Source organism: Erythrolamprus reginae, chromosome 2 (genome assembly GCF_031021105.1).
Source record: "Erythrolamprus reginae isolate rEryReg1 chromosome 2, rEryReg1.hap1, whole genome shotgun sequence".
NCBI lineage: Eukaryota > Metazoa > Chordata > Lepidosauria > Squamata > Dipsadidae > Erythrolamprus > Erythrolamprus reginae.
The window spans coordinates 4,120,455-4,348,496 of NC_091951.1; the positions used below are offsets into that span (position 1 = coordinate 4,120,455).

The following is a 228,042-nucleotide window of genomic DNA, read 5'->3' on the forward strand; positions in this document are numbered from 1 at the left end:
GAAGTTGTCTCAGTTCCCCCATGCCTGACGGCAGAGGTGGGTTTTAAGGAGTTTACGAAAGGCAAAGGAGGGTGGTGGCAGTTCTAATCTCAGGGGGGAGCTGGTTCCAGAGGGCCGGGGCCGCCACAGAGAAGGCTCTTCCCCTGGGACCCGCCAGATGACATTGTTTTGGTTCATATGCCAGGAGGGTGGGTGTGCAGGTGCTCAGGTATGTGCCCACACCCAATCCTTCCACACACACATATGTACCCCCCGTTGTGCAAACACCTGTACATGCGCTCAACTCCCCCTCTCCGCGCATGCGCACCGGCCTCACTAAAGCCTGGGACAGTAAACCAGAAGTTCAGAAAAATGGACTTCCAGTTTGCCTGTTGTGTTGTTTTTCGCACTCCAAAGCCTTCAGGGAAGCTTCCTGAAGCCACAGAGGGCGAAAAACAACACAACAGGCAAATCGGAAGTCTTTTTCTGAACTTCTGTTTTGCCCGTTGGGCCATTTTTCACAGTCCGGGGCTTCAGGAAGGTTCCCCTGAAGACTTTGGAGTGTGAAGAACAACACAACGGGCAAATCAGAAGTCCATTTTTCTGAACTTCTGTTTTGCCCATTGGGCCGTTTTTTTGCACTCCGGGGCTTCAGGAAGCTTCCCTGGAGCCTCCAGAGGGTGAAATGACCTTCCCTACGGACGAAAATCAGCTGGCCAGCACAAGAAAGTGCGTTGGAGGTGATATAGGACAACGCCTTGCATACCCTCAGATATGGCTCCACACGCCACCTGTGGTACACGTGTCATAGGTCCGCCATCACTGCTATAAGCCATAAGGAATTTACTTTGCACAATTTTTTTATACCCTTTGTTTTGCTGGCGTGCTTCAACCACCCTTAATTACAGGGTAATTAGTCCAGGAAGACACACATCACACAATAAAAGTAAAACCCAGAAGTTTTTATAAACAGAAAAAAAGAAACAACTCCCTTTTTAAATGTCAAAGGGATTTTCTGGTACACACAAATGCAATCCAATTGCTCACCCAATAACTGGGAAATTGAGTCCAATTCTAAAGTCCAGAGAGTCCACACACACAATCCTGAACAAAAAACCACAATCTTGACGAAACAATGAATCAGATAAACTGCCACGAGGCTAAAACACCAGGCTGCACTTTTATCTGTAGCACTAATTACAGCAGCCCTACCCAAACACAGGTGGCCTCATTTTCTCTTGTAATAATCCTTCAGTTGTTGTCTCCTATGCATCACTCGACGCATGCGTGGATGTGTCATTAATTCTTGTTCAGAATCCAGGGATGATTGATCTCCTGGGCTGTCTGCCAAACTCCCCTCTTCCCTGTCACTCACGCTTCCTTGGTCAGAGGAGACAGATTCTACTGGAAGCAAAAGAGGCCTGCGGCATGTGGATGTTTCCCCCACATCCACCTCCACATTGCTTGGGGCAGGAGCTGGGCCAGAGCTAACCACAACACCCTCTAGAAAATAAAACATGAAACTGCCGATTTCTTGTTTGGTAATTTGTCAACAAGGAGAGAAAACTTGCAAATTGTTCTTTTTTGGACTGCAAGATCATGGCAAACTCTTTCCTTCAGCAGGGCTCTGTGTCTTTCAAGGAGGTGGCTGTGTATTTCTCGAAAGAGGAGTGGTCTCGGCTGGATGCCCATCAGAAAGCTCTCCATGAAGAAGTCATGCTGGAGAATTCACGGAATGTGGCCTCTCTGGGTAAAAGACCTTGCTTAATCCTTAAATATTAGAAACATAGAAACATAGAAGACTGACGGCAGAAAAAGACCTCCTGGTCCATCTAGTGTGCCCTTCTACTATTTCCTGCATTTTATCTTAGGATGGATATATGTTTATCCCAGGCATGTTTAAATTCAGTGATTGTGGATTTACCAACCACGTCTGCTGGAAGTTTGTTCCAAGGATCTACTACTCTTTCAGTAAAATAATATTTTTTCACGTTGCTTTTGATGTTTTCCCCAACTAACTTGAGATTGTGAAGTTAGTGAAATATTGTGAAATATTTCCTTGTATGTTTAGGAATAGGAATAGAATTTTATTGGCCAAGTGTGATTGGACACACAAGGAATTTGTCTTGGTGCAGATGCTCTCAGCATACATAAAAGAAAAATATACATTTGTCCAGAATCATGTGGTACGACACTTAATGATCGTCATAGGGGTCAAATAAGCAATGAAGAAACAATATTAATAAAAATCTTAGGATACAAGAAACAAGTTAAAGTCATACAGTCAACATGGGAGGAAATGGGTGATAGGAATGATGAGAAAAACTAGTAGAAATAGAAGTGCAGATTTAGTAAAAAGTCTGACAGTGTTGAGGGAATTATTTGTTTAGCAGAGTGATGGCGTTCGGGAAAACACTTTTCTTGTATCTAGTTGTCTTGGTGTGTAGTACTCGGTAGCGATGTTTTGAGGGTAGGAGTTGAAACAGTTTGTCTCCAGGATGCGAGGGGTCAGTAAATATTTTCCCCGCCCTCTTTTTGACTCGTGCAGTCTACGGGTCCTCAATGGAAGGCAGGTTGGCAGCAATTGTTTTTTCTGCAGTTCTGATTGTCCTCTGAAGTCTGTGTCAGTCTTGTTGCGTTGCAAAACCAAACCAGATGGAGGTGCAGATGACAGACTCAATGATTCCTCTGTAGAACTGTATCAGCAGCTCCTTGGGCAGTTTGAGCTTCCTGAGCTGGCGCAGAAAGAACATTCTTTGTTGTGCTTTTTTTATGATGTTTTTGATGTTAGGTGACCATTTTCGTTCTTGAGATATGATAGAACCTATGAATCTAAAGGTCTCTACTGTTGATACTGTGTTGTCTAGTATTGTGAGAGGTGGAAGGGTGGAAGGGTTTCTCCTAAAGTCTACCACCATTTAGTCATGGTTATCCCAAAAGTGCCTTTCAAAAGGCGATTGAACTTCCTTGATTTTTCCCCCCCTTGAAAACGTTTTGCTTCTTTTCCAAAAAGCTTCTTCAGTTCTTTGGAGATTGATGAGAAGCAAAACGTTTTCAAGGGAGAAAAATCCAAAAAAGTCCAGTTACCCAAAGCATCTTTGGCCTATTGCCTTGTATGAACTTGTACATTTTGTGGATAAACTGGTCCTGTTTTAGCTCATCTGTGGCTTTCGTTTTTCTGCCCTTCAAAATACAGCAGCAATGGAATTTTCTTTATGAGGAAATTATTAAGATAAGCAGAGGCTTTTTTGAGGTTTCCATCCATTGATATAGTAGAGATTGTCCATTTCAATATTACCGTATTATTCGGAGTAAAACATGCGCCTTTTTCTCCGCTTAAAAGAGGCTCGAGATTTGGGTGCATCTTATACTCCAAATGTAGCTTTTTAAAAAACTTTTCCCCAGCTGTAACGAGGTACTAACAATCTTCCTGGCTCTTTCAAGCTTGTTTTCATTGCTACTCCCTCCAAAGAAGGTTTTTTTTCAGCCGTAACAAGGTGCCGGCTTGCAGGATTTTTGCATTGCTACTCCAAAGAAGTATTTTTCCAGCCCCAAGTCTTTGCAGGCTTGTTTTCATCGTCACTCCCTCCGAAGATTTTTTTTGAAGCCCTAACTAGGGGATAATATAATGTGCTGAAGCTAACCAGACTAAGGATGCTAGCCAGAAGAATACCTGGTGTTGTGGTTAGCTTTGGCCCAGCTCCTGCCCCAAGGAATGTGGAGGTGGATGTGTGGGGAAACATCCACATGCCACAGTCCTGTTTTGCTCCCGATAGAATCTGCCGACGAAATCTCCTCTGACGAAGGAAGTGTGAGTGACAGGGAAGAGGGGAGTTTGGCAGACAGCCCAGGAGGAGATCAATCTTCCTTATCATCCCTGGATTCTGAACAAGAACTTATGAGTAAAGGTAATAAAGTTGATGTGGTGGTGCATCTTGGCACAAATGATTTGTCCCAGAGAAATGTCAATGTAGTAAAAAGAGATTTTCAATGTCTAAGTGTGGAGCTGAGTAAAATAACAGATTCAGTGACTTTCTCAGAGGTGTTACCGGTTTGTGGCCAAGAGGATAAAACAACGTGTATCAGAGAGTTTAATGTGTGGTTAAGGCAGTGGTGTAAAGCTGAAGGTTTTGGCTATGTAAGTCATGATGTCAGTAGGTGGTCTAATAGGGAGTTGTTTAAGAAGGATGGTTTGCATCCATCATACAGAGGTACCAAGGTGCTCGGTGAGGAATTCATAACTTTTTTGGAGAGGCATTTAAACTAGGTAAAGGGGACAGAGATGTAACTGATGTGGGTGATTTCTGTCCCCGACCAATGAGGATAAAGCAGTTTTTGGAAGCTTATGAAAAGGGAGCTGCAAATAAAATAGATGTAGTTGTTGATGATAAGGGGCAAACTAATAATGAAAATAATGTTCTTCGGGTAATGTGCACGAATGCTCGAAGCTTGAGCAACAAGCTCTGTGAATTAATGGCCATAATATCTACAGATAATTTGGATCTGGTTGCCATAACTGAGACATGGTTTAAGGATTCTAATGAATGGGAAATATCCATACCAGGATATACACTGTATAGGAAGGATAGAATAGAGAGAAGGGGAGGTGGAGTAGCCATTTATGTTAAAGAAAGTCTAAAAACAACACTAATTCACAATACATGTCAAGATCTAGAGACTCTCTGGATTTGCATGCAAAATAAAGAAGGTTCTGTCATTAGAATTGGGGTGATCTATAGGTCTCCAGGGCAATCTGAGGAATATGACAACAAGATGGTGGATGAAATTACCCAAATGGCACTAAAGGGAGATATTGTGGTTATGGGTGATTTCAACATGCCTGATGTTGACTGGAATATCCCCAGTGCCCTTACATGCAAAAGTAAGAATATAGTAGAGGCCTTTACAGGAGCAGCTCTGGCACAGCTGGTTAAGACACCAACTAGAGGGGAGAATATTCTAGATTTAGTTTTTACGAATGGGAATTGGGTTTCAGAGGTCAAGGTAGGAGAAAATTTAGGTTGCATGACCATCTATGTTTGTGGTTTGATGTAAAAACTCATTGTGAGCAATCCTATAATGCAACCAAAGTATTGGATTTCAGAAAAACAAATTTTAATGCAATGGGGGAATATTTAGATAATGAATTAAAGGGGAGGGATAAAATGGCAGGAGCGAGAACCCAGTGGACTGTATTAAAAAAGGCCATCTTAAAAGCCACTGGACTGTATGTAAGACAAATAACTAAAGGTAAAAGGAAGAAGAAACTGCTATGGTTTAGCAATGATGTAAGGGCTATAGTCAATGAAAAAAAGGCTGCCTATAGGAGGTATAAAGAGTCTGGAAGTATAGCTGATAGGGAGGTGTATAAAATGAGACAGAAGGAGGCGAAACAGATAATATATGCTGCTAAAGCCTCAAAAGAGGAAGAAATAGCCAAATCTGTAAAGAAGGGGGATAAAACCTTCTTCAGATATATTAGTGATAAGAAGAAGAAAAACTGCGGCATCACGAAGCTTAGTACCAGGAATAATACATGCATTAATGGGAATAAGGAGATTGCTGACCATTTCAATAGCTACTTCTGTTCAGTTTTCTCAAAAGACACCGTACAAAATAATACTATAGAGGGATATAGCATTGCTTCCAGCTGTACGGATTCAGCTTCAGTGATCTTAGAAGCCGATGTCTTAGAAGAACTTGAACGATTAAAGATAAATAAGGCAATGGGTCCAGATGGCATCCACCCCAGAGTTCTTAAAGAACTCAGATCTGTCATTGCTACCCCCCTGACTGATTTGTTTAAACAATCCTTGTTAACAGGAGAAGTTCCTGAGGATTGGAGAATGGCCAGTGTTGTGCCTATCCACAAGAAGGGCAGTAGAGAAGAAGCTGGTAACTACAGGCCAGTTAGCTTGACATCAGTGGTAGTTAAAATGATGGAGACTATACTCAAAAAGAGGATAAATCAGCACCTAAAAAACAATAACTTATTGGACCCAAATCAGCATGGCTTTACTGAAGGCAAATCATGTCAGACTAATCTCATTGATTTCTTTGACTATGTCACAAAGGTGTTGGATGAAGGTGGTGCCGTGGATATTGCCTACCTGGACTTCAGCAAAGCCTTTGATACGGTTCCACATAAAGAGCTGATAGATAAATTAGTGAAGATTGGACTTAATCCCTGGATAGTTCAATGGATTTGCAGCTGGCTGAAGCGTAGACATCAGAGAGTTATTGTTAACGGCGAGTATTCTGAGCTGAGTCAGGTTACAAGCGGTGTGCCACAAGGGTCTGTTCTGGGTCCTATTCTTTTTAATATGTTTGTGAGTGACATAGGGGAAGGTTTGGTAGGGAAGGTTTGCCTATTTGCCGATGACTCTAAAGTGTGCAATAGGGTTGATATTCCTGGAGGCGTCTGTAATATGGTAAATGATTTAGCTTTACTAGATAAATGGTCAAAGCAATGGAAACTGCAGTTTAATGTTTCCAAATGTAAAATAATGCACTTGGGGAAAAGGAATCCTCAATCTGAGTATTGTATTGGCAGTTCTGTGTTAGCAAAAACTTCAGAAGAAAAGGATTTAGGGGTAGTGATTTCTGACAGTCTCAAAATGGGTGAACAGTGCAGTCAGGCGGTAGGGAAAGCAAGTAGGATGCTTGGCTGCATAGCTAGAGGTATAACAAGCAGGAAGAGGGAGATTATGATCCCGCTATATAGAATGCTGGTGAGACCACATTTGGAATACTGTGTTCAGTTCTGGAGACCTCACCTACAAAAAGATATTGACAAAATTGAACGGGTCCAAAGACGGGCTACAAGAATGGTGGAAGGTCTTAAGCATAAAACGTATCAGGAAAGACTTAATGAACTCAATCTGTATAGTCTGGAGGACAGAAGGAAAAGGGGGGACATGATCGAAACATTTAAATATATTAAAGGGTTAAATAAGGTCCAGGAGGGAAGTGTTTTTAATAGGAAAGTGAACACAAGAACAAGGGGACACAATCTGAAGTTAGTTGGGGGAAAGATCAAAAGCAACATGAGAAAATATTATTTTACTGAAAGAGTAGTAGATCCTTGGAACAAACTTCCAGCAGACCTTGTAGATAAATCCACAGTAACTGAATTTAAACATGCCTGGGATAATCATATATCCATCCTAAGATAAAATACAGGAAATAGTATAAGGGCAGACTAGATGGACCAGGAGGTCTTTTTCTGCCGTCAGACTTCTATGTTTCTATGTTTCTATGACGGACCCACGCAAGCGTAGAGTGATGCATAGGAGAGAACAACTGAAGGATTATTACAGGAGATAAGTGAGGCCACCTGTGGTTGGGTGGGGATGCTGTAATTAGTGCTACAGATAAAAAGAGCAGGGTGCTGTTTTAGCCATGTGGAAGTTTATCTGATTCATAGTTTCGTCAGGATCGTGGTTTGCTGTTTCCCTGTTCAAGACTGTGTGTGGAATTTCTGGACTTGGGGATTGGACTCAGTTTCCCAGTTACTGGGTGAGAAATTGGATTGCATTTAACCTGTGCCTTGTGTGTACCAGAAAATCCCTTTGACATTTAAAAAGGGAGCTGTTTCTGCTTTTCTGTTGATAAAGACCTTTTTGTTTTCCTTCTATTGTGTGGTGTGTGTCTGTTTGGACTAATTGCCCTGTAATCACGGGCAGTTGGGACACACCGGCAGAACACCTGGTAAGTAGATTTTTGCCCTATTTTCCTCCCCCAAACTAAGATGCGTCTTATACACCAGTGCATCTTATACTCCAAAAAATACAGTATATGTTAGCTTAGTAATAACCAAGACTAAATCAAACTATTAAACATTTTCATCTAGGTTGACAAATACTGCAGTCCTTGCTAAAATTCCAGCAGGAAATTTGCAAGTCAATGTCTATAGTTGTTCTGTACAGTGATCCCTCGATTTTCGCGGGGGTTGCGCTCCCTGACTGCCCGCGAAAGTCGAATTTCTGCGAAGTAGAGATGCAGCCGACATTTTTGGCTATAGACAGCCAAAAACTACCCCCGCACACCCTTTTCCAAGGCCGCGCAGGGAGCCAGGCTTGAAGTTGGGAGCGGGGAGTGACGAAAGTGCAGAGGCCGGCAAAGATCGTTTTGAATGTCGGCCGCCCCCAGCGCATCCGGTCCCCTCGCTGCTCCCCCCCGCCCACCCAATCCGCCCCTCTCACTGGCTTTCTTGGGGCACAGGTCCTCCTGCAGCAGCGCTGGCGGCTACAGCTTCTCAGCCTCATTCGGCCACTAGCCGCTCTGAGTGCTTTGAGAATGTCCGCCCGGCATCTCTCGCAGTCCCTTAGCTGAGAGCGCTTTCGTCCCAGCTGTCAGTGAGGGGGCTGCAGGAGAGGCGGAGCAGGCGTTCTCACAGAGAGAGAGCAACAGACAGAGCGAGATAGAAAGGAGAGAGGGAGAAAGAGGGGGGAGAGTGGAAGGTAGAGAGAGAGAGAGAGAAATGATGGAAAAAGGGAGAAAAAAAGAGAAATGAGAAAATGATTGAAGCAGAGAATGACAGGAAAGAGAGAGAAAGAGAGAGGGAAGTGACTCTTGGTGATGACGCATGACGTCATCAGGTGGGGAAAACCGTGGTATACAAAAAAAACCACGGAGTATTTTTTAATTAATATTTTTTGAAAAACCGTGGTATAGCCGTTTCGCGAAGTTTGAACCCGCGAAAATCGAGGGATCACTGTATTTCCTTTCTGTGGCCTTATTGCAATCACCTTTCTCTCTCTTTTTTGTTTTAACTCCAGGGGGTGAAGAGCAAGGGAATAAAAACTCCAAGGAAACCCTCCAAAGGCTGATGCTGGAAGAGGGAACAGAACTGTTTGCAAATCAGACAGAACCAAAAACGCACCAGAAAAGTCACTCCAAAAACAGAAAAAAACCAGGCTCTTCTTTTTCACGGCCTCACGTTCAAGAGTTGTTTGTCCAGCCAAACCAACATCTTAAAAGTAAGGGGAAATGTTTTGAGAAAGGCCGAGAGACATTGCAGGAGATCTCTGGTGTAAATAAAGCTTACAGGACCCTAGTCAAAGAGCCGGAGCCTCGGCTCAGGGAGAACAAAAAAGGTTGCCGTCGTACTTTGGCCCTGTCTCTGCGCAAAAGAGTCAGTGTGGGGGAAAAACCCTACAAGTGCACGGAGTGTGGGAAACACTTCAGCAATAGCAGCTCTCTTACCTGCCACCGAAGGATCCACACCGGAGAGAAACCCTATCAATGCATGGAGTGCGGGAAGAGTTTCAGTGACAGCAGTAACCTCACTGCTCATAAAAGGAGCCACTCGGGAGAGAAACCCTATCAATGCATGGAGTGTGGAAAGAGCTTTGGTACAAGCAGCATCCTAACGTCCCATAAAAGGAGCCACTCAGGAGAAAAACCCTATAAATGCCCGGAGTGTGGAAAGAGCTTTAGTATAAGCAGCAGCCTAACGTCCCATAAAAGGAGCCACTCGGGAGAAAAACCCTATAAATGCCCGGAATGTGGAAAGAGCTTTAGTACAAGCAGCATCCTAACGTCCCATAAAAGGAGCCACTCGGGAGAAAAACCCTATAAATGCCCGGAGTGTGGAAAGAGCTTTAGTATAAGCAGCAGCCTAACGTCCCATAAAAGGAGCCACTCGGGAGAAAAACCCTATAAATGCCCGGAGGGTGGAAAGAGCTTCAGTACAAGCAGTTATCTTACTTCTCACAAAAGGATCCACACAGGGGAGAAACCCTATCAATGCACGGAGTGTGGGAAGAGTTTCAGTACAAGCAGCATCCTAACGTCCCATAAAAGGAGCCACTCGGGAGAAAAACCCTATAAATGCCCGGAGTGTGGAAATAGCTTTAGTACAAGCAGCAGCCTAACGTCCCATAAAAGGAGCCACTCGGGAGAAAAACCCTATAAGTGCCCGGAGTGTGGGAAGAGCTTCAGTACAAGCAGCATCCTAACGTCCCATAAAAGGAGCCACTCGGGAGAAAAACCCTATAAATGCCCGGAGTGTGGAAATAGCTTTAGTACAAGCAGCAGCCTAACGTCCCATAAAAGGAGCCACTCGGGAGAAAAACCCTATAAGTGCCCGGAGTGTGGGAAGAGCTTCAGTACAAGCAGTTATCTTACTTCTCACAAAAGGATCCACACAGGGGAGAAACCCTATAAATGCAGGTAGTGTGGGAAGAGTTTCAGTACAAGCAGCAGCCTAACATCCCATAAAAGGAGCCACTCGGGAGAAAAACCCTATAAATGCCCGGAGTGTGGGAAGAGCTTCAGTACAAGCAGTTATCTTACTTCTCACAAAAGGATCCACACAGGGGAGAAACCCTATAAATGCAGGTAGTGTGGGAAGAGTTTCAGTACAAGCAGCAGCCTAACGTCCCATAAAAGGAGCCACTCGGGAGAAAAACCCTATAAATGCCCGGAGTGTGGAAAGAGCTTTAGTACAAGCAGCATCCTAACGTCCCATAAAAGGAGCCACTCGGGAGAAAAACCCTATAAATGCCCGGAGTGTGGAAAGAGCTTCAGTACAAGCAGCAGCCTAACGTCCCATAAAAGGAGCCACTCGGGAGAAAAACCCTATAAATGCCCGGAGTGTGGAAAGAGCTTCAGTACAAGCAGTTATCTTACTTCTCACAAAAGGATCCACACAGGGGAGAAACCCTATAAATGCAGGTAGTGTGGGAAGGGCTTTAGTCAGAGCGGTGTCCTCATTTCCCATAAAAGGATCCACACCGGGGAGAAACCGTACAAATGCATGGAGTGCGGGAAAAGCTTCCATACCAGCAGTAACCGCGCTTCCCATAAAAGGACCCACGCCAGGGAGAAAGTCTACAAATGGATGAAGGCACATTTTAACCAAAGCACCAGCATTTCTAAACATAGAAGGACCACTCCCGGAGAGAAACCTTATAAGATTTAGATTCTTATTAGATTTGTATGCCGCCCCTCTCCGAAGACGGACTGCGAGAAAAGCTTTAGGAAGACCACAACTTTCCTTTTCCGTAAAAGGATTCATACAGCGGAGAAACATTATAAATTCTTAGAAGGTGAAACTGGAATGTAAGAAATATTCTCACCATAGGATCCACTTAGGAAAGGGAGCCTATCGGAGCACAGACTGTGGGAAGATCTTTAATTAATGTTCTCGCCTTACCTAACCAAATTCAGTCCACAGAGAGCAGAAAACTGTCTCAACAGCATGGAATAGTAAAAGAGCTTCCGTTAAGGTGGATCTCTTACTAGTACTAATGTTCTGTCGGGCTCTCTGGTAGACTCCTCCCAAAAATTCACAGGTACAAATTTCAGACACACACACATGTTTGAAAATTCAAAACAATGTTCTTTACAATGAAAAGTCACTTAAACCAAGCCCTCTTTTGGTATAGCAAAGAGCCCTCGTCTCCAAACAACCTGGTAATTTGTACAAGTCCCTTATCAATTCTGTGATACTTAGCTTGCAGCTGTGAGGCAATTCACAGTCCTTCTTTCACAAAGTGAAACACACTTTGCTCTGGTTTAGTTTCAAAGCGGGGAAAAATCAGCACACAAAGATCAAAGTCAGCAAAGCAGTCACGAAACACAACGATCAGATAATCCTCCATAATGGCCAAACCCACAGGCTGCTCTTTATAGCAGCCTCACTAATGACCACAGCCCCACCCAACCACAGATGGCCTCATTTTCTTTGATAATAATCTCTCAGTTGTTGTTGCCTATGCATCGCTCTCTGCATGCGTATCATTAACTCTTGTTCTGTCCAAGGAGGAGCTAGATATTTGATCTCCTTCTGAGCTGTCTGCCCCACTCTCCTCCTCCCTGTCACTCATGTCTTCTTGGTCAGAGGAGCCTTCATCAGCAGATTCCACCGGGGGGGAGGGCAAAACAGGCCTGCAGCATGTGGATGTCTCCCCCACATCCACAGTCCTTGGGGCAGGAGCTGGACCAGAGCTAACCACAACAACTAAGAAGAAGCAATGGGGAGAAAGCAAATAGATAACAGAGTGTGGGAAGAGCTTCCGTAGAACTACTGGATACCGTTTCCCCAGTGTATAGAACAGTGTTTCCCAACTTGGCAACTTGAAGATATTTGGACTTCAACTCCCAGAATTCCCCAGCCAGCGAACAGCAACACACGATTCCTGAAGAACTGTGATCAGATACTCTTTCACAACGGCCAAACCCACACACTGCTATTTATAGCAGCAGCCCTAATTACTAGGGCCCCACCCAAACACAGGTGGCCTCATTTTCTCTTGTAATAATCCTTCAGTTGTTGTCTCCTATGCATCACTCTATGCATGCGTGGATGTGTCATTAATTCTTGTTCAGAATCCAAGGATGATATAGATGATTGTTCTCCTCCTGGAGAAGTTCCATTTCAAAGGCTGAAGCTCAGTTTCAGTGTCTGAAGCTCCATTTTTTCAGCCTCTGAAATCTCCATTTGAGAGGCTGGGCGGAGCTACATTCAAAATATAAGACCCAGATTTTCACTCCTTTTTGGGGGGGGGAAGTTGCGTTCTATACTCTGAAAAAAAGCCCTTCATGGCATCAGACCAGAATACCTCTGGGACCGCCTTCTGCCACATGAATCCCAGTGACTGGTTAGGTCCCACAGAGTTGGCCTTCTCCGGGTCCCGTCGACGAAACAATGTCGTCTGGTGGGACCCAGGGGAAGGGCCTTCTCTGTGGCGGCCCCGACCCTCTGCAATCAACTAACCCCGGAGATTATATTTTATTAAGGGTTTTTTGATGTATTGTTTTGTATTGTCTTTTTTTTTCTTTCTGTATTATAATTGTAAATAATTTTTTTTCTAAAAAATAAAATTAAAAAAAAAAAACCTTCGACGCCCAGAGGCCAGAACGCTTTCAATTTAACTGCAGCCCCAATTAGGCTAATTACACCCCCACAGGTGATCTCCCTTATTTCCTGTAGTATTTACGCAGTTGCTCTTTCCTGGACATTGCCCTGCATCTGCGCACATCAATGAATGTCTCTCCTTCTGAATCCAGTGATGATAATGATGATGAATCACTCACGGGCAACTATCTAATGGGCTGCCTGCCATTACCTCTTCTGAGGATGCCACTTCACTTTCACTATCTGCTACAGACGCTTCGCTGTCAGAATTAGTGGGCAGTAACACTGGCCTCTGACACTAGGAGGATTCACCCACATCCACCCCCATAGTCCTTGGGGCAGGAGCTGGCCCAGAGCCAACCACAACACATAATATTGGCACAACTGGTGGAAGTTGACTCTAAAGGTTCCCATGGCTTTCACCTAATTAGAAGTAAATGTCCCATCCCCCCCCACACCTTGCACATCATTGGTCCGGTTGCCCAATGCAGAAGCTGGCCAGTTGGTTGGTTACCACCAGGGGTGGGATTCAAACGTTTTAGCCATGGGTTCGCTGCCCAATTGCTGGGTGGAGGTGGCCACAGTGGTGGTGGGAGCTACTCAGCCACTTGCATGCGGGCACAAGAACAGCCTCCCTGGGGCTCCAGATGCCCCCTCCCCAGGCTTTCTTCAAGTCTCTGGGAGGGCAAAAAGTCAATCCTCTGGGCTCCAGAAGCTGGAAACAGGACTGTTTCTGGACTTCTGGGAAGCTAGTTTTTCACCTTCCCAGAGCTCAGGGTATCGAAAACGCTGTGTGGAAACTCCTGGGCAGGGAGGGCGGGGTTAGCAAGTCCTTGCAACTACCAGTTCATCAAACCAGATGTAAAATTATCATCCTGTTCACCCGAACTGGTCCAAACCAGCTGAATCCCACCCTAGTACTTCCATCTTGTTGTGAGCCGCCCCGAGTCTTCGGAGAGGGGCGGCATACAAATCTAATAAATCTAATCTAATCTTCCTCTGGCCAAACTCCTGTGCGAAGGTCCTTGGGTTCCCACAGGCCTACAAAGCCCCATCTATTTCCCCCCTCCCTCTAGTGTGCCAGCCATGAAGCCTCCAAACACTTAAATAAAAGAGGTACACAAAACTAGATTTTGTAATAAGAAAGAACTTTATTTAAAAATATATTTATTAAATATATACATTAAAAATGAAACAGATTAAAAAAAGAACTTTAAATATTAATGGAAAACTATTACATAATACTTGACAAAGACCAGTAAAACTGTTGTTATGCCGGGCTTCACCTTACGAGCCCCAATTAAGTCCAAAGTGTAAATTCAAACACACACGGTTGTAAAGTAAACAAAGAGTCGGTTTATCAACAAGAAAATATTGTACACACGCACTTTAAATCAGCCAAAGTGCTCTCCCACAAACCACGAGCCTGGAATGCTGTGAAAAACAAAAGCAGAGCAGATAAGAGGCAGCTGTGAAGATGTCACAGTCACCCCCCTTCAAGAGTCCTCAAGCTGTACTTAACTGAATTGTTCAAAAAAGTCCTTGTAAATCCTGAAGCAGTTCAAAAGCAAACAGCATTTCTCTCTCACCAAATGGATAATTTCCGACGCACGCTCTCAACCACGCTGGCAATTTATCAGCAGCCCCATTAGCCTAATTGCACCAGCCACAGGGGCAATAATACTTGCACAATTGTTCCCTCCTTGTCATAAACCTGCGCCTGCGAGCATCTATGAATCCCTCTTCTTCCAAGTCTAATGACGATGATGACGACTCACTAATGGAGTAATTAGCTAATGGGCTGCCTGTAACTACCTCATCATCCGATCCTGCTTCACTCCCAGAATCTTCCCCTGACACAGAAGCTTCACTGTCCGAAGCTGTTGGCAGTAAAACCGGTCACTGATAATGGGAGGACTTTCCCAAACCAACCCCCACAGTCCTCGGAGCAGGAGCTGGCCCAGAGCCAACCACAACTACTGTTATGTCAGGTATTTCCATACTGCTTTTCGACTAGTGTCCACACTTGCAATTTTCTCATCATCGGCCGTGTCATTTACCGCTAACCATTTTTTCACCGTAGGAGTAGGATCCCATTCCTTGAGAGGTAGGCCGATTAGACTAATAGTCAATATGTTCGATATATTAGAAACAGTTAGGTGACCTTTCTTCTCTGAACATATGATGTTCATGTTTAAAAAACCTGTCTCTAATTCTGCTGAACTTACAGCAATTGTTTTGACAATATTTTTAGCTCTTTGAACACTTTTAGGAATTGCATAGTTCTGGGGATTTTTAACAGCCTTTCCCACAAAATATCGATAATCAGAAATATCAATTTGGTAATTGAAAATGTCATTAAATACGAGCAATTGTTCTTCACCTGCTACTACCACTTCACTATTCCAGTAATCTGGCTCCAAAAATTCGAGAAATTGTAATTTATTCCTGTTGTGAAGTTGCCACTTGTCTCGAAACTGGCTATGATCCATTTTTAAATGTTCACAATCCATTAGTCTTTTCTGCAAATTCGTTACGATGTTTCCTAAAAGTCTTTCCCGAGGAAGCCCAACAAACTGATGATTTTTTACAAATTTTATATTTTTGTAGGCTTCCGAAGTAATTAATTCGTCAACTTTTTTTTCATAAAGACCCTTCTGCCTTCCGAGTGTTTGAAATGCTTTAATAGATCTCATCACAAGTTTTTCAGCCTTGGTTATATCTACATTTTTTGCCTGCAGTTCATTTGAAAGGAGGTCAATTTCGTTTAGAATATCAATCATCAACGCCAAATCAGTTATAAAATATATATTTTCAAGGCGGGCAGCCATGCCTAAGTACTTTTCGTTTGATTGAAAACAGTGGTGTAGCACCGGATAAGCGTGCCACACAGCTAGGGTTGACCTTAAACTACAGGCAGCCCACCTTGGTCCCAAAACACTACCGATTTTTATAATTTCAATTCCAAGTTGTTCGGATATTTTGTTAAGTTCAATTTGGTTCCTATTGGATTGATGAAAAATAGTGTATATCTTATCAATAAATGTTTTAAAATGATTTACTTGCTTTATTTCCTTTATCGAATCATCTAAAACAAGTTGGAGGCGGTAGTTTAAACAGTGCCATATTACGATGTTAGGAAACTCTTTTGCTATCCTCCTGCTCACTCCAGATTTTCTCCCAAGCATAACGCTGGCACCGTCGGAGCAAAAGCCTATTAAATTTTCTTTTAGGTAATTCTTCGTAAGCCCAACCTTATTTAAACTTTCCATAACTGAACAATATATTGTCTCTGCATCTTGGTTTTCCAATTCAACTAGCTCCAGGAAAATTGTTGGTGATGTAACTGAATCCTCAACTTTTAAGAAAAGTATAACAACGGGTTTGCAAGATACTGTTGAGGCTTCGTCAATAATCAAGCATATTTTCAGATTATCCTCAATAATTTTAGTGAATAATTGTTTTTTAATTCCTTTTGCAATGAAATCTACTATTTTCAATGCAGTTTTACATGTGTGTAATCCTATTCCCATATCTAATCCATTTTTAATTTGCACTTCTATCTGACCTTCTATGTCAGTAAGTGGTTTACATCTTTGTGCCAGGCTGTAAATTGTATTAAACACTCTACAAACAGTTTGTTCATAATTTTCTTTCGTCTTCTGTTCTAACAGTGAAGCCTCCTCGTGTTGTTTTATGGTATCTTTACAAATATTATGAGCGCTTGATGAAAAATGTTCAAACATTTTTTTCCTTAGAGAAGATAGATTTGCCTCTCTACTTCTCCCTGTTGGCTGAATCTGAAAATATTTCCATTCTTTTGACACATGGACACATTGCATTTTTAGGTCGCTGTGTTTTGCACAGTACTTGCAACCTAACTTTTTGTTAGAAACTTCCAGTCCGTCATATTTTTTTAAAAAACTGATGTATTGTTGCACTGTCCAGCATTCAGGAAGAATGTTTTCAATTTTGGAGGTATCGTTATTTATTTCAACAACTGACGGGCTGTTTTTTCCAAGTTGGAGTGGCCAGGGTGGTTGTGCTTGTGACTGTTTTACTGTCTTATCTCTTTTATCATTCAAAGCCTTTTCTGATACAACTGATTCCAATTTTGGTTTCTTATTGATTCTTACTGGAAAATCCTCTTGCCTTTTCATCCTGTTTGGCGAAACTGCAAAAGAAGTAAAAAATGTTTTAATTTGGACTCCATTGTGGTTGTAAGTGGAGGACTATGGTTACCTGTAGTCCCTGTATAGGTGAGAAAGAGTGACCTACCAAAAACTAGGAGAACAGCCAAGGCGAGAAAAGGAGTGACTGAAGGGAAGGCAGACAGTGATGGGATCAGCCAGTTCACCGAACTGCACAAAAACTACTGGTTGAACCAAATTAGGTCCCAGAGTTGGCCTTCTCCGGGTCCCGTCGACTAAACAATGTCATCTGGCGGGTCCCAGGGGAAGAGCCTTCTAAGTGGCGGCCCCGACTCTCTGGTACCAGCTCCCCCCGGAGATTAGAACGGCCCCCACCCTACTTGCCTTCCATAAACTCCTTAAAACTCACCTCTGCCGTCAGGCATGGGGGAATTGAGGCATTCCCCCCTCCCCCGGACCTATACAATTTATGTATGGTATGTCTGTGTGTATGTCTGGTTTAATAATGGGTTTTTTAAAAAAAATTTAAATTTATTTATTTATTAGATTTGTATGCCGCCCCTCTCCGTAGACTCCGTAGACTAATTTATTAGATTTGTTGTGAATTGTTTTATTATATGTTGTGAGCGCCCCGAGTCTACGGAGAGGGGCGGCATACAAATCTAATAAATAAATAAATAAATTGGGGCGAATTGGATGAATCCCACCACTGGCCACAACCACATAGTTATAAAAAGCCTAAAATCGACGAACCCTTAATTCTAAATCACAAACAGCAGCATTTCAATATTTGTAGCTCAGGGGTGAAATAGCAATAGCACTTGTGTAACGCTTTGTAGTGCTTCACTGCCCTCTCTAAGAAGTTTCCAATCTCTATATTGCACCCAACAATCTGGGTCCTCGTTTTACCAACATTGGAAGGGTGGAAGGCTGAGTCAACCTTGAGTCGGTGAGGTTCGAATGCCTGGCAGTGAGTTGAATTAACCTAAAATACTGTAGGTTGTGAGCCGCCCCGAGTCTGCGGAGAGGGGCAGCATACAAATCTAATAAATTATTATTATTATTAGAAACATAGAAGACTGACGACAGAAAAAGACCTCATGGTCCATCTAGTCTGCCCTTATACTATTTCCTGTATTTTATCTTAGGAAGGATCTATGTTTATCCCAGGCATGTTTAAATTCAGCTACTGTGGATTTATCTACCACGTCTGCTGGAAGTTTGTTCCAAGGATCTACTACTCTTTCAGTTAAATAATATTTTCTCACGTTGCTTTTGATCTTTCCCCCAACTAACCTCAGATTGTGCCCCCTTGTTCTTGTGTTCACTTTCCTATTAAAAACACTTCCCTCCTGGACCTTATTTAACCCTTTAACATATTTAAATGTTTCGATCATGTCCCCCCTTTTCCTTCTGTCCTCCAGACTATACAGATTGAGTTCATGAAGTCTTTCCTGATACGTTTTATGCTTAAGACCTTCCACCATTCTTGTACCCCGTCTTTGGACCCATTCAATTTTGTCAATATCTTTTTGTAGGTGAGGTCTCCAGAACGGAACACAGTATTATTATTATTATTATTATTATTATTATTATTATTATTATTAATAATAATACTGCATTCCAACCACTCCATCACCATGGCTACTTGATGCTCTCTGAGCTTTGTTGCTTTCATTTATTTCATTTATTCATTTGTCCAATACACAAATACATAGGAAGAAAAATAGACATGTAGTAATATATATAAGTGTAAAGTGAACTTAGAAGAGAGGATATATGAAAGGAAGAAAAATATATATGATAAGTGAGAGCAAGGAAAGACAATTGGACAGGGGACGAAAGGCACACCAGTGCATTTATCTACGCCCCCTACTGGCCTCTTAGGAAACTGGAGAGGTCAATCGTGGAGAGTCTAAGGGAGATGCTTCAAGACCCAAACTATATTAGGTAACATCAATGCCAGATAAGTTAGTCTAGTTTTTAATAGGAAAGTGAACACAAGAACAAGGGGACACAATCTGAAGTTAGTTGGGGGAAAGATCAAAAGCAACGTGAGAAAATATTATTTGACTGAAAGAGTAGTAGATGATTGGAACAAACTCCCAGCAGACGTGGTTAGTAAATCCACAGTAACTGAATTTAAACATGCCTGAGATAAACATATATCCATTGTAAGATAAAATACAGGAAATAGTATAAGGGCAGACTAGATGGACCATGAGGTCTTTTTCTGCCGTCAGTCTTCTATGTTTCTAGTTTGGGTCATGATAGGTTTGCAAGGAAACAACATTGTTTCTGTCAGAAGTCTCTGTTTCGAGGTCAAAATGTCAAAGTAAAGAAAGGAAAAACATTTACCAAGTAGCCAACTGTAGAACCTCTGGTCACAAACGCTTCTGACCGTAGTAATAATAATAACAATAATAATAATAGGTTCTACTGTGTTGTGATTCCGTCTGAGGCTCCTCAGGGAACGGCTGAACCTCTGCCGGCTCCATGCTCAGAGGGGGAGGATGAGGAAGAGGAGGAGGAGGAGGAGGCCCAGGCAGACGGGGAGGAGGAATATCAGGCCGAGGGAGAGGGAGAACAGCCTGAGTCCCCCGGGGTGGAGCTCTCCCCAGCAAGCAGCCTGGAGTCCTTAGATGAAAATGCACAAGCCATCATCGATCTCAGGCAGAGAAGAGCAGCACAACGAAGGGGACAATTAGCCAGGTATTTCCAGCCCTAAATAGGCAACAGCTGGGTTTGGGTGTGGTTCTCCCCAGAAAGGCTGAAAAGGCAGACCCACCCTTCCTGTATTGTGGAGTATTATCTTTGGGGGGACCTGGCTGTGATCTTTGGCGTCTCTGATTCTGGCTTGTGGCCTTGAAGGCTGAAACCTTGGGGGGAAAGGCGTGGGTCTTATTCTCTACAGTGGTGTGTGTGCCAGCAAGAAGTCTGCTGTATTGTCTGGCCGTCAGGACTCTGCTGTGAAGCCTCATAGCCTGCCCGTTGGGAAGAACAGGTTTTTCTCTCTGTTTATTTTTCAAACTATAAAGTGCCTTTGCTTTTACCAGCGTGTCTGGCTGTTTTTTCCAGTTGGTGTTGAAGTCTGGGGGCACCCAGACAGAACATACTGTATATGAGAAAAGTCATTTTTAAAAAATAATACCAACAGGGACTTTCCCATCAACAAGGGATAAATAGGTGAGAATGAGCGTCATTAATCATATTGGTAAAATTAAAGAGAAACAAAAACGAAGAAAAATCAATGAAGGAGGACCTCCCCCCCCACTCAAATATTAGATGGCAAATTATTATATGGGGCATCTAACCAAATTGCTTTTGACCACTTTTCAGGTATTTTTTTAAAAAAAATTTTTTCCTCCAAACAAGTTTTAGACCACTTTTGTCCGAGGAAAAGGAGAATGGATCTTCTCTTTGTGCAAGCCAGGACATAAGTTCTCATTGGAGGTATGTTCCCAAGAACTGGTTATTTCCGTAAGTCGGGAAGAGTCTAGAGCAGCGGTCCCCAAACTATGGCCCGTGGGCCGCATGCGGCCCACTGAGGCCATTTATCTGGCCCACAGGTGAGTGACAGGAGTGGCAGACGTTTAGCCAAAAAAAAATAAGCAAAACATTTCTCTCTCTCTTTCTCTCTCTCTCTCAAGAAAACAAGAAAAACTTCGCCAGCCTCTGCACTTTCCTTGTCGCTCCCAGAGCCCAACTCCAATGCCCGGCTCCTTTGCGCAACCTTGGAAAAGGCTGTACAAGGGGTTGTTTTTGCATGCGTGGCTGTGTGGCCGCGCGCCTTAGAGGGAACACTGGCCAGGAGCACAGGATGCGTCTGCCACTCCTGTCACTCACCCGCGGGCCAGATAAATGGCCTCAGTGGGCCGCATGCGGCCCGCGGGCCATAGTTTGGGGACCGCTGCTCTAGACTCTTCCCGACTTACGGAAATAACCAGTTCTTGGGAACATACCTCCAATGAGAACTTATGTCCTGGCTTGCACAAAGAGAAGATCCATTCTCCTTTTCCTCGGACAAAAGTGGTCTAAAACTTGTTTGGAGGGAAAAAAAATAAAAAAAAAATACTGTATTGTTTGAATGTATGTTGAGATAAAAAAATTTTTAAAAAATTCCTTGAACAAAATGCAGTATTTTGTTATTAATTAATATCAATCATCAAAAAAGTTGCAAAAGTTTTTTTTTTCTAATATTGTCATCCAGGTACATACTTTTCTTTTAATTAGATTCCCTCCTTAATGTTCCTTCAAAAAGTACAACACCAATTATATTTCTAACTTATTAATCATTATGCCAAAGTGCTTCCTTCTTTCTTTATACATTTTTCTATAAACCAAGAAAACCTTGTATAGCCAGATGTTAACAAAAGAAAATTTAAAACATGTATGAATTTCAGACTTCTTTCCCCCTCTAAATAGTACTTTTTTACTTTAAAATAAGGTATGTGCAGTGTGCATAGGGATTTGTTCATAGGTTTTTTTTATAGTCCGGCCCTCCAACAATCCGAGGGATAGTGAACTGGCCCCCTGCGTAAAAAGTTTGTGGACCCCTGGTCAGTGTTCCCTCTAATTTTTTTTGGGGGGGGGGGCGGAAAAGTATAGTGTCTGAGCGGCAGTCCCCTTGAGACTGGGCGGCACAGAAATAATAAATAAATAAACAAACAAACAAACAAATAAATAAAAAACCCACCCTGTTTTGCCTCAGAGAATTTCAAAATAAAATACTGTACTGTGTGTCTATAACAGTGAGTTCATAATAGGGCAACTCTATCAATATCAAAATGCCACTTAAATAGTTGAGCTAATTTCAAACTAGATTTTGATTTTCTTTCTCTCTTCCTTACTCCCATTCTTTTTCTTTCTCTTTTCCTTCCTCTCTTTTTTCTATCTGTTTCTCTCTCTTCCTCTCTTCCTCTCTCTCTCCTTCCCTCTCACTCTTTCCCTCTCGGCTTCTGGGCAGGTTTGGAAAACTCTGAGTTGATGATGATTTTTAAGTGAGCGATTGCTCTCTGCTCAGCTTAGAGGGAACTATGCCCCTGGTCTAGAGTTAATGACAAGGAATCTTACGCAGAGAAGCCACATTTCTGTAGTTCTCCATTATGACTTCTTTATGAAGGGCTTTTTGTTCTGGATCCAGCAGAGACCACTCTTCCTTGGAGAAATACACATCGACATCTTCAAAGGTCACTTCCTCAAAGGTCACGGGATCCTGAGAAAGGAAGAAAAGCAAGTTTCTGTATTAACCGACGAGGCTAGGAAAAATGTCTTAGGTTCTTTTCCTTGGTTGACTTATCCCCAGCCGCCCCGAGTCTACGGAGAGAGGCGGCATACAAATCTAATAAATAAATAAATCTAATAAATAAAAGTTAGAATGAAAAAGGGAACGCTTTCTTTGCCAGATTAAAAACTGGGCAAGAAAGAAGTTGATTTCCTACCAGTATTAGGCATCTTTCAGGGTAAATAGTTAATGCCTCAGGCCTCAACAGTTTTAAGAAGGCTAAGCTGTGGGTCACATGTCAATCATATCAACACCCTTGGAAATATCCAAAGATACTTCACCAGAAGAGCCCTTCACTCCTCCACTCGAAACAGAAGACCCTACGAAAGCAGACTATCAATCCTGGGTCTTGAAAGGCTAGAACTAAGACGCCTTAAACAAGATCTAAGTATTGCCCACAAGATCATATGCTGCAACGTTCAACCACAACAACACAAGAGCACACAACAGATTTAAACTTAATATTAACCGCTCCAAACTTGACTGTAAAAAATATAACTTCAGCAACCGAGTTGTCAAAGCGTGGAACTCATTTCCGGACTCCATAGTGTCATCCCCAAACCCCCAACACTTTACCCTTAGATTATCCACGGTTGAGCTATCCAGATTCCTAAGAGGTCAGTAAGGGGCGAGTACAAGTGCACTCGAGTGCCTTCCGTCCCCTGTCCTATATCTCCTATACCTTTCTTCTATTCCTATATCTATTCTTCTATTCTTTCATTGCTATGTTCTATTACTATATCTTCTTTTCTATTCTTTCTTAAATATATTTTACTATGTGTTGTGGTTAGCTCTGGCCCAGCTCCTGCCCCAAAGACTGTGGATGTGGGGGAGACATCCACATGCTGCAGGCCTGTTTTGCCCCCAGTGGAATCTGATGATGAAGGCTCCTCTGACCAAGAAGACATGAGTGACAGGGAGGAGGAGAGTGTGGCAGACAGCTCAGAAGGAGATCAATTATCTAGCTCCTCCTTGGATTCAGAGCAAGAGTTAATGATATAGCCACGCATGTGGAGAGCGATGCATAGGCAGCAACAACTGAGAGATTATTATCAAAGAAAATGAGGTCACCTGTGGTTGGGTGGGGCTGTGGTCATTAGTGAGGCTGCTATAAAGAGCAGCCTGTGGGTTTGGCCATTGTGGAGGATTATCTGATCGTTGTGTTTCGTGACTGCTTTATTGACTTTGACCTTTTGTGTGCTGATTTTTCCCTGCTTTGAAACTATACCAGAGCAAAGTGTGTTTCACTTTGTGAAAGAAGAAGGACTGTGAATTGCCTCACACTGCAAGCTAAGTATCTCAGAACTGATAAGGGACTTGTACAAATTACCAGTTTGTTTGGAGACCAGTGCTCTTTGCTATACCAGAAGAGGGCTTAGGTTAAGTTACTTTTTCATTATAAAGAACATTGTTTTGAATTTTCAAACGTGTGTGTGTGTGTGTCTGAAATTTGTACCTGTGAATTTTTGGGAGGAGTAGACCAGAGAGCTCAACAGAACAACTATGAGTATCTCCTCTATAACCTTCATCATGTATTTTAATATGTGCATATTGATATATACACACTAAAACCCTCATTGCGTATTGGACAAAAATAAAATAAAAAAATAAAATAAAATAAGCCTAAATTTCTCTATTTCATGTTACTGGTGGAAAAATCCCAGCCATACTAACAGAATGGAAGCTCGGCAAACTGTCCCTGCCCCCCACTTCTTTTGGTTGGTTGTTCTTTTTCCTACCTGAATTGGAGGGTTAGTTGCTTTTTTGGGTTCATCAGTTCCTGCTCCAAAGGAATAAAGTCCTACACATGCCATAATCTCTTTGGTAGGAGACAAAAGCGACAGAAGGAGAATTTTTAAAAGCATGTTTCATTCAAAGAATAAGGAGGAGGGAGATGCTATGCAGAGGAGCATCCGAAGGACAAAAGAGAGCTGGACGTTCTGGAAAGAACTTCATGCAACTTAGGAGCACCTCCTCTTACCTGGTGTGATGCCCAAACGTCGACTTTCCCGGCAGACTTTCCAAACCAGCAGTTTCTGGGAAAGACTTAAGGGCTTGCCCTTTCTATCCAGATGTTGAGGATTGGCCCCCGAGAGAGGCCTTGGGACCTGATTAAGAAACACAGAAGGGGAAATAGAAACATAGAAACATAGAAGATTGACAGAAGAATAAGACCTCATGGTCCATCGAGTCTGCCCTTATACTATTTCCTGTATTTTTATCTTAGGATGAATCTATGTTTATCCCAGGCATGTTTAAATTCAGTTACTGTGGATTTACCAACCACGTCTGCTGGAAGTTTGTTGCAAGCATCTACTACTCTTTCAGTAAAATAATATTTCCTCACGTTGCTTTTGATCTTTCCCCCAACTAACTTCAGATTGTGTCCCCTTGTTCTTGTGTTCACTTTCCTATTAAAAACACTTCCCTCCTTTAACATATTTAAATGTTTTGATCATGTCCCCCCTTTCCCTTCTGTCCTCCAGACTCTACAGATTGAGTTCATTAAGTCTTTCCTGATACGTTTTATGCTTAAGACCGTCCACCATTCTTGTAGCCCGTCTTTGGACCTGTTCAATTTTGTCAATATCTTTTTGTAGGTGAGGTCTCCAGAACTGGACACAGTATTCCAAATGGGGTCTCACCAGCGGTCTATATAGCGGGATCACAATCTCCCTCTCCCTGCTTGTTATACCTCTAGCTGTGCAGCCAAGCATCCTACTTGCTTTTCCTACCGCCCGACCACACTGCTCATCCATTTTGAGACTGTCAGAAATCACGACCCCCAAATCCTTCTCTTCTGATGTTTTTGCTAACACAGAATTGCCAATGCAATACTCAAAGACCATCCGAAGAAATAAATTATTATTCTTTACTCTTTAGTTTGTGGGGTGCAAGATCTCTGGGGGGGCGACGGCTGGAGAGGTTGGAGGTGGGAGATACCATTTTACAGTGGTTCTCCTCCTACCTCTCTGGCCAATCACAGTCAGTGTTAGTGTGAGGACAGAGGTCGATAAGCAGTGGAGTGCCACAGGACCTGGTCCTCTCTCCTCTCCAATTATAAATACACCTGGAACTCGCATTTTTAGGACAATTCTTGATGTATCAATATATATCAATGTCTGTAAGGTAACCAAACAATATCAGCAAAACACTGTCAAATAAGCTTCAATTATTTGGTAATAATTACACTATCTTTAATAATTTTGTTACAATTAAACAACGTTTAAAGATTTTGTTATTATTAAATAAGCATTTACAATTTTGTTATGTTAAATAGACCCATGTCATATTAATAAAATGGAGGTTCTCTCATCACTATTTTACAATGGTATTTATCTTTTTAAAAAATCATATTAGTGGTCTGCAGGACTTAAAATTGCAAATGTGGTGGTCCGCGGGATTTAGAAGTATGACCTTGATAATCTCTGAGGTCCAAAAGTTTTGGGACACCTGCTCTAGAAGCCAAAACTGGATATCTTCAGAGGTAAAGCCATTGTATTAATAATGCCAAAAAGTTAAGACATACTATATCAATGTCTGAAAGATGCTTTTTCCAAAAGACAACCTGACTTTCTTGGTTTTTTTCCTTTGAAAATGTCTCATTTGTCATCTAAGAACTCAGAACTGAAGAAGATTATTGGATGAGAAACAAAATTTAGACCTGAATGATTGAGAATATCTATAGACATATATTAATCTGAAGGTGAAGGTATCTCACCTGCAGTTCGACCTGGTCTTTCTTCTTCTCCGTCTGGCTCAGGAGGAAGTCTTTTGCCAGGGTCACCGCCTGAGAGCTGGTCTCTGCTCCACACTCCTGCACCCAACTGGCCATTTCTGGTGGCAGAAGGAACAGGAGCTGCTCCAGAACAATCAGGTCCAGCATCTGTTCCTTTGTATGTCTTTCTGGCTTCAACCACTGGCGGCAAAAGTGATGGAGTTGGCTGCAAAGTCCTTGGGGACCCTCGGCCTGTTGGTAATACATCTCCCGGAAGATTTTACGCTGGACCTCCGAGTTGATAGACTCTTCCTCTGGGTTCTTCTGTTCAGTTTTTCTCCTGACCTCTCCACAGCTCCCAAACCGAGCAGTAGGAGGTCTTTGTCCAGCTCCTGCATCTAATCGGTATTGTCTCTCCATTTTTTTCTCTATTCTCTGATCCAGGTGCAAAGGATGCCAACAGCTGCTTTGATTTCCAACACCGACGATATGAAAACGACCAATGGATCTCCACCGGACGTACTGTAAATACCCTGGAGAAATCTCGGCACACCAGCTTACATATGAGATAGTTTGGTCCACAAACAACTTCTACCTTCGAGTTTGGAAACAAAACAAAACAAGACTTCAGATTTACAAAAATAATGAAATTGGGAGCTCAGAATAATGAAGAGGAATAATACTGACTTGAAGCACAAGCACCATTTAAAGAAAGAAAGAAGAGTATAACCCCCGGAACTTTTGTTTTTGCTGGATAAATAAAGCAGAGTAAACCAAAAGAAGGAAAAGAGGTCGTAAAGCTCCCGTTTTTTTCTTTTAAAATTCTGTTGGATTATAAAAAGTGGAAATAATAAACATGGAATGGATACAGTGTACGGGAATGAAAGAAATATTTGTAGGTATAATAATAATAATAATAATAATAATAATAATAATAATAATAATAATAATAATTCATTAGATTTGTATGCTGCCCCTCTCCGAGGACTCGGAGTGGCTCACAACAATAATAAATACAATAGAATACAAATCCAATTAATTAATTAATTAATTAGTTAATTAATTAATTTACTTACTTACTTACTTACTTATTTATTGGATTTGTATGCCGCCCCTCTCCGCAGACTCGGGGCGGCTAACAACAATGATAAAAACAGCATGTAGAAATCCAATTAATAAAACAACTAAAAACACTTAGGAGTGTGTGATGTAGTGGCAAATTATGTTTGCTGATCCCAGTAAAGCGGCCTTTTGCAATTGACAACTAGAGATTTTGCCAATTCCGATGGTTTTCAAATGTCCGCTGAGATCCTTTGGCACTGCGCCCAGCGTGGCAAGGACCACTGGGACCACTTTCACGGGCTTATGCCAGAATCGTTGCAGCTCGATTTTCAGGTCTGTGTATTTCGCTAATTTCTCTAGCTGCTTCTCCTCAATTCTGCTGTCTCGAGGAGAAGCAACTAGACAAATAATAATAATAATAATAATAATAATAATAATAATAATAACAACAACAACAACAAACAACAATAACAATAACAACAAACAATAAAAATAAAGATAAAAAATAAATAATAATAATAATAATAATAATGATTACTATGATGATGATGATGAAGAAAGTAAACTCTTGCTTGTTACACCAATTACCAGAACAAATAAAAGACACAGGAACTAACCAGATTTCCCAACCCTGTTTCTTTTCCAGGAACAGAGATTAACCCCCTTCCTTCCAAAAAAAAGGGGGCATAGGGAAATTATCCCATCAATAATGGGGCGTCTTTTGGGGATAGTTATGTGTGTTGGGTTTGATGCCCTCCTCCCCAAATCTTCTGCCTTTTAAGCCGTTCCTGGCAAAAGGGGCTCCCAGATGTCAGGTTCTTTCTTTCTTTCTTTCTTTCTTTCTTTCCTTCCTTTCTTTTCCTTTCTCTCTCTCTCTCTCCAAAACCGCCTTCTGCCGCACAAATCCCAGTGGCCAATCAGGTCCTACAGAGTCGGCCTTCTCCGGGTCCCGTCGACTAAACAATGCTGTTCGGCGGGACCCAGGGGAAGAGCCTTCTCTGTGGCGGCCCCAGCCCTCTGGAATCAACCCCCCCCCCCGGAGAATCAAATTTCCTCTACCCTTCCCGCCTTCTGCAAGATGTTGAAGACCTATCTATGTCGCCAGGCATGGGGGGAATAACTATCTCTTTCCCCCACCACCACCTTTTTCCCCCCTGACTGTAATACTGTATATGAGAATGGTGTGATTGTGCAGTTATGATTGCTTTTAGTATCTATGGGTTTTAAATCTTGTTTTTAAACTCTATTGGATTTGTATTCTATGTCAGTGTTTCCCAACCTTGGCAACTTGAAGATATTTGGACTTCAACTCCCAGAATTCCCAGAGTTCTGGGAGTTGAAGTCCAAATATCTTCAAGTTGCCAAGGTTGGGAAACACTGTTCTATGTATTGTATTGTTGTTGTTGTGAGCCGCCCCGAGTCTGGGGAGAGGAACAGCATACAAATCTAATAAATCTTAAATCTTAATTTCTCTCTCTCTCTCTCACACACACACACCAGCCCACCACAAAAATACCGGTGTAGCCCCATCCCACTTAAAGTGAAATCCAGAATTTTGGGGGCAGGGAGGAATCCTCTTTTGTAATGCAAACCTTCCCACCCCCACTCCCATTCAGAGGCTGTCTCAGGAAATGGGGAGGGGGGAGTAGGATGGCTGGGCTGAAACTCTTGTGTGTCCCCCACCACCACCACCCTGCTGGTACATGACTGCAGGGGAACATGGGGGTAGGGCCTCAACCCCCCCCCCAACTTGCTAGTTCCAAAGAATGGATGAGGCCTTTGCAAGACCCCCCTTGCAAGTCCCAGCAGGTGGCTTTCCCCCCCACATACACAAAAGAGCCCCCTCCCCTCAGCTCCAACAGAGTGGCAAAGTCCTAGCCCAGGGGTGGGCAAAGTTGGCTCTTCTAGGACATGTGGACTTCAACTCCCAGAATTCCTGAGCTGGCATGACGGGCTCAGGAATTCTGGGAGTTGAAGTCCAGAAGTCATAGAAGAGCCCACGTTGCCTACCCTTGTCCTAGAGAGGCCGGCTTTTAAAGGTTTCCTTTCAGCCCTCTGAAAATCCCATGGGTCGAAGTCCCCCACCCAAACCCAACTGGTCCTAGGCGGGCTCGGCTTTTTCCGGAAATGCAAGAGGGGCTCAGGATGATGGGGGAGGGAGAGGAAAAGCAGTGGCGGGATTCAGCCAGTTTGAACCGGTTCGGGAGAACCCAGTGGCTAAACTTTTCCTGGACTTCAAACTTTTCCTGGACCCACCTTTGTCGCCAGGCATGGGGGAGTTGAGATATTCCTTCCCCCTAGGCCATTACAAGTGATGCATGGTATGTTTGTGTGTATGTTTGGTTTTATAATAAGGGTTTTTAGTTGTTTTATTAAATTGGATTGTTACATGCTGTTTTTTTATCGTTGTTAGCCACCCTGAGTCTGCGGAGAGGGGGGACATACAAATCCAATAAATAATAATAATAATAATAATAATAATAATAATAATAACTTCAAACTTTTCCTGGACTTTGTGGAACTGGCCGAAGAACATACCTTTGCCCCCCCCCAATTGCATTGATGGGGGGGAGCCAAGTGAGAGACAGGAAGTCCTGCCATGGGGGGGTGGGGGGGAATTAACCTATTAAGTATTATTGTCTGTCTCATAAACTGTATATGGCTTGTTGTTATGCCCTTTGGTAAAGGGCTACAAGAATGGTGGAAGGTCTTAAGCATAAAACGTATCAGGAAAGACTTCATGAACTCCATCTGTACATGAACTCCATCTGTAGAGTCTGGAGGACAGAAGGAAAAGGGGGGGCATGATCAAAACATTTAAATATATTAAAGGGTTAAATAAAGTCCAGGAGGGAAGTGTTTTTAATAGGAAAGTGAACACAAGAACAAGGGGTCACAATCTGAAGTTAGTTGGGGGAAGGATCAAAAGCAACATGAGAAAATATTATTTTACTGAAAGAGTAGTAGATCCTTGGAACAAACTTCCAGCAGACGTGGTTGGTAAATCCACAGGAACTGAATTTAAACATGCCTGGGATAAACATATATCCATCCTAAGATAAAAATACAGGAAATAGTATAAGGGCAGACTAGATGGACCATGAGGTCTTTTTCTGCCGTCAGTTGTCTATGTTTCTATTATAAATAAATGGTATTAAAAGATGGCAAGAAGGGGGTTTGTTTGTTGGTTTGGCTCCTATGCCGCTCAATGAGGGCGGCTTACACTCATAATATAAATGCCAAGAAATACAGAACAATAAAAAGAAGTGGAATATAATATCTGAAACTATAAAACCCGCAATAAAAAGAACCCATTAATTAAAACAGTCACGATCCACTATTCACGACATCTGATAAATTTATAGATATGAATTTACCTCTTCTTCTCATATACATTTGTACCAATATTTGCCTAGTCCTTTTGCTTTACGTATCCCCTCCCCTATTTATCTTCAGTGAAGATTATGTTTTCTTTAAAAAGAAAAAAAAGACTCATGATCACGTGCATACATACCATGCAGACATTCTTCATTGCTTACTTGACCCTAAGACCATCATTAAGTGTTGCACCACATGATTCTTGACAAATGTCTCTTTTTCTTTTATGTACGCTGAGAGCATCTGCACCAAGACAAATTCCTTGTGTGTCCAATCACACTTGGCCAATAAAGAATTATATTCTATTCTATATTCTATTCTATTCTATAATTGGACTAGAATACCTGCAAAGGTCCCTTTCCAACTCTGTTGTTGTTGTTGTTATGCGGGCGGGCACGCGAAACCAGAAACCCTTCCACTGTTTTTTTTTGGGGGGGGGGAAGCGACGCCTGGTTTTCTTTTTTCCTTTCACTTTCGATTTCTCTCCCACTTTTACAAACGCCTTTCACTGTGATTGAGGCTGGTTAGAGGCGCTCGCTGCCTCGAGTGGCCGCCCCTCCCGCCTTTATCCAGGGACAGGAGGCGCCCCACTCCCCACGCCTGGGATCCCAGCCCCCCCATAGGAGACCTGAGACCCCTTTCCAGCCAGCCCCATTATCCCCCCACACACAAATACACAACAACGCTCCTGACTTACCGGGGGTCTCCTACGCTTCCACAGATCCGGACCGGCGGCTTCGCTCAGCCCAGCAGAGCACGTGGCTGCTGCCCCACAAGCGCCCCCAAAGAGAGAGGGAGAAAGACCCGGAGGCTTCCAGTCCCAGAGAGAGAGAGAATCGGTGGGTCTGGATTGGAGGGGAGTTTTCCTAAGAACTTCGGGGTTGGGAGGGGCCCAGGAAAGAGGAAGGGCCAATGAGAAATAAAAGAGTTCAGCACAGAGAGGGAAAGAAGAGGGGGATGCCAATAGCAATAGCATTTGGACTCATATACTGCTTATTTTATTTTATGTATACAGTATATATTTTTTGTCCAATACACAATGAGGGTTTTAGTGGGTATATATCTATATACACATAGTAAAATACATGATGAAGGTTATAGAGGAGATACTCATAGTAAAATATATCTAAGAAAGAATAGAAAAGAAGATATAAGAATAGAACATATCAATGAAAGAATAAAAGAAGAGATATAGGAATAGAAGAAAGGTATAGGCGATATAGGAGAGCAATAGGACAGGGGACGGAAGGCACTCTGGTGCACTTGTACTCGCCCCTTACTGACCTCTTAGGAATCTGCATAGGTCAACCGTAGATAATCTGCTTCCTAGTGCTTTTACAGCCCTCTCTAAGCGGTTTCCACAATCACCCTCTTGCCCCCAAAATCTGGGTCCTCATTTGACCCATCTCGGAAGGATGGAAGACCGAGTCAACCTTGAGCAGGTGATGAGATTTGAACTACAGTTAGCAATTAGCAGAAGTTAGCTGAAGCCTGCAGTGCTGCACTCTAACCACTGCGCCATTGGGGCTATTTAGGCTTTTTGGGGGGTGAACACAGATCAAGGAGGGGATCATGGCTACCCCAAAGGAGAATAGGTTTAAACTTAATATTACCGCTCCAAACTTGACTGTAAAAAATATGACTTCAGTAACCGAGTTGTCGAAGCGTGGAACTCACTACCGGACTCCTTAGTGTCATCCCCTAACCCCCAACACTTTACCCTTAGATTATCCACGGTTGACCTCTCCAGATTCCTAAGAGGTCAGTAAGGGGCAAGTACAAGTGCACTAGAGTGCCTTCCGTCCTGTCCTATTGCTCTCCTATACCTTTCTTCTATTCCTATATCTCTTCTTCTATTCTTTCATTGATATGTTTAAGTTTAAGTTTAATCAGATTTGTATGCCGCCCCTCTCCTCAGACTCGGGGCGGCTCACAGCAATAACAATACAATGTAAAACAAATCTAATATTTAAGTTAATTTAAAAAACACCACAAATTAAAACCAATCATACATACTAGCGTACCATGCATAAATTTTATAAGCCTAGGGGGAGGGAACATGTCAATTCCCCCATGCCTGACGACAGAGGTGGGTTTTAAGGAGCTTACGAAAGGCTAGGAGGGTGGGGGCAACTCTGATATCTGGAGGGAGTTGGTTCCAAAGGGTCGGGGCCGCCACAGAGAAGGCTCTTCCCCTGGGTCCCGCCAAATGCAGACTGCGGAGTGATGGTGAAACATGGGCATACCTGGGTAAGCCCATGACTGCTCTCGCAGCTGCATTCTGCACGATCTGAAGTTTCCGAACACTTTTCAAAGGTAGCCCCATGTAGAGAGCATTACAGTAGTCGAGCCTCGAGGTGATGAGGACATGAGTGACTGTGAGCAGTGACTCCCGGTCCAAATAGGGCCGCAACTGGTGCACCAGGCGAACCCCGAGTCTTCGGAGAGGGGCGGCATACAAATCTAAGTAATAAATAATAAATAAATAAATAACCTGGGCAAACGCCCCCCTCGCCACAGCTGAAAGATGTTTCTCTAATGTGAGCTGTGGATCGAGAAGGAAGCCCAAGTTGCGAACCCTCTCTGAGGGGGTTAGTGACTCCCCCCCCAGGGTGATGGACGGACAGATGGAATTGTCCTTGGGAGGGAAAACCCACAGCCACTCCGTCTTATCCAGGTTGAGCTTGAGTCTGTTGACACCCATCCAGACCCCAACACCCTCCAGGCACCGGCACATCACTTCCACTGTTCTATTCCTATACCTTCTCTTCTCTTTTCTTAGATATATTTTACTATGAGTATCTCCTCTATAACCTTCCTTATGTATTTTACTATGTGTATACCCACAAAAACCCTCGTTGTATTGGACAAAATCAATCAAAAAATAAAAATAAATAAAATAAATGTGGACTCCCCCCCCCATCCCACCAGATCCTACCTGAAATGGGAGTGCCCCTCCCCCGATCGCATGAGGTCTCTGTCCTGTGTTGCCCTCATGAAATCTTCTGCCTTTTGAGCCTTTCCTGGCAAAGGAGCTGCTTGGGGGGGGGCAGGTTTCACACATATACCAGCCCACCTCAAAAAGCAGAAATACCTTTGCGGTTCCCACCTCCCTGGAGTGGAATTCATCATTTTGGGGGCAGGTAGGAGTCCTGCTGGCCTTTTGTAATGCAAGTCTCTCCCCCCCCCCCCCCCCGCTCCCATTCAGGGGCTTTCTTAGTAAATGGGGAGGGGGAGATGGAGGGCTGCCCCAGATCCCCTCCTCCTTTCTGGTGATGATGCTGTGTTTCCTCCTGGGAGGGTGGAGGAAGCAACCCCTCTGGTCAGAAACTCTGTCCCCTCCCTCTGCTGTATCGATGATGCTGCCCCACAAGCATCCCCAAAGAGAGGGGAAAGACTTGGATGGTTCCTGCCCCAGAGAGTCTGGATTGGGGGTGGGGGTGAAGATGTTTCAACCGAATAAAATAACAGAGTCAGAAGAGTCCTTGAAAGTCTTCTAGTCCGACCCCCTGCTTAGGCAGGAAACCCAACACCAGACAGATGGTTATCCAATATCTTCTTTAAAGCGTCCAGTCTTGGAGCATCCATAACTTGTGGAGGCTTCAAACTGCTTACTGTGGACCATTCCTAAGAGGTCCGTAGAGGTCAGCTTCTTGTATCCCAGTGACCGGTCAGAGCACAGAGTCGGCCTTCTTCAGGTCCCGTTAGCCAAGCAATGCCATCTGGCAGGCCCAAGGGGAAGGGCCTTCTCTGTGGTGGCTCTGACCCTCTGGAACCAACTCGCCCCAGAGATCCCCCACTCCCTTGACTTTCCAGAAGGCTTTAAAAAGTCCCCTTTGCCAGCAGACCTGGGGCCATTTAGCCCTGGCCGTTCGCGCGATTGTGACATGAATGAATGTGGTAGATAGATAGATAGAAGGATGGATGGAGTCCTCAGAGAAGGATGGCATATAAATCCAATAAATAAATAAATAAATAAATAAATAAATAAATAAATAAATAATAAATAAACAAACAAACAGTGAATAGATAAAGATAAAAATGTTTAGGTATAAAGCATTACTTACTTACTTATATACATACGTCGCTACAGAGCACTGCACACCAAGACAGCTAGACACAAGAACAGTTTTTCCCCGAACGCTATCACTCTACTAAACAAATAATTCCCTCAACACTGTCAGACTTTCTACTAAATCTGCACTTCTATTCTACTAGTTTTTCTCATCATTCCTTTCACTCATTTCCTCCCATGTTGACTGTATGACTGTAACCTCTTGCTTATATCCTAAGATTTTTATTAATATTGCTTCTTCATTGCTTATTTGACCCCTATGACAATCATTAAGTGTTGTACATGATTTTTGACAAATGTATATTTTATTTTATATACGCTGAGAGCATATGAGCCAAGACAAATTCCTTGTGTGTCCAATCACACTTGGCCAATAAAAATTCTATTCTATTCTATTCTATACATACATGCATACTTATATGATATATCTCCAAGAGAATTTAAGCTTCCTAGTCACATTTCTTGAGGTGAATTTCTTACTCAATCGTTTTGTAAAAACAGTTCTTCCTCATGGCAGCTTAGCTTTATATTCTTATTTCACCAGAAGAGGCTGGAGGGGCCTCTGCCCTTTGTATCCCATACTTCTGCTGAGAGGTTGAGCAAATGGGTTGAGAAAGGCAGCTTCATATATTGAATTCAAAAATAAATAAATAAATATCATTTGCCTGATTGTGGCCTTGCTGCCTGTGTCCCATTTGTCTCCCCTTCGGGCGGATATTCCGAAAAACCACAAGACACAAGCTGGGTTTCCAACAGAGCTTGCTGGTCCTTCCTTTCTGACTGCCCGGCTGTTTCTGACAGGATTTGGGCTCTTTTGAGGCCTCCCACAATCTCTATCCAGCCTTCTAGGTGTCTGCTCTTGAGGGAAGCGAGTTCAAATCTTCCAGAGAGATTTTTCTCCATCTCCACAGACAGTTCTTGGATAGGAAGGAAAGGGAGATGGAGAAATTTGCTGCCTCTCTGGAGACCTCCATGCCTTTCTCGGGCAGAGTCGTTCCCATCCCCGCCTTCTCTCTCTACGCCTCAGACGCGCTCTTCTTTCCCGCCCTTTCTATAATCTTGGCAATTGGTGGCAAATCCACCAGGGGGCGCTCTCCGTCAAGAAAATGTAATTTTCGTCGCTCCCCCCCATTGGTCCACTAGAGAGCGAACGTCACAGCTGGCTTTGTAAGGGAGGCCGGGAAGGCACTGACATCACAAACGCTTGCCGCTCTAGGGCGCCGCACTCGCTGTCCTTAACCCCTGTGGATCCGCAGGCGCCGGAAAGACCGCGGGAGAGTCTGGCGGGTGAGTTGGGGGCTCTTCCAGTGCAAAGGGAGGCGGAGGACGGAGAGACCCGCGCCGGCCCTCCTCCGGCTTCCACCCCGGGTCCCATGTTCCCCAGCCGCCCTCTCCATACAGGGGGAAGCGGGGATGCCTGGAAGGCGGCGGGGATGCGGGGAAAAAGCCCGTGTTGGGGGAGAGGGGAGTCGTCCTTGAGGAAGCCCAGCAGGAGAGGAGAAAGATGGTCGAGGAGGAATCAGGATTCGCACCAGGCTCCCCAGAGCAGTGTTTCCCAACCTTGGCAACTTTATTGATTGATTGATTGATTGATTGATTGTTAGAGTTGAAAGGGACCATGAAGGTCATCAAGTCCAACCCCCTGCCCAAGCAGGAACCCTATAGTACACCAGTCAAGTGGCAGTTCAATCTTCTCTTAAAAATGTCCAGAGTGTTGAAGTTCACAACGTCCACTGGTAGGTTGTTCCAATGGCTGATCGCTCTGACCGTCAGGAAGTTCCTCCTTATCTCCATGTTGAATCTCTCCTTGGTCAGCTTCCAGCCATTGTTCCTCCTCCGGCCCTCTGGTGCCCTGGAGAATAAAGTGATAATATACTTGAAGATATTTGGACTTCAACTCCCAGAATTCTGGGAGTTGAAGTCCAAATATCTTCAAGTTGCCAAGGTTGGGAAACACTGCCCCAAAGGACCGATCTTGTCTCCGGAGGGAGAGAGAAGCTGGACGGCCACTCCAGCTGACTCCCTCCCGGCCCTGCTTGGAGTCTGTTTGGGTGAAGGTCGCTCAGTGGTGAATTCCACTTTCTAATTCTTGGCCTTTGTTTTTCCTTCCATCTCAGACACAGAAATTTCAAATCTTTGCAAGGCAATTTTTTTTCTCTTGTGGGAAAGAAAAAAGAGTGAAACAATTTGCAGGGATCAGTCCTCCGCCTCTAGAAATGGTCCTGTGAATGAAAAGCCATCTGGAGACCCACAAGAGTCTTTGGACCCATTTGGGGGTCGCTCTGCAGAAGAGAGAAAAGATGGGGACACCACCTTTTGTAAAGGAGGGAAGTGGAAAAGTTCCTTCAGCTGTTCAGCCTGGGAAGCTCTGGACAAGAACTGGGCAGAAGATCCTGGAGGAGGAAACCATCCTCCCTTCAGAAGTTCAGCCTTGGAAGTTCATCCAATGCCAGGACTCTGAAGGTCCTCGAAGATTTTGCAGCCACCTCCATGATTTTAATAGGCGATGGCTCAGATTAGAAAATTGCACCAAAGCCCAGATGCTGGACCTGGTGGTTCTGGAGCAGTTCCTGGCTCTTCTGCCGCCAGAGATGGAGAGCTGGGTGCGGGAGTATGGAGCAGAGACCAGCTCCCAGGCGGTGGCCCTGGTGGAAGGCTTCCTCCTGAGCCAGATGCAGGAGGAGAAGGAACAGGTTGAGTTGCAGGTGAGAGCTCAAAAGAGAGTAGAGAATCTATTTGAATACTTCATCCCTCCTTCCCAAACTTCTCTGACATTCATAATATGTGGTGATGTCCCATTAAGCAGGAAGAGGGAGATTGTGATCCCGCTTTATAGAGCGCTGGTGAGACCACATTTGGAGTACTGTGTTCAGTTCTGGAGACCTCACCTACAAAAAGATATTGACAAAATTGAACAGGTCCAAAGACGGGCTACAAGAATGGTGGAAGGTCTTAAGCATAAAACGTATCAGGAAAGACTTAATGAACTCAATCTGTATAGTCTGGAGGACAGAAGGGAAAGGGGGGACATGATCGAAACATTTAAATATGTCAAAGGGTTAAATAAGGTCCAGGAGGAAAGTGTTTTTAATAGGAAAGTGAACACAAGGACAAGGGGACACAATCTGAAGTTAGTTGGGGGAAAGATCAAAAGCAACATGAGAAAATATTATTTCACTGAAAGAGTAGTAGATCCTTGGAACAAACTTCCAGCAGACGTGGTTGGTAAATCCACAGTAACCGAATTTAAACATGCCTGGGATAAACATATATCCATTGTAAGGTAAAATACAAAAAATAGTATAAGGGCAGACTAGATGGATCATGAGGTCTTTTTCTGCCATCAGTCTTCTATGTTTCTAATTCTTGTAGTCCATTGTTTTCTCACTCAAGGTCACTGATGGACATTGGGGGCTTTGAAGTTGTGTTCCGAATATAAGATCCATTTTATGTCATGTGATGTACATTAATTCTACTTCTTTCTTTCTTTCTCCTATTGGAAGTGTTGCACCGTGGAGATTGAAGACCCAGAAGGAAAGAAGCTTCCATCTAGTCCCCCTCAGGAGCTATTTTTTAGCAGGATCCTTTTGGAAGATCCAAGTTGGAACACCTCAGGAGGTAATCAAAGATAATGATGTCGCTAGGGCAGAGGGGAGATTTTATTATTTTAAGGTATAATATAACTCTTTTATTAGTTTTATTGTTTTGAAACTAATAAATATAAATAAATAAAAATAAAAATAAATAAACTACAGAGCACTGCACACAAAGACAACTAGACACAAGAACAGTTTTTTTCCAAACGCCATCACTCTGCTAAACAAATAATTCCCTCAACACTGTCAGACTTTCTACTAAATCTGCACTTCTATTCTACTAGCTTTTCTCACCATTCCTATCACCCATTTCCTCCCATGTTGACTCTATGACTGTAACTTGTTGCTTATATCCTAAGATTTTTATTAATATTGCGTCTTCATTGCTTATTTGACCCCTATGACAATCATTAAGTGTTGTACCACATGATTCTTGACAAATGTATATTTTATTTTATGTACACTGAGAGCATCTGCACCAAGACAAATTCCTTGTGTGTCCAATCACACTTGGCCAATAAAAATTCTATTCTATTCTAAATATAAAACTTATATTTTGTAAGCCGCCTTGAGTTGCTACGTGCAAAATAGGCGGCATATAAATTGTCTAAAATAAATAAAATAAATATTTTGTTCATTATTTATTTTGAAATTATTTATTCCTTACAGAGAAACAAAGAATGAAAATTTCCGGGTTTTATGACGGCAATCGAACAGTGGTCGAACCCCCAAGTCAAGTAAGAAAGGGAAAAGCTATTAGATTTATATTCTCACCTTCAGGAAGGGAAGTGGGTGTGCAGAGGGCTCTCTCCTTCTCTTTCCCCCCTTGTTTGGACTGGATTGTTTTTGTGTCCTTCCACAACATAGACTGCAGAATAGCAGGTTGAAGTTATCCTCTGGTTGTCTTGTTCTGCTAGGTACTCCTCCAGCATTGCGTTTAAAATCCTTCAGGAATTAGGAATAAATATATCATAGAGTTGGCATTCTCCGGGTCCCGTCGACCAAACAATGTCGTTTGGCAGGCCCCAGGGGAAGAGCCTTCTCTGTGGCGGCCCCGGCCCTCTGGAATCAACTCCCCCCAGAGATTAGAACAGCCCCCTCCTTCCTTGTCTTTCGCAAATTACTTAAGACCCACCTATATCGCCAGGCATGGGGGAACTAAGACATCCTCCCCCAGGCTTTTATATTTTATGTTTGGTATGCATGTGTTGTATGGTTTTAATTGTTGGGGTTTTATATATGTTTTTTAATATTGGATTTGTTTTACTGCTATATTGTTTTATTATTGTTGTGAGCCGCCCCGAGTCCTCGGAAAGGGGCAGCATACAAGTCCAATAAATTATTATTATTATTATAGTTGCAGGAACTGCTAGACCCCTGTTCTTTTTGAAATTTATCGACCTCATGAGGTACAGATTAACAGAGTTGGAAGGGACCTTGTAGGTCATCTAGTCCAACCTCCCCCCCCCCCCCATGATTAAATAGGTAAGAAAGTGAGGACAAATCAAGGGAAATATTTCTACACCCAGAGGGTCGTTGGTTTATGGAATTCACTTCCAGAAGAGGTCGTGACAGCTGTCAGCCTGGATAGCTTCAAGGCAGGATTAGACAGATTCATGGATGCCAAGTGTATCGGTGGTTATTGAAACGGATGTCCATGTGCCATCTCTATGTTGGTTGAGGCAGGCAGGACTCCCTTGAGTACCATTTGTTGGGGGTCCAGGGAAAGGGAGGGTCTTGCCTTCTCTTTCTGCTCAAGATCCCCATGGACAATTGGGGGGCCACTGTGTGACACAGAATGCTGGACTCGATGGGCTTTGGCTTGATTCAGCAGGGCTCTTCTTAGGTTCTTATGGTTTCTGACAGTTGACAGTCTAATGTCTTCTTGAAAACTCCCACACAACTTCTGAAGGAAACTTTTGTTCCATTGTTTGTTTTCACTGTCAGAAAATGTCTCTTTATTCCAAGGTTGAATCTCTCCTTGTTCAGTTTCCATCCTTTATTCCTTGTCTGGTCTTTGGGTGCCTTGGAGAGTAGCTTGACCCCTTCCTCTCTGTGGCAGCCCCTAAATATTGGAAGATGCTATCATGTCTCTCCAAGCCCTTCTCTTCACTAGATTAGCCGTGCCCAGTTCCTGCAACCGTTCATTGTATGTTTTACGCTCCAATCCCCTAATCATCTTGTTACTCTTCTCTGCACTCTTTCTACAGTCTCAAGATTAGGGTTTCTTAATTTAACTTAAACTTAAATGTATTAGATTTGTTTATATTGTCTTCTTATTGTTGTTGGCCGCTATGGAGAAGGATGGCACACAAATCTAATAAACAAACAAACAAACAAACAAAATCTGAGGTTAGTTGGGGGAAAGATCAAAAGCAACATGAGAAAATATTACTTTACTGAAAGAGTAGTAGATCCTTGGAACAAACTTCCAGCAGACGTGGTTGGTAAATCCACAGTAACTGAATGCCTGGGATAAACATATATCCATCCTAAGATAAAAATACAGGGAATAGTATAAGGGCAGACTAGATGGACCATGAGGTCTTTTTCTGCCATCAGTCTTCTATGTTTCTATCCCATATTCTTCCAGTACTTCCATAAGCCTCAAACCCAACTGTAATGGCTCTTCTCCTGCCGCATACCTCCCAGAGACCAATAAGAGCACACAGTGTTGTTGTTGTTGTTGTTGTTGTTATTATTATTATTATTATTATTATTATTATTATTATTATTATTATTAATTAGATTTGTATGCCGCCACTCTCCGTAGACTCGGGGCAGCCTCCTCCAGGTCCCATTGACTAAACAATGTAGATTAGCTGGACCACGGGGGAGTGCCTTCTCTGTGGTTGCCCCGTCTCTATGGAACCAACTACCCCCCAGATGTCTGTACTGTTCCTACCCTACTTGGCTTTGCCGGCAGGCTGGGGGCCATGAATTGTCCATCTTTCATGGCCAAATTTTATTTTATGAATGGTGTGCATGCATAAGATTTGACTGTTTTTATATAAATGGGTTTATCGAGGTTAGTTTTCTTTAGAGATTATATTTGACTTCTTTTTATTGCTGTATTTTTTTGTATGGTACTGAGTCTTTCGGGGTTGAGCGGCATAGAAGTCGAACAAACAAACAAACAAATACAAGGTCACCTGCAAATGCTTGCAATTTGTAAACCTCCTTCTTGCTTTTCAATTTTTAATGTTTATTTTTCAGAATTATTCCCGTTAATACCTTTAAGCTTAATATGAACAATAATGGTGATAGTGGGCAGCCTTGCCTCATACCTTTTTGAATTTTGAAATTGTGTTTCTTCCCCATTCACTATAACTCTTGCCTCTTGTTTGGAGTATACAGTAGAACCCCGACTTACGAGACTAATTGGTTCCGGAAGGAGGCTCGTAAGTCGGAATGCTCGTATGACGAAACATTGTTTCCCATAGGAAACAATGTAAAGTCAATTAATCCGTGCAACAACAAAAAAACCCGCTGCCGCCGAACGCGGAAGTTAGCGTTCGGCTTCAGGAGACAGCTGCGAAGCGGCGCGCGTGTTTTAAAAGGTTGCAGCCGGCCTGGGGGGCTTGCCAGCACCCCCCCCCCCGAGCCCCCCAGGCCGGCTGCAACCTTTTAAAACACGCGGGATACGAGCGCCAAGGAACTGTCTCCTGAAGCCGAACGCGGAAGTTAGCTTTCGGCTTCAGGAGACAGCTCCTTGGCGCTCGTATCCCGAATGTGAGCTCGGGAGGCGAACAAAAATGTCGCTCCCCTCCCAGCTCTTATCTCGAGTAGCTCGTAAGTAGAGCTGCTCGTATGTCGAGGTTCCACTGTATTGCCTTATACACGTTTATAAAAATTTTGCTGAATTCCCTATATCTTGACTGTCTCAACATAAAATCCCAGTTAATGTTGTCAAAGACCTTTGTGCATCTAGAAATATCGATACCGATTGTGTCTCACTAGGCACTTTATAATATTCTAATACATCCAATATTATCCTTGTATTGTTTCTTACTTGCCTTTTTGGCAAAAATAGTTTTGGTCAACGCGGATTAATTCTGTCAGACATTTTTTTATATGTGATCTTCTCAGTTGTGCTGATGAGGTTCTCTTCTATGCCCTTGTCTAAATCATTGATGAAATTGAACAGGTCTTACGAATGCTCCTATTCCCTTCTTTTTTCCGTGTTCAGGGAAGTTTTGTATCCTTCGAGGAGGTGGCTGTGTATTTCTCTGAGGAGGAATGGTCTCAGCTGGATCCCGACCAGAAAGCGCTGCATTCAGAAGTCATGCTTGAAAACCATAGGAACGTGGTCTCTCTCGGTAAGAGTTTTTTAGTCCCCAGTCAGAGAGTTCAAAAAGATAGAATATACAGTGATACTTCGTCTTACAAACCCCTTGTCATACAAACTTTTCGAGATACAAACCTGGGGTTTAAGATTTTTTTGCCTCCTCTTCCAAGCTATTTTCACCTTACAAACCCAAGATGCTGACACTGGGATGCCCCGCCTCTGGACTTCTGTTGCCAACGAAGCGCCCGTTTTTGCGCTGCTGGGATTCCCCTGAGGCTCCCCTCCATGGGAAACCCCACCTCCGGACTTCCGTGTTTTTACGATACTTCAGGGGAATCCCAGCAGCGCAAAACAGGCGCTTCGCTGGCAACGAAAGTCCGGAGGTGGGGTTTCGAGGACTTCTGTGTTTTTGTGATGCTGCAATTTTGCTGGGAAACCCCACCTCCAGACTTCCATTGCCAGGGAAGTGCCCATTTTTGCGCTGCTGGAATTCCCCTGCTGCGATCCCCCTGCAGCATGACAAAAACACGGAAGTCCAGAGGTGGGTTTCCCATGGAGGGGAGCCTCAGGGAAATCCCAGCAGCGCAAAACGGGCGCTTCGGCTGTCAAAAGGGGTGAGTTTTAGGCTTGCACGCATTAATCACTTTTCCATTGATTCCTATGGGAAACATTGTTTCGTCTTACAAACTTTTGACCTTACAAACCTCATCCCGGAACCAATTAAGTTCGTAAGACGAGGTATCACTGTAGTTCCTTTTTATTAAAAAATTACTAATCAGATATTATCTCCTGGATGGGAAAAGGCAAGGATCTGGCATTCTGGTGCCCCTAGGAAGGAAAGAGTCAATATAGAGCGCTGGTGAGACCCCATTTGGAATACTGTGTTCAGTTCTGGAGACCTCGCCTACAAAAAGATATGGATAAAATTGAACGGGTCCAAAGACGGGCTACAAGAATGGTGGAAGGTCTTAAGCATAAAACGTATCAGGAAAGACTTCATGAACTCAATCTGTCTAGTCTGGAGGACAGAAGGGAAAGGGGGGACATGATCGAAACATTTAAATATGTCAAAGGGTTAAATAAGGTCCAGGAGGGAAGTGTTTTTAATAGGAAAGTGAACACAAGAACAAGGCGACACAATCTGAAGTTAGTTGGGGGAAAGATCAAAAGCAACATGAGAAAATATTATTCTACTGAAAGAGTAGTAGATCCTTGGAACAAACTTCCAGCAGACGTGATAGATAAATCCACAGTAACTGAATTTAAACATGCCTGGGATAAACATATATCCATCCTAAGATAAAATACAGAAAATAGTATAAGGGCAGACTAGATGAGGTCTTTTTCTGCCGTCAGACTTCTATGTTTCCATGTTTCTGTTTCTATGTCTCATTGCTTGGATGCTTTCTGTGTTGTTTCTTATCTGTATTTTTCCATTTCTATCTGAACTTATCTGTGGAGGATGAAAAGAATGAGGTGTACTTTTATGTGTCCTCTGGAGGTCATGTGAGAAGAATGTGCTGTCATTTGTCCTCTGAAACCTCCCCAAATTGTGTGAGAACAGAACTTTCATGCACAGGCCATGGAAGAGCATTCTCCCAATTCAAGAACAAACACCTCATTCAGTGTGACAATTACCTGGAGTACAGGTAATTCCTGAGCTCCAACAGTTCCAAGTTAGCACCTAGCCCTCTCCCAAGTACTTAAGACTCAGTCCAAAAATTCCAAATGTTACAGCACCACGAATGACAGCAGAGGCGTTGTAGCAGCAATCACCCTACCTTACTGTTTTGTCTTGCTCTCAGGTAGACTCCTCCCAAAAATGCACAGATAGAATTTCAAACACACACACGTTTGAAAATTCAAAACAATCTTCTTTATAATGAAAATTCACTGAAGCTAAGCCCTCTTTTGGTATAGCCAAGAGCACTGGTCTCCAACCAAACTGGTAATTTGTACAAGTCCCTTATCAGTTCTGTGATACTTAGCTTGCAGCTGTGAGGCAATTCACAGTCCTTCATTCACAAAGTGAAACACACTTTGCTCTGGTTTAGTTTCAAAGCGGGGGAAAATCAGCACACAAAAGGTCAAAGTCAGTAAAGCAGTCACGAAACACAACGATCAGATAATCCTCCACAATGGCCAAACCCACAGGCTGCTATTTATAGCAGCCTCACTAATGACCACAGCCCCACCCAACCACAGGTGGCCTCATGTTCTTTGATAGTAATCTCTCAGTTGTTGCTGCCTATGCATTGCTCTCTGCATGCGTGGCTGTATCATTAACTCTTGTTCTGAATCCAAGGAGGAGCTAGATAATTGATCTCCTTCTGAGCTGTCTACCCCACTCTCCTCCTCCCTGTCACTCATGTCTTCTTGGTCAGAGGAGCCTTCATCAGCAGATTCCACCTGGGGCAAAACAGGCCTGCAGCATGTGGATGTCTCTCCCACATCCACAGTCCTTGGGGCAGGAGCTGGGCCAGAGCTAACCACAACAGGTGCATTTGCAGAAAAAAGAGCCCTAAAATAGTGACAAATATGCAAGATCAGAAATGGGAAATCTGGTATGTCTGATCTCACATGATCTCGCACTACAGCACTTTAGGCCTCTGTTCTCTGCTAACCAAGGCCTGCACGAGATCCAAGGCAAAATGTTTTGCAAACAATGGGAGGGCCACTTTCGAAGACTTTTGCCCTGGATCTCATGCAGTCCTCAGTTTTATGGAAGTTTGTTGTAAGATTCAAAACCAGAAGCACACACAGACGACTGATTCAGTTGGATTCAATGACTTCTTTATAAACATAATAACAGATGAATTTACAATACCATTAGGAGATTATTTCTTCAAGTAAACACAAGCAGGTTTATCCCAGGCATGTTTAAATTCAGTTACTGTGGATTTATTTACCACGTCTGCTGGAAGTTTGTTCCAAGGATCTACTACTCTTTCAAAAAAATATTTTCTCAGGTTGCTTTTGATCTTTCCCCCAACTAACTTCAGATTGTGTCCCCTTGTTCTTGTGTTCACTTTCCTATTAAAAACACTTCCCTCCTGGACCTTATTTAAGGGGGGACATGATCGAAACATTTAAATATGTCAGAAAAATTAGCAGAGAGGACCGAGTGGACTAAGCCATGCCAAGCCTTAAGCTTAAGCTTTCAGTTTCGATTCTCTGTCCAGACTCAGAAGTCTTTAGCTCCCGTTGGCTGACTTAGTTGCTATGCCTATTCATTGACAGACCTTATTTATTTATTTATTATTTATTTTTTCGATTTTTATGCCGCCCTCCTCCTTAGACTCAGGGCGGCTTACAACATGTTAGCAATAGCACTTTTTTAACAGAGCTAGGCTATTGCCCCCCACAATCCGGGTCCTCATTTTACCCACCTCGGGAGGATGGAAGGCTGAGTCAACCTTGAGCCGGTGATGAGATTTGAACTGCTGACCTACAGATCTACAGTCAGCTTCAGTGGTCGGCAGTACAGCACTCTACCTGCTGCGCCACCCCGGCTCTTGTTACCATTATCCTTCCCAGTTCATGAATATCTTAACAAGTTTGTAGACAACACTGGCCTAAGGAACTGCAGTGCGAAATCATTAGTGTGAGATCTTTCACTTCTGGCCTTGTGTGACCTCATACTAAAATAGTTTAGGCACCCTTTCTCTGCAAACAGAAACCTCTACCAGATCCAGCCAAAAGGCTCTTTCAAGCCAATGAGACTTTGGGGCAGCGAAACAGCCATTCTCGAAGCCTCCTAACCTTTGCAGTCTCAGCGCGAAGAGCATTTACAAGCCAATGGGAGGCTTCAAGCAAGAGACTTCACTCCAAAGTTGCATTATTGGGAGGAGTCCTGCCTACCAGACAGATGGTTTGGAGCAGCTGCTCCAAGGTCCACCAGAGAAGAAAGAGATACTTTCAAAAGTGTTTCAGTTCTCACTGGTTACAATCTACGGAGTCTACGGAGAGGGGCGGCATACAAATTTAATTAATTTGTTAATAATAATAATAATAATAATAATAATAATAATAATAATACATAGAAACATAGAAGACTGATGGCAGAAAAAGACCCCATGATCCATCTAGTCCTTAGTAGATCCTTGGAACAAACTTCCAGCAGATGTGGTTGGTAAATCCACAGTAACTGAATTTAAACATGCCTGGGATAAACATATATCCATTGTAAGATAAAATACAGGAAATAGTATAAGGGCAGACTAGATGGACCGTGAGGTCTTTTTCTGCCGTCAGTCTTCTATGTTTCTAGTCTGCCCTTATACTGTTTCCTGTATTTTATCTTAGGATGGATATATGTTTATCCCAGGCATGTTTAAATTCAGTTACTGTGGATTTACCAACTACGTCTGCTGGAAGTTTGTTCCAAGTATCTACTACTCTTTCAGTAAAATAATATTTTCTCATGTTGCTTTTGATCTTTCCCCCAACTAATTTCTGATTGTGTCCCCTTGTTCTTGTGTTCACTTTCCTATTTACCCCAATAAATGTTTTCTCCTTATTCCTCCTCCCAAAACAGACTTTCATTGAGATTTCAGATAGAGATAATTGTAAAGAAGATGTTTTCTTAATGTGTTCAAAGCTTTCGGGACTCATGAATATAGAAATTATTCTGCCTATATCACACCATTGTAAGCATGCAAACAAACAATATGATGGAAGTGGAAAAATTCAGAAGGAAATTCACTTGATTTTCTACGGTTTGATTTCCCCCCCCTAACCTTGTTATCATTTTCATTTCTCTTTTGCTTTGAAGGTGATAATGGGCAGGAGAATCAAGATTCCTGGGAACTGTTCCAAATGATCAATGTTAAGGATGGAATGGAGAAGTTTGGAATTCAAATGGAACTAGAAACCCATGACAGAAACCAGTCAAATGGTTGGAATCAGGAAAGCTCATCTTCCACCGATGCTCCGATTCAAGACTTTCTTGCCCAACAGGAGAAAATAAGGGAAAAATACATTGGGAAAAGTTTGAAGCCAACGAAAGCTAAATTACAAGTGAAAGAACACGATTTAAGCCAAAACAAAGGAGAAGATGCTATAAGGAGACAGAACGGACAAAATTACAATGAGACATTAATTTATTCTCTTGGAAATAAGTTCCTTACATCTCGAAAAGTGATTGACACAAAAGAGAAGCCTTACAAATGTTTGGAATGTGGAACATATTTTAGAACAAGCAGGCAACTTAAATCCCATGAAAGGATTCACACTGGGGGGAAGCTGTATAAATGTATGGAGTGTGGAAAGACCTTTGTTAATAGCAGTGCCCTAAGAATACACAAAAGGATCCACACAGGGGAGAAGCCATTTAAATGCATGGCATGTGGAAAGACATTTGCTCAAAGAGGTAATCTTATTTACCATAAGAACATCCATACAGGGGAGTCACCGTATAAATGCATGGAGTGTGGAAAGACCTTTGGTCAAAGGGGTCATCTTATTTCCCATAAGAGGATCCACACAGGGGAGAAGCCGTATAAATGCATGGAGTGCGGAAGGACTTTTGCTCATATCGGTGCCCTAAGACAACACAAAAGGATCCACACAGGGGAAAAACCATTTAAATGCTTGGTGTGTGGAAAGGCCTTTGCTCAGAGCAGTGGACTTGCTAAACACAAAATACTCCACACAGGGGAGAAGCCATTTAAATGCATGGAATGTGGAAAGAGCTTTGCTCATATCAGTGCCCTAAGAAAACACAAAGTGATCCACTCCGGAGAGAAGCCATATAAATGCATGGAGTGTGGAAAGACATTTGCTCGGAAGTATGCTCTTACTTGCCATAACAAAATCCACACAGGGGAGAAACCATTTAAATGCATGGAGTGTGGAAAGACATTTGCTGAAAGAGGTAATCTTATTTCACATAAGAGGATCCACACGGGGGAGAAGCCATTTGAATGCATGGAGTGTGGAAAGCCCTTTGCTCATAGTAATGCACTTACTATGCACAAAATGATCCACACCGGGGAAAAGCCATTTAAATGCATGGAGTGTGGTAAGACTTTTGCGCGAAGAAGTAGTCTTATTTCCCATAAGAGAATCCACACAGGAGAGAAGCCATTTGAATGCATGGAGTGTGGAAGGACCTTTGCTCGGAGAAGTAGTCTTGTTTCCCATAAGAAGATCCACACAGGGGAGAAGCCGTATAAATGCATGGAGTGTGGAAAGAACTTTGCTCATAACAATTCCCTAAGAAACCACAAAAGGATCCACACAGTAAAAGCCATCTAAATGCATGGAGTGTGGAAAGACCTTTGCTCAAAGAATTCATCTTATTTCCTGTTAGTACTCTGTACATAACTGTTGGCTTGGCAATACAGTGAACCCTCGATCATCGCGAGGGTTCCGTTCCAGGACCCCAAGCGATGATCGATTTTTCGCGAAGTAGCGGTGCGGAAGTAAAAACACCATCTGCGCATGTGCAGATGGTGTTTTTACTTCCACCGCCGCAGCGCGTTGCTGGGGAGCGCGCGCGCGTTGCTGGGGCCGCTCCCCAGCTGGGGAGCGGATCTGGGGTTTCCCCAAGCGCGCGTGCGTTGCTGGGGCTGCTCCCCAGCTGGGGAGCGGATCTGGGGTTTCCCCAAGCGCGCGCGCGTTGCCGGCTCCGCTTCCCAGCTGGGAAGCGAAGCTAGGCTGCCCCAAGCGCGCGCGCGTTGCTGGGGCTGCTCCCCAGCTGGGGAGCGGATCTGGGGTTTCCCCAAGCGCGCGCGCGTTGCCGGCTCCGCTTCCCAGCTGGGAAGCGAAGCTAGGCTGCCCCAAGCGCGCGCGCGTTGCTGGGGCTGCTCCCCAGCTGGGGAGCGGATCTGGGGTTTCCCCAAGCGCGCGCGCGCCGCCCGCCCGCCCACGCTGTTGCCGGCTCCGCTTCCCAGCTGGGAAGCGAAGCTAGGCTGCCCCAAGCTCGCGCTCCAGCCCACCGCCGCTGGGGTCTTACGGGGCAAGAGGGGGAAGACCCAGGGAAGCCTCTGCCCGGCGGGGAAACTCCACCATCTACCCATGCGTGGAAGGGCACGCATGCGCAGATGGTGGAGTTTACTTCCGGGTTGAAAACTAGCGAAATAGCCCTTTCGCGATCCTTGAGGACGCGAAACTCGAGGGTTCACTGTATATAAACAAGCTAACAATGAATGTTTGTTTGTATTGAACTACTGTAGCTTTAAGAGGTAGTGTTGCAATTTGCCATAATAGGGAGCCAGAAAGCACAATTCTCTTTGCTCTCTCTGCTCATTTTTCTGATTCACTGTGAGTGATGTAGTTAAGCTCTGTGTTTGATGTACAGTGATCCCTCGATTTTCGTGGGTTCAAACTTCGCGAAACGGCTATACTATGTTTTTGCAAAAAATATTAATTAAAAAATACTCCGCGGGTTTTTTTCTATACCACGGTTTTTCCCACCCGATGATGTCATACGTCATCACCAAGAGTCACTTCTCTCTCTCTTTCTCTCTCTCTCCTGTCATTCTCTGCTTCAATCATTTTCTCATTTCTCTTTTTTTCTCCCCTTTTTTCTATCATTTCTCTCTCTCGCTCTACCTTCCACTCTCCCCCCTCTTGCTGTCTCTCTCCCTCTCTCCTCTCTATCTCGCTCTGTCTGTTGCTCTCTCTCTGTGAGAACGCCTGCCCCGCCACTCCTGCAGCCCCCTCGCTGACAGCTGTGACGAAAGTACTCTCAGCTAAGGGACTGCGAGAAGGGCGGGGCGGGCATTCTCAAAGTGCTCAGAGTGGCTAGCGGCCAAATGAGAAGGACGAGAAGCCGTAGCCGCCAGCGCTGCTGCAGGAGGACCCGTGCCCCAAGAAAGCCGGTAAGAGGGGCGGATCGGGCGGGCGGGGGGTAGCGGCGAGGGGGCCGGAGGCGCTGGGGGGCGGCCGACATTCAAAACAATCTTTGCCGGCCTCCACACTTTCGTCGCTCCCCTCCCCTAACTTCAAGCCCGGCTCCTTGGGCGGCCTTGGAAAAGGGTGCGCGAGGGTAGTTTTTGGCTATCCATAGCCAAAAATGGTGTTTTTACTTCCGCATCTCTACTTCGCGGAAATTCGACTTTCACGGGCAGTCTGGGAAGGCAACCCCCACGAAAATCGAGGGATCACTGTATTTGTAATCTGTGATTTATGTCTGATATGTAAGACAAAGTAAGGCTTGTAATATTATTATTGTATTGAGATATATTGACTGATTTGAATGTGCATGACCGGACAGTTTAACTTGACTACGATATTTTATAAAGTAAACGCTATTTTATATACTTTCATGTATCTGGTTTGTATGACTGAATCATTACTCATATTTCCTGGATACCTGCTAGAATTCCCCATTTCACAGGTGTCGCTCTGCACACTCCTTAATACTGCTTATGGGCTCAGTGTGCCAGTGCAATATTATTATTATTATTATTATTATTATTATTATTATTATTAATTGGATTTGTATGCGACCCCTCTCCGCAGACTCGGGGCGGCTAACAACAGCAACAAAACAGCATATAATAATAATCCAATACTAAAACAGTTAAAAACCCTTATTTATAAAACCAAACATACGTACAGACATACCATGCATAAAATTGTAAAGGCCTTGGGGGAAAGAGTATCTCAGTTCTCCCATGCCTGGTGGCAGGTGGGTTTTAAGCAGCTTACGAAAGGCAAGAAGGGTGGGGGCAACTCTAATCTCTGGGGGGAGTTGGTTCCAGAGAAGGCTCTTCCCCTGGGTCCCACCAAGCAGCATTGTTTAGTTGACGAGACCCGGAGAAGGCCCACTCTGTGGGACCTAACTGGTTGCTGGGATTTTTGCAGCAGAAGGCGATCCCTGAGATAATCTGGTCCGGTGCCATGAAGGGCTTTATAGGTCATAACTAACACTTTGAATTGTGACCGGAAACTGATCGGCAACCAATGCAGACTGCAGAGTGTTGGTGTAACATGGGCATATTTGGAAAAGCCCATGATTGCTCTCGCAGCTGCATTCTGCACGATCTGAAGTTTCCGAACACTTTTCAAAGATAGCCCCATGTAGAGAGCATTACAGTAGTCGAGCCTCGAGGTGATGAGGACATGAGTGACTTTGAGCAGTGACTCCCGGTCCAAATAGGGCCACAACTGGTGCACCAGGTGAACCTGGGCAATATATTGTTAGTGAGTACTGAGAACATTCAGTTTGTATAATCAGACAGTTAAAGTTGTATTGGTTTAAATGTAGAACCTTCTAATTATAATGAAATACGTTATATCCTGAAAAGGATAAAAAAGTTTGTCGGGAAGCAATGGATAAAGAGTTGAAATCTCTAAAGATCTGGAAGTATATGAAGAAGTGAAGCCACCACCAGGTGAACATGCTATAGGTTACAGATGGGTATATAAAATAAAAACAGGTAGCAACGGCCCCTTTAATTATAAGGCAAGGCTTGTTGCTGAAGGTTTTGTACAGACTAATAAGGATTATGAGGTTTTTGCTCCAAGTCTGAAAGCAAATATAGTGTTCCCTCAATTTTCACGGGTTCGAACTTCGCGAATAGCCTATACCACGGGTTTTCAAAAAATATTAATTAAAAACTACTTCGCGGGTTTTCTTCATACTATGTTTTACCCCGCCCGATGACGTCATACATAATCGCCAAACTAATAATTTTTGCAAATAACAAAAAAAAAAAAAAGTTAATAAATAATTATGTTTATAAATATCAGAATCACCAAGTGTCTTATTCAATGGTGAGTACCAGTAATAATGGTGGGATAATAATAATAATTATTATTATTAATAATAATAATAATTATTATTATTATTTATTAGATTTGTATGCTGCCCCTCTCTGAACACTCGGGACGGCTCACAACAATAATAAAAAACTTACTTATTTATTTATTTTATTAATTGGACTTATATGCTACCCCTCTCCATGGACTCGAGGCGGCTTACATTTCGATAGAAAAGGTACAATATAAAACATTTCTAAGCCAATTAATAGAATAGTTAATTTAAAAATTATCTTAAAACTAAACTTAATTATCTTAAAACTAAACTTAAAACTTGTTAAACATGCATAAAATTATCTTCATTTCATGATTACAATTACTAACCCATTAAAGTGTTTGGATGACGTTGAAACTGGTGGGTTTTTTTTCCAAATATGGATTATACAAGGTTTGGTGTCAAAATGCGAGAAAAAAGAAACAGATACAGAAAGAAAACTGACATTACTTCCATTTTTTAAAATGGTTTAACCACTTGTTTTCATCTTTCAAATTTGTTTGCTCACTGAAGCTAACGCCCTGTGTGTCATTGTCAACTCTAAAACTGGTTGAATGTTTTCATAGCAATGGAGCATTCAGCTTTTCTTGTTTTAGTTTTTCATTTTCATTTTCCCTTTTCACTTATGGTCTAAGCTAGTCACATTTCTTGAGGTGAATTTCTTGCTCAATCCCTATGTAAAAAGAGTATTTTTCTTCATCATATGCTTGGCTGCATAGCTAGAGGTAGAACAAGCAGGAAGAGGGAGATTATGATCCCGCTATATAGAGTGCTGGTGAGACCACATTTGGAATACTGTGTCCAGTTCTGGAGACCTCGCCTACAAAAAGATATTGACAAAATTGAATGGGTCCAAAGACGGGCTACAAGAATGGTGGAAGGTCTTAAGCATAAAACATATCAGGAAAGACTTCATTAACTCAATCTGTATAGTCTGGAAGACAGAAGGAAAAGGGGGGACGTGATCGAAACATTTAAATATGTTAAAGGATTAAATAAGGTCCAGGAGGGAAGTGTTTTTAATAGGAAAGTGAACACAAGAACAAGGGGACACAATCTGAAGTTAGTTGGGGGAAAGATCAAAAGCAACATGAGAAAATATTATTTGACTGAAAGAGTACTAGATCCTTGGAACAAACTTCCAACAGACGTGGTAGATAAATCCACAGTAACTGAATTTAAACATGGCTGGGATAAACATATATCCATCCTAAGATAAAATACAGAAAATAGTATAAGGGCAGACTAGATGGACCATGAGGTCTTTTTCTACCGTCAGACTTCTATGTTTTAATGTTTCATTGTTTAGTTGTATACCGTATAGCGGCTGTAGGGGTCTCACTCTCTGCCCTTTCTGCTTCCCCCTTTGCTGAGAGACTAATTTAAGAAGGGCTGTATGGACTAAAGAAATAAAAAAACAAATTAAAATCATTTTCCTGATAGTGGCCCATCTGCTTCCCCTCCAGGCGGGTGTTCTCAACACCTACAAGACACAAGCCGGATTTATAATAAGAGATTCCTGGTCTTTCTGATGCGGGGCTATTTCTGACAGGATTTAGACCCTTTTGAGGCCTCCCACAATCTCTACCCTGCCTTCCAGGTGGCTGCTCTTGAGGGAAGTGAGTTCAAATCTTTATTTATTTATTTATGTCCAATACACAATATGGGTTTTAGCGGGTATATATCTATATACACACATAGTAAAATACATGATGAACGTTATAGAGGAGCTACTCATAGTAAAATATATCTAAGGAAGAATAGAATAATCTTCCAGAGAGGTTTTTCACCGTCTCCACAGTCGGTTCCTGGACAGGAAGGAAAGGGAGATGGAGAAATTATTGCCTCTGGCGCCTTCAAAGTCACCTTCTCCCTTCCCCTCAGACACGCTCCTCTTTCCCGCCCTTTCTACAATCCTAGTACAGCACTTAGTGGCACATCCACCAGACGGCGACCTCCAACAAAAAAAAAGGGAACGGCCAACGCCTCCCGATTCACTGGAGGACGAACGTCCCGCCTCTCTTTGTAAAGGGGCGGGGGGAGGTGGAGGGAAGGCAGTGACGTCACAAACGCTTGCCGCTCTAGGGCGCCGCACTCGCTCTCCTTAACCCCTGCGCCTCCGAATGCAGCAGGGAGGCTGAGGTACAGTCTGGCGGGGGGAAATCCAGACGTGCCCCGGGTGAGTTGGGGGCTCTTCCCGGGCAAAGGGAGGCGATGGAGGGAGGGATCCTTCCCCGGCCCTCCTCCTGCTCCCTCCCCGGGTCTCATGCTCCCGGGCGCCGTCTCTATTGCAGCGGGAAGCCGGGGGGGGGGGCTCGGGGAAGAGGCCGAGTGGAATCCCAGCAGGAGAAGAGAGATTCGCACCCTTCTCCCCGAGGGCCCGATCCTGTCTCCGGGAGGGGAGAAGCGTGGCGGCTCTCCAGCTGATTCCGCCCCGGCCCTGCTCGGGGGACCAGCTCTGCGCTAGAGCCGCTTGGAGCTCTGGGCAGGTTGCGTGAATATTGTTCAGTGGGCGAACAAGTTCGCTTTCAAACTTTTGACCTTTGGTGTTTATTTTTTCTTTCCTCCATTTCAGTTACAGAAACTCGAAACAATCTGAAATCTTTTCAAAGGAGAAAATTCTCTTGGGGGGGGGGGGGGGAAGAACAGAATCGTTTGGAAGGGTCCTTCGTCCCTATAAATGTTCCTGTGAAGGAAAAGGCATCTGGAGACCCACAAGAGTCCTTGCACCCATTTGGAATTCCTCTGCACAAAAGGGAAAGGATGGAGACACCACCTTTTGTAAAGGTGGGAACTGGAAAAGGCCCTTCTGCTGTTCAGCATGGGAAGTGGGGGAAGCTCTGGACAAGGACTGGGCAGAAGATCCTGGAGGAGGAAACCATCCTCCCTTCAGAGGTTCAGCCCTGGAAGTTCCTCCTGAAATGCCAGGATGCTGAGGGTCCTCGAATATTTTGCAGCCACCTCCATGACTTTAGTGGGCAATGGCTGAATTCAGAAAAGTACACCAAAGCCCAGATGCTGGACCTGGTTGTTCTGGAGCAGTTTCTGGCTCTTTTGCCCCCAGATATGGAGAGCTGGGTGCGGGAGTATGGAGCAGAGACCAGCTCCCAGGCGGTGGCCCTGGTGGAAGGCCTCCTCCTGAGCCAGGCAGAGGAGGAGAAGGAGCAGGTTGAGTTGCAGGTGAGAGCTCAAAAGAGAATAGAGAATGTGTTTGAATACTTCATCCCTCCTTCCCAAACTTCTGTAACATTCATTTAGATTACTAACGTTGGAAGGGACCTTATAGGTCCCTTAGTCGAACCCAAATCCCTTCCTGCATCCGCTCAAGCAGGAGTCCATTTCAGACAAATTATATTATTTTACTGAAAGAGTAGTAGATGCTTGGAACAAACTCCCAGCAGACGTGGTTGGTAAATCCACAGTAACTGAATTTAAACATGCCTGGCATAAACACATATCCATCCTAAGATAAAATACAAAAAAATAGTATAAGGGCAGACTAGATGGACCGTGAGGTCTTTTTCCGCTCTATATAGTGAGATCACAATCTCCCTCTTCCTGCTTGTTATATCTCTAGCTATTCAGCCCAGCATCCTACTTGCTTTCCCTACCGCCTGACTGCAATGTTCACCCATTTTGAGACTGTCAGAAATCACTACCCCTAAATCCTTCTCCTCTGAAGTTTCTGCTAACACAGAACTGCCAATGCAATACTCAGATTGAGGATTCCTTTTCCCCAAGTGCATTATTTTACATTTGGAAACATTAAACTGCAGTTTCCATTGCTTTGACCATTTATCTAGTAAAGCTAAATCATTTACCATGTTAGACGCCTCCAGGAGTATCAACCCTATTGCACACTTTAGAGTCATCGGCAAATAGGCAAACCTTCCCTACCAAACCTTCCCCTATGTCACTCACAAACATATTAAAAAGAATAGGACCCAGAACAGACCCTTGTGGCACACCGCTTGTAACCTGACTCTGCTCAGAATACTCGCCGTTAACAATAACTCTCTGATGTCTACGCTTCAGCCAGCTGCAAATCCATTGAGCTATCCAGGGATTAAGTCCAATCTTCACTAATTTATCTATCAGCTCTTTATGTGGAACCGTATCAAAGGCATTGCTGGTCCAGATAGGCAATATCCATGGCATGTCAGATTGTAGGACATTGTTCCATTGTCTTCTCATTCAACCACAGTGTGGGATATAACGGGCTTTGAGGTTGTGCTTTGAATATTGGAATCTACTTTATGTTGTGTGATGTGCGTTAATTCTGTTTCTTCCTTCCTTCCTCCTATTTGAAGTTCTGCACTGTGGAGAATAGAGATCCTGGGGGAAAGACGAAACCATCAAACCCCTCTCAAGAGCTATTTTTCATGGGGGTCCCTTGGGAAGATCCAAATCAGGACACCCCAGGAGGTAATTGAAGATCCTCTCATTACCCATCGTTTTTAGGATTCAGGCCTGGATTTGGGTCAGAAAAGCATGCCACGCCACTGTCAGAATCTGAATTCAAAGAGGAAGAACAGCTGACAAAGAGGGAGAGATTGGCTCCAGTAGCTGTGGAAGAACGTCGGGAAGGGCAAAGTTAGGCTGTGCAGAGCAAGGAAGAGGGGGTTCAGATCAAGACCAAGGTTCACCCCCTCATAGCTTGGCACCAAGGACATACACTTGGTGGGACCCAGGAGGGCCTTCTCTGTGGTGGCTCCTCTTTGGAACATCTTCCTCCCAGAGATTAAAATGGTCCCCACTCTATTGGAAGGGGTTGAAGACCTGGTTCTGCCAGTGGCCTGGGGAACCCAGAGCAGGATGGAGTCCATTCAATGGCTCCTTTGAGATGCTCTCACCAGTGTGCAGGATGGAAGTAATTTTTATTGTTTTAAAGTATATATATTGTAAGCCGCCTTGAGTCACTCTTTTATTTATTTATTTATTTATTTAATTATTTTGTCCAATACACAATGGGGGTTTTAGTGGGTATATATCTATATACAGATAGTAAAATACATGATGAAGGTTATAGAGGAGATACTCATAGTAAAATATATCTAAGAAAGAATAGAAAAGAAGATATAGGAATAGAACATATCAATGAAAGAATAGAAGAAGAGATATAGGAAAAGAAGAAAGGTACTCTGTGTGAATAGGCAGCATATAAATTGTCTAAAATAAATAAAATAAATATTTTGTTAATTATTTATTTTGAAATTATTTATTCCTTACAGAGAAACAAAGAATGAAAATTTCTGGGTTTTATGACAGCGATCAACCAGTGGTTGGACCTCTAAATCCGGTAAGAAATTATTAGATAGTTATTAGATTTGTATTCTCGCCTTCAGGAAGGGAAGTGGGTGTGCAGAGAGCTCTTGCCTTCTATTTCCCCCTTGATAGGATTGGATTATTTTTGTGTCCCTCCACAACAAAATTGAACGGATCCAAAGACGGGCTACAAGAATGGTGGAGGGTCTTAAGCATAAAACGTATCAGGAAAGACTTCATGAACTCAATCTGTATAGTCTGGATGACAGAAGGAAAAGGGGGGGACATGATCAAAACGTTTAAATATGTCAAAGGGTTAAATAAGGTTCAAGAGGGAAGTGTTTTTAATAGGAAAGTGAACACAAGAACAAGGGGATCAAAAGCAACGTGAGAAAATATTATTTTACTGAAAGAGTAGTAGATCCTTGGAACAAACTTCCAGCAGACGTGGTTGGTAAATCCACAGTCACTGAATTTAAACATGCCTGGGATAAACATAGATCCATCCTAAGATAAAATACAGAAAATAGTATAAGGGCAGACTAGATGGACCATGAGGTCTTTTTCTGCCGTCAGACTACTAATATGAATTCAGAGCATCACTTGCTGAAGCGCCTGAACTCTCAGTGACTGGATGGGATCCGTCAGGCATTCTACCCCCCCCCCCCCTTCTCTTCCTCTCATTTCTCTCTCCCACTCTCTTCCCTCATCTCTCTTTCCACATCTTTCTCTCTCTCCATTCTGTCTCTCTCTCTCATCTCTTTCTCTCTCATTTCTCCCTCCCCACAATTCCATGCATTTAAATGGCTTTACCCCTGTGTGGATCCTCTTATGGCGAGTAAGATGACCTCTTTGAACAAAGGTCTTTTCACACTTTTTTTATGACTTTGCCATAAGATAAAGTCCAAAAGAAATACAGTGATACCTCATCTTACAAACTTAATTGGTTCCGGGACGAGGTTCTTAAGGTGAAAAGTTTGTAAGACGAAACAATGTTTCCCATAGGAATCAATGGAAAAGCGATTAATGCGTGCAAGCCCAAAATTCACCCCTTTTGCCTACCGAAGCGCCCGTTTTTGCGCTGCTGGGATTCCCGTGAGGCTCCCCTCCATGGGAAGCCCCACCTCTGGACTTCTGTGTTTTTGCGATGCTGCAGGGGAATCCCAGCAGGGGAATCCCAGCAGCGCAAAAACGAGCGCTTCCCTGGCAACGGAAGTCCAGAGGTGGGGTTTCCCAGTGAAGGAAGCATCGGTGAAATTGCAGCATCACAAAAACACGGAAGTGCTCGAAACGCCACCTCCGGACCTCTGTGTTTTTGCAATGCTGTGATTTCACTGAGGCTCCCCTCGTTGGGAAACCCCACCTCTGGACTTCCGTTGCCAGTGAAGCACCCGTTTTTGCGCTGCTGGGATTCCCCTGCAGCATCACAAAAACACGGAAGTCCGGAGGTGAGATTTCCCATGGAGGGGAGCCTCAGGAGAATCCCAGCAGCGCAAAAACAGGTGCTTCGCTGGCAGTGGAAGTCTGGAGGTGGGGTATCCCAGCGGCGGCAGTGGGTTTGTAAGGTGAAAATAGTTTGTAAGAAGAAGCAAAAAAATCTTAAACCCCGGGTTTGTATCTCGAAAAGTTTGTATGACGAGGTATCATTGTATAAAGATTTATAGAAACATAGAAGTCTGACGGCAGAAAAAGACCTCATGGTCCATCTAGTCTGCCCTTATACTATTTTCTGTATTTTATCTTAGGATGGATATATGTTTATCCCAGCCATGTTTAAATTCAGTTACTGTGGATTTATCTACAACGTCTGCTGGAAGTTTGTTCCAAGGATCTACTACTCTTTCAGTAAAATAATATTTTCTCATGTTGCTTTTGATCTTTCCCCCAACTAACTTCAGATTGTGTCCCCTTGTTCTTGTGTTCACTTTCCTTTTAAAAACACTTCCCTCCTGGACCTTGTTTAACCCTTTAATATATTTAAATGTTTCGATCATGTCCCCCCTTTTCCTTCTGTCCTCCATTAGAAGCAACATCTTGGCAAAACCCCACTGCAGCCAGAACTGAGTTTACTCAAGTTGACATTTCATGACTTTGTTTCCCTCTTTCTCATTGGCCATGTCATCAATCACAATCTCCAATTAATCACATTGATGGGTTGTGACCCCCCACACACCAGTAGGACAATCAGTAAAAGATTTGTGGAATGCATTTACAGTTAGGGTAGTTAGCCCCCCTCCAGCTTTCCCCCCTTCCTGCTCTTCAGGGCAATTTGAAATCTTTGCCATCTTATCAATCCTTTTATATCCCAAGCCTATCCCCTTATCTAAATCATTGATGAAGTAGAACAGCTCTTGCAAATCCTCCTGTTGGGTTTTCTTTTCCGTGTTCAGGGGAGCCTTGTGTCCTTTGAGGAGGTGGCTGTGTATTTCTCTGAGGAGGAATGGTCTCAGCTGGATCCTGACCAGAAAGCGCTGCATTCAGAAGTCATGCTTGAAAACCATAGGAACATGGTCTCTCTCGGTAAGTGTTTTCTAGTGCCCAAGAAGACAGATTGTAGTTAGTTTCTTATTTATTTATTTATTGTTTTTGTTTGTTACAGTTGAAAGGGACCATGCAGGTCATCAAGTCCAACCCCCTTCCTGAGCAGGAATCCTAAAGCACCCCAGCCAAATGGCAGTCCAATCTCCTCTTGAAAGTGTCCAGAGTTGGGGAGTTCACAGCCTCCACAGGCAGGTTGTTCCACTGGTTCATCGCTCTGACCGTCAGGAAGTTCTTCCTTACTACTAGGTTGAATCTCTCCTTGGTCAGCTTCCAGCCATTGTTCCTCGTCCGGCCCTCTGGTGCTCTGGAGAATAGAGTGGCCCCCTCCTCTCTGTGGCAACCCCTCATATACCTATATACAGCTATCATGTCCCCTCTGGCCCTCCTTTTCTCTAGGCTATCCATGCCCAGTTCCCGCAATCCCTCTTCGTAAGTCTTGGTTTCAAGTCCCATAATCATTTTGGATGCAGTACTCCAGATGTGGTCTGACCAGGGCGTATTAGAGTGGTATTAATACTTCCCTGGTCTTGGAGTGTATCCCCCTGTTGATTCAGCTTAGGATAGTCACTAATCAAATATTGAAATCATTAATCAAATATTGTATCCTGGAAGCGGGAAGGTATCCTCCCTGGCCTTCTAGTCCTCCGAGGAAGGAAAGAAGTCAATGTCTCTTTGCTTAGATTCTTTCTGTGTCCTTTCTTATCTTTATTTTTCCATTTCTATTGAACTTATCTGTGCAGGCTGAGCAGAATGGGGTGTGTTTTTACGTGCCCTCTGGAGGTCATGTGAAAGGAATGTGTTGTCATTTGTCCTCTGAAACATCCCACCAAGAGCCTCGGTGGTCCAGTGGTTAGAGTGCATTACTGAAAGCTACTTCTGCTGATCACTGGCTGCCAGGAGTTTGGTAGATGGAATTTCAGTAGGCTCAAGGTTGACTCAGTCTTTGATCCTTCCAAGGTCTGTAAAATGAAGACCAAGATTGTTGGGGGCAATATGCTTACCCACTGTAAACCGAAACGTGGTCTCCAGGAAGGACGTCTTCGTGAATTCCCTATTGGGATTCCCCACCTCCTTTCCGGCCTCCAGATCGGCCGAAAACGCTGCCGCCGATCGAAAAAACGGTGCTCCACCAGGCAGCACCGCCCAACTGTAACCTTCTGAAACAGCTGGGCGCTTCTCGGTGGCCTCCGGAACCGGAATCCGAACTTCTGGGTTCGGCGTTCAGGAGAACGCCAAGAAGCCCCCCAGCTGTTTCAGAAGGTGACAGCCGGGCAGCGGTGCCCAGAGGAGCGCCATTTTGCGATCCGTGGTGGGTTCGTAAGCCGGAAAAAGTTCATAAGAAGAGGCAAAAAATTTCTGAACCTCGGGTTCGTATCTCGATATGTTCGTATCACGAGGGGTTCGTATCACGAGGTACCACTGTATAAGCATTCAAACGTAATAGCATTTCAGAAAGAAATTCATTTACTTTGTACATTTTCTCTAACCTTGTTATCGTTTTCAATTCTCTTTTGCTTTGAAGGCAATAATGCGCAGGAGAATCAAGATTTCTACGAACTGTTCCAAGTGATCAATGCTAAAGATGGAAATGAGAAGTTTGGAATCGGAATGGAACTAGAAACTAATGACAGAAACCAGTCAAACGACTGGAATCAGAAAAACTCATCTTCCACCGATGCGCCAATGCAGGACTTCCTTGCCCAGCAGGAAAAAATAAGGAAAAAATATATTGGGAAAAGTGAGAAGCCAATCAAAGCTATATTACAAGTAAAAGAACGTTATTTAAGCCAAAACAAAGGAAAAGATTCTATAAGAAGACACAACGGACAAAATTACAAGGGAACATTCATTCCTCCTGTTGAAAATAAGTTCCTTATATCTCAAAAAGTGATTAACACAAAAGAGAAGCCTTACAAATGTTTCAAATGTAGAACATGTTTTAGAACAAGCAGGCAACTTAATTTCCATGAATGGATTCATATTGAAGAGAAGGTATACAAACGCAGAGACTTTGGTATCAGGTTCAGAAGATGTAGTAATCTTATTTCACATAACAGGATCCACTCAGGAGAGAAATTATATAAATGCATGGAGTGTGGAAAGGCTTTTGTTCAAAGAGGTCATCTTACTCGCCATAAAAGGATCCACACAGGGGAAAAGCCATTTAAATGCATAGAGTGTGAAAAGACCTTTGTACAAAAAGGTCATCTTATTTCCCATAGGAGGATCCACACAGGGGAGAAGCCATTTAAATGTCTGGAGTGTGGAAAGACCTTTGCTCGAAGAAGTAATCTTATTTGCCATAAGAGAATCCATACAGGGGAGAAGCCATATAAATGCATGGAGTGTGGAAGGACCTTTGCTCAAAGAGGTAGTCTTAATTCCCATACATGGATCCACACAGGAAAGAAGCCATTTAAATGCATGGAGTGTGGAAAGACCTTTGGTCAAAGATGTCATCTTATTTCCCATAAGAGCATCCACACAGGGGAGAAGCCATATAAATGCATGGCGTGTGGAAAGACCTTTGGTCAAAAATGTCATCTTATTTCCCACAAGAGGACCCACACAGGGGAGAAGCCATTTAAATGCATGATGTGTGGAAAGACCTTTGCTCAAAAAGGTAATCTCATTTCCCATAGAAGGATCCACACAGGGGAGAAGCCGTACAAATGCATGGAGTGTGGAAAGACCTTTGGTCAAAGATGTCATCTTACTTCCCATAAGAGGATCCACACAGGGGAGAAGCCGTATAAATGCATGGAGTGTGGAAAGATCTTTGCTCATAACAGCGGCCTAAGGAAGCACAAAAGGATCCACACAGGGGAAAAGCCATTTAAATGCATGGAGTGTGGAAAGACCTTTACCCAAAGCGGTACTCTTCTTTCCCATAACCGGATCCACACAGGGGAGAAGCCATTTAAATGCATAGAATGTGGAAAGACCTTTGCTCAGAATTGCCACCTTACTTCTCATAAAAGGGTCCACGCTCGGGGGAAACTATATAGCAATAGCAATTCCACTTAGACGTATATACCACTCCGCAATGCTTTACAGCATTCTCTGAGTAGGATACAAAGTCAGCATATGCTCTCCAGCAATTTGGGTCCACATTTTACCCACCTCAGAAGGATGAAAGCTGAATCAACTATGACCCTGCTAGGATTAAATTTCTGACTGTGGGCAATTAGTGTATAGTACTGCATTATATCCACTGACCCACCATGTCTCTATGGATTTTTGTCTTTCTGATCCAACTTACTGATCCAAACAATACACGTTTGTCTTCTGCCTGATTGGGCTCAGGCAATGCGTAACAGTCCAAGGAAAAGAAATCAAACACACACGTGCTCTGCTAATCAGCAAACTTGTATTAAATAAACAAGAAAGGGTTACTCAAAGCAGTCCTTACTGTCCGGAAACAATGATACTGCAAGGCTTACTTCAGCCGCATACAAAAACACAGGAAAAAACAAACAAAGACAACCTGGAAGGAGCAAAGACGTTTCAGGAGTCCTTTTGAATCTTTGGAGCAAACAGCAAGTCCCAGAGGTTCCACCTCCCACGTGCCTGAAAAAGCTGGGTTGAAAACTCCAATGGCACGGCACAGAAACTTCAGAGCAGGAACCACAAAATAACACAGATAAACAGCCACAGTTTACTTGTGCCTTTGTTCACTTTTATACCTTTAGCCCTCATCAAGGGAACCACACCCAGTCCTCAGTATAAGAACCACACCCAGCCCAGGTGCTACTCTGATGACTTGTAATACTCCTTCAATCGATCCCTTCTTTGCATAGCTCTTCGGCTACGCAGATCAATATATTGATCTGCAGAAGAACCCAAGGATGAAAGACTGAGGGACTGCATGCCAAATTCCCTGGGCTGTCTGCTGAATCCTGAGAACCAGTGGCCTCATTCTCCTGGCTGTCTGCCACGTCTTCCTGGCTGTCAGCCAGGCTTTCGCACTCACGTTGTGCCGTGTCTCTCCCATCTGTGAGAGCAACGGCTGGCCCAGGCCCAAACACAACAGTTTGAATCCACCATAACGAAATATAATGTGGAGAAAAGCAATATTTTACTAAAAGTAACATGGGTGGGAAAAACAGATTACCTGAAACCTATCTCAGAATTTGTAACTCTGACAGGGTCCTTGGAGTCCAAATGGATGATTACTTAAGCATGAATCACCTGTGTACGGCAGCAGTAAAAAAAAAAAAGCTAATACAATCCTTGGTTGTATAAACAGTGGCATAGAATCAAAATTATATGAAGTACCATTTCATAAAGTTTCAGTAAGACCATACCTGGAATACTGTATCCAGTTTGGGTCATCACATCATGAAAAAGATGTTGACACTTGTTGTGGTTAGCTCTGGCCCAGCTCCTGCCCCAAGGACTGTGGATGCGGGGGAGACATCCACGTGCTGCAGGCCTGTTTTGCCCCCGGTGGAATCTGCTGATGAAGGTTCCTCTGACTAAGAAGACATGAAGGCTATGTAAGTCATGATGTCAGTAGGTGGTCTAATAGGGAGTTGTTTAAGAGGGATGGTTTGCATCCATCATACAGAGGTACCCAGGTACTCGGTGAGGAATTCAGAACTTTTTTGGACAGGCATTTAAACTAGGTAAAGGGGACAGAGATGTAACTGATGTGGGTGATTTCTGTCCCCGACCAATGAGGATAAAGCAGTTTTTGGAAGCTTATGAAAAGGGAGCTGCAAATAAAATAGATGTAGTTGTTGATGATGAGGGGCAAACTAATAATGAAAATAATGTTCTTCGTGTAATGTGCACGAATGCTCGAAGCTTGAGCAACAAGCTCTGTGAATTAATGGCCATAATATCTAGAGATAATTTGGACCTGGTTGCCATAACTGAGACATGGTTTAAGGATTCTAATGAATGGGAAATATCCATACCAGGATATACACTGTATAGGAAGGATAGAATAGAGAGAAGGGGAGGTGGAGTAGCCATTTATGTTAAAGAAACTCTAAAAACAACACTAATTCAAAATACATGTCAAGATCTAGAGACCCTCTGGATTTGCATGCAAAATAAAGACGGTTCTGTCATTAGAATTGGGGTGATCTATAGGCCTCCAGGGCAATCTGAGGAATATGACAACAAGATGGTGGATGAAATTACCCAAATGGCAGTAAAGGGAGATATTGTTAATTTAATTGATTTTTAACGAAATTGGGGCTTTAAGTAATGGATGACTGGGATAAACATACTTGTGGTTACGAATGGAATGACTGGTACGATTGGATGGGCGGGGGCGGGGGGGGGTATGGTATGAATGAATGTACCGATAGTAGTGTGAATGATATGTCTGGCCCACCTGACGCCCGGGAGACAGGAGAGGGAGGGGCACCGATCTCTGGGGTGACAGGGGGTCGGAATATCCCTGTGTTGCTGGGGAGAGGCAGATATGGCGGGGGCCACAGAGTTAGCCGTTCCAGGGGAACGAGGGACCGTTGCTTAATAACGGTCCCCTGTTCTGGCTCTGTGAGCCCAATCTTGGGTACTGGTGATGAGTGTAACTCTGGCCCTGGGCTCAGGTTGCTGCTATTGAATGCCAGGTCGGTGGTTAATAAAGCTCTCCTCATCCGGGATTTGATCCTGGATGAGGAGGCCGACCTGGCATGTATTACTGAAACCTGGCTGGGCCCGGAGGGAGGTGTTCCTCTCTCTGAAATTTGCCCAGCCGGGTTTCAGATATGGCATCAACCGCGACCCCAGGGGAGGGGGGGAGGAGTGGCTATTGTAGCCAGGGAGAGCCTTTGCCTGCGTGGACTCATTGCTCCGGAAATAGCGGGTTGCGAGTCTCTCTTGATGAAGTTGGACTTAGGAGTTCAGGTGGGCTTATTTCTCACGTACCTGCCTCCCAGCTGCGTGTCAAGAGCCCTGCCTGTGCTACTCGAGGAGGTAGCCGGGTTGGCGGTAGAGTTCCCCAGACTTATTGTCTTGGGGGACTTCAATCTGCCGTCACTCGGCGAAACCTCTGGGTTGGCACAGGAGTTCATGGCCACCATGACAGCCGTGGACCTGACTCAAGTAGTTCAGGGTCCGACTCATGAGGGGGGGCACGCACCTGACATGGTATTCCTTTCCGAGCAATTGAGTAATGGTCTGAGACTAAGGGGCTTAGAAGTGTTGCCTTTGTCATGGTCAGACCATTTTCTACTACGGCTTGACTTCCTGGCTCCAATCCTCCCCCGCAGGGAGGCGGAACCAATGAAGATGTTCCGCCCCAGGCGCCTGATGGACCCAGAGGGCTTTCAGACGGCGCTTGGGGTTATTCCAGAGGCACTCGTCCACAGTTCGGCGGAGTCTCTCGCGGAGGCCTGGAACAGGGCTGCAGCGGGGGCTCTTGACCGGATTGCGCCTTTGCGACCTCTCCATGGCGCTAGACCCCGTAGAGCCCCATGGTTCAACGAGGAGCTCCGGGAGTTGAAACGCCAAAAGAGACGTCTAGAGAAGCGATGGAGGAAGAGTAGGTCTGAATCCGATCGAACACTTGTAAGAGCTTTTATTAAGACTTACAAAGTGGCGCTCAAGGCGGCAAGATGCGCGTACCATGCCGCCTTGATTGCATCAGCGGAATCCCGCCCGGCCGCTCTGTTTAGGGTGACCCGCTCCCTTCTCAACCAGGGGGGAGTTGGGGAGCCCTTGCAGAGTAGTGCCGAGGATTTTAACACGTTTTTCGCTGATAAAGTCGCTCGGATCCGGGCCGATCTCGACTCCAATTGTGTAACAGAGTCGACTGACAACGAGTCAGTCGAGGTGACTGGGGCACGTACTTGTCCACCTGTCTGGGAAGAGTTTGATCTGGTGACACCTGATGAAGTGGACAAGGCCATCGGAGCTGTGAGTTCCGCCACCTGTTTACTGGATCCGTGTCCCTCCTGGTTGGTTTCGGCCAGCAGGGAGGTGACACGGAGCTGGGCCCAGGAGATTACCAACGCTTCCTTGGGGAGGGGAGTTTTTCCATCACTCTATAAAGAAGCGCTTGTGCGCCCCCTCCTCAAGAAGCCCTCTCTGGACCCAGCCGTACTTAACAACTATCGTCCAGTCTCCAACCTTCCCTTTATGGGGAAGGTTGTTGAGAAGGTGGTGGCACTCCAGCTCCAGCGGTCCTTGGAAGAAGCCGATTATCTAGGTCCCCAGCAGTCGGGCTTCAGGGCCGGTTACAGCACGGAAACCGCTTTGGTCGCGTTGATGGATGATCTCTGGCGGGCCCGGGACAGGGGTTTATCCTCTGTCCTGGTGCTCCTTGACCTCTCAGCGGCTTTCGATACCATCGACCATGGTATCCTTCTGCGCCGGCTGGAGGGGTTGGGAGTGGGAGGCACTGTTCTTCAGTGGTTCTCCTCTTACCTCTCTGGCCGGTCGCAGTCGGTGTTAGTGGGGGGCCAGAGGTCGACTCCTAGGTTTCTCCCTTGTGGGGTGCCTCAGGGGTCGGTCCTCTCCCCCCTGCTATTCAACATCTACATGAAACCGCTGGGCGAGATCATCCAAGGACATGGGGTGAGGTATCATCAATATGCGGATGATACCCAGCTTTACATCTCCACCCCATGCCCAGTCAACGAAGCGGTGGAAGTGATGTGCCGGTGCCTGGAGGATGTTGGGGCCTGGATGGGTGTCAACAGACTCAAGCTCAACCCGGATAAGACGGAGTGGCTGTGGGTTTTGCCTCCCAAGGACAATCCCATCTGTCCGTCCATCACCCTGGGGGGGGAATTATTGACCCCCTCAGAGAGGGTCCGCAACTTGGGCGTCCTCCTCGATCCACAGCTCACTTTAGAACAACATCTTTCAGCTGTGGCGAGGGGGGCGTTTGCCCAGGTTCGCCTGGTGCACCAGTTGCGGCCCTATCTGGACCGGGACTCATTGCTCACAGTCACTCACGCCCTCATCACCTCGAGGTTCGACTACTGTAATGCTCTCTACATGGGGCTACCTTTGAAAAGTGTTCGGAAACTTCAGATCGTGCAAAATGCAGCTGCGAGAGCAGTCATGGGCCTACCTAGGTATGCCCATGTTTCACCATCACTCCGCAGTCTGCATTGGTTGCCGATCAATTTCCGGTCACAATTCAAAGTGTTGGTTATGACCTTTAAAGCCCTTCATGGCATCGGACCAGATTATCTCCGAGACCGCCTCCTGCCGCACGAATCCCAGCGACCGATCAGGTCCCACAGAGTGGGCCTTCTCCGGGTCCCGTCAACTAAACAATGTCGGTTGGCGGGCCCCAGGGGAAGAGCCTTCTCTGTGGCGGCCCCGGCCCTCTGGAACCAACTCCCCCCGGAGATTAGAACTGCCCCTACTCTCCCTGCCTTCCGTAAACTCCTTAAAACCCACCTTTGCCGTCAGGCATGGGGGAACTAAAACATCTCCCCCTGGGCACGTTTACTTTATGCATGGTATGTCTGTATGTGTGACTGTTAGCAAATGGGGTTTTTTAAATATTTAAATATTTTACATCTGTTTGATTGCTTATGATTTGTTTTTTACATGTTGTGAGCCGCCCCGAGTCTTCGGAGAGGGGCGGCATACAAATCTAAGTAATAAATAATAAATAAATAAATTGTGGTTATGGGTGATTTCAACATGCCTGATGTTGACTGGAATATCCCCAGTGCCCTTACATGCAAAAGTAAGAATATAGTAGAGGCCTTTACAGGAGCAGCTCTGGCACAGCTGGTTAAGACACCAACTAGAGGGGAGAATATTCTAGATTTAGTTTTTACGAATGGGAATTGGGTTTCAGATGTCAAGGTGGGAGAAAATTTAGGTTGCAGTGACCATCTATGTTTGTGGTTTGATGTAAAAACTCATTGTGAGCAATCCTATAATGCAACCAAAGTATTGGATTTCAGAAAAACAAATTTTAATGCAATGGGGGAATATTTAGATAATGAATTAAAGGGGAGGGATAAAATGGCAGGAGCGAGCACCCAGTGGACTGTATTTAAAAAGGCCATCTTAAAAGCCACTGGACTGTATGTAAGACAAATAACTAAAGGTAAAAGGAAGAAGAAACCGCTATGGTTTAGCAATGATGTAAGGACTATAGTCAATGAAAAAAAGGCTGCCTATAGGAGGTATAAAGAGTCTGGAAGTATAGCTGATAGGGAGGTGTATAAAATGAGACAGAAGGAGGCGAAACAGATAATATATGCTGCTAAAGCCTCAAAAGAGGAAGAAATTGCCAAATCTCTAAAGAAGGGGGATAAAACCTTCTTCAGATATATTAGTGATAAGAAGAAGAAAAACTGCGGCATCACGAAGCTTAGTACCGGGAAAAATACATGCATTAATGGGAATAAGGAGATCGCTGACCATTTCAATAGCTACTTCTGTTCAGTTTTCTCAAAAGACACCTTACAAAATAATAGTATAGAGGGATATAGCATTGCCTCCAACTGTATGGATTCAGCTCCAGTGATCTTAGAAGCCGATGTCTTAGAAGAACTTGAACGATTAAAGATAAATAAGGCAATGGGTCCAGATGGCATCCACCCCAGAGTTCTTAAAGAACTCAGATATGTCATTGCTACCCCCCTGACTGATTTGTTTAACCAATCCTTGTTAACAGGAGATGTTCCTGAGGATTGGAGAATGGCAAGTGTTGTGCCTATCCACAAGAAGGGCAGTAGAGAAGAAGCTGGTAACTACAGGCCAGTTAGCTTGACATCAGTTGTCGTTAAAATGATGGAGACTCTACTGAAAAAGAGGATAAATCAGCACCTAAAAAACAATAAATTATTGGACTCAAATCAGCATGGCTTTACTGAAGGCAAATCATGTCAGACTAATCTCATTGATTTCTTTGACTATGTCACAAAGGTGTTGGATGAAGGTGGTGCCGTGGATATTGCCTACCTGGACTTCAGCAAGGCCTTTGATACGGTTCCACATAAAGAGCTGATAGATAAATTAGTGAAGATTGGACTTAATCCCTGGATAGTTCAATGGATTTGCAGCTGGCTGAAGCATAGACACCAGAGGGTTGTTGTGAATGGCGAGTATTCTGAGCAGAGTCAGGTTGCAAGCGGTGTGCCACAGGGGTCTGTTCTGGGTCCTATTCTTTTTAATGTGTTTGTGAGTGACATAGGGGAAGGTCTGGTAGGGAAGGTTTGCCTATTTGCCGATGACTCTAAAGTGTGCAATAGGGTTGATATTCCTGGAGGCGTCGGCAATATGGTAAATGATTTAGCTTTACTAGATAAATGGTCAAAGCAATGGAAACTGCAGTTTAATGTTTCCAAATGTAAAATAATGCACTTGGGGAAAAGGAATCCTCAATCTGACTATTGTATTGGCAGTTCTGTGTTAGCAAATACTTCAAAAGAAAAGGATTTAGGCGTAGTGATTTCTGACAGTCTCAAAACGGGTGAACAGTGCAGTCAGGCAGTAGGGAAAGCAAGTAGGATGCTTGGCTGCATAGCTAGAGGTATAACAAGCAGGAAGAGGGAGATTATGATCCCGCTATATAGAATGCTGGTGAGACCACATTTGGAATACTGTGTTCAGTTCTGGAGACCTCACCTACAAAAAGATATTGACAAAATTGAACGGGTCCAAAGACGGGCTACAAGAATGGTGGAAGGTCTTAAGTATAAAACGTATCAGGAAAGACTTAATGAACTCAATCTGTATAGTCTGGAGGACAGAAGGAAAAGGGGGGACATGATCGAAACATTTAAATATATTAAAGGGTTAAATAAGGTCCAGGAGGGAAGTGTTTTTAATAGGAAAGTGAACACAAGAACAAGGGGACACAATCTGAGGTTAGTTGGGGGAAAGATCAAAAGCAACATGAGAAAATATTATTTTACTGAAAGAGTAGTAGATCCTTGGAACAAACTTCCAGCAGACGTGGTAGATAAATCCACAGTAACTGAATTTAAACATGCCTGGGATAAACATATATCCATCCTAAGATAAAATACAGAAAATAGTATAAGGGCAGACTAGATGGACCATGGGGTCTTTTTCTGCCGTCAGACTTCTATGTTTCTATGTTTCTATGAGTGACAGGGAGGAGGAGAGTGGGGCAGACAGCTCAGAAGGATATCAATTATCTAGCTCCTCCTTGGATTCAGAACAAGAGTTAATGATACAGCCACGCATGCGGAGAGCGATGCATAGGCAGCAACAACTGAGAGATTATTATCAAAGAAAATGAGGCCACCTGTGGTTGGGTGGGGCTGTGGTAAATAGCAGCCTGTGGATTTGGCCGTCGTGGAGGATTATCTGATCGCTGTGTTTCGTGACTGCTTTACTGACTTTGACTTTTTGTGTGCTGATTTTCCCCCACTTTGAAACTAAACCAGAGCAAAGTGTTTCACTTTGTGAAAAAAGAAGGACTGTGAATTGCCTAACAGCTGCAAGCTAAGTATCACAGAACTGATAAGGGACTTGTATAAATTACTAGTTTGTTTGGAGACGAGGGCTCTTTGCTATACCAAAAGAGGGCTTGGTTTAAGTGACTTTTCATTATAAAGAACATTGTTTTGAATTTTCAAACGTGTGTGTGTCTGAAATTTGTACCTGTGAATTTTTGGGAGGATTCTACCAGAGAGCCCGACAGAACAATACTTTTGAAAAAGTTCAAAATATTTGAGAGGTTGCCACATAGAGGAAGGGGTCGAGCAGTTTCCCAAGACACCTGTAGGCCTGACAAGGAATAATGGAGGGAAACTGATCAAGGAGAGATTCCACCTAGAAATAGAGTAATTTTCTGATAGAACAATCAACCAATGGAACAGGAATTGCCTTCAGACGTTGTGGGAGCTTCGTCACTGGAGGCTTTCAAGGAGAGACTGGACTGCCATTTGTCAGAAATGGTTGAGTCTCCTGCCTGGGCAGAGGGTCGGACAAGATGAACTACAAGGTCCCATCAAACTCTGTTAATCTAATATCTATTTTTTCCCCAAACCACCAGAGGGCAAGCTAAGAAATAATGGATGGAAATTTATCAAGGAGATAAGCAACCTGGAACTTTCTTACAGTGAAGACAATTTGCCAGTGCAACAGCTTGCCTTCAGAAAGCATGGGCGCTTCCTCACTGGACATTTTAAAGAAGAGACTGGACAGTCACTTCTCTGAAATAAAAGTTCCCTTCCAGGTGCCTTCTGACTTTGATTCTGAATCTTCAATCCTTTCTTGTGCTTTTTGGCCAAGTAGGATGTTTAAAAAAAAAGAAAGATGAACATCGGTGGAAATTAAGGTTATCCGTTGGCCTGAAAGTGGTCTGTGGATCCCAATATTTAAGTGGTGCAGAATCCCTACTCATTTCAAGCAACTCCCTCTGATACGCATATCCACTAGAGCAGAGTTGCAGGCAGAAAAGCAATTAGTCCTAAATCCCCTACTATGGTTCCACCTTTTCTTCCTTTTGTTCCTATTGTCACAGTCTGTCTTTACACCCTGCTTCACTTTATGTAACACAGGTAATAACTGAGAAAGAAAACCATAACGAGAACGGGGTTATAGTGATGCTGAATTTGAAAATCCAACTCACAGACTCTTTGTCCTAATTTTGTGGTGATCTTTCTTCGTCTTCCCTCCTCTTGCACATTTCTGGACTCACACAATCGCCAAAATCTTTTTTAAAGTGAGGTCTCCAGAACTGGACACAGTTTATTTATTTATTTTTATTTATTGTTAGAGTTGGAAGGGACCATGCGGGTCATCAAGTCCAACCCCCTGCCTAAGCAGGAACCCTATGGCATCCTAGCCAAATGGCAGTCCAATTTCCTCTTGAAATTGTCCAGAGTATTGGAGTCCGCTGGTAGGTTGTTCCACTGGTTGATCGTTCTGACCGTCAGGTCACAATTCAAAGTGTTGGTTATGACCTATAAAGCCCTTCATGGCATCGGACCAGAATATCTCCGAGACCGCCTTCTGCTGCATGAATCCCAGCAACCAGTTAGGTCCCACAGAGTGGGCCTTCTCCGGGTCCCGTCAACTAAGCAATGTCAGTTGGTGGGCCCCAGGGGAAGAGCCTTCTCTGTGGTGGGCCCGACTCTCTGAAACCAGCTCCCGCCAGAGATTAGAACTGCCCCTACCCTCCATGCCTTTCGTAAACTCCTCAAACCCACCTTTGTTGTCAGGCATGGGGGAACTGAGATATTTCCCCCGGGGCTATATAATTTATGTATGGTATGTTTGTACGTATGTCGGCTTAATAATGGGTTTTAAAAAATATTTTAAATTGTAAATTATTAGATTTGCCATGAACTGTTTTATTATGTTGTGAGCCACCCCGAGTCTACGGAGAGGGGCGGCATACAAATCTAATTAATTAATTAATTAATAATAAATAAATAAATAAATATAGAACCAGTAATAAGAAGTTTTGGATTTCATCACTGTTTTGGGCCCTTTTGGTTTTTAAAAAGTTTTTATTGAATATATACAGTACATTAAAAACAGGGTACAGAAAAGCAAAGGGGATATATATAATATACATTGTAACATTTATAATCTACTTATACAGTGGTACCTCGAGATACGAGTTTAATTCGTTCCGGACCTGGGCTCTTAAGTCGAGCAGCTCTTATCTCGAACGACTTTTCCCCATAGGAATTAATGTAAATAATTTTAATTGGTTCCAGCCCTCAAAAAACTCACAAAGTTAGTCTAAATTATGCAGAAAGACATGTTTTTAATGAAGAAATGTACATGTACATATAAATGAATAATGAAGTTTCTTTCACTTAACTTGTAAACTTTCTTAAACTTTTAAATTTACATATGTTCAACTTCTCTGCCACCCAATCCTGTAGGACAGAGGTCCCCAACTCTTTTTGCACCAGGGACCGGCTTTAAGCGATCAAGAGAGGAATGGGTGAATGAATGGACGGAGGGTGGGAAGGAAGGAAGGAAAGAGGGAAGGGACAGGAACAGAGGAAGGAAGCAAGGAAACTTATGAAAGGGGAGAGTAAGAGAGGAATGAGTGAAGGGAGGGAGGGAGGGAAGAAGGTGGGAAGGAGAAAGAAAAGAAGAAATAGAGGAAGGGAAGGTAAAAGAGAGAAAGAAAAAGAGCAAGAAAGAAAGAAAGAAAGGGGGAAGGGACAGGAACAGAGGAAGTAAGCAAGGAAACTTATGAAAGGGGAGAGTAAGAGAGGAATGAGTGAAGGGAGGGAGGGAGGGAAGAAGGTGGGAAGGAGAAAGAAAAGAAGAAATAGAGGAAGGGAAGGTAAAAGAGAGAAAGAAAAAGAGCAAGAAAGAAAGAAAGAAAGAAAGGGGGAAGGGACAGGAACAGAGGAAGGAAGGAAGCAAGGAAACTTATGAAAGGGGAGAGTAAGAGAGGAATGAGTGAAGGGAGGGAGGGAGGGAAGAAGGTGGGAAGGAGAAAGAAAAGAAGAAATAGAGGAAGGGAAGGTAAAAGAGAGAAAGAAAAAGAGCAAGAAAGAAAGCTGCAAGCACCCCCCCGAGCCCCCCAGGCCGGCTGCAACCTTTTAAAACAGGCGCGCCGCTTCGCAGCTGTCTCCTGAAGCCGAACGCGGAAGTTAGCGTTTGGCTTCAGGAGACAGCTCCTTGGCGCTTGTATCTCGAATTTGGGCTTGTAAGTAGAACAAAAATATCTCTCCCCTCCCAGCTCTTATCTCGAGTTGCTCTTAAGTAGAGCAGCTCTTATGTCGGGGTTCCACTGTATAGTACACGCAGAGGGGGAGGGAGAAAAGAAGAAAGGTAGGAGGTTGGGGAAGAAGGGAAAGAGATATAAGGGGAAGGGGGATAGGAAATTGGAGCAAAAGAGGAGTAGTAAGAAGAGAAGGCCAGCGTTAGAGCTGGGGCTTTCATGCTTTGCGGCCTGTGGTTTAAGCACATAGGTGGTGTAGATTTCCCTAAAGTTTTATCCATATGTTTTTGATGTAATTGTTAGTGCCAATACGTATCAGTGGTTTAAGGGTTTGTTTTCTTTGTAATTTAAAGTTCGTGTCAATCGATGTTTACAGTTTGTTGTTTCAATTTGATTTTATAGCAACGTAGGTTGCTAGTTTTACAAGTTGTTTTTGTTGGATATTTTTCTTAATGAATAATTTTTAAGTAATTTCTTTTTTTTAACCAATGGTACCATTTGTCCCATGCTTTGTAGAAATCTCTCATCCTTGTTTTGCAATTCCATTGTTAGCTTGGACATTTCTGCACATTCCATTATTTTAATCAAAAGTTTTGGGCCCTTTTGATGCCTCCTCTAATCACTGCGGAGCCTTCAGGGCGGCTGCCTCCCATTCAGGCTGGAGTTTATTTATTAATTGGACTCGGGGCGGGTTAAAACATTTTGGTAAAAAGATACAATAAATAAAACATGTCTAGGCCAATTAATAGAATAATTAATTTAAAAAAACCTAAACATTTAAAACCAAAGAGTCACATACATACTATCAGGAGTTTCCAACAATTGCCTGCAAGTCACAAGCTGAGTTTCTAAGAGAGGATCCTGGTTCTTCTGACTGCCCAGCTGTTTCTGACAGCATTTTGGACCCTTTCGGGGCTTCCCCCCAATTTCTGCACAACCTACCAGGTGGCCGCTCTTGAGGGAAACGAGTTCAAATCCTCCTCCAGAGCTATTTTTCTCCATCTCCACAGACGATTCCCTGACAGAAAGTAGAAGAAGGTGGAGAAAGTGCTGCCCCTGGACACTTCAAAGGCTTTTCCGGGCAGGGAACCATTGAGAGGCGCCTTTCCTTCCTTCTCCCGACCCAAACCTATCACCTCCACCCTCTCCCTTCAGCTCAGACACGCTCCTCTTTCCCGCCCTTTCTACAATCCTGGCAGTTGGTCCATCATGAGGAGATCTCCGCCAAAAAAAAAAAAGGGGGGGAGCTTTCGGCGCTTCCCGATTGGTCCACTGGAAGGTCCCACCTCTCTTTGTAGGGGGTGGCCGAGAAGAAAGTGACATCACAAACGCCTGCCGCTCTAGGCGCCTCACTCGCTCTCCTTAACCCCTGCGCCTCCGAATGCGGCGGAGAGACTGGCGCGGGGAGAAGTAGTCGTGCTCCTGGTGAGAGAGGGAGGGCAAAGGGAGGTGGAGGAGGGAGAGATCCCCGTCCGGCCCTCCTCCGGCTTCCCTCCCGGGTCTCATGCTCCCCAGCCGAGCTCTCTATGCAGGGGGAAGCGGAGATGCTGTAGGAGGATCTGTCTTATGGGGGAGGAGAGGAGAGAAGCCGGGCGAGGAGGAGGCAGGATTCGCACCCTCCTCCCCGAGAAGCTGGCGGCCTCTCCAGCTGATTCCTTCCCGGCCCTGCTTTCTGGGAGTGACCTCAGCCCTGCGATGGGATGAGCCGCTTGGAACAGTGGCTGAATTCCGCTTGCAATTATTTATTTATTTAATTAATTAATTAATTAATTGGATTTGTATGCCACCCCTCTCCGAAGACTCGGGGCGGATCACAGCATACATAAAAACAGGACAATAGTGTAAATCCAATTAATACTACAATTTAAAAACAATTAAAAGAAAAACTTATGGACCGAACATTCAGCAATCATACTTAAGGCATTCAATGGTCAGGGGGAAGATCTAAAAGTCCCAAGCCTGGCGGCAAAGATAAGTTTTTAAGCTCCTTCCGAAGGCAAGGAGGGTGGGGGCAGTGCGAATCTCTGGGGGGAGCCGATTCCAGAGGGCTGGGGCCCCCACAGAGAAGGCTCTTCCCCTAGGTCCCGCCACCCGACGTTGTTTGGTCGACGGGACCCCTAAGGAGGCAAACAGAGGGACCTCACCGGTCGCTGGGATTTGTGCGGCAGGAGGCGGTCTCGAAGATAATCTGGTCCTGTGCTATGTAGGGCTTTATAGGTCATAATCAACACTTTGAATTGTGCCCGGAAACTGATCGGTTGGCTCATTTTTGACCTCCCCCTCCCCCCCGCCTCTCCATCTCAGATACAGAAACTCGAAGCAATTTGAAATCTTTGCAAGGGAAAAATTTCTCTTAGGGGGGAAAAAAAGAGCAGAATCACTTGCAGGGACCAGTCCTTCAGCCCTAGAAATGGTCTTCTGAAGGAAAAGGCATCTGGAGACCCACAAGAGTCCTTGGACCCATTTGGAGTTGCTCTGCAGGACGGAGAAAGGATGGAGACACAACCTTTTGCAAAGGAGGAAAGCAGAAAAGGTCCTTTAGCTGTTCTGCCTGGGAAGTGGGGGAAGCTCTGGACAAGGACTGGGCAGAAGATCCTGAAAGAAGAAACCACCCTCCCTTCAGAAGTTCAGCCCTGGAAGTTCATCCAATGCCAGGACTCTGAAGGTCCTCGAAGATTTTGCAGCCACCTCTACGAATTTAGCGGGCGATGGCTGAGACCAGAAAAGTACACCAAAGCCCAGATGCTGGACCTGATTGTTCTGGAGCAGTTCCTGGCTCTTCTGCCTCCAGAGATGGAGAGCTGGGTGCGGGAGTGTGGAGCAGAGACCAGCTGCCAAGCGGTGGCCCTGGTGGAAGGCTTCCTCCTGAGTCAGGCGGAGGACCAGAAGGAGCAGGGCGAATTGCAGGTGAGAACTCAAAAGAGAATAGAGAATGTGTTTGAATACTTCACCCCTCCTTCCCAAACTTCTGTAATATTCATTTAGATTAGTAAAGTTGGAAAGGACCTTGTAGGTCACCTAGTCCAACCCAAACCCAAGCTTGTTCTCCTCTGCACTGTCTCTAGAATTTCAATGTCTTTTTTTTAGTGTGGTGACCAGAACCGGATGCAGTACTTTAGGTGTGGTCTAACTAAGGCTTTATAGAGTGGTATTAGTAGCTCCCTAGTCCTAGATTGTATCTCTCTATTAATGCAGTTTAGGATTGCATCGGCTTCTTTGGCTGCCACTGCACATTGCTGACTCATGTTTAGCTAGTTGTCTAGTAAGACTCCAGATCCTTCTCGCAGTCACTCCTACGGAGTGTGGTTTCGCCCAGTTTATGTGTATATTTTTGGTTTTTCTTACCTAAGTGTTAGACTTTAGTTTTCTCAGCATTGCATTGCATTTTATTAGATGGGCCCAGTGTTTAGGTCTGTCGAGATCCATTTGGATATTGAGCCTGTCCGCTGGGATATTCCTGCTCCTATTCCTTATAATATGTGGTAATGTCCCACCAATTCTTGTAGGACATTTATTGATTGATTGATTTTGTCCAATACATAATGAGGGTTTTAGTGGGTATACTCATAGTACTCCTTATCCTATTCATTATTATTATTATTATTATTATTATTATTATTATTATTATTATTATTATTTATTAGATTTGTATGCCGCCCCTCTCCATAGACTCGGGGTGGCTTATAATATGTGGTAATGTCCCACCAATTCTTGTAGGACATTGATTGATTGATTGATTGATTTTGTCCACTACATAATGAGGGTTTTAGTGGGTATACACATAGTAAAATACATAATGAAGGTTATGGAGGAGATACTCATAGTAAAATATATCTAAGAAAGAATAGAAGAGAAGATATAGGAATAGAACATATCAATGAAAGAATAGAAGAAGAGATAGAGGAATAGAAGAAAGGTATAGGAGATATAGGAGAGCAATAGGACAAGGGATGGAAGGCACTCTAGCGCACTTGTACTCACCCCTTACTGACCTCTTAGGAATCTGGATAGGTCAACCGTGGATAATCTAAGGGTAAAGTGTTGGGAGTTTGGGGATGACACTACGGAGTCCGGTAATGAGTTCCACGCTTCGACAACTCGGTTACTGAAGTCGTATTTTTTACAGTCAAGTTTGGAGCGGTTAATATTAAGTTTAAATCTGTTGTGTGCTCTTGTGTTGTTGTGGTTGACGCTGAAGTAGTCGCCGACAGGCAGGACGTTGCAGCATATGATCTTGTGGGCAATACTTAGATCTTGTTTAAGGCGTCTTAGTTCTAGACTTTCTAGGCCCAGGATTGAAAGTCTAGTCTCGTAGGGTCTTCTGTTTTGAGTGGAGGATTAAGCATTGTTCCATTGTTTTCTAACTCAACCACAGTGATGGGTGTAGCGGGCTTTGATGTTGTGCTTCGAATATAGGAATCCACTTTACGTCGTGATGTACATTAATTCTGCTTCTTCCTTCCTTCCTCATATTTGAAGTGCTGCACTGTGGAGATCAGAGACCCTGGAGGTAAGAAGAAACCATCAAATCCCTCTCAAGAGCTATTTTTCAGGAGGATCCCTTGGGAGGATCATAGTCAAGACACCTCAAGAGGTAGCTGAAACCCTCCAATTTCCCATCAGTTTTACCTTCGCTCTCTCTTCTCTTCTATACAATACCTCCTCCTATTTATACTTCTCCACACTAATTGCATCTAGACATAATGGCCCAGCCACCCTCTTTAGGTGAGCCTCCTGCTCCTGGGGAAGGAGGAGATTGAGCTTCACCTGAAGAGGCGTACTGAGGAATTTGCAGATTTTCTGGAAGACAAAATTGCCAGTTAGATGCTGGCGTGATTGCTGCTCCGGTGGAAGTCCTTGGGGCAGGTTCTTGCTCTATTATTTGGAAACCGTTTTGACTCCCTTGCTCCTGAGGATGTGGACAGGATTCTAGGGAGTAAGGGTGCAGATATTATTATTATTATTATTATTATTATTATTATTATTATTATTATTAATTAGATTTGTATGCTGCCCCTCTCCGCAGACTCGGGGCGCTCACAACAGTGATATAGACCAATATGTATTGACAAATCTAATAATTTAACATCTAAAATAGCAATTGTACATTTAAAAAATGTAAAAACAAGGAACCCCAATATAAAAAACATACATATAGTCAGATCATGCACTAAAACTACATAGGCAGGGGGAGATGTCTCAGTTTATTATTTATGTATGTATTTATTTATTTATTTATTATTTGGATTTGTATGGTTTTCTAATGTGAGCTGTGGATCGAGGAGGACGCCCAAGTTGCGAACCCTCTCTGAGGGGGTCAATAATTCGCCCCCCAGGGTAATGGACAGACAGATGGGATTGTCCTTGGGAGGCAAAACGCTTGACGACAGAGGTGGGTTTTGAGGAGTTTACAAAAGGCAAGGAGGGTGGGGGCAGTTCTAATCTCTGGAGGGAGCTGATTCCAGAGGGTCCCGCCAGATGACATTGTTTAGTTGACGGGACCGGGAGAAGGCCAACTCTGTGGGACCTGACTGGTCGCTGGGATTTGTGCGGCAGAAGGCGGTCCCTGAGATAATCTGGTCCGGTGCCATGAAGGGCTTTATAGGTCATAACCACCACTTTGAATTGTGACCGGAAACTGATCGGCAACCAGTGCAGACTGCGGAGTGTTGGAGTAACATGGGCATATTTGGAAAGGCCCATGATTGCTCTCGCAGCTGCTTTCTGCACGATCTGAAGTTTCCGAACACTCTTCAAAGGTAGCCCCATGTAGAGAGCGTTACAGTAGTTGAACCTCAAGGTAATGAGGGCATGAGTGACTGTGAGATACCTGTGTTTTAGATACCTGTGGCTCCTGGCTTGTGAAAACTTGCTGGGAGATGACATGAGTGGATTCTGGTGGTGATTAATGCTTCCCTACAGGAGCGGGTAGTACCCCAGCGCTTAAAGGAGGCTGTGATCCGCTCTCTTCTTAAAAAGCCATCGCTTTATTCCAGACTGCTGAATAATTTCTGACCTGTCTCCAATCTTCCATGTTTGGGGAAGTTAGTTGTGCAGCAGCACCAGAGGTTTCTGGATGATGACGGATTATCTAGACCCCTACCAGTCAGGATTCAGGGCTGAATTTGGATCAGAAAAGGAGTGGAAGAAACTAGGGAAGGGCAAAGTCATTTTGGGCAGAGCAGGGGAGAGGTGTTCTGTCGGGCTCTCTGGTAGAATCCTCCCAAAAATTCACAGATACAAATTTCAGACACACACACGTTTGAAAATTCAAAACAATGTTCTTTATAATGAAAATTCACTTAAACCAAGCCTTCTTTTGGTATAGCAAAGAGCACTCGTCTCCAAACAAACTGGTCATTTGTACAAGTCCCTTATCAGTCTGTGATACTTAGCTTGCAGCTGTGAGGCAATTCACAGTCCTTCTTCTTTCACAAAGTGAAACACCCTTTGCTCTGGTTTAGTTTCAAAGCGGGGGAAAATCAGCACACAAAAGGTCAAAGTCAGCAAAGTAGGCACGAAACACCACGATCAGAGAATCCTCCACAATGGCCAAACCCACAGGCTGCTCTTTATAGCAGCCTCACTGATGACCACAGCCCCACCCAACCACAGGTGGCCTCATTTTCTTTGATAATAATCTCTCAGTTGTTGTTGCCTATGCATCGCTCTCCGCATGCGTGGCTGTATCATTAACTCTTGTTCTGAATCCAAGGAGGAGCTAGAGAATTGATCTCCTTCTGAGCTGTCTGCCACACTCTCCTCCTCACTGCCACTCATGTCTTCTTGGTCAGAGGAGCCTTCATCATCAGATTCCACCGGGGGCAAAACAGGCCTGCAGCATGTGGATGTCTCCCCCACATCCACAGTCCTTGGGGCAGGAGCAGGGCCAGAGCTAACCACAACCTATAATTCTCTTTTTATTAGTCTTATTGTTTTAATATGAGTTTTATATATGCATATTGTAAACTGCCTTGAATTGCCAAGTGCTAATAGGCGGCATATAAATTGTCTAAAATAAATAAAATAAATATTTTGTTAATTATTTATTTTGAAATTATTTATTCCTTACAGAGAAACAAAGAATGAAATTTTCTGGGTTTTATGACAGCGATCAACCAGCGGTTGGACCTCTAAATCAAGTAAGAAAGGGAAAAGCTATATTCTCGCCTTCTGGAAGGGAATTGTTTGAACTCGATTATTGTTAAGTGTTATAAAGTGTGCGGAGTGACCCTTGAGTTACCAAGGATGCCCAGGAGAACCATGGAGGTGGCAGAGTTACAAGTAGTAATTCAGATGACCAGATACATTAAGTGTATAAATATTATTTACTTTGGCAAATAGCCTAGTCAAGGACAATCCTAGTCATTCACAATTACATCAGTCAGTGCTCACAGTATATATACAATATTATAAGCCTCTCTCAATGTTCTGCCTGACTGGCTCAGGCAATGCGTAACAGTCCAAGGAAAAGAAATCAAACACACACGTGCTCTGCTAATCAGCAAACTTGTATTAGATAAACAAAAAAGGGTTACTCAAAACAGTCCTTAGTGTCCGGAAACAATGATAGTGCAAGGCTTACTTCAGCCGCATACAAAAACACAGGAAAAAACAAACAAAGACAACCTGGAATGAGCCAAGACGTTTCAGGAGTCCTTTTGAATCTTTGGAGCAAACAGCAAGTCCCAGAGGTTTCAGCTCCCACGTGTCTGAAAAAGCTGGGTTGAAAACTCCAACGGCACAGAACAGAAACTTCAGAGCAGGAACCACAAAATAACACAGATAAACAGCCACAGTTTGCCTTGGCCCTTTGTTCCCTTTGTTCCCTTTTATCCCTTTAGCCCTCAAGAAGCCTTCCCTGGACCCAGCCGTACTTAATAACTATCGTCCAGTCTCCAACCTTCCCTTTATGGGGAAGGTTGTCGAGAACGTGGTGGCACTCCAGCTCCAGCTGTCCTTGGAAGAAGCCGATTATCTAGGTCCCCGACAGTCGGGTTTCAGGCCCGGTTACAGCACGGAAACCGCTTTGGTCGCGTTGATGGATGATCTCTGGCGGGCCCGGGACAGGGGTTTATCCTCTGTCCTGGTGCTCCTCGATCTCTCAGCGGCTTTCGATACCATCGACCATGGTATCCTTCTGCACCGGTTGGAGGGGCTGGGGGTGGGAGGCACTGTTCTCCAGTGGTTCTCCTCCTACCTCTCTGACCGGTCGCAGTCGGTGTTAGTGGGGGGTCAGAGGTCGGCTCCGAGATCTCTCCCTTGTGGGTTGCCTCAGGGGTCGGTCCTCTCCCCCTTGCTATTTAACATCTACATGAAACCGCTGGGTGAGATCATCCAAGGACATGGGGTGAGGTATCATCAATATGCCGATGATACCCAGCTTTACATCTCCACCCCATGCCCAGTCAACGAAGCGGTGGAAGTGATGTGCCGGTGCCTGGAGGCTGTTGGGGCCTGGATGGGTGTCAACAGATTCAAACTCAACCCGGATAAGACGGAGTGGCTGTGGGTTCTGCCTTCCAAGGACAATCCCATCTGTCCGTCCATCACCCTGGGGGGGGAATTATTGACCCCCTCAGAGAGGGTCCGCAACTTGGGCGTCCTCCTCGATCCACAGCTCACATTAGAAAACCATCTCTCAGCTGTGGCGAGGGGGGCGTTTGCCCAGGTTCGCCTGGTGCACCAGTTGCGGCCCTATCTGGACCGGGACTCATTGCTCACAGTCACTCATGCCTTCATCACCTCGAGGCTCGACTACTGTAATGCTCTCTACATGGGGCTACCTTTGAAAAGTGTTCGGAAACTTCAGATCGTGCAGAACGCAGCTGCGAGAGCAGTCATGGGCTTACCTAGGTATGCCCATGTTTCACCATCACTCCGCAGTCTGCATTGGCTGCCGATCAATTTCCGGTCACAATTCAAAGTGTTGGTTAAGCCCTTCATGGCATCGGACCAGAATATTTCCGAGACCGCCTCCTGCCGCACGAATCCCAGCGACCGATTAGGTCCCACAGAGTGGGCCTTCTCCGGGTCCCATCAACTAAACAATGTTGGTTGGCGGGCCCCAGGGGAAGAGCCTTCTCTGTGGCGGCACCGGCTCTCTGGAACCAACTCCCCCCGGAGATTAGAACTGCCCCTACTCTTCCTGCCTTCCGTAAACTCCTTAAGACCCACCTTTGCCGTCAGGCATGGGGAAATTAAACATCTCCCCTGGGCACGTTTAATTTATACATGGTATGCTTGTGTGTGTGTCTGTTAGTATATGGGGTTTTTCTTAAATCTTTAAATATTTTAATTAATTGGATTATCATGATTGTTTCACTTGTTGTGAGCCGCCCCGAGTCTTCGGAGAGGGGCGGCATACAAATCCAAATAATAAATAATAAATAAATAAATAAATTAAGGGAACCACACTCAGCCCTCAGTATAAGAACCACACCCAGCCCAGGTGCTACTATGATACTTGTAATACTCCTTCAGTCGATCCCTTCTCTGCATAGCTCTTCTGCTACGCAGATCAATATATTGATCTGCAGAAGAATCCAGAGACGAAAGACTGTCTGAGGGACTGCATGCCAAATCCCCTGGGCTGTCTGCTGAATCCTGCGTACCAGTGGCCTCGTCCTCCTGGCTGTCTGCCACGTCTTCCTGGCTGTCAGCCAGGCTTTCGCATTCACTTTGTGCTGCATCTCTCCCATCTGTGGGAGCAACGGCTGGCCCAGGCCCAAACACAACACTCAATACCTTAAACAATACTATAAGCCTTGCTTACAAAATACATTAAACCATCATTTGAACACAGAGTTCTACAGCATAGTTAACCAGGCATGGGGTGATTCGGGTATCCCCTTCTCTGACCATTAAGAGTTATGTGTGGTTATGACTGTGTAGTATTGATAGTACTATCGATTGTTTTTAAGATAGTGGGTTTTAGTTATAGTTTTAATTATTAGATTTGTCTTGTATTGTTTTATTGTTGTTGTGAGCCGCCCTGAGTCTTTGGAGAGGGGCGGCATACAAGTCTAATAAATTATTATTATTATTATTATTATTATTATTATATTATTATTATTATCATCATCATCATCATTAATTATTATTATATTATTATATTATTGTTATTATTATCATCATTATATTATTATTATTATTATTATTATTATTATTATTATTACACAGAAACATAGAAGATTGATGGCAGAAAAAGACCTCCTGGTCCATCTAGTCTGCCCTTATACTACTTCCTGTATTTTATCTTAGGATGGATCTATGTTTATCCCAGGCATGTTTAAATTCAGTTACTGTGGATTTATCAACCACGTCTGCTGGAAGTTTGTTCCAAGGATCTACTACTCTATCAGTAAAATAATATTTTCAGTGGACAGGAAGTTACAGCAGGAGGAAGAATGCGCCTACCCCCTTGTCTAAATCATTGATGAAGTAGAAGAGATCTTGCAAATCCTCCTGCTGTGTGTGTTTTTTTTCTGTGTTCAGGGGAGTCCTGTGTCCTTTGAGGAGGTGGCTGTGTATTTCTCTGAGGAGGAATGGTCTCAGCTGGATCCTGACCAGAAAGCGTTGCATTCGGAAGTCATGCTGGAAAACCATAGGAACACGGTCTCTCTGGGTAAGAGTTTTCCCGTGCCCAATTAGAGAGTTCAAGAAGACAGATTGTAGTTAGTTTTTTATTTAAAAATCTCTAATCAAACATTGTGTCCTGGAAGGGAGAAGTATCTGGCCTTCTGGTCCTCCGAGGAAGGAAAGAAGTGAATGTCTCTTTGCTTAGATTCTTTCTGTGTCATTTCCTATCTTTATTCTTCCATTTCTATTTGAACTTATCTGTGGAGGCTGAGAAGAATGGGGTGTGTTTTTGGGTCCGCTGGAGGTCATGCGAGAGGAATGTGTTGTCATTTGTCCTCCGAATCATCCCACCAAGAGCCTCAGTGGTACAGTGGTTTGAGTGCAGTACTGCAAGCTACAGCACTTATGCTGATCACCGGCTGCCAGCACTTTGGCAGATCAAATCTCAGTAGGCTCAAGGTTGACTCAGCCTTCTATCCTTCCAAGATCGGTAAAATGAGGACCCGGATTGTTGGGGGCAATATGCTTACTCTCTGTAAATCACTTAGAGAGGGCTATGAAGCACTGTGAAGCGGTATAAAAGTCTAAATGCTATTGCTATCCCAGAATTGTGTGAGAACAGAACTTTCACGCTATTCCCTGGAAGAGAATTCTCTGAATCCTCCTCGATCCACAGCTCACATTAGAGAACCATCTTTCAGCTGTGGCGAGGGGGGGGGGGGTTGCCCAGGTTCGCCTAGTGCACCAGTTGCTGCCCTATTTGGACCGGGAATCATTGCTCACAGTCACTCATGCCCTCATCACCTCGAGGTTCGACTACTGTAACGCTCTCTACATGGGGCTACCTTTGAAGAGTGTTCGGAAACTTCAGATCGGGTAGAATACAGCTGCGAGAGCAATCATGGACTTTCCCAAATATGCCCATGCCACATCAACACTCCGCAGTCTGCATTGGTTGCCAATCAGTTTCTGGTCACAATTCAAAGTGTTGGTTATGACCTATAAAGACCTTCATGGCATCAGGCCAGAATATCTCCAAGACCGCATTCTGCTACACAAATCCCAGCGACCGATTAGGTCCCACAGAGTTGGCCTTCTCCAGGTCCCGTCGACTAAACAATGTCGTCTGGCGGGACCCAGGGAAAGAGACTTCTCTGTGGCGGCCCCGACCCTCTGGAACCAGCTCCCACTGGAGATTAGGATTGCCCTCACCCTCCTTGTCTTTCGCAAACTCCTTAAAACCCACCTCTGCCATCAGACATGGGGAATTGAGACACCTCCCCCAGGCCTATATAGTTTTATGTATGGTATGCTTGTGTTGTATGTTCTTTTAAATACAGTAGTACCTCTAGATATGAGCTGCTCCACATGCAGAATACGAGTCACGAGGGGAGAGAAATTTCTTTTCGAGGCCCGAGCTCAAATTCGGGATATGAGCCGAGCGTCCACTAGGTGGCGCAAGAATCCTTGCTTCTGGTTATCTCGGCAGGGAAAAACAAAGGCTAAAGGCATTTGTTCCAGATACGAGTTGTTCGACATACAAGCTCCCTTCTGGAACGAATTAAACTTGTATCTAGAGGTACTACTCATGGGTTTTTAGATTTTTAAATATTAGATTTGTTCTCTGTATTTATTGTTGTGAGCCGCCCTCAGTCTGCGGAGAGGGGCGGCATACAAATCTAAATAATAATAATAATAATAATAATAATAATAATAATAATTAAAAAAATACAATTCATGAACAAAGTCTTCAGTCCATCCTAGGGTACCGGTGATCACCAAGTTACGGCAATTCTCTAAGTGACTGTTCCACTACTGATCTCACATGATCTCACACTACAGTATTTTAGTGCAATGTTCTCTGCTAATGAAGGCCTGCGTGAGATCCATTACAAAATGCTTTGGAAACACAGGGAAGGCTTTTGCCCTGGATCTCATGCAGACCTCAGTTTGTAGGAAACACAGGCCTAAAGTACTGGAGTGTGAGATCATTATTGTGAGACCTTGCACTTCTGGTCTTGTGCAGTCTTATGCTGAAGTAGCTTAGGCCTCCGCTTCTGTGAATTAAATCCTGTACCACATGTGGCCAAAGAGCATTTGCAAACCAATGAGACTTTGGGGCAGCAAAATAGCCATTCTTGAAGCCTCCCAACGTATCCAGTCTCAGCATGAAGAGTATTTACAAGCCAATGGGAGGCTTCAAGTAAGGAATTTCACTCCAAAGTTTAATTTTTGGGATCAAGGAACCATTCCAGTGTGAGTCCTGCCTGCTAGAAAGACATCGTGGAGTAGCTGCTCCAAGGTGCACCAGAGAAGAAGGAGCTTGTTTCAAAATTGTTTCAGTTCTCATAGATCTCTGCTGAAATTAACCCACCCCAATAAAGCTTAGGTTTTCTACTTATTCCTCCTTGGATGCTTCCCAATTATTCCTTGGCTCAAAATAAATTTTCATTGAGATTTACACATACAGTGGTACCTCATGATACGAACTTAATTGGTTCCAGGAGGAGGTTAGTAAGGTGAAAAGTTTGTAAGACGAAACAATGTTTCCCATAGGAATCAATGTAAAAGCAAATAATGTGTGCAAATCCTTCAGGAAAATCCCAAACTTTAGAAGGGAGGCGAACAGAGGGCAGGGAGGAGCAGCTAAAGGGGGCGGGTGGAAGAAGCAAGGCTAGACTAAAGGGTGAGTGGGAAGGAAGAAAGGCAAGGGGGGCGCCCCTCCTTTTTCTTTCTTCAAAAGACACCCTTTCAGTGCCTGTGCAAGCACGCTGTTCTCCTACTTTTTAAAAGACAAACTCTTTCCCCCTCCAAGCCGCCCCTCCCTTTTCTTTCTTCAAAAAGGGGGGGGGGAAAGAAACCCCTTCATCCCAGCAGCAGTGGCTTGGGTTCGTAAGGTGAAAATAGTTTGGAAGAAGGGGCAAAAAAATCTTAAACACCGGGTTCGTATCTCGAAAAGTTCATTAGAAGAGGCGTTCGTAAGATGAGGTACCACTGTATTTAGATAACTGTAAAGAAAGGTATATTTTCTAGATAATTTCAAAGCTTTCAGGACTCAGGAATATAGAAATCATCCTGCCTATATCACACCACTGTAAGCATGCAAACATAATGGCATTTCAGAAAGCTTCAGAAAGAAATTAATTTGACTTTGTACATTTTTCTCTAACCTTGTTAGTGTTTTCATTTATTTTTTGCTTTGAAGGTCATAATGGGCAGGAGAATGAAGATTTCTACCAACTGTTCCAAGTGACGAATGCTAAGGATGGAATTCAGAATTTTGGGATTCGAATGGAACTAGAAACTAATGACAAAAATGAGTCAAACGATTGGAATCAGGAAAGCTCGTCTTCCACGGATGCTCCAATGCAGGATTTTCTTGCCCAACAGGAGAAAATAAGGAAAAAATATATTGGGAAAAGTGAGAAGCCAATCAAAGCTATATTACAAGTAAAAGAACATTATTTAAGCCAAAACAAAGGAAAAGATTCTATAAGAAGACATAATGGACAAAATTACAAGAGAACATTGATTCCTTCTCTTGGAAATAAGTTCCTTATATCTCAGAAAGTGATTGACACAAAAGAGAAGCCTTACAAATGTTTGGAATGTGGAACATGTTTTAGAACAAGCAGAAAACTTATTTTCCATAAATGGATTCACAATGGAGAGAAGGTAAACAAATGCAGAGACTCTGGTAACAGGTTCAGAAGATGTAGTCATTTTATTTCCCATAAAAGAATCCACTCAGGAGAAAAACCGTATAAATGCATGGAATGTGGAAAGGCTTTTGCTCAAAGAGGTCATCTTATTTCCCATAAGAGGATCCACACAGGGGAAAAGCCATTTAAATGCATGGAGTGTGGAAAGACCTTTGCTCAAAGGGGTCATCTTATTTCCCATAAGAGGATCCACACAGGGGAGAAGCCATTTAAATGTGTGGAGTGTGGAAGGACCTTTGCTCGAAGAAGTTATCTTATTTCCCATAAGAGGATCCACACAGGGGAGAAGCCATATAAATGCTTGGAGTGTGGAAGGACCTTTGCTCAAATAGGTAGTCTTATTTCCCATAAGTGGATCCACACAGGAAAGAAGCCATTTAAATGCACAGTGTGTGGAAAGACCTTTGCTCTAAGAGGTCATCTTATTTCCCATAAGTGGATCCACACAGAGGAGAAGCCGTATAAATGCACGGAGTGTGGAAAGACCTTTGGTCAAAGATGTCATCTTATTTCCCATAAGAGGATCCATACAGGGGAGAAGCCATTTAAATGCATAGTGTGTGGAAAGACCTTTGCTCAGAGAGGTAATCTTATTTCCCATAAGAGGATCCACACAGGGGAGAAGCCATTTAAATGCTTGGTGTGTGGAAAGACCTTTGCTCAGAGAGGTAGTCTTATTTCCCATAAAAGGATCCACACAGGGGAGAAGCCGTATAAATGTATGGAGTGTCCAAAGACCTTTGGTCAAAGGTGTCATCTTATTTCCCACGAGAGGATCCACACAGGCGAGAAGCCGTATAAATGCATGGAGTGCGGAAAGACCTTTGCTCATGAGAGTGGCCTAAGGAAGCACAAAAGGATCCACACAGGGGAAAAGCCGTATAAATGCATGGAGTGTGAAAAGAGCTTTGCTCAAAGAGCTAATCTTCTTTCCCATAACAGAATCCACACAGGGGAGAAGCCATTTAAATGCACGGACTGTGGAAAGACCTTTGCTCAAAATTGTCACCTTACTTCTCATAAAAGGGTCCACGCTCGGGAGAAACTATATAGCAACAGCAATTCCACTTAGACTTATATACCATTCGAATGCTTTACAGCATTCTCTGAGTAGTTTACAAAGACAGCATATGCTCTCCAGCAATCTGGATCCTCATTTTACCCACCTCAGAAGGATGAAAGCCGAATCTACCGTGACATTATGATGTCATGGAATACTGTAATTAGAGATTTCAACGTAGTACGTGTGGAAAATGCTTCCGAGTGAATAATTAGTTTTTAAGAAAAGGCCAGAATGAACAAAAGCTGAAACAAATGCTTGGGGGAAAGATATTTTTCAAGCATTAGGACCATGTTTTTTTCTTTTTTTGGTGTGTCAAAACATTAATGTAACTTAAAATTAAATAAATAAATATCAGTAGTGCAGTTATGCGCTAAACATGCATTAAATACTCTTTGTTTCATGATTAACAATTACTAACCCTCTAAAGTGTTTGGATGGCCTTGGGGGGAGACATACCTTGGCTGTTGCTCAGTTGAAGCTGTTTACGAAACCCTGGGGCACATTGAGCGGGGGGGGGGGGCTAAAAAAAGTTTGGACAAAAAATTATCTCTCTCTCTATTCCTCCCTTTCACTCTATTTCTCTCCCCCTCCCTCTTTCTCTCCCTTCATCTTTCTTTCTCTCTCTCTCCATCCCTTTCTTTCTCTTCCTTCCTTCCTCTTTTTTGCTCTTTCTCTCTCCCTCCATACCTCCCTCTGTCTTTCTCTCTCTCTCCTTCCCTCCCTCTCTTTCTCTCTCCCTTGCTTTCTTTCTCTGTCTTTCTCTTTCTCTCTTGCTTTCTTTTTCTTGTTCTTTCTCTCTCTCTCTTGCTTTCTTTCTCTCTTGTTCTCTTTCTCTCTCTCTTGCTTGCTCTTTCTCTCTCTTTCTTTCTTTCTTTCTCTCTTTCTTTCTCTCTCTGAGCTTCGCGGCACACCTGACCATGTCTCGCGGCACACTGGTTGAAAAACACTGCTCTAGAGAAGCCAGTGGAGCTTGGGGAGGGCAAAAAATTGGCTTACCAGAAGTCAGGAAGTGGGCCATTTTTGGCATCCAGAGGGCCTCGGCGGTGGGGGGAGAAGCCATTTCCGCTCTCCCCAGACAGTGAATTAAGGGGTGTGGGCACTTGCGCGTGCACACACATTTTCAGCACCTGAGGGAAAATTGGTTTGCCATCACTGATATAGGATCTCCTGCTTGAGCAGGACGCCAGACTAGAAGGCCTCCAAGTTCCCTTCCAGCTCTCCTCTGATTTTGATTCTGAATCCTCAATGCTTTCTTGTGCTTTTTGGCCAAGTAGGAGGTTTGAAAAGAAAGATGAGCATCAGTGGGGATTAAGGTGATCATTTGGCCTGAAAGTGATCTGTGGATCCCAATACTTAAGTGGTGCAGAGTCCCTACTCATTTCAAGTAACTCCCTCTGATGAGTATATTCACTAGAGCAGAGTTGCAGACAGAAAAGCAATTACAGTAGTCCCTCTAGATACGAGCTGCTCTACATGCAAGTATTTCAAGATATGAGCCAGGAGGGGAGAGACATTTCTGTTCTACTCCCGAGCTCAAATTCGGGATATGAGCTGAGCGCCCACTAGGTGGCGCAAGAATCCTTGCTTTTGGTTATCTCGGAGGGGAAAAAAGTTATTTGTTCCAGAATACGAGTTGCCTCGAGATACAAGCTCCCTTATGGAACGAATTATGTTCATATCTAGGGGTACTACTGTAGTCCTAAATCTCTTTATTATTGTATCAGTTTTTCTTTCTTTTCTTGCTATTGTCACAGCCTTCATTTTCATCATGCTTTACATTAGAATAGAATTTTTATTGGCCAAATGTGATTGGACACACAAGGAATTTGTCTTGGTGCATATGCTCTCAAATATACATTTGTCAAGAATCATGTGGTATGACACTTAATGATTGTCATAGGGGTCAAATAAGCAATGAAGAAGCAATATTAATAAAAATCTTAGGATATAAGCAACAAGTTACAGTCATACAGTCAACATGGGAGGAATGGGTGATAGGAATGATGATAAAAACTAGTAGAAGTGCAGATTTAGTAGAAAGTCTGACAGTGTTGAGGGAATTATTTGTTTAGTAGAGTGATGGCGTTCGGAAAAAAATCCTGTTCTTGTGTCTAGTTGTCTTGGTGTGCAGTGCTCTGTAGCGACATTTTGAGGCTATGAATTGAAACAATTTGTGTCCAGGATGTGAGGGGTCAGTCAATATTTTCCCCACCCTCTTTTTGACTCGTGCAGTATACAGGTCCTCAATGGAAGGCAGGTTGGCAGCAATTGTTTTTTCTGCAGTTCTGATTATCCTCTGAGTTCTATGTCAGTTCTGTTGGGTTGCAGCACCAAACCAGACAGTTATAGAGGTGCAGATGACAGACTCAATGATTCCCCTGTAGAACTGTATCAGCATCTCTTTGGGCAGTTTGAGCTTCCTGAGCTGGCGCAGAAAGAACATTCTTTGTTGTGCTTTTTTGATGATGTTTTTGATGTTAGGTGACCATTTTAGGTCTTGAGATATGATAGAACCTAGAAATTTGAAGGTCTCTACTGTTGATACTGTGTTGTCTATAATGCAAGTAACAACTGAGAAAGAAAACATAAGGAGAACGGGATTATAGTGATCCTGAATTTGAAAATCCAACTCACAGGCTCTTCTAATTTTGTGGTGATCATTCTTTGTCTTCTCTCGTGTTGCTATCTCTGGACTCCCAGTCATCAATATCTTTTTTAAAGTGAAGTCTCCAGAACTGGACACAGTATTGCAAATGGTGTCTCATTAGAGAGGTAGGATCTTTTTGTAACGTTGATACATCTGGTGATGCATCCCAGAGTTTTATTTACCAAAAATAATCCAACCTGCCAATAAAGGAGAAAATACGTAGTGCCCTGTGGAAATGAGCGCTGGTGAGACCACATTTGGAATACTGTGTTCAGTTCTGGAGACCTCACCTACAAAAAGATATTGACAAAATTGAACGGGTCCAAAGACGGGCTACAAGAATGGTGGAAGGTCTTAAGCATAAAACGTATCAGGAAAGACTTAATGAATTCAATCTGTATAGTCTGGAAGACAGAAGGAAAAGGGGGGACATAATTGAAACATTTAAATATGTCAAAGGGTTAAATAAGGTTCAGGAGGGAAGTGTTTTTAATAGGAAAGTGAACACAAGAACAAGGGGACACAATCTGAAGTTAGTTGGGGGGAAGATCAAAAGCAACATGAGAAAATATTATTTCACTGAAAGAGTAGTAGATCCTTGGAACAAACTTTAAGCAGATGTGGTTGGTAAATCCAGAGTAACTGAATTTAAACATGCCTGGGATAAACATATATCCATCCTAAGATAAAATACAAAAAAATAGTATAAGGGCAGACTAGATGGATCATGAGGTCTTTTTCTGCCGTCAGTCTATGTTTCTATCATGTGATGGAATAATGACAGATGTCAATGTAGAGTGTGTGGAAAAAGCTTCAGGTGAAAAAAAAATCATAGTAGGGGCCAGAATGAAAAGAAGCTAAAAAAAAAGCCGAGTAATAATAATTTGAGAATGGCAGCTGCATGTATTGAACTAAAGAAATTAAATAATTAATTAAAATCATTTTCCTGATTGTGGCCTTCCTGCTAGCGGCCCATCTGCCTCCTAGTCAGGCAGGAGTCCCAACAACTGCAAGACACAAGTTGTGTTTCCAAAAGAGGCTCCTGTCCTGGCCCTTCTCTTCTGTCCGCCTGGCTGTTTCTGACAGGATTTGGACCCTTTTGGGGTCTCCTACAATCTCTGCCTAGTCAGATGGCTGCTTTTGAGAGAAGTGAGTTCAAATCCTCCCGAGAAATTTTTCTCCATCTTTCCACAAACAGTTCCTGGACAAGAGGGAGAGATTGCTTCCTCTAGGGACTTCCAAGGCTTTGTCGACCAGGGTGCCATTGGGAACGGCCTTTCCTTCTACTCCCAAGCCTATCGTCCTCGCGGTCTTCCTTCCCCTCAGACGGGCTGCTCTTTCCCGCCTTTTCTACAACCCTAGCACCTGGTGGCAAATCCACTAGGAGGCGCCCTCCGCCCACAGAAGGGAAACCCCCGGCGCCTCCCTTTTGGTCTACCGCTGGCCTAACGTCCCGGCTGCCTAGAAGGAAGGAAGGAAATGATATCACAAACGGTTGCCCCTCTAGGGTACCACACTCGCTGCCCTTAACTCCTGTGGATCTGCGCACGCGGAGAGGCTGAGGGAAAGTCCGGCGGGGGGAGATCCAGACGTTCCCCGAGTGAGTTGGGGGCTCTTCCCGTGCAAAGGGAGGCGGAGGAGGGGTAGATCCCCGCCCGGCCCTCCTCCGGCTTCCACCCCGGGTCCCATGGTCCCCAGCCGCCTTCTCCATGCAGGGGGAGCGGGGATGCTGGGGAAATGGCGGGGATGAGGGGCTCCCTTCTCGCCTTGTATCCGTGGAAGAACTCGAGTCGGTGGAGGTTCAGGCTTGTGGGGGCCCAGCAGGAGAGACGAGAAGACGGTCGAGGAGGCGGCAGGATTCCCACCAGGCTCCCCGAGGGCCCGACCCTGTCTCTGGAGGGGGAGAAAAGCGGGGCGGCCTTTCTCCAGCTGCCTCTTTCCCGGCCCTGTGCTGTCATGAGCCGCTTGGGTGAAGGTTGTTCAGCGGCTGAATTCCACATTCTAATTCTTGGCGTTTGTTTTTCTTTCCATCTCAGATATTGAAGCCATTTGAAGTCTTTGCATGGGATTTTTTTTCCTTGGTGAGAAAAAGAGAGCAGAATAACTTGCAGGGATCAGTCCCTTCGACCCTTGAAATGGTCCTGTGAAGGAAAACGCATCTGGAGACCCTTAAGAATTCCTTGGACCCATTTGGAGTTTCTCTGCAGAAGAGAGAAAGGATGGAGACACCTCCTTTTGTAAAGCAGGAAAGCAGAAATGGCCAGCCTGGGAAGAAGGGCGGGATGCTCTGGAGAAGAAGTGGGCAGAAGATCCTGGAGGAGGAAACCATCCTCCCTTCAGAAGTTCAGCCCTGGAAGTTCAACCAATGCCAGGAGGCTGAAGGTCCCCGAAGATTTTGCAGCCACCTCCATGACTTTAGCAGGCAATGGCTGAGATCAGAAAAGCACACCAAACTCCAGATGCTGGACCTGGTTGTTCTGGAGCAGTTCCTGGCCCTTCTGCCCCCAGAGATGGAGAGCTGGGTGCGGGAGTGTGGAGCAGAGACCAGCTCCCAGGCAGTGGCCCTGGTGGAAGGCTTCCTCCTGAGCCAGATGGAGGAACAGAAGGAGCACGTCAAGCTGCAGGTGAGAGCTCAAAAGAGAATAGAGAATGTGTTTGAATACTTCACCCCTTCTTCCCAAACCTCTCTGACATTCATAATATGTGGCAGTGTCCCATCAATTCTTGTAGGTCATCGTTCCATTGTTTTCTCGCTCAACCTCACTGATGGATATTGTGGTCTCTGAGGTTGTGTTTTGGATAAAAGAATCGACGTGTCATGTGATGTACATTAACTGTGCTGCTTTCTCCCTTTCTCCTATTGGTAGTGCTGCACCATGGAGATCAGAGATCCTGAGGGAAAGAAGGATCCATCAAAGTCCCACCAGGAGCTATTTTTCAGGAGGGTCCCTTGGGAAGATCAAAGATGGAACACCTCAAGAGGTATTTGAAGATGGTGATGTTGCTAGAGTGGAGGGGGGATTAAGTCTACGGAGAGGGGCGGCATACAAATCCAATAAATAATAATAATAATAATAATAATAATAATAATAATAATATTATATTGTATTTATATTATATAAAAATGTAATATAATATTATTTTAATGTATTCCATAATTCGTCTTTTATTAGTTTTATTGTATTTTGTAAGCTGCCTTCAGGTGACATATAAATTGTCTAAAATAAATAAATAAAAATTTTGTTAACTATTTATTTCGAAATTATTTTTCCTTACAGAGAAACAAAGAATGACATTTTCTGGTTTTTACGGCGGCGATCAAACAGCAGTTGAATCTCTAAATCACGTAAGAAAGGGAAAAGTTATTAGATTTATATTCTCGCCTTCAGCAAGGAAAGTGGGTGTACAGAGTGGTCCCTTGTTCTATTTCCCCCCTTGTTTGGACTGGATTATTTTTGTGTCCTTCCACAACATGGACAGCAGAATAGCAGTTTGAAGTTGCTGTCAGTCAACATAGCTTCCTCTGGTTTTCTTGTTCTGCTAGGTACTGCTCCATCATTGTGTTTACAAGAAGCATTTTTTTCAAGTCCTTCAAGAATTAGGAATAAACATATCACAGTAGCAGGAACGCTCATTCTTTTTGAAATTTATTGGGCTCGTGAGGTACAGGTTAATAGAATTGGAAGGAAATTCGTAGGTCATCTATGTCAACCCCCTTACTCCATTTTTGGCAGTTGGCAGTCTAGTCTTTTCTCAAAAGCTCCCAGTGATGAAGCTCCCATAGATTCTGAAGGAAACTTCTGTTCTATGGGTTGATTGCCTTTACTCTCAGAAAATGTCTCTCTATTTAGAGGTATAACAAGCAGGAAGAGGGAGATTGTGATCCCGCTATATAGAGCGCTGGTGAGACCCCATTTGGAATAATACTGTGTTCAGTTCTGGAGACCTCACCTACAAAAAGATATTGACAAAATTGAACGGGTCCAAAGACGGGCTGCAAGAATGGTGGAAGGTCTTAAGCATAAAACGTATCAGGAAAGACTTAATGAACTCAATCTGTACAGTCTGGAGGACAGAAGGAAAAGGGGGGACATGATCGAAACATTTAAATATGTTAAAGGGTTCAATAAGGTCCAGGAGGGAAGTGTTTTTAATAGGAAAGTGGACACAAGAACAAGGGGACACAATCTGAAGTTAGTTGGGGGAAAGATCAAAAGCAACGTGAGAAAATATTATTTCACTGAAAGAGTAGTAGATCCTTGGAACAAACTTCCAGCAGACGTGGTTGGTAAATCCACAGGACCTGAATTTAAACATGCCTGGGATAAACATATAGCCATCCTAAGATAAAATACAGGAAATTGTATAAGGGCAGACTAGATGGACCATGAGGTATTTTTCTGGCGTCAGTCTTCTATGTTTCTATGTATTGGAAGTTTATCACTCTTTTACTATATTTTTTTTATAATTACTAGTAGGAAGAACTCTGGTTTCAAATCTATATTTTGGCCTGACATCTTTTCCAATCATTTTAATCTGATGCCAAAATTCCTTAGCTTTTGTACATGACCACTACATATGGTAAAATGATCCTAGCGCTACATTACATTCCCAACACAGGTTAATGAAATTTAGGTGTAACAACACCTCCAGTGTTGAGAGCCAGGCTGAACAGATCATATGAATCCTCCTCTTCTTTCCATGTTCAGGGAAGTCCTGTGTCCTTTGAGGAGGTGGCTGTGTATTTCTCTGAGGAGGAATGGTCTCAGCTGGATCCTGACGAGAAAGCACTGCATTCAGAAGTCATGCTTGAAAACCATAGGAACGTGGTCTTTATCGGTAAGAGTTTTCTAGTCCCCAATCAGAGCATTCAAGAAGACAGATTACAGTATAGTTTTTATTAAAACATCACTAATCAGATATTGTCTCTTGGGAGGGAAAAGCAAAGGATCTGGCCTTCTAGTACCCATCGGAAGGAAAGAGTTAATGTTGTTGTTGTTGTTATTATTATTATTATTATTTATTAATTAATTGTTGTGAGCCGCCCCGAGTCTACGGAGAGGGGCGGCATACAAATCTAATTAATTGATTGATTGATTGATTTGATTTGTGTGCTGCCCCTCTTCGAAGACTCGGGGCAGCTCACAGAATAGATACAAACAAGCATGTAGCACAAATCTAATAATTTAAAATACAACTAAAAATCCTAATGTAATACGCAATCATACAGTCTTATCACACAATATATTACAGTAGTCCCTCGCTATACCACGCTTCACCTACTGCGGCTTCACTTCATCGCAAGTTTTCAAGAAATATTAATGAGAAAAATCATTTGCGGATCTTCGCTTGTTGGCGGGTTTCTGAGGAAGTCGATCGGCAGATTTAAACAGCCCGCCGAACTCGATCGGCAGGTTTTTCAAAAAAAAATATCTAAAATTGTAAATACTGTATTTAAATACTGTATCTAAAATAAATACTGTGTGGGAAGGGTTTATAAACACTTAAAGCAATGAAAACTTACCAAACAATTAGAATATAAATACTTAAATAAGTACTATCAGTCGATAAATTCCACATCGCGGATTTCACCTATCGCGGCCGGGTCTGGAACGTAACACCAGCGATAGGTGAGGGACTACTGTACATTTATTGGTCAGAGGGGCAAGGTCTAATGTCTCTTTCTTTAGGCTTCTGTTCTTTGCTATATAAGGCTTGCACGAGATCCAAGGCAAAATGCACATAAAGGGAAAGAAAGGTTTTCTCAAAAGTGTTTCAGTTCTCATGGTCTCTGCTAAAATTAACCCAGCCCACTCAATCTTACATTTTCTCCTTATTCCTCCTTGGTTATTATAACAATAATAACAATAACAACAACAGAGTTGGAAGGGACTTTGGAGGTCTTCTAGTCCAACCCCCTGCTTTGGCAGGAAACTCTACACTACTTCAGAGAGATAGTTATCCAACAATTTCTTAAAAACGTCCAGTTTTGGAGCATTCACAACTTCTGGAGGGAAGCTGTTCAACTGATTAATTGTTCTAACTACTGTATCAGGAAATGTCTCCGTAGTTCTAAGTTGTTTTCCCTGATTATTCCTTGACTCAAAACAGACTTTCATTGAGATTTGCAGATATATAAATAATTGTAAAGAAAAATGAAAAATTTCAGGACTCATGAATATAGAAATCATCCTGCCTATATCACACCGCTGTAAGCATTCAAACATAACGGAATTTTAGAAAAAATTCAGAAGGAAATTCACTTGACTTTGTACAGTTTGATCTTAGTTATCATTTTCATTTCTCTTTTGCTTTGAAGGTAATAATGGGGAGGAGAATCGAGACTCCTGTAAATTGTTACAAGTGATCAGTGCTAAAGATGGAACGGAGATGTTTGGAATTCGAATGGAACTAGAAACCTATGACAGAAACCAGTCAAATGATTGGAATCAGGAAAGCACATCTTTCACTGATGCTCTGATGCAAGACTTTCTTGATGAACAGGAGAAAATAAGGAAAAAATACATTTGGAAAAGTGTGAAGCTAATGAAATCTAAATTACAAGTAAAAGAAGATGATTTAAGCCAAAACAAAGGAGAAGATGCTATAAGGAGACACAACGGACAAAATTATAAGGGAACATTCATTCCTTCTCTTGGAAATAAGTTCCTTACATCTCAAAAAGTGATTGACACAAAAGAGAAGCCTTTGATATGTTTGGAATGTGGAACATGTTTTAGAACAAGCAGGCAACTTACCTCCCATGAAAGGATTCACACTGGGGAAAAGGTATACAAATGCAGAGTGTCTGGTAGAAGGTTCAGAAGATGTAACAATCTTGTTTCCCATAAAAGGATCCACACAAGGGAGAAGCCATTTAAATGTATGGTGTGTGGAAAGACCTTTACTCATAACAGCATCCTTAGTATACACAAAAGGATAAACACTGGGGAAAAGCCATTTAAATGCATAGAGTGTGGAAAGACCTTCGCTCACAGATGTCTCCTTATTCGCCATAACATGATCCACACAGGGGAGAAGCCATATAAATGCATGGAGTGTGGAAAGACCTTTACTCAGAACAGCATCCTGAGTATACACAAAAGGATACACACTGGGGAAAAGCCATTTAAATGCATGCTGTGTGGAAAGACCTTTGCTCAAAAAGGTAACCTTCTTTCCCATAAGAGGACCCACACAGGGGAGAAGCCGTATAAATGCATGGAGTGTGGAAAGACGTTTGCTCAAAGAGGTACTCTTATTTCCCATAAAATGATCCATGCGGTGGAAAAGCCATATAAGTGCATGGAATGTGGAAACACCTTTGTTAATAGCAGTGCCCTAAGAATACACAAAAGTATCCACACAGGGGAAAAGCCATTTAAATGCTTGGTATGTGGAAAGACCTTTGCTCAAAGAGGTAATCTCCTTTCCCATAACAGGATCCACACAGGGGAAAAGCCGTATAAATGCATGGAGTGTGGAAAGAGCTTTGCTTATAACAATGCCGTAAGAATACACAAAAGGATCCATACAGGGGAAAAGCCATTTAAATGCATGGTGTGTGAGAAGACTTTTACTCAAAGAGGTAATCTCCTTTCCCATAACAGGATCCACACAGGGGAGAAGCCGTTTAAATGCATGGATTGTGGAAAGACGTTTGCTCAAAGAGGTACCCTTATTTCCCATAAGAAGATCCATGCAGGGGAGAAGACCTATAAATGCACAGAATGTGGGAAGACTTTTGCTCATAGCAGCTATCTAAGAATACACAAAAAGATCCACACAGGGGAAAAGCCGTATAAATGCACGGCGTGCGGAAGGAGCTTTTCTAATAACAGTGCCCTAAGAATTCACAAAAGGATCCATACAGGGGAAAAGCCATTTAAATGCATGGTATGTGAGAAGACTTTTACTCAAAGAGGTAATCTCCTTTCCCATAACAAAATCCACACAAGGGAGAAGATGTATAAATGCATGAAGTGTGGAGAGACTTTTGTTCAAAGAGGTGATCTTATTCACCATAAGAGGGTTCACGCAGGAGAGAAGCTGTATAAATGCAATGTGTGTGAAAAGACCTTTGCTCATGAGAGTGGTCTAAGGAAACACAAAAGGATCCACACAGGGGAAAAGCCGTATAAATGCATGGCGTGCGGAAAGACCTTTTCTAATAGCAGTGCCCTAAGAATTCACAAAAGGATCCACACAGGGGAAAAGCCATTTAAATGCATGGAGTGTGGAAAGACCTTTGCTCAAAGAGGTAATCTGCTTTCCCATAACAGGGTCCACACAGGGGAGAAGCCGTTTAAATGCATGGAGTGTGGAAAGACCTTTGCTCAAAGAGGTAATCTGCTTTCCCATAAGGTGGTCCACACAGGGGAGAAGCCGTATAAATGCATGGAGTGTGGAAAGACCTTTGCTCAAAGAGGTAACCTCTTTTCCCATAAGAGGATCCACACAGGGGAGAAGCCGTATAAATGCATGGAGTGTGGAAAGACCTTTGCTCAAAGTGTTAAGCTTATTTCCCATAAGAGGATCCACACAGGGGAGAAGGTGCATAAATGTAATGTGTGTGAAAGGACCTTTGCTTGTAACAGCGCCCTAAGAATACACAAAAAGATCCACGCAGGGGAAAAGCGGTATAAATGCATGCCGTGTGGAAAGACCTTTTCTAATAACAGTGCTCTAAGAATTCACAAAAGGATCCATACAGGGGAAAAGCCATTTAAATGCATGGTGTGTGGAAAGACCTTTGCTCAAAGTGGTAATCTCCTTTCCCATAACAGGATCCACACAGGGGAGAAGCCTTTTAAATGCATGGAGTGTGGAAATACCTTTGCTCAAAGAGGCAACCTCCTTTCCCATAAGAGGATCCACACAGGGGAGAAGCTGTATAAATGCATGAAGTGTGGAGAGACTTGTGCTAATAACAGTGCCCTACGAATACACAAAAGGATCCATGCAGGGGAAAAGCAATTTAAATGCTTGCTGTGTGGAAAGACCTTTGCTCAAAGAGGTAATCTCCTTTCCCATAACAAGATCCACACAAGGGAGAGGCTGTATAAATGCATGAAGTGTGGAGAGACCTTTGGTCAAAGAGGTGATCTTATTCACCATAAGAAGATCCACACAGGAGAGAAGCCATATAAATGCACGGAGTGTGGAAAGGCCTTTGCTCATGATAGTGGCCTAAGAAAACACAAAAGGATCCACACAGGAGAGAAGCCGTATAAATGCATGGCGTGTGGAAAGACCTTTGCTTATAACAGTGCCCTAAGAATACACAAAAGGGTCCATACAGGAGAAAAGCCATTTAAATGCTTGGTGTGTGGAAAGACCTTTGCTCAAAGAGGTAATCTTGCTTCCCATAAGAGGATCCACACAGGGGAGAAGCCCTATAAATGCATGGAGTGTGGAAAGACCTTTGCTCAAAGGGGTCATCTTATTTCCCATAAGATAATTCACACAGGGCAGAAGCCTTATAAATGCATGGAGTGTGGAAAGACCTTTGCTCAGAGAAGTAATCTTATTCCCCATATGAGGATCCATACAGGGGAGAAGCCATATGAATGCATGCTGTGTGGAAAGACCTTTGCTCAAAGAGGTAATCTTATTTCCCATAAAATGACCATAAAATGTTCTATGTAGGGGAAAAGCCATTTAAATGCCGGAATTGAGGAACCACATTTGCTTGCAAGTATGTTCTTACTTTTACTCAGGAGAGAAGTCACGTAAATGCATGGAATGTTGAAAAACATTTCCTTGGAAGGGTGGTTTGTCGTGCCGTTACGAAATCCTCACAGGATATAAATCATAAATGCATGGAATATGGAAAGAGTTTTGCTCAGAACAGTAATCTTACTTCCCATATAAGGATCCACACTCAGGTGAAACTGTATAGGAATAGCAATTCCACTTATATATCACTCCACAATGCTTTACAGCATTCTCTGAGGAGTTTATAAAGTCAGCATATGGTCCCCAGCAATCTGGGGCCTAATTTTATCCACCTCAGTAGGATGAAAGCTGAATCTACCATGACCCTGTCAGAATCAAACTCTTGACTTTAGGCAATTAGCCTATAATACTATGTTCTAACAACTGATGGACCATGTGTCTATAGATTTTTATCTGTATGCATATTGTGCCTTTCTGATCCAAATGAGACAAGGTTGAATCCGAGAGAATGAAATTTTATGTGCCTAAAAGTAATGTTTTACACCTGGGCAGGAAAAATAGATTTCGTGAAACCTGGCTCAAAAACAATACCGTACTTTTTGGGATATAAGACGCACTAGAGTGAAAGTCACACCTTAATTTTGGGAGAGGAAACAAGGGGGAAAGACCTCTGTCTCCCAGCAATTTGCCTCCCAGCAAACAGTACAGTACAGGTATTATTATTATTATTATTATTATTATTATTATTATTATTATTATTTATTAGATTTGTATGCCGCCCCTCTCCGTTGACTCGGGGCGGCTCACAACAACAAGAACAATGTAAGAACAAATCTAATAATTTAAAAAACACTAAAAACCCCATTATTAAAAGCAAACATACACACAAACATACCATATATAAACTGTATAGGCCCGGGGGAGATGTCTCAGTTCCCCCATGCCTGATGGCAGAGATGGGTCTTAAGAACTTTACGAAAGGCAAGGAGGGTGGGGGCAGTTCTAATCTCCGGGGGGAGCTGGTTCCAGAGGGTTGGGGCCGCCACAGCGAAGGCTCTTCTCCTGGGTCCTGCCAAACGACATTGTTTAGTCAACGGGACCTGGAGAAGGCCAAATCTGTGGGACCTAACCGGTCGCTCGGATTCGTGCGGCAGAAGGCTGCCCTGGAGGTATTCTGTGTGCTGTGTATTTCTGTGGGTGGGTGTCTGACCCATAGAAATAGCAAAGAATTGGAGAAATGTACATTATGGCAGTAAAGTAATGCCAGAAAGTTTTAAATGTAGTCACACTAACTACTTTAAATTATTTAATAGATCTACTCCAAGAATGACTAAGTTACATTTCAGATTATACTTTTTGTTGTGATTCAGCCTGAGGCTCCTCAGGGACCGGCTGGATCTCTGCCGGATCCATGCCCGGAGGAGGAGGACAGTGAACAGGATGGGGAGGACCAGGCAGACGGGGGAGAGGAACGTCAGGAAGAGGAGGAGGGAGAGCAGCCTGAGACCCCCGGGGGGGGGGGGCTCTCCCCAGCTAGTAGCCTGGATTCATTGGATGAAGACGCACAGGCTATAATAGACATGAGGCAGCGACGAGCAGCTCAAAGACGGGGCCAATTAGAAAGGTATTCTATCCCTGAATTGGCAACAGCTGGGTTTGGGTGTGGTTCTCCTCAGCCGGGTTGAAAAGGCAGGCCCGCCCTTACAGTCTTGTGGAGAGTTATCAATTGGGAGTCCTGTGACCTTGCTTCGATTCTCGGCGTCTCTGATCTTGGCTTGTGGCCTAGAAGTCTGGAAGACTTGGGGAAGGCGTGGGTTTTATTATCTCCAGCGTTGTTTGTGCCAGCAAGAATCCTGTTTTATTGCCTGGCCTTCGTGAAACCTCTGTGAAGCTTCATAGTGTTCCTGTCTGTAAGAACAGTTTTTGTTACCTGTGTTTGCTTTGAATTATATAAACTGCCTTTGCTTTTTACCAGTGTATCTGGCTACTCTTTTTGGTTGGTGTTGGCGTCTGGGGGGACCCAGACAGAACACTTTTACAGATCTTTAAAGTGGCTTTCTGGAAGTATACTCTGTTATTTAAAAGAAGATACAATAGCACTGGGCCTTTTCAGTTCAAGCATTTATTTTAAAAAAGTTTTTCATTTATTAAAATTGTCTAGAACAATACTAAAGTCTTTAAAAATAACTCTAATAATTTGAACATTCTAAAGACATTTATCGCTATTGATTTCTCTCCTTGCAGTTTCAGCAGTCCAACATTGCCAGTAGTCCACCTCCCAGCAATTTCCCTCCTTGCAGCTAGTTTCACTTTCAGTTCTAGCACGTGGCCTGCATGTGCTGAATCAAATGTGTGTCGGAAGGCTGATAATCGCTTGTGCTAATTAGGCTCTGCGCTATTTGTCTCAAGGAGGCAAATTGCTGGGTGGCAGAGACCAAAGGGTGGGGTGGCTGGGTAGGGCTACATTTGGTGTAGAAGACACACCCAAGTTTTCACCCTCTTGGGGTAAAGGTGCATTTTATGCTCCGAAAATTTGGTAACTCTGAAAGGATCCTTGGAGTCAAATGGATGATCATTTAAGCATAGCTAGAGGTATGACAAGCAGGAAGAGGGAGATTATGATCCCGCTATATAGAGTGCTGGTGAAGATTACATTTGGAATACTGTGTTCAGTTCTGGAGACCTCACCTACAAAAAGATATTGACAAAAGACAGGCTACAAGAATGGTGGAAGGTCTTAAGCATAAAACGTATCAAGAAAGACTTAATGAACTCAATCTGTATAGTCTGGAGGACAGAAGGAAAAGGGGGGACATGATCGAAACATTTAAATATGTTAAAGGGTTAAATAAGGTCCAAGAGGGAAATGTTTTTAATAGGAAAGTGAACACAAGAACAAGGGGACACAATCTGAAGTTAGTTGGGGGAAAGATCGAAAGCAACATGAGAAAATATTATTTTACTGAAAGAGTAGTAGATCCTTGGAACAAACTTCCAGCAGACGTGGTGGATAAATCCACAGTAACTGAATTTAAACATGCCTGGGAAAAACATATATCCATCCTAAGATAAAATACATAAAATAGTATAAGGGCAGACTAGATGGACCATGAGGTCTTTTTCTGCCGTCAGACTTCTGTGTTTCTATGAATCACCTGTGTGTGTCAGAAGCCAAAAAAGTGGATACAATCCTTAGTTGTGTAAACACAGGGAATCAAAATCGCATGAAGTACCATTTTATACAGTCTTAGTAAGATCACACCTGGAATAATACTTCCAGTTTTGTTATCGCATTACAAAAAAGATGTTGATACTTTGGGAAAAGTGCAAAATAGAGTAGCTCAGCTGATTAAAGGCCAGGGGAGACAGGGTAGCAATCTTCCAATATTTGAGGAGTTACTACAGAGAGGAAGGGGTCACACTATCTTTATTTATTTATTTATTTTATTTATTTATTTATTTATTCGATTTTGATGCTGCCCTTCTCCTTAGACTCAGGGCGGCTTACAACATGTTAGCAATAGCACTTTTTAACAGAGCCAGCCTACTGCCCCCACAATCCGGGTCCTCATTTGACCCACCTCGGAAGGATGGAAGGCTGAGTCAACCTTGAGCCGGTGATGAGATTTGAACCACTGACCTTCAGATCTATAGTCAGCTTCAGTGGCCTGCAGTACAGCACTCTACCTGCTGTACCACCCCGGCTCATTGAAGGCCAGACAAGGAATGATCAAGCAGACATTTAACCTATAAATAAGGAGAAATTTTCTGACAGAACAATCAACCAATGGAGCAGAAGTTGCCTTCAGAGGTTTTTGGAGCTTCATCCCTGGGGGCTTTCAAGAAGATACTACATTGCCATTTGTCAGAAATTGTGTAGGGTCTCCTGCTTGGGCGGGGTGGGTTTGGACTAGATGAACTACAAAGTCCCTTGCAACCCTGTTAACTATTTTCCCCCAAACCACCAGAGGAAAATGGATGGAAACTAATCAAGCGGACAAACAAGCTGGAACTTTCTTACAGTGAGGATAATTAATCAGTAGAACAGCTTAGAACCTTCAGAGAGCGTGTATGCTTCATCACTGGACATTTTAAAGAAGAGACTAGAAACATAGAAGACTGACGGCAGAAAAAGACCTCATGGTCCATCTAGTCTGCCCTTATACTATTTTATGTATTTTATATTGGGATGGATACATGTTTATCCCAGGCATGTTTAAATTCAGTTACTGTGGATTTACCAACCACGTCTGCTGGAAGTTTGTTCCAAGGATCTACTACTCTTTCAGTAAAATAATATTTTCTCACGTTGCTTTTGATCTTTCCCCCAACTAACTTCAGATTGTGTCTCCTTGTTCTTGTGTTCACTTTCCTATTAAAAACACTTCCCTCCTGGAACTTATTTAACCCTTTGACATATTTAAATGTTTCGATCATGTCCCCCCTTTTCCTTCTGTCCTCCAGACTATACAGATTGAGTTCATGAAGTCTTTCCTGATACGTTTTATGCTTAAGACCTTCCACCATTCTTGGAGAGTCAACTTGTCTGAAATGATATAGGGCAACGATGGGGCACTTGCCCACAGCCATGCCCTCCCCTTCACCACAACCCCCACACTGTGCCCCTGTGCATGTGCACACATATCCCTGCATTGACCCCCGTGCATACACACAAGCCTCACTGAAGCCTTTGGACTCCTGAAGCCTGGGGATGGTGGTGAAAAACACCCAAATGAGTCAGCTGGAATTTTGAAAACAAACTTCGGGCTGACCTGTTGGGCTGTTTCACTGTCCCTGGGCTTCAATAAGTTTTCCTAAAGCCTGGGTAGAGAGAAACTGGTAGAAAAGGGCTGAAAATGAGCCGGTGCGCACTGGAACTGGAAGGGGGCAATGTCTGGTGTGAGCTCACATATGGCTCTGTATGCCACCTGTGGCACACGTGTCATAGGTTCGCCATCACTGATGCAGGATCTCCTGCTTGAGCAGGGGGCTGGACTAGAAGGGCTCCATGTCCCCCCTTCCAGCTCTCTTCTGATTTTGAATCTGAGTCCTCAATCCTTTCTTGTGCTGTTTTGCCAAGTAGGTGGTTTTAAAAGAAAGATGAGTATCAATGGAGATTAAGATTAACATTTGCCCTGAAAGTGATAGGTGCTTGCCAATATTTAAGCGGTGCAGATTCCCTAATTATTTCAAATAACTCCCTCAGATAACTATATCGACTAGATCAGTGTTTTTCAACCAGTGGTCAAGAGGATGTGAAGAGCAAAAAGTTGAGAGACCGGAAGCTGAGCTTCCTTCTTCGTGCCTTCCAAGTTTTCCGGCAGCTGCAGCGCCCCGCCCGGCTAGAGCTTCCCTGGTGGTGGCGGCAGATGAGCTTTGGGGCCTGGTGGGAGGACACTAGCAGCAGTGGCACCGGGCAGTAGCCACGGGGCAGTGGCTGTGAGCGGTCCGCAACAGTGACATCGGGCAGTAGCCGCCGGGCAGCGGCGGGGCAGTCGGCTGCAAGCAGGAGCTCCAGGGCGGAGGCACCGACGGCGGCGGCTGGACGTGTTGCTGGATGTCGTACATGTTGGCTCTGCGGGGCTGGCACTGGCCCGCTGGGTGGTCCGGGACAGAGGTGCCAACCCTGCGCCCATGCCCAGCGCAGCGCCAGCATGTACGGCGTCCAGCAAAACGTCCAGCTGCTGCCGTCAGTGCCTCCACCCTGGAGCTCCCATTCACAGCTGACTGCCCTGCCGCCGCCCCGCAGCTACTGCCCGATGCTGCTGTTGCCGGCGTGGTGTACGAGAGTGAAAGAGGGAGATAGCAAGAGAGAGAGAGAAAGGGGGAGAGAGAGGGAGGGAGAAAGAAAGCAAGAGAGATTAGATTAGATTAGATTTATTGGATTTATATGCCACCCCTCTCCGCAGACTCGGGGCGGCTCACAACAATGGCAAAAACAGTACATAGTAACAAATCTAATATTTAGAGAGAGAAAGCAAGAGAGAGATTGTGTGTGAGAAAGCAAGAGAGAGAAAGAGAAAGAAAGCATGAGACAGAAAGTAAGAGAAAAAGCAAGAGAGAAAGAAAAAGAAAAGGAAGGGGGAGAGAGCGAAATGAGAGAAAAAAGGGGATAAAAAATGAGAAAATGATTGAGGCAGAGAATGAGAGGAAAGAGGGAGAAACAAGAGAGAGAGAAGTGACTCTTGATTTAAAGCATATGATAAAAAGCACCCCAAAAATAAGAGAGATACCCCCCCAGGCCTCACCTGTTTTTGGAAAGAATAAGAGAGAAAAAATCCCCAGCCCTCATTTGTTTTTGGAAATGGTTCAAGAGTGTGCATACACACACACAAGCGGGGGAGGGGGGAGAGAGGGATGGAAAAAGAGAGGAGAGAGTCTTTTTGTGTCATTTTGGTTGGTGGTGAGCCTCAGGATTTTGTAAATGTAAAAAATGTGCCATGGCTCAAAAAAGGTTGAAAATTACTAGATCACCAGACACCAACTGGTGGTCTGTGGTCCATTGGTGGTTCATGAGAAAATTTTGGTGGTCTGCAGAAAAATTATTTGCATTGTTTATATTGCATTAAATCATGGGTCCTCAAACTACGTCCCCTGGGACAGATACATACAATAATAAATGTTTGTGTTGCTGCAGAGAGTGTCCCCCTTTCTGTGTGGGTCAGATGAGGGGAGAAATTCTGGCTTGTGGTCTGCTTTGGGCTCCTTGGGTGAAGGTTGGAGGGAAGTGCCACTCGTGGCAAAAAGCCGGAGGGCCTTGTTCCAGTGGGATCGTATTAGGAGTCCACGGGATTTAAAATTATGAATTTAATGGTCCCTGTTCTATCGAGCTCTCTGGTAGAATCCTCCCACAAATCCACAGGTACAAATTTCAGACACACACACGTTTGAAAATTCAAAACAATGTTCTTTATAATGAAAATTCACTTAAACCAAGCCCTCTTTTGGTATAGCAAAGAGCACTCGTCTCCAAACAAACTGGTAATTGGTACAAGTCCCTTATCAGTTCTGTGATACTTAGCTTGCAGCTGTGAGGCAATTCACAGTCCTTCTTTTTTCACAAAGTGAAACACACTTTGCTCTGGTTTAGTTTCAAAGCGGGGGGAAAATCAGCACACAAAGGTCAAAGTCAACAAGGCAGGCATGAAACACGGAGATCAGATAATCCTCCACAATGGCCAAACCCACAGGCTGCTCTTTATAGCAGCCTCACTAATGACCACAGCCCCAACCAACCACAGGTGGCCTCATTTTCTTTGCTAATAATCTCTCAGTTGTTGTTGCCTATGCATCGCGCATGCGTGGCTGTATCATTAACTCTTGTTCTGAATCCAAGGACGAGCTAGAGAATTGATCTCCTTCTGAGCTGTCTGCCACACTCTCCTCCTCCCTGTCACTCATGTCTTCTTCGTCAGAGGAGCCTTCATCAGCAGATTCCACTGGGGGCAAAACAGGCCTGCAGCATGTGGATGTCTCCCCCACATCCACAGTCCTTGGGGCCGGAGCTGGGCCAGAGCTATCCACAACAGGTCCCTGAGTTTCAAAAGGCTGGTGACCCCTGCTCTACGACAGTGTTAAAGACAGAAATGCATTAGTCCCAAATCCTTTATTGTTTCAGCTTTTTTTCTTTGCTTCCTATTGTCACAGTCCGCCTTTCTACCAGGGTTCATATTATATAATGCAAGTCATAGAAACATAGAAGATTGACGGCAGAAAGGAAAATCAAATATTACCTCCAAGTTTTAAAATGGATTTTTAACTTTTTTCCCATCCTTTTAAATTGTTCTGCTCGCTTTAGTTGACCTCTGTGGCCGACTGTCTACTGCAAATCTGGTGAAAAGTTTTCATAGCAACTGAGCCTTCAGTTTTTCTTGTTTTGCTTCTTCATTTTCTTTTTCTATTTATGGTCTAAGCCAGTGTTTCCCAACCTTTTTTGAGCCGCGGCACATTGTTCATGTTTTCAAAATTCTGGGGAACACTGACTGGGGGGGGGCGGGGGGGCTAAAGAAAAGTTTGGACAAAAAAAATATCTCTTCCTCCATTTCACTCTATTTCTCCCTCCCTCTTTCTCTCTCTTCCTTCCTTCCCTTCTTTCTCTCCATCCCTCTTTCTTTCTTCCTCTCTTTTTTGCTCTTTCCCTCTCCCTCCTTCCCCCCTTTCTTTCTCTCTCTCTCTTGCTTTCTTTCTCTCTCATTCTCTCTCCCCTCCTTTTTCTCTCTCTCTCTTTCTCTCTTGTTCACCACGCCAGCAACAGAGAGAAAAAGAAAGAGCGAAAGCGAGCCGGAGAGAGAGTGGAGTGCGCAGCAGCCATCAGCCTCCTCGCCCTCCCAGACGTCCCCAGCGCCCGGCCTCGCGCCGCCTCCCGTTAGCCCGGCCGACTTTTCCCTGCTGCCGTTTTCTCTTCATGGCGCAAAGCCACACAGTCCCGGACTCCCGGATCGCTCGCTTCTCCAGCCAGCGTGGCGCTTTCCTGGGCAGATGGCTTTGCTGACCGGAGAAGCGAGCGATCCGGGAGTCCGGGACTGTGTGGCTTTGCACCATGAAGAGAAAACGGCAGCAGGGAAAAGTCGGCCATTTTCTCTTCATGGCGCAAAGCCACACAGTCCCGGACTCCTGGATTGCTCGCCCCAAGGCAGGAGGCGGCGGCGGAGGAGAGTGGGCGGATTGCGCCCCAAGGCTTGAGGCGGCGGCGGAGGAGAGTGGGCGGATCGGGCGGGCAATGGGGCAGGGCGGAGAAGCCAGGGGCGCGTTTGGCCGGAGGCACCGTGGGGAGGCAGGGGCAGCCACGGCTCCCTTTACTCCTACTGCCGCACCTCCCTGCCCCTGCCTCCTTTTTCCCGCCTTCCTTCTTTGGGGCCCAGCAGGAGAACGCCGGATACGGCGGTCCGGCACCGGCAGCGCCCTGCCCAGCTGGAGCTTCCTAGGGCCGCCGCGGCACACCTGATGGTGTCTCGCGGCACACTAGTGTGCCGCGGCACACCAGTTGGGAAACGCTGGTCTAAGCTTCCTAGTCGTATTTCTTGAGGTGAATGTCTTACTCAATCCCTATGTAAAAATGGTTTTTTCCACATCATAGTTTAGGTTTATAAACTTTTTCAGGATGTTTTTTTTTTTTCCATTAGAAGACCTTGGAGGGTCTCTGCCCTTTCTGCCCCTACTTTGCTGGGAGGCTGAGCAAATAATTCGAGAAGGGGAGCTGCATGTACTGTATTGGACTAAATACAAATCTAATAAATAATAATAATAAAAAATAATAATAATAAATAAATATATAAAAAACCAATTAAAATCATTTTTCTGATTGTGGCCTTCCTGCCTGTGTCCCTTTTGCCTCCCCTTCAGGTGGGAGTTCCCAATAACCGCAAGACACAAGCTGGGTTCCCAACATATTTATTTATTTATTTAATTTAATTTAATTTAATTATTTATTTTGTCCGATACACAAAGAGGGTTTAGTGGGGATATATCTATATACACATAGTAAAATATATGAAGAAGGTTATAGAGGAGATACTCATAGTAAAATATATTTAATAAATAATAGAAAAGAAGATATAGGAATAAAACATATCAATGAAAGAATAGAAGAAGAGATATAGGAATAGAAGAAAGGTATAGGAGATATAGGAGAGCAATAGGACAGGGGACGGAAGGCACTCTAGTGCACTTGTACTTGCCCTTTACTGACCTCTTAGGAATCTGGAGAGGTCAACTGTAGATAATCTAAGGGTAAAGTGTTGGGGGTTTGGGGATGACACTACTAAGTCACGCTTCGACAACTCGGTTAATGAAGTCATATTTTTTACAGTCAAGTTTGGAGCGGTTAATATTAAGTTTAAATCTGTTGTGTGCTCTTGTGTTGTTGTGGTTGAAGCTGAAGTAGTCATAGCTTGCTTGTTCTCCCCTTCTGACTGGCCAGCTGTTTCTGACAGGATCTGGACCCTTTTGAGGCCTCCCACGATCTCTACCCAGCCTTCCAGGCGGCTTCTCTTGAGGGAAGTGAGTTCAAATCCTCCACAGAGATTTTTCTCCATCTTCACAGAGGGTTCCCGGGCAGAAAGCTGAGGGAGATGGAGAAATTGCTGCCTCTGGAGACTTCAAAGGCTTTGTCTGACAGGGAGCCACTGAGAAGGGCCTTTCCTCCTACTCCCAAGCCTATCCTACACGCCCTCTCCCTTCCCCTCAGACGCGGTCCTCTTCCCCTCCCCCTTCGACAATCTGGGCATTTTGTGGCAAATCCACCAGGGGGCGACCTCCGCTAGGAAAAGGGAACTCCGGCGCTTCGCCTTGGAGGGCGAACGTCATGGCCGTCTTTGTAAAGAAGGGGTCGCAAGGCAGTGACATCCCAAAGGGTTGCCGTTCTAGGGCGCTGCATTCGCTCTCCTTAACCGGAGAAGCTGAGGGAGAGTTTGGCGGGAGGAGATCCAGACGTGCCCTGGGTGAGTTGGGGACTCTTCCCGGGCAAAGGGAGGCGGAGAATGGAGAGATTCCCCCCCCCCGGCCTTCCTCCGACTTGCACCCCGGGTCCCATGCTCCCCAGCCGCCCTCTCCATCCAGGGGGAAGCTGGGATGCCGGGAAGGCGGCGGGGATCCGTGGAAGAGGCCGAGTTGGGGGAGAGGAGGGTCGAGCCAGCGAGGAGGAGGCAGGATTCGCACCAGGCTCTCCAAGGGACCGATCCTGTCTCCGGAGGGGGAGAGAAGCGGGGCGACCTCGCCAGCTGCCTCCTTCCCGGCCCTTCTCGGGGGACGTCGGCCCTGTGCTGGGATGAGGCTCTGGGGGCTCCGGGCAGGTTGGGTGAAGATTGTTCAGTGGCTGAATTCCAGTTTTTAATTCTTGGCGTTTGTTTTTCATTCCATCTCAGAGACAGAAACTCGACGGAATTTGAAATCTTTGCAAGACTGAATTTTCTCTTGGGGGGAGAATAACTTGCAGGGCCCACTTCTGCAGCCCTAGAAATGGCCCTGTGAGGGAAATGGCATCTGGAGACCCACAAGAGTCCTTGGACCCCTTTGGAATTCCTCTGCACAAAAGAGGAAGGATGGAGACCCCACCTTCTGTAAAGGAGGGAAGTGGAAAAGGCCCTTCAGCTGTTCAGCCTGGAGAGGGGGGGAAGCTCTGGAGAAGGACTGGGCAGAAGATCCTGGAAGAGGAAACCATCCTCCCTTCAGAAGTTCAGCCCTGGAAGTTCATCCAATGCCAGGAGACTGAAGGTCCCAGAGGATTTTGCAGCCACCTCCATGACTTTAGTAGGCAATGGCTGAGACCAGAGAAGCACGCCAAAGCCCAGATGCTGGACCTGGTGGTTCTGGAGCAGTTCCTGGCTCTTCTGCCTCCAGAGATGGAGAGCTGGGTGCGGGAGTGTGGAGCAGAGACCAGCTCCCAAGCGGTGGCCCTGGTGGAAGGCTTCCTCCTGAGTCAGGCAGAGGAGCAGAAGGAACAGGTTGAGTTGCAGGTGAGGGCACAAAAAAGAATAGAGAATGTGTTTGAATACTTCACCCCTCCTTCCCAAACTTCTCTGACATTGGTAATATCTGGCGATGTCCCACCAATTCTTGTAGGACATTGCTCCATTGTATTCTCACTCACTGATGGATATTTGGGAGTTTGAGGTTTCGTTCCTGATATAAGAATCCACTTTATATGTGATTTACATTAATTCTCCTTTTTTCTTCCTTTCTCCTATTGGAAGTGCTGCTCTGTGGAGATCAGAGATCCTGAAGGAAAGAAGAATCCATCAAATCCCCCTCAGGAGCTATTTTTCAGGAGGATCCCTTGGGAAGATCAAAGATGGAACACCTCAGCAGGTAATTGAAGAGGGTGATGTGGCTAGAGCGGAGGGATGATGTATAACATAATTCTTCTTTTATTAGTTTCATTGTTTTAATATCGGTTTTATATTTTGTAAGCCACTTTAATTTGTCAGGTGCCAATAAGCAGCATATAAATTGTCTAAAATAAATAAAATAAATATTTTGTTAATAATTTTTTTTGAAATTATTTACTCCTTACAGAGAAACAAAGAATGAATCTTTCTGGTTATTGTGACGGAGATCAAACAGTGGTTGAACCTCTAAATCAAGTAAGAAAGGAAAAAGCTATTAGAAACATAGAAACATAGAAGTCTGACGGCAGAAAAAGACCTCATGGTCCATGTAGTCTGCCTTTATACTATTTCCTGTATTTTATCTTAGGATGGATATATGTTTATCTTAGGATGGATATATGTTTAAATTCAGTTACTGTGGATTTATCTACCACATCTGCTGGACGTTTGTTCCAAGGATCTACTACTCTTTCAGTAAAATAATATTTTCTCATGTTGCTTTTGACCTTTCCCCCAACTAACTTCAGATTGTGTCCCCTTGTTCTTCTGTTCACTTTCCTATTAAAAACACTTCCCTCCTGGACCTTATTTAACCCTTTAATATATTTAAATGTTTCGCTCATGTCCCCCCTTTTCCTTCTGTCCTCCAGACTATACAGATTGAGTTCAGAAAAGGATTTAGGGGTAATGATTTCTGACAGTCTCAAAATGGGTGAACAGTGCAGTCAGGCGGTAGGGAAAGCAAGTAGGATGCTTGGCTGCATAGCTAGAGGTATAACAAGCAGGAAGAGGGAGATTATGATCCCGCTATATAGAATGCTGGTGAGACCACATTTGGAATACAGTACTGTGTTCAGTTCTGGAGACCTCACCTACAAAAAGATATTGACAAAATTGAACGGATCCAAAGACGGGCTACAAGAATGGTGGAAGGTCTTAAGCATAAAACGTATCAAGAAAGACTTAATGAACTCAATCTGTATAGTCTGGAGGACAGAAGGAAAAGGGGGGACATGATCGAAACATTTAAGTATATTAAAGGGTTAAATAAGGTTCAGGAGGGAAGTGTTTTTAATAGGAAAGTGAACACAAGAACAAGGGGACACAATCTGAAGTTAGTTGGGGGAAAGATCAAAAGCAACATGAGAAAATATTATTTTACTGAAAGAGTAGTAGATCCTTGGAACAAACTTCCAGCAGACGTGGTAGATAAATCCACAGTAATTGAATTTAAACATGCCTGGGATAAACATATATCCATCCTAAGATAAAATACAGAAAATAGTATAAGGGCAGACTAGATGGACCATGAGGTCTTTTTCTGCCGTCAGACTTCTATGTTTCTATGTTTCTATGTTTCATTAAGTCTTTCCTGATACGTTTTATACTTAAGACCTTCCACCATTCTTGTAGCCCGTCTTTGGACCCGTTCAATTTTGTCAATATCTTTTTGTAGGTGAGGTCTCCAGAACTGAACACAGTATTCCAAATGTGGTCTCACCAGCATTCTATATAGCGGGATCATAATCTCCCTCTTCCTGCTTGTTATACCTCTAGCTATGCAGCCAAGCATCCTACTTGCTTTCCCTACCGCCCGACCACACTGCTCACCCATTTTGCGACTGTCAGAAATCACTACCCCTAAATTCTTTTCTTTTGAAGTATTTGCTAACACAGAACTGCCAATACAATACTCAGATTGAGGATTCCTTTTCCCCAAGTGCATTATTTTACATTTGGAAAAATTAAACTGCAGTTCCCATTGCTTTGACCATTTATCTAGTAAAGCTAAATCATTTACCATATTACAGACGCCTCCAGGAATATCAACCCTATTGCACACTTTAGAGTCATCGGCAAATAGGCAAACCTTCCCTACCAAACCTTCCCCTATGTCACTCACAAATTTATCTATCAGCTCTTTATGTGGAACCGTATCAAAGGCTTTGCTGAAGTCCAGGTAGGCAATATCCACGGCACCACCTTCATCCAACACCTTTGTGACATAGTCAAAGAAATCAATGAGATTAGTCTGACATGAGATTAGATTTATATTCTCACCTTCAGGAAGGGAAGTGGGTGTGCAGAGGGCTCTCTCCTTCTCTTTCCCCCCTTGTTTGGACTGGATTATTTTTGTGTCCCTCCACAACAGCAGATTAGCAGGTTGAAGTTGCTGTAGGTCAACATAGCTTCCTCTTGTTTTCTGTTCTGATGGGTACTCCTCCAGCTTTCCGTTTACAAGAAGCATTTTTTGAAAAGTCCTAAATGTATCACAGTGGCCAGGAACTGCTAGATCCCCGTTCTTTTTGAAATTCATCGACCTCATAAGATACAGATTAACAGAGTTGGAAGGGACCTTGTAGTTCATCTGGTCCAAACTCCTTAGACCATTTCTGATAACTGGCAGTTAGTGTCTTCTTGAAAGCTCCCAGTGTTGAAGCTCCCACAACTTGTGAAGGAAACTTTTGTTCCATTGCTTGATTGCATTCACTGTCAGAAAATGTCTCCTTATTCCCAGGTTGAATCTCTCCTTGTTCAATTTCTATACGCGTTTCCTTGTTTGGTCTTTGGGTGCCTTGGAGAGTAGCTTGACCCCTTCCTCTCTGTGGCAACCCCTAAATATTGGTAGGTTTATCGTGTCTCCCCTGGTCCTTCTCTTCACTAGACTAACCATGCCCAGTTCCTGCAACTGTTCATCCTATGTTTAAGCCTCCAGTCCCCTAATTATCTTGGCTGCTCTTTGCATTCTTGCTAGAGTTTCAAGACATTTTTTACATCATGGCCACCAATAGTGGATGCAGTGTTTCTAAGTGTGGTCTTACCAAGGCATTATAAAGTGCTACTAACACTTCATGTGATCTTGATTCTATCCCTCTTATAATACAGTGTATGATTCGGTTCAGTTGTTTGTTAGCAATTATAGCACGTTGCTAGCTCACATGGTTCACTAGGACTCCAAGATCCCTGTTCCACTTACTGCTTTTGAGCCAGGTATCACCTATTCCAGTAATGGCGAACCTTTTTTTTCTCAGTTGCTGAAAGAGCATGGGGGCGTGCTATTACACAGGCACGATGCCCACACCCATAATTCAGCTTCCCTCGCCTCCTAGGGGACCTCTGGAGGCGTAAACGGACTGTTTTCCCAACTTCAGGTGGGTCCATAGGCTTGTATATTGCCAGGGAGGATAAAAATACTCTCCCCTATTCCCCTGGAAGCCAGAAACGCCTTCCCGGAGCCTCTGTGCCAGCAAAAAAACCAGCTGGCTGGCATACACATTCACGTTGGAGCTGAGCTAGGACAACAGCTTCCATGATACCTGTGACACCCGTACCATAGGTTCTCCATCACTGATGTATTCTATGAATAGAATAGAATAGCATTTTATTGGCCAAGTGTGATTGGACACACAACGAATTTGTCTTTGGTGCAGATGCTCTCAGCGTACATAAAATAAAATATACATTTGTCAACAATCATGTGGTACGACACTTAATGATTGTCATAGGGGTCAAATAAGCAATGAAGAAGCAATGTTAATAAAAATCTTAGGATATAAGCAACAAGTTACTGTCATACAGTCAACATGGGAGGAAATGGGTGAAAGGAATGATGAGAAAAGCTAGTAGAATAGAAGTGCAGATTTAGTAGAAAGTCTGACAGTGTTGAGGGAATTATTTGTTTAGTAGAGTGATGGCGTTCGGAAAAAAACTGTTCTTGTGTCTAGTTGTCTTGGTGTGCAGTGCCCTGTAGCGACGTTTTGAGGGTAGGAGTTGAAACAGTTTGTGTCCCGGATGTGACGGGTCAGTAAATATTTTCCCCGCCCTCTTTTTGACTCGTGCAGTATATAGGTCCTCAATGCCAGTTCATTTGGATTTTATTTCCTGAATGTAGCACATTGCACCATTGACTTTCATCCTCCTATTCTCTTTTTTTTTCCATGTTCAGGAGAGTCCTGTGTCCTTCGAGGAGGTGGCTGTGTATTTCTCTGAGGAGGAATGGTCTCAGCTGGATCCTGACCAGAAAGCGCTGCATTCGGAAGTCATGCTTGAAAACCACAGGAACGTGGTCTCTCTCGGTAAGAGTTTTCTAGTCCCCATATTGCACGAGATCCAAGGCAAAATCCTCTGTGTATAAAGGGAAGGCCTATTCCCCCCCCCCCAAAAAACCTTTCCACTGGATTTTGTTCAACTCTCAGTTTGTAGAAATTTTGTGATTTTACTGAAATTTTACTGAAAGAGTAGTAGATCCTTGGAACAAACTCCCAGCAGACGTGGTAGATATATCCACAGTAACTGAATTTAAACATGCCTGGGATAAACATATATCCATCCTAAGATAAAATACAGAAAATAGTATAAGGGCAGACTAGATGGACCAGGAGGTCTTTTTCTGCCGTCAGACTTCTATGTTTCTATGTTTCTATGATTTTGTGTGATCTTCCACTACAGTAGTTTAGGTTTCCGTTTTCTGCAAATCTATGGAGAGGGGCGGCATACAAATCTAAAAAATAAATAAAATGGAAGCCTGTACCAGATAGGACCAAAAAGCCCTTGCAAGCCGATGAGACTTTGGGGCAGCGAAATAGCCATTTGTGAAGCCTCCCAAACTTTACAAGCCAATGGGAGGCTTCAAGCAAGGGACCGCGGTCCAAAGTCTCACTGTTGGAGTCAAGGAATGGGCCAAGTGGAGTTCTGCCTGCCAGACAGATGCCTTGGTTTAGCTGCTCCAAGGTACACTGGGCAGGAAAGAGGTATTCTCAAAAGTGTTTCAGTTCTCACAGGTCTCTGCTAAAATTAAGCCATTTCTTATCTGTATTTCTCCTTCCCTATTTGAACTTAACTGTGAGGCTAAGAAAAATGGGGCATGCTTTTAAGTGTCCTCTGGAGTGTTAGAGTTGCATTTTTCAGAAGCTGCCCAACCATAACAAGCCAGCCACAGACCAGGATACCCGGAACTAAAGTCGTTGCAGATAATTGAAGACAAACACAGCAGAAAATTCTATAAAAATAACAACAACAGGAGAGCCTTGGTGGTATTCTAGAATCCAGCCCAACCCCATTTTTAGGCAGCCACTCAGTCTTGTCTGGGTTGAGTTTGAGCCTGTTGGCCCCCATCCAGACCCTTACATCTTCCAGGCACTGGCACATCACATCCACTGTTTCACTGAATTGGCTTGGGGTAGAAATGTATTTATTTATTTATTATTTATTAAATTTGACTTCTATACCGCCCAATCCCGAAGGACTCACAGCGGCTTACAAGAATAAAAAAGTTACAAAATAGTAGAAAGAAGTCAAAAAATACTATCAGAGCTTGCATTCGCAGAAAGTAGCCTGTTTGTGCCCAAGCAGCAAACCAGTCGAGCCAACCCACCAACCCAACCAGCCAGCCAGCCACAGACCAGTAGAAATGGAGTTGAAGTCTTCAATGAAACACAGAAGCAGTAGGAAACATAGAAACATAGAAGACTGACGGCAGAAAAAGACCTCATGGTCCATCTAGTCTGCCCTTATACTATTTCCTGTATTTTATCTTAGGATGGATATATGTTTATCCCAGGCATGTTTAAATTCAGTTACTGTGGATTTACCAACCACGTCTGCTGGAAGTTTGTTCCAAGGATCTACTACTCTTTCAGTCAAATAATATTTTCTCATATTGCTTTTGATCTTTCCCCCAACTAACTTCAGATTGTGTCCCCTTGTTCTTGTGTCCACTTTCCTATTAAAAACACTTCCCTCCTGGACCTTATTTAACCCTTTAACATATTTAAATGTTTCGATCATATCCCCCCTTTTCCTTCTGTCCTCCAGACTATACAGATTGAGTTCATTAAGTCTTTCCTGATACATTTTATGCTTAAGGCCTTCCACCATTCTTGTAGCCCGTCTTTGGACCCGTTCAATTTTGTCAATATCTTTTTATAGGTGAGGTCTCCAGAACTGAACACAGTATTATTCCAAATGTGGTCTCATCAGCGCTCTATGTAGCCGGATCACAATCTCCCTCTTCCTGCTTGTTTTACCTCTAGCTATGCAGCCAAGCATCCTACTTGCTTTTCCTACTGCCTGACCACACTGCTCACCCATTTTGAGACTGTCAGAAATCACTACCCCTAAAGCTGTGGAAAAATATATTTACTTCTTTATGCTACTACTACTACTACTGTTATTTATTTATTATTTATTTAATTTGATTTCTATGCTGCCCAATCTTGAAGCACTCAAGGCGGCTTACAAGAATAAAAAAATTACAAAACAGTAGAAAGAAGTAAAAAAGAAGACTGTTCGGAGACTACCAATTGTGCAAAATGCAGCCGCATGAGCTGTAGTGGGACTACCAAGATCTGCCTACATATCAACATCATTCCTTGAGCTGTAATGGTTGCCAATTGGTCTCCAGGCCCAATTCAAAGTGCTAGTTATGACCTACAAAGCCCTACATGGCTTAGGACCAGATTATCTTTGGGACCGTCTTCTGCCTCATGTATCCCAGCAGTCAGTTAGGTCCCACAGGGTTCGCCTTCTCCAGGTCCCGTCAGCTAGACAATGTCAACTGGCACGGCCTAGGGGAAGAACCTTCTCTGTGGCTGCCCCAGCCCTCTGGAACAAACTCCCTCTGGAGATACATACCACCCCGTCTTTCTTGGTCTTTCGTAAAGCTTTAAAAACCTACCTCTGCTGGCGGGCACGGGGGCCATGAGTGATGAGACTGTCTCTGGCCGTTACTATATATGTTTGGATTGGACTGGATGAATGTGTGTGTGTATATATAAATAAATAATAAATAAATAATATAGGCTCTTACCCGTGTTCGGTCAGACTCAGAGTTACTGGCCCTCTGTGCTTGCTCTAGGTGTCTCTTCTGGTGTTTTATCCCCTGGAGCAGCGGTCCCCAAACTACAGCCCGCGGGACGGATGTGGCTCGCTGAGGCAATTTATCTGGCCCGTGGCAGTGCACAAGATTTTTCCGATCAAATCTCTTGTCCACTCAGTGCGTGCGCAGTCTTGCTGCTGAGCGTCTGGGGGGCGGCGAGGAGACGTGGAGAGCAAAGCAGCAGGGAGGAAAGCGGACCTGCAATTGGCCCCTTTCTTTCCCGCCTTTAGGGAGAGAAACTGTTGCTGCTCTGCCATAGGGCAGCAAAAGTTCCTCTCCCTAAAGGCGAGAAAGAAAGGGGCCACTTGCAGGCCCGCTTTCCTCCCCGCCTCTTGCCTCTCCACCTCTCCTTGCCTCCGCAAGATGCTCAGCAGCAAGACCGCACACACTGAGGGGACAGGAGAGTTCCCCATCCCTGCTTTCCAGCATCTTGGTTCCTCCGGTGCTACTTTTTTGCCTCTTCAGAGATTTTGCACATTGAAGTTTGCATTTGGGCAAGGATTCGGGGGGGGGGGGGTCTGCTGTGGAGAGGGAGGGAGAGAGAGAGAAATAAAGCAAGAGAGAAAGAGAAGGAGGGAGAGGGAGGGAGATAGAAAGCAAGAGAGAGAGAGTGAGTGAAGAGAAAGGAAGTGGGAGATAGAAAGAGAGAGAGAGAGAGAGAAATAAAGCAAGAGAGAGAGAAATAAAGAGAGAGGGGGGAGGGAGAGACAGAAAGAGAGAGAGAGAGAGAAATAAAGTAAGAGAGAAATAGGGAGAGAGGGAGAGAAAGAAAGGGAGAGAGAAAGGAAGAGGGAGATAGAAAGAGTGAGTGAGAGAGAGAGAAATAAAGCAAGAGAGAGAGAAATAAAGAGAGAGGGAGTTGTCACTTGTTACGGCTAGCAGTGACAAATATGGAAGTGGACATTGACCATCTCATCAGTCAAAAGCAGGCCCATAGATCCTATTGAAATACTGGCATGTTTGTTGATTTAAATTTAAATTTGATTGTTAATAAAGAAGTATAAATTACTTTATTACTTTATTATTTCTTCTTTATTTTAAATATTGTATTTGTTTCCATTTTGTTTTTTACTTTAAATAAGGTATGTGCAGTGTGCATAGGGATTTGTTCATAGGTTTTTTTTTATAGTCCAGCCCTCCAGCAATCTGAGGGACAGTGAACTGGCCCCCTGTGTAAAAGGTTTGGGGATCCCTGCCCTGGAGGTCTACTTCTTCAGAGTGGCCACAAAGGCGCAATCCTGCCCAGAGCCCCCAATGTGGCCTTATTCCATGCCGTCACCAGGGACTCAGCAGGACTGTGGACAAACGAGTCAGGAGTTTCCCCAAACTCCCTCTGAAACCCATCCGGGTCCATTAGGCACCTGAGGTGAAACCTCCTAATTGGTTCCGCCTCCCCGCGGTGGGGGATTGTTTGGTCAAAGTCCAGCCTCAGCAGGGAGTGATCTGACCATGACAAGGATGTGGTGACTATACCCCTTAAAACCAGATCATTTTTCCACTGCTCCGAGAGAAACACCAAGTTGAGTGTATGTCCCCCTCTATGATTCGGACTCTGGATTACTTGGGTCAGGTCGACATCATGGAAGCCATGAACTCCTGCGCCACTTCTGAGCTTTCGCCAAGCATCGTTAGATTAAAGTCCCCAAGGACTGCAAGCCTGGGGAACTCCAACACCAACCCAGCTACCTCCTCGAGCAGCGCAGGCAGGGCTGTTGCAACATAGCTGGGAGGCAGATATGTTAACAGTAAGCCCACCTGAATCCCTAAATTCAGAGGGGAGGGGCGGAGAGGGGCGGCATACAAATCTAAATAAATAAATAAATAAATAAATAAATTCAATCTCAAGAGGAGAGACTCACACCCAGCAAGCTCAGCAGGGTCCCTGCGAGGGCTTAGAGTCTCCCGGAAAATAACTACCTTTTCCCAACCCCTTATCCGGTGTTGTAGCTGATGCAATACCAGAAACTCGTCTGGGCACATTTCTGAGAGACGAACGCCTCCCTCCAGTCCCAGCCAGGTTTCAGTCACACAAGCCAGGTCAGCCCACTCTTCCAAGAGTAAATCTTGGACCAAGGGAACCTTGTTGGCAACAGACCCGGCATTGAGTAGCAGCAGCCTGAGATCAAGGCCCTGACTACATTTGACACCAGCTACACAGGATGAGACCGAGGAGTCAGAACAAGGAATTGCTTTCAAGGATTGAATCCTTGTTCCCCGATAGCAGCCTATCCCTCATGGGAGGCTTCAAACCAGAGATTTCACTCCAAAGTCTTATAGTTGAGGTTAAGAAATGTGTGAAATGGGAGTCCTGCCTGCCAGACAGGTGGTTTGCAGCAGCTGCTCCAAGGTACATCGGGGAACAAAGAGCTTTTTAAAAAAGTGTTTCAGTTCTCACTGGTCTGGTCTGAAATTAACCCACCCCAATAAATCCTAACTTTTCTCCTTATTCCCCCTTGATTGTTTCCCCTGATTGTTCCTTGACTCAAAACATACATTGCAATTTCAGATATAGAGGTAATTGTAAAGAAATATATATTTTCTAGCTATTTTCAAAGCTTTCAAGACCCATGAATATAGAAACCATCCTCCCCATATGACACCACTGTAAGCATAGAAAAAAACCTAATAGAATTTTGGAAAAATTGAGAAGGAAATTCACTTGATTTTCTAGAGTTTGGTTTTTTTTTCTCTAACCTTGTTATCATTTTCATTTCTCTTTTGCTTTGAAGGTAATAATGGGCAGGAGAATCAAGATTCCTGTGACCTGTCTCATGTGATCAATGCTAAAGATGGAATGGAGAAGTTTGGAATTCAAATGGAACTAGAAACCCATGACAGAAACCAGTCAAATGGTTGGAATCAGGAAAGCTCATCTTCCACCGATGCTCCGATTCAAGACTTTCTTGCCCAACAGGAGAAAATAATGGAAAAATACATTGGGAAAAGTTTGAAGCCAACCAATGCTAAATTACAAGTGAAAGAACACCAATTAAGCCAAAACAAAGGAGAAGATGCTATAAGGAGACAGAACGGACAAAATTACAGTGAGACATTCATTTATTCTCCCGGAAATAAGTTCCTTACATCTCGAAAAGTGATTGACACAAAAGAAAAGCCTTACAAATGTTTGGAATGTGGAACATATTTTAGAACAAGCCGGCAACTTAATTCACACAGAAAGATTCACACTGGGAAGAAATCGTATAAATGCATGGAGTGTGGAAAGACCTTTACTCATAACAACAAGTTAAGAATACACAAAAGGATTCACACAGGGGATAAGCCATATAAATGCATGGAATGTGGAAAGACCTTTTCTGATAGCAGCAACCTAGGAAGACACAAAAGGATCCATACAGGGGAGAAGCCGTATAAATGTATGGAGTGTGGAAAGACCTTTATTCACAACAACAAGCTAAGAATACACAAAAGGATTCACACAGGGGATAAGCCGTATCAATGCATCGAGTGTGGAAAGACCTTTGCTGATAGCAGCAACCTAAGAATGCACGAAAGGATCCACACAGGGGAAAAGCCATATAAATGCATGAAGTGTGAAAAGATCTTTGGTCAGAATGGTGAGCTAAGAATACACAAAAGGATCCACACAGGGGAAAAGCCATATAAATGCATGGAGTGTGGAAAAACCTTTGCTCATAACAGTACCCTAACCATACACAGAAGGACCCACACAGAGGAGAAGCTGTATAAATGCATGGAGTGTGGAAAGACCTTTGCTGATAGCAGCTACATAAGAACGCACAAAAGGATCCACACAGGGGAAAAGCCATTTAAATGCATAGATTGTGGAAAGACCTTTGCTGATAGCAACTACCTAAGAATGCACCAAAGGATCCATACAGGGGAGAAGCCATATAAATGCATAGAGTGTGGAAAGACATTTTCTCAAAGAGGTAATCTTATTTCCCATAAAAGGATCCACACAGGGGAAAAGCCATATAAATGCATGGAGTGTGAAAAGACCTTTGCTCAGAACAGTGAGTTGATAAGACACAAAAGGATCCATACAGGGGAAAAGCCATATAAATGCATGGAGTGTCAAAAGACCTTTGCTCAGAACAGTGAGTTGATAAGACACAAAAGGATCCATACGGGGGAGAAACCGTATAAATGCATGGAATGTGGAAAGACTTTTGCTCAAAGCAGCTACCTAAAAATTCACAAAAGGATCCATACAGGGGAAAAGCCTTATAAATGCATGGAGTGTCAAAAGACCTTTGCTCAGAACAGTAAGTTAATAAGACACAAAAGGGTCCATACGGGGGAGAAACCGTATAAATGCATGGAATGTGGAAAGGCCTTTTCTCATAACAGTACCCTAAGCATACACAAAAGGATCCACACAGGGGAAAAGCCATATAAATGCACGGAGTGTGAAAAGACCTTTGCTCAGAACAGTGAGTTAATAAGACACAAAAGGATCCACACAGGGGAGAAGCCATTTAAATGTATGGAGTGTGGAAAGTCCTTTACTAATAACATTAACCTAAGAATACACAAAGCGAGCCACACAGGGGAGAAACCGTATAAATGCACGGAGTGTGGAAAGACCTTTGCTCATAACAGTACCCTAAGCATACACAAAAGGATCCACACAGGGGAGAAGCCGTATAAATGCATGGAGTGTGGAAAGACCTTTGTTCGTAAGAGTAACCTAAGCATACACAAAAGGATCCACACAGGAGAGAAGCCATTTAAATGCATGGAGTGTGGAAAGACCTTTACTCAAAGCAGTAATCTTTTTTCCCATAAAAGTATCCACACAGGGGAAAAGCCATATAAATGCATGGACCTTTGCTTATAACAGTGACCTAATAACACACAAAAGGATTCACATAGGGGAGAAGCCATTTCAATGGATAGTGTGTGGAAACACCTTTGTTCAGAAGAATGATCTTACTGCCTAACAAAAGCCCCACAGGAGATGAACCCACATAAATGCATGGAATGTGGAAAGACATTTGCTCGGAATAATAATCTTACTTTTCATAAAAGGATCCATGCTCAGGAGAAACTATATAGCAATACCAATTCCACTTAAACTTATATACCACTCCACCATGGCTTACAGCATTTTCTGAGAAGTTTACAAAGTCAGCATATGCCCCCCAGTTATTTACCCACCTCACAAGGATGATCTCCGGGAGCGCCTTCTGCTGCACGAATCCCAGTGACCGGTTAGGTCCCACAGAGTTGGCCTTCTCCGGGTCCCATCGACTAAACAGTGTCGTTTGGCGGGACCCAGGAGAAGAGCCTTCTCTGTGGCGGCCCCAACCCTCTGGAACCAGCTCCCCCCAGATATCAGAGTCGCCTCCACCCTCCTTGCCTTTCGCAACCTCCTTAAAACCTACCTCTGTCATCAGGCATGGGGGAATTGAAATTTTCCCTTCCCCCTAGGCTTATAGAATTTATACATGGTATGCTTGTATGTATGATTGGTTCTTTAAATTGGGGTTTTTTTAGATTATTTTTAATATTAGATTTGTTTACATTGTCTTTTTTATTGTTGTTAGCCGCCTTGAGTTTTCGGAGAGGGGCGGCATATAAATCTAATAAATACAAAATACAATACAATACAATGATAGCCAAATCAATCATGATCCTGTCAGAATCAAATTTCTGATTCTAGACAATTGGCCTTCAGTACTGCTTTCCAACCACTGACCCACCACATCTATAGATTTTTATCTGTATACATGTTGTACCTTTCTGATCGAAATGAGACGTGTTCAAATTCAACAAAATAGAATAGAATTCTTTATTGGAATAGAATTCTTAATGATTGCCATAGCTGTCAAATAAGCAATCAGGAAACAATGAATATTAATAAAAATCTCAAGGATGCAAGCAAAAAGTCACAGTCATACAGTCATAAGTGGGAGGAAATGGGTGATAGGAACGAGAGAAAAAACTAGTAGTAATAGTGCAGACATTGTAAATGGTGACAGTGACAGTGTTGAGGGAATTATTTGTTTAGCCAAATAATGGCCTTTGGGGAAAAAATTCTTGTGTCTAGTTGTCTTGGTGTGCGGGGCTCTGGAGCGACATTTTGAGTATAGAAGCGGTTTATGTCCAGGATGCGAGGGGTCAGTGAATATTTTCACAGCCTTCTTTTTGACTCGTGCAGTATACAAGTCCTCAATTGAAGGCAGGTTGGCAGCAATTGTTTTTTCTGCAGTTCTGATTATCCTCTGAAGTCTGTGTCGGTCCTGTTGGGTTGCAGACCCAAACAGTTGCAGACAATTCTAAAAGTGCAGATGACAGACAGTTTTGTCCATAGCAGTCAACTTCATTACCACAAGAGGAGCCACACAGGAGAAAGACCTTATAGGTGCATGGAGTGTGGAAAGACCTTTATTTATACCACTGGTCTTAATTCCCACAAGAAGATCCACACAGGAGAGAAATCCTATCAATGCATGGAGTGTGGAAAGAGCTTTACCCAAAGTAGCAGTCTCTATTTCCACAGGAAGAGCCATACAGGAGAAAGACCTTATAAATGCATAGAGTGTGGAAAGAGTTTTGTCTGTAGCAGTCAACTTCTTCGACACAAGAGGAGCCACACAGGAAAGAAACCCTATCAATGCATGCAGGGTGGAAAGAGCTTTACTCATAGAAGCGGTCTCTATTTCCACAAGAGGAGCCGCACAGGAGAAACATCTTATAAATGCATGGAGTGTGGAAAGAGCTTTACTCGTAGTAATGGTCTTGATTTTTACAAGAGGAGCCAAACAAGAGTCACATAAAAGTTTGAAGCGTGGAAATGGCTTTAAAAAGAGTTATGATCTCACTTTTCATAAAAGGTTCCCTTTGGGAGGAAAAAAAAATATAGATCCATGGAGTGAGGAAAGAACTTTGCAAGGCGTAAGGTCTTACTTGCCGTAGAAACATACACACCCAAGATAAACCATAAGCTTCAATAGAAATTTCTGAAAGAAAATCAACATGGTTTCTGCAAATGCAAATCATGTCTTACTAACCTGTTAGAATTCTTTGAGGGTGTAAATAAACACATAGATAAAGGGGACCCAGTTGATATTATATATCTTGACTTTCAAAAGGCTTTTGACAAAGACCCTCACCAAAGGCTCCTTAAAAAGCTCTTCAACTACGGAGTTAGATGACAGGTCTTGTCCTGGATTGGTAACTGGCTAAATTGTAGGAAGCAAAAGGTGGCAATAAATGAACAATTCTCTAGATGGAAAGAAGTGAAAAGTGGTGTACCCCAAGGTTCAGTTTGAGGACCTTTCCTTTTAATTTATTCATTAATGATCTGGATGTAGAAGTAAATAGTGAGGTAGCAAAGTTTGCTGACGACACTAAATTGTTCCGGGTAGTGAAAAGTGAAACTGATTGTCGGGAGTTCCAGAAGGATCTCTCAAAATTGAGTGAGTGGGCAACAAAGTGGCAAATGCATTTTAACCTAAACAAATGCAAAGTTATGCATATCAGGGCAAAGAATCCCAATTATACCTACCAACTGATGGGGACCAAGCTTTCTGAAACAACCCAAGAAAGGGATCTTGGGGTTTTGGTGGACACCTCAATGAAGATGTCAACCCAGTGTGCAGCAGCAGTAAAAAGGGCAAATTCCATGCTTTGCATGATTAGGAAGGGATTCAAAAATACGTCAATAAGTGTTTTATTGCCTCTGTACAAAACGATGGCAAGACCACACTTGGAGTGCTGTGTACAGTTTTGGTCACAGCACCTCAAGAAGGATAGAATGGAACTGGAAAAAGGTGCAAAAAAGAGCAACAAGTATGATCAAGGAAATGGAGCACCTCCCTTATGAAGGTTGCAACGCCTTGGAAGACCTTGAAAGATGGCGTTTAAGTCACAGTGTGACTTGATCGAAGTCTATAAAATCATGCATGAGATAGAAACGGTGCATAGAGAAAAAACATTTTTCTCTATCACACAATAATAGGACGAGGGGGCACTCCCTAAAGCTCATAGGTAAGAAAGTGAGGACAAATAAAGGGAAATATTTCTTCACCCATAGGGTTGTTGGTTATGGAATTCATTTCCAGAAGAGGTCGTGACAGCTGTTGGCCTTAATAGCTTCAAGGCAGGATTAGACAGATGGATGCCAAATGTATTTGTGTTTATTGAAATGGATGTCCATGGACTGTTTGTGTGTTGAGGCAGGCAGGGTTCCCTTGAGTACCATTTGTTGGGGGTCAGGGGAAAGGGAGGGTCTTGCCTTCTCTTTCTGCTCAAAATCCCCATGTACAATTGGTGGGCCACTGTGTGACACAGAATGCTGGACTCGATAGGCTTTGGCCTGTTTCAGCATGGCTCTTCTTATGTTCTCTTGAGGAAAATAAAATGGTTTGCAGTTAATAAGTAAGGACTCCAAGTTTTCATCAAATATTTTTTTTTATTATGGTTATGTCCTGAGACCAGGTGTTGTTGATATATATACACAAGCCTCCTCCCTTTTATTTATTTTATTTATTTTATTATTTGGATTTGTATGCCGCCCCTCTCCGAAGACTCGGGGCGGCTCACAACAAGTGAAAAGCAATCCAATACATAATCCAATTAATTAAAATATTGAAAAATTTTTAAAAAACCCATATACTAAAATACATACACACAAGCATACCATATATAAATTCAACGTGCCCAGGGGGAGATGTTTAGTTTCCCCATGCCTGACGGCAAAGGTGGGTTTTGAGGAGTTTGCGGAAGGCAGGAAGAGTAGGGGCAGTTCTGATCTCCGAGGGGAGCTGGTTCCAGAGAGTCGGTGCCGCCACAGAGAAGGCTCTCCCCCTGGGGCCCGCCAACCGACATTGTTTAGTTGACGGGACCCGGAGGAGGCCCACTCTGTGGGACCTAATCGGTCGCTGGGATTCGTGCGGCAGAAGGCGGTCTCTGAGATATTCTGGTCCGATGCCATGAAGGGCTTTAAAGGTCATAACCAACACTTTGAATTGTGACCGGAAATTGATCGGCAGCCAATGCAGACTGCGGAGTGATGGTGAAACATGGGCATACCTAGGTAAGCCCATGACTGCTCTCGCAGCTGCATTCTGCACGATCTGAAGTTTCCGAACACTTTTCAAAGGTAGCCCCATGTAGAGAGCATTACAGTAGTCGAACCTCGAGGTGATGAGGGCATGAGTGACTGTGAGCAATGAGTCCCGGTCCAGATAGGGCCGCAACTGGTGCACCAGGCGAACCTGGGCAAACGCCCCCCTCGCCACAGCTGAAAGGATGGTTCTCTAATGTGAGCTGTGGATCGAGGACGCCCAAGTTGCGGACCCTCTCTGAGGGGGTCAATAATTCCCCCCCCAGGGTAATGGACGGACAGATGGGATTGTCCTTGGGAGGCAAAACCCACAGCCACTCCGTCTTATCCGGGTTGAGCTTGAGTCTGTTGACACCCATCCAGGCCCCAACAGCCTCCAGGCACCGGCACATCACTTCCACCGCTTCGTTGACTGGGCATGGGGTGGAGATGTAAAGCTGGGTATCATCGGCATATTGATGATACCTCACCCCATGTCCTTGGATGATCTCACCCAGCGGTTTCATGTAGATGTTAAATAGCAAGGGGGAGAGGACCGACCCCTGCGGTACTCCACAAGGGAGAGACCTCGGAGTCGACCTCTGACCCCCCACTAACACCGACTGCGACCGGCCAGAGAGGTAGGAGGAGAACCACTGAAGCACAATGCCTCCCACCCCCAACCCCTCCAACCGGCGCAGAAGGATACCATGGTCGATGGTATCGAAAGCCGCTGAGAGATCGAGGAGCACCAGGACAGAGGATAAACCCCTGTCCCGGGCCCGCCAGAGATCATCCATCAACGCGAGCAAAGCGGTTTCCGTGCTGTAACCGGGCCTGAAACCCGACTGCTGGGGACCTAGATAATCTTGATTTTCCTGATAATTCTGCAATCTTGTCTGCTCAAAGTATCTGAAATCCCGGTATGTGCATGTTATTATCAATTTCCTTGTTTAGCCAAATTTCAGTAAAGCATAGAGCAGATGTATTGTGAAAATCAGAATTGCAACGGTTTAAAAGTATTTCATCCATCTTGTGTGCAAGTTAACATAAATCAGTGAGAAACATTAAGTGGAGCGTGGTTTTTTTAAGTTCCCTTATTCCTTAGTCTATTTAATAATAACAGAGTTGGAAGGGACCTTGGAGTGTGGTTTTTTTTAGTTTCCTTAATCCATAATCTATTTAAAATTTACCTCTTGGTCTTTGGCATCTGCATTTGTTTTTGGTGAACCATAGTTGTTGGGAAATGGCTTCCCCCTGTGCTAAAATCTCTTCCATGTTTATAAAGACAGGTGGGGGTGAGGTTACAGAGAGTTGCTCTTTAAATGAAATTTAATGTAGAGAAAGTAACATTTTACACCTGGGCAGGAAAACAGATTACCTGAAACCTGGCTCAAAGATAGTAACTGAAAGGAGTCCTAGAAATCTAAACGGATGATCAGTTAAGCATGAATCACCTATGTCTAGCAGCAGCCAAAAAAGCCAATGCAATCCTTGGTTATATAAACAGATGCATAGAATCAGAATCACGTGAAGTACACCTGCATAAAGTCTTAGTAAGACCCCACCTGGAATACTGCATCCAATTTGGGCGATCACATTATGAAAAAGATGTTGCAAAGCTCAACTGATTAAAGGCCTGAAAACTAAAACAAGGACAGTTAAAGGAACTGTGCATGGCTGGTCTAGTAAAGAGAACGGCCAGGGGAGAAAGGATAGCTGTGCATTTGAGAGGTTGCCACAGAGAGGAAAGGGTTGAGGGCAAACTGCCCTCCCCCAGTGGGAGGCACAGAATGCCATGATTGCCACATCAGAATGAAGCGACAGAGAGAGTTTTCTCAATGAGGCGACCTCGATTGAATCAAGATCTCTCCTTTTATTGTATTTTACTTTTCCTGACATGTGGTACAGAATAACCAATTCGCGAACGCCACATACATTAAGCCATCCTCCAACTACCACTCACTCATGCATCATATAGGGCAATCTTCTCATGGCTTCCCTATAGATAATTAACGGACGCTCCATTCTTTGCCTTTTCCTGGATTGTGTGTTTACTGGTGATTAGCAAAGGGATGAGAGTAAGGCATATATTTCCTTATATTGAAGTTAGCTATAGGTTTTCTTCATGCTGTATATCAAGTTAATTATTTTCCACATGGTCATGGATTCTGCAGCTTGCTTGCTCAGCCTGGACTTTGCTTCCTTTCATAGAGGAAGAATTAAGGTTTTATACAGCACCCATTAGGCTTAAAACATCACTCTCCAGTAATATTTTATTCCTAAATTTCAGTGCCTATAAACCTATGATTACAACAAAGGGTAAAGCAGTTTTCCAAGGCACCTGAAGACTAGACAAGGATTAATGGAGGTAAACTGATCAAAGAGACATTCAACCTAGAAATAAGGAGAACTTTTCTGACAGAACAATCAACTAATGGAACAAAAGTTGCTTTAGGAAGTTGTGGGAACTTCATCGATGGAGGCTTTCAAGAAGAGATTAGAGTGCCATTTGTCAGAAATGGTGAGGGGTCTCCTGCTTGGGCCAGATGTGGGACAAGATGAACTTCAAGGTCCCTTCCAACTCTACTAATGTAATATCTAATTTTTTTCCAAACCACTAGAGGGAAAGCTAAGAAACAATGGATGGAAATTAATCAAGGAGAGAAGCAGCCTGGAACTTTCTTACCGTGAGGATTATTAACCAGTAGAAGAGCTTGCCTTCAGATAGTATGGGTACTTGATCACTGGACATTTTAGAGAAGAGACTGGACAGTCACTTGTCTGAAATGGTATAGATGGGAACTCCTGCTTGAGCAGGAGGTCCGACTTGAAGAGCTCCAGGTTCCCTTTCCAGCTCTCTTCTGATTTCGATTCTGAATCCTCAATGCTTTCTTGTGCTTTCTGGCCACGCAGGTTTTTAAATAAAAGATGGGCATCAGTGAGATTAAGGTTATCATTTGGCCTGAAAGTTATCTGTGGATCCCAATATTTAAGTGGTGCAGTCCCCATTCATTTCAAGTACAGTGGTACCTCAGTTCTCGAATGCCTTGGTTGTCGTACATATCGGATATCGAACAAAATTTTCAGCAAAAATTTCCTTCAGTATCCGAACAAAAATTGTTCATTATCCGAAATGTTACCGCTGGGGGGAGGCTGCAATCCCGGCAGCTTCAGGGGGCTCCTTTCCTCAGTGCTTCGTCTTGTTACCTGTAGGCAGCTGCACCAACTTTCTCCTTCCCGGCGGCGGTTTCCCTTCGAGGAGCAACTGTGCCAGGAACGTCACTTAATGAAGGGAAGCTTCTGGAGCGGCGGCAACTGCTGAGATGGCTCCAGCAGATTCCCTTCATCACGTGACGTTCCCGGCGCTGTTGCTCCTCGAAGGGAAGCCGCCGCCGGGAAGGAGAAAGTTGGTGCAGCTGCCTACAGGTAACAAGATGAACCACTGAGGAAAGGAGCCCCCCGAAGCTGCCGGGATTGCAGCCGCCCCCACCCTTCCTGCAGCTTGGAGCGCTTATAGAGCTCCTCAGATTTTTTATCCCATAGGAAATAAAGAAAATAGATTTAATTGGTTCCCAGCGACTCAACAGGGGCTGGGAACCAATTAAGTCAATTTCCATTATTTCCTATGGGATAAATTAATTTGGTACTCAACCAAATCGGTTCTCGACCACACTTCTGGAACAAATTGTGGTCGAGAAGAACCGTTGTACCTACCTGAACGGTCTTCTCGATGCCCTGGAAGGAGAGTCCAGCATGGTTTAGCTCAAGTCTTATTGGTAGGACTGAGTTTCAAATTAACATAAATACATAATAATTAGGTACCGCCCCCTTGCTGCCCCAAGTATCCAGTTTTAAAAAATGAAAAGATGTAAGAATAATCAACTTTATTAACAACCATAATAAAACATTAATATCAACCAAACAAGAGCTCCCATGGTTCTTCGGGAGGGTATGGACTCTCCTTCCAGGGCATCGAGAAGACCGTTCAGGTAGGTACAACGGTTCTTCTCCCATGCCTCCTGGAAGGAGAGTCCAGCATGGGATATACCCAAGGTCTAAAGTTTCAGGGAGGGAGATTGTGAACCATGGGTGGTACCTCCCCGCACACCTTCTGGAGTACACGTCTGCCAAAGGCAGCTTCAGCCGAAGCGAAGGTATCCAACTTGTAATGATGAATAAAGGTTGTGGGTGAACTCCATGCCGCGGCTCTACAGATATCCTCAAGGGGGGCTTGCGACGCCCAAGCTGCCGAGGAAGCCGCACTCCTTGTCGAATGAGCCTGTATACCACTCGGTGGAGTCCTTGCACTCGCCTTGTATGCCTCAACTATACATAGTCTCACCCATTGGCTAATGGTATTGGAAGATACCTTGAGGCCCAGTTTGCTAGAACTAAATGACACAAACAAAGCCTCAGTTTTGCGTAAACTGCCGGTACGCCGGATGTAAAGTTTCAATGCTCTGCGTACGTCTATCTTGTGCCACTTCAGTTCTAAGGGGTGATTACCACGAGCACAGAAATCCGGTAACACCAACTCTAGAGCTCTGTGAAAGTGTGTGTTGATTTTTGGAAGAAAGGTGGGGTCCAATCGCAAACAAACTCTGTCCGGATAAAATTGACACAAGTCTGATCTTACCGACAGTGCGGACAGTTCAGACACCCGCCTTGCTGAGGTGACTGCCACCAAGAAGGCCGTCTTGAATGAGAGGTAACGCAATGGAACAGTCCTTAACGGTTCAAAGGGTGGCCCCGTGAGGGCCTGAAGAACCAAAGTTAAATCCCATGTGGGGAAACGACGAACAGGAGGGGGGTGCGTGTTGGTAGCCCCTCTGAGAAAATCCTTAATCCAAGGGTGACAAGTTAAGGGTCCCCCATCGTCCCGCTTTATAATGGTGGCAAGCGCTGCGACCTGGCGTCTTAGTGTTTTTGGCACCAGACCTTTCTCCAAACCTTTCTGTAAGAATTCCAAGACAGGGATGACTGAGGAATCCTCTGGTCGAAGGTTCCTGTCATTGCAAAAAGAATGGAAGGCTGCCCATGTTGCCTGATAAATTCAGACTGTGGAAGGGCGTCGAGCCGCTTGAATAGTTGCGATGACATTCTCGGGAAGGAGACAGCTCCTCAACCTGTCCCCTTCAAATGCCATGCGGTTAGGTGGAACCATTGGGGTTCCGGGTGGTACACAAATCCCTGACTGAGGGATATCTGGTCGTCCGGTATCCTCCACGGTGGGGAGATGGACAGTTCCCTGAGATCCGCAAACCAAGGTCTCCGAGGCCAATGAGGCGCTAGCAAGAGCACCTCCGCCTTCTCCATCAGAATCTTCCTTATCACCGATGGAATAAGCGGAATCAGAGGAAAGGCGTAGAGCAGAGCCTTTGGCCACTGTAGATGTAGTGCATTGGTTCCTTCGGCACCCGGAGATGGAAACCGGGAGTAAAACCTCGTAAGTTGGGTATTCTGGGGGGTGGCGAATAGGTCCACCACCGGTGTTCCAAACCGACGCGAGACTTCTTGAAATAGACCCGGATCGAGCCGCCACTCCGTCGGGTCCAGTTCCTGGCGACTGAGCCAATCCGCCTGTTTGTTGTCCTCCCCCGCAATGTGTTCCGCATGCAGAGAGGAGAGATGAGTCTCCGCCCAGTCGAAGAGAAGGACCGTCTCTTCCATCAGCCTGAGAGAGCGCGTTCCACCTTGGTGATTTAAATGTGCCCTGGTCGCTACATTGTCCGTGCGCACGAGGACGTGCTGACCTTCCAGCAAGGTGGCAAAGGCCAGCAAGGCCAAGCGGACCGCTCTCAGTTCCAAGAAATTGATATTGATTGGGCATAGTTCCTGGGGGCTCCAGAATCCTTGAGCCACCTGGGCATGGACATGGGCGCCCCACCCCAACAGACTGGCGTCCGTGGTGAGGATGGTATAACGGCATGGTCCGAAGGGAGTGCCCTGCCGCAGCGCTGGAGATCTCCACCAGCGCAGGGAAAGTTGTAGCTCGCGTCCCACGAAGGTTAGACGGTGTGTATGGCTTAATCTTCGACGCTGAAATGGGAGCAAGGTCCACTGAAGCAGTCGATAATGGTAACGGGCCCAAGGGACAATGTCCACGCAGGAGACCAGGGTCCCCAGCACCTTTGACAGAAAGGACAGTGGGACCTTCCGTTCCTGTTGAAGGCCACCTACCAGAGAGCAGATGCGATGTTGTCGCTCTGGAGATAGATATACCCTCTGAGAGGCCGTGTCTATCACCGCACCCAGATTAATGAGTCTGGTGGCAGGAATCAAATGGCTCTTTGGCATATTGATGGTAAAGCCGTGATGTCGTAGACAAAGCATCGTGGTTTGCAAGTCCTCGTGCGCCCTCTGGCGGGTTGGAGACAGAAGTAAGATGTCAGTTGTAGTTAAAATGATGGAGACTCTACTCAAAAAGAGGATAAATCAGCATCTAAAAAACAATAACTTATTGGACCCAAATCAGCATGGCTTTACTGAAGGCAAATCGTGTCAGACTAATCTCATTGAGTTCTTTGACTATGTCACAAAGGTGTTGGATCAAGGTGGTGCCGTGGATATTGCCTATCTGGACTTCAGCAAAGCCTTTGATACGGTTCCACATAAAGAGCTGATAGATAAATTAGTGAAGATTGGACTTAATCCCTGGATAGTTCAGTGGATTTCAAGCTGGCTGAAGCATAGACATCAGAGAGTTATTGTTAATGGCGAGTATTCTGAGCAGAGACAGGTTACAAGCGGTGTGCCACAAGGGTCTGTTCTGGGTCCTATTCTTTTTAATATGTTTGTGAGTGACATAGGGGAAGGTTTGGTAGGGAAGGTTTGCCTATTTGCCGATGACTCTAAAGTGTGCAATAGGGTTGATATTCCTGGAGGGGTCTGTAATATGGTAAATGATTTAGCGTTACTAGATAAATGGTCAAAGCAATGGAAACTGCAGTTTAATGTTTCCAAATGTAAAATAATGCACTTGGGGAAAAGGAATCCTAAATCTGAGTATTGCATTGGCAGTTCTGTGTTAGCAAAAACTTCAGAAGAGAAGGATTTAGGGGTAGTGATTTCTGACAGTCTCAAAATGGGTGAGCAGTGTGGTCGGGCAGTAGGAAAGGCAAGTAGGATGCTTGGCTGCATAGCTAGAGGTATAACAAGCAGGAAGAGGGAGATTGTGATCCCCTTATATAGAGCGCTGGTGAGACCGCATTTGGAGTACTGTGTTCAGTTCTGGAGACCTCACCTACAAAAAGATATTGACAAAATTGAACGGGTCCAAAGACGGGCTACAAGAATGGTGGAAGGTCTGAAGTATAAAACGTATCAGGAAAGACTTAATGAACTCAATCTGTATAGTCTGGAAGACAGAAGGAAAAGGGGGGACATGATCGAAACATTTAAATATGTTAAAGGGTTAAATAGGGTTCAGGAGGGAAGTGTTTTTAACAGGAAAGTGAACACAAGAACAAGGGGACACAATCTGAAGTTAGTTGGGGGAAAGATCAAAGGCAACATGAGAAAGTATTATTTTACTGAAAGAGTAGTAGATCCTTGGAACAAACTTCCAGCAGACGTGGTTGGTAAATCCATAGTAACCGAATTTAAACATGCCTGGGATAAACATATATCCATTGTAAGATAAAATACAGGAAATAGTAAAAGGGCAGACTAGATGGACCATGGGGTCTTTTTCTGCCGTCAGTCTTCTATGTTTCTATGTCGTCCAAATATGCTAGAATTCGGATCGGCCGTGACCGCAGATCGGCCAGCAGAGCATCCAGTATCTTTGTAAAGGTACGTGGGGCCGATGACAGGCCAAAGGGCATTGCCCTGTACTGGTAATGGACATTGTGTAGACAGAATCGGAGAAATTGTCGATGGGCCGGGTGTATGGGAACATGCAGGTAGGCCTCCTTTAAATCCACTGAAGTAAGAAGGTCCCCCGCTCGAACAGCGGTCAGGATGGAGCGGAGGGAGGCCATCTTGAACCGTCGATAAAGAATATACTGGTTCAGACGTTTGAGGTTCAAGATGAGCCTGCAACCCCCGGAGGCCTTGGGTACAAGGAACACCTTCGAATAGAATCCCGTACCTTTGGAACTGTCCTGAACGGGTTCGATCGCTTGGATCTGTAAAAGGTGGAGAATTTCCTGATCCAAGAGAGACCTCCTTTCGGGATCTCTGGTGACGGGGCATGTGGTAAAATGCTGCGGAGGGTTGTGCATAAATTCGATCTTTAGCCCTCGCGAGATAGTGGCCAAGACCCAGGGGTCTGAAGTAGTAGCCCGCCATCTCTCACTGAACTTTTGTAGCTTGCCTCCCAAAGGAATGCCGTCCAGGCAGTCACTTGGAACGTCTGGCATTCCGTTGTTGGTATCCCCGGAATGGTCGTCTGGTTTGGGAAAAGCCTCTGCCCCGTTCCTGGGAATATGGTCTGTCATTCCTATAGGATGTGGAGAAGGCTCCCTGTGAGTAAGGTCTGGCCTGCTGTGAAGTGGCGGACCACGAGTCCCACCGAAAGGACTGCCTACGGGAGTACGGGCCAGTCCTTCGGTCCTGGCGACGGAAAGATCGTGGGAGGACCTTTCTCTTATCTTTATCCTCCACCAGGACAGGATCAAGGGCCTCCCCAAACAATTTTGTGCCCTCAAAGGGGGCCGAAGACAATGTCCACTTCGACTTGGCATCCACCTGCCAGTTTCTTAGCCAAAGTAGACGCCTTGACGAAATGGTGGAAGCCATAGCCCTGGAGGCAAATTTGGCGGCATGCAGGGTGGCATCGGTGGAAAATTCCGCCGTCGCGAGGAGCTTATTCAAGTCCTGTCGCAGTCGAGTCTCGTCAGGACCCAGCCTCGCCTGAACCTCCTGGATCCACATGATGGATGCCCGACTGAAGAACGAGGCGGTGGATGCTACTCGAAGAGCCCAAGCGGCCATCTGGTGGGTCTTCTTAAGAAGTGTCTCCACCCTCCTTTCATCCGGTTTTAAATTGTCAGCCGTCTCTGAAGGTACGACAGCACGGGAGACCAATGTGGCCACTGGTTTGTCCACAGGGGGAAACTGGAGCAGGTTCTCCATGCTGTCATCAAAGGTATAAAACCTGCGTTCCAGGTTGGAAGGCCCTTGCGCCGCCGCCGGATGCTGCCACGGGCGCTTAACATTCTCGAGGAAAATCTCCAATGCAGGAACCTTGTCCGATTCCTTGGCGGGCTCCTTACATAAAGCCGCCGAGGTGCGTGGCCCGTCTGATGGTTCCACTAGCGGTGTTGCTCCTGGCACATCTAAGGCTTGCTTTGCCTTGTGTAATAAAACCCTAAACAATGAGGGTTTAAAAAGGCCGGCCACTGCTGGCTGCTCCGGAACGGTGAATTCGTCATCCGACAGGCCATTTCCGTTGTCACTGTCGTCCTCAAAATTGGAGGGGTCAATGGACATAGAACCCAACCCAGTAGGGGGCGGTGGTGCTGACCAGATATCCCTGGGTTGGGTAGGCTGGGATGGAAAGGTATTGGCCCGTTGAGTTGCTGCAGCTATGCCCTGCGTATATGCATTGGCCACAATGTCCTGTAAGGTAGGTGCAAAGGCCTGCCAAGCATCTGTATGGTCTCTAAGACCCGCTGCCGTTGGAGTGAAAGTAGATGAGGGAACATAGTTTGGTGCCTGTAACCCCACCTGAGGCAGTGCCTGGCTATGAGAAGAAGAAGGCCTCTCGGGCCTTGCTGCAGTTGATGGCAATGGAGGGATTTGCCTGTCAGGGGACCAGTCTCTCTCGGTTGCGGTGCCCTGGAGCCCCATGGAAGCAGCAGGTGAAAGAGCAGATGGAGGAAGAGGCTGGAAAGGGCCTATAGTCAGTCCTCCTATGATGGCGGGGGACAAGGCCGCCTCAAAACGCTGCTCTAGGGCCTTGATCTTGCGTTCAGCCTCACGCAGAGAGGAGCTGGATTGAGAAGACTTATTTCTAGGCTTGCTGGTCTTATCCTTCCCCTTGACAGGAGTCTTGACCGCCTGGGCCTGCTCCTCCCCAGTGACAAGCTGATCTGCCATATTTATCTTTATATATATGGGGCAGCGTACTCACAATCCAGAAAAAACAATGCACAGCCACAGTCGTTTGCCAGAAATAGAATGCTCTCACTCACAAGTGATGGCAAGCAGGCAGGACTGACAGTGAAGAAACTGCCCTCTGATAGGCTGTCAGCCGACCACGTGACTCCATCGGCTGTCTCTGGGCAGACATTGGGAAACTGATAACCTGGCCCGCTGCCCAGTTCGCGCCTAATTAAACCGGCAAGCAATGCCGGTCGCGCTTCTGGCTTTTTGCCAATTCAGCAAACATGGCGGCGTGAGGAAGGGCCTCATAGGGCGAGCGCACCCTTGGCGAAGCCGGGGAACATCTCTGCCGCCGCCAAACGACCCTTTGCAAGCAGCTCGGCGATCCCCGAAGCCTCCACTTGCTTGAACAGCTGTTCGGCGGCTTTAATGGCCGCCGCGGCTTTTTTCCCCCCCACTTTTTTTCCCGACGTCCTTTCTCTCACCGCCCCCGACAATGGGGAGGGGCGGACCCCCCCCATCTGGGGTGATATGGGCTTTATTAGACCACCAGGTCAAACTAATAATGTAAGTATAGCCCCGTTGCTCCTCGGTGGGCAGTACCCGCTGAGAGAAGAGGCCCCAAAAGGAGAAAAGGTGGGGGTGGTGCCCGCGGAGGGCAGAGACCCCATCAGAAACCAGGAATCTATTAAAATGAGAAAGGGAAAAAAATTACAAGGTTCACATACATTTATTATACATTAAATCACATTTCATACTCAACCTAAAAGTGAGAGAAAAAACTCATGTCCTTAACCTCGACTGAGTTTTTTAAAACTGGATACTTGGGGCAGCAAGGGGGCGGTACCTAATTATTATGTATTTATGTTAATTTGAAACTCAGTCCTACCAATAAGACTTGAGCTAAACCATGCTGGACTCTCCTTCCAGGAGGCATGGGAGAACCGAGGTACCACTGTAACTCCCTTTGATGAGTATATCCACTAGAGCAGAGTTGCAAGCAGAAAAGCAATTAGTCGTAAATCCCTTACTATTGTTTCAGCTTTTCTTCCTTTCCTTCCTATTGTCACTGTCCGCCTTTTCACCCTGCTTCACATTATGTAATGCAAGTAATAACTGAGAAAGAAAACCATAATGCGGTTATAATGATGCTGAATTTGAAAATCCGACTCATAGGCTCTTTGTCCTAATTTTGTGGTGATCTCTTTTGCCTTCCCTCGTGTTGTCCGTTTCTGGACTCGCACAATCGTATCCATATCAATTTTTAACCAAGGTCTCCAAACCTGGACATAGTATTCCAAATGGAGTCTCACTGAAGCCGTACGTAGAGGGATGAGACCTCCTTTTTGTGATGGTGATACATCTGGCGATGCATCCCAGAATTTTGTTTGCCTTCTCATGTGCCTGAGCACAATGTTTACCTTTTTGCAGTTATTGTTTCAGTGCCAGGGTAAAGACTTTCATATAGTTGTGTTAAAAAAAAGGGGAAGAGAAAACAGTGGTATGGATGTCAATGTATATTAAGTTTCTATAAGTAGGCAGCCTACTGGCCAACCCAGGCAGTCCCTGATTTATAATAATTTATTAAGTTACCATTAGAAGTTACAATGGCAATCAATGATGGTTCTGACTTCCTCCCTCCCAAACTAGGCATAGAGATTAGAATTGCCCCCACCCTCCTTGCCTTTGGCAAACTACTTAAAACCCACCTCTGCCGTCAGGCATGGGGGAATTGAGATCCTCTTTCCCTCTAGGCCTTTACAATTCTATGCATGGTATGTATGTATGTATGTATGTTTGGTTTTTATATTAATGGGTTTTTAATTGTTTTTAATATTAGATCACTATTGTACACTGTTTTATTGTTGCTGTTAGCTGCTCCAAGTCTCCGGAGAGGGGTGGCATACAAATAAAATAAATAAATAAATAAATAAATACTCCAAGGTATCAGAATGAAAACCATTCCAGTGAGCTGACATGGCAAAGGCTCAATCAAGAAGGAGGATCTGTGGAAATCAATTGGGACCAAATAAGATGAAATTAAGAACTAGTTCAAAAAATTAATTCAGTCCTTTCCTCATGAAACACACAAACATGTAAATGGGAACGTTCTCTAGAACAGCGTTTCCCAACCGGTGTGCCGCGGCACACTAGTGTGCCGCGAGACACAGTCAGGTGTGCTGCCAAGCTCCAGCTGGGCGGGGCGCTGCCGGTGCCTCCGAGCTCCCACTCGCAGCTGTCCCCCGGTTCCTGCCCGTTGCCGCGGTTTCTGGCGCTCTCCTGCTGGGCCCCAAAGAAGGAAGGCGGGAAAAAGGAGAGCGAGTGGGAGCTCGGAGGCACCGGCAGCGCCCCGCCCAGCTGGAGTTTCCTGGCGTCGGCGGCAAGTGTCCTTTGGGGCCGGCGGGAGGGCACTGGCGGTGGGAGCGGGAGCGTGCCGGCTGCAGCGGCCCCAGGCGGTTGTGGGGAGATGGGGGCGGCGAGAGGGAGCATCAGCTCCACCCCTCTACGAGCAGCAAGACCCTCAGCGACGGGGCGCGCCGTTTGCCTTTCGGCTCCGTCGCTGAGGCTTTTGCTGCTCGTGGAAGGGAAGGCGCCGATGCCCAAAGCCTCAGCGACGTTTGGCTGCCGGGGGGGTGGGGAGGAGAAAATCCTCCCCCCCTCCAGGAGCAGCAAAAGCCTAAGTGACGGATCGCGCCGTTTCCCTTTCGGCTCAGTCGCTGAGGCTTTTGCTGCTCCTGGAGGGGGGGTTGGCGGTGCCGATGCCAAATGCTTTCCCTCCGCGGTGGGGGGCAGCCGCAGTCAGCCCCAGGAGACAAAGAGGGAATGAGAGAAAGGAAAGAGACAGAAAGGGAGGGAGAGAAAGAACAAGTGAGAGATAGAAAGGATAGAGAGAAAGGGAATGAGAGAAAGGAAAGAGAGAGAAAGGGAGGGAGGGAGAGAAGGAATGAGGGAAAAAGGAAGAGAGAGAAATTAGAAACATGAGAGAGAAAAGGGGGAAAGACAGGAGAAGTACCCAGAAATGAGACAGTAGTATAAATTTCAGGAGGGATGATTGATGATTGACTGTACAGGTATTTATGAGGGGATGTTACATGGGATTGTATATATGAGGGGGTTATTTATGTATGTATGTATGTATGTATGCATGTATGTATGTATGTATGTATTTATTTATTTGTGTCATTTTGGTTGGTGGTGTGCCCCAGGATTTTATAAATGTAAAAAATGTGCCGCGGCTCAAAAAAGGTTGAAAATCACTGCTCTAGAATGTCAAGATACCAAAAATAATCCAGTAGCGCCCAGTTGAAATGAATAGTTCTGGGTGCTCTCTGAGCTTGTGTTGTTGCAGACATTTCATTAGCCAAATTAGGGAACATCATCAGGTCAGTAACCAACCTCAGAGGGCACCAAGGAGCCTTCAATCCAATTTGCGTCCACTGTGTCAAATTAAGATCTGATCAATTCAATTCAATTTATTAGATTTGTATGCCGCCCCTCTCCAAAGACTCGAGGCGGCTCACAACAATAATAAAAACAGTATAACAATGGAACAAATCTAATAATAAAGTTACATTAAAAAACCCCAACAATTTATTTATTTATTTATTATTTAGATTTGTATGCCGCCCCTCTCCACGGACTCAGGGCGGCTCACAACAAGGCATAAACAAATCGTAACAAATCTAAATAAATTTAAATATTTAAAAAAGTTTAAAAGAGAACCCCAATATACTAACAAGCACACACACAAGCATACCATACATAAATTGTACATGCCCGGGGGAGATGTTTCAGTTCCCCCATGCCTGACGGCAAAGGTGGGTTTTAAGAACTTTACAGAAGGCAGGGAGAGTAGGGGCAGTTCTGATCTCCGGGGGGAGTTGGTTCCAGAGAGTCGGGGCCGCCACAGAGAAGGCTCTTCCCCTGGGGCCCACCAACCGACATTGTTTAGTTGACGGGACCTGGAGAAGGCCCACTCTGTGGGACCTAATCGGTCGCTGGGATTCGTGCGGCAGGAGGCGGTCTCGGAGATATTCTGGTCCAATGCCATGAAGGGCTTTAAAGGTCATAACCAACATTTTGAATTGTGACCGGAAACTGATCTGCAACCAATGCAGACTGCGGAGTGATGGCGAAACATGGGCATACCTAGGTAAGCCCATGACTGCTCTCGCAGCTGCATTCTGCACGATCTGAAGTTTCCGAACACTTTTCAAAGGTAGCCCCATGTAGAGAGCATTACAGTAGTCGAACCTCGAGGTGATGAGGGCATGACTGAATGTGAGCAATGAGTCCCGGTCCAGATAGGGCCGCAATTGGTGCACCAGGCGAACCTGGGCAAACGCCCCCCTCGCCACAGCTAAAAGATGGTTCTCTAATGTGAGCTGTGGATCGAGGAGGACGCCCAAGTTGCGGACCCTCTCCGAGGGGGTCAATAATTCCCCCCCCAGGGTAATGGATGGACAGATGGAATTGTCCTTGGGAGGCAGGACCCACAGCCACTCCGTCTTATCCGGGTTGAGTTTGAGTCTGTTGACACCCATCCAGGCCCCAACAGCCTCCAGACACCGGCACATCACTTCCGCTGCTTCGTTGACTGGACATGGGGTGGAGATGTAAAGCTGGGTATCATCAGCGTACTGATGATACCTCACCCCATGCCCTGGGATGATCTCACCCAGCGGTTTCATGTAGATATTAAATAGCAGGGGGGAGAGGACCGACCCCTGAGGCACCCCACAAGGGAGAGACCTCGGAGTCGACCTCTGACCCCCCACTAACACCGACTGCGACCGGCCGGAGAGGTAGGAGGAGAACCACTGAAGAACAGTGCCCCCCACTCCCAACCCCTCCAGCCGGTGCAGAAGGATACCATGGTCAATGGTATCGAAAGCCGCTGAGAGGTCAAGGAGCACCAGGACAGAGGATAAACCCCTGTCCCGGGCCCGCCAGAGATCATCCATCAACGCGACCAAAGCAGTTTCCGTGCTGTAACCGGGTCTGAAACCCGACTGTTGGGGACCTAGATAATCGGCTTCTTCCAAGGACCGTTGGAGCTGGAGTGCCACCACCTTCTCAACAACCTTCCCCATAAAGGGAAGGTTGGAGACTGAGCGATAGTTATTAAGTACGGCTGGGTCCAGGGAAGGCTTCTTGAGGAGGGGGCACACGAGCGCCTCTTTATAGAGGGTTGGAAAAACTCCTCTCCCCAAGGAAGCGTTGGTAATCTCCTGGACCCTGCTCCGTGTCACCTCCCTGCTGGCCGAGACCAACCAGGAGGGACACGGATCCAGTAAGCAGGTGGCGGAACTCACAGATCCAATGGCCTTGTCCACTTCATCAGGTGTCACCAGATCAAACTCTTCCCAGACAGGTGGACAAGTACGTGCCCCAGTCACCTCGACTGACTCATTGTCAGTCGACTTTGTTTCCCAATTGGAGTCGAGATTGGCCCGGATCTGAGCGATTTTATCAGCGAAAAACGTGTTAAAATCCTCGGCACTGCTCTGCAAGGGCTCCCCAACTCCCCCGATTAAGAAGGGAGCGGGTCACCCTAAACAGAGCGGCCGTGCGGGATTCCGCTGATGCAATCAAGGCGGCATGGTACGTGCATCTTGCCGCCTTGAGCGCCAGTTTGTAAGTCTTAATAAAAGCTCTTACAAGTGTTCGATCAGACTCAGACCTACTCCTCCTCCATTGCTTCTCTAGACGTCTCTTCTGGCGTTTCAACTCCCGAAGCTCCTCGTTGAACCATGGAGCTCTACGGGGTCTAGCGCCACAGAGAGGTCGCAAAGGTGCAATCCGGTCAAGAGCCTCCGCTGCGGCCTTGTTCCAGGCTTCTGCGAGAGACTCTGCCGAACTGTGGACAAGTGCCTCTGGTATAACCCCAAGCGCCGTCTGAAAGCCCTCTGGGTCCATCAGGCGTCTGGGGCGGAACATCTTAATTGGTTCCGCCTCCCTGTGGGGAAGGATTGGAGCCAGAAAGTCAAGCCGTAGTAGAAAATGGTCTGACCATGACAAAGGCAATGCTTCTAAGCCCCTTAGTCTCAGACCATTACTCAATTGCTCGGAAAGGAATACCATGTCAGGTGCGTGCCCTCCCTCGTGAGTCGGACCCCGAACTACTTGAGTCAGGTCCATGGCTGTCATGGTGGCCATGAACTCCTGTGCCAACCCAGAGGTTTCGCCGAGTGACGGCAGGTTGAAGTCCCCCAGGACAATAAGTCCGGGGAACTCCACCGCCAACCTGGCTACCTCCTCGAGTAGCACAGGCAGGGCTTTTGACATGCAGCTGGGAGGCAGGTACGTGAGAAATAAGCCCACCTGAACCCCTAAGTCCAACTTCATCAAGAGTGACTCGCAACCTTCAATTTCCGGAGCAATGTGTCTACGTAGGCCAAGGCTCTCCCTGGCTATAATAGCCACTCCTCCCCCCCCTTCCCTGGGGTCGAGGTTGATGCCATATCTGAAACCCGGCTGGGCAAAATTCAGAGAGAGGAACACCTCCCTCTGGGCCCAGCCAGGTTTCAGTAATACATGCCAGGTCGGCCTCCTCATCCAGGATCAGATCCCGGATGAGGAGAGCTTTATTTACCACCGACCTGGCATTAAGCAGCAGCAACCTGAGCCCAGGGCCAGAGTTACACTCATCACCAGTACCCAAGATTGGGCTCACGGAGCCAGAACAAGGAATCGTTATTAAGCAACGATCCCTCGTTCCCCTGGAACGGCTAACTCTGTGGCCCCCCGCCATATCTGCCTCTCCCCAGCAACACTGGAATATTCCGACCCTCTGCCACCCCAGAGATCGGTGCCCCATCCCCTCCCGCCTCTCGAGCGTCAGGTGGGCCAAATCTACCATTCATACTATTACCATTCATCTCATCCATACCGCAATCCCACCCACCCCAGCCATCCCAATCGTACCAGCCGTTCAACTCATGCATACAAGTAACTCTATCCCAATCATCCATTTAAATTTAGGAACCCCCAATACTAAAAATAGATTAAATTGATAACAATTTAAAACACTAATAAATATATAAATACAATTCCCAGTTAATTAATTAATTAGTTAAATATTAAAAACAGATAAAATATAAAAATATAAAAATAGCTAAGAATAAAATATATTAAAAATATGGAATATATTAAAAATATAGAAAAACATAGAAAAAGGAGACAGTCAGCAGTTCTTAATAGTCAGCAGAGAGATAGTGTCAAAGTTTAAAAACCATACAACACATACATACCAAACATAAAATATAAGAAAGCCTGGGGGAGATGTCTTAATTCCCCCATGACTGGCAATATAGATGGGTCTTGAGTAACTTGCGAAAGACAAGGAGGGTGGGGGCTGTTCTAATCTCCGGGGGGAGTCGATTCCAGAGGGCTAGGGCCGCCATAGAGAAGGCTCTTCCCCTGGGGCCCGCCAAACGACATTGGTCAACGGGACCCGGAGAAGGCCAACTCTGTGGGATCTTATTGGCCGCTGGGATTCGTGCGGTAGAAGGTGATTCCGGAGGTATTCTGGTGCAATGCCATGAAGGGCTTTAAAGGTCATTACCAACACTTTGAATTGTGACCAGAAACCGATAGGCAGCCAGTGCAGGCCACGGAGTGTTGTAGAAACGTGGGCGAATCTAGGAAGCCCCACGATAGCTCTCGCGGCCGCATTCTGCACGATTTGAAGTTTCCGAACACTTTTCAAACGTAGCCCCATGTAGAGAGCGTTGCAGTAGTCGAACCTCGAAGTGATAAGGGGTATGAGCGTCTGTGAGCAATGATGCCCTGTCCAAATAGGGCCGCAAATGGTGTACCAGGCGAACCTGGGCAAATGCCCTCCTCGCCACAGCCGAAAGATGTTGTTCCAATGTTAGCTGTGGATCGAGGACGCCCAAATTGAGAACCCTCTCTGAGGGGGTCAATAATTCCCACACACAAGGTAATGGACGGACAGATGGAATTGTCCTTAGGAGGGAAAACCCAAAGCCACTCCGTCTTGTCTGGATTGAGTTTGAGCTTGTTGACACCCATCCAGACCCCAACATCCTCCAGGCACCGGCACATCACATGCTGAAGCAGGGAACCTTTTTGGTCAAAGACCTCTTATGATGTGATGGAATAATGACAAATTTCAACCTGGTGCATGTAGAAAAAGGTTCTGGGAGAACAATCTGTTTTTCATAAAAGGAGCCAGAATGAACAGAAGCTGAAAGAAATGCATGGGCAAAATATATTTTTCAAGCATCAGGCCCTGTTTTTGTCATAAAATTAAGGTAACTTAAAATTAAGTAAATATCAGTAGTGTAGTTACTTGCTAAAAATTCTCCCTGTTTCTGGATTAAAAATTACAAAACAAGTAAAGTGTTTGGATGTCTGGGGTTGGGGGGCATATTTCAGCTGCTCCTCAGTTGAAGCTGTTTTCTCAAATATGGATTATTAAAGATTTGGTGTCAAACTGGAGAAACAGATACAGAAAGAAAAATCAGATGTCACTTCCATCTTTTAAAATGGATTTTAATCACTTTCTCATCCTTTTAAATTTTGTTTTACTCCCTGTAGCTAACCTCTGTGTGTCACTGTTGACTCCAAATCCAGTCAAATGTTTTCATAGGAATGGAGCCTTCAGCTTTTATTCTTTAGCTTTTTCATTTAAATAAGGTTCAGGAGAGAAGTGTTTTTAATAGGAAACTGAACAAAACAACAATCTGAAGTTAGTTGGGGGGAAATTAGAAGTAATGTGAGAAAATATTATTTTACTGAAATAGTAGATGCTTGGAACAAACATCCAGCAGACGTGGTCGGTAAATCCACAGTAACTAAATTTAAACATGCCTGGGATAAACATATCCATCCTAAGATAAAATACAAGAAATAGTATAAGGACAGAGTAGATGGACCGTGAGTGAGGTCTTTTTCTGCCATCAATCTTCTATGTTTCACTGTCTTTCTTTTCATTTATGGTCCAATGTTATATCCCTGCATTTAATTCTCCAAGGAATGTAAGATTCTTAATCATATTTCTTGAGGTGAATTTCTTACTCAATTGCTATGTAAAAATGGTTTTTTCCCTCCTCATAATTTAGCTTTATATACCTTTTTCGGGAACTTCCTTTTCTTTCCTTAGAAGAGGCTCTGTGTGTGTGTGTCTGTTGCATGTACTGTATTGAACTTTAGAAATAAAAAAAAGAAATGAATTAAAATCATTTTCCTGATTGTGGCCTTCCTGCCTGTGTCCCATCTGCCTCCCAGTCAGGCTGGAATACCCAACAACCGCAAGTCACAAGCTGGCTCCTGATATTTCTCTTCTGACCACCGATCCCGTTTCTGACAGGATTTGGACCCTTATGGGGCCTCCCACAATCTGTCTAGCCCAGTGTTTTTCAACCAGTGTGCCGTGGCACATTAGTGTGCCGCGAGACACGGTCTGGTGTGCCGTGAAGCTCAGCAAGAGAGAGAGAGAGAAAGAAAGCAAGAGAGAGAGAAAGAGACAGAGAAAGAAAGAGAGAGAGAGAAAGCAAGAGAGAAAGAGAGAGAGAGAAAGCAAGAGAGAGAGAAAGAGAGAGAGAGAAAGCAAGAGAGAGAGAAAGAGAGGAAGGGAAGGAGGGAGAGATAGAAAGAGAGCAAAAAAGAGAGGAAGGAAGGGAGAAAGAAAGAGGGATGGACAGAGAGGGGAAGGAAGAGAGAGAAAGAGGGAGAGAAATAAAGCGAAAGGGAGGAAGAGAGAGAGAGATATTTTTTTTGTCCAAACTTTTTTTAGCCCCCCCACTCCCCCCTGCTCAATGTGCCCCATGATTTTGTATATGTAAAAAATGTGCCGCAGATAAAAAAAGGTTGAAAATCACTGGCCTAGCCGTCCAGGGGGCTGCTCTTGAGGGAAGCGAGGTCAATTCCTCCAGATAGATTTTTCTCCATTTCAAGAGACAGTTGCTGGACAGGAGGGAGAAATTGCTGCCTCTGGAACTTCAAAGCCTCTGTCGGGCAGATAGCCATTGAGAAGGGCCTTTCCTCTTACCCCCAACCCCCCATTCTCGTCCCTTCCCCTCAGACGCGCTCCTGTTTCCCGCCCTTTCTACAATCCTGGCTGTTGGCGGCAAATCTACCAGGGGGCGCTTTCCGCCAAGAAAAAGTAATTCCCGTAGCTTCACTATTGGCCCACTGGAGGGCGAACGTCACGGCTATCTTTTTAGGGGAGGCCGGGGTGGAAGGTGACATCACAAACTTGCCGCTCTAGGGTACCGCACTCGCTGTCCTTAACCCCTGTGGATCTGCGCCTGCGGAGAAGTTGCGGGAGAAGCTGGCGGGGGGAGATCCAGATGTGTCCCGTGAGTTGGGGGCTCTTCTCGGGCAAATGCGGAAGAGGGGGAAATCCCCACCCGGCCCTCCTCCGGCTCCCAACCCGGGCCCCATGTTCCCAAGTCGTCTGGGGGATGCCTGGAAGGCGGCGCGGATCGTGGAATTCCTTCTCGACCATCTTCTCTTCTTCTCTCCACTCCTGCTGGGTCGAGACAGGATTCTCACCAGGACCCGATCTTGTCTTTGGGGGAGGGGGGGCTGCCGCTCCAGCTGCCTCCTTCTCGACCCTGGGCGGGGGGGCGGGTGTGAGACGTCGGCCCTGCGCTGGGATGAGCCGCTTGGAGCTCGGGGGAAGTTGGGTGAAGGTCTCTCAATGGCTGAATTCTAATTTTTGATATTTTTTTTTATTTCCATCTCAGACACAAAACTTGAAGGAATTTGAAATCTTTGCAAGGGAAAATTTTCTCTTGGTGGGAAAAAGAGAGCAGAATAACTTGGAAAAGATGAATTCTGGGACTCCAGAAATGGTCCTGTGAAGGAAAACGCATCTGGAGACCCTTAAGAATTCCTTGGACCCATTTGGAGTTGCTCTGCAGAATAGAGAAAGGATGGAGACACAACCTTTTGCAAAGGAGGGAAGTGGAAGAGGCCCTTCAGTTGTTCAGAGTGGGAAGGATGGTAAGATCTGGACCGGAAGTGGGCAGAAGATCCTGGAGGAGGAAACCATCCTCCCTTCAGAAGTTCAGCCCTGGAAGTTCATCCAATGCCAGGAGGCTGAAGGTCCGCGAAGATTTTGCAGCCACCTCCATGACTTTAGTAGGCAATGGCTGAAATCAGAAAAGTACACCAAAGCCCAGATGCTGGACCTGGTGGTTCTGGAGCAGTTCCTGGCTCTCCTGCCCCCAAAGATTGAGAGATGGGTGCGGGAATGTGGAGCAGAGACCAGCTCCCAGGCAGTGGCCCTGGTGGAAGGCTTCCTCCTGAGTCAGGCGGAGGAGGAGAAGGAGCAAGTTGAGTTGCAGGTGAGAGCTCAAAAGAGAATAGAGAATTTATTTATTTTATTTTTATTAATTTATTTTATTTATTTATTTATTTTGTCCAATGCACAATACATATTGAAGAGGATAGACATGAAGTATTATATATAAAGAAAAGATATAAAAGTAGAGAAGATATATGAGAGGAATAAAAGATATATGATATATGGGATAAGGAGAGACAATTGGACAGGGGACGAAAGGCAGGCTAGTGCACTTATGTACGCCCCTTACTGACTTCTTAGGAACCTGGAGAGGTCAATCGTGGATAGTCTAAGCCTAAGGGAGAAATGTTGGGGGTTAGGGCTTGACACTACTGAGTCCGATAATGAGTTCCACGCTTCGATTGCTAAAGTCATATTTTTTACAGTCAAGCTTGGAGCGATTAATATTAAGTTTGAATTTGTTGCATGCTCTTGTGTTGTTGCGGTTGAAGCTAAAGTAGTCATTGACAGACAGGACGTTGCAGCATATGATCTTGTGGGCAATACTTAGATCGTGTTTTAGGCGTCGTAGTTCTAGGCTTTCTAGGCCCAGGATTGTTAGTCTATTTTCGTAGGATATTCTGTTTCGAGTGGAGGAGTGAAGGGCTCTTCTGGTGAAGTATCTTTGGACATTTTCAAGGGTGTTGATGTCCGAGATGTGGTATGGGTTCCAGGCAGATGAACTGTATTCAAAGGATTGGTCTGGCAAAAGTTTTGTAGGCTCTGGTGAGTAGTGTGAGATTGCCGGAGCAGAAGCTGCATCACTGTACCTCAGTGCAGGGCTGTTTCTTGTGACCTCTAAGATATCATCAGGGGCAATTGTTTGAGGATGCTGGCTGCGGATGATATTACGTATGTTTGTTAAATCAGTTTCCCCATTTTCCTCTAGGCCAAAAAGGTTGGCGTTCTGATGTTTGAATGTGTTTGAATACTTCACACCTCCTTCCCAAGCTTCTCTGACATTCATAATATGTGGCGATGTCCCACGAATTCTTGTAGGACGTTGTTCCATTGTTTCCCCACTCACTGATGGATATTTGGGAGTTTGAGGTTGTGTTCCTTGTTGGTATGTCTCAGTGCAGCTAGGCTACGAGACCTTAGACATACGCTGAGCAGAGATTAAGGAAGTGTGTATGCCAGTAACAATGCACAGTATGCTGAATAAGTATTATTTACATATTTACAAGCACAAAGCAGAAATAATCAACAAACCGCACATAGCAAGCACGAAGCAAAAATACACTCCCCCCTCAAGGTAAAGGCAAAAGGTGAAAGAGCAATCCAACTTCATCAACAGGAGAGAGTACTGGCGCCCTCTTATGGCTAGCCAGCCAAAGTCCTTAAAGTGATATTACAACTGTAAAAGTTTAAACTGCAATAGGCAGTTTAACATACATGGCAACCCCAAATATCAGTATGTACTATGTACAGTGGTACCTCAAGATACGAACCTAATTGGTTCCAGGGGGAGGTTCGTAAGACGAAAGGTTCGTAAGACGAAACATTGTTTCCCATAGGAAACAATGTAAAGTCAATTAATCCGTGCAACAACAAAAAACCCCCCGCAAAAAAACGCTGCCGCCCGGCTGTCACCTTTTAAAACAGCCGGGGGGGGGGGGGGGCTTCCCAGCAGCCTCCCGAACCCGGTGAAGTGACGTGGAGGAATGGGAAGTTCAAACTGGGCGGTTTGAGCTTCCCATTCCTCCAAGTCACTTCGCCGCTCCTCTCCTGGCTAAACCGTGCGGCAGGAGATAGGCTTTGAGTTTTTGGCTGGGGGGGAAGGTGAAGCGCTGGGGTGGGATGGCCGGACCTCCTGCCTCCTCCCCCAGCCAAAAACCCAAATGTCTCCGCTGTAGCAGCTGCTGCAAGAGGCTTCCCCGCCGCTCTGTCCCACCCATCGCCCGTATCCAGCAGAAGCTGCCACCCGAGCGGGAGGCGAAGCACTGGGGTGGGGTGGGGCTGTCGGGACACCCCCCACCCCAGCACTTTGAATCCCGCCGGCCAAGAGCACTCGAGCAGCAGCTTCTGCCAGACACGGGCAATGAGCGGGACAGAAGGGCGGGGAGAATCAGGAGGCTCCTTTGGCGGCTGGGGGCTGCCTGGCTTTGTGATTTTGGCTGGGGGGGGGAGTTAGGAAGGTCCTACTTCTCCCCCCCAGCCAAAAACTCAAAGCCTATCTGCTGGATACGGGCGATGGGTGGGACAGAGCAGCGAGGAAGCCTCTTGCAGCAGCTGCCACAGCCACCGGCTTCTGCGCCGCTCATCCCACCCATCGCCCGTATCCAGCAGAAGCTGCTGCCCGAGTGCTCTTGGCCGGCGGGATTCAAAAGTGCTGGGGTGGGGGGGCTGTCGGGACACCCCCCGCCCCAGCACTATGAATCCAGCAGCTTCTGCTGGATACGGGTGATGGGTGGGACGAGCGGCGCGGAAGCCGGTGGCTGTGGCAGCTGCTGCAAGAGGCTTCCCCGCTGCTCTGTCCCACCCATCGCCCGTATCCAGCAGAAGCTGCCACCTGAGCGGGAAGCGAAGCACTAGGGTGGGGGGGCTGTCGGGACACCCTGGGGGCTGGGGGCTGCCTGGCTTTGTGATTTTGGCTGGGGGGGGGAGTTAGGAAGGTCCTACTTCTCCCCCCCCAGCCAAAAACTCAAAGCCTATCTGCTGGATACGGGCGATGGGTGGGGCAGAGCAGCGGGGAAGCCTCTTGCAGCAGCTGCCACAGCCACCGGCTTCCGCGCCGCTCGTTCCACCCATCGCCCATATCCAGCAGAAGCTGCTGCCCGAGTGCTCTTGGCCGGCGGGATTCAAAAGTGCTGGGGTGGGGGGGCTGTCGGGACACCCCCCACCCCAGCACTTTGAATCCCGCCGGCCAAGAGCACTCGGGCAGCAGCTTCTGCCAGGATTCAAAGTGCTCCGCCCCCCTCCTAGCCTCCGGGCCGCCGCTCGGCTGTCATTTTGTGGAGAAGCGAGAAGTGGAGGAAGAGCTGGATGCTGGAGGTGGCGGAGGAAGGTGAATGCGGCCCGGAGGCTTCTCGCTTCTCTACAAAATGACAGGGAGGAGGAGGGAGGCAGCTTTTACATTGATCCCTTTCTCTGGCCACTTAGCTCCTCCTCCAAAAGGAAAGCATGGAGGCTGCCTCTGTCCTCCTCCCATATTCGGCCCCCCTCCCAGCCTCCGGGCCACCGCTCGGCTGTCATTTTGTAGAGAAGCGAGAAGCGGAGGAAGAGCTGGATGCTGGTGGTGGCGGAGGAAGGCAAATGTGGCCCGGAGGCTGGGAGGGGGGCGAAATATGGGAGGAGGAGAGAGGCAGCCTCCACGCTTTCCTTTTGGAGGAGGAGCTAAGTGGCCAGAGAAAGGGATCAATGTAAAAGCTGCCTCCCTCCTCCTCCCTGTCATTTTGTAGAGAAGCGAGAAGCGGAGGAGGAGCTGGATGCTTGTGGTGGCGGAGGAAGGCGAATGCGGCCCGGAGGCTGGGAGGGAGGTGGAATACGGGAGGAGGAGGGAGGCAGCGTCCACGCTTTTCTTTCGGAGGAGCTAATTGGCCAAAGACGTTCCCAGCCCAGCGGCGCTTTTACATTGATCTCTTTCTCTGGCCACTTAGCTCCTCCGCCGAAAGAAAAGCATGGACGCTGCCTCCCTCCTCCTGTATTCCGCCTCCCTCCCAGCCTCCGGGCCGCATTCGCCTTCCTCCACCACCACAAGCATCCAGCTCCTCCTCCTCTTCTCGCTTCTCTACAAAATGACAGCCGGGCGGCGGCGCGGGTGCGTGGAAGAGGTCCGTGGGAGAACTGGGGGGAGCCACAGCCACCGCCCCGTGGAAGGGACCTGGCTGGGAAGCTCCCGAAGGTGATCTTTGCGGGGGGCCCCAGGAGAGCAAGCAGCAGGTGCCGCCTCCAGCCTCCGTGCCGCCGCCCAGCTGTCATCTTGTAAAGAAGTGAGAAGAGGAGGAGCTGGATGCCGCTGGCGGTGGAGGAAGGCGAATGTGGCTGGGGGAAAGGCAGGCGGTCCAGCGCTTCACCTGCCTCCCAGCCAAAAGGCAAAGCCGCGCAGCTCCACAGTCGCCGAAGAACTGCTTCCTGCCTGCCCCCGCTCTTCTGCCGACCACAGGCGATGGGTGGGACAGAGGGGTGGGGTTAAGCCTCCTTCGGCGGCTGTGGAGCTGCACGGCTTTGCCTTTTGGCTGGGAGGGCAGGCGAAGCACCGGACCTCCTGCCTTTCCCCCAGCCAAAACCCCAAATGTCTCCGCCGCAGGAGGCACCCTCGCCCCCGCCCCTCGCCCGTGGCCGGCAGATAAGCGCTCTTTATTTATTTATTACTTAGATTTGTATGCCGCCCCTCTCCGAAGACTCGGGGCGGCTCTTGCCCGGCGGGAGGCAAAGCACTGGGGGGGGGAGTTGTCAGGACACCCCCCACCCCAGCGCTTCGTTCCCACGGGTGAGGGGCGGGGAGGATCGGGAGGCTAAATCTCCTGCAGCAGGTGGGGTGGTGGGGACCTGCTGCCCGCGTGAGCCAGGAGGCATTCAGGGCGAAGTGCGTGTAGGGTTTGGCGTTTGGGTTCAGAAGGCTGCTCGGAAGCCTCCCGACTGTTTTAAAAAGTGATAGCCGGGCTACGGGGCTTCCCAGCATGCCTCATGGCTCACGCGGGCAGCAGCAGACCTCCTTTGGGTTTTCGGCTCGGGGGGAGGGAGTTAGGAAGGTTCTCCTGCCCCCCCAATCGAAAACCCAAAGGGGGTCTGCTGCTGCCCGCGTGAGCCATGAGGCATGCTGGGAAGCCCCGTAGCCCGGCTGTCACTTTTTAAAACAGCCGGGAGTTTTCCGAGCAGCCTCCAAAAACCGAGAACCCAAACGCCAAATCCTCCACACACTTCGCCCTGAATGCCTCCTGGCTCACGTGGGCAGCAGCAGACCCCCTTTGGGTTTTCGGCTCGGGGGGGAAGGAGTTAGGAAGGTCCTCCTGCCAAAACACAAAGGGGGTCTGCTGCTGCCCGCATGAGCCAGGAGGCATTCAGGGCGAAGTGCGTGGAGGGTTTGGCGTTTGGGTTCTCGGTTCTCGGAGGCTGCTCGGAAAACTCCCGGCTGTTTTAAAAAGTGACAGCCAGGCTGCGGGGCTTCCCAGCAAGCCCACGGTCAGTCAGCTGCGGGCGGGAGGAAAGCGAATGCCTCTTTGTTGCGCTGCCGCCAGCATGGCCTGGCTGGCAGCGGAAGATGTAACGGAGCCCACGGGGGATTCGCCTTCCTCCCGCCCGCAGCCGACTGACCGTGGGCTCCTTTCCGAGCTCGGAGAGCTTCCTGGCTTTCATTCTTTTTGCATTCGTGAGCTTTCATGCCCAGGAAGCTCTCCGACAGGCGCTTAGCTCCTCCCATCCATCCAGAAGCCGAACGTTTTGCCCTTTGTTCACCAGCCTCCACGTTTTTCTTTTGGCTTCAGGCTGGACAGGAGAAGCTAAGCAGTCGGAGACGTTGCCAGCCCAGAAGCAGGAGGCGCAGGATCAGGCCGGCGGCAGGTCTGCATCCTGGGCGGGCGGGCGGCGAGGAGGTGCGGCCGGGCGGGGCGGGCCCAGCTCAGGCTCCGGCTAGACCTCCAGCGAGGATGGGGCAGGCAGCGGCTGGGCGCGGCGGCGATGGTGCGTCCGACTCGGGGCTGGCGGCCTCCAACGCAACGGGGAACATCGGCGCGGGAGGCAGGAGAGGACCGGGCAACCGGAGCAGCAGCATCGCCGCCATGCCCGGCTCGGTTTCCCTGGCTGCCGCAGGCACCACGCGCCGTGATCTACCGGGCCGGCGAGGCTCTGCGGCTCAAGTCACTGAGTCTCGCCGGCCCAGAAGATCACACCGCGCGTTGCCTGTGGCAGCCAGGGAAGCCAAGCCGGGTGTGGCGGCGACAGCGGCAGTGCTGCTGCTCACTTCACCCGGTCCTCTCCTGCCTCCGGCGCCGATGTTCCCCGCTGCATCGGGCACCGCCAGCCCCGAGTCGGACGCACCCTTGCCACCGCGCCCAACCGCTGCCCGCCCCGTCCTAGCCGGAGCCTGAGCTGGGCCCGCTCGGTCGCGCTTCCTCGCCCGCCGCCCGCCCAGGATGCAGACCTGCTGCCTCTTCCCGCGCCCGCCACCGGCCCGATCCTGCGCCTCCTGCTCCCCGCCCCAGCCAAAAATACAAAGAGGTCTGCCGCCGCCCGTGGAGCAATGGGAAGCTGAAGCCGCCGGCGGTTTCAGACTCCCTTTGCTCCACGCTGCTCCGCCCTGCCTGTCATGCGGCAGCAGACTGTCTTTGTGTTTTTCGCTGGGAGGGGGGAGAAGGAGGACCTTCCTGACTCCCTCCCCCAGCGCCGGACCTCCTGCCCTCCCTCCCAGCTAAAAACCCAAAGCGGCCTCCCGAACGTTTTCCATCTTACGAACCTGCTGCTGCCGCCGAGAAGCCCCGCCGCCCGGCTGTCACCTTTAAAACAGCCGGGGGGCTTCCCAGCATCCTCCCAAAGCCGAACGCCAAACCCAAACTTCCGGCTTCGGCTTCGGGAGGCTGCTGGGAAGCCCCCCGGCTGTTTTAAAAGGTGACAGCCGGGCTGCGGGGCTTCCCAGCAGCCTCCCAAACGCCGAACCCGGAAGTTCGGGTTTGGTGTTCGTAAGACGAAAAAAGTTCGTAAGAAGAGGCAAAAATTTTCTGAACCCCGGGTTCGTATCTCGGGTTGTTCGTAAGATGAGGGGTTCGTATCTTGAGGTACCACTAACATTCCTGATATAAGAATCCACTTTATGTCATGTGATTTACATTAATTCTTCTTTTTTCTTCCTTTCTCCTATTGGAAGTGCTGCACTATGGAGATTAGAGATACTGAGGGAAAGAACCCATCAAATCCCCTTCAGGAGTTATTTTTCAGGCGGATCGCTTGGGAAGATCAAAGTTGGAACACCTCAGGAGGTAATTGAAGAGGGTGATGTGGCTAGAGCGGAGGGATGGTTTTATTATTTTGATGTATTATGTAATTCTTTTATTAGTTTTATTGTTTTAATATGGGCTTTATATTTTGTAATCCACTTTAAATTGCCCTGTGCCAATAGGCAGCATATAAATTGTGTAAAATAAATAAAATAAATATTTTGTTAATTTTTGGTTTTTTGCAATTATTTATTCCTTACAGAGAAACAAAGAATGAAATTTTCTGGGTTTTATGACAGCGATCAAACAGCGGTTGAACCTCTAAATCAAGTAAGAAAGCGGAAAACTATTAGATTTATATTCTCACCTTCAGGAAGGGAAGTGGGTGTGCAGAGGGCTCTCTCCTTCTCTTTCCCCCCTTGTTTGGACTGGATTGTTTTTGTGTCTTTCCACAACAGCAGATTAGCAGGTTGAAGTTGCTGTAAATCAACATAGTTTCCTCTGGTTGTCTTCTTCTGTTGGATACTCCTCCAGCTTTGCGTTTACAAGAAGCATTTTTTTTAAAGTCCTAAATATATCACAGTGGCCAGGAACTGCTGGATCCCCGTTCTTTTTGAAATTTATTGACTTCATAAGATTCAGATTAACAGAGTTGGAAGGGACCTTGTAGTTCATCTGGTCCAAATTCCCTATTCCATTTCTGATATTTGGCAGTTAGTCTCTTTTTGAAAGCTCCCAGTGTTGAAGCTCCCACAACTTGTGGAGGAAACTTTTGTTCCATTGCTTGATTGTTTTCACTGTCAGAAAATGTCTCCTTATTCCCACGTTGAATCTCTCCTTGTTCAATTTCTATTTTCTTTTCCTTGTTTGGTCTTTGGGTGCCTTGGATAGTAGCTTGACCCCTTCCTCTCTGTGGCAGCCCCTAAATATTGGTAGGTTCTATCGTGTCTCCCCTGGTCCTTCTGTTCACTAGACTAACCATGCCCAGTTCCTGCAACTGTTCATTTTATTGATTTGATTTGATTGATTGGATTTGTATGCCGCCCTTCTCCGGAGACTCGGTGCGGCTAACAGCACCAATAAAGCAGTGTACAATAGTAGTCTGATGTTAGAAACAATTAAAAACCCATTAATATATATATAAAAAAATCAAACATACATACATACATACCATGCATAGAACTGTAAAGGCCTAGGGGGAAGAGGGTCTCAATTCCCCCATGCCTGACGGCAGAGGTGGGTTTTAAGCAGCTTACGAAAGGCAAGGAGGGTGGGGGCAATTCTAATCTTTGGGGGTAGTTGGTTCCAGAGGGCCGGGGCCGCCACAGAGAAGGCTCTTCCCCTGGGTCCCGCCAATCGACATTCTTTAGTTGACGGGACCCGGAGTAGATCCACTCTGTGGGACCTAACTGGTCGCTGGTATTCATGCAGCAGAAGGCGGTCCCTGAGACAATCTGGTCCAGTGCCATGAAGGGCTTTATAGGTCATAACCAACACTTTGAATTGTGATCGGAAACTGATCGGCAACCAGTGCAGACTGCGGAGTGTTGATGTAACATGGGCATATTTGGGAAAGTCCATGATTGCTCTCGCAGCTGCATTCTGCACGATCTGAAGTTTCCGAACATTTTTCAAAGGTAGCCCCATGTAGAGAGCGTTACAGTAGTCGAGTTTCAAGGTGATGAGGGCAGTGACTCCTGGTCCAAGTAGGGTCGCAACTCGTGGACAAGGCGAACCTGGGCAAACGTCCCCCTGGCCACAGCTGAAAGATGTTTCTCTAATGTGAGCTATGGGTCGAGGAGGACGCCCAAGTTGCGAACCTTCTCTGAGGGGGCCAGTGATTCTCCCCCTAGGGTAATGGACGGACAGATGGAATTGTCCTTGGGAGGTAAGACCCACAGCCACTCCGTCTTGTCTGGGTTGGGCTTGAGTTTGTTGACACTCATCCAGGCCCCAACATCCTCCAGGCACCGGCACATCGCTTCCACCGCTTCGTTGGCTGGACATGGGGTGGAGATGCATAACTGGGTATCATCGGCGTATTGATGATACCTCACCCCATGCCCTTGGATGATCTTACCCAGCGGTTTCATGTAGATATTAAATAGTAGGGGGGAGAGGACCGACCCCTGAGGCACCCCACAAGGGAGAGACCTAGAGGTCGACCTCTGACCCCCCACCGACTGCAACCGACCAGAGAGGTATGAGGAGAACCACTGAAGAACAGTGCCTCCCACTCCCAACCCCTCCAGCCGGTGCAGAAGGATACCATGGTCGATGGTATCGAAAGCTGCTGAGAGGTCAAGAAGCACCAGGACAGAGGACAAGCCCCTGTCTTGGGCCCACCAGAGATCATCCATCAATGCGACCAAAGCAGTTTCCATGCTGTAGCCGGGCCTGAATGCAGACTGTTGAGGATCTAGATAATCAGCTTCTTCCAAGGACCGCTGGAGCTGAAATGCCACCACCTTCTCGACAACCTTCCCCATAAAGGGAAGGTTGGAGACTGGACAATAGTTATTGAGTATGGCTGGGTCCAGGGAAGGCTTCTTGAGGAGTGGGTGCACAAGTGCCTCCTTATAAGCCGGAAAGGACCCACTCCCCAAGGAGGCGTTGACAATCTCTTGGACTCAGCTCCGCGTCACCTCTCGACTGGCCGAAACCAACCAAGAGGGACACGGATCCAGTAGACAGGTGGCGGAACACACAGCTCCAATGGCCCTGTCCACTTCCTTAGGTGTCACCAAGTCAAACTCCTCACAGACAGATGGACAAAGATGTTTAGCCCCAGTCACCTTGACTGACTCGTTGTCAGTTGACTCTGTTTTACAATTGGAGTCGAGGTCCGCTTGAATCCGAGCAATTTTATCAGCGAAAAACGTGTTAAAATCCTCGGCACTACTCTGCAAGGGCTCCCCAACTCCCCACTGGTTAAGAAGGGAACGGGTTACCCTAAACAGAGCGGCCGGGTGGGATTCCGCTGATGCAATCAACGTGGCATGATACGCGCATCTTGCCGCCTTGAGCGCCACTTTGTAAGTCATAATATGAGCTCTTACAAGTGTTTGATTGGATTCGGACTTACTCTTCCTCCATCGCTTCTCTAGACGTCTCTTCTGGCGTTTCAACTCCCGGAGCTCCTCGTTGAACCATGGAGTTCTACGGGGTCTAGTGCTGCGGAGAGGTCGCAGCGGCGCAATTCGGTCAAGGGCCTCCGCTGCAGCCTTGTTCCAGGCCTCAGCCAAAGACTCTGCCGAACTATGGACGAATGCATCTGGAAGAGCCCCAAGCGCCCTCTGAAAGCCTTCTGGATCCATCAGGCGCCTGGTTTTAGCCTCCAGTCCCCTAATTATCTTGGCTGCTCTTTGCATTGTTGCTATAGTTTCAAGATATTTTTTACATCATGGCCACCAATAGTGGATGCAGTGTTTCTATGTGTGATCTTACCAAGGCATTATAAAGTGCTACTAACACTTCATGTGATCTTGATTGTATCCTTCTTGTAATACAGTCTATGATTCTGTTCAGTTGTTTGTTAGCAACTGTAGCACATTGCTGGCTCATGTTTAAGCTGTGATTCACTAGGACTCCAAGATCCCTGTTCCACTTACTGCTTTTGAGCCAGGTATCACCTATTCCAGTAATGGCGAACCTTTTTTTTCTCAGTTGCTGAAAGAGCATGGGGGCGTGCTATTACACAGGCACGATGCCCACACCCATAATTCAGCTTCCCTCGCCTCCTAGGGGACCTCTGGAGGCGTAAACGGACTGTTTTCCCAACTTCAGGTGGGTCCATAGGCTTGTATATTGCCAGGGAGGATAAAAATACTCTCCCCTATCCCCCTGGAAGCTAGAAACGCCTTCCCGGAGCCTCTGTGCCAGCAAAAAAACCAGCTGGCTGGCATACACATTCACGTTGGAGCTGAGCTAGGACAACAGCTTCCATGATACCTGTGACACCCGTACCATAGGTTCTCCATCATTGATGTATTCTATGCCAGTTCATTTGGATTTTCTTTCCTGAATGTAGCACATTACGTTTCTCACCATTGACTTTCATCCTCCTGTTCACTTCTATTTTCTGTGTTCAGGGGAGTCTTGTGTCCTTCGAGGAGGTGGCTGTATATTTCTCTGAGGAGGAATGGTCTCAGCTGGATCCTGACCAAAAAGCACTGCATTCGGAAGTCATGCTTGAAAACCATAGGAACGTGGTCTCTCTGGGTAAGAGTTTTGTAGTCCCCAATCAGAGCTTATCAGATTATAGTTACTTTCTATTAAAAAAAATCACTAATCAGATATTGTCTCTTGGAAGGGAAAAGCAAAGGATCTGACCTTCTGGTACCTGTAAGAAGGAAAAACTCAACGTTTCTTTCTTTAGGCCTATGTTCTCTGCTATACTTAATTGAACTTAATTGGTTCTGGAAGTAGGTTCGTAAAGTGAAACGTTCGTAAGACAAAACATTTTTTCCCATAGGAAACAATGTAAAAGCGATTAATGCGTGCAAAGGGGGGGGGAATCGCAAAATGGCGCTCTGCTGGGCGCCGCCGCCTGGCTGTCTCCTTTTAAAACGGCCGGGGGGCTTCTCGGCGTTCTATCAAACACGAACCTGAACACGAACTTTTTGGGTTCGGGAGGCTGCCGAGAAGTGCCGCCGCCCGGCTGTCATCTTCTGAAACAGCCGGGGAGACTTCTCGGCATTATCCCGAACGCTGAACCCGGAGGTTCGGGTTCAGGTTCCGGAGGCCGCCGAGAAGCGCCCGACTGTTTCAGAAGGTTACAGCCGGGCGGTGCCACCCGGCAGAGCACTGTTTTTACAATCAGCAGCGGCGTTTTCGGCTGACCTGGAGGCTGGAAAGGAGGTGGGGAATCCCAATAGGGAATTCCATAGGCGGAGCTTTGATGTCACGAAGACGTCCTTCCTGGAGGCCACATTTCGGTAATTGTAATTGTAAAGAAATATATATTTTCTAGATATTTTCAAAGCTTTCAAGACCCATGAATATAGAAACCATCCTCCCCATATGACACCACTGTAAGCATAGAAACAAAAAAAACTAATAGAATTTTGGAAAAAATGAGAAGGAAATTCACTTGATTTTCTACAGTTTGGTTTTTTTTTCTAACCTTATCATTTTCATTTCTCTTTTGCTTTGAAGGTAATAATGGGCAGGAGAATCAAGATTCCTGTGACCTGTTCCAAGTGATCAATGTTAAAGATGGAATGGAGAAGTTTGGAATTCAAATGGAACTAGAAACCCATGACAGAAACCAGTCAAATGATTGGAATCAGGAAAGCTCATCTTCCACTGATGCTCCAATTCAAGACTTTTTTGCCCAACAGGAGAAAATAAGGGAAAAATACATTGGGAAAAGTTTGAAACCAACCAATGCTAAATTACAAGTGAAAGAATACGATTTAAGCCAAAACAAAGGAGAAGATGCTATAAGGAGACACAACGGACAAAATTACAGTGAGACATTCATTTCTTCTCTTGGAAATAAGTTCGTTACATCTCGAAAAGTGATTGACACAAAAGAGAAGCCTTACAAATGTTTGGAATGTGGAACATATTTTAGAACAAGCCGGCAACTTAATTCACACGAAAAGATTCACACTGGGAAGACATCGTATAAATGCATGGAGTGTGGAAAGACCTTTACTCATAACAACAAGCTAAGAATACATAAAAGGATTCACACAGGGGATAAGGCGTATAAATGCATGGAGTGTGGAAAGGCCTTTGCTGAGAGCAGCTACCTAAGAAGACACAAAAGGATCCATACAGGGGTGAAGCCATATAAATGTATGGAGTGTGGAAAGACCTTTATTCACAACAACAAGCTAAGAATACACAAAAGGATTCACACAGGGGATAAGCCGTATAAATGCATGGAGTGTGGAAAGACCTTTGCTCATAACAGTACTCTAAGCATACACAAAAGGATCCACACAGGGGAGAAGCCATTTAAATGCCTGGAGTGTGGAAAGACGTTTACTAATAAGAATAACCTAAGAATACACAAAAGGATCCACACAGGGGAGAAGCCGTATAAATGCATGGAGTGTGGAAAGACCTTTGCTGATAGCAGCTACCTAAGAATGCACAAAAGGACCCACACAGGGGAGAAACCATATAAATGCATGGAGTGTGGAAAGACCTTTACTGGTAACAGCTACCTAAGAATACACAAAAGGATCCATACAGGGGAGAAGCCTTATAAATGCATGGAGTGTGGAAAGACTTTTACTCATAACAACAAGCTAAAAATACACAAAAGGATTCACACAGGGGAGAAGCCCTATAAATGCATGGAGTGTGGAAAGGCCTTTGCTCATAACAAAACCCTAAGCATACACAAAAGGACCCACACAGGGGAGAAGCCATTTAAATGTATGGAGTGTGGAAAGACCTTTACTAATAAGAATAACCTAACAATACACAAAAGGACCCACACAGGGGAGAAGCCGTATAAATGCATGGAGTGTGGAAAGACCTTTGCTGATAGCAGCTACCTAAGAATGCACCAAAGGATTCACACAGGGGAGAAGCCGTATAAATGCATGGAGTGTGGAAAGGACTTTTCTCATAACGGTGACCTAAGCATACACAAAAGGATCCATACAGGGGAGAAGCCATACAAATGCATAGAGTGTGGAAAGACCTTTGCTCAAAGAGGTAATCTTATTTCCCATGAAAGGATTCACACAGGGGAAAAGCCGTATAAATGCATGGATTGTGAAAAGACCTTTGCTCAGAACGGTGAGCTAAGAATACACAAAAGGATCCACACAGGGGAGAAGCCATTTAAATGCTTGGTATGTGGAGAGACCTTTGTTCGTAAGTGTAGCCTAAGGATACACAAAATGACCCACACAGGGGAGAAGCCGCATAAATGCATGGAGTGTGGAAAGACTTTTGCTGAAAGCAGCTACCTAAAAATACACACAAGGATCCATACAGGGGAAAAGCCATATAAATGCACGGACTGTCAAAAGACGTTTGCTCAGAACAGTGAGTTAATAAGACACAAAAGGATCCATACGGGGGAGAAACCGTATAAATGCATGGAATGTGGAAAGGCTTTTTCTCATAACAGTACCCTAAGCATACACAAAAGGATCCACACAGGGGAAAAGCCATATAAATGCACGGACTGTCAAAAGACCTTTGCTCAGAACAGTGAGTTAATAAGACACAAAAGGATCCACACAGGGGAGAAACCATTTAAATGCATAGAGTGTGGAAAGACCTTTACTAATAACATTAACCTAAGAATACACAAAGCAAGCCACACAGGGGAGAAACCGTATAAATGCATTGAGTGTGGAAAGACCTTCGCTGATAGCAGCTACCTAAGAATGCACCAAAGGATCCACACAGGGGAGAAGCCCTATAAATGCATGGAGTGTGGAAAGACCTTTGTTCGTAAGAGTAACCTAAGCATACACAAAAGGATCCACACAGGGGAGAAGCCATTTAAATGTATGGAGTGTGGAAAGACCTTTACTCAAAGCGGTAATCTTTTTTCCCATAAAAGGATCCACACAAGGGAAAAGCCGTATAAATGCAAGGAGTGTGGAAAGAACTTTGCTCATAACATTGACCTAATAACACACAAAAGGATTCACATAGGGGAGAAGCCATTTCAATGGATAGTGTGTGGAAACACCTTTGTTCAGAAGAATGATCTTACTGCCTAACAAAATGCCTACAGGAGATGAACCCACATAAATGCATGGAATGTGGAAAGACATTTGCTCGGAATAATAATCTTACTTTTCATAAAAGGATCCACGCTCAGGAGAAACTATATAGCAATACCAATTCCACTTAAACTTATATACCACTCCACCATGGCTTACAGCATTTTCTGAGTTTACAAAGTCAGTGTTAGTACATGGTACATGGTTGTTTGGGATTGCCATGTTAAGCTGCCTATTGTAGTTTCTTGTATTTAAGTAGTAATATCACTTTAAGAGTTTTGGCTGGTTCACCATAAGAGGGCGCCAGTTCTCTCTCCTACAATGATGCTGAATTGCTCATTCACTTTTGTCTTTACCTTGAGGGGGGAGTGTGTATGGTTAGTGCTTGTTATATGCAGTTTACATTGTATTGCTTAGTGCTTACTATGTGCAGTTTATATTGTATTGCTTAGTGCTTGCTATGTGCAGTTTATGGATTGTTTCTGTTTTATGTATATATATAAATATTACTTAATCAGCATAACTAAGTCTGTGTCATTATTGGCTATAACACACACACATCCACATTCTTCTTAATCTCTGCTCGGTGTATGTCGAAGATCTCATAGCCTAGCTATACTGAGACATACTAACAGTCAGCATATGCTCCCCAGTTATTTACCCACGTCACAAGGATGATAGCCAAATCAATCATGATCCTGTCAGAATCAAATTTCTGACTCTGGGCAATTGGCCTTCAGTACTGCATTCCAACCACTGACCCACCATATCTATAGATTTTTTATCTGTATACATATTGTACCTTTCTGATCGAAATGAGACATGTTCGAATTCAACAAAATAGAATGGAATGGTTCTGACTTCCTCCCTTCCACCCAAACTAGGCATATTCCAAGGCAGCGTTTCCCAACCGGTGTGTGTGTCGCGAAGCTCCTAGGGAAGCTCCAGCTGGGCGGGGCGCTGCCGGTGCCTCCGACCTGGAGCTCCCACTCACAGCTGTCCCCCGGCTACTGCCCGATGCCGCTGTTTCCGGTGCTCTCCTGCTGGATCCCAAAGAAGGAAGGCGGGAAAAAGGAGAGCTTCATTCTTCGCGCCTTTTTCCCGCCCTCCTTTGGGGCCCAGCAGGAGAGCGCCGGAAACAGTGGCATCGGGCAGTAGCCGGGGGATAGTTGCAGGAGGGCAGTGGGAGTGGGAGTGTGCCGGCAGCAGCGGCCCCAGGCAGTCGCGGGGAGATGGCGGCGGCGAGAGCAAGCTCCAGGGTGGAGGCACCAATGGTGGCGGTTGGACGTGCTGCTGGACGCCGTACATGCTGGCGCTGCGGGGCTGATGCTGGCTCGCTGGCTGGGCCGGAGGTGCCAGCCCCACGCCCATGCCCAGTGCAGCGCCAGCATGTACGGTGTCCAGCAGCACGTCCAACTGCCGCCGTCAGGGCTCCCACTCGCAGTCAGCAGCTCTGCCGCCACCCTTGGCTACTGCCCGATGCCGCTGTTGTCGGCGTGGTGTAACGAGAGAGAGAAAGATAGCAAGAGAGGCAGAGAGAGAAAGACATAGCAAGAGAGGCAGAGAAAGAGAGATTGCAAGAGAGGCAGAGAGAGAGACATAGCAAGAGAGACAGAGAGAGAGAAAGAAAGAGACATAGCAAGAGGCAGAGAAAGAAAGAGACATAGCAAGAGTGAGTGAGGTCTTTTTCTGCCATCAATCTTCTATGTTTCTATGTTTCACTGTCTTTCTCTTTTCATTTATGATCCTATGATATATCCCTGCATTTAATTCTCCAAGGAATTTAAGATTCCTAATCATATTTCTTGAGGTGAATTTGTTACTCAATTGCTATGTAAAAATGGTTTTTTTCTTCCTCATAATTTAGCTTTATATACCTTTTTCGGGAACTTCCTTTTCTTTCCTTAGAAGAGGCTCTGTGTGTGTGTGTCTGTTGCATGTACTGTATTGAACTTTAGAAATAAAAAAAAGAAATGAATTAAAATCATTTTCCTGATTGTGGCCTTCCTGCCTGTGTCCCATCTGCCTCCCCTTCAGGTGGGAATGCCCAACAACCGCAAGTCACAAGCTGGCTCCTGATACTTGTCTTCTGACCACTGATCCTGTTTCTGACAGGATTTGGACCCTTTTGGGGCCTCCCACAATCTCTGCCCAGCCTTCCAGGGGGCTGCTCTTGAGGGAAGCGAGTTCAATTCCTCCAGATAGATTTTTCTCCATTCCAAGAGACAGTTGCTGGACAGGAGGGAGAAATTTCTGCCTCCGGAAATTCAAAGCCTCTGTCGGGCAGATAGCCATTGAGAAAGGCCTTTCCTCTTACTCCCAAGCCCGCCATTCTCGTCCCTTCCCCTCAGACGCGCTCCTGTTTCCCGCCCTTTCTACAATCCTGGCTGTTGGCGGCAAATCTACCAGGGGGCGCTCTCCGCCAAGAAAAAGTAATTCCCGTAGCTTCCCTATTGGTCCACTGGAGGGCGAACGTCACGGCTATCTTTTTAGGGGAGGCCGGGGTGGAAGGTGACAACACAAACGCTTGCCGCTCTAGGGTACCGCACTCGCTGTCCTTAACCCCTGTGGATCTGCGCCTGCGGAGAAGTTGCGGGAGAGGCTGGCGGGGGGAGATCCAGACGTGTCCCGTGAGTTGGGGGCTCTTCTCGGGCAAATGCGGAAGAGGGGGAAATCCCCACCCGGCCCTCCTCCGGCTCCCAACCCGGGCCCCATGTTCCCAAGTCGTCTGGGGGATGCCTGGAAGGCGGCGCGGATCGTGGAATTCCTTCTCGACCATCTTCTCTTCTTCTCTCCACTCCTGCTGGGTCGAGACAGGATTCTCACCAGGACCCGATCTTGTCTTTGGGGGAGGGGGGGCTGCCGCTCCAGCTGCCTCCTTCTCGACCCTGGGCGGGGGGGCGGGTGTGAGACGTCGGCCCTGCGCTGGGATGAGCCGCTTGGAGCTCGGGGGAAGTTGGGTGAAGGTCTCTCAATGGCTGAATTCTAATTTTTGATATTTATTTTTATTTCCATCTCAGACACAAAACTTGAAGGAATTTGAAATCTTTGCAAGGGAAAATTTTCTCTTGGTGGGAAAAAGAGAGCAGAATAACTTGGAAAAGATGAATTCTGGGACCCCTGAAATGGTCCTGTGAAGGAAAACGCATCTGGAGACCCTTAAGAATTCCTTGGACCGATTTGGAGTTTCTCTGCAGAAGAGAGAAAGGATGGAGACACCACCTTTTGTAAAGAAGGGAAGCGGAAAAGGCCCTTCAGTTGTTCAGACTAGGAAGGATGGGAAGCTCTGGAGAAGGACTGAGCAGAAGATCCTGGAGGAGGAAACCATCCTCCCTTCAGAAGTTCAGCCCTGGAAGTTCATCCAATGCCAGGAGGCTGAAGGTCCCCGAAGATTTTGCAGCCACCTCCATGACTTTAGTGGGCAATGGCTGAATTCAGAAAAGTACACCAAAGCCCAGATGCTGGACCTGGTGGTTCTGGAACAGTTCCTGGCTCTTCTGCCTCCAGAGATGGAGAGGTGGGTGCGGGAGTATGGAGCAGAGACCAGCTCCCAAGCGGTGGCCTTGGTGGAAGGCTTCCTCCTGAGTCAGGCAGAAGAGAAGAAGGAGCAGGTTGAGTTGCAGGTGAGAGCTCAAAAGAGAGTAGAGAATGTGTTTGAATACTTCATCCCTCCTTCCAAAACTTCTCTTTAAAAAAAAAATATTTTTATTGATTTTTTACAATATAAACACACGCACAACATAAAACAAGTGCTTTGTGAATTGTTCCCACCACCAGACAAACATTCATACCCCACCACCAAATCGGGGGTGTTTCTTGTATAAACCATTTTAACCCAAGAGCAAAGTATCTATTTACATATTATAAAGTGATTCCAATTTGTTTCTTGTAGCTTGGTCTCAGATTCTACTCGCCATATATTGTCTTACTTTGTCCCATCGTCCCATCAGTTTCATTAACCATAACTGCAGTCAGGCAGTAGGGAAAGCAAGTAGGATGCTTGGCTGCATAGCTAGAGGTATAACAAGCAGGAAGAGGGAGATTATGATCCCGCTATATAGAATGCTGGTGGGACCACATTTGGAATACTGTGTTCAGTTCTGGAGACCTCACCTACAAAAAGATATTGACAAAATTGAACGGGTCCAAAGACGGGCTACAAGAATGGTGGAAGGTCTTAAGTATAAAACGTATCAGGAAAGACTTAATGAACTCAATCTGTATAGTCTGGAGGACAGAAGGAAAAGGGGGGACATGATCGAAACATTTAAATATATTAAAGGGTTAAATAAGGTCCAGGAGGGAAGTGTTTTTAATAGGAAAGTGAACACAAGAACAAGGGGACACAATCTGAGGTTAGTTGGGGGAAAGATCAAAAGCAACATGAGAAAATATTATTTTACTGAAAGAGTAGTAGATCCTTGGAACAAACTTCCAGCAGACGTGGTAGATAAATCCACAGTAACTGAATTTAAACATGCCTGGGATAAACATATATCCATCCTAAGATAAAATACAGAAAATAGTATAAGGGCAGACTAGATGGACCATGGGGTCTTTTTCTGCCGTCAGACTTCTATGTTTCTATGTTTTTATGTAAGTTCATCCTTTTATCCGTAATCTCAAATTGAATGTGATCCACCATGTACCGGTACCAATTTTGCATTATCCATTTTGTCGCATCCTTCCAACCTAAGACTATTACCGCCTGATCGCTTTGTATCGCTGCTTGTTTTATTTCTCTAAATTCTCCCATCGCATTACTTTCAACTAATACTGCCATTTCCTTAGTAATTATCCATCGTATATTTAACGTAATATTAATATCCTCTTGCACTCCCAAAACATGCATAAACACTCTTTTATCTTGGCACCCATGCCAACAAATACCCTTAACATCCTGCTGAAAGTATGTGAGTTGAACGGGTGTGTCATACCACTTATGTAATATTTTCCTTCTCATTTCCCTAACTCTTGTATTCTTAGTTTTCCTTATATTCTCCACTATATTTTTCATCTCTTGCGCCTCTACTTGTATCTCACTTTGCCACCATTTAGTCAATCCTTGGGTCACATACCCATCTGAATGCACTAACATCTTATATATATTACTTGCTTGCACCTTGGTACCCTCACTTTTTTCTCTTATTATTTTCTCTAACTGTATGTCCTCCCTAAATAGTGCTTCTTTATTCTCCCTTTCATTCAGATATTTACATGTTGCATTTATTTGTAGCCATCTTCCCTTACCCAACCACCATTCTATACGATTTCTACTTGGCCTCCCATCCTTAACAAATAACTGTTTTATCTTAGTTATCCCTCTTCCCTTCAACTCTCCTATAACCTTATTTAGATTTGTTTCATTATCTCTATTTATTACATATAGCGATGACAGTTTTGATTTATATAATCCTATTTTCCCCTGCCATTTTTTCCAAATTTCCATAAAGAAACCTATTAATTTATCTAAATCGCTCCTATTCCACCGAGTCTATGGAGAGGGGCAGTATACAAATCAAATCAATCAATCAATCAATCAATAAATAAATTCTCTATTCTTTATCCCATTTATCTCTTTTTGCAATTGCACCCATTTATTTTTGAATAATTGCAGCTCCATTAATCTTTCAATTTCAAATGTTTCTCTATACAATTCCAAACAAGGAATTCCACATCCATCCTCTTTTTCATTCGCTATTAACCACTTTTTCCTTATTCTCGGTCTCTTATGTTCTTCAACCCAATAATTGAGTTTTTTATCCCACTCCCTAAACTTGGATGCTAATAAGCCCCCTGGCAATACCTGAAACAGGTACATCATTTTGGAAACTATCGTCATTTTTAATGCTCCTATTTTAGCCATTCTCCTTAGCTTTTTCTCTTTCCAGCTCCTCATCTGTTTCAACATTTTCCTCCATATTTGTCTATAATTCACCACCTCCATTTTCGCTGGGTTTCTCAATAACCAAATTCCCAAATATTTAATTTTTTTTAATCCTAACTTCAACACTGATTCTTTCCTAATTTCTATCTGCTCTCTCGGACCTGTGTTTAAACACATAATCTCTGATTTCTCCATATTGACTGACAATCCCGATTCCTGTTTAAACTCTTGCAAAATATTTCTTATACATTTAATCATCTCCATCAGGGTCTGGGTCAGTATAATTGCATCATCTGCAAATAGATTTAGTTTCATTTCTAATTCCCCTATTTTATATCCTACCCAAGTATTATCTTGTCTTATCTTATTAGCTAATGTCTTTATTGCTATTACAAATAACATTGGAGATAAGAATACACTTTATGTCATATGATTTACAGTGTTCCCTCGATTTTCACGGGTTTGAATTTCGTGAAAAGTCTATACCATGGCTTTTCAAAAATATTAATTAAAAAATACTTTGCAGGTTTTTCCCCTATACCGCGGTTTTTCCTGCCCGAAGATGTCATATGTCATTGCCAAACTTTCGTCTGCCTTTAATAAATATTTTTTTTAAATAAATTTTAATAAATAAACATGGTGAGTAATAATCTAAATGGTTTCTAAGGGAATGGGAAATTGCAATTTAGGGGTTTAAAGTGTTAAGGGAAGGCTTGTGATACTGTTCATAGCCAAAAATAGTGTATTTACTTCTGCATCTCTACTTCGCGGAAATTCAACTTTCGTGGGCGGTCTCAGAACGCATCCCCCGCGAAAAGCGAGGGAACACTGTACATTAATTCTCCTTTTTTTTTCTTCCTTTCTTCTATTGAAAGTGCTGCACTGTGGAGATCGGAGATCCTGAGGGAAAGAAGAATCCATCAAATCCCCTTCAGGAGTTATTTTTCAGGAGGATCGCTTGGGAAGATCAAAGTTGGAACACCTCAGGAGGTAATTGAAGATGGTGATGTGGCTAGAGGGGAGGGATGATGTATTATATAATTCTTTTATTAGTTTTATTGTTTTAATATGGGCTTTATATTTTATAAGCCACTTTAAATTGCCAGGTGCCAAGAGGCGGCATATAAATTGTCTAAAATAAATAAAATAAATATTTTGTTAATTATTATTTTTTAAATTATTTATTCCTTACAGAGAAACAAAGAATGAACTTTTCTGGGTTTTATGACAGCGATCAAACAGCGGTTGAACCTATAAATCAAGTAAGAAAGGGAAAAGCTATTAGATTTATATTCTCACCTTCAGGAAGGGAAGTGGGTGTGCAGAGGGCTCTCTCCTTCTCTTTCCCTCCTTGTTTGGACTGGATTATTTTTCTGTCCTTCCACAACAGCAGAATAGTAGGTTGAAGTTGCTGTAAGTCAACATAGCTTCCTCTGGTTGTCTTGTTCTGTTGGATACTCCTCCAGCTTTGCGTTTACAAGAAGCATTTTTTAAAAAGTCCTCTAAGAATTAGGAGTAAATGTATCACAGTGGCCAGGAACTGCTAGATCCCCGTTCTTTTTGAAATTTATTGACTTCATAAGATACAGATTAACTGAGTTGGAAGGGACTTTATAGTTGATCTGGTCCAAACTCCCTATACCATTTCTGATAATTGGCAGTTAGTCTCTTCTTGAAAGCTCCCAGTGTTGAAGCTCCCACAACTTGTGGAGGAAACTTTTGTTCCATTGCTTGATTGCTGGCTCACGTTTAAGCTATGATTCACTAGGACTCCAAGATTCCTATTCCATTACTGCTTTTGAGCCAGGTATCACCTATTCCAGTAATGGCGAACCTTTTTTTGCTCAGGTGCCGAAAGAACGTGGGCTTCCGTGATACCTGTGACACCCATGCCATAGGTTCTCCATCTCTGATGTTTTCTATGCCAGTTCATTTGGATTTTCTTTGCTGAATGTAGCACATTATGTTTCTCACCATTGACTTTCATTCTCCCGTTCTCTTCTTTTTTCCGTGTTCAGGGAAGTCTTGTGTCCTTCGAGGAGGTGGCCGTGTATTTCTCTGAGGAAGAATGGTCTCAGCTGGATCCTGACCAAAAAGCGCTGCATTCGGAAGTCATGCTTGAAAACCATAGGAACGTGGTCTCTCTCGGTAAGAGTTTTCTAGTCCTCAATCAGAGATTATCAGATTATACTTACTTTCTATTTTTAAAAAATCACTAATCAGATATTGTCTCTTGGAAGGGAAAATCAAAGGATCTGGCCTTCTGGTACCCGTAGGAAGGAAAGAGTAAACATTTCTTTCTTTAGGCCTCTGTTCTCTGCTACATAAAGCTTTCACGAGATCCAAGGCAAAATGCTCTGCATATTTGTTGATTGATTGATTTGATTTGAATGCCGCCCCTCTCTGCAGAAAGAGAAGGGAAGGCCTCTCCCCCCCTCCCCCAATAACTTTTGGCTCTTACCCATGTACGATCAGATTCAGAGTTACTGGCACTCCATGCTTGCTCTAGGTGTCTTTTCTGGTGTTTCATCCCCTGGAGTTCCTCAGTAAACCAAGGAGATCTCCAGGGTCTACTACAAGCTAGGTCAGTGCGCTCTTCCAAGAGTAAATCCTGGACCAATGGAGCCTTGTTGGCAACAGACCCGGCATTGAGTAGCAGCAGCCTGAGATCAGGGCCCTGAATACATTTGACCCCAGCTACACGGGATGAGACCAAGGGGCCACAACAAGGAATCACTTTCACGGAGTGAATCCTTGTTCCCCGAGAGCAGCCTACCCCTCGGCTCCCACCGTACCTGCCCCTCCCAGTCACAACCATAATGCCCTAGCTCTCACACGTGAGATCTCGCACTAAAGTGGTTTAGGCCTCAGTTCTCTACAACCGGAAGCCTGTACGAGATCTGGGCAAAAAGCCCTTGGAAGCCAATGAGACTTTGGGGCAGCAAAATAGCATTTCTTGAAAGCTTCCTAATCTTTGTAGTCCCACGGTGGAGAGCATTTACAAACCAATGGGAGGCTTCAAACAAGAGACCACTCCAAAGTCTCATAGTTGGAATCACGAAATATGTGAAATAGGAGTCCTGCCTGCCGGACAGATGGTTTGGAGCAGCTGCTCCAAGGTACATCGGGGAACAAAGAGCTTTTTTCAAAAGTGTTTCCGTTCTCACTGGTCTGTTCTGAAATTAACCCACCCCAATAAATCTTAACTTTTCTCCTTATTCCCCCTTGATTGTTTCCCCTGATTGTTCGTTGACTCAAAACATACATTGCAATTTCAGATAGAGAGATAATTGTAAAGAAATATATATTTCTTGATATTTTCAAAGCTTTCAAGACCCATGAATATAGAAATCATCCTGCCCATATGACACCACTGTAAGCACGTAAACAAAAAACCTAATGGAATTTTGGAAAAATTGAGAAGGAAATTCACTTGATTTTCCATGGTTTGGGTTTTTTTCTTCAACCTTATTATCATTTTCATTTCTCTTTTGCTTTGAAGGTAATAATAGGCAAGAGAATCAAGATTCCTGTGACCTGTCTCATGTGATAAATGCTAAAGATGGAATGGAGAAGTTTGGAATTCAAATGGAACTAGAAAGCCATGACAGAAACCAGTCAAATGATTGGAATCAGGAAAGCTCATCTTCCACTGATGCTCCGATGCAAGACTTTCTTGCCCAACAGGAGAAAATAAGGGGGCAAAAAATTGGGGAAAGTTTGAAGCCAACCAAAGCTAAATTACAAGTAAAAGAACACAATTTAAGCCAAAACAAAGGAGAACATGCTATAAGGAGACACAATAGACAAAATTACAGTGAGACATTCATTTCTTCTCCTGGAAATAAGTTCCTTACATCTCGAAAAGTGATTGACACAAAAGAGAAGCCTTACAAATGTTTGGAATGTGGAACGCATTTTAGAAGAAGCCGGCAACTTAATTCTCATGAAAAGATTCACACTGGGAAGAAACCGTATAAATGCATCGAGTGTGGAAAGACCTTTGCTGATAGCAGCTACCTAAGAAGACATAAAAGGATCCATACAGGGGAGAAGCCATATCAATGTATGGAGTGTGGAAAGACCTTTACTCATAACAACAAGCTAAGAATACACAAAAGGATTCACACAGGAGAGAAGCCCTATAAATGCATGGAGTGTGGAAAGACCTTTGCTCATAACAATAACCTAAGCATACACAAAAGGATCCACACAGGGGAGAAGCCATTTAAATGCATGGAGTGTGGAAAGACCTTTACTAATCAGAATAGCCTAAGAATACACAAAAGGACCCACACAGGGGAGAAGCCTTATAAATGCATTGAGTGTGGAAAGAACTTTGCTGATAGCAGCTATCTAAGAATACACAAAAGGATCCATACAGGGGAAAAGCCATATCAATGTATGGAGTGTGGAAAGACCTTTACTCATAACAACAAACTAAGCATACACAAAAGAATCCACACAGGGGAGAAGCCATATAAATGCATGGAATGTGGAAAGACTTTTGCTCATACCAATACCCTAAGCATACACAAAAGGATCCACACAGGGGAGAAGCCATTTAAATGCATGGAGTGTGGAAAGACCTTTACTAATAAGAATAACCTAAGAATACACAAAAGGATCCACACAGGGGAGAAGCCCTATAAATGCATGGAGTGTGGAAAGACATTTGCTGATAGCAGCTACCTAAGAATACACAAAAGGATCCATACAGGGGAGAAGCCGTATAAATGCTTGGAGTGTGGAAAGGCCTTTTCTCATAACGGTGACCTAAGCATACACAAAAGGATCCATACAGGGGAGAAGCCATATGAATGCATAGAGTGTGGAAAGACCTTTGCTAAAAGTGGTAATCTTATTTCCCATAAAAGGATCCACACAGGGGAGAAGCCGTATAAATGCATGGAGTGTGAAAAGACCTTTGCTCAGAACAGTGAGCTAAGAATTCACAAAAGGATACACACAGGGGAGACGCCATTTAAATGCATGCAGTGTGGAAAGACCTTTACTAATAACAATAATCTAAGAATACACATAGGGAGCCACACAGAGGAGAAGCTGTATAAATGCACGGAGTGTGGAAAAACCTTTGCTCGTAAGAGTAAACTAAGCATACACAAAAGGATCCACACAGGGGAGAAGCCATTTAAATGTATGGAGTGTGGAAAGACCTTTGCTGATAGCAGCTACCTAAGAATACACAAAAGGATCCATACAGGGGAGAAGCCATATAAATGCATGGAGTGTGGCAAGGCCTTTGTTCGTAAGGGTAACCTAACCATACACAAAAGGACCCACACAGGGGAGAAGCCATTTAAATGCATGGAATGTGGAAAGACCTTTGCTCAAAGCGGTAATCTTTTTTCCCATAAAAGGATCCACACAGGGGAAAAGCCGTATAAATGCATGGAGTGTGGAAAGACCTTTGCTCATAACGGTGACCTAAGAATACACAAAAGGATCCACACACGGAAGAAGCCATTTCAGTGGATAGTGTTTGGAAAGAACTTTGTTCAGAAGAATGATCTTACTGCCTAACAAAATCCTCACAGGAGATAAACCCACATAAATGCATGGAATGCGGAAAGACATTTACTCGGAGGTGCCATAACAAAATCCACATAGAAGTCAAACAATATAAAAGCATGGAATGTGAAAAGAGCTTTGCCCAGAACAATAATCTTACTTTTCATAAAAGGATCCATGCTCAGGAGAAACTATATAGCAATACCAATTCCACTTAAACTTGTATACCACTCCACAATCATTTATAACATTCTCTGAGAAGTTTGCAAAGTCAGCAAATGCTCCCCACTCATTTACCCACCTCAGAAGCATGATAGCTAAATCAATCATGATCCCGTCAGAATCAAATTTCTGACTCTGGATAATTGGCCTTCAGTACTGCATTCCTACCACTGACCCCCCCCTCCCATATCTATAGATTTTTATCTGTATAAATATTGTACCTTTCTGATCCAAATGAGACAAATGTTGTTTGAATCCAACAAAATAGAATAGAATTCTTCATTGGAATAGAATTCTTAATGATTGTCATAGCTGTCAAATAAGCAATCAGGAAACAATCAATACTAATAAAAATTTTAAGGATACAAGCAACAAGTCACAGTCATAAGTGGGAGAAAATGGGTGATAGGAAGGAGATAAAAACTAGTAATAATAGTGGAGACTTAGTAAATAGTGACAGTGACAGTGTTGAGGGAATTATTTGTTTAGCTGATTGAAGGCCTTTGGGAAAAAAATTCTTGTGTCTAGTTGTCTTAGTGTGTGGGGCTCTGTAGCGACATTTTGAGGATAGGAGTTGAAGTGCTTTATGTCCAGGATGCGAGGGGTCAGTGAATATTTTCACATCCCTCTTTTTGACTCGTGTAGTATACAAGTCCTCAATGGAAGGCAGGTTGGCAGCAATTGTTTTTTCGGCAGTTCTGATTCTCCTCTGAAGTCTGTGTCGGTCTTGTTGGGTTGCAGACCCAAACCAGACAGTTATAAAAGTGCAGATGACAGACTCAATGATTTATCTGTAGAACTGTATCAGCAGCTCCTTGGGCAGTTTGAGCTTCCTGAGCTGGCGCAGAAAGAACATTCTTTTGTTGTGCTTTTTTGATGATGTTTTTGATGTTACGTGATCATTACAGGTCTTGAGATATGATAAACCTAGAAATTTGAAGGTCTCTACTGTTGATACGATACTGTGCTGTCTAGTATTATAAGGGGTACCAGGGAGGATTTCTCCTAAAGGATTTCTACGGTTTTGAGTGGGTTCAGTTCCAGATTGTTCTGGTCACACCACGAGGCTAGTTGTTCAACCTCTCATTTCTATGCGGTTTCATCGTCTCGAATGAGTCCAATCACTGTTGTATCATCTGCAAACTTCAGTAGTTTAATAGATGGATCATTTGAGATGCAGTCATTGGTATATAGAGAGAAGCGGTAAGAGGCTTCTCCATGCCTTTTCCGGTTACACTTTCGGAGTCTTAGGTTTGTAAATGGAAAATGGTTCTTGAGAAGAGGCAAAAAAATCTTTAACACCCGATTCTTATCTAGAAAAGTTCGTAAGTAGAGGCGTTCTTAGGTAGAGGTGTCACTGTATTTGGTTTCAGCCTCCATAATCTGATCAACTAGAGTTCTTAATGCCCTTTTACAGACACTTGTGGATGTATGTAAACTGCAAATATTAGAAAGGAATTAATCTCTTGAGGAAAATAAAACAGTTTGCAGTTAATAAGTAAGGACTCCAAGTTTTCATCACAGAATTTTCCCCCTCAAGTTTATTTAATCTTTTATTGATAATAAATTGTTCACACACGTTTGTACAGATCAAATTCCATATCTTTTACACATTGAAATTACATTTCATAACCCTATATTTTTAATAAGCTATGTACAATTCAGTAAATTGATAAAGCATAGTATAATAGTAGGCTTAAATCCTTTGTGTGTACACTGAAAACCTGCATTACTACGTTTTATTTTTGTTATGGATCCATTCCTGCCATTTTTGCCATATCTCTTTGGTTTCTTTGGTTCTTGTTCCCTTGATTGCATTCGTCATTTCATCCATTTCCGCGCATCTGTAAATTTTTTCAATGATTAGGTTTTCAGACGGGATTTGTTCTTTTTTCCACATTTGCGCGATTGAAATTGTGACTGCAGTGATTATATGCATCATAAGATAAAGCTTTTGCTTAGAGTGTTGTCGTTTCCAAATTCCTAAAAGCAAGTTTTCTGGGGTGTATTCTATTTCTTCCTCCGTGATTTCTATGAGCCATTTGCGGGTTGTTTTCCATATATTTTGAATTTTGGGGCAGGACCACCACATATGAAAGAAGATGCCTGATTGTTTCTTGCATTTCCAACAAGTATCTTTCAGTTTTGGATAGATCTTTGTGAGTCTTAGAGGGGGCATGTACCACCTGTAAAAGAGTTTATTAAAAATTTCTTTATAAGCGGCTGACAGTGTGATTTTACAAATGGTATTCCAGGATTTCTCCCAATCTGCTAGGTGTATATTATGTTGAACATTTTTGGCCCACACAATCATGGGATCTTTGACGATGTCTTCCATCCTGTCAAGTTCTAACATATGTTGATAGATTTAGTAATTAATCTGTCATCTTGTCCTGTCAGAATTTTATCTAAATTTTGTTTTGCTCACTGTAGCTAACCTGTTGACTCCAAATTCAGTCAAATGTTTTCATAGGAATGGAGCCTTCAGCCTTTATTCTTTTGCTTTTTCATTGTCTTTTGCTCTTTTCATTTATGGTCCAATGATATATCCCTGCATTAAATTCTCCAAGGAATTTAAGATTCCTAATCATAAAGAGGTGAATTTCTTACTCAATTGCTATGTAAAAATGGTTTTTCCCCTCATAATTTAGCTTTATATACCTTTTTCAGGAACTTCCTTTTCTTTCCTTAGAAGAGGCGGGGTGTGTGTGTGTGTGTGCTGTGTCCCATCTGCCTCCCCTTCAGACGGGAATACCCAACAACCGCAAGTCACAAGCTGGCTCCTGATACTTCTCTTCACTGATCCTGTTTCTGACAGGATTTGGACCCTTTTGGGGCCTCCCACAATCTCTGCCCAGCCTTCCAGGGGTCAAGTTCAAATTCTCCAGAGAGATTTTTCTCCATCTCAAGGGACAGTTGCTGGACAGGAGGGAGAGAGAGAAATTGCTGCCTCCGGAACTTCAAAGCCTTTGTTGGGCAAATAGCCATTGAGAAGGAAGGCCCTTTCCTCCTCCTCCCGAGCCTACTGTCCTCGTCCCTTCCCCTCAGACGCCCTCCTCTTTCCCGCCCTTTTTACAATCCTGACACGGTGGCAAATCCGCTAGGGGGCTCCCTCCGCAAAGAGAAGGTAATTCCTATCGCTTCTCCATTGGTCCGCTAGAGAGCGAACGTGACGGCTGCCTTTTATTTATTTATTTATTTATTTATTTATTTATTTATTTATTTATTTATTACTTAGATTTGTATGCCGGGGTGGAAGGTGACATCACAAACGCTTGCCGCTCTAGGGTACCGCACTCGCTGTCCTTAACCGCTGTGGATTTGTGCACACGGAGAGGCTGGTGGGGAGAGATCCAGACGTGCCCCGGTGAGTTGGGGGCTCTTCTCGGGCCCTCCTCCGGCTTCTAGCCCGGGCCCCATGTTCCCCAGCCGCCCTCTCCATTCAGGGGGATGCCTGGAAGGTGGCGTCGATCGGGGGGTCCCTTCTGGCCCCGTAACCGGCGCAGAGGCCGAGTGGGGGGAAAGGAGAGAAGATGGTCGAGGAGGAGGCAGGATTCTCACCAGGCTCCCCGAGGGGGAGAGAAGCAGGGCTGCCGCTCCAGCTGCCTCCTTCCCGGCCCTGCTCGGTGGTGGCGGTGGGCGGGAGACCTCGGCCCTGCGCTGGGATGAGCCGCTTGGAGCTCCGGGCAGGTTGGGTGAAGGTCGCTCAGTGGCTGGATTCTCATTTTTGATATTTATTTTTTTCTTCCATCTCAGATACAGAAACTCGAAGCCATTTGAAATCTTTGCAAGGGAAAATTTTCTCTTGGTGGGAAAAAGAGAGCAGAATAACTTGCAGGGACCAGTCCTGCAGCCCTAGAAATGGTCCTGTGAAGGAAAAGCCACCTGGAGACCCACAAGTGTCCTTGGACCCATTTGGAGTTGCTCTGCAGAAGAGAGAAGAATGGAGACACATGCTTTCGTAAATCAGGAAAGTGGGAAAGGCCCTTCAGCTGTTCAGCCTGGGAAGCTCTGGAGAGGACCTGGGCAGAAGATCCTGAAAGAAGAAACCATCCTCCCTTCAGAAGTTCAGCCCGGGAAGTTCATCCAATGCCAGGAGGCTGAAGGTCCTCAAAGATTTTGCAGCCAGCTCCATGACTTTAGCAGGCAATGGTTGAGATCAGAAAAGCACACCAAAGCCCAGATGCTGGACCTGGTAGTTCTGGAGCAGTTTCTGGCTGTTTTGCCCCCAGAGATGGAGAACTGGGTGCGGGAGTGTGGAGCAGAGACCAGCTCCCAAGCGGTGGCCCTGGTGGAAGGCTTCCTCCTGAGTCAGGCAGAAGAGAAGAAGGAGCAAGTTGAGTTGCAGGTGAGAGCTCAAAAGGGAATAGAGAATGTGTTTGAATACTTCACCCCTCCTTCCCAAACTTCTCTGACATTCATAATATCTGGCAATGTCCCACCAATTCTTGTAGGTCATTGTTCCATTGATTTCTCGCTCAACCTCACTGATGGATATTGGGGGCTTTGAGGTTCTGTTCCTGATGTAAGAATCCACTTTATGTTATGTAATTCTGCTTTCTTCCTTTCTCCTATTGGAAGTGCTGCACTCTAGAAGTCAGAGATCCCGAGGGAAAGAGGAATCCATTAAATCCCCTTCAGGAGCTATTTTTCAGGAGGATCGCTTTGGAAGATCAAAGTTGGAACCCCTCAGGAGGTAATTGAAGATGGGGATGTGGCTAGAGCGGAGGGGTGATTTTATTATTTTAATATATTATATAATTCTTTTATTAGTTTTATTGTTTTAAAATGGGCTTTATATTTTGTAAACCGCCTTAAGTTGCCAAGTGCTAATAGGCGTCATATAAATTGTCTAACATAAATAAATAAAATAAATATTTTGTTAATTATTTATTTTGAAATTGTGTATTCCTTACAGAGAAACAAAGAATGAAATTTTCTGGGGTTTATGACAGCGATCAAACAGCGGTTGAATCTCTAAATCAAGTAAGAAATGGAAAACCTATTAGATTTATATTCTCACCTTCAGGAAGGGAAGTGGGTGTGCAGAGGGCTCTCTCCTTCTCTTTCCCCTCAAGAAGCATTTTTTCAAAAAGTCCTTCAAGAATGAAGAATAAACATATCACAGTGACCAGGAACAACTAAACCCCCATTCTTTTGGAAATTTATCGACCTCCTGAGGTACAGATTAACAGAGTTGGGAGGGAACTTGTAGTTCATCTAGCCCAGAGGTGGGCAATTAATTTTGCCATGGGGGCCGCATGAGAAATTGGGATGGTTTTAGAGGGCCAGACTAATATAATTAACTCAGTTCTTCCCAATACGGTAAACCTTTAAAGCCCTACATGGCATTGGGCCAGAATACATCCGGAACCGCCTTCTACCGCACGAATCCCAGGGGCCGATAAGGCCCCACAGAGTTGGCCTTCTCCGAGTCCCATCGACCAAACAATGTCGTTTGGTGGGCCCCAGGGGAAGAGCCTTCTCTGTGGTGGCCCCGGCCCTCTGGAACCAACTCCCCCCAGAGATTAGAACGGCCCCCACCCTCCTTGTCTTTCCCAAATTACTTAAGACCCACCTTTGTCGCCAGGCATGGGGGAGTTAAGTTATCCTTTCCCCCTAGGCTATTACAAGTTATGCATGGTATGTTTGTGTGTATGTTTGGGTTTTTTTTTTATAATAAGGGTTTTTTAGTTGTTTTTATTAATTGGATTGTTCATGTTGTTTTACCACTGTTGTTAGCCGCCCCGAGTCTGCGGAGAGGGGCGGCATACAAATCCAATGAATGAATGAATGAATGAATGAATAAATAAAAAAATAAAATAAAATAAAAAACACCCAGACCCACTCTACACACCCCTAATTGTTTGCTTTACGGCGACGTGGTGCACCACAGGCACTGCGCTGGAGTGTTTGCGTGGTTTCTGTGCTCTGCCACTGTCGGTAGGAGGGGTCCGCTCCAGTGCGAGGATGAAAGAGCTCACCGCATCTGCCGGGAGTCCTCCGGTTCCCACTTTCCTCATGATCCATCAGGAAAACAGGAACCAGAGGAGTCCCGGGAGACGCAGTGAGCTCTTTCATCCTCACACTGGAGCGGACCACGACCTCTGCAGACCAGTCACAGATAGTGGGCAGGCTGGTCACAGACAGCGGACGGCCCGGATGCAGACCGTGGACCGCACCTTGCCCAGATCTGATCTAGCCCAAACCCCCTACACCACGGGAGGCAAAGTTGGCTCTTCTATGACATGGGGATGTCAACTCCCAGAATTTCTGAGCTAGCATGATTGGCTCAGGAATTCTGGGAGTTGGAATCCACAAAGTCAACTTTGCCTACCCCTGCCCTACACCATTTCTGACAATTTCTTTTTGAAAGCTCTCAGTGATGAAGCTTCCAGAACTTATGAAGCAACCTTCTGTTCCATTGCTTGATTGCTTTCATGTCAGAATATGTTTCCTTATTCCCAGGTTGAATCTCTCCTTGTTCCATTATTCCTTGTCTGGCCTTCGGGTGCCTTGAAGAATAGCTTGACCCCTTCCTCTCTGGGGCAGGCCCTCAAATATTGGAAGATGCTATCATATCACCCCTAGTCCTTATTTTATTTATTTATATGCCACCCCTCTCTTCATTAAACTAGACATATCCAGTTCCTGCAATCATTCTTCTTATGTTTTAGCCTCCAGCCCCTAATCATCTTGACATTATAAAATGGTGCTAACACTTTGATCTTGATCCTATCCCTCTGTTAATGCAGCCTATGATTCTTTGGGTTGTTGTTTTTTTGGCAATTTTAGGTCCACTAGGACTCCATGGTCTGTTTCCACTTACTACTTTTTAGCCAGGTATAACCTATTCTATACCAGTTCATTTGGATTTTCTTTCCTAAATAGCACATTATATTTCTCACCATTGACTTTCATTTTGTTAAGAAGGTTCCAGTCTGTAAATCTTTCTATAGCTAGAGCCTATCTTGTGGAGTGTTGGTATTCCTGTATGCAAATTTGATGAGTTCCTCTTCTCCACCACTCCCGTTTTTAAAAATAGTGTTATTAAATAAACATTAAAACTGGACACAGTACTTCCTGGCTTTGTCATTTCCATGCATATTTTAACATAGCAGCAAATATAATTCCTAGTCATCGTAGATTACTACTTGGATATTATAAACTTATCCTTTATCCACGTTTACATGCTTGTCGAAGTATTATCCAGGCCCAATTCTACAAGTCCTCAATATTTACACTCCAAGACCAGAGAGGTAATAATACCACTCTATAAGGCCCTGGTCAGACCGCACCTGGAGTATTGCATCCAGTTCTGGTCACCACACTTCAAAAAAGATATAGAGACTCTAGAGAGGGTGCAGAAAAGAGAAACTAAAATGATAAAGGGACTAGAGACCAGGTCATACAAGGAAAGGTTGCTGGAACTGGGCATGGATAGTCTAGTAAAAAGAAGGGCTAGGGGGGACATGATAGCTGTATACAGGTACTTGAGGGGTTGCCACGGAGAGGAGGGGGACACACTGTTTTCCAGGGCACCAGAGGGCCGGATGAGGAACAACGGTTGGAAACTGACCAAGGAAAGATTCAACCTGGAGATAAGAAAGAATTTCCTGACAGTGAGAGTGATCAACCAGTGGGACGGCCTGCCAGCGGAGGCTGTGGACTCCCCAACTTTGGACACTTTCAAGAGTAGATTGGACTGACACTTGGCTGGAATGATGTAGGATTTCCTAAATAGATAGATAGAGAGAGAGAGAGAGAGATCATTATTTTTTTAAATTGTCTCTTCTATTTTTCCAATTTGGCCCATACACCAACCTTGCTGTTGTTATGATATGCAGCATTAAGTATGTCACTCCTTTACTATATTCTTCTTTTATAATTCCTAGTGGAAATAGCTCCAGTTTCAAATCTATATTTTAGTCTAACATCTCTTCCAACGGTGTCTTAATCCGACACCAAAATTCCTGAGCTCTCGTACACGGCCACCACATAGGATAAAATGATCATAGCGCAATGTTACATTTCCAATGCTGCAGTGATAGATTCTTATTTGTTTTTGCTAACCTTGAAGGCAGATGGTGCCACCTATAGGACATTTTATATAGGTTTTCTTTGATCGCAGTGGCTAACATTAATTTCCTGTTTCTCTTCCATAGGTCTTGCCTTCTGTCCAGTTCAATTTATTTATTTATTCATTAGACTTGTATGCCACCCCTCTCCGAGAACCCGAGGGTCCTCAATGCTATAACCAAAGTTTTGGACCCACATTATCTTCTTTTCCTTCACTTGCTTGTCCGCCATAGATATTGATAAGCTTTCATTATCGCCTTTTCATCTGTCCCTAGTAAAATTTTAACTTGTGTCCAAACCTCAAGCAGAGCTTATCTGATATGATGCTTGTGGAAGTACTGAGGAGTTCTATGTCTCCCATCCCACAAAATGCTTCCAACGTTAGTAATCCCATGTTACACCAACACTCCGCAGTCTGCATTGGTTGCCGATCGATTTCTGGTCATAATTCAAAGTGTAGGTTATGACCTATAAACCCCTTCATGGAATCGGACCAGAATATCTCCAGGACCGCCTTCTGCCGCACGAATCCCAGCGACCGGTTAGGTCCCACCGAGTTGGCCTTCTCCGGGTCCCGTCGACTAAGCAATGTCGTTTGGCGGGACCCAGGAGAAGAGCCTTCTCTGTGGCGGCCCCGACCCTCTGGAACCAGCTCCCCCCAGATATCAGAGTTGCCCCCACCCTCCTTGCTTTTCACAAGCTCCTTAAAACCCACCTCTGTCGTCAGGCAGGGGGGAATTGAAATTTCACTTCCCCATTGGCTTATAGAATTTATACATGGTATGCTTGTATGTATGAGTGTTTTTTTAAATTGGGGTTTTTTATATTATTTTTAATATTAGATTTGTTTACATTGTCTTTTTATTGTTGTTAGCCGCCCCGAGTCTTCGGAGAGGGGCGGCATACAAATCTGATAAATAATAATAATAAATAATAATCTTCTGTTTTATAAGCTTATCCACTCTCTCACCCAAGTGAGTAAGGCAGCTTGGTAATGTTTTATTTATTATTTATTTATTTATTGGATTTGTATGCCGCCCCTCTCCGAGGACTCAGGGCGGCTAATATCCTTCCGAGTCAGGCAAGCCGAACCCTCCTCTGTCTTTAGATTCTTGTAGTAATTTTAGTTTAATTCTAGGTCTCTTCCCTTGCCAGACCAATCTGACTATTGTTTTGTTCAAATTTTCAAAATATTCCTTCTCTAATCTTATGAATATATTTTGGAATAGGAAAAGTATTTCTGGTAAGATGTTCATTTTTATTGTTGCAATTCTCCCCATGAGAGAGATTTGCAAATTTTTTCCACCTCTCCAGGTCTGTCTTAATTTGATCATTTAATTCTTCTGGATATTTTTGGTAAGATGTTCATTTTCTGTGATTGTGGATTTGGGCTTTCATGAGCTGTAAGCCATAATCATCACAATTATGATAAATTACGGCTTGAATTATCTTGCTTTGCAGGTAATGAGTCTCTCTCATATATTAGTTTCACCTTTTAAGTTGCATTAGTGAAGTAACCAATTAATATTTTTAAAGGCCTTTTGTACATCTAGAAATATCAATGCCGCTTGTGTCTCACTATGCAATTCATAATATTCTAATACCTTGTATCATCCTCGTATTATTTCTTATTTGCCTTTTTGTCAAAAAACCGTTTTGATCAACATGGATGAATTTGTTCAGAAACCTTTTTATGTGCTATCTTCTCAATTGTGCTGGTGAGGTCCTCTTCTAACCCCCTGTCTAAATCATTGATGAAGTTGAGCAGGTCTTGCGAATACTCCTCTTCTCTTCTTCTTTCCATGTTCAGGGGAGTCTTGTGTCCTTCGAGGAGGTGGCTGTGTATTTCTCTGAGGAGGAATGGTCTCAGCTGGATCCTGACCAAAAATCGCTGCATTTGGAAGTCATGCTGGAAAACTATAGGAATGTGGTCTCTCTCGGTAAGAACTATCTTCTCTCCAATCAGAGAGTTCAAGAAGATAGATTATAGTTACTTTTTATTAAAACATCAGTAATCAGATATCATTTCCTGAATGGGAAAAGGCAAGTATCTGGCCTTCTGATCTCCATAGGAAGGAAAGAGTCAATCAGTGTTCCCTCTAATTTTTTTTTTTTGGGGGGGGGGGGCGGAAAAGTATAGTGTCTGAGCGGCAGTCCCTTCGGGACTGGGCGGCACAGAAATAATAAATGAATAAACAAACAAACAAACATAAATAAAAAACCCACCCTGTTTTGCCTCAGAGAATTTCAAAATAAAATACTGTACTGTGTGTCTATAACAGTGAGCTCATAATAGGGCAACTCTATCAATATCAAAATGCCACTTAAATAGTTGAGCTAGTTTCAAACTAGATTTTGATTTTCTTTCTCTCTTCCTTACTCCCATTCTTTTTCTTTCTCTTTTCCTTCCTCTCTTTTTTCTATCTGTTTCTCTCTCTTCCTCTCTTCCTCTCTCTCTCCTTCCCTCTCACTCTTTCCCTCTCAGCTTCTGGGCAGGTTTGGAAAACTCTGAGTTGATGATGATTTTTAAGTGAGCGATTGCTCACTGCTCAGCTTAGAGGGAACTATGGAGTCAATGTCTCATTGCTTGGATGCTTTCTGTGTCGTTCCTTATCTGTATTTTTCCATTTCTATTTGAACTTATCTGTGGAGACTGAGAAGAATGGGGTGTGCTTTTATGTGTCCTCTGGAGGTCATGTGAGAAGAATGTGTTGTCATTTGTCCTTTGAAACCTCTCCAAATTGTGTGAGAACAGAAGTTTCAGGCTCAGGCTACGGAAGAGCATTCTCCCAATCCAATTCAAGAACAAAGGCTTTAACCTGTGTTACACAGAACATCCTAGGGTACAGGTAATCCCAGAGTTCCGACAGTTCCAAGTTACGACCTTGCCCTCTCCCAAGTACTTAAGGCCTAAAGTAGTGAGAGATACACAAGATAACTATGGAAATCTGGCACTTCTGTTCTCACATGATGTCACACTACAGTACTTTAGGCATTTGTTCTCTGTTAACCAAGGCCTGCACAAGATCAAAGGCAAAATGCTTTGCAAACAAAGGGAGTGCTTCTTTTCTTTTGAAGACTTTTGCCCTGAATCTTGTGTAATCCTCAGTTTTGTTAGAGTTTGTTGCAAAATTTAAAACCAGAAACACACAGAGACAACTGATTCAGCTGGATTCAATAACTTCTTTATAAACATAGTAACAGATGAATTTACAATACCATTAGCAGATTATTTCCTCAAGTAACAGGAGAGTTAGTTTCATTTCAAACAGAGTGGATTGAGCCACACCCATCCTTAAGCTTAAGCTTTCCAGTTTCGATTCTCTGCACAGACTCAGAAATGTTGAACCCCCATTGCCTGACTTACTCGTTATGCCTACTCATTGGCTGATCTTGTTACCATTGTCTCTCCCAGTTCATGAATATCTTAACAAGTTTGTAGACAATGTTTATTTATTTATTTATTTATTTATTTATTAGATTTGTATGCCGCCCCTCTCCGCAGACTCAGGGCGGCTCACAACAACAATAAAATAGTATACAATATACAAATCTAATATTTAAAAAATATCTAAAAGGCCCATTATTTTTAAAAAAACATATAACACAAGCATACTATACATAACACTATATAAACCTGGGGGAGATGTCTCAATTCCCCCATGCCTAATGGCAGAGGTGGATTTTAAGAGGTTTGCGAAAGGCAAGGAGGGTGGGAGCAATCCTAATCTTCGGGGGGAGCTGGTTCCAGAGGGTCAGGGCCGCCACAGAGAAGGTTCTTCTCCTGGGTCCCGCCAGATGACATTGGTTAGTCGACGGGACCTGGAGAAGGCCAGCTCTGTGGGACCTAACCGGTTGCTGGGATTCGTGCGGCAGAAGGCGGTCTCGGAGATATTCTGGTCCGATGCCATAAAGGGCTTTATAGGTCATAGCCAACACTTTGAACTGTGACCGGAAACTGATCGGCAGCCAATGCAGACTGCGGAGTGTTGGTGTGACATGGGCATACCTAGGGAAGCCCATGATTGCTCTCGCAGCTGCATTCTGCACGATGTTGTGTATACTCCAGTTTGGGGATTTTTCAGATTCTGATTCAGAAAGTGGTTATGAATTAGTGGTAGGGCCTGATTTAGAGGCAGAAGAAGTAGGAGACCAACCACAGGACGTTTCTATGGGTTCAGATTCAAGTGAAGGAGAAGTAGATGCTAGATGGGTAAATCCTTATTTCAGATGCTTGCAGAGGTGAAGAGAGCAAATGTCAGGAAACAAATATTAAGGAGAGGAACGGGTTAATTAAGTAAGTAATTTGTCACGTTCGGGTGTCAGCGGAAGAGAAGAGTTGAGTCGTCAATTCTGCCATTTAGAAATACAGTGGTACCTCAAGATACGAACCCCTCGTCTTACGAACAACTCAAGATACGAACCCGGGGTTCAGAAAAAATTTGCCTCTTCTTACGAACTTTTTTCGTGTTACGAACGCCAAACCCAAACTTCCGGGTTCGGCGTTCGGGAGGCTGCTGGGAAGCCCCCTGGCTGTTTTAAAAGGTGACAGCCGGGCGGCGGGGCTTCCCAGCAGTCTCCGAACGCCGAACCCGGAAGTTCGGGTTTGGCGTTCGGCTTCGGGAGGCTGCTGGGAAGCCGCCCGGCTGTTTTAAAAGGTGACAGCCGGGCGGCGGGGCTTCCCAGCAGCCTCCGAACGCCAAATGCGGAAGTTCGGGTTTGGCGTTCGGCTTCGGGAGGCTGCTGGGAAGCCCCCCAGCTGTTTTAACCCTGCTGTTCTGTTTAAGAAAAGTAACAAATCTTCTGTTCCCGGGTCACCCTGACCCGGACCGAAAACTCTTCATTTGCAGTGCTTATGTTTGGTCTTTTTGAAAGCTTTTTTCACTTGGAAAGTAGTCTGAACATTTCTGCACACAATGATATGAAAATTGAAATGAAAAAAGTAAATCTTATTGGTTTATTTTGCGGATATAATGCACGCCCCCCCCATTTTTGTGAAATTGTTTTCAATTTATGGATAGTTTTGCTTGCAAAATGCATTCTATTTTACTAAAGTTGGTATGGGATTGGTAGCTTGAACATTTCTGAACATAATGATATGAAAATTGAACTTGAAAAATTGATGCATATTGGTTTATTTTGTTGATGAAATGCATGCCCCCCCGTTTTTTTTAAATAGTCTTCACTTTATGGATAGTTTTGCTAGCAAAATACATTCTATTTTACTAAAGTTTGTGTGGGATTGGTAGCTTGAACATTTCTGAACATAATGATATGAAAATTGAACTGGAAAAATTGATGCATATTGGTTTATTTTGCACATAAATGTATGCCTCCCCCCGTGTTCAATTATTTCAATTTATATAAAAATTATGCTGTTAATTTCAAACTTACATACTTTTTTTTAGTAAAATGGATTTGTTTCATAAAATTAGTCCTCTGGCTACAATGTGGTTGATTTTCAAAAGGATATTCCAAATATTTCTAGACAAATATGTATAAACAGTGACAATAATGGCACATAGCAAGGCCGGGGGTGGGGGGTGGCCTTTTTGTGGCAAAAATAAACCAATAAGAACCATTTTTTTCAGTTCATTTATATTTTTCTTATATTCAGAAATGTTCAATTTAGTATATCAAACCTTTTGGGGGGAAATTCCTTAGGGATTTGTAGCCTTAAAAAAATAGAAATTGACACGAAATTAAAAAAGGATGGGGGGGAGGGGCTTTTTGATCAAAATAAAAATATAAGTCTCAATTTTTCCAGTTCAATTTTCATATCATTATGTTCATAAATGTTCAAACTAGTTTTCCAGTTGAAAAAGTTTTCAAAAAGATCAAATTCAAGTACCTAAAAAAATTATTTTTGGTCCGGTCATATACGAACAGAAACAGACTCGAAGTTATGATTTTTTTTTGCCCAGAAAACAATTAGCCACCACCCCAAAAATATTTTTTGATGATCAGCATTGTTAAATTGAGTAAATGAATGCCTAAGATTTTAAAGAATATTTCGGATTTGGAGGATAAAAAAATAAAAAGTGAAAATGGTTGCAAGCAGCCGAGGGGGGGGGAGGCCTTATTTCTGATATTAAAAAACCAATAAGAATCATTTTTTTCAGTTCCTTTATATTTTTCTTATATTCAGAAATGTTCAAGCTACCAATCCCACACCAACTTTAGTAAAATAGAATGCATTTTGCAAGCAAAACTATCCATAAATTGAAAAAAAAATCACAAAAACGGGGGGGCGTGCATTATATCCGCAAAATAAACCAATAAGATTTACTTTTTTCATTTCAATTTTCATATCATTGTGTGCAGAAATGTTCAGACTACTTTCCAAGTGAAAAAAGTTTTCAAATTGACCAAACATAAGCACTTCAAATGAAGAGTTTTCGGTCCGGGTCGTATGTGACCCGAACAGAAGATTTGTAACTTTTTTTGCCCAGCAAAAACTAAGCCCCCCACCCCCCAAAAAAAATTCTCATAGAGAGAACCCCTGAAGTGATGGATAGTCATGAAATTTCAAGTTTCAGATATGCAGGGAAAATTTTTTACAGGGACTCAAACTTGGCTTCGGGTCACATACGACCCGAACAGAACAGCAGGGTTAAAAGGTGACAGCCGGGCGGCGGGGCTTCCCAGCAGCCTCCCGAACCCGGAGGTTCGGCAAAAGTTCGGGGTTCGGGAGGCTGCTGGGAAGCCCCCCAGCCCGGCTGTCACCTTTTAAAACAGCCGGGCGGCTTCCCAGCAGCCTCTGAACGCCGAACGCGGAAGTTCGGGTTTGGCGTTTGGCTTCGGGAGGCTGCTGGGAAGCCGCCCGGCTGTTTTAAAAGGTGACAGCCGGGCTGGGGGGCTTCCCAGCAGCCCCCCGAACCCGGAAGTTCAGGTTTGGCGTTCGGGGTTCGGGAGGCTGCTGGGAAGCTCCCCAGCCCGGCTGTCACCATTTAAAACAGCCGGGCGGCTTCCCAGCAGCCTCTGAACGCCGAACGCGGAAGTTTGGGTTTGGCGTTTGGCTTTGGGAGGCTGCTGGGAAGCCGCCCGGCTGTTTTAAAAGGTGACAGCCGGGCTGGGGGGCTTCCCAGCAGCCTCCCGAACCCGGAAGTTCAGCAAAAGTTCGGGGTTCAGGAGGCTGCTGAGAAGCCCCCCAGCCCAGCTGTCACCTTTTAAAACAGCCGGGGGGCTTCCCAGCAGCCTCCGAACGCGGAAGTTCGGGTTTGGCGTTTGGCTTCGGGAGGCTGCTGGGAAGCCGCCCGGCTGTTTTAAAAGGTGACAGCCGGGCTGGGGGGCTTCCCAGCAGCCCCCCGAACCCGGAAGTTCGGGTTTGGCGTTCGGGCTTCGGGACGCTGTTGGGAAGCCCCCCAGCCCGGCTGTCACCTTTTAAAACAGCCGGGCGGCTTCCCAGCAGCCTCCCGAAGCCAAACGCCAAACCCGAACTTCCGCGTTCGGCGTTCGGAGGCTGCTGGGAAGCCCCGCCGCCCTGCTGTCACCTTTTAAAACAGCCTGGGGGCTTCTCGGAGGCCTCCCGAATGCCGAACTTGGAAGTTTGGGTTTGGCGTTGCGTTCGGCGTTCGGGAGGTCGCTGAGAAGCCCCCAGGCTGTTTTAAAAGGTGACAGCCGGGCGGCAGCGTTTTTTTGCGGGGGGGTTTTTTTTTTGGTTGCACGGATTAATTGACTTTACATTGTTTCCTATGGGAAACAATGTTTCATCTTACGAACCTTTCGTCTTACGAACCTCCCCCTGGAATCAATTAGGTTCGTAAGACGAGGTATGACTGTATGGAGGTTTTTTCAAGCAGCTCTTAATGTAAGCTATGCCTTGTGTGCTTTTAATTGCAGTTTCTAGGACTCTGGGCTAACTCTGACTAGCCATAAATCTTAGAACGATTTGTGGAATGTTTTAAGGATTTTGATGTTGCCTTGCATACCGAAGTTTAAGATAAGAGATTAGTGCTGCGTGCCGAGATGATTCAGTGTGGAAGAAAGAAAAATAAAGATGACATAGTGTTTTACAAATATATCCAATTAACAGTGGCCTTAGCCGGAGATCAGAACAGACAATATAGGCTTAAAGTACTGCAGAGCGAGATCATTAGTGTTAGATCTTTCACTTCTGGTCTTGTGTGATCTCGCACTAAAGTGGTTTAAGTCTCTGTTCTCTGCAAACAGAATCCTGAACCAGATCTGCCTTCCAAGCCGATGAGACTTTGTGGCAGCAAAGTAGCCATTCTTGAAGCCTAGCCTTTCCAGTCTCGGCGCAAAGAGCATTTACAAGGGAATGGGAGGCTTCAAGCAAGAGACTTCACTCCAAAGTCTCATCGTTGGGATCAAGGAATGGGCCAAATAGGAGTCCTTCCTGCCAGACAGATGCTTTAGAGCAGCTGCTTCAAGTTACACCAGGGAAGAAAGCTTTTTTCAAAAGTTTATCAGTTCTCACTGGTCTGTGCTGAAATTAACCCACCCCAATAAATCTTAAGCTTTCTCCTTATTCCTTGGTTGTTTCCCCTGATTATTCATTGACTCAAAAAAGAATTCATTGAGATTTTAGATATATAGATAATTGTAAAGAAAGAAAGGTTTTCTAGATTTTTTCAAAGCTTTCAGGACTCATGAATATGGAAATCATCCTGCCTATATCAAAGCACTATAAGCATTGAAACACAACCTAATGGAATTTTGGAAAAATTCAGAAAGAAATTCACTTGATTTTCTACAGTTTGATCTTTTTCTCTAACTTTATTATCATTTTCATTTCTCCTTTGCTTTGAAGGTAATAATGTGCAGGAGAATGAAGATTCCCGTGAACTGGTCCAAGTGATTAATGCTAAAAATGGAATGGAGAAGTTTGGAATTAAAATGGAATTTGAAACCCATGACAGAAACCAGTCAAATGGTTGGAATAAGAAAAGGTCATCTTCCACTGATACTCCGATGCAAGACATTTATCCCCAGCAGGAGAAAATAAGGAAAAAATGCATTGGGGAAAATGTGAAGCTAATGCAAGCTAAATTACAAATAGAAGAACACTATTTAAGCCTAAATAGAGGAGAATATGATATAAGAAGACAAAAAGAACAAAATTATGAGACCTTCATTCCTTCTCTTGGAAATAAGTTCCTTAAATCTCAAAATGTGATTTACACAAAAGAGAATCCTCGCAAATGTTTAGAATGTGGAACATGTTTTAGATCAAGCAGGCAACTTATTTCCCATGAAAGGATTCACACTGAGGAGAAGCTGTACAAAGGCAGAGAGCCCGATAACAGGTTGAGAAGATGTAGTAATATTTCCCACAAAAGCATCCACACAGGAAAGAAGCCATTTAAATGCATGGAGTGTGGAAAGACCTTTGCTCATAACAGTGCCCTAACAATACACAAAAGAATCCACACAGGAGAGAAACCATTTAAATGCATGATGTGTGGAAAGACCTTTGCTCGTAATAATGCCCTAAGAATACACAAAAGGATCCACACAGGGGAAAAGCCGTATAAATGCATGGAGTGTGGAAAGACCTTTGCTCAAATAGGTCATCTTATTTCCCATAAAAGGATCCACACAGAGGAGAAGCTGTATAAATGCATGGAGTGTGGAAAGACCTTTGCTCAAATAGGTCATCTTATTTCCCATAAAAGGATCCACACAGGGGAGAAGCTGTATAAATGCATGGAGTGTGGAAAGACCTTTGCTCATAACAGTGCCCTATCAATACACAAAAGAATTCACACAGGGGAGAAGCCATTTAAATGCATGGAGTGTGGAAAGACCTTTGCTCAAATAGGTCATCTTATTTCCCATAAAAGGATCCACACAGGGGAGAAGCTGTATAAATGCACGGAGTGTGGAAAGACCTTTGCTCATAACAGTGCCCTATCAATACACAAAAGAATTCACACAGGGGAGAAGCCATTTAAATGCATGGTGTGTGGAAAGACCTTTGCTCGCAATAGTGCCCTAGGTCTACATAAAATGATCCACACAGGGGAGAAGCCATATAAATGCATGGAGTGTGGAAAGACCTTTGCTCAAAGAAGTCATCTTGTTTCCCATAAAAGGATCCACACAGGGGAGAAGCCGTATGAATGCATGGAGTGTGGAAAGACCTTTGCTCATAACATTGATCTGAGAATACACAAACGGATCCACACAGGGGAAAAGCCATATAAATGCATGGAATGTGGAAAAACCTTTGCTCATAGCACCTACCTAAGAAAACACAAAATGATCCATACAGGGGAGAAGCCGTATAAATGTATGGTGTGTGGAAAGACCTTTGCTCAAAGAGTTAATCTTAATTCCCATAATAGGATCCACAGAGGGGACAAACTGTATATATGCATGGTGTGTGGAAAGACCTTTGCTCTTAACAGTGACCTAAGAATACACAAAAGGTTGCACAAGGGGGAGAAGTCATTTAAGTGCATGGAGTGTGGAAAAACCTTTGCTCAGAGCAGTGGACTTAGTAAACACAAAATGCTCCACACAGGGGAGAAGCCATTTAAATGCATGGAGTGTGGAAAGGTCTTTACTCAGAGTAGTGCACTTAGTAATCACAAAATGCTCCACACAGGCGAGAAGCCATTTAAGTGCATGGAATGTGGAAAGGCCTTTGCTCGAAGATATCATCTATTTTTACATAAGATGATCCACACAGGGGAGAAACCATTTAAATGCATGGAGTGTGGAAAGACCTTTGCTCGACGATCTAATCTTAATCACCATATGGTAAGCCACAAAGGAGAGAAACCTTATAAATGCATGGAATGTGGAAAGACATTTGCTCGGAAGTATGGTCTTACTTGCCATAACAAAACCCACACAGGAGAGAAACCATATAAATGCATGGAATGTGGAAAGACATTTGCTCGGAGTAGTAATCTTACTTCTCATAAAAGGATCCACGCTCAGTAATAAGTATATAGCAATAGCAATTCCACTTAAATAGCGCTCCACAATACTTTAATGACCTTTTCAATAGCTACTTCTGTTTAGTTTTCTCAAAAGACACCTTACAATATAATACTATGGATGGATATAGCATTGCTTCCAGCTGTAGGGATTTAGCTCCAGTGATCTTGGAGGCCAATGTCTTAGAAGAACTTGAATGATTAAAGATAAATAAGGCACTGGGTCCAGATGGCGTCCAACCCAGAGTTCTTAAAGAACTCAGATCTGTGATTGCTTCCCCCCCCCAAGTGGAATTATATATTACACAGCCCCAAACATGTCTTTTTCAAATCCTGCAGTGAAGAGAAAGGTTGGTGATGAGCACAGACAATTTTAGGGAAAGTGCGAAGTTCAATATTACTTTGTTGAGCACAGGGGCATTGTGACGTGTCTTATTTGCACAGAGAAAGTTGCAGTGCATAAAGAAACATCATTACACAACTAGACATGCTGAGGAGTATGCAAAATACCAGGGAGATGAGAGAGCAAACCGGATTGCTAATCTTAAAACATATCTGCTGAGGCAACAAGATTTCTTTAAGAAAGCAACGAAAGAGAATGATGTCGCAGTCGAAGCTAGCTAGGTGGTTAGTGAGATGATTGCTAAAGCAGGAAAGCCATTCAAAGAAGTGACTTTCTAAAAAAAAGTGCATATTACAGGCTGCAAGTATTGTCTGTCCAGAAAAGAAAGGTCAGTTTAGCAACATCAGCTTTTCTGCCAATGCCGTAGCAGAGCGCATTTCTGACCTGTGACTTTTGTGATCAACTGTGAGAAAGCAAAATGTTTCAGTGTATACTCAGTCGCTCTTTATTATTATTATGTCAGTACAACTCAGCAAACGAGATCACTATGCTGGATTTCGTATTTCATCACCAGTCGGGCGCTTCCCAATCACCTAGGACTGCGTGATGTAGCGGCGAATTATGTTTGCAATTGACAGATGGAGATTTTGTCAATTCCGATGGTTTTCAAATGTCTGCTGAGATCCTTTGGCACTGTGCCAAGTGTGCCAAGTACCACTGGGACCAATTTCACGGGCTTATGCCAGAGTCGTTGCAGCTCGATTTTTAGATCTTCGTATTTCTCTAGCTGCTTCTCAATTCTGCTCTCTCTTGGGGTTGCGATGTCGATGATCCATACTTTCTTTTTCTCCACGATCACAATGTCTAGTGTGTTATGCTTCATTTTCATTATTATTATTATTAATTGGATTTGTATGCCGCCCCTCTCCGTAGACTCGGGGCAGCTAACAACAATGATAAAAACAGCATGTAACAATCCAATACTAAAACAACTAAAAAAACCTTATTATAAAACCAAACATACACGCAAACATACCATGCATAAATTGTAAGGCCTAGGGGGAAGAAATATCTCAGTTCTCCCATGCCTGACGGCAGAGGTGGGTTTTAAGGAGCTTACGAAAGGCAAGAAGGGTGGGGGCAATTCTAATCTCTGGGGGGAGCTGGTTCCAGAGGGCCACGACATCACCGACACTGCCCAGCTCGCAATCTATGTCCGTTAAATGTTAAAGAACTGTTAATATAGACATTATTATTACAGAATCTGAATAATAATAATTGCATTTCTCTAGTTAGCAACTATATGTGGTTTCTTCAATCTTCTATATCTGCTGTATTATTATCATTTTCATTTTATTTATTTATTACTGATTTATTTATTTTTTTCTGATGAATTATTTTTTAACACAAAATAAGATGAAAAAATAAAGACATTTGATAACATTGGAATGTTTTGTAAGAGCTTTTCTTGTGGAAAACCTGATGCGGCCCAGCCTCTACCTCCAGCAGCCCCCGGGTAAATTGAGATTGAGACCCCTGCTCTATGGGGTTCAGGTCAGGTGAGTTTTCTGGCCAATCATGACATGATCAAAACATTTAAATATGTTAAAGGGTTAAATAAGGTTCAGGAGGGGAGTGTTTTTAATAGGAAAGTGAACACTCACGCTGTGCATTGCCAGCCCCAGAGACATTCAAAGACATTCAGTAATTAAATAGTTAATAGTGTGTATGTTAGCTAGCTCCACCCATTATGATGTAAAATCCTGCCTGTCATACATGCATCATTTCCTTTCTTCTCCAAAAACTCCATCTTCTCTTTGTTAGCTTTGATGATGTAGCACGTACTTAACATGCCCTCTGAGGCATTAGATTATATTTTCTTATTTTTTGGTAATAAAAGTAACTCCGTTTGAAAGCTGTTTCTATTCTTTATACATCAACCTCCAGAAATGATTTATTGCGGTCCACGCGGGCTGTAATTTATCTCCATTTTCTGACAAACACAAGAACAAGGGGACACAATCTGAAGTTAGTTGGGGGAAAGATCAAAAGCAACATGAGAAAATATTATTTTACTGAAAGAGTAGTAGATCCTTGGAACAAACTTCCAGCAGACGTGGTTGGTAAATCCACAGGAACTGAATTTAAACATGCCTGGGATAAACATATATCCATTGTAAGATAAAATACAGGAAATAGTATAAATGCAGACTAGATGGACCATGAGGTCTTTTTCTGCCGTCAGTCTTCTATGTTTCTATCAAGCACAATAATCTCATTATCATTGAACCAGGTTTTGATGCTTTTGGCAGTGTGGGTAGGTGAAGTCAGCATCCCCATAAAGCTTGTCTGCTGAAGAAAGCATTATGTGCTGCAAAATCTCCTGGTAGATGGCTGCGTTGACCCTGGACTTAATGAAGCACAGTAGACCAACACCAGCAGATGACATTGCCCCCCAAATCAACACAGACTGGAAACTTCATACTAGACTTCAAACATCTTACTGTGTGTGAGACTCCATTCTTCCAGCATACTCTGGGCTCTTGCTTTCCAAACGAGATGCAAAATTTTCCAAAGTCTATGTTGATTTGGGGAGCCACGTCCTCTGCTGGTGTTGGTCCACTGTACTTTTGTTTATTTATTTTATTAGAGTTGAAAGGGACCAGATGAAACACACAGAAATGCAAATGGGGAACTTTTGAATATCAAGATACCAAACATAATCCAATCTGCCAATAAAGGAAAAAAAATGTGTGGTCCATGGTTGAAATGAGGGGTCCTTCATGTCTCTGGCTTGATTGTTTTGTTGCAGATGTTTCATTAGCCAAACTAGGGAACACCATTAGTGCACCAACCAACCTCAGAGGGCACCAAGGATCCTTCAACTTGCATCCACTGTGTCAAATTAAGATCTGAGTCAACCAGCATGAATGCAGAAACATGGAACCTTTTTTGGTAAAAGACCTTTTATGATGTGATGGAATAATGACAGATGTCAATGTAGAGTGTGTGGGAAAAGCTTCTGGGTTAACAATTTTTCATAGAAGGAGCCAAAATGAACAGAAGCTGAAACAAATGGATGGGGAAAATATATTTTTCAAGCATTAGGACCATATTTTTGTTTTTTTATAGATTGCCATAACGTTAAGGTAACTTCAACAAAATTACGTAAGTATTAGTGGTGTAGTTACTTGCTAAACATGCGTACAATTCTCTTCATTTCATGATTAAGAATAACCCACTAAAGTGTTTGGATGGCCTTGGGGATCGGGCATATTTCAGCTGCTGCTCAGTTGAAGCTGTTCTTCAAACATGGATTATTAAACACCACCAGATGGATTCGAAACTGGCAGACCAACCACACATGTTGTGCTCAGTGAAACTGCATCTACATGGAGAAACTGCATCTACATGCGGTGGAGAACTCCAAAGCTCTGTTTTGTGTCCAGTTCTCTTCAACATCTTCATCAATGACTTGGATGGGGGGGATCGATGGGGAACTCATCAAAATTGCAGATGACACCAAACTGGCAGGAATAGCCAACACTCCAGAAGGTGGGCTTAAGATACAGAAGAATCTTGAGAGACTTGAACATTGGGCGCTATCTAACAAAATGAAATTCAAGGGTGAAAAAAGTAAAGTTCTACATTTAGGCAAGAAAAACAAAATGTAAGGTACAGTATAAGTGGTACCTTGCTCAAGAGTAGTAACTATGAGAGGGATCTTGGAGTCCTAGTGGACAACCATTTAAATATGAGCCACCTGTGTGCAGCAGCTGTCAAAAAAGGCAACACAGTTCTAGGCTGTCCCAGAAATATTTCTGGGACTGCCTTCTGCTGCATGAATCCCAGCGACCAGTTAGGTCCCACAGAGTGGGTCTTCTCCGGGTCCCGTCAACCAAACAATGTCGCTTGGTGGGACCCAGGGGAAGAGCCTTCTCTGTGGCGGCCCCGGCCCTCTGGAACCAACTCCCCCCAGAGATTAGAATTGCCCCCACCCTCCTTGCCTTTCATAAGCTGCTTAAACCCCACCTCTGCCGCCAGGCATGGGGGAATTGAGATACACTTCCCCCTAGGCCTTTAAAATTTATGCATGGTATGTCTATATGTATGATTGGTTTTTATATAATGGGTTTTTAACTGTTTTTAGTATTGGATTATTGTTATATACTGTTTTATTACTGTTGTTAGCCGCCCCGAGTCTGCGGAGAGGGGCGGCATACAAATCCAATAAATAAAAATAAGATCACGTGAAACGTTAATACCACTTTATAAGGCCTTTGAAGGCCACACATGGAATACTGCATTCAGTTTTGGTCACCGCGATGAAAAAATAATAATAATTAATAATAATAATTTATTAGATTTGTATGCTGCCCCTCTCCGAAGACTCCGAAAGGATGTGGAGACTCTAGAAAGACTGCAGAGAAGAGCATTGAACTCAATTTAAAAAAGAAATTAAAATCATTTTCCTGCTTGTGGCCTTCATCCCTGTGTCCCTTCTGCCTCCCATTCAGGCGGGAGTTCCCAACAACTGCAAGACACAAGCTGGGTTTCCATCAGAGCTTCTGGTCCTCCCGCTTCTGTTTCTGACAGGATCTGGACTCTTCTGAGGTGTCTCTTCTACCCAGCCCTTGAGGGAAGCGAGTTTAAATTCTCCAGAGAGATTTTTCTCCATCTCCACGGACGGTTCTGGGACAGGAAACAGAGGGAGAGGGAGAAATTGCTGCCTCTTGAGACTTCAAAGGCTTTGTCTGACAGGTAGCCATTGAGAAAGGCCTTTCCTCCTCCTCCCAAGCCCACCCTCACCGCCCCTCCCCCTTCCCCTCAGACGCGGTCATCTCCCCCCCCCCCCCTTCTACAATCCGGGCACTTGGTGGCAAATCCACCAGGGGGCGCCCTCCGCCAAGAAAAGGGAACTCCGGCGCTTCCCCACTGGAGGGCAAATATCCCGGCTCGCTTCGTAACGGAGACCGGAAGGCAGTGACGTCACAAACGCTTGCCGTTCTAGGGTGCCGCACTCGCTGTCGTTAACCCTTGTGGACCCGCAGACGGTGCAGAGACTGCGGGAGAGTGGCGGGAGGAGATCCAGAGGTGCCCCGGGTGAGTGGGGGACTCTTCCCGGGCAAAGGGAGGCGGAGGAGGGAGAGATCCGACTTGCACCCCGGATCCCATGCTCCGCAGCCGCCCTCTCCATCCAGGGGGAAGCTGGGAAGAGGCCGAGTGGGGGGAGAGGAGGGTCGAGCCAGCTGGCGAGGAGGCAGGATTCGCACCGGGCTCTCCAAGGCACCGATCCTGTCTCCGGAGTGGGAGAGAAGCGGGGCGGCCTCTCCAGCTGCCTCCTTCCCGGTCCTGCTCGGAGGGAGCTCGGCCCTGAGCTGGGATGACCCACCTGGAGCTCTAGGCAGGTTGGGTGAAGGTTGTTCAGGGGCTGAATTCCACTTTCTAATTCTTGGCGTTTGTTTTTCCTTCCATCTCAGACACAGAAACTCTTTGCAAGGCAAAATTTTTCTCTTGTGGAAACAACTTGCAGGGATCAGTCCTGCAGCCCTAGAAATGGTCCTGTGAAGGAAAAGCCATCTGGAGACCCACAAGAGTCCCTGGACCCATTTGATCTGCACAAGAGAGAAAGGATGGAGACACGACCCTTTGTAAAGGATGGAAATGGAAAAGGCCCTTCGACTATTCAGCCTGGGGAGGGTGGGAAGCTCTGGACAAGACCTGGGCAGAAGATGCTGGAGGAGGAAACCATCCTCCCTTCAGAAGTTCAGCCCTGGAAGTTCATCCAATGCCAGGAGGCTGAAGGTCCTCGAGGATTTTGCAGCCACCTCCATGAATTTAGTAGGCGATGGCTCAGATCAGAGAAGCACACCAAAGCCCAGATGCTGGACCTTGTTGTTCTGGAGCAATTCCTGGCTCTTCTGCCTCCAGAGATGGAGATCTGGGTGCGGGAGTCTGGAGCAGAGACCAGCTCCCAGGCGGTGGCCCTGGTGGAAGGCTTCCTCCTGAGCCAGGCAGAGAAGGAACAGGTCGAGTTGCAGGTGAGAGCTCCAAAGAGAATAGAGAATGTAGTCAGGCGGTAGGGAAAGCAAGTAGGATGCTTGGCTGCATAGCTAGAGGTATAACAAGCAGGAAGAGGGAGATTATGATCCCGCTATATAGAATGCTGGTGGGACCACATTTGGAATACTGTGTTCAGTTCTGGAGACCTCACCTACAAAAAGATATTGACAAAATTGAACGGGTCCAAAGACGGGCTACAAGAATGGTGGAAGGTCTTAAGCATAAAACGTATCAGGAAAGACTTCATGAACTCAATCTGTATAGTCTGGAGGACAGAAGGAAAAGGGGGGACATGATTGAAACATTTGAATATGTTAAAGGGTTAAATAAGGTCCAGGAGGGAAGTGTTTTTAATAGGAAAGTGAACACAAGAACAAGGGGACACAATCTGAAGTTAGTTGGGGGAAAGATCAAAAGCAACATGAGAAAATATTATTTTACTGAAAGAGTAGTAGATCCTTGGAACAAACTTCCAGCAGACGTGGTAGATAAATCCACAGTAACTGAATTTAAACATGCCTGGGATGAACATAGATCCATCCTAAGATAAAATACAGAAAATAGTATAAGGGCAGACTAGATGGACCAGGAGGTCTTTTTCTGCCGTCAGACTTCTATATTTCTATGTTTGAATACTTCACCTCTCCTTCCCAAACATCTCTGACATTTGTACTATGTGGTGATGTCCCACAAATTCTTGTAGGACATTGTTCCATTGTTTTCTCACTCAACCTCACGGATGGATATTTGGGAGTTTAAGGTTGTGTTTTTGATATAAGAATCCACTTTATATGTGGTTTATATTAATTCTCCTTTTTTCTTCCTTCCTCCTATTGGAAGTGCTGCACTGTAGAGGACAGAGATCCCGAGGGAAAGAAGAATCCATCAAATCCCCTTCAGGAGTTATTTTTCAGGAGGATCGCTTGGGAAGATCAAAGTTGGAACACCTCAGGAGGTAATTGAAGATGGTGATGTGGCTAGAGGGGAGGGATGATGTATTATATAATTCTTTTATTAGTTTTATTGTTTTAATATGGGCTTTATATTTTATAAGCCACTTTAAATTGCCAGGTGCCAAGAGGCGGCATATAAATTGTCTAAAATAAATAAAATAAATATTTTGTTAATTATTATTTTTTTAATTATTTATTCCTTACAGAGAAACAAAGAATGAAATTTTCTGGGTTTTATGACAGCGATCAAACAGCGGTTGAACCTCTAAATCAAGTAAGAAAGCGGAAAACTATTAGATTTATATTCTCACCTTCAGGAAGGGAAGTGGGTGTGCAGAGGGCTCTCTCCTTCTCTTTCCCCCCTTGTTTGGACTGGATTATTTTTGTGCCCTTCTACAACAGCAGAATAGCAGGTTGAAGTTGCTGTAGGTCAACATAGGGTGAGATCATCCAAGGGCATGGGGTGAGGTATCATCAATACGCCGATGATACCCAGCTATACATCTCCACCCCATGTCCAGTCAACGAAGCAGTGGAAGTGGATGTGCCGGTGCCTAGAGGCTGTTGGGGCCTGGATGGGTGTCAACAAACTCAAACTCAACCCAGACAAGACGGAGTGGCTGTGGGTCTTGCCTCCCAAGGACAATTCCATCTGTCCATCCATTACCCTGGGGGGAGAACTATTGACCCCCTCAGAGAGGGTCCGCAACTTGGGCGTCCTCCTCGATCCCCAGCTGACATTGGAACATCATCTTTCTGCTGTGGCGAGGAGGGCATTTGCCCAGGTTCGCCTGGTGCACCAGTTGCTGCTCTATTTGGACAGGGATTCATTGCTCACAGTCACTCATGCCCTCATCACCTTGAGGTTCGATTACTGCAACGCTCTCTACATGGGGTTACCTCTGAAAAGTGTTCAGAAACTTCAGATTGTGCAGAATGCGGCCGCGAGAGCAATCATGGGGCTTCCTAGATTCACCCACGTTTCTGCAACATTCTGCGGCCTGCACTGGCTGCCGATCGGTTTCCGGTCACAATTCAAAGTGTTGGTAATGACCTTTAAAGCCCTACATGGCATTGGGCCAGAATACATCCAGAACCGCCTTCTACCGCACGAATCCCAGCGGCCGATAAGGTCCCACAGAGTTGGCCTTCTCCGGGTCCCGTCGACCAAACAATGTCGTTTGGCAGGCCCCAGGGGAAGAGCCTTCTCTGTGGCAGTCCCGGCATGGGGGAGTTAAGATATTCCTTCCGCTAGGCCATTACAAGTTATGCCTGGTATGTTTGTGTGTATGTTTGGTTTTTATAATAAGGGTTTTTAGTTGTTTTATTAAATTGGATTGTTACATGTTGTTTTTTATCATTATTGTTAGCCGCCCCGAGTCTGCGGAGAGGGGCAGCATACAAATCCAATTAATAATAATAATAATAATAATAATAATAATAATAATAATAATAATAATAGCTTCCTCTTGTTTTTTGTTCTGCTGGATACTCCTCCAACTTTGTGTTTACAAGAAGCATTTTTTTAAAAGTCCTCCAAGAATTAAGAGTAAACATATTGCAATGGCCAGGAACAACTAGACCTCCGTTCTTTTTGAAATTTATCGACCTCATAAGATACAGACTAACAGAGTTCGAAAGGACCTTGTAGTTCACCTAGTCATCACTGACCTGTTCTGTGCCAGTTCATTTGGATTTTCTTTCCTAAATGTAGCACATTACATTTCTCACCATTGACTTTCATCCTCCTGTTTTTTCTGTGTCCAGGAGAGTCTTGTGTCCTTCGAGGAGGTGGCTGTGTATTTCTCTGAGGAGGAATGGTCTCAGCTGGATCCTGACCAGAAAGCGCTGCATTCGGAAGTCATGCTTGAAAACCATAGGAACGTGGTCTCTCTGGGTAAGAGTTTTCTAATCCCCAATCAGAGCATTCAAGAAGACAAATTATAGTTACTTTTTATTTTAAAAAATCACTAATAAGATATTGTCTCTTGGAAGGCAAAAGGAAAGGATCTGGCCTTAGGTACCTGTAGGAAGGAAAGAGTCAATGTCTCTTTGTTTATTTATTTATTTTATTTATTGGATTTGTATGCCGCCCCTCTCTGCAGACTTGGGGCGGCTAACAACAATGATAAAAAACAACATGTAACAATCCAATTTAATAAAACAACTAAAAACCCTTATTATAAAAAACAGAGGTGGGTCTTGAGTAATTTGTGAAAGACAAGGAGGGTGGGGGCCGTTCTAATCTCTGGGGGGAGTTGATTCCAGAGGGCCGGGACTGCCACAGAGAAGGCTCTTCCCCTGGGGCCCGCCAAACGACATTGTTTGGTCGACGGGACCCGGAGAAGGCCAGTTCTGTGGGACCTTATCGGCCGCTGGGATTTGTGCGGTAGAAGGCGGTTCAGAATGTAGGGCTTTAAAGGTCATTACCAACACTTTGAATTGTGACCGGAAACCGATCGGCAGCCAGTGCATGCCGCGGAGTGTTGCAGAAACGTGGGCCTCTGTTTAGGCCTCTGTTCTCTGCTATATAAGGCTTGCACGAGATCCAATGCAAAATGCTCTGCATTATTATTATTATTATTATTATTATTATTATTATTATTATTACAGTGTTCCCTCAATTTTCGCGGGTTCGAACTTCGCAAAAAGTCTATACCATGGTTTTTCAAAAATATTAATTAAAAAATAGTTCGCGGGTTTTTTCCATATACCACGGTTTTTCCTGCCCGATGATGTCATATGTCATCACCAAACTTTCGTCCGCCTTTAATAAATAAACATGGTGAGTAATAATCTAAATGGTTGCTAAGGGAATGGGAAATTGCAATTTAGGGGTTTAAAGTGTTAACGGAAGGCTTGTGATACTGTTCATAGCCAAAAATACTGTATTTACTTCCGCATCTCTACTTCGCGGAAATTCGACTTTCGCGGGCAGTCTTGGAATGCATCCCCCGCGAAAATTAAGGGAACACTGTATTATTATTATTATTATTATTATTATTATATTATTTTATTATTATTATTATTATTATTATTATTATTATTATTATTATTATTATTATTATTATTATTATTATTATTATTAGGATTTGTATGCCGCCCCTCTCTGAGGACTCAGAGCGGCTCACAATGTGTTGTCAATTGTCTCTGAAACCTCCCCAAATAGTGTGAAAACAGAAATTTCATGCTCAGGCCATGGAACAGCATTCTCCCAATCCACTTCAAGAACAAAGGCCTTATGCACCGTGACAAAGAGCATCCTAGGGTACAAGTAATTCCCGAGTTTCAACAGTTCCAAGTTATGACCTACCTCCCTGTCAGATACTTAAGACTCAGTCCGGAAATTACGAATCTTACAGCACGACGAATGACAGCACAGGAATTGCAACAACAATCATCCTACCTTTACCTCCACCCCATTCTGCTGGGACTTACTTTATGAGGTTGCAGCAAGCTGGCGGGTCGTTTGCCTGCTTGGGTGCATTTGCAGAAAAAAGAGCCCTAAAGTAGTGACAGATATGCAATATCAGAAATGGGAAACCTGGTATGTCTGATCTCACATGATCTCGCATTGCAGTATTTTAGCTCTCTGTTCTCTGCTAACCAAGGCCTGCATGAGATCCAAGATAAATTGCTTTGCAAACAAAGGGAGGGCCTATTTTCTTTCAAAGATGTTTGTTCTGGATCTCGTGCAGTTCTCAGCTTTATTAAAGTTTGCTGCAAAATTAACCCACTCCAATAAATCTTAACTTGTCTCATTATTCACCCTTGATTGTTTACCCTGATTATTCCCTGACTAAAAACAGACTTACATTGCAATTTCAGATATAGAGATAATTGTAAAGAAATATATGTTTTCTATATATTTTCAAAGCTTTCAAGACCCAAGAATATAGAAATCACCCTGCCCATATGACACCACTGTAAGCACGTAAACAAAAAACCTAATGGAATTTTGGAAAAATTGAGAAGGAAATTCACTTGGTTTTCTACGGTTTGGTTTTTTTCTCTAACCTTATTATCATTTTCATTTCTCTTTTGCTTTGAAGGTAATAAAGGGCAGGAGAATCAAGATTCCTGTGAACTATTCCAAGTGATCAATGCTAAAGATGGAATGGAGAAGTTTGGAATTCAAATGGTAATAGAAATCCATGACAGAACCCAGTCAAATGATTGGAATCAGGAAAGCTCATCTCCCACCGATGCTCCGATTCAAGACTTTCTTGCCCAACAGGAGAAAATAAGGAAAAAATACATTGGAAAAAGTTTGAAGCCAACCAATGCTAAATTACAAGTGAAAGAACATGATTTAAGCCAAAACAAAGGAGAAGATGCTCTAAGGAGACACAACGGACAAAATTACAATGAGACATTCATTTCTTCTCTTGGAAATAAGTTCCTTACATCTCGAAAAGTGATTGACAGAATCGAGAAGCCTTACAAATGTTTGGAATGTGGAACATGTTTTAGAACAAGCAGGCAACTTACTTCCCACGAAAAGATTCACACTGGGAAGAAACCCTATAAATGCGTGGAGTGTGGAAAGACCTTTACTCATAACAACAACCTAAGAATACACAAAAGGATCCATACAGGGGAGAAGCCGTATAAGTGCATGGAGTGTGGAAAGACTTTTGCTCATACCAGTACTATAAGCATACACAAAAGGATCCACACAGGGGAGAAGCCACTTAAATGCATGGAGTGTGGAAGGGCCTTTACTAATAACAATAACCTAAGAATACACAAAGCGACCCACACAGGGGAAAAGCCGTATAAATGCATGGAGTGTGGAAAGACCTTTGCTGATAGCAGCTACCTAAGAATGCACCAAAGGATCCACACAGGGGAGAAACCGTATAAATGCATGGAGTGTGGAAAGACCTTTGCTCATAACAGTGACCTAAGAATACACAAAAGAATCCATACAGGGGAGAAGCCGTATAAATGCACTGAATGTGGAAAGACCTTTGCTCAAAGTGGTAATTTTATTTCCCATAAAAGGATCCACACAGGGGAAAAGCCGTATAAATGCATGGAGTGTGGAAAGACCTTTGCTCATAACAGTGCCATAAGAATACACAAAAGGATCCACACAGGGGAGGAGCCATTTAAATGCATGGTGTGTGGAAAGACCTTTACTAATAACAGTAACCTAAGAATACACAAAACGAGCCACACAGGGGAGAAACCTTATAAATGCATGGAGTGTGGAAAGACTTTTGCTGATAGCAGCTACTTAAGAATACACAAAAGGCTCCACACAGGGGACAAACCGTATAAATGCATGGAGTGTGGAAAGACCTTTGTTCGTAAGAGTAACCTAAGCATACACAAAAGGATCCACACAGGGGAGAAGCCATTTAAATGCATGGAGTGTGGAAAGACCTTTACTCAAAGCGGTAATCTTTTTTCCCATAAAAGGATCCACACAGGGGAAAAGCCGTATAAATCCCTGGAGGCGTCTGTAATATGGTAAATGATTTAGCTTTACTAGATAAATGGTGAAAGCAATGTAAACTGTAGTTTAATTTTTCCAAATGTAAAATAATGCACTTGGGGATAAGGAATCCTCAATCTGAGTATTGTATTGGCAGTTCTGTACAGTATTAGCAAAAACTTCAGAAGAGAAGGATTTAGGGGTAGTGATTTCTGACAGTCTCAAAATGGGTGAGCAGTGTGGTTGGGCGGTAGGAAAAGCAAGTAGGATGCCTGGCTGCATAGCTAGAAGTATAACAAGCAGGAAGAAGGAGATTGTGATCCTGCTATATAGAGCACTGGTGAGACCACATTTGGAATACTGTGTTCCATTCTTGAGACCTCACCTACAAAAAGATATTGACAAAATTGAACGGGTCCAAAGACAGGCTACAAGAATGGTGGAAGGTCTTAAGCATAAAACGTATCAGGAAAGACTTCATGAACTCAATCTGTATAGTCTGGAGGACAGAAGGAAAAGGGGGGACATGATCAAAACATTTAAATATGTTAAAGGGTTAAATAGGGTTCAGAAGGGAAGTGTTTTTAATAGGAAAGTGAACACAAGAACAAGGGGACACAATCTGAAGTTAGTTGGGGGAAAGATCAAAAGCAACATGAGGAAATATTATTTTACTGAAAGAGTAGTAGATGTTTGGAACAAACTTCCAGCAGACGTGGTTGGTAAATCCACAGTAACTGAATTTAAACATTCCTGGGATACACATAGATCCATTCTAAGATAAAAATACAGGAAATAGTATAAGGGCAGACTAGATGGACCAGGAGGTCTTTTTCTGCCGTCAGTCTTCTATGTTTCTATGCATGGAGTGTGGAAAGACCTTTGCTTATAACAGTGACCTAAGAATACACAAAAGGATTCACACAGGGAAGAAGCCATTTCAATGGATAGTGTGTGGAAACACCTTTGTTCAGAAGAATGATCTTACTGCCTAACAAAATCCTCACAGGAGATGAACCCTCATAAATGCATGGAAAGTGGAAAGACATTTGCTCGGAAGTATGGTCTTACTTGCCATAACAAAATCCCCATAGGAGCCAAAACATATAAATGCATGGAATGTGAAAAGAGCTTTGCTCAGAAGAATAATCTTACTTTTCATTAAAGGATCCACGCTCAGGAAGAACTACATAGCAATTCCAATTGCACTTAAAGTTATATACGACTCCACAACGGTTTACAGAATTCTCTGAGAAGTTTACAAAGTCAGCATATGTTCCCCAGTAATTTTCCCACCTCAGGAGGATGATAGCCAAATCAATCATGATCCTGTCAGAATCAAATTTCTGACTCTGGGCAAATGGCCTACGGTACTGCATTCCAGCCACTGACCCACCATATCTATAGATTTTTTTCTAGAATTGTCCTAAAAGTGTGAGTTCCAGGTGTATTTATCAATGAAGAGGCAAGAGCCATTGCGATCTCCAGAACGTTTAAAGTTTATTAAAAACTACTAAAATTACATAAGCTTTTGTTAGTCCTCTACTAAGGTCAGAGTGTTAAAATCCCCATTGAAGACAGTTGATTTTATATAATGCTGCTCAATTTGCAATTATTGCCTGCGTCACAAATCCACACTCTTCGCTTTGTTGTTGCTAGCTTAGTCATTTTTATCTGTATACATATTGTACCTTTCTGATCCAAACAAGACATATTTGAATCCAACAAAATAGAACAGAATTATTATTGGAATATAATTCTTAATGATTGTCATAGGGGTCAAATAAGCAATCAGGAAACAACCAATATTAATAAAAATCTTAAGGCTACAAGCAACAAGTTACAGTCATACAGTCATAGGTTGGAGGAGATGGGTGATAGGAATGAGAAAAAAATAGTAATAATAGTAGTGCAGACTTAGTTAATAGTGATAGTGACAAGGGAATTATTTTTTTAGCGTGATAGCATTTGAAAAAAAAACCACCTTGCGTCTACTTATCTTGTGTGTGGGGCTTATTGGTGGTGGTGCTCTTATGATGTGGTGGACCTCTTATGATGTGATGCAATAATGACAAATTTCAACCTGGTGCATGTGGGAAAAGCTTAAGGTAACTTAAAATTAAATATCAGTAGTGTAGCTACTTGCTAAACATGCATAAAATTCTCCCTGTTTCAGGATTAAAAATTACTAACCAACTAAAGTGTTTGGATGGGAGTGGATATTTCAGCTGCTCCTCAGTTGAAGCTGTTTTCTCAAATATGGATTATTAAAGTTTTGGTGTCAAACTGGAGAAAAAAAATAGATACAGAAAGAAAAATCAGATGTCACCTCCATCTTTTAAAATGGATTTTTAATCACTTTCTCATCCTTTTAAATTTTGTTTTACTCCCTGTAGCTAACCTCTGTGTGTCACTGTTGACTCCAAATCCGGTCAAATGTTTTCATAGGAATGGAGCCTTCAGCTTTTATTCTTTTGCTTTTTCATTGTCTTTTTCTCTTTTCATTTATGATCCAATGATATATCCCTGCATTAAATTCTCCAAGGAATTTAAGATACCAAATCATATTTCTTGAGGTGAATTTCTTACTCAATTCCTATGTAAGAATGGTTTTTTCCTTCCTCATAATTTAGCTTTATATGTGTTTTTTGGGAACTTCCTTTTCTTTTCTTAGAAGAGGCTGTGTATGTGTGTTTATTTGTTTGTTTGTATGCCACCCCTCTCCATAGACTCGGGGCGGCTCACAGCAATAATAAACAATATATAACAAATCTAATAATTTAAAAGAAACACTAAAAGCCCCATTATTAAAAGCAAACATACACACAAGCATACCATACATAAACTGTATAGGCCCGGGGGAGATGTTTCAATTCCCCCATGCCTGACGGCAAAGGTGAGATTTAAGGAGATTACAAAAGGCGAGGAGGGTGTGGGCAATTCTATTCTCTGGGGGGAGCTGGTTTCAGAGGGTCGGGGCCACGACAGAGAAGGCTCTTCCCCTGGGTCCCGCCAAACGGCATTGTTTAGTTTATGGGACCCGGAGAAGGCCAACTCTGTGGGACCTAATCGGTTGCTGGGATTCGTGCGGCAGAAGGAGGTCCCGGAGATATTCTGGCCCGATTGCCATGAAGGGCTTTATAGGTCATAACGGTATGTTTCTGCCCTTCCTGCTCCCTCCTTCGGTAAGAGGATGAGTGAACAATTTGAAAATGGCAGCTGCATATATTGAACTAAAGAAATAAAAAAAGAAATGAATTAAAATCATTTTCCTGATTGTGGCCTTCCTGCCTGTGCCCCATCTGCCTTCCCTTCAGGCTGGAATACCCAACAACCGCAAGTCACAAGCTGGCTCCTGATACTTGTCTTCTGACCACTGATCCTGTTTCTGACAGGATTTGGACCCTTTTGGGGCCTCCCACAATCTCTGCCCAGCCGTCCAGGGGGCTGCTCTTGAGGGAAACGAGGTCAAATCCTCCAGATCCACAAACGGCTCCCGAACAGGAGACAGAGGGTGAGGGAGAAATTGCCGCCTCTGGAGATTTGAAAGGCTTTGTCTGACAGCCATTGAGAAGGGGCTTTCCTCCTACTCCCAAGCCTATTCTACACGCCCTCTCCCTTCCCCTCAGACGCGGTCCTCTTCCCCTTCCACTTCTACAATCCGGGCACTTGGTGGCAAATCCACATGGGGGCGCCCTCCGCTAAGAAAAGGGAACTCCGGCGCTTCCCCACTGGAGGGTGAACATCACGGCTGTCTTTGTAACAGAGGCCGGAAGGCAGTGACATCACAAAGGCTTGCCACTCTAGGGTGCTGCACTCGCTCTCCTTAACCGGAAAAGTAGCGAAGCTGAGGGAGAGTCTGGCGGGGGGAGATCCAGACGTGCCCCGGGTGAGTTGGGGGGGGGTCTTCCCGGGCAGGATTCGCACCAGGCTCTCCAAGGGACCGATCCTGTCTCCGGAGGGGGAGAGAAGCGGGGCGACCTCTCCAGCTGCCTCCTTCCCGGCCCTTCTCCGGGGACCTCGGCCCTGTGCTGGGATGAGGCTCTGGAGTCTCCAGGCAGGTTGGGTGGAGATTGTTCAGTGGCTGAATTCCAGTTTCTAATTCTTGGCGTTTGTTTTTCTTTCCATCTCAGAGACAGAAACTCAACGGAATTTGAAATATTTGCAAGACTGAATTTTCTCTTGGGGGGAGAATAACTTGCAGGGAGGGCCCACTTCTGCAGCCCTAGAAATGGTCCTGTGAGGGAAATGGCATCTGGAAACCCACAAGAGTCCTTGGACCCCTTTGGAATTCCTCTGCACAAAAGAGAAAGGATGGAGACACCACCTTTTGTAAAGGAGGGAAGTGGAAAAGACCCTTCAGCTGTTCAGCCTGGGGAGGGTGGGAAGCTCTGGAGAAGGACTGGGCAGAAGATCCTGGAGGAGGAAACCATCCTCCCTTCAGAAGTTCAGCCCTGGAAGTTCATCCAATGCCAGGAGGCTGAAGGTCCGCGAAGATTTTGCAGCCACCTCCATGATTTTAGTGGACAATGGCTGAATTCAGAAAAGCACACCAAAGCCCAGATGCTGGACCTTGTTGTTCTGGAGCAATTCCTGGCTCTTCTGCCCCCAGAGATGGAGAGCTGGGTGCGGGAGTGTGGAGCAGAGACCAGCTCCCAGGCGGTGGCCCTGGTGGAAGGCTTCCTCCTGAGTCAGGCAGAAGAGAAGGTGCAGGTTGAGTTGCAGGTGAGAGCTCAAAAGAGAATAGAGAATGTGTTTGAATACTTCACCCCTCCTTCCCAAACTTCTGACATTGGTAATATCTGGCAATGTCCCACCAATTCTTGTAGGTCATTGTTCCACTGATTTCTCGCTCAACCTCACTGATGGATATTGGGGGCCTTGAGGTTCTGTTCCTGATGTAAGAATCCACTTTCTGTCATGTAATTCTGCTTTCTTCCTTTCTCCTATTGGAAGTGCTGCACTTTAGAAGTCAGAGATCCCGAGGGAAAGAGGAATCCATTAAATCCCCTTCAGGAGCTATTTTTCAGGAGGATTGCTTTGGAAGATCAAAGTTGGAACCCCTCAGGAGGTAATTGAAGATAGGGATGTGGCTAGAGGGGAGGGGTGATTTTATTATTTTAATATATTATATAATTATTTTATTAGTTTTATTTTTTTTAAAATGGGCTTTATATTTTGTAAACCGCCTTAAGTTGCCAAGTGCTAATATGCGGCATAAAAATTGTCTAAAATAAAGAAATAAAATAAACATTTTGTTAATTATTTATTTTGAAATTATTTATTCCTTACAGAGAAACAAAGAATGATTTTTTCTGGGTTTTATGACAGCGATCAAACAGCGGTTGAACCTCTAAATCAAGTAAGAAAGCGGAAAACTATTAGATTTATATTCTCACCTTCAGGAAGGGAAGTGGGTGTGCAAAGGGCTCTCTCCTTCTCTTTCCCTCCTTGTTTGGACTGGATTATTTTTCTGTCCTTCCACAACAGCAGAATAGCAGGTTGAAGTTGCTGTAGGTCAACATAGCTTCCTCTTGTTTTTTGTTCTGCTGGATACTCCTCCAACTTTGTGTTTACAAGAAGCATTTTTTTAAAAGTCCTCCAAGAATTAAGAGTAAACATATTGCAATGGCCAGGAACAACTAGACCTCCGTTCTTTTTGAAATTTATCGACCTCATAGGATACAGATTAACAGAGTTCGAAGGGACCTTGTAGTTCATCTAGTCATCACTGACCTATTCTGTGCCAGTTCATTTGGATTTTCTTTCCTAAATGTAGCACATTACATTTCTCACCATTGACTTTCATCCTCCTGTGAAAGCATGCAGCCCTCCTTCAGTGGGTCGACCTCCGGGAAGGCACAGAGTGCCGTGATTGCCACATCAGAATGAAATGACAGAGAGAGAAAGTTTTCTCGATGAGACGACCTCTGTTAAATCAAGATCGCTCCTTTTTATTGTGTTTCACTTTTCCTGACATGTGGTACAGAATAACCAATTTGCGAACACCACATACATTAAGCCATCCCCCTTACTACCATTCATTCCTACACCATATGGCTTCCCTATAGGTAATTAACGGAAGCTCCATTCTTTGCCTTTTTCCTGGAAAGGAATGAGAGTGAGGCATATATTTCCTTAAATGGAAGTTAGCTATAGGTTTTTTTCATATTGCATACCAAGTTAAATGCTTTCCATACATGGTCATGAATTCTGCAGCTTGCTTACTCAGCCTGGACTTTGCTCCCTTTCTATAGAGGAAGAATTAAGGTTTTATTCAGCACACAATTAGGCTTAAAACATCACTCTCCAGTAATATTTTATTCCTAAATTTCAGTGCCCATAAACCTATGATTACAACACTTCTGTTTTTTCTTTGTTCAGGGAAGTCTTGTGTCCTTCGAGGAGGTGGCTGTGTATTTCTCTGAGGAGGAATGGTCTCAGCTGGGTCCTGACCAGAAAGCGCTGCATTCGGAAGTCATGCTGGAAAATCACAGGAACGTGGTCTCTCTGGGTAAGAGTTTTCTAATCCCCATTCAGAGCATTCAAGAAGGCAAATTATAGTTACTTTTTCTTTTAAAAAATCACTAATAAGATATTGTCTCCTGGAAGGGAAAAGGAAAGCATCTGGCCTCAGGTACCTGTAGGAAGGAAAGAGTCAATGTCTCTTTGTTTAAGCTCCTGTTCTCTGCTATATATGGCTTGCACGAGATCCAAGGCAAAATGCTCTGCATTATTATTAATAATAATAATAATAATAATAGGATTTGTATGCCGCCCCTCTGAGGACTCATATATTTTTTTCAATAATTTTTACCCTGGATTTTGTGCAATACTCTGTAGAGAACACATGCCTAAAATACTCAGTTTGTAGAGAACACATGCCTAAAATACTCAGTTTGTAGAGAACACATGCCTAAATACTTCATTACAAGATCATTAGTGCGAGCGCCTTCATTCTGGTTTTGTGTGATCATCTCGTACTTCAGTAGTTTGGGTTAGTTCAGAACCTGCCCAACTCAAATAGGCCAGCCACAGATCAGGTTACCAGGAATTCAAGTCGTTGCAGATAATTGAATACAAACACAGCAGAAAGTTTAATAACAATAACAATAATAATAACTACTACTAGTACTACTAGTAGTACTACTAGTACTACTACTAGTATTATTATTATTATTATTATTATTATTATTATTATTATTATTATTATGTCAATACAACTCAGCAAACGAGATCACTATGCTGGATTTCGTATTTCATCACCAGTCGGGCGCTTCCCGAGCACCTAGGACTGCGTGATGTAGCGGCGGATTAAGTTTGCCGATCCCAGTAAAGCGGCCTTTTGCAATTGACAGATGAAGATTTTGTCAATGCCAATAGTTTTCAAATGTCTGCTGAAATCCTTTGGCACTGCGTCCAGTGTGCCAAGTACCACTGGGACCACTTTCACTGGCTTATGCCAGAGTTGTTGCAGCTCGATTTTTAGATCTTTGTATTTCACTAATTTCTCTAGCTGTTTCTCCACAATTCTGCTGTCCCCCGGGATTGCGATGTCGATGATCCATACTTTCTTTTTCTCCACGATCACAATGTCTGGTGTGTTATGCTTTTTCTCCACGATCACAATGTCTGGTGTGTTATGCTTCAGAATTCGGTCAGTCTGAAGTCGGAAGTCCCATAGTAGTTTTGCTTGCTCATTTTCGACCACTTTTTTGGGCTTATGATTCCACCAGTTCTTTGCCACTGGTAAATGGTAGTTCCGGCACATGTTCCAACTTCTGGAGGCAAGCTGTTCCATTGATCAACCATTCTGACTGTCAGGAAATTTCTCCTTAGATAAAGTTATGTAGCTTTTACTTCGCTGTCCAGCCTCTGCTGAACTAAATCATCATTATCAGGATAGGTAGCAATTATGTCCCAAAGACCCTCTCTTATGAACAAACTTTGAATCTTCACATTCCAAGAATGATAATTACTCTCATTCTGTTTTGCGAACGGCAAACTACCTGCTGAAAATGCCATGCTTACAAACGCAAACAGCCCCTTCCTATAGATGAGCATTTCACTACTTCAAAGATCTTTTCTGTAGTACACCAAGCTCTGTCTTGCTCAGAAACCTTCTCTGTGGCAGCCCCGGCCCTCTGGAATCAACTCCTCCCGGAGATTAGAACTGCCTCCACCCTCCCTGTCTTTCGTAAACAACTCAAGACTCACTTATACCGCCAGGCATGGGGAGTTGAGACACCTTTCCCCCAGACTCTTTTATACTTTGTTTTATGTTTGGTATGAATGTTTTGTTTGGTTTTTTAAAATAATGATAGGGTTTTATATGATTTTTAATATAAGATTTGTTCTACTTTTGAAGGCATGCAGCCCTCTCCCGGTGGGTCGCCCTCGGGGAAGGCACAGCATGCCTTGATAGTCACATCAGAATGAAGCGACAGAGAGAAAGTTTTTGGGAGGACGACCAAGAATGGATCCAGGTGTCTCCTATTTATTGTGTATTGACAGTTCTGACATGTGGTACAAAATAACCAATTAGCAAATGCCACATACATTTAAACCAGCACCATATAAGGCAAACTTCTTACATTCCTTGCCTTTTCCCATGGTTGTGTGATTGCAAAGGAATGTCAGTAATGCATACCATATATTTCCCTATATGGAAGTTCTATATGTTTTCTTTAAATGCTTTCCATACATGGTCATGATTCTGCAGAATGCTTCATCAGCCTAGACTTTATTGCCTTTCCATAGAGGAAGAACTAAGATTTTAATACAGCACATAATTTAGGCTTAAATATCACTCTCCAGTAATATCTTATTCCTTAATTTCAGTGCTTATAAATCTATGATTACAACATCTCCTCTGTTTTTATTTTTAAAGAAGCATGATTATTGAGAGGAAAGGATCCAAGAATATTTTGGCTTCTGCCAAAAAGGCAGATTGTCCCAATTAATTTTGCAGTACCCATGATCATGAAATTGGTAAACAAATGAAGAATTTAAAAAGCAGAGTCATCTTCTTCCCCTGGCATTTGTGGTGGTACTTTAATTTTTAGTGGATCATCATAATATGGCTCAGGGGAAAATAGAAGTGGTTGTTTTATGCTTTGTACCACATTAAATTTTATACTATCTCTATATATAGTCATCAATGAAGAAATGCATTGAATACAACAACGCAAACAAATAAGACAAATAACAATCAAAACAATAGCTATTATCAATTTTCACCATGGTAATGTTAAACATGGCAAGTGTCCAATTATTTAATAAATGTAAATCTCTATAATTCATTGCCGCTCCTAATGAAGGAATAAAGACTCTGGCAATTTGCGTTGCCACCTTCTGTAAGGGGTGGCTGTTCTCTTTGGTTACGCAATCGACCACGAGGAATAGTGGTGTGAACAGAAATGGCTGGTGCCACCATTCCAAAAGTACAAGTATCAGTATGATTGACTATAAACTCTCTATAGGCATAGTTATCACAAGTAGCCAAAGTGAATCCAGTAAAGCAACAAAGGCTTGTGTTTGCTGAGAGAAATTAAAATACGTAACATAATGTCACAAGAAATAACATTTCAATGAGGTATTAAACTAACTAGGAAATGAGTAAACATCATCAACCTTTGAGGATAAATTTTTACATTGCACTGTATGGTAAAATGTAAACTCACATAACGACCAAATGTCCACCTCGGTCTGATTTGGTAAAGTGGTATTTTGGTGAAAGCATACCCAAGCTAAGTGTTGTATAGAAATATAGACTTTACCGGTTGCTCTACATGACCTATCTAATGCTTTCATTGGGTTGGTCATCATTAAACAGGAAACCCATTAAGGGAATTCCTATACGCCATTGAGCAGGCATATGAGAACAAATCCAGAGGGAATAACATGACAAACCCAGTGGTGGAATGATAGGGATTTAAATTCCTCTGGGTAGGTGGTAACAGGCAGTGGTGATTACCGCATTAAACTAAGCATATTTGCTGACTGGATGTTCATTACAAAAGGCAAAAGACAATACATAGTATCATTAGTACAAACAATACAAAATGGTAACAATTTTTTTTTCCCCATGTCATTGGAGCCATGAGTTCATCCCATATTGAAAAATGATATCCTGGCATCTGTTTGTGCAAAATTTGACATCCTTTTGGTGGGAGGTATCGTGATGGGTCTTCAGAACAGCAATCATCATAGGTAGGAGGGTGCTCTTGCCTAGTTTCCAGGTCAGGCATAGAGACAGCTTCTGTAGAATCAGTCATTGTTGTCATGGACATCTGAAACAGGATCAGGGACTTCCCCTTTTTTATTAATTTTTTGGGAAATATAGTCTTACGTGTCTTCCAGGGACCCAAAGCAAACGACCGTCCAATTGTATGGCAGCGTAACCTCGCCCCCAAGTAATGACGTCAGCTGGACCACGCCAAGTCAGATCAGGCACTTCTCAATAGTAGACTGGTGGTCGAACTAGGGAGGACGAGGGAGCTGAAAAATTACGTTCAACTGCAGACAATGGAATCGTTCCGGAAAGATTCAAAAATTTAAAAATGAACAAAGAAATGTTAATAATGTCTTGCACCGCTGGGAGGCTGGGGGGACCTTTACCCCTTAATCCAGATTGGTTTGTCAGTTTTGAGTTCTTTTGGACATCCCAACGATGCAAAAGTCCAAATGCAATAATTAATAACCTGCTTAGTGGCATCACCCTTTTGGGGTGTGGCCATAATAAACCCTGAAAAATTATCAACATGAATTTATTTCCAGGGGGCAAATGAAGGATATTGCGTTACATCCATTTGCCAGATTTGCACAGCCTTAAAGCCTTGGGGATTAACCCCCATAGGGATAGAAACCCCTTGTTTAATGGCTGTTGCTTCATTTAATGAAATACCAAATTGTTTAATGAGCACTTTTTATTTTGATGAAAAAATGCATGATTCTCCCATGGAGTGGGAGCCACAAGGAAATCATTTCCTTCCAGTAATATACCAGGAAATGGCTGGTAGCTGCAAATATGGGCAACAAAGAAAAAAAAATTTTCATTGATGAACTAATAGCTGTAGTGTATGAAACAATGTTCACAAAAAACACTCCACAGAAGGAGAAAGATAGGCTTCAAAAATATTTTGAACTATCTGAGTAACATATAAACTATTTGATATCAAATTAAAGAATTGATCTTTAAACTAAATAAAAGCTAGAATAGTTGCAGCAAGCTCAGCACGCTGGGCTGAGGTTTTGGGGGATGGTAGTCAAAACATTCCATTCTCCCTGAAATTGCCAAGTACTAGCACCAAATTGTTTTACTGAGTGCATCTGGCAGAGGTTGAGGGGAGCAGGGAAGTTCCCTTTTACAGAAACCATTTTTATCAAAAACAATCTAGGGTCTGAGGGTAGGTGATACAATACTTGACTTGGCCAATCTGCCAAGGCAAATTGGAGATCTGAGAATTCAAAAAAAAATTCCATATACTCAAGGGACAAGAAGTTAAAAAGTTAACAAGTTTCCATGCTAATCAAAAATCTACAACGCTTGCATCCCTTAGTAATCAAAGAGCAATGGGTTTTGAGAAATGGTTTTTGAACCAATTCAACAAAAGCAGCCAATTTTTTTTAAAGGCCACTGACCCACCCATACAGGGCTACCATTTAAAAAAGTTTTAAAAAGAGGAGTAACAGACATGACAAAGAGTAGAAATCAAACGTGCATCAAATTGTGACATCAAATCTCTTCCCCACAAATTTAAATTGAGTGGCAAAATAACAGGTTTGACCATTACTTTTGAATCTGGGGAGGTTACTGAAAGCCATTCCCTACTGATAACAGGAATAGCAGTAGCAATAAGTAGTCTCTGTCTTTAAAATCAATTGGGAATACACAATGCACACAAGAGATATCAAAAGAGTAAATCAAGAAAAATAAGGCAAGAACATGAAATAAATTCACGATGTGAATAACAAAGGCAAAGTTGAAGGAAGATTAGAACTGCTAGAATGATCAATAGGAAGAAAACAAGTTGAACCTGGGATTTGCATGTCCACAGATTCTTTAGCAAAAGTTTCATTGAAATCACAAAAAGAGAATGGAAAGCATTTTTCAGCCTTTGTAGATTGCCCCATGATTAGTTTCCCTGCATTGTTGTTTCTGGAGTTGCCGCTGCTGGGGGAGGGGATTCACAGGACACTGATTAACCCTCCCAAAGCTTTTTTACAACAAGGGAAAAAATTCAAAGTTTAATATTAATTAGTTTTGTAGCTGCCCCTCCAATCACTTGGGGCAAAGGTACATGTCCCAGTAATACTTATGAATGAATTTGAATGCCCTAGAGAATAACAGCTCTCTAAGAATTTTAACAGGCAAAGCTCTATTCAGGTCTCTAAAAATGTTAACAGGCAAAGCACAAAAAGAGGATATATCCTAGAATATTTCCTATTCTTCTAGCTTACTCTAATATAGCACCTTTATGTCCAATTCTGGTGCTATTGGAACAGAAAAAATTACAGGATACATTTTGGAAGTCTCTGTTTGCACTTTTTGTGCTGATTCATATGGCAGAGGGAGGATCCATGCCCCCCTTCTTTTTTACATTATCATGAATTTAAAGACATTCTATAACAATCATCCATGTGGAGAGTATTTTCAGGGGTGTTCTTGGCACCTCATGAAAATAAGCTTCCAATTTTATCCAAATTAAACAATTTAGCATGTTTTTTTTCCAGATAGATGAAACAATTTTGATAAATATACTTTAGTAAATGAACTAACTCCTTTTTTGAAGGCAAAAGCAAATTTTCCCATTATTTTTCAAAGTTAAATAAGGATGACCTGGTTATTTCCCTGAATTCCTCAAAATGCTCTATCTGCAAACTTAAGAAAATCCAGATCCTATACTCACTTAAGAGGGTCTTTGTATACTCACCGCTAGCCCTCGGGTGCACAGACATTCATCCTTTTTCTTTCTTCTCTGTCGATGAGTCAGGACGAACCAGGAAACGTGTCCTTTATCTGGATCACGTCGGATAGGGCACCAGATGAAGGCATGCAGCCCTCCCCCGGTGGGTCGCCCTCGGGGAAGGCACAGCATGCCTTGATAGTCACATCAGAATGAAGCGACAGAGAGAAAGTTTTTGGGAGGACGACCAAGAATGGATCCAGGTGTCTCCTATTTATTGTGTATTGACAGTTCTGACATGTGGTACAAAATAACCAATTAGCAAATGCCACATACATTTAAACCAGCACCATATAAGGCAAACTTCTTACATTCCTTGCCTTTTCCCATGGTTGTGTGATTGCAAAGGAATGTCAGTAATGCATACCATATATTTCCCTATATGGAAGTTCTATATGTTTTCTTTAAATGCTTTCCATACATGGTCATGATTCTGCAGAATGCTTCATCAGCCTAGACTTTATTGCCTTTCCATAGAGGAAGAATTAAGATTTTAATACAGCACATAATTTAGGCTTAAATATCACTCTCCAGTAATATCTTATTCCTTAATTTCAGTGCTTATAAATCTATGATTACAACATACTTTAATATTGTTTTTATTATTGTTGTGAGCCACCCCGAGTCTTCGGAGAGGGGCGGCATACAAATCTAATAAATAAATAAATAAAATATGTTTCCTATATATTTTCAAAGATTTCAAGACTCAAGAATATAGAAATCACCCTGCCCATATGACACCACTGTAAGCACGGGGGGAAAAACCTAATGGAATTTTGGAAATAATTGAGAAGGAAATTCACTTGATTTTCTACGGTTTGTTTTTTTTCTCTAACCTTATTATCATTTTCATTTCTCTTTTGCTTGAAGGTGATAATGGGCAGGAGAATAAAGATTCCTGTGACCTGTTCAAAGTGATCAATGCTAAAGATGGAATGGAGAAGTTTGGAATTCAAATGGAACTAGAAACCCCTGACAGAAACCAGTCAAATGGTTGGAATCAGGAAAGCTCATCTTCCACCGATGCTCCGATTCAAGACTTTCTTGCCCAGCAGGAGAAAATAAGGGAAAAATACATTGGGAAAAGTTTGAAGCCAACCAATGCTAAATTACAAGTGAAAGAACACGATTTAAGCCAAAACAAAGGAGAAGATGCTATAAGGAGACGCAACGGACAAAATTACAATGAGACACTAATTTATTCTCTTGGAAATAAGTTCCTTGCATCTCGAAAAGTGATTGACAGAAAAGAGAAGCCTTACAAATGTTTGGAATGTGGAACATGTTTTAGAACAAGCAGGCAACTTACTTCCCACGAAAAGATTCACAGAGGGGAGAAGCCGTATAAATGCATGGAGTGTGGAAAGACCTTTACTCATAACAACAACCTAAGAATACACAAAAGGATCCATACAGGGGAGAAGCCGTATAAGTGCACGGAGTGTGGAAAGACCTTCAATAATAAGAATAACCTAAGAATACACAAAAGGATTCACACAGGGGATAAGCCATATAAATGCATGGAGTGTGGAAAGACCTTTGCTGATAGCAGCAACCTAGGAAGACACAAAAGGATTCACACAGGGGAGAAGCCGTATAAATGCATGGAGTGTGGAAAGACCTTTGCTCAGAACAGTGAGTTAAGAAGCCACAAAAGGATCCATACGGGGGAGAAACCATATAAATGCATGGAATGTGGAAAGGTCTTTTCTCATAACAGTACCCTAAGCATACACAAAAGGATCCACACAGGGGAGAAACCATTTAAATGCATGGAATGTGGAAAGGTCTTTTCTCATAACATTGACCTAAGAATACACAAAGCGAGCCACACAGGGGAAAAGCCATTTAAATGCATGGAGTGTGGAAAGACCTTTACTCAAAGCAGTAATCTTTTTTCCCATAAAAGGATCCACACAGGGGAGAAGCCCTATACATGCATGCAGTGCGGAAAGACCTTTGTTCGTAAGAGTAACCTAAGCATACACAAAAGGATCCACACAGGGGAGAAGCCATTTAAATGCATGGAGTGTGGAAAGACCTTTGCTCAAAGCAGTAATCTTTTTTCCCATAAAAGGATCCACACAGGGGAAAAGCCGTATAAATGCATGGAGTGCGGAAAGACATTTTCTGGTAACAGCTACCTAAGAATACACAAACGGATCCATACAGGGGAGAAGCCTTATAAATGCATGGAGTGTGGAAAGACGTTTACTCATAACAACAAGCTAAGAATACACAAAAGGGTTCACACAGGGGAGAAGCCCTATAAATGCATGGAGTGTGGAAAGACCTTTGCTCATAACAAAACCCTAAGCATACACAAAAGGATCCACACAGGGGAGAAGCCGCATGAATTCATGGAGTATGGAAAGACTTTTGCTGAAAGCAGCTACCTAAAAATTCACAAAAGGATCCATACAGGGGAAAAACCATATAAATGCATGGAGTGTCAAAAGACCTTTGCTCAGAACAGTGAGTTAAGAAGCCACAAAAGGACCCACACAGGGGAGAAGCCATTTAAATGCATGGAGTGTGGAAAGACCTTTGCTGCTAGCAGCTATCTAAGAATGCACCAAAGGATACACACAGGGGAGAAGCCCTATACATGCATGGAGTGTGGAAAGTCCTTTGTTCGTAATAATGCCCTAAGAATACACCAAAGGATCCACACAGGGGAAAAGCCATTTAAATGCATGGAGTGTGGAAAGACCTTTGTTCGTAATAATGCCCTAAGAATACACCAAAGGATCCACACAGGGGAAAAGCCATTTAAATGCATGGAGTGTGGAAAGACCTTTACTCAAAGCAGTAATCTTTTTTCCCATAAAAGGATCCACACAGGGGTAAAGCCGTATAAATGCACGAAGTGTGGAAAGACCTTTGCTCATAACATTGACCTAATAATACACAAAAGGATTCACATAGGGGAGAAGCCATTTCAATGGGTAGTGTGTGGAAACACCTTTGTTCAGAAGAATGATCTTACTGCCTAACTAAATCCCTACAGGAGATGAACCCACATAAATGCATGGAATGTGGAAAGACATTTGCTCGGAATAATCTTACTGTTCATAAAAGGATCCACGCTCAGGAGAAACTATATAGCAATACCAACTCCACTTAAACTTGTATACTCGTGCACCATGGTTTACAGCATTTTCTGAGAAGTTTACAAAGTGTTACGTAGTACATGGTTGTTTGGGATTGCCATGTTAAACTGCCTATTGTAGTTTCTTGTATTTAAGTAGTAATATCACTTTAAGAGTTTTGGCTGGTTCGCCATAAGAGGGCGCCAGTACTCTCTCCTACAATGATGCTGAATTGCTCATTCACTTTTGTCTTTACCTTGAGGGGGGGGGAGTGTGTACTGCTTAGTGCTTGTTATATGCAGTTTATATTGTATTGCTTAATGTTTGCTATGTACAGTTTACGGATTGTTTCTGTTTTATGTATATATGTAAATAGTACTTAATCAGCATAACTAAGTCTGTGTCATTATTGCCTGTAACACACACACATCCACACTGTTCTTAATCTCTGCTCGGTGTATGTCGAAGGTCTCATAGCCTAGCTATACCGAGACATACCAACAGTCAGCAAATTCTCCCCAGTTATTTACCCACCTCAGGATGATATTATTATTATTATTATTATTATTATTATTATTATTATTATTATTATTATTAATTGAATTTGTATGCCGCCCCTCTTCGCAGACTCGGGGCGGCTAACAACAGTGGTAAAACAACATGAACAATCCAATTAATAAAAACAACTAAATACCCTTATTATAAAAAAACCAAACATTCACACAAACATACCATGCATAACTTGTAATAGCCTAGGGCAGGGGTCCCCAAACTTTTTACACAGGGGGCCAGTTCACTGTCCCTCAGACTGTTGGAGGGCCGGACTATAAAAAAAACTATGAACAAATCCCTATGCACACTGCACATACCTTATTTTAACATTAAAAAACAAAATGGAAATGTACTATTTAGAGGGGGGGAAGAAGTCTGAAATTCATACATGTTTATGTTTTGTTTTTAATTTTCTTTTGTTAACATCTGATTGGCTAAACAAGGTTTTCTTGGTTTATAGAAAAATGTATAAAATATTTATAGAAAAATATATAAAGAAGGAAGCACTTTGGCATAATGATTAATAAGTTGGAAATATAATTGGTGTTGTACTTCTTGAAGGAACATTAAGGAGGGAATTTAATTAAAAGAAAAGTATGTACCTGGATGACAACATTAGAAAAAAAACTTTTGCAACTTTTTTGATGATTGATATTAGTTACTGACAAAATACCGCATTTTATTGAGGGAAAATTAGATGGTACATTGTATTGGTTGAATGTATGTTGAGAAAAATTTAAAAAAATTTACAACCCCCCCCAAAAAAGTCCTTCCTTTCTCCGCCCCCTCCATTCATTTCATTCTTCCTTCCTTCTTTGTTCCCTCCATTTCTTCTTCCTTCCTTCCTCCTTTCCTTCCTTCCTTTTCCTGCCATTTCTCCTTCTTTCCCTCCCTCCCTCCTTCCCACTTCTCTCTTCCCTCTCCCTTTTTTCCCTTCTTTCTCATTTGTTTTTTTCCCTCTCCCTCGTTCTTTCCCTCCATCATTTTCTCATTTTTCTCTCTCACATTCCCTCCCCCCTCACTTGTTTTCTCTCCTCTCTCTTGCTTTCTTTCTCTCTCTCCTTTTCTTCTCTCTTCCTTCCTCTCTTCTTTCTTTTTCTGTCCTGCAACACGCCGCGGGGCAGTCGGCTGCAAGCAGAAGCTCCCAAGACGGTGGCCAGGGGGCGGGGAGGAAAGCAATTGGCCAATTTCTTTCTCGCCTTTAGGGAGAGGAACTGTTGCTGCTCTGCCATAGGGTGCTTTCCTCCCCGCCCCCTGGCTTTTCTCTTCCTTGCCGCCGCCAGACGCTCAGCAGCAGAGTGGAGGGGAGATTCGGGAACTTAGTATATTATATGGTAAAATCTTGCATGCTGCTGCGGGCCGGGTAAATAGCCTCAGCGGGCCGCATCCGGCCCGCAGGCCGTAGTTTGGGGACCGCTGGCCTAGGGGGAAAGGATAACTTAACTCCCCCGTGCCTGGTGACAAAGGTGGGTCTTAAGTAATTTGCAAAAGACAATGGGGGTGGGGGCCGTTCTAATCTCTGGGGGGAGTTGGTTCCAGAGGGCCGGGGCCGCCACAGAGAAGGCTCTTCCCCTGGGCCCCGCCAAACGACATTGTTTGGTCGACGGGACCTAGAGAAGGCCAACTCTGTGTGACCTTATCGGCCGCTGGGATTTGTGCGGTAGAAGGCGGTTCCGGGATGTATTCTGGCCCAATGCCATGATAGCCAAATCAATCATGATCCTGTCAGAATCAAATTTCTGACTCTGGGCAATTGGCCTTCAGTGCTGCATTCCAACCACTGACCCACCATATCTATAGATTTTTATCTGTATACATATTGTACCTTTCTGATCGAAATGAGACATGTTCGAATTCAACAAAATAGAATGGAATGGTTCTGACCTCCTCCCTCCCTCCCAAACTAGGCATACTCCAAGGTATCAGAATGAAAACCATTCCAGTGAGCTAACATGGCAAAGGCTCAATCAAGAAGGAAGATCTGTGGAAATCAATGGGGATCAAATAAAATAAAATTAAGAACTATTTCAAAAAATTAATTCAG

At 44.3% G+C, this 228,042-nt stretch overlaps 3 protein-coding genes and 2 pseudogenes across 7 annotated transcripts; 4 read left to right on the forward strand and 1 right to left on the reverse strand.

Moving 5' to 3' along the window:
• The window catches only part of LOC139158547 (zinc finger protein 208-like), a 40,180-nt pseudogene extending 28,992 nt beyond the window's left edge, over window positions 1–11,188 (forward strand).
• A 2,915-nt stretch (window positions 11,189–14,103) lies between these two features.
• On the reverse strand, window positions 14,104–26,417 carry KIAA1586 (KIAA1586 ortholog). The gene is made up of 5 exons (XM_070743892.1): window positions 26,001–26,417; window positions 24,261–24,387; window positions 24,019–24,098; window positions 22,069–22,210; window positions 14,104–17,018 (listed from the first exon to the last, which is right to left on the reverse strand). Exons 1-5 carry the CDS (start codon window positions 26,415–26,417, stop codon window positions 14,827–14,829), a joined length of 2,958 nt encoding a protein of 985 aa, XP_070599993.1. The 3' UTR covers window positions 14,104–14,826.
• Window positions 26,418–54,843: 28,426 nt separating this feature from the next.
• On the forward strand, window positions 54,844–90,325 carry LOC139162980 (zinc finger protein 585A-like; annotated as a pseudogene).
• On the forward strand, window positions 76,690–88,426 carry LOC139162960 (zinc finger protein 496-like). The gene is made up of 4 exons (XM_070743873.1): window positions 76,690–77,480; window positions 79,053–79,167; window positions 81,648–81,715; window positions 88,360–88,426. Exons 1-4 carry the CDS (start codon window positions 77,067–77,069, stop codon window positions 88,405–88,407), a joined length of 645 nt encoding a protein of 214 aa, XP_070599974.1. The 5' UTR covers window positions 76,690–77,066; the 3' UTR covers window positions 88,408–88,426.
• Window positions 90,326–94,111: 3,786 nt separating the features above from the next.
• LOC139162870 (zinc finger protein 91-like) lies at window positions 94,112–225,835 on the forward strand. 5 transcript variants are annotated; one of them, XM_070743736.1, is made up of 8 exons: window positions 94,112–94,186; window positions 94,623–95,210; window positions 95,454–95,568; window positions 95,865–95,932; window positions 97,296–97,425; window positions 98,906–102,205; window positions 124,224–125,760; window positions 127,310–129,336. In XM_070743736.1, exons 2-8 carry the CDS (start codon window positions 94,806–94,808, stop codon window positions 127,731–127,733), a joined length of 5,979 nt encoding a protein of 1,992 aa, XP_070599837.1. In that variant the 5' UTR covers window positions 94,112–94,186; window positions 94,623–94,805; the 3' UTR covers window positions 127,734–129,336. The 5 variants fall into 5 exon arrangements, with proteins under 5 accessions (XP_070599837.1, XP_070599840.1, XP_070599836.1 ...); XM_070743735.1 differs by lacking the exons at window positions 94,112–94,186; window positions 94,623–95,210; window positions 95,454–95,568; ... (3 more) ...; window positions 124,224–125,760; window positions 127,310–129,336 and adding exons at window positions 168,544–168,584; window positions 168,975–169,577; window positions 172,717–172,831; ... (1 more) ...; window positions 173,860–173,989; window positions 175,344–177,964; XM_070743738.1 differs by lacking the exons at window positions 94,112–94,186; window positions 94,623–95,210; window positions 95,454–95,568; ... (3 more) ...; window positions 124,224–125,760; window positions 127,310–129,336 and adding exons at window positions 168,947–169,577; window positions 172,717–172,831; window positions 173,036–173,103; ... (1 more) ...; window positions 175,344–177,100; window positions 177,508–177,964.
• Window positions 225,836–228,042: the final 2,207 nt, after the last annotated feature.

Coding starts and splice junctions, on each gene's coding strand:
- KIAA1586 (XM_070743892.1), bottom strand. CDS start 26,417: ATGGAGAGACAATACCGATTAGATGCAGGAGCTGGACAAAGACCTCCT. Junction 24,099..24,260: donor ACGTTTGGGCATCACACCAG/GTAAGAGGAGGT, acceptor CTCCTACCAAAG/AGATTATGGCATGTGTAGGA. Junction 22,211..24,018: donor CAACTAACCCTCCAATTCAG/GTAGGAAAAAGA, acceptor TTCCTTTCTCAG/GATCCCGTGACCTTTGAGGA.
- LOC139162960 (XM_070743873.1), top strand. CDS start 77,067: ATGGAGACACAACCTTTTGCAAAGGAGGAAAGCAGAAAAGGTCCTTTA. Junction 79,168..81,647: donor TAGTCAAGACACCTCAAGAG/GTAGCTGAAACC, acceptor TATTCCTTACAG/AGAAACAAAGAATGAAATTT. Junction 81,716..88,359: donor CGGTTGGACCTCTAAATCAA/GTAAGAAAGGGA, acceptor TTTGCTTTGAAG/GTCATAATGGGCAGGAGAAT.
- LOC139162870 (XM_070743736.1), top strand. CDS start 94,806: ATGGAGACACCTCCTTTTGTAAAGCAGGAAAGCAGAAATGGCCAGCCT. Junction 95,569..95,864: donor AAGATGGAACACCTCAAGAG/GTATTTGAAGAT, acceptor TTTTCCTTACAG/AGAAACAAAGAATGACATTT. Junction 125,761..127,309: donor AGTATCCACACAGGGGAAAA/GCCATATAAATG, acceptor CACAGGAGAAAG/ACCTTATAGGTGCATGGAGT.